Source organism: Leuresthes tenuis, unplaced genomic scaffold (genome assembly GCF_036924035.1).
Source record: "Leuresthes tenuis unplaced genomic scaffold, fLeuTen1.0.hap1 SCAF_24, whole genome shotgun sequence".
In the NCBI taxonomy this organism is placed as follows: Eukaryota; Metazoa; Chordata; class Actinopteri; order Atheriniformes; family Atherinopsidae; genus Leuresthes; species Leuresthes tenuis.
In genome coordinates, this window is record NW_027325378.1 from 24867762 (window position 1) to 25117615 (window position 249854).

Consider the following 249854-nt stretch of genomic DNA (forward strand, 5'->3'; position numbering starts at 1 on the left):
CAGGTTTTAAGAGAAGTCGAGCTCTGGGTTTAGACGGGCTTCCTTCAGAATTCTATCTGACCTTTTGGGACCTTTTATCATCAGACATTTTAGATGTTTTTAAAGATTTTGAAAAACTCGACCGACTGCCTGACAGTTTTAGAGTGGGAATAGTGACTCTACTTTTTAAAAAAATGATAAGACTGACCTAAAGAATTGGAGGCCCATCACACTTTTAAACTTTGACTGTAAACTTTTTAGCAAGGTTTTAGCGACACGGATGTCCTCTGTTTTAGAGGAGGTAATTCACCCAGACCAGGCTTGTGCCATCTCAGGGAGACAACTCACCGACAGCCTCGTACTGATTCGAGACATCATTGATTACGCTAGAGACAGAAACACCCGGATTGTCATCTTAAATTTAGACTTTGAAAAAGCTTTTGATCGGGTCTCGCATCAATATCTCTTTCAGGTGTTGCAGCCATCGAGTAGTTCCTCCTTGGTCAGCCGAGGAGCAAGGGGGGGGGGGGGGAGCAAAGCTCACCATGGGGAAGGTGGCTATGCCAACTAGCCTGATGCCCTGCTCCCGCAGTGACGGATAATCGTACTCTGGTTTCTCTTCATAACGTACAAGTCTTTCGCCTTTTACTAAAGACTTCAGTGGAGAGCAGCACTAATGAGTTGTTTCTATTTTTGGCAGGCTTTACCTTTGCGGGTGAAGCCCTTTCTGTCTGTGCAAAAGAAATCTTGTTACTGTGCAGAGTGACTTCTCTGAGTAGAGTCGCCTTACTTGTTGCGACTGCTTTGTCCTTCTTAATTACCATGTCTAGAAAGATTTAAACAAAAAAAACAACGTTGTACTTTGCAGTAAAAGAAAGAGCAAATCTAAAGTTTCAGGAATCCGAGAATAAGCTTACTTTCACGAGTTCTTCACGATTTCGGATTTTGCAATAAAATGAATTCCTTCACTCAAACTAAATTAAAACTGCTAAACCGCTAATCTGTTACATGTAAGGCAGATTTCAAATTCACCGAAATAGGATCTAAGGGTATTCGGCCAATCGAGCTGTAGCAGCTTCGGTAAAAGAGTATAAGTTGAAGAGTTTGTGAATAAAGGTGTGCGCACACATAGTGAGCTGTAGGAAAATAGGCAGGGAGCAATGCCGGCTGGGGTATATGTTCTTGTATGTTGTCTGACTGTTTGATTTGAATGTGTTGTGTAAGTGTCCTGTTGAATGTTACATGTTTGGGCTTTGACACGCTTCACTGTGGTTGTTAACTGTGTGGTGTGTCCTGAAATGTTATATGTTTGGGCTGTGTGACATGCTTAATGCTTGTCAGTAGCTACCCACTTATTCATATATAGCAACTGACAACATAAGAAGTCCGGACATACTTTGATAGTAGTTGTAGAAGTATCCTTATTGATAATAGATAAACTAATTCATAGTGATAGAACAGTAGATGAACAGGTGCCTGCACATGTCTCACGAAAATAAAATGGGTGTATGATTGCTGACGGCAGAGCAATACTGCCAAACTTATGAGTTCTTGTGGCAAACTTGATTCAGTGTCTTGACGTGTATACGCTGTTTCGCTGACTTGATTGTCACAAGAAACAAAGTGTGTTTGATAAGATCCGACCATTTTATTACGGGAGGATCAGTATGTATGGATTCTGATGTGACTGATAAACCCATTCATATCTTAAGCATCATCTAATACGTGAGACAACGCCCTGACACACAATCAAAAAAAAAAAAGAGAGAGGGGTTTTGTGTCCCCACAGTCCATAATGTAGAAAAGAGAGAAAAAAGCCTTTCTGATTTGGTGTGTGTGCTCACAGTGCAGAGTGTAGAGAAAAGAGAGAAAAGAAAGCCGTTTTGGTGTCACAGGTGTTGTGACTTACACACACATATTTCTGAATTGAGAAAATAAATCATTTTAGAGGAAGCAGTAGAGTTTAGATCCCACATTTGTTGATAGGCATTCATTTATTTTTTCTTTTAATCAGTTTTAAAGTGAATACTAACTGAGAAATGAAAAAGGTTAAGAGTTTAGAAGGTTTATGATCAGCTGAGTCTCTAAACAGAACAGCAAAGGGCTTCATTGAACATTTAAAAAAGATTCAGATTGTTAGAATATCCAGAATTTATAGGAATGGTGGTGATTACTCTTATTTTCTAGAATGGAAATAACTGCACCATGTCTGTTTTATGAATTTAAGGGGCTAAAAAGTTTTGTTCTCGTTTTTCTATGATTAACCGAATGTATGTGAGAGTCCAAACAGACAGAAGGGTTACGGCCAAGCGCTGGACCTTCCAAAAAAGATGAGACAGGCTGGACCCGTGCCATACTAGTTAAGACCTGCCTGTGGATAACAGGTTCTTTAAACTCTCACACACACAAACTCACACACACGTTCGCACACATACACCCATACACACACACATTCTTGAGCTTGCTGCAAGATTAAACCTTTGCATTAACCGACTCCAGCAACTCTGAGTCTCATTGAGAGAATTTTCTCAACAATTGGGTACTCAAACCAGATCTCGACGTTTTTTCCGCCGTCCAGGGTCGGAGCTGAAACCGTGCACGGGGGAGTCCAGTACTCCTAATGAAAGACCCCCTGCTGAATTGCGGTAATTAGGGGCCAGTGTCCACTGAAAGGGGGAAAAAGTGACGAGATCGTACTTTTGAATCAATGGCCAGAAGCCATTGGCAGTGCAGGCATCAACAATTATGGTGTTATTTCACCCATTAACACTTAAGGTACCTCATGCAGTGGCTGTGATATGGTTACTTAACAAAATATCTTTACCAGACATCTCTCCTACATAACTGTTCTTCTTTCACAGCCACACCTTGTTGTCGAGAGATGTGCTACACTTAATCCATCCACACTGCTACCTACCCCACAGATGGAAATTCTCATGATTGCATGTCAGAAATAACCATCAATGTTTTACCCAGGCCAGACTTAACTGATATACGTTATGAAAATGCAGAAATAACTATATTTATTCGACAGGTCACGCAAAAAACCCTGATGGCACAAATGCTACAGGATTTGCAGTACTAACAGAAACTGAAGTTTTCTTAAAACAACCACTACCAAAAAATTACTCTGTTCAAGCAGTCGAATTGGTAGCTTTAACTGAAGTTTGTAAATTAAATAACAAAAAGGTTGTTAACGTTTACACTGACAGTCAGTATGCCTTCTCAACTGTACATGTGTTAACACAGCATTGGAAAAACAGGTATGTTGACATCCACAGCTAATGTATAAACTACAAATATTTTAGCATTATTAGATGTTATTCAATTGTCATCTACAATAGACTCGTATGAATGACCAGAAGGAAAACCATACTGCCAAAGAATTTGTTTAAATATGCTGCAGTATTAAGCCATGGACCATGTCATGTCTCAACAGGAGGGATGGAAGCAATAATGAACAAGGTTTTTACAGCATATGGTTTTACTAATTATTGAAAAATTATTTTTAGAATAAAGAAATGAATAAAGTTTTGTCTAGCAGGTCAAATATGTGCAAAATACAATCCACAGGGCAATCTAAGACCAAAACAAAGATAATACCCTAAGCCAGTGTATCTTTTTCAACATATTTGTTTGGATTTCATTATTTCATTATTGTGTAGATTTCATTGAACTAAATTAATGTTAAGGGAAACGATTCTGCTCAGTGACAACAGAGGTTTTTACCAAATGGACTGAAATATTTCCATGTGCACAAGCAGATGCACTCTCAGTAGCAAAAGCACGGGTAAAATAAATCATTTCTAGATTTGAAATTCCTGAAAAGATCTTCAGTGATAATTTGACACACTTTGTAAACAATGTCATCTCACTGATGGCAAAGAACTTAAAATAGACCTTAGAAACCACTGTGCATATCATCCACAATCAGCAGGTTTTGTGGAGAGACACAATGGAATAATTAAGTCAAGACTGAAAAAAATCATGGAAGAAATGGGAAATGTTGGGTTTACTGTTTACCATCCTAAAAATGCATCCTCCAACTAGCACAAGATGAACTCCATTTGAGAAAAGGTATGGAAGACCATTTGTACTCCCACAGTCAAAACACAGTCATCAACTGACATGATGAAGAAAAAAAGAAAAAGAGAAGAAACCTTAGCAGAATACAAATATTAACAAGTAGAGAGATCTCTTCTGTTTAGTCTGTTTCAGGTGAACCGGTGAAGGAATATCTGAAGACAGTAAAACCCGGGGACTGGATCATCATCTAAGTGATAAAGAAAAAGAACTGGTCCAGTCCAAGGGGGGAAGGTCCATTTCAGGTACTACTTACATCACCCACAGCAGCTGAAGGACTTCTTGGATTCACTTATCACATTGTACTACGACCTTCAGAAGTAGGGAAAGATTAGTTACCCACCACTGTTTTCTGAGGCAAAAGTCTGACTACAAAGGGGAATTCTCTCTACAGGAGGGAGTTCATCTCAACCTCAGTGAAGAAAACAACGGCTAACATGAGAACATAGGGTGTGACTAAAATAAGACAGGGAAAATGGATGGACAAAGGCCGTGGCATCCATTCAGATTACCAGGATTTTGTGGGTTAAGAGGAACCAGCTGTGTATTATTAATCATTACTCTTATTATAGTATTCCCAATTTTATGGTATGAAGCATGGATTAGCAGAAATAAAGATGATGCAGGACAGAGTACCACCACTGTCCCCTTGACATAGAAAGTGCCACACTAGTAATAACATTTATTTAAACTTGGAGATAAATGGAGAAAATAATCTCATATGCAATAGCTGAGACAGAAAAAACAGAAAACTTTTGAAGACACGATTAAAAGAACATTTAGAACATACAATAAGCTTAAAAGGAGTGACAAATCTGCGACTGCGGAGCATAGAAGTCTAATTAAAAACAGGAGCAGTAGGACAGACTTTTGGGAAATCTGAGTAAGCTCTGGGAATCAAATTTAGATAATGATCAGACTTGGCCTTTCTTATTTCTGCTGTACATTTATTTCTAAGCTTCCTAAAAGCAAGGCAATGACCCGGGGCCCTCATATGCCCAGCTAGCATCCAAGGTTTATTTGGAGGTGGTTCAGCTGCAAGTTGTGAATTTCTGACTAAAGTTTGTAAAAAGCGGGTAAGACAAGTTGCGAATGCCTGACAATGTATGATCAAAAGAGGGAGAGGAGGTTTTCGGCTGAAAGAAGGTCTGAATATCCAACCATAATTTGTAAAAACCGGGGAAGAAAAGGCTCGAAAGCCCGACTATACACCATCAACAGCTGGAGCGGAGGTGTTCAGCTACAAGAAGGTGTGAATGTCCGACCATAGTTGGTAAAAAGCTGAAAAGAAAAGGTGAAAATAACCGACTGTACACAATCAATAGCGGGAACGGAGTTGTTCGGCTACTAAAAGGTGTGAAAGTCCGACCCTGGTTTGTAAAAAGTGGGTAAGACAAGGTGTGAATGCCCGACAATGTATGATCAAAAGAGGAAGCGGAGGTTTTCGGCTGCAAGAAGGTCTGAATGTCCAACCATAATTTGTAAACACTGGGGAAGAAAAGGCTCGAAAGCCCGACTATACACCATCAAAAGCGGGAGCGGAGGTGTTCAGCTGCAAGAAGGTTTGAATGTCCATCAATAATTGCTAGAAAACATGAAAGAAAATTTTCGAATATCAAACCGCACATGATCATAAGCGGGAGAGGAGGTGTTCAGCTGCAAGAAGGTGTGAATGTCCACCCATAATTACTGAAAAATGGGTAAGAAAAGGTGCGAATGCCCAACCATACATCATCAAAAGGAGGAGTGGATGTGTTCGGCTACAAGAAGGTTTGAATGTCCGACCATAGTTTGTAAAAGCGGGTAAGAAAAGGTTAAAATACCTGCCTGTACACAATCAATAGCGGGAGCGGAGTTTTTCGGCTGCAAGAAGGTGTGAACGTCCGACCAAAGTTTGTAAAAAGCAGTTAAGAAAAGTTTCGAATATCCAACCAAACATAATCAAAAGCGGGAGCAAAGCTGTTTGACTGCAAGTAGGTGTGAATGTCAGTTCATAATTTGCAAAAAGCTGAAGAGAAAGGGGGAGAATGCCCGACTATACACCATCAAATGCAGGAGCGGAGATGTTCGGCTGTGAGTAGGTGTGAATCTCCAACCATAATTGCTGAAAAATGTGTTAGAAAAGGTAAGAATGCCGGTCCATACATCATCAAAAGCGGGAGAGGTGGTGTCCGGCTGCAAGTAGGTGTGAATGTCCAGCCATAATTACTCACAAACGGGTAAGAAAAGGTAGTATTGCCAGACCATACATGATCAAAACAGGGAGCGGAGGTGGTTCAGCTGCAAGAAGGTGTGAATGTCCGACTAAAGTTTATAAATAGCGGGTAAGACAAGATGCGAATGCCCGACAATGTATGATCAAAAGAGGGAGCGGAGGTTTTCGGCTGCAAGGTCTGAATGTCCAACCATAGTTTGTAAAAACCGGGGAAGAAAAGGCTCGAAAGCCCGACTATACACCATCAAAAGCGGGAGCGGAGGTGTTCCACTGCAAGAAGGTCTGCATGTCCACCAATAATTACTGAAAAATGGGTAAGAAAAGGTGCGAATGCCCAACCATACATCATCAAAAGGAGCAGTGGATGTGTTCCGCTATAAGAAGGTTTGAATGTCCGACCATAGTTTGTAAAAGTCGGGTAAGAAAAGGTGAAAATACCCGACTGTACACAATCAAAAGAGGGAGCGGAGTTGTTCAGCAACAAAGTGTGAAAGTCCGACCATGGTTTGTAAAAAGCGGGTAAGAAAAGGTTTTTATGCCCGAATATACACAATCAAAAGCGGAAGCGGAGGTGTTTCGCTGCAAGAAGGTGTGAACGTCCGACCAAAGTTTGTAAAAAGCAGTTAAGATAAGGTTCGAATATCCAACCAAAGATAATCAAAAGCGGGAGCAGAGCTGCTCGACTGCAAGTAGGTGTGAATGTCAGTTCATAATTTGCAAAAAGCTGATGAGAAACGGGGGAGAATGCCCGACTATACACCATCAAATGCAGGAGCGGAGATGTTCGGCTGTGAGTAGGTGTGAATCTCCAACCATAATTGCTGAACAATGTGTTAGAAAAGGTAAGAATGCCGGTTCATACATCATCAAAAGCGGGAGAGGTGGTTTTCGGCTGCAAGTAGGTGTGAATGTCCAGCCATAATTACTCACAAATGGGTAAGAAAAGGTAGTATTGCCAGACCATACATGATCAAAACAGGGAGCGGAGGTGGTTCAGCTGCAAGAATGTGTGAATGTCCGACTAAAGTTTATAAATAGCGGGTAAGACAAGGTGCGAATGCCCGACAATGTATGATCAAAAGAGGGAGCGGAGGTTTTCGGCTGCAAGAAGGTTTGAAAGTCCGACCATGGTTTGTAAAAAGCGGGTAAGAAAAGGTTCGTATGCCCGAATATACACCATCAAAAGCGGAAGCGGAGGTGTTCGGCTTCAAGAATACGTGAACGTTCGACTAAAGTTTGTAAAAAGCAGTTAAAAAGTTCGAATATCCAACCAAACATAATCATTAGCGGGAGCAGAGCTGTTTGACTGCAAATAGGTGTGAATATCAGATCATAATTTGCAAAAAGCTGATCAGAAAGGGTGAGAATGCCCGACTATACACCATCAAAAGCGGGAGCGGTTGTTCGGCTGTGAGTAGGTGTGACTCTCCAACCATAATTACTCACAAATGGGTAAGAAAAGGTAGTATTGCCAGACCATACATGATCAAAACAGTTAGGAAGGTGTGAATAACCGACTAAAGTTTGTAAAAAGCGGCTAAGACAAGGTGCGAATGCCCGACAATGTATGATCAAAAGAGGGAGCGGAGGTTTTCGGCTGTAAGAAGATCTGAATGTCCACCCATAATTCCTGAAAAATGGGTAAAAAATGGGTGCGAATGCCCCACCATACATCATCAAAAGCAGGAGTGGATCGGCTGCAAGAAGGTGTGAATGTCTGACTATATTTGGTGAAAAGCAGGTGAAGCAAGGTCTGAATGCCCAACCTTACATCATCAAAAGCGAGATCAGAGGTGTTTGGCTGCAAGAAGGCCATAGTTTGCCAAAAGCGGGTAAGGTGCGAATGACCGACTAAATATCAACAAAAGTGGGGGGGAGATCTTCGGATGCAAGTGGGTGTGAATATCCCATCATACAAGTATGGTGGAGAGGAAGCTGTGAATGGCCGACCATAGTTTGCAAAAAGCGGGTGAGAAAAGGTGTGAATGTGAAAGGGAGTTCTGCATGATTTGCAATTTTGCTATTAAATAAATTCTTTCACTCAAACCGAGTGAAAACTGCTTTTACCTTCATCTTTATCAATCGACTTCAACAAAGAACAACGTTGGATTTTCCAGTAGAAGAAGTTGAAATCGATCTAGACATTGATAAATATGAAGAACAAAGCAGTTTCCACTTGGTTTGAGTGAAGGAATGAATTTTATAGCAAAATCCGAAATCATGCCTAACTCCTCAAAAGGAACGTATTGCTCAACCAAAGGGATGCTTCTTTCTCATTCAGGGTAATATGAGGAACTTTATGCTTGATACATTTTTAGACATTGATAACTATGAAGGACAAAGCTATTTTAACTTGGTTTGAGCAAAGCAATTCATTTTATAGGAAAATCCGAAATCGTGCAGAACTCATGAAAATAAGCTTTTTCTCGGATTCCTGATCCTCCAGTGTTGCTCTTTCCTATACAGCAAAATACAACCTTGTTCTTTGTTGAAATCGATCTAGATATTGATAAATATATAGGACAAAGCAGTTTTAACTTGGTTTGAGTGAAGGAATTCATTTTATACATAAAATCCCAAATCATGCAGAACGTATGAAAAGAAGCTTATTCTCGGATTCCTGATCCTTCAGTGTTGCTCTTTCTTCTACTGCATAATACAATGTTGTTCTTTGTTGTAGTCGATCTAGACATTGATAAATATGAAGTTAAAAGCAGTTTTAACATAGTTTGAGTGAAGGAATTCATTTTATAGCAAAATCCCAAATCATGCAGAACGTATGAAAAGAAGCTTATTCTCGGATTCCTGATCCTTCATTGTTGCTCTTTCTTCTACTGCAAAATCCAATGTTGTTCTTTGTTGAAGTCGATCTAGACATTGATAAATATGAAGGACAAAGCAGTTTTAACATAGTTTGAGTGAAGGAATTCATTTTATACATAAAATCCCAAATATAGCAGAACGTATGAAAAGAAGCTTATTCTCGGATTCCTAAAACTTTTGATTTGCTCTTTCTTTTACTGCAAAGTACAAAATTGTTTTTTTTTTGTTTAAAACTATCTAGACATTGATAAATATTAAGGTAAAAGCCGTTTTAACATAGTTTGAGTGAAGGAATTAATTTTATAGATACAATCCCAAATCATGCAGAACTCCTCAAAAGGGGCGTATGGCTTAATCACAAGTGTGGTTCTTTTTCATTCTGGGTTATATGAGGAAGTTTATGCTTGAAATATATGTAGAATTGGGTACATATGAAGGACAAAGCAGTTTTAATTTAGTTTGAGTGAAGGAATTTAATTTATAGCAAAATCCGAATTCGTGCAGAACTCATGAAAGCAAGCTTATACTCGGATTCCTGAAACTTTAGATTTGCTCTTTCTTTTACTGCAAAGTACAATGTTGTTTTTTCTTGAAATCTATCTAGACATTGATAAATACCAGCCGAACATCTCTGCTGCCGCTTTTGATAATTTATGGTTGGGCATTCTTACCTTTTCTTACCCGCTTTTTACAAATTATGGTTGGACATTCAGACCTTCTTGCAGCCGAACACCTCCGCTGCCTCTTTTGATGGTGTATAGTCTGGCTTTCGAGAATTTTCTTCCCCGGTTTTTACAAATTATGGTTGGACATTCAGACCTTCTTGCAGCCGAAAACCTCCGCTCCCTCTTTTGATCATACATTGTCAGGCATTCGCACCTTGTCTTACCCACCTTTTACAAACTTTAGTCGGACATTCACACCTTGCAGCTGAAGAACCTCCGCTCCCTGTTTTGATCATGTTTGGTCTGGCAATACTACCTTTTCTTACCCGTTTGTGAGTAATTATGGCTGGACATTCACAGCTTCTTGCAGCCGAACACCTCTCCCATTTTTGATGATGAATGGTCCGGCATTCTTACCTTTTCTAACACATTTTTCAGCAATTATGGTCGGAGATTCACACCTACTCACAGCCGAACACCTCCGCTCCCGCATTTGATGGTGTAACGTGAGGCATTCTCACCCTTTCTCATCAGCTTTTTGCAAATTATGATCTGACATTCACACCTGCTTTTGATGATGTATGGTAGGCATTCGCACATTTTTTTTACCCATTTCTCAGGAAATATGGGTGGACATTCACACCTTCTTGCAGCTAAACACCTCCTCTCCCGCTTATGATCATGTGCGGTTTGATATTCAAATATTTTCTTTCATGTCTCAAAGTAATTATTGATGGACATTCAGACCTTCTTGTAGCTGAACCCCTCCACTCCCTCTTTCGATGGTGTATAGTCGGGCATTCGAGCCTTTTCTTCCCCGCTTTTTACAAACCATGGTCGGACGTTCACACCTTCTTGCAGCCGAAAAACTCCGCTCCCGCTATTGATTGTGTAGAGGCAGGTATTTTAACCTTTTCTTACCCGCTTTTACAAACTATGGTCGGACATTCAAACCTTCTTGTAGCCGAACACATCCACTCCTCCTTTTGATGATGTATGGTTGGGCATTCGCACCTTTTCTTACCCATTTTTCAGTAATTATGGGTGGACATTCACACCTTCTTGCAGCTGAACAACTCCTCTCCCGCTTATGACCATGTGCGGTTTGATATTCGAAAATTTTCTTTCATGTTTCAAAGCAATTATTGATGGACATTCAGACCGTCTTGCAGCTGAACACCTCCGCTCCCGCTTTTGATGGTGTATGGTTGGGCTTTCGAGACTTTTCTTCCCCGGTTTTTACAAATTATGGTTGGACATTCAGACCTTCTTGCAGCCGAAAACCTCCGCTCCCTCTTTTGATCATACATTGTCGGGCATTCGCACCTTTTCTTACCCACTTTTTACAAACCATGGTCGGACTTTCACACCTTTTAGTAGCCGAACAACTCCGCTCCCGCTATTGATTGTGTACAGTCAGGTATTTTAACATTTTCTTACCCGCTTTTTACCAACTATGGTCGGACATTCACACCATCTTACAGCGAAACACTTCCGCTCCCTCTTTTGATGGTGTATATTCAGGCATTCGCACCTATTCTTACCCCCTTTTTACAAACTATGGTCGGATATTCACACCTACTCACAGCCGACCAACTCCGCTCCTGCATTTGATGGTGTATAGTCGGGCATTCTCACCCTTTTTCATCAGCTTTTTGCAAATTATGATCTGACATTCACACCTACTTGCAGTCGAACAGCTCTGCTCCCGCTTTTGATTATGTTTGGTTTGATATTCGAACCTTTTCTTAACTGCTTTTTACAAACTTTGGTCGGACGTTCACACCTTCTTGCAGCCGAACACCTCCGCTTCCGCTTTTCATGGTGTATATTCCGGCATACAAACCTTTTCTTATCCGCTTTTTACAAACCACGGTCGGACTTTCACACTTTGTTGCTGAACAACTCCGCTCCCTCTTTTGATTTTTTAGAGTCGGGTATTTTCACCTTTTCTTACCCGCTTTTTACCAACTATGGTCGGACATTCAAACCTTCTTGTAGCGGAACACATCCACTCCTGCTTTTGATTATGTATGTTCGGGCCTTCGCACCTTTTCTTACCCATTTTTCAGTCATTATTGGTGGACATGCAGACATGCTTGCAGCTGAACACCTCCGCTCCTGCTTTTGATGGTGTATAGTCGGGCTTTCGAGCCTTATCTTCCCCAGTTTTTACAAATTATGGTTGAACATTTAGACCTTGCAGCCGAAAACCTCCGCTCCCTCTTTTGATCATACATTGTCGGGCATTCGCACCTTGTCATACCCGCTTTTTACAAACTTTAGTCAGACATTCACACCTTGCAGCTGAACCACCTCCGCTCCCTGTTTTGATCATGTATGGTCTGGCAATACTACCTTTTCTTACCCGTTTGTGAGTAATTATGGCTGGACGTTCACACCTACTTGCAGCCGAACACCACCTCTCCCGCTTTTGATGATGTATTGTTCGGCATTCTAGTCTTTTCTAACACATTTTTCAGAAATTATGGTGGGAGATTCACACCTACTCACAGCCAAAAACTTCCGCTCCCACATTTGATGGTGTATAGTCGGTCATTCTCCCCCTTTCTCATCAGCTTTTTGCCAATTATGATCTGACATTCACACCTACTTGCAGTCGAACAGCTCTGCTCCCGCTTTTGATTATGTTTGGTTGGATATTCGAAACTTTTCTTAACTGCTTTTTAAAAACTTTGGTTGGACGTTCACACCTTCTTGCAGCCGAACACCTTCGCTTCCACTTTTGATGGTATATATTCGGACTTTCGAACCTTTTCTTACCCGCTTTCTAAAAACCATGGTCGGACTTTCACACCTTCTTGTAGCCGAACAACTCCGCTCCCGCTATTGTTTGTGTACAATCTGGTATTTTAACCTTTTCTTACCCGCTTTTTACCAATTATGGTCGGACATTCACACCTTCTTACAGCGGAACACCTCTGCTCCCTCTTTTGATGGTGTATGTTCAGGCATTCGAACCTCTGCTTACCCGCTTTTTACAAACTATGGTTGGACATTCAAACCTTCTTGTAGCCGACCACATCCACTCTTGCTTTTGATGATGTATGGTTGGGCATTCTCACCTTTTCTTACCCATTTTCCAGTAATTATGGGTGGACATTCGCACCTTCTTGCAGCTGTACCACCTCCGCTCCCTGTTTTGATCATGTATGGTCTGGCAATACTACCTTTTCTTACCCGTTTGTGAGTAATTATGGCTGGACATTCACACCTACTTGCAGCTGAACACCACCTCTCCGGCTTTTGATGATGTATGGACCGGCATTCTTACCTTTTCTAACATATTTTTCAGCAATTATGGTTGGAGATTCACACCTACTCAAAGCCGAACATCTCCGCTCCCGCATTTGATGGTGTATAGTCGGGCATTCTCCCCCTTTCTCATCAGCTTTTTGCACATTATGAACTGACATTCATACCTACTTGCAGTCGAACAGCTCTGCTCCCGCTTTTGATTATGTTTGGTTCGATATTCGAAACTTTTCTTAACTGCTTTTTACAAACTTTGGTCGGACGTTCACACCTTCTTGCAGCCGAACACCTCCGCTTCCGCTTTTCATGGTGTATATTCCGGCATACAAACCTTTTCTTACCTGCTTTTTACAAACCATGGTCGGACTTTCACACTTTGTTGCTAAACAACTCCGCTCCCTCTTTTGATTGTGTACAGTCGGGTATTTTCACCTTTTCTTACCCGCTTTTTACCAACTATGGTCGGACATTCACACCTTCTTACAGCAGAACACCTCCGCTCCCTCTTTTGATGGTGTATGTTCGGGCAATCGAACCTCTTCTTACCCGCCTTTTACAAACTATGGTCGGACATTCAAACCTTCTTATAGCGGAACACATCCACTGCTGCTTTTGATGATGTATGGTTGGGCATTCGCACCTTTTCTTACCCATTTTTCAGTCATTATTGGTGGACATGCAGACATGCTTGCAGCTGAACACCTCCGCTCCCGCTTTTGATGGTGTATAGTCGGGCTTTCGAGCCTTATCTTCCCCGGTTTTTACAAATTATGGTTGGACATTCAGACCTTGCAGCCGAAAACCTCCGCTCCCTCTTTTGATCATACATTGTCGGGCATTCGCACCTTGTCATACCCGCTTTTTACAAACTTTAGTCAGACATTCACACCTTGCAGCTGAACCACCTCCGCTCCCTGTTTTGATCATGTATGGTCTGGCAATACTACCTTTTCTTACCCGTTTGTGAGTAATTATGGCTGGACGTTCACACCTACTTGCAGCCGAACACCACCTCTCCCGCTTTTGATGATGTATTGTTCGGCATTCTAGTCTTTTCTAACACATTTTTCAGCAATTATGGTGGGACATTCACACCTACTCACAGCCGAAAACTTCCGCTCCCACATTTGATGGTGTATAGTCGGGCATTCTCCCCCTTTCTCATCAGCTTTTTGCAAATTATGATCTGACATTCACACCTACTTGCAGTCGAACAGCTCTGCTCCCGCTTTTGATTATGTTTGGTTGGATATTCAAAACTTTTCTTCACTGCTTTTTACGAACTTTGGTTGGACGTTCACACCTTCTTGCAGCCGAACACCTTCGCTTCCACTTTTGATGGTATATATTCGGACTTTCGAACCTTTTCTTACCCGCTTTCTACAAACTATGGTCGGACATTCAAACCTTCTTATAGCGGAACACATCCAATGCTGCTTTTGATGATGTATGGTTGGGCATTCGCACCTTTTCTTACCCATTTTTCATTCATTATTGGTGGACATTCGCACCTTCTTGCAGCTGAACAACTCCTCTCCCGCTTATAATCATGTGCGGTTTGATATTCGAAAATTTTCTTTCATGTTTTAAAACAATTATTGATCGACATTCAAATCATCTTGTAGCCGAAGACATCCACTCCTGCTTTTGATGATGTATGGTTCGGCATTCGCACCCTTTTTTTACCCATTTTTCAGGAATTATGGGTGGACATTCAGACCTTCTTTTAGCCGAAAACATCCGCTCCCTCTTTTGATCATACATTGTCGGGCATTCGCACCTTGTCTTACCCGCTTTTTATAAACTTTAGTCGGACATTCACACCTTCTTGCAGCTGAACCACCTCCGCTCCCTGTTTTTGATGATGTATGGTCTGGCAATACTACCTTTTCTTACCCGTTTGTGAGTAATTATGGCTGGACATTCACACCTACTTGCAGCCGAACACCACCTCTCCGGCTTTTGATGATGTATAGACCGGCATTCTTACCTTTTCTAACATATTTTTCAGCAATTATGGTTGGAGATTCACACCTACTCACAGCCGAACATCTCCGCTCCCGCATTTGATGGTGTATAGTCGGGCATTCTCCCCCTTTCTCATCAGCTTTTTGCAAATTATGAACTGACATTCACACCTACTTGCAGTCGAACAGCTCTGCTCCCGCTTTTGATTATGTTTGGTTGGATATTCGAAACTTTTCTTAACTGCTTTTTACAAACTTTGGTTGGACGTTCACACCTTGCAGCCGAACACCTTCGCTTCCACTTTTGATGGTGTATATTCGGACTTTCGAACCTTTTCTTACCCGCTTTCTACAAACCATGGTCGGACTTTCACACCTTCTTGTAGCCGAACAACTCCGAACAAATGTAAGCTCTGTGGAGAATTAAATCACCTCTTCAGAGATTGCCCTAAATCTTTTGCCAAGAAATTAAAGACGGTAAAGTCACAGTCAAGCCAACAAAGAGAAGGACCAGAGGTGGCAGTTGGTGAACAAAATGAAGAGGTTGACCCAATAAATTCAAACTTCCCGCCAAAAGCTTGGATTGGAAGTGAGGAACATAAAGGGGAGGGGCCTGTAGAGGCCTCACCACTCAGTGCTGAAGTCTGTGAGAATTCACAGGCAGAGGGTGGAGCTACGCTAAATGAGGAGGAAGAGCAGACAGGTGAGTGTAGTGAAGATACTCACCTCCCCGAAGGTCAACAGCCGAAGAGGACGGCATCTGAGTTGTCCTCCGATTCCCCAGTGGTATCAGAGAAGAGGGGAAGGGTTAGGTCCCTTTCAGACAGTTCTTCAGTGGAAGAACCTAGAGTCTTCCCCTCCGACTCACCAAATGAGGTCTCCTTTTTAACTTTAGCTCTGCAATCAACACCCAGGGACTCAAAGTTAAATGCAACATTGCGTCAGAGGCCAACACCGAGAGTGCGAAAAGGAAATATAGATCACCCTACTCACTTTTCACCTAAAGAAATTAAGGAAGAGCTAGTTTCCCAAGAAATAACCTGAGTGTGTAATTTGTTTTGATAACTTAGAAAAACGAAAATGACATACCTACTTTCCTTTATCCTTTTAATGGTTCTCACCTTCTCAACACTAAATGTGAGAAGTGTGAAATCAAAGACAAGAGCCCAGAGTATTTTATCCTTCTTAGTCTCCATAAAATCAGATGTGTTTTTAATACAAGAATGTGGACTACCTTTTTCAAAAAACCATAGACAATGGGAGGAAATGTGGCCCCATTTATCGATATGGAGTGGCTCAAATCAAAATAAAAATGATGGTGTGGCCATTCTAATTAAAAATCCGCATGTTCTGGTGAAAGGTAGCACAGTGGCGGACGGGCACTTTTAGCACACTTGAATTTTATGGGGCAAGACTTTAACCTCTTAAATATTTATGGTTTCAATGGAAAAAATTACAGGTATGACCTTTTAGAAGATATACAGCTTTACATGCTAGGGCAAGTACCTTTAGTTGTAGGAGGGGATTTTAACTGTATCTTGAGCAGGAAAGATAGAAAAAGAGCAGGGGGAGATTTTAAAGTGGATTTCTATTTGGACTTCGATTTTACTTCAGGGCATATGCAGGGATTTTAAGCTTACTGACTGTTTTAAAACCATGCATCCCAGAGAGGAGGGCTTCACCTGGTTTAGTCATGATGGCACCAGAGCCTCTCGCATTGATTATTTCTTTACTAGAGATTGCCCACCCACTGATGTTAGATTAACTCCTGTTTTCTTTTCAGACCACCTTATGCTCTCCTGCACCCTTTCCCCCCCTTCTGGTGTGACGGTAGGAAGTGGTCTGTGGAAACTCAACTGTTCCCTGTTGGAGGATGAAATCATAGTCAGTCAGTACAGGGAATGTTATAAAGAGTGGCAGACCTTTCAAGACCTCTACGAAACACATGCACAATCGTGGGAAATGGTGAAGGAAACGACTCAGACTTTTTTTAAACAGCAAGGTAAACGTAAAAAAAGGAAAGAGAATAGATGTATGATGGGACTACAGAAACGCTTACAGCGCTACTTTAAACTAAATCAGTGTGGCATAGACTTTAATGAAGAAATCAAACATGTCAAAAAGGAAATGTCAGTTTTAGCAGAAATAAAGAGTAAAGGAATTTTTGTAAGAAGCAGGGAGCAGGAAATTGAGGAAGGTGAAAAATGCACACGGTACTTTATTAAGAAAGTTATAAATAAAAAGGAGTGTATTCAAAATCTAAAAAGAGAAGATGGGTTTTTAACAAAATCCACACAAGAGATGATTGAAACTGTACATACCTTTTATAGTAACATGTACAAAGAGAAACCAGTGCACTTGGAAACATCGGCAGAAATTTTAAAATTCGTTGACAAAACCATAAAAGAGCATGCACACTTGACACAGGATTTTACTGCTTTAGAGTTAGAAAAAATGCCTAACAGGTTTTAAGAGAAGTCGAGCTCTGGGTTTAGACGGGCTTCCTGCAGAATTCTATCTGACCTTTTGGGACCTTTTATCATCAGACATTTTAGATGTTTTTAAAGATTTTGAAAAACTCGACTGACTGCCTGACAGTTTTAGAGTGGGAATAGTGACTCTACTTTTTAAAAAAATGATAGGACTGACCTAAAGAATTGGAGGCCCATCACACTTTTAAACTTTGACTGTAAACTTTTTAGCAAGGTTTTAGCGACACGGATGTCCTCTGTTTTAGAGGAGGTAATTCACCCAGACCAGGCTTGTGCCATCTCAGGGAGACAACTCACCGACAGCCTCGTACTGATTTGAGACATCATTGATTACGCTAGAGACAGAAACACCCGGCTTGTCATCTTAAATTTAGACTTTGAAAAAGCTTTTGATCGGGTCTCGCATCAATATCTCTTTCAGGTGTTGCAGCCATCGAGTAGTTCCTCCTTGGTCAGCCGAGGAGCAAGGGGGGGGGGGGGGGGGGGGGGGAGCAAAGCTCACCATGGGGAAGGTGGCTATGCCAACTAGCCTGATGCCCTGCTCCCGCAGTGACGGATAATCGTACTCTGGTTTCTCTTCATAACGTACAAGTCTTTCGCCTTTTACTAAAGACTTCAGTGGAGAGCAGCACTAATGAGTTGTTTCTATTTTTGGCAGGCTTCACCTTTGCGGGTGAAGCCCTTTCTGTCTGTGCAAAAGAAATCTTGTTACTGTGCAGAGTGACTTCTCTGAGTAGAGTCGCCTTACTTGTTGCGACTGCTTTGTCCTTCTTAATTACCATGTCTAGAAAGATTTAAACAAAAAAAACAACGTTGTACTTTGCAGTAAAAGAAAGAGCAAATCTAAAGTTTCAGGAATCCGAGAATAAGCTTACTTTCACGAGTTCTTCACGATTTCGGATTTTGCAATAAAATGAATTCCTTCACTCAAACTAAATTAAAACTGCTAAACCGCTAATCTGTTACATGTAAGGCAGATTTCAAATTCACCGAAATAGGATCTAAGGGTATTCGGCCAATCGAGCTGTAGCAGCTTCGGTAAAAGAGTATAAGTTGAAGAGTTTGTGAATAAAGGTGTGCGCACACATAGTGAGCTGTAGGAAAATAGGCAGGGAGCAATGCCGGCTGGGGTATATGTTCTTGTATGTTGTCTGACTGTTTGATTTGAATGTGTTGTGTAAGTGTCCTGTTGAATGTTACATGTTTGGGCTTTGACACGCTTCACTGTGGTTGTTAACTGTGTGGTGTGTCCTGAAATGTTATATGTTTGGGCTGTGTGACATGCTTAATGCTTGTCAGTAGCTACCCACTTATTCATATATAGCAACTGACAACATAAGAAGTCCGGACATACTTTGATAGTAGTTGTAGAAGTATCCTTATTGATAATAGATAAACTAATTCATAGTGATAGAACAGTAGATGAACAGGTGCCTGCACATGTCTCACGAAAATAAAATGGGTGTATGATTGCTGACGGCAGAGCAATACTGCCAAACTTATGAGTTCTTGTGGCAAACTTGATTCAGTGTCTTGACGTGTATACGCTGTTTTGCTGACTTGATTGTCACAAGAAACAAAGTGTGTTTGATAAGATCCGACCATTTTATTACGGGAGGATCAGTATGTATGGATTCTGATGTGACTGATAAACCCATTCATATCTTAAGCATCATCTAATACGTGAGACAACGCCCTGACACACAATCAAAAAAAAAAAAGAGAGAGGGGTTTTGTGTCCCCACAGTCCATAATGTAGAAAAGAGAGAAAAAAGCCTTTCTGATTTGGTGTGTGTGCTCACAGTGCAGAGTGTAGAGAAAAGAGAGAAAAGAAAGCCGTTTTGGTGTCACAGGTGTTGTGACTTACACACACATATTTCTGAATTGAGAAAATAAATCATTTTAGAGGAAGCAGTAGAGTTTAGATCCCACATTTGTTGATAGGCATTCATTTATTTTTTCTTTTAATCAGTTTTAAAGTGAATACTAACTGAGAAATGAAAAAGGTTAAGAGTTTAGAAGGTTTATGATCAGCTGAGTCTCTAAACAGAACAGCAAAGGGCTTCATTGAACATTTAAAAAAGATTCAGATTGTTAGAATATCCAGAATTTATAGGAATGGTGGTGATTACTCTTATTTTCTAGAATGGAAATAACTGCACCATGTCTGTTTTATGAATTTAAGGGGCTAAAAAGTTTTGTTCTCGTTTTTCTATGATTAACCGAATGTATGTGAGAGTCCAAACAGACAGAAGGGTTACGGCCAAGCGCTGGACCTTCCAATAAAGATGAGACAGGCTGGACCCGTGCAATACTAGTTAAGACCTGCCTGTGGATAACAGGTTCTTTAAACTCTCACACACACAAACTCACACACACGTTCGCACACATACACCCATACACACACACATTCTTGAGCTTGCTGCAAGATTAAACCTTTGCATTAACCGACTCCAGCAACTCTGAGTCTCATTGAGAGAATTTTCTCAACAATTGGGTACTCAAACCAGATCTCGACGTTTTTTCCGCCGTCCAGGGTCGGAGCTGAAACCGTGCACGGGGGAGTCCAGTACTCCTAATGAAAGACCCCCTGCTGAATTGCGGTAATTAGGGGCCAGTGTCCACTGAAAGGGGGAAAAAGTGACGAGATCGTACTTTTGAATCAATGGCCAGAAGCCATTGGCAGTGCAGGCATCAACAATTATGGTGTTATTTCACCCATTAACACTTAAGGTACCTCATGCAGTGGCTGTGATATGGTTACTTAACAAAATATCTTTACCAGACATCTCTCCTACATAACTGTTCTTCTTTCACAGCCACACCTTGTTGTCGAGAGATGTGCTACACTTAATCCATCCACACTGCTACCTACCCCACAGATGGAAATTCTCATGATTGCATGTCAGAAATAACCATCAATGTTTTACCCAGGCCAGACTTAACTGATATACGTTATGAAAATGCAGAAATAACTATATTTATTCGACAGGTCACGCAAAAAACCCCGATGGCACAAATGCTACAGGATTTGCAGTACTAACAGAAACTGAAGTTTTCTTAAAACAACCACTACCAAAAAATTACTCTGTTCAAGCAGTCGAATTGGTAGCTTTAACTGAAGTTTGTAAATTAAATAACAAAAAGGTTGTTAACGTTTACACTGACAGTCAGTATGCCTTCTCAACTGTACATGTGTTAACACAGCATTGGAAAAACAGGTATGTTGACATCCACAGCTAATGTATAAACTACAAATATTTTAGCATTATTAGATGTTATTCAATTGTCATCTACAATAGACTCGTATGAATGACCAGAAGGAAAACCATACTGCCAAAGAATTTGTTTAAATATGCTGCAGTATTAAGCCATGGACCATGTCATGTCTCAACAGGAGGGATGGAAGCAATAATGAACAAGGTTTTTACAGCATATGGTTTTACTAATTATTGAAAAATTATTTTTAGAATAAAGAAATGAATAAAGTTTTGTCTAGCAGGTCAAATATGTGCAAAATACAATCCACAGGGCAATCTAAGACCAAAACAAAGATAATACCCTAAGCCAGTGTATCTTTTTCAAAATATTTGTTTGGATTTCATTATTTCATTATTGTGTAGATTTCATTGAACTAAATTAATGTTAAGGGAAACGATTCTGCTCAGTGACAACAGAGGTTTTTACCAAATGGACTGAAATATTTCCATGTGCACAAGCAGATGCACTCTCAGTAGCAAAAGCACGGGTAAAATAAATCATTTCTAGATTTGAAATTCCTGAAAAGATCTTCAGTGATAATTTGACACACTTTGTAAACAATGTCATCTCACTGATGGCAAAGAACTTAAAATAGACCTTAGAAACCACTGTGCATATCATCCACAATCAGCAGGTTTCGTGGAGAGACACAATGGAATAATTAAGTCAAGACTGAAAAAAATCATGGAAGAAATGGGAAATGTTGGGTTTACTGTTTACCATCCTAAAAATGCATCCTCCAACTAGCACAAGATGAACTCCATTTGAGAAAAGGTATGGAAGACCATTTGTACTCCCACAGTCAAAACACAGTCATCAACTGACATGATGAAGAAAAAAAGAAAAAGAGAAGAAACCTTAGCAGAATACAAATATTAACAAGTAGAGAGATCTCTTCTGTTTAGTCTGTTCCAGGTGAACCGGTGAAGGAATATCTGAAGACAGTAAAACCCGGGGACTGGATCATCATCTAAGTGATAAAGAAAAAGAACTGGTCCAGTCCAAGGGGGGAAGGTCAATTTCAGGTACTACTTACATCACCCACAGCAGCTGAAGGACTTCTTGGATTCACTTATCACATTGTACTACGACCTTCAGAAGTAGGGAAAGATTAGTTACCCACCACTGTTTTCTGAGGCAAAAGTCTGACTACAAAGGGGAATTCTCTCTACAGGAGGGAGTTCATCTCAACCTCAGTGAAGAAAACAACGGCTAACATGAGAACATAGGGTGTGACTAAAATAAGACAGGGAAAATGGATGGACAAAGGCCGTGGCATCCATTCAGATTACCAGGATTTTGTGGGTTAAGAGGAACCAGCTGTGTATTATTAATCATTACTCTTATTATAGTATTCCCAATTTTATGGTATGAAGCATGGATTAGCAGAAATAAAGATGATGCAGGACAGAGTACCACCACTGTCCCCTTGACATAGAAAGTGCCACACTAGTAATAACATTTATTTAAACTTGGAGATAAATGGAGAAAATAATCTCATATGCAATAGCTGAGACAGAAAAAACAGAAAACTTTTGAAGACACGATTAAAAGAACATTTAGAACATACAATAAGCTTAAAAGGAGTGACAAATCTGCGACTGCGGAGCATAGAAGTCTAATTAAAAACAGGAGCAGTAGGACAGACTTTTGGGAAATCTGAGTAAGCTCTGGGAATCAAATTTAGATAATGATCAGACTTGGCCGTTCTTATTTCTGCTGTACATTTATTTCTAAGCTTCCTAAAAGCAAGGCAATGACCCGGGGCCCTCATATGCCCAGCTAGCATCCAAGGTTTATTTGGAGGTGGTTCAGCTGCAAGTTGTGAATTTCTGACTAAAGTTTGTAAAAAGCGGGTAAGACAAGTTGCGAATGCCTGCCAATGTATGATCAAAAGAGGGAAAGAAGGTCTGAATATCCAACCATAATTTGTAAAAACCGGGGAAGAAAAGGCTCGAAAGCCCGACTATACACCATCAACAGCTGGAGCGGAGGTGTTCAGCTACAAGAAGGTGTGAATGTCCGACCATAGTTGGTAAAAAGCGGATAAGAAAAGGTGAGAATAACCGACTGTACACAATCAATAGCGGGAACGGAGTTGTTCGGCTACTAAAAGGTATGAAAGTCCGACCCTGGTTTGTAAAAAGTGGGTAAGACAAGGTGTGAATGCCCGACAATGTATGATCAAAAGAGGAAGCGGAGGTTTTCGGCTGCAAGAAGGTCTGAATGTCCAACCATAATTTGTAAACACTGGGGAAGAAAAGGCTCGAAAGCCCGACTATACACCATCAAAAGCGGGAGCGGAGGTGTTCAGCTGCAAGAAGGTTTGAATGTCCATCAATAATTGCTAGAAAACATGAAAGAAAATTTTCGAATATCAAACCGCACATGATCATAAGCGGGAGAGGAGGTGTTCAGCTGCAAGAAGGTGTGAATGTCCACCCATAATTACTGAAAAATGGGTAAGAAAAGGTGCGAATGCCCAACCATACATCATCAAAAGGAGGAGTGGATGTGTTCGGCTACAAGAAGGTTTGAATGTCCGACCATAGTTTGTAAAAGCGGGTAAGAAAAGGTTAAAATACCTGCCTGTACACAATCAATAGCGGGAGCGGAGTTTTTCGGCTGCAAGAAGGTGTGAACGTCCGACCAAAGTTTGTAAAAAGCAGTTAAGAAAAGTTTCGAATATCCAACCAAACATAATCAAAAGCGGGAGCAGAGCTGTTCGACTGCAAGTAGGTGTGAATGTCAGTTCATAATTTGCAAAAAGCTGATGAGAAAGGGAGAGAATGCCCGACTATACACCATCAAATGTGGGAGCGGAGATGTTCGGCTGTGAGTAGGTGTGAATCTCCAACCATAATTGCTGAAAAATGTGTTAGAAAAGGTAAGAATGCCGGTCCATACATCATCAAAAGCGGGAGAGGTGGTGTTCGGCTGCAAGTAGGTGTGAATGTCCTGCCATAATTACTCACAAACGGGTAAGAAAAGGTAGTATTGCCAGACCATACATGATCAAAACAGGGAGCGGAGGTGGTTCAGCTGCAAGAAGGTGTGAATGTCTGACTAAAGTTTATAAATAGCGGGTAAGACAAGATGCGAATGCCCGACAATGTATGATCAAAAGAGGGAGCGGAGGTTTTCGGCTGCAAGGTCTGAATGTCCAACCATAGTTTGTAAAAACCGGGGAAGAAAAGGCTCGAAAGCCCGACTATACACCATCAAAAGCGGGAGCGGAGGTGTTCCACTGCAAGAAGGTCTGCATGTCCACCAATAATTACTGAAAAATGGGTAAGAAAAGGTGCGAATGCCCAACCATACATCATCAAAAGGAGCAGTGGATGTGTTCCGCTATAAGAAGGTTTGAATGTCCGACCATAGTTTGTAAAAGTCGGGTAAGAAAAGTTCGAATGCCCGAACATACACCATCAAAAGAGGGAGCGGAGGTGTTCTGCTGTAAGAAGGTGTGAATGTCTGACCATAGTTTGTAAAAAGCGGGTAAGAAAAGGTGAAAATACCCGACTGTACACAATCAAAAGAGGGAGCGGAGTTGTTCAGCAACAAAGTGTGAAAGTCCGACATGGTTTGTAAAAAGCGGGTAAGAAAAGGTTTGTATGCCCGAATATACACCATCAAAAGCGGAAGCGGAGGTGTTTCGCTGCAAGAAGGTGTGAACGTCCGACCAAAGTTTGTAAAAAGCAGTTAAGATCAGGTTCGAATATCCAACCAAACATAATCAAAAGCGGGAGCAGAGCTGCTCGACTGCAAGTAGGTGTGAATGTCAGTTCATAATTTGCAAAAAGCTGATGAGAAACGGGGGAGAATGCCCGACTATACACCATCAAATGCAGGAGCGGAGATGTTCGGCTTTGAGTAGGTGTGAATCTCCAACCATAATTGCTGAACAATGTGTTAGAAAAGGTAAGAATGCCGGTTCATACATCATCAAAAGCGGGAGAGGTGGTTTTCGGCTGCAAGTAGGTGTGAATGTCCAGCCATAATTACTCACAAACGGGTAAGAAAAGGTAGTATTGCCAGACCATACATGATCAAAACAGGGAGCAGAGGTGGTTCAGCTGCAAGAAGGTGTGAATGTCTGACTAAAGTTTATAAATAGCGGGTAAGACAAGATGCGAATGCCCGACAATGTATGATCAAAAGAGGGAGCGGAGGTTTTCGGCTGCAAGGTCTGAATGTCCAACCATAGTTTGTAAAAACCGGGGAAGAAAAGGCTCGAAAGCCCGACTATACACCATCAAAAGCGGGAGCGGAGGTGTTCCACTGCAAGAAGGTCTGCATGTCCACCAATAATTACTGAAAAATGGGTAAGAAAAGGTGCGAATGCCCAACCATACATCATCAAAAGGAGCAGTGGATGTGTTCCGCTATAAGAAGGTTTGAATGTCCGACCATAGTTTGTAAAAGTCGGGTAAGAAAAGTTCGAATGCCCGAACATACACCATCAAAAGAGGGAGCGGAGGTGTTCTGCTGTAAGAAGGTGTGAATGTCTGACCATAGTTTGTAAAAAGCGGGTAAGAAAAGGTGAAAATACCCGACTGTACACAATCAAAAGAGGGAGCGGAGTTGTTCAGCAACAAAGTGTGAAAGTCCGACATGGTTTGTAAAAAGCGGGTAAGAAAAGGTTTGTATGCCCGAATATACACCATCAAAAGCGGAAGCGGAGGTGTTTCGCTGCAAGAAGGTGTGAACGTCCGACCAAAGTTTGTAAAAAGCAGTTAAGATCAGGTTCGAATATCCAACCAAACATAATCAAAAGCGGGAGCAGAGCTGCTCGACTGCAAGTAGGTGTGAATGTCAGTTCATAATTTGCAAAAAGCTGATGAGAAACGGGGGAGAATGCCCGACTATACACCATCAAATGCAGGAGCGGAGATGTTCGGCTTTGAGTAGGTGTGAATCTCCAACCATAATTGCTGAACAATGTGTTAGAAAAGGTAAGAATGCCGGTTCATACATCATCAAAAGCGGGAGAGGTGGTTTTCGGCTGCAAGTAGGTGTGAATGTCCAGCCATAATTACTCACAAACGGGTAAGAAAAGGTAGTATTGCCAGACCATACATGATCAAAACAGGGAGCGGAGGTGGTTCAGCTGCAAGAATGTGTGAATGTCCGACTAAAGTTTATAAATAGCGGGTAAGACAAGGTGCGAATGCCCGACAATGTATGATCAAAAGAGGGAGCGGAGGTTTTCGGCTGCAAGGTCTGAATGTCCAAACATAGTTTGTAAAAACCGGGGAAGAAAAGGCTCGAAAGCCCGACTATACACCATCAAAAGCGGGAGCAGAGGTGTTCCACTGCAAGAAGGTCTGCATGTCCACCAATAATTACTGAAAAATGGGTAAGAAAAGGTGCGAATGCCCAACCATACATCATCAAAAGGAGCAGTGGATGTGTTCCGCTATAAGAAGGTTTGAAAGTCCGACCATAGTTTGTAAAAGTCGGGTAAGAAAAGTTCTAATGCCCGAACATACACCATCAAATGCAGGAGCGGAGATGTTCGGCTGTAGTAGGTGTGAATCTCCACCATAATTGCTGAAAAATGTGTTAGAAAAGGTAAGAATGCCAGACCATACATGATCAAAAAAGGGAGCGGAGGTAATTCAGCTGCAAGAAGGTGTGAATGTCCGACTAAAGTTTGTAAAAAGCGGGTAAGACAAGGTGCGAATGCCCGACAATGTATGATCAAAAGAGGGAGCGGAGGTGTTCGGGTGCAAGAAGGTCTGAATGTCCGACCATAATTTGTAAAAACCGTGAAGAAAAGGCTCGAAAGCCCAACCATACACCATCAAAAGCGGGAGCGGAGGGGTTCAGCTGCAAGAAGGTCTGAATGTCCATCAATAATTGCTTTAAAACATGAAAGAAAATTTTCGAAGATCAAACCGCACATGATCATAAGCGGGAGAGATGTTCAGCTGCAAGAAGGTGTGAATGTCCACCCATAATTACTGAAAAATGGGTAAGAAAAGGTGCGAATGCCCAACCATACATCATCAAAAGAGGGAGCGGAGGTGTTCCGCTGAAAGACGGTGTGACCGTCCGACCATAGTTGGTAAAAAGCGGGTAAGAAAAGGTTAAAATACCCGACTGTACACAATCAATAGCGGGAGTGGAGTTTATTCGGCTACAAGAAGGCGTGAAAGTCCACCCATGGTTTGTAAAAAGCGGGTAAGAAAAGGTTCGAATGCCCGAATATATACCATCAAAAGCGGAAGCGGAGGTATTCGGCTGCAAGTAGGTGTGAATGTCAGATCATAATTTGCAAAAAGCTGATGAGAAAGGGTGAGAATTCCCGACTATACACCATCAAAAGCGGGAAAAGTTGTGTTCGGCTGCAAGTAGGTGTGAAGTTCCAGCCATAATTACTCACAAACGGGTAAGGAAAGGTGGTATTGCCAGACAATACATGATCAAAACAGGGAGCGGAGGTTGTTCAGCTGCAAGGTGTCAATTTCTGACTAAAGTTTGTAAAAAGCGGGTAAGAGAAGGTGCGAATTCCCGACAATGTATGATCAAAAGAGGGAGCGGTTTTCGGCTGCAAGGTCTGAATGTCAAACCATAATTTGTAAAAACCGGGGAAGAAAAGGCTCGAAAGCCCAACTATACACCATCAAAAGTGGGAGCGGAGGTGTTCAGCTGCAAGAAGGTCTGAATGTCCACCAATAACTACTGAAAAATGGTTAAGAAAAGGTGCGAATGCCCAACCATATATCATCAAAAGCAGGAGTGGATGTGTTCGGCTCCAAGGTTTGAATGTCCGACCATAGTTTGTAAAAGGTGGGTAAGAAAAGGTTCAAATGCCCAAACATATACCATCAAAAGAGGGAGCGGAGATGTTCGGCTGTGAGTAGGTGTGAATCTCCAACCATAATTGCTGAAAAATGTGTTAGAAAAGGTAAGAATGCCAGACCATACATGATCAAAAGAGGGAGCAGAGGTGTTCCGCTGTAAGAAGGTGTGAATGTCCAACCATAGTTGGTAAAAAGCGGGTAAGAAAAGGTGAAAATACCCGACTGTACACAAACAAAAGAGGGAGCGGAGATTTTCAGCTACAAGAAGGTTTGAAAGTCCGACCATGGTTTGTAAAAAGCGGGTAAGAAAAGGTTCGTATGCCCGAATATACACCATCAAAAGCGGAAGCGGAGGTGTTCGGCTTCAAGAATACGTGAACGTCCGACCAAAGTTTGTAAAAAGCAGTTAAAAAGGTTCGAATATCCAACCAAACATAATCAAAAGCGGGAGCAGAGCTGTTCGACTGCAAATAGGTGTGAATGTCAGATCATAATTTGCAAAAAGCTGATGAGAAAGGGTGAGAATGCCCGACTATACACCATCAAATGCGGTAGCGGAGTTTTTCGGCTGTGAGTAGCTGTGAATCTCCGACCATAATTGCTGAACAATGTGTTAGAAAAGGTAAGAATGCCGGTCAATACATCATCAAAAGCAGGACAGGTGGTGTTCGGCTGCAAGTAGGTGTGAATGTCCAGCCATAATTACTCACAAACGGGTAAGAAAAGGTAGTATTGCCAGACCATACATGATCAAAACAGGGAGCGGAGGTGGTTCAGCTGCAAGAAGGTGTGAATGTCCGACTAAAGTTTGTAAAAAGCGGGTAAGACAAGGTGCGAATGCCCGACTATGTATGATCAAAAGAGGGAGCGGAGGTGTTCGGGTGCAAGAAGTTCTGAATGTCCGACCATAATTTGTAAAAACCGTGAAGAAAAGGCTCGAAAGCCCAACCATACACCATCAAAAGCGGGAGCGGAGGGGTTCAGCTGCAAGAAGGTCTGAATGTCCACCAATAACTACTGAAAAATGGTTAAGAAAAGGTGCGAATGCCCAACCATACATCATCAAAAGCAGGAGTGGATGTGTTCGGCTCCAAGGTTTGAATGTCCGACCATAGTTTGTAAAAGGTGGGTAAGAAAAGGTTCAAATGCCCGAACATATACCATCAAAAGAGGGAGCGGAGGTGTTCCGCTGTAAGAAAGTGTGAATGTCCGACCATAGTTGGTAAAAAGCGGGTAAGAAAAGGTTAAAATACCCGACTGTACACAAACAAAAGAGGGAGCGGAGATTTTCAGCTACAAGAAGGTTTGAAAATCCGACCATGGTTTGTAAAAAGCGGGTAAGAAAAGGTTCGTATGCCCGAATATACACCATCAAAAGCGGAAGCGGAGGTGTTCGGCTTCAAGAATACGTGAACGTCCGACCAAAGTTTGTAAAAAGCAGTTGAAAAGGTTCAAATATCCAACCAAACATAATCAAAAGCGGGAGCAGAGCTGTTCGACTGCAAATAGGTGTGAATATCAGATCATAATTTGCAAAAAGCTGATCAGAAAGGGTGAGAATGCCCGACTATACACCATCAAAAGCGGGAGCGGTTGTTCGGCTGTGAGTAGGTGTGAATCTCCAACCATAATTGCTGAAAAATGTGTTAGAAAAGGTAAGAATGCCGGTTCATACATCATCAAAAGCGGGAGAGGTGGTGTTCGGCTGCAAGTAGGTCTGAATGTCCAGCCATAATTACTCACAAACGGGTAAGAAAAGGTAGTGTTGCCAGACCATACATGATCAAAACAGGGAGCGGAGGTGGTTCAGCTGCAAGAAGGTGTGAATGTCCGACTAAAGTTTATAAATAGCGAGTAAGACAAGGTGCGAATGCCCGACAATGTATGATCAAAAGAGGGAGCGGAGGTTTTCGGCTGCAAGAAGGTCTGAATGTCCACCCATAATTCCTGAAAAATGGGAAAAAAAAGGGTGCGAATGCCCAACCATACATCATCAAAAGCAGGAGTGGATGTGTTCGGCTACAAGAAGATTTGAATGTCCATCAATAATTGCTTTAAAATATGAAAGAACATTTTCGAATTTCAAACCACACATGATCATAAGCGGGAGAGGAGGTGTTCAGCTGCAAGAAGGTGGGAATGTCCACTCATAATTACTGAAAAATGGGTAAGAAAAGTTCAGAATGCCCAACCATACATCATCAAAAGAGCGAGCAGAGGTGTTCCGCTGTAAGAAAGTGTGAATGTCCGACCATAGTTGGTAAAAAGCGGGTAAGAAAAGGTTAAAATACCAGATTGTACACAATCAATAGCGGGAGCGGAGTTGTTCGGCTAGAAGAAGGTGTGAAAGTCCGACCATGGTTTGTAAAAAGCGGGTAAGAAAAGGTTCGAATGCCCGAATATATATACCATCAAAAGTGGAAGCGAAGGTGTTCGGCTGCAAGAAGGTGTGAACGTCCGACCAAAGTTTGTAAAAAGCAGTTAAGAAAAGATTCAAATATCCAACCAAACATAATCAAAAGCGGGAGCAGAGCTGTTCGACTGCAAGTAGGTGTGAATGTCAGATCATAATTTGCAAAAAGCTGATGAGAAAGGGTGAGAATGCCCGACTATACATCATCAAAGGCGGGAGAGGTGGTGTACGGCTGCAAGTAGGTGTGAACGTCCAGCCATAATTACTCACAAACGGGTAAGAAAAGGTAGTATTGCCAGACAATACATGATCAAAACAGGTAGCGGAGGTGGTTCAGCTGCAAGGTGTGAATGTCTGACTAAAGTTTGTAAGCGGGTATGACAAGGTGCGAATGCCCGACAATGTATGATCAAAAGAGGGAGCGGTTTTCGGCTGCAAGGTCTGAATGTCAAACCATAATTTGTAAAAACCGGGGAAGAAAAGGCTCGAAAGCCCAACTATACACCATCAAAAGCGGGAGCGGAGGTGTTCAGCTGCAAGAAGGTCTGAATGTCCACCAATAACTACTGAAAAATGGTTAAGAAAAGGTGCGAATGCCCAACCATACATCATCAAAAGCAGGAGTGGATGTGTTCGGCTCCAAGGTTTGAATGTCCGACCATAGTTTGTAAAAGGTGGGTAAGAAAAGGTTCAAATGCCCGAACATATACCATCAAAAGAGGGAGCGGAGGTGTTCCGCTGTAAGAAGGTGTGAATGTCTGACCATAGTTGGTAAAAAGCGGGTAAGAAAAGGTTAAAATACCCGACTGTACACAAACAAAAGAGGGAGCGGAGATTTTAAGCTACAAGAAGGTTTGAAAGTCCGATCATGGTTTGTAAAAAGCGGGTAAGAAAAGGTTCGTATGCCCGAATATACACCATCAAAAGCGGAAGCGGAGGTGTTCGGCTTCAAGAATACGTGAACGTCCGACTAAAGTTTGTAAAAAGCAGTTAAAAAGTTCGAATATCCAACCAAACATAATCATTAGCGGGAGCAGAGCTGTTCGACTGCAAATAGGTGTGAATATCAGATCATAATTTGCAAAAAGCTGATCAGAAAGGGTGAGAATGCCCGACTATACACCATCAAAAGCGGGAGCGGTTGTTCGGCTGTGAGTAGGTGTGACTCTCCAACCATAATTACTCACAAATGGGTAAGAAAAGGTAGTATTGCCAGACCATACATGATCAAAACAGTTAGGAAGGTGTGAATAACCGACTAAAGTTTGTAAAAAGCGGCTAAGACAAGGTGCGAATGCCCGACAATGTATGATCAAAAGAGGGAGTGGAAGTTTTCGGCTGTAAGAAGATCTGAATGTCCACCCATAATTCCTGAAAAATGGGTAAAAAATGGGTGCGAATGCCCCACCATACATCATCAAAAGCAGGAGTGGATCGGCTGCAAGAAGGTGTGAATGTCTGACTATATTTGGTGAAAAGCAGGTGAAGCAAGGTCTGAATGCCCAACCTTACATCATCAAAAGCGAGATCAGAGGTGTTTGGCTGCAAGAAGGCCATAGTTTGCCAAAAGCGGGTAAGGTGCGAATGACCGACTAAATATCAACAAAAGTGGGGGGGGAGGTCTTCGGATGCAAGTGGGTGTGAATATCCCATCATACAAGTATGGTGGAGAGGAAGCTGTGAATGGCCGACCATAGTTTGCAAAAAGTGGGTGAGAAAAGGTGTGAATGTGAAAGGGAGTTCTGCATGATTTGCAATTTTGCTATTAAATAAATTCTTTCAGTCAAACCGAGTGAAAACTGCTTTTACCTTCATCTTTATCAATCGACTTCAACAAAGAACAACGTTGGATTTTCCAGTAGAAGAAGTTGAAATCGATCTAGACATTGATAAATATGAAGAACAAAGCAGTTTCCACTTGGTTTGAGTGAAGGAATGAATTTTATAGCAAAATCCGAAATCATGCCTAACTCCTCAAAAGGAACGTATTGCTCAACCAAAGGGATGCTTCTTTCTCATTCAGGGTAATATGAGGAACTTTATGCTTGATACATTTTTAGACATTGATAACTATGAAGGACAAAGCTATTTTAACTTGGTTTGAGCAAAGCAATTCATTTTATAGGAAAATCCGAAATCGTGCAGAACTCATGAAAATAAGCTTTTTCTCGGATTCCTGATCCTCCAGTGTTGCTCTTTCCTATACAGCAAAATACAACCTTGTTCTTTGTTGAAATCGATCTAGATATTGATAAATATGAAGGACAAAGCAGTTTTAACTTGGTTTGAGTGAAGGAATTCATTTTATACATAAAATCCCAAATCATGCAGAACGTATGAAAAGAAGCTTATTCTCGGATTCCTGATCCTTCAGTGTTGCTCTTTCTTCTACTGCAAAATACAATTTTCTTTGTTGAAGTCGATCTAGACATTGATAAATATGAAGGACAAAAGCAGTTTAAACTTGGTTAGAGTGAAGGCATTCATTTTATACATAAAATCCCAAATCATGCAGAACGTATGAAAAGAAGCTTATTCTCGGATTCCTGATCCTTCATTGTTGCTCATTCTTCTACTGCAAAATCCAATGTTGTTCTTTGTTGAAGTCGATCTAGACATTGATAAATATGAAGGACAAAGCAGTTTTAACATAGTTTGAGTGAAGGAATTCATTTTATACATAAAATCCCAAATATAGCAGAACGTATGAAAAGAAGCTTATTCTCGGATTCCTAAAACTTTTGATTTGCTCTTTCTTTTACTGCAAAGTACAAAATTGTTTTTTTTGTTTAAAACTATCTAGACATTGATAAATATTAAGGTAAAAGCCGTTTTAACATAGTTTGAGTGAAGGAATTAATTTTATAGATAAAATCCCAAATCATGCAGAACTCCTCAAAAGGGGCGTATGGCTTAATCACAAGTGTGGTTCTTTTTCATTCAGGGTAATATGAGGAAGTTTATGCTTGAAATATATGTAGAATTGGGTACATATGAAGGACAAAGCAGTTTTAATTTAGTTTGAGTGAAGGAATTTAATTTATAGCAAAATCCGAATTCGTGCAGAACTCATGAAAGCAAGCTTATACTCGGATTCCTGAAACTTTAGATTTGCTCTTTCTTTTACTACAAAGTACAACGTTGTTTTTTCTTGAAATCTATCTAGACATTGATAAATACCAGCCGAACATCTCTGCTGCCGCTTTTGATAATTTATGGTTGGGCATTCTTACCTTTTCTTACCCGCTTTTTACAAATTATGGTTGGACATTCAGACCTTCTTGCAGCCGAAAACCTCCGCTGCCTCTTTTGATGGTGTATAGTCTGGCTTTCGAGCCTTTTCTTCCCCGGTTTTTACAAATTATGGTTGGACATTCAGACCTTCTTGCAGCCGAAAACCTCCGCTCCCTCTTTTGATCATACATTGTCAGGCATTCGCACCTTGTCTTACCCGCCTTTTACAAACTTTAGTCGGACATTCACACCTTCTTGCAGCTGAAGAACCTCCGCTCCCTGTTTTGATCATGTTTGGTCTGGCAATACTACCTTTTCTTACCCGTTTGTGAGTAATTATGGCTGGACATTCACAGCTTCTTGCAGCCGAACACCTCTCCCGTTTTTGATGATGAATGGTCCGGCATTCTTACCTTTTCTAACACATTTTTCAGCAATTATGGTCGGAGATTCACACCTACTCACAGCCGAACACCTCCGCTCCCGCATTTGATGGTGTAACGTGAGGCATTCTCACCCTTTCTCATCAGCTTTTTGCAAATTATGATCTGACATTCACACCTGCTTTTGATGATGTATGGCAGGCATTCGCACATTTTTTTTACCCATTTTTCAGGAATTATGGGTGGACATTCACACCTTCTTGCAGCTAAACACCTCCTCTCCCGCTTATGATCATGTGCGGTTTGATATTCAAATATTTTCTTTCATGTCTCAAAGCAATTATTGATGGACATTCAGACCTTCTTGTAGCTGAACCCCTCCACTCCCTCTTTTGATGGTGTATAGTCGGGCATTCGAGCCTTTTCTTCCCCGCTTTTTACAAACCATGGTCGGACTTTCACACCTTCTTGTAGCCGAACAACTTCGGTCCCGCTATTGATTGTTAACAGTCGGGTATTTAACCTTTTCTTACTCGCTTTTTGCCAACTATGGTTGGACATTCACACCGTCTTACAGCAGAACACCTCCGCTCCCTCTTTTGATGGTGTATGTTCGGGTATTCGAACCTTTTCTTACCCGCTTTTTACAAACTATGGTCGAACATTCAAACCTTCTTGTAGCCGAACACTTCCACTCCTGCTTTTGATGATGTATGGTTGGGCACTCGAACCTTTTGTTACCCATTTTTCAGTAATTATGGGTGGACATTCACACCTTCTTGCAGCTGAACAACTCCTCTCCCGCTTATGACCATGTGCGGTTTGATATTCGAAAATTTTCTTTCATGTTTCAAAGCAATTATTGATGGACATTCAGACCGTCTTGCAGCTGAACACCTCCGCTCCCGCTTTTGATGGTGTATGGTTGGGCTTTCGAGACTTTTCTTCCCCGGTTTTTACAAATTATGGTTGGACATTCAGACCTTCTTGCAGCCGAAAACCTCCGCTCCCTCTTTTGATCATACATTGTCGGGCATTCGCACCTTTTCTTACCCACTTTTTACAAACCATGGTCGGACTTTCACACCTTTTAGTAGCCGAACAACTCCGCTCCCGCTATTGATTGTGTACAGTCAGGTATTTTAACCTTTTCTTACCCGCTTTTTACCAACTATGGTCGGACATTCACACCATCTTACAGCGAAACACTTCCGCTCCCTCTTTTGATGGTATATATTCAGGCATTCGCAACTATTCTTACCCCCTTTTTACAAACTATGGTCGGACATTCACACCTACTCACAGCCGACCAACTCCGCTCCCGCATTTGATGGTGTATAGTCGGGCATTCTCACCCTTTTTCATCAGCTTTTTGCAAATTATGATCTGACATTCACACCTACTTGCAGTCGAACAGCTCTGCTCCCGCTTTTGGATATGTTTGGTTTGATATTCGAACCTTTTCTTAACTGCTTTTTACAAACTTTGGTCGGACGTTCACACCTTCTTGCAGCCGAACACCTCCGCTTCTGCTTTTCATGGTGTATATTCCGGCATACAAACCTTTTCTTATCCGCTTTTTACAAACCATGGTCGGACTTTCACACTTTGTTGCTGAACAACTCCGCTCCCTCTTTTTATTTTTTAGAGTCGGGTATTTTCACCTTTTCTTACCCGCTTTTTACCAACTATTGTCGGACATTCAAACCTTCTTGTAGCGGAACACATCCACTCCTGCTTTTGATTATGTATGTTCGGGCATTCGCACCTTTTCTTACCCATTTTTCAGTAATTATTGGTGGACATGCAGACCTTCTTGCAGCCGAACACCTCCGCTCCCGCTTTTGATTGTGTATTGTCGGGCTTTCGAGCCTTCTCTTCCCCGGTTTTTACAAATTATGGTTGGACATTCAGACCTTGCAGCCGAAAACCTCCGCTCCCTCTTTTGATCATACATTGTCGGGCATTCGCACCTTGTCTTACACGCTTTTTACAAACTTTAGTCAGACATTCACACCTTTCAGCTGAACCACCTCCGCTCCCTGTTTTGATCATGTATGGTCTGGCAATACTACCTTTTCTTACCCGTTTGTGAGTAATTATGGCTGGACGTTCACACCTACTTGCAGCCGAACACCACCTCTCCCGCTTTTGATGATGTATTGTTCGGCATTCTAGTCTTTTCTAACACATTTTTCAGAAATTATGGTGGGACATTCACACCTACTCACAGCCGAAAACTTCCGCTCCCACATTTGATGTTGTATAGTCGTGCATTCTCCCCCTTTCTCATCAGCTTTTTGCAAATTATGATCTGACATTCACACCTACTTGCAGTCGAAGAGCTCTGCTCCCGCTTTTGATTATGTTTGGTTCGATATTCGAACCTTTTCTTAACTGCTTTTTACCAATTATGGTTGGACATTCACACCTTCTTACAGCAGAACACCTCCGCTTCCCTCTTTTGATGGTGTATGTTCGGGCATTCGAACCTCTTCTTACCCGCCTTTTACAAACTATGGTCGGACATTCAAACCTTCTTATAGCGGAACACATCCACTGCTGCTTTTGATTATGTATGGTTGGGCATTCGCACCTTTTCTTACCCATTTTTCAGTCATTATTGGTGGACATGCAGACCTTCTTGCAGCTGAACACCTCCGCTCCTGCTTTTGATGGTGTATAGTCGGGCTTTCGAGCCTTTTCTTCCCCGGTTTTTACAAATTATGGTTGGACATTCAGACCTTGCAGCCGAAAACCTCCGCTCCTTCTTTTGATCATACATTGTCGGGCATTCGCACCTTGTCATACCCGCTTTTTACAAACTTTAGTCAGACATTCACACCTTGCAGCTGAACCACCTCCGCTCCCTGTTTTGATCATGTATGGTCTGGCAATACTACCTTTTCTTACCCGTTTGTGAGTAATTATGGCTGGACGTTCACAACTACTTGCAGCCGAACACCACCTCTCCCGCTTTTGATGATGTATTGTTCGGCATTCTAGTCTTTTCTAACACATTTTTCAGAAATTATGGTGGGACATTCACACCTACTCACAGCCGAAAACTTCCGCTCCCACATTTGATGGTGTATAGTTGGGCATTCTCCCCCTTTCTCATCAGCTTTTTGCAAATTATGATCTGACATTCACACCTACTTGCAGTCGAACAGCTCTGCTCCCGCTGTTGATTATGTTTGGTTGGATATTCTAAACTTTTCTTAACTGCTTTTTACAAACTTTGGTTGGACGTTCACACCTTCTTGCAGCCGAACACCTTCGCTTCCACTTTTGATGGTATATATTCGGACTTTCGAACCTTTTCTTACCCGCTTTCTACAAACCATGGTCGGACTTTCACACCTTCTTGTAGCCGAACAACTCCGCTCCCGCTATTGATTGTGTACAATCTGGTATTTTAACCTTTTCTTACCCGCTTTTTACCAACTATGGTCGGACATTCACACCTTCTTACAGCGGAACACCTCCGCTCCCTCTTTTGATGGTGTATGTTCGGGCATTAAAACCTTTTCTTACCCGCTTTTTACAAACTATGGTCGGACATTCAAACCTTCTTGTAGCCGAACACCTCCGCTCCCTCTTTTGATGATGTATGGTTGGGCATTCGCACCTTTTCTTACCCATTTTTCAGTAATTATGGGTGGACATTCACACCTTCTTGCAGCTGAACACCTCCTCTCCCGCTTATGATCATGTGCGGTTTGATATTCGAAAATTTTCTTTCATGTTTTAAAGCAATTATTGATCGACATTCAAATCTTCTTGTAGCCGAACACATCCACTCCTGCTTTTGATGATGTATGGTTGGGCATTCGCACCCTTTTTTTACCCATTTTTCAAGAATTATGGGTGGACATTCAGACCTTCTTTTAGCCGAAAACCTCCGCTCCCTCTTTTGATCATACATTGTCGGGCATCCGCACCTTGTCTTACCCGCTTTTTACAAACTTTAGTCGGACATTCACACCTTCTTGCAGCTGAACCACCTCCGCTCCCTGTTTTGATCATGTATGGTCTGGCAATACTACCTTTTCTTACCCGTTTGTGAGTAATTATGGCTGTACATTCACACCTACTTGAAGCCGAACACCACCTCTCCGGCTTTTGATGATGTATGGACCGGCATTCTTACCTTTTCTAACACATTTTTCAGCAATTATGGTTGGAGATTCACACCTACACACAGCCGAACATCTCCGCTCCTGCATTTGATGGTGTATAGTCGGGCATTCTCCCCCTTTCTCATCATCTTTTTGCAAATTATGAACTGACATTCACACCTACTTGCAGTCGAACAGCTCTGCTCCCGCTTTTGATTATGTTTGGTTGGATATTCGAACCTTTTCTTAATTGCTTTTTAAAAACTTTGGTCGGACGTTCACACCTTCTTGCAGCCGAACACCTCCGCTTCCGCTTTTCATGGTGTATATTCCGGCATACAAACCTTTTCTTACCTGCTTTTTACAAACCATGGTCGGACTTTCACACTTTGTTGCTAAACAACTCCGCTCCCTCTTTTGATTGTGTACAGTCGGGTATTTTCACCTTTTCTTACCCGCTTTTTACCAACTATGGTCGGACATTCACACCTTCTTACAGCAGAACACCTCCGCTCCCTCTTTTGATGGTGTATGTTCGGGCATTCGAACCTCTTCTTACCCGCCTTTTACAAACTATAGTCGGACATTCAAACCTTCTTATAGCGGAACACATCCACTGCTGCTTTTGATGATGTATGGTTGGGCATTCGCACCTTTTCTTACCCATTTTTCAGTCATTATTGGTGGACATGCAGACATTCTTGCAGCTGAACACCTCCGCTCCCGCTTTTGATGGTGTGTTGTCGGGCTTTCGAGCTTTTTCTTCCACGGTTTTTACAAATTATGGTTGGACATTCAGACCTTGCAGCCGAAAACCTCCGCTCCCTCTTTTGATCATACATTGTCGGGCATTCGCACCTTGTCATACCCGCTTTTTACAAACTTTAGTCAGACATTCACACCTTGCAGCTGAACCACCTCCGCTCCCTGTTTTGATCATGTATGGTCTGGCAATACTACCTTTTCTTACCCGTTTGTGAGTAATTATGGCTGGACGTTCACACCTACTTGCAGCCGAACAACACCTCTCCCGCTTTTGATGATGTATTGTTCGGCATTCTAGTCTTTTCTAACACATTTTTCAGCAATTATGGTGGGACATTCACACCTACTCACAGCTGAAAACTTCCGCTCCCACATTTGATGGTGTATAGTCGGGCATTCTCCCCCTTTCTCATCAGCTTTTTGCAAATTATGATCTGACATTCACACCTACTTGCAGTCGAACAGCTCTGCTCCCGCTTTTGATTATGTTTGGTTGGATATTCGAAACTTTTCTTAACTGCTTTTTACAAACTTTGGTTGGACGTTCACACCTTCTTGCAGCCGAACACCTCCGCTTCCGCTTTTCATGGTGTATATTCCGGCATACAAACCTTTTCTTACCTGCTTTTTACAAACCATGGTCGGACTTTCACACTTTGTTGCTAAACAACTCCGCTCCCTCATTGGATTGTGTACAGTCGGGTATTTTCACCTTTTCTTACCCGCTTTTTACCAACTATGGTCGGACATTCACACCTTCTTACAGCAGAACACCTCCGCTCCCTCTTTTGATGGTGTATGTTCGGGCATTCGAACCTCTTCTTACCCGCCTTTTACAAACTATAGTTGGACATTCAAATCTTCTTATAGCGGAACACATCCACTGCTGCTTTTGATGATGTATGGTTGGGCATTCGCACCTTTTCTTACCCATTTTTCAGTCATTATTGGTGGACATGCAGACATTCTTGCAGCTGAACACCTCCACTCCTGCTTTTGATGGTGTATAGTCGGGCTTTCGAGCCATTTCTTCCCCGGTTTTTACTAATTATGTTTGGACATTCAGACCTTGCAGCCGAAAACCTCCGCTCCCTCTTTTGATCATACATTGTCAGGCATTCGCACCTTGTCTTACCCGCTTTTTACAAACTTTAGTCAGATATTCACACCTTGCAGCTGAACCACCTCCACTCCCTGTTTTGATCATGTATGGTCTGGCAATACTACCTTTTCTTACCCGTTTGTGAGTAATTATGGCTGGACGTTCACACCTACTTGCAGCCGAACACCACCTCTCCCGCTTTTGATGATGTATTGTTCGGCATTCTAGTCTTTTCTAACACATTTTTCAGCAATTATGGTGGGACATTCACACCTACTCACAGCCGAAAACTTCCGCTCCCACATTTGATGGTGTATAGTCGGGCATTCTCCCCCTTTCTCATCAGCTTTTGCAAATTATGATCTGACATTCACACCTACTTGCAGTCGAACAGCTCTGCTCCCGCTTTTGATTATGTTTGGTTGGATATTCGAAACTTTTCTTAACTGCTTTTTACAAACTTTGGTTGGACGTTCACACCTTCTTGCAGCCGAACACCTTCGCTTCCACTTTTGATGGTATATATTCGGACTTTCGAACCTTTTCTTACCCGCTTTCTACAAACCATGGTCGGACTTTCACACCTTCTTGTAGCCGAACAACTCCGCTCCCGCTATTGATTGTATACAATCTGGTATTTTCACCTTTTCTTACCTGCTTTTTACCAATTATGGTCGGACATTCACACCTTCTCACAGCGGAACACCTCTGCTCCCTCTTTTGATGGTGTATGTTTAGGCATTCGAACCTTTTCTTACCCGCTTTTTACAAACTATGGTCGGACATTCAAACCTTCTTGTAGCAGAACACATCCACTCTTGCTTTTGATGATGTATGGTTGGGCATTCTCACCTTTTCTTACCCATTTTCCAGTAATTATGGGTGGACATTCGCACCTTCTTGCAGCTGAACCACCTCCGCTCCCTGTTTTGATCATGTATGGTCTGGCAATACTACCTTTTCTTACCCGTTTGTGAGTAATTATGGCTGGACATTCACACCTACGTGCAGCTGAACACCACCTCTCCGGCTTTTGATGATGTATGGACCGGCATTCTTACCTTTTCTAACATATTTTTCAGCAATTATAGTTGGAGATTCACACCTACTCACAGCCGAACATCTCCGCTCCCGCATTTGATGGTGTATAGTCGGGCATTCTCCCCCTTTCTCATCAGCTTTTTGCAAATTATGAACTGACATTCACACCTACTTGCAATCGAATAGCTCTGTTCCCGCTTTTGATTATGTTTGGTTCGATATTCGAAACTTTTCTTAACTGTTTTTTACAAACTTTGGTCGGACGTTCACACCTTCTTGCAGCCGAACACCTCCGCTTCCGCTTTTCATGGTGTATATTCCGGCATACAAACCTTTTCTTACCTGCTTACTACAAACCATGGTCGGACTTTCACACTTTGTTGCTAAACAACTCCGCTCCCTGTTTTGATTGTGTACAGTCGGGTATTTTCACCTTTTCTTACCCGCTTTTTACCAACTATGGTCGGACATTCACACCTTCTTACAGCAGAACACCTCCGCTCCCTCTTTTGATGGTGTATGTTCGGGCATTCGAACCTCTTCTTACCCGCCTTTTGCAGACTATGGTCGGACATTCAAACCTTCTTATAGCGGAACACATCCACTGCTGCTTTTGATGATGTATGGTTGGGCATTCGCACCTTTTCTTACCCATTTTTCAGTCATTATTGGTGGACATGCAGACATGCTTGCAGCTGAACACCTCCGCTCCCGCTTTTGATGGTGTATAGTCGGTCTTTCGAGCCTTATCTTCCCCAGTTTTTACAAATTATGGTTGGACATTCAGACCTTGCAGCCGAAAACCTCCGCTCCCTCTTTTGATCATACATTGTCGGGCATTCGCACCTTGTCTTACACGCTTTTTACAAACTTTAGTCAGACATTCACACCTTGCAGCTGAACCACCTCCGCTCCCTGTTTTGATCATGTATGGTCTGGCAATACTACCTTTTCTTACCCGTTTGTGAGTAATTATGGCTGGACGTTCACACCTACTTGCAGCCGAACACCACCTCTCCCGCTTTTGATGATGTATTGTTCGGCATTCTAGTCTTTTCTAACACATTTTTCAGCAATTATGGTGGGACATTCACACCTACTCACAGCCGAAAACTTCCGCTCCCACATTTGATGGTGTATAGTCGGGCATTCTCCCCCTTTCTCATCAGCTTTTTGCAAATTATGAACTGACATTCACACCTACTTGCAGTCGAACAGCTCTGCTCCCGCTTTTGATTATGTTTGGTTCGATAGTCGAAACTTTTCTTAACTGCTTTTTACAAACTTTGGTCGGACGTTCACACCTTCTTGCAGCCGAACACCTCCGCTTCCGCTTTTCATGGTGTATATTCCGGCATACAAACCTTTTCTTACCTGCTTTTTACAAACCATGGTCGGACTTTCACACTTTGTTGCTAAACAACTCCGCTCCCTCTTTTGATTGTGTACAGTCGGGTATTTTCACCTTTTCTTACCCGCTTTTTACCAACTATGGTCGGACATTCACACCTTCTTACAGCAGAACATCTCCGCTCCCTCTTTTGATGGTGTATGTTCGGGCATTCGAACCTCTTCTTACCCGCCTTTTGCAGACTATGGTCGGACATTCAAACCTTCTTATAGCGGAACACATCCACTGCTGCTTTTGATGATGTATGGTTGGGCATTCGCACCTTTTCTTACCCATTTTTCAGTCATTATTGGTGGACATGCAGACATGCTTGCAGCTGAACACCTCCGCTCCTGCTTTTGATGGTGTATAGTCGGGCTTTCGAGCCTTATCTTCCCCAGTTTTTACAAATTATGGTTGAACATTTAGACCTTGCAGCCGAAAACCTCCGCTCCCTCTTTTGATCATACATTGTCGGGCATTCGCACCTTGTCATACCCGCTTTTTACAAACTTTAGTCAGACATTCACACCTTGCAGCTGAACCACCTCCGCTCCCTGTTTTGATCATGTATGGTCTGGCAATACTACCTTTTCTTACCCGTTTGTGAGTAATTATGGCTGGACGTTCACACCTACTTGCAGCCGAACACCACCTCTCCCGCTTTTGATGATGTATTGTTCGGCATTCTAGTCTTTTCTAACACATTTTTCAGAAATTATGGTGGGACATTCACACCTACTCACAGCCGAAAACTTCCGCTCCCACATTTGATGGTGTGTAGTCGGGCATTCTCCCCCTTTCTCATCAGCTTTTTGCAAATTATGATCTGACATTCACACCTACTTGCAGTCGAACAGCTCTGCTCCCGCTAATGATTATGTTTGGTTGGATATTCGAACTTTTTAACTGCTTTTTACAAACTTTAGTCGGACGTTCACGTATTCTTGAAGCCGAACACCTCCGCTTCCGCTTTTGATGGTGTATATTCGGGCATACGAACCTTTTCTTACCCGCTTTTTACAAACCATGATCGGACTTTCAAACCTTCTTGTAGCTGAAAATCTCCGCTCCCTCTTTTGTTTGTGTACAGTCGGGTATTTTAACCTTTTCTTACCCGCTTTTTACCAACTATGGTCGGACATTCACACCTTCTTACAGCGGAACACCTCCGCTCCCTCTTTTGATGGTATATGTTCGGGCATTTGAACCTTTTCTTACCCACCTTTTACAAACTATGGTCGGACATTCAAACCTTGGAGCCGAACACTCTGCGTCACACTCTGTGTCACAGGTGTTGTGACACTCTGCTCCCGCTTTTGATTATGTTTGGTTGGATATTCGAAACTTTTCTTAACTGCTTTTTACAAACTTTGGTTGGACGTTCACACCTTGCAGCCGAACACCTTCGCTTCCACTTTTGATGGTATATATTCGGACTTTCGAACCTTTTCTTACCCGCTTTCTACAAACCATGGTCGGACTTTCACACCTTCTTGTAGCCGAACAACTCCGAACAAATGTAAGCTCTGTGTAGAATTAAATCACCTCTTCAGAGATTGCCCTAAATCTTTTGCCAAGAAATTAAAGACGGTAAAGTCACAGTCAAGCCAACAAAGAGAAGGACCAGAGGTGGCAGTTGGTGAACAAAGAGGTTGACCCAATAAATTCAAACTTCCCGCCAAAAGCTTGGATTGGAAGTGAGGAACATAAAGGGGAGGGGCCTGTAGAGGCCTCACCACTCAGTGCTGAAGTCTGTGAGAATTCACAGGCAGAGGGTGGAGCTACGCTAAATGAGGAGGAAGAGCAGACAGGTGAGTGTAGTGAAGATACTCACCTCCCCGAAGGTCAACAGCCGAAGAGGACGGCATCTGAGTTGTCCTCCGATTCCCCAGTGGTATCAGAGAAGAGGGGAAGGGTTAGGTCCCTTTCAGACAGTTCTTCAGTGGAAGAACCTAGAGTCTTCCCCTCCGACTCACCAAATGAGGTCTCCTTTTTAACTTTAGCTCTGCAATCAACACCCAGGGACTCAAAGTTAAATGCAACATTGCGTCAGAGGCCAACACCGAGAGTCCGAAAAGGAAATATAGATCACCCTACTCACTTTTCACCTAAAGAAATTAAGGAAGAGCTAGTTTCCCAAGAAATAACCTGAGTGTGTAATTTGTTTTGATAACTTAGAAAAACGAAAATGACATACCTACTTTCCTTTATCCTTTTAATGGTTCTCACCTTCTCAACACTAAATGTGAGAAGTGTGAAATCAAAGACAAGAGCCCAGAGTATTTTATCCTTCTTAGTCTCCATAAAATCAGATGTGTTTTTAATACAAGAATGTGGACTACCTTTTTCAAAAAACCATAGACAATGGGAGGAAATGTGGCCCCATTTATCGATATGGAGTGGCTCAAATCAAAATAAAAATGATGGTGTGGCCATTCTAATTAAAAATCCGCATGTTCTGGTGAAAGGTAGCACAGTGGCGGACGGGCACTTTTAGCACACTTGAATTTTATGGGGCAAGACTTTAACCTCTTAAATATTTATGGTTTCAATGGAAAAAATTACAGGTATGACCTTTTAGAAGATATACAGCTTTACATGCTAGGGCAAGTACCTTTAGTTGTAGGAGGGGATTTTAACTGTATCTTGAGCAGGAAAGATAGAAAAAGAGCAGGGGGAGATTTTAAAGTGGATTTCTATTTGGACTTCGATTTTACTTCAGGGCATATGCAGGGATTTTAAGCTTACTGACTGTTTTAAAACCATGCATCCCAGAGAGGAGGGCTTCACCTGGTTTAGTCATGATGGCACCAGAGCCTCTCGCATTGATTATTTCTTTACTAGAGATTGCCCACCCACTGATGTTAGATTAACTCCTGTTTTCTTTTCAGACCACCTTATGCTCTCCTGCACCCTTTCCCCCCCTTCTGGTGTGACGGTAGGAAGTGGTCTGTGGAAACTCAACTGTTCCCTGTTGGAGGATGAAATCATAGTCAGTCAGTACAGGGAATGTTATAAAGAGTGGCAGACCTTTCAAGACCTCTACGAAACACATGCACAATCGTGGGAAATGGTGAAGGAAACGACCCAGACTTTTTTTAAACAGCAAGGTAAACGTAAAAAAAGGAAAGAGAAAATAGATGTATGATGGGACTACAGAAACGCTTACAGCGCTACTTTAAACTAAATCAGTGTGGCATAGACTTTAATGAAGAAATCAAACATGTCAAAAAGGAAATGTCAGTTTTAGCAGAAATAAAGAGTAAAGGAATTTTTGTAAGAAGCAGGGAGCAGGAAATTGAGGAAGGTGAAAAATGCACACGGTACTTTATTAAGAAAGTTATAAATAAAAAGGAGTGTATTCAAAATCTAAAAAGAGAAGATGGGTTTTTAACAAAATCCACACAAGAGATGATTGAAACTGTACATACCTTTTATAGTAACATGTACAAAGAGAAACCAGTGCACTTGGAAACATCGGCAGAAATTTTAAAATTCGTTGACAAAACCGTAAAAGAGCATGCACACTTGACACAGGATTTTACTGCTTTAGAGTTAGAAAAAATGCCTAACAGGTTTTAAGAGAAGTCGAGCTCTGGGTTTAGACGGGCTTCCTGCAGAATTCTATCTGACCTTTTGGGACCTTTTATCATCAGACATTTTAGATGTTTTTAAAGATTTTGAAAAACTCGACCGACTGCCTGACAGTTTTAGAGTGGGAATAGTGACTCTACTTTTTTAAAAAAATGATAAGACTGACCTAAAGAATTGGAGGCCCATCACACTTTTAAACTTTGACTGTAAACTTTTTAGCAAGGTTTTAGCGACACGGATGTCCTCTGTTTTAGAGGAGGTAATTCACCCAGACCAGGCTTGTGCCATCTCAGGGAGACAACTCACCGACAGCCTCGTACTGATTCGAGACATCATTGATTACGCTAGAGACAGAAACACCCGGCTTGTCATCTTAAATTTAGACTTTGAAAAAGCTTTTGATCGGGTCTCGCATCAATATCTCTTTCAGGTGTTGCAGCCATCGAGTAGTTCCTCCTTGGTCAGCCGAGGAGCAAGGGGGGGGGGAAGCAAAGCTCACCATGGGGAAGGTGGCTATGCCAACTAGCCTGATGCCCTGCTCCCGCAGTGACGGATAATCGTACTCTGGTTTCTCTTCATAACGTACAAGTCTTTCGCCTTTTACTAAAGACTTCAGTGGAGAGCAGCACTAAAGAGTTGTTTCTATTTTTGGCAGGCTTTACCTTTGCGGGTGAAGCCCTTTCTGTCTGTGCAAAAGAAATCTTGTTACTGTGCAGAGTGACTTCTCTGAGTAGAGTCGCCTTACTTGTTGCGACTGCTTTGTCCTTCTTAATTACCATGTCTAGAAAGATTTAAACAAAAAAAACAACGTTGTACTTTGCAGTAAAAGAAAGAGCAAATCTAAAGTTTCAGGAATCCGAGAATAAGCTTACTTTCACGAGTTCTTCACGATTTCGGATTTTGCAATAAAATTAATTCCTTCACTCAAACTAAATTAAAACTGCTAAACCGCTAATCTGTTACATGTAAGGCAGATGTCAAATTCACCGAAATAGGATCTAAGGGTATTCGGCCAATCGAGCTGTAGCAGCTTCGGTAAAAGAGTATAAGTTGAAGAGTTTGTGAATAAAGGTGTGCGCACACATAGTGAGCTGTAGGAAAATAGGCAGGGAGCAATGCCGGCTGGGGTATATGTTCTTGTATGTTGTCTGACTGTTTGATTTGAATGTGTTGTGTAAGTGTCCTGTTGAATGTTACATGTTTGGGCTTTGACACGCTTCACTGTGGTTGTTAACTGTGTGGTGTGTCCTGAAATGTTATATGTTTGGGCTGTGTGACATGCTTAATGCTTGTCAGTAGCTACCCACTTATTCATATATAGCAACTGACAACATAAGAAGTCCGGACATACTTTGATAGTAGTTGTAGAAGTATCCTTATTGATAATAGATAAACTAATTTATAGTGATAGAACAGTAGATGAACAGGTGCCTGCACATGTCTCACGAAAATAAAATGGGTGTATGATTGCTGACGGCAGAGCAATACTGCCAAACTTATGAGTTCTTGTGGCAAACTTGATTCAGTGTCTTGACGTGTATACGCTGTTTCGCTGACTTGATTGTCACAAGAAACAAAGTGTGTTTGATAAGATCCGACCATTTTATTACGGGAGGATCAGTATGTATGGATTCTGATGTGACTGATAAACCCATTCATATCTTAAGCATCATCTAATACGTGAGACAACGCCCTGACACACAATCAAAAAAAAAAAAGAGAGAGGGGTTTTGTGTCCCCACAGTCCATAATGTAGAAAAGAGAGAAAAAAGCCTTTCTGATTTGGTGTGTGTGCTCACAGTGCAGAGTGTAGAGAAAAGAGAGAAAAGAAAGCCGTTTTGGTGTCACAGGTGTTGTGACTTACACACACATATTTCTGAATTGAGAAAATAAATCATTTTAGAGGAAGCAGTAGAGTTTAGATCCCACATTTGTTGATAGGCATTCATTTATTTTTTCTTTTAATCAGTTTTAAAGTGAATACTAACTGAGAAATGAAAAAGGTTAAGAGTTTAGAAGGTTTATGATCAGCTGAGTCTCTAAACAGAACAGCAAAGGGCTTCATTGAACATTTAAAAAAGATTCAGATTGTTAGAATATCCAGAATTTATAGGAATGGTGGTGATTACTCTTATTTTATAGAATGGAAATAACTGCACCATGTCTGTTTTATGAATTTAAGGGGCTAAAAAGTTTTGTTCTCGTTTTTCTATGATTAACCGAATGTATGTGAGAGTCCAAACAGACAGAAGGGTTACGGCCAAGCGCTGGACCTTCCAAAAAAGATGAGACAGGCTGGACCCGTGCCATACTAGTTAAGACCTGCCTGTGGATAACAGGTTCTTTAAACTCTCACACACACAAACTCACACACACGTTCGCACACATACACCCATACACACACACATTCTTGAGCTTGCTGCAAGATTAAACCTTTGCATTAACCGACTCCAGCAACTGTGAGTCTCATTGAGAGAATTTTCTCAACAATTGGGTACTCAAACCAGATCGCGACGTTTTTTCCGCCATCCAGGGTCGGAGCTGAAACCGTGCACGGGGGAGTCCAGTACTCCTAATGAAAGACCCCCTGCTGAATTGCGGTAATTAGGGGCCAGTGTCCACTGAAAGGGGGAAAAAGTGACGAGATCGTACTTTTGAATCAATGGCCAGAAGCCATTGGCAGTGCAGGCATCAACAATTATGGTGTTATTTCACCCATTAACACTTAAGGTACCTCATGCAGTGGCTGTGATATGGTTACTTAACAAAATATCTTTACCAGACATCTCTCCTACATAACTGTTCTTCTTTCACAGCCACACCTTGTTGTCGAGAGATGTGCTACACTTAATCCATCCACACTGCTACCTACCCCACAGATGGAAATTCTCATGATTGCATGTCAGAAATAACCATCAATGTTTTACCCAGGCCAGACTTAACTGATATACGTTATGAAAATGCAGAAATAACTATATTTATTCGACAGGTCACGCAAAAAACCCTGATGGCACAAATGCTACAGGATTTGCAGTACTAACAGAAACTGAAGTTTTCTTAAAACAACCACTACCAAAAAATTACTCTGTTCAAGCAGTCGAATTGGTAGCTTTAACTGAAGTTTGTAAATTAAATAACAAAAAGGTTGTTAACGTTTACACTGACAGTCAGTATGCCTTCTCAACTGTACATGTGTTAAGACAGCATTGGAAAAACAGGTATGTTGACATCCACAGCTAATGTATAAACTACAAATATTTTAGCATTATTAGATGTTATTCAATTGTCATCTACAATAGACTCGTATGAATGACCAGAAGGAAAACCATACTGCCAAAGAATTTGTTTAAATATGCTGCAGTATTAAGCCATGGACCATGTCATGTCTCAACAGGAGGGATGGAAGCAATAATGAACAAGGTTTTTACAGCATATGGTTTTACTAATTATTGAAAAATTATTTTTAGAATAAAGAAATGAATAAAGTTTTGTCTAGCAGGTCAAATATGTGCAAAATACAATCCACAGGGCAATCTAAGACCAAAACAAAGATAATACCCTAAGCCAGTGTATCTTTTTCAACATATTTGTTTGGATTTCATTATTTCATTATTGTGTAGATTTCATTGAACTAAATTAATGTTAAGGGAAACGATTCTGCTCAGTGACAACAGAGGTTTTTACCAAATGGACTGAAATATTTCCATGTGCACAAGCAGATGCACTCTCAGTAGCAAAAGCACGGGTAAAATAAATCATTTCTAGATTTGAAATTCCTGAAAAGATCTTCAGTGATAATTTGACACACTTTGTAAACAATGTCATCTCACTGATGGCAAAGAACTTAAAATAGACCTTAGAAACCACTGTGCATATCATCCACAATCAGCAGGTTTCGTGGAGAGACACAATGGAATAATTAAGTCAAGACTGAAAAAAATCATGGAAGAAATGGGAAATGTTGGGTTTACTGTTTACCATCCTAAAAATGCATCCTCCAACTAGCACAAGATGAACTCCATTTGAGAAAAGGTATGGAAGACCATTTGTACTCCCACAGTCAAAACACAGTCATCAACTGACATGATGAAGAAAAAAAGAAAAAGAGAAGAAACCTTAGCAGAATACAAATATTAACAAGTAGAGAGATCTCTTCTGTTTAGTCTGTTCCAGGTGAACCGGTGAAGGAATATCTGAAGACAGTAAAACCCGGGGACTGGATCATCATCTAAGTGATAAAGAAAAAGAACTGGTCCAGTCCAAGGGGGGAAGGTCAATTTCAGGTACTACTTACATCACCCACAGCAGCTGAAGGACTTCTTGGATTCACTTATCACATTGTACTACGACCTTCAGAAGTAGGGAAAGATTAGTAACCCACCACTGTTTTCTGAGGCAAAAGTCTGACTACAAAGGGGAATTCTCTCTACAGGAGGGAGTTCATCTCAACCTCAGTGAAGAAAACAACGGCTAACATGAGAACATAGGGTGTGACTAAAATAAGACAATGAAATGGATGGACAAAGGCCGTGGCATCCATTCAGATTACCAGGATTTTGTGGGTTAAGAGGAACCAGCTGTGTATTATTAATCATTACTCTTATTATAGTATTCCCAATTTTATGGTATGAAGCATGGATTAGCAGAAATAAAGATGATGCAGGACAGAGTACCACCACTGTCCCCTTGACATAGAAAGTGCCACACTAGTAATAACATTTATTTAAACTTGGAGATAAATGGAGAAAATAATCTCATATGCAATAGCTGAGACAGAAAAAACAGAAAACTTTTGAAGACACGATTAAAAGAACATTTAGAACATACAATAAGCTTAAAAGGAGTGACAAATCTGCGACTGCGGAGCATAGAAGTCTAATTAAAAACAGGAGCAGTAGGACAGACTTTTGGGAAATCTGAGTAAACTCTGGGAATCAAATTTAGATAATGATCAGACTTGGCCTTTCTTATTTCTGCTGTACATTTATTTCTAAGCTTCCTAAAAGCAAGGCAATGAACCGGGGCCCTCATATGCCCAGCTAGCATCAAAGGTTTATTTGGAGGTGGTTCAGCTGCAAGTTGTGAATTTCTGACTAAAGTTTGTAAAAAGCGGGTAAGACAAGTTGCGAATGCCTGACAATGTATGATCAAAAGAGGGAGAGGAGGTTTTCGGCTGAAAGAAGGTCTGAATATCCAACCATAATTTGTAAAAACCGGGGAAGAAAAGGCTCGAAAGCCCAACTATACACCATCAACAGCTGGAGCGGAGGTGTTCAGCTACAAGAAGGTGTGAATGTCCGACCATAGTTGGTAAAAAGCGGATAAGAAAAGGTGAAAATAACCGACTGTACACAATAAATAGCGGGAACGGAGTTGTTCGGCTACTAAAAGGTGTGAAAGTCCGACCCTGGTTTGTAAAAAGTGGGTAAGACAAGGTGTGAATGCCCGACAATGTATGATCAAAAGAGGAAGCGGAGGTTTTCGGCTGCAAGAAGGTCTGAATGTCCAACCATAATTTGTAAACACTGGGGAAGAAAAGGCTCGAAAGCCCGACTATACACCATCAAAAGCGGGAGCGGAGGTGTTCAGCTGCAAGAAGGTTTGAATGTCCATCAATAATTGCTAGAAAACATGAAAGAAAATTTTCGAATATCAAACCGCACATGATCATAAGCGGGAGAGGAGGTGTTCAGCTGCAAGAAGGTGTGAATGTCCACCCATAATTACTGAAAAATGGGTAAGAAAAGGTGCGAATGCCCAACCATACATCATCAAAAGGAGGAGTGGATGTGTTCGGCTACAAGAAGGTGTGAAAGTCCGACCATAGTTGGTAAAAGCGGGTAAGAAAAGGTTAAAATACCTGCCTGTACACAATCGATAGCTGGAGCGGAGTTTTTCGGCTGCAAGAAGGTGTGAACGTCCGACCAAAGTTTGTAAAAAGCAGTTAAGAAAAGTTTCGAATATCCAACCAAACATAGCGGTAGCAAAGCTGTTTGACTGCAAGTAGGTGTGAATGTCAGTTCATAATTTGCAAAAAGCTGATGAGAAAGGGGGAGAATGCCCGACTATACACCATCAAATGCAGGAGCGGAGATGTTCGGCTGTGAGTAGGTGTGAATGTCCAACCATAATTGCTGAAAAATGTGTTAGAAAAGGTAAGAATGCCGGTCCATACATCATCAAAAGCGGGAGAGGTGGTGTTCGGCTGCAAGTAGGTGTGAATGTCCAGCCATAATTACTCACAAACGGGTAAGAAAAGGTAGTATTGCCAGACCATACATGATCAAAACAGGGAGTGGAGGTGGTTCAGCTGCAAGGTGTGAATATCTGACTAAAGTTTGTAAAAAGCGGGTATGACAAGGTGCGAATGCCCGACAATGTATGATCAAAAGAGGGAGCGGAGGTTTTCGGCTGCAAGGTCTGAATGTCCAACCATAGTTTGTAAAAACCGGGGAAGAAAAGGCTCGAAAGCCCGACTATACACCATCAAAAGCGGGAGCGGAGGTGTTCCACTGCAAGAAGGTCTGCATGTCCACCAATATTTACTGAAAAATGGGTAAGAAAAGGTGCGAATGCCCAACCATACATCATCAAAAGGAGCAGTGGATGTGTTCCGCTGTAAGAAGGTTTGAATGTCCGACTATAGTTTGTAAAAGTCGGGTAAGAAAAGTTCGAATGCCCGAATATACACCATCAAAAGAGGGAGCGGAGGTGTTCTGCTGTAAGAAGGTGTGAATGTCTGACTATAGTTTGTAAAAAGCGGGTAAGAAAAGGTGAAAATACCCGACTGTACACAATCAAAAGAGGGAGCGGAGTTGTTCAGCAACAAAGTGTGAAAGTCCGACCATGGTTTGTTAAAAGCGGGTAAGAAAAGGTTTGTATGCCCGAATATACACCATCAAAAGCGGAAGCGGAGGTGTTTCGCTGCAAGAAGGTGTGAACGTCCGACCAAAGTTTGTAAAAAGCAGTTAAGATAAGGTTCGAATATCCAACCAAACATAATCAAAAGCGGGAGCAGAGCTGCTCGACTGCAAGTAGGTGTGAATGTCAGTTCATAATTTGCAAAAAGCTGATGAGAAACGGGGGAGAATGCCCGACTATACACCATCAAATGCAGGAGCGGAGATGTTCGGCTGTGAGTAGGTGTGAATCTCCAACCATAATTGCTGAACAATGTGTTAGAAAAGGTAAGAATGCCGAACAATACATCATCAAAAGCGGGAGAGGTGGTTTTCGGCTGCAAGTAGGTGTGAATATCCAGCCATAATTACTCACAAACGGGTAAGAAAAGGTAGTATTGCCAGACCATACATGATCAAAACAGGGAGCGGAGGTGGTTCAGCTGCAAGAATGTGTGAATGTCCGACTAAAGTTTATAAATAGCGGGTAAGACAAGGTGCGAATGCCCGACAATGTATGATCAAAAGAGGGAGCGGAGGTTTTCGGCTGCAAGAAGGTCTGAATGTCCACCCATAATTCCTGAAAAATGGGTAAAAAAGGGGTGCGAATGCCCAACCATACATCATCAAAAGCAGGAGTGGATGTGTTCGGCTACAAGAAGATTTGAATGTCCATCAATAATTGCTTTAAAACATGAAAGAAAATTTTCGAATATCAAACCGCACATGATCATAAGCGGGAGAGGAGGCGTTCAGCTGCAAGAAGGTGTGAATGTCCACCCATAATTACTGAAAAATGGGTAAGAAAAGGTGCGAATGCCCAACCATACATCATGAAAAGAGGGAGCGGAGGTGTTCCGCTGAAAGACGGTGTGACCGTCCGACCATAGTTGGTAAAAAGCGGGTAAGAAAAGGTTAAAATACCCGACTGTACACAATCAATAGCGGGAGCGGAGTTGTTCGGCTACAAGAAGGCGTGAAAGTCCACCCATGGTTTGTAAAAAGCGGCTAAGAAAAGGTTCGAATGCCCGAATATATACCATCAAAAGCGGAAGCGATGGTATTCGGCTGCAAGAAGGTGTGAACGTCCGACCAAAGTTTATAAAAAGCAGTTAAGAAAAGGTTCAAATATCCAACCAAACATAATCAAAAGCGGGAGCAGAGCTGTTCGACTGCAAGTAGGTGTGAATGTCAGATCATAATTTGCAAAAAGCTGATGAGAAAGGGTGAGAATGCCCGACTATACACCATCAAATGCGGGAGCGGAAGTGTTCGGCTGTGAGTAGGTGTGAATGTCCGACCATAATTGCTGAAAAATGTGTTAGAAAAGACTAGAATGCCGGACCATACATCATCAAAAGCGGGAAAAGTTGTGTTCGGCTGCAAGTAGGTGTGAAGTTCCAGCCATAATTACTCACAAACGGGTAAGGAAAGGTGGTATTGCCAGACAATACATGATCAAAACAGGGAGCGGAGGTTGTTCAGCTGCAAGGTGTGAATTTCTGACTAAAGTTTGTAAAAAGCGGGTAAGAGAAGGTGCGAATGCCCGACAATGTGTGATCAAAAGAGGGAGCGGTTTTCGGCTGCAAGGTCTGAATGTCAAACCATAATTTGTAAAAACCGGGGAAGAAAAGGCTCGAAAGCCCAACTATACACCATCAAAAGCGGGAGCGGAGGTGTTCAGCTGCAAGAAGGTCTGAATGTCCACCAATAACTACTGAAAAATGGTTAAGAAAACGTGCGAATGCCCAACCATACATCATCAAAAGCAAGAGTGGATGTGTTCGGCTCCAAGGTTTGAATGTCCGACCATAGTTTGTAAAAGGTGGGTAAGAAAAGGTTCAAATGCCCGAACATATACCATCAAAAGAGGGAGCGGAGGTGTTCCGCTGTAAGAAGGTGTGAATGTCCGACCATAGTTGGTAAAAAGCGGGTAAGAAAAGGTTAAAATACCCGACTGTACACAAACAAAAGAGGGAGCAGAGATTTTCAGCTACAAGAAGGTTTGAAAGTCCGACCATGGTTTGTAAAAAGCGGGTAAGAAAAGGTTCGTATGCCCGAATATACACCATCAAAAGCGGAAGCGGAGGTTTTCGGCTTCAAGAATACGTGAACGTCCGACCAAAGTTTGTAAAAAGCAGTTAAAAAGGTTCGAATATCGAACCAAACATAATCAAAAGCGGGAGCAGAGCTGTTCGACTGCAAATAGGTGTGAATATCAGATCATAATTTGCAAAAAGCTGATCAGAAAGGGTGAGAATGCCCGACTATACACCATCAAAAGCGGGAGCGGTTGTTCGGCTGTGAGTAGGTGTGACTCTCCAACCATAATTACTCACAAATGGGTAAGAAAAGGTAGTATTGCCAGACCATACATGATCAAAACAGTTAGGAAGGTGTGAATAACCGACTAAAGTTTGTAAAAAGCGGCTAAGACAAGGTGCTAATGCCCGACAATGTATGATCAAAAGAGGGAGCGGAGGTTTTCGGCTGTAAGAAGATCTGAATGTCTACCCATAATTCCTGAAAAATGGGTAAAAAATGGGTGCGAGTGCCCCACCATACATCATGAAAAGCAGGAGTGGATCGGCTGCAAGAAGGTGTGAATGTCTGACTATATTTGGTGAAAAGCAGGTGAAGCAAGGTCTGAATGCCCAACCTTACATCATCAAAAGCGAGATCAGAGGTGTTTGGCTGCATGAAGGCCATAGTTTGCCAAAAGCGGGTAAGGTGCGAATGACCGACTAAATATCAACAAAAGTGGGGGGGGGGGGGGGGGGGGGGGGGGGTCTTCGGATGCAAGTAGGTGTGAATATCCCACCATACAATGGTGTGAATGTCCATTGTATGGTGGAGAGGAAGCTGTGAATGGCCGACCATAGTTTGCAAAAAGCGGGTGAGAAAAGGTGTGAATGTCCAACCATACATGATCAAAACATGGAGCAGAGGAGTTTGGCTGAGACAAGGTGTGAATGTGAAAGGGAGTTCTGCATGATTTGCGATTTTGCTATTAAATAAATTCCTTCACTCAAACCGAGTGAAAACTGCTTTTACCTTCATCTTTATCAATCGACTTCAACAAAGAACAACGTTGGATTTTCCAGTAGAAGAAGTTGAAATCGATCTAGACATTGATAAATATGAAGAACAAAGCAGTTTCCACTTGGTTTGAGTGAAGGAATGAATTTTATAGCAAAATCCGAAATCATGCCTAACTCCTCAAAAGGAACGTATTGCTCAACCAAAGGGATGCTTCTTTCTCATTCAGGGTAATATGAGGAACTTTATGCTTGATACATTTTTAGACATTGATAACTATGAAGGACAAAGCTATTTTAACTTGGTTTGAGCAAAGCAATTCATTTTATAGGAAAATCCGAAATCGTGCAGAACTCATGAAAATAAGCTTTTTCTCGGATTCCTGATCCTTCAGTGTTGCTCTTTCCTATACAGCAAAATACAACCTTGTTCTTTGTTGAAATCGATCTAGATATTGATAAATATGAAGGACAAAGCAGTTTTAACTTGGTTTGAGTGAAGGAATTAATTTTATACATAAAATCCCAAATCATGCAGAACGTATGAAAAGAAGCTTATTCTCGGATTCCTGAACCTTCAGTGTTGCTCTTTCTTCTACTGCATAATACAATGTTGTTCTTTGTTGTAGTCGATCTAGACATTGATAAATATGAAGTTAAAAGCAGTTTTAACATAGTTTGAGTGAAGGAATTCATTTTATAGCAAAATCCCAAATCATGCAGAACGTATGAAAATAAGCTTATTCTCGGATTCCTGATCCTTCAGTGTTGCTCTTTCTTCTACTGCAAAATACAATTTTCTTTGTTGAAGTCGATCTAGACATTGATAAATATGAAGGACAAAGCAGTTTAAACTTGGTTAGAGTGAAGGCATTCATTTTATACATAAAATCCCAAATCATGCAGAACGTATGAAAAGAAGCTTATTCTCGGATTCCTGATCCTTCATTGTTGCTCATTCTTCTACTGCAAAATCCAATGTTGTTCTTTGTTGAAGTCGATCTAGACATTGATAAATATGAAGGACAAAGCAGTTTTAACATAGTTTGAGTGAAGGAATTCATTTTATACATAAAATCCCAAATATAGCAGAACGTATGAAAAGAAGCTTATTCTCGGATTCCTAAAACTTTTGATTTGCTCTTTCTTTTACTGCAAAGTACAAAATTGTTTTTTTTTGTTTAAAACTATCTAGACATTGATAAATATTAAGGTAAAAGCCGTTTTAACATAGTTTGAGTGAAGGAATTAATTTTATAGATAAAATCCCAAATCATGCAGAACTCCTCAAAAGGTGCGTATGGCTTAATCACAAGTGTGGTTCTTTTTCATTCAGGGTAATATGAGGAAGTTTATGCTTGAAATATATGTAGAATTGGGTACATATGAAGGACAAAGCAGTTTTAATTTAGTTTGAGTGAAGGAATTAATTTTATAGCAAAATCCGAAATCGTGCAGAACTTATGAAAGCAAGCTTATACTCGGATTCCTGAAACTTTAGATTTGCTCTTTCTTTTACTGCAAAGTACAACGTTGTTTTTTCTTGAAATCTATCTAGACATTGATAAATACCAGCCGAACATCTCTGCTGCCGCTTTTGATAATTTATGGTTGGGCATTCTTACCTTTTGTAAGCCGTCTGGCTTTCGAGCCTTTTCTTCCCCGGTTTTTACAAATTATGGTTGGACATTCACACCTTCTTGCAGCTGAAGAACCTCTGCTCCCTGTTTTGATCATGTATGGTCTGGCAATACTACCTTTTCTTACCCGTTTGTGAGTAATTACCCGCTTTTTACAAACCATGGTCGGACTTTCACACCTTTTAGTAGCCGAACAACTCTGCTCCCGCTATTGATTGTGTACAGTCAGGTATTTTAACCTTTTCTTACCCGCATTTTACCAACTATGGTCGGACATTCACACCATCTTACAGCAAAAAACCTCCGCTCCCTCTTTTGATGGTGTATATTCAGGCATTCACACCTATTATTACCCCCTTTTTACAAACTATGCTCGGAGATTCACACCTACTCACAGCCGAACAACTCCGCTCCCGCATTTGATGGTGTATAGTCGGGCATTCTCACCCTTTCTCATCAGCTTTTTGCAAATTATGATCTGACATTCACACCTACTTGCAGTCGAACAGCTCTGCTCCCGCTTTTGATTATGTTTGGTTGGATATTCGAACCTATTCTTAACTGCTTTTTATAAACTTTGGTCGGACGTTCACACCTTCTTGCAGCCGAACACCTCCGCTTCCGCTTTTCATGGTGTATATTCCGGCATATAAACCTTTTCTTACCCGCTTTTTACAAACCATGGTCGGACTTTCACACTTTGTTGCTGAACAACTCCGCTTCCTCTTTTGATTTTGTACAGTCGGGTATTTTCACCTTTTCTTACCCGCTTTTTACCAACTATGGTCGGACATTCAAACCTTCTTGTAGCGGAACAAATCCACTCCTGCTTTTGATGATGTATGTTCGGGCATTCGAACCTTTTCTTACCCGCTTTTTACAAACTATGGTCGGACATTCAAATCTTCTTGTAGCCGAACACATCCACTCTTGCTTTTGATGATGTATGGTTGGGCATTCTCACCTTTTCTTACCCATTTTCCAGTAATTATTGGTGGACATTCACACCTTCTTGCAGCTGAACACCTCCTCTCCCGCTTATGATCATGTGCGGATTGATATTTGAAAATTTTCTTCCATGTTTTAAAGCAATTATTGATCGACATTCAAATCTTCTTGTAGCCGAACACATCCACGCCTGCTTTTGATAATGTATGGTTGGGCATTCGCATCCTTTTTTTTACCCATTTTTCAGTAATTATTGGTGGACATTCAGACCTTCTTGCAGCTGAACACCTCCACTCCTGCTTTTGATGGTGTATGGTCGGGCTTTCGAGCCATTTCTTCCCCGGTTTTTACAAATTATGGTTGGCCATTCAGACCTTGCAGCCGAAAACCTCCGCTCCCTCTTTTGATCATACATTGTCGGGCATTCGCACCTTGTCATACCCGCTTTTTACAAACTTTAGTCAGACATTCACACCTTGCAGCTGAACCACCTCCGCTCCCTGTTTTGATCATGTATTGTCTGGCAATACTACCTTTTCTTACCCGTTTGTGAGTAATTATGGCTGGACGTTCACACCTACTTGCAGCCGAACACCACCTCTCCCATCTTTGATGATGTATAGTTGGGCATTCTCACCCTTTCTCATCAGCTTTTTGCAAATTATGATCTGACATTCACACCTACTTGCAGTCGAACAGCTCTGCTCCCACTTTTGATTATGTTTGGTTGGATATTTGAACCTTATCTTAACTGCTTTTTACAAACTTTGGTTGGACGTTCACACCTTCTTGCAGCCGAACACCTTCGCTTCCACTTTTGATGGTATATATTCGGGCATTCGAACCTTTTCTTACCCGCTTTTTACAAACCATGGTCGGACTTTCACACCTTCTTGTAACCGAACAACTCCGCTCCCACTATTGATTGTGTACCATCTGGTATTTTAACCTTTTCTTACCAGCTTTTTACCAACTATGGTCGGACATTCACACTTTCTTACAGCGGAACACCTCTGCTCGCTCTTTTGATGATGTATGGTTGGGCATTCTGAACTTTTCTTACCCATTTTTCAGTAATTATGGGTGGACATTCACACCTTCTTGCAGCTGAACACCTCCTCTACCGCTTATGATCATGTGCGGTTTGATATTCGAAAATTTTCTTTCATGTTTTAAAGCAATTATTGATGGACATTCAAATCTTCTTGTAGCCGAACACATCCACTCCTGCTTTTGATGATGTATGGTTGGGCATTCGCACCCTTTTTTTACCCATTTTTCAGGAATTATGGGTGGACATTCAGACCTTCTTGCAGCCGAAAACCTCCACTCCCTCTTTTGATCATACATTGTCGGGCATTCGCACCTTGTCTTACCCGCTATTTATAAACTTTAGTCAGACATTCACACCTTCTTGCAGCTGAACCACCTCCGCTCCCTGTTTTGATCATGTATGGTCTGGCAATACTACCTTTTCTTACCCGTTTGTGAGTAATTATGGCTGGACATTCACACCTCCTTGCAGCCGACCACCACTTCTCCCGCTTTTGATGATGTATGGTCCGGCATTCTAGTCTTTTCTAACACATTTTTCAGCAATTATGGTCGGACATTCACACCTACTCACAGCCGAACACTTCCGCTCCTGCATTTGATGGTGTAGAGTCGGGCATTCTCACCCTTTCTCATCAACTTTTTGCAAATTATGATCTGACATTCACACCTACTTGCAGTCGAACAGCTCTGCTCCAGCTTTTGATTATGTTTGGTTAGATATTCGAACCTTTTCTTTACTGCTTTTTACAAACTTTAGTCAGACGTTCACACCTTCTTGCAGCCGAACACCTCCGCTTCCGCTTTTGATGGTGTATATTCTGGTATACGAACCTTTTCTTACCCGCTTTTTACAAACCATGGTCGGACTTTCCCACCTTTTAGTAGCCGAACAACTCCGCTCCTGCTATTGATTGTGTACAGTCGGGAATTTTAACCTTTTCTTACCCGCTTTTTACCAACTATGGTCGGACACTCACACCTTCTTACAGCGGAACACCTCCGCTCCCTCTTTTTATGGTGTATGTTCGGGCATTCGAACCTTTTCTTACCCGCCTTTTACAAACTATGGTCGGACATTCAAACCTTCTTGTAGCCGAACACATCCACTACTGCTTTTGATGATGTATGGTTGGGCCTTCGCACCTTTTCTTAACCATTTTTCATTAATTATTGGTGGATATTCAGACCTTCTTGCAGCTGAACACCTCTGCTCCTGCTTTTGATGGTGTATAGTCGGGCTTTCGAGGCTTTTCTTCCCCGGTTTTTACAAATTATGGTTGGACATTCAGACCTTCTTGCAGCCGAAAACCTCCGCTCCCTCTTTTGATCATACATTGTTGGGCATTCGCACCTTTTCTTACCCGTTTTTTACAAACCAGTGTCAGACTTTCACACCTTTTAGTTGCCGAACAACTCCGCTCCCGCTATTGATTGTGTACAGTCGGGTATTTTCACCTTTTCTTACCCGCTTTTTACCAACTATGGTCGGACATTCACACCTTCTTACAGCGGAACACCTCCACTCCCTCTTTTGATGGTGTATGTTCGGGCATTCGAACCTTTTCTTACTCGCCTTTTACAAACTATGGTCGGACATTCAAACCTTCTTGTAGCCGAACACATCCACTCCTGCTTTTGATGATGTATGGTTGGGCCTTCGCACCTTTTCTTACCCATTTTTCAGTAATTATTAGTCGACATTCAGACCTTCTTGCAGCTGAACACCTCCACTCCTGCTTTTGATGGTGTATAGTCGGGCTTTCGAGCCATTTCTTCCCCGGTTTTTACTAATTATGTTTGGACATTCAGACCTTGCAGCCGAAAACCTCCGCTCCCTCTTTTGATCATACATTGTCAGGCATTCGCACCTTGTCTTACCCGCTTTTTACAAACTTTAGTCAGACATTCACACCTTGCAGCTGAACCACCTCCGCTCCCTGTTTTGATCATGTATGGTCTGGCAATACTACCCTTTCTTACCCGTTTGTGAGTAATTATGGTTTGACAGAGTTACAACCAATAAAATGATGATACTACCAAAAGTTAATTATTTGTTCTCAATGATCCCCATAAAACCATCTGCTACTTGGTTTAAGTCACTAGATTCATGCATATCCAAATTTCTGTGGAAAAACAAACCACCACGTATTAGTTTAAAAACCCTACAGAAGACCAAGGACTGTGGTGGATTAGATTTACCTAATTTTCAGCACTATTCCTTAGCCAATAGGTTACAGTATATATCAAAATGGTTTAAACCTAGCCCAATAGATGAACCATGGATAAATATAGAACAAGCATTGTGTGATAATCTGGAAATCTCTGACCTGCCACTTATTAGTCAAAACGTAAAAAAATCACAAATGTTTCAAAAGCATTAACATCAGCACCTCTCTGACAGCCTGGTGGGAATTTCTTAAAATAACAAAGTCCTCACTTGTCCCGTGTAAGCTTACACCCATCTGGAACAATCCTGACATACTGCAAAACAAAAAAATGCTAAACTTTACTCTGTGGAAGATCAAAGGAATGAAACATCTGGAACATATAATCCAAAATGGAAATTTTATTTCATTTGATGAGCTCCTATCACAACATGAGATAGGCAGCAATAAATTCCTAGAATATCAACAACTTAAGTCTATAATAACAAAGAAATATATCCTCCACCAACCAGACTTACAACTCCCGACTAGGGTAGCAGAATTTCAAAGCATCTGCACCCCAAAACTACTATCAAAAATATATAAATTATTGTCTAAGATAGATGACACAATGTCTCTTCCACCCTCAAAATGGGAGGCAGATTTATCCATCAGTTCTAGTCATAGCTTCTGGCCACAAATATGTTTGAACACCTTCAGAATGTCTCAAAATCCTAATTTACAGCTCATATAATACAAAATCCTTAATAGAACACACTATACAGGACAAAGAATGTTCAGGATGGGTCTAACACACTCAAACATCTGCTCACATTGCACAGATAACACACCTGATGATTATGCACATGCTTTGTGGTTTTGTGTGCCTGTCCAGAAGTTCTGGCTTTATGTCTGTGAGGACCTATCAACATGGCTAAAGTGTAGCATCCCTGCATGCCCCACACTGTGCATACTGGGTGACTTAGACAACATCAACATGGAAATTAACTCAGCACACATGGTTCTCACAGTGTTATGTATCGCAAAGAAAACTATTCTCATGAACTGGAAAGCGAAGAACAATCTGTGTATTAACCAGTTTAGAAATTTTCTTTTAGATTATATTAGCATGGAAACAATGTCTGCCTCCTCAAAACATCAATTGGCTGAATTTCATTCTCTCTGGTCCCCTCTGATTAGCTTTATCACATAGTGGTGGTGGTGGGTTACTGTCCCGTTGCTCTGGGTGGTTGGGTGTGTGCTGGGGGGGGGGCTGTGTGGCTTCGGGCGTCTGGTGGTCTCTCGGGTCGTGGGGACCGGGTTGGTCATTGCTGGGGGGGACTGTGTGTCGGGCTTGGAGGGCAGTTTTGGGGGCTTGAGGGTGGGGCTGTCTTGCGGTGTGGGGCGGGGTCCGTTAGGGGCCTTGGGGTGGTGGCTGCTGACTCTATGCCAGGTGGCCAGGCCGCTCTGGCGTGGGTGGTGTTGCTGGGCCTGGGCCCTGGTGGCTGGGCGCTGCCTTGCGCCCGGGGGGAGGGCCCTGCCTGTGCCTGGGGGGGCTGGGTTTCCCTGGACGCGCCACAGTATGGGCGGGTTGGTGCAGGTCCTGGTGCCGGGCTTGTTGCTCTGGGACTTCCAAGGTGTCCGCAGGTGGTTGTTTTTTTTCAGGGTGTTGGGGCGTGCGGTGTGTGTGGGGGGGGTTGTTTGTTTGTTTTTTGTAGAGGTCCTCCGGGGTGGGGTTGGGTTGAGTGGGGTGGGGCGGGATGGGTACCTTCTGGGGCTACAGTAGCTCCCGGAATATGGTCGCTGCAGGCCCCGAGCCTGGTGGACATCAGGCCCTCCTGCCCTGTGTTGGCTCCCAGGTAGCAGGGATGCCTATTGCAGCCAGTCCCTGGCTGCCCTCTCTGGGGGGGAGTAGCTCCCCCGGTGTATATCTCCATACCCCTCTCCCTTCTGGCTCCTGTACACAGCACACACTCACACATGAAGGGTTTTGGGGGCGTGTGTGTTCGGTGGGGTGTAGTGGATTGGGCCACGTAGGAGGTCCCCTTTAGTTGCACTCTGCAGTTCCCCGCCCCTGTTTTAATTACACCTTAGACATTACTACTTATCAAACACACTCACACACACACATTAGGTCTTGGGGGGTGGTTACACTGAGTTGCATCTGGTGGGCGGGGCTCTTTGGGTATGTAGGCTGCCCAGAGGGCCGCGCTCCCAGTTCTACAAGTTTGGCTGCCCCTCAATTTTAATTGCTCACTATTAGAATATATTGAAGAGCCAGAATGGTGAGGGGAGGGGTCTTCTTCGCCCACCCCTGCTTCCTGGTTGCTGCTCGGGGCGGGAGGGGCCAGGAGGATTAATTAATTGTTCTGCTGGTTCGGGGTGTGTGGTGGCTGGGGGGCTGCTGGACCCCTGGTGTGCCCGCTGCACTACACCCCAACGGAGTCGAGGGAGGGAGGACGTGTGGATGTATGGGACGTGAAAGTGTGTGTGGTAATGATTGGGCCTGGATCTGGGACTTGCTGTCGCCTGGCCTGCCTGTGCTTCTCCCGATGGGGGGGGCAGCGTTGCCTCTCCCCGCTGCTCGCGACTTCACCCACCTGTGGTTACGTCTTGACTCCCAGGGCACTTGGCCAGGGGCGCTGGGGCTGGCGCTGACCCACTGTGTGGCTGTCTGGGTGGCTTTGCCCTCCTGGGTATTGGGTGGGGCCTCTGCCGGGGGGTTTGGGGGCGCTCGGGCTCCTGGGGCCCGGGTCTAGTGCACGGCCCATGTCTGGGCGGCTGGGGCCTGGAGGGGTCGGTGGGCTGTTGCCCCTGGCTCCCGGAGGGCCTCTGCCCTATGCTTATGGGGGCTCTTTCCGGGGGCTTCCTCTGCAGTCTTCTGGATGGATGCGTGGTTTCCCCTGCGGTGGGCTTCCTGGGTTCTGTGCTCTGTGGGGGCTGCTGGTGGCCTGGGTCTTGTGGCCCTCTCTGCCTGCTTCTGATTGCTTGGGGGGGCTGTGGATTGTGGCCCTGTACGCTTATACACTCATAACCAGCTTTACATTTATAAAACTTCCCTTGGCAAAGCAAATCTGTTTGGCATCAAAGGTATTCAGACTACAATTCTGCTGCCATAATGCTGAACAGGACAAGGAGAAAAAAAAAAAAAGTAAAGAAGACAGTTCTGCCGAAAGCCAGGGACTAGACCTTTTCTAAGTTCTATACTTTTTAAAAGGGGCGTGTTTATCAACTATGGAATTAGAAGATTTACAAAAATGGTCAAGTGCTAGATCTTCATCTGGGATTTTAACAGTGTCATGAGTATAATTATTCAACAGATCAGTTGAAAAAAAAGCCTGCTCATGGAGATGTTTCAGGATCTGGATACCAAGCGTGGACCTAATGTTTTCATTTTTGCAGTTCTGATACAGGCTATTGAGCAGTGATAACTAACACCAAGTTCAGATACTGCGGATTTTCTACCTTTGATTTGTTAAGATTGAGCCAATCAGGCTCAACCTTGAAGGATCTCTTAAGTTTGGTTTTGTAGGATCAGAAATTACCTGAGAAAGGTTGATATTGGTACACACCTTTTTTAAATGATCAGAGGCAGAGTTCAACTTGTTTAAATTAAAATTGCCACACAGAGATTGGATTTAGGCCACATGCACACAGAATGACACCAACAAATATAAGAAATATTAAACATAGATTTTTGAATACATGTAGAGGAATGATACTTTGAAATGTGCTCATTGCGGAGTTATGATCAGTTGAGTAATGAAGGTTGAACTATTCTGGGAAAGAGGTTCTATTCCCAGCATCATGATGGACACTCCTGATATAGAAGGTTTCGCTAACGCATTGGAATTGTTTTACTATTTTCATATGCATGTGCAATGAAGAATTGCTTGCTGCTGATAAATGCAAAGAAGAACAACTTACACATAGATGCTCACATATAGGCTGCTGAATGTAATGAAGACCTGCTTATCCAGTAAAGTTCAATGTCAATGTGTAATATTCAATTAGGATTTGCAAAACAGTGAAGTTAAACGATGAATGGGTCCATAGTCGGTATGAGAAGACTACAGGAATATTTACCTGGGTGTACGTTCAAACAGAGATGAGAAAATTGCGATAAATAATTGTTTGTTTGTTTGTTAGTATGTATATGAATGTTATGTGTATAAACTGTGTTGAGTTGTAGTTACTCAGTAGTGTCTCAGTGAAACAACCGATGGGGGAAGCCTTGCAGTGACAACAAAAGCAGTGTTTTACTGATCAGTCAAGTTGCTCCAGTGTACTCCATACAAACTGGTTGGCTACTGAAGGGATAGAAAATGGGGAATACTTGTTTTAAAGCAAACAAGGAATTAGATGGGAAAAATACATGTTTTAACGGGACCCAGACAATATTAAATACTCGGACAGATGGGAGAAGAAGTGTAGTTTTGTAGGAAATCACAAAATTATTACATAAAATTAGTGAAATCAATTGAAGAATGCCTTTCTTAAGAGCTGTTTACCACAGATGAGCAGCTTTGCGACCAAGCACATTGTAGATCGCTTTACTGCCAAAATGATCTAATTTAATGGATTGGTTTAGACATGCATAACAGCATTTTAAGAACAAAGAGAGAAACAAAAAGGGACAACGCTTCATGGTGGAAGGTGATGTATAAATAACTGTGTATATGATGAAGGAGAGACCATTTGAGCAGCAAAGCCATTTCACAGCACAGGGACAACAGTCCAAGTTAAAGGATCTCCCACGTGGTATCACCTGTCACACTGTGTCAAGGCATCAAAAGAAGAAAAAATCACCAAACTCAAGGACAAAGAGACGAAGACTCCGGTGAACGAAGAGAGAGGACTGACAAACCAGGAATACAAAAGGATGCTCGATATCAAGATCCAGAACAAGAGGCTAACAATGCCACGAACACTTACGATGCTGGGAATGATGCCAGCAATGAACAGAGAAGAAGATTCAGTGTCATCAATCTGCAACACGTGCCTCTAATGAGGGGGTGAATATAGAATCCTCAACGATTACAACGTCTCTGGGAACTGTGACAACAACAAGGTTTAAACCATTTTGATATATATTGTAACCTATTGGCTAAGGAATAGTGCTGAAAATTAGGTAAATCTAATCCACCACTGTCCTTGGTCTTCTGTATGGTTTTTAAACTAATACGTGGTGGTTTGTTTTTCCACAGAAATTTGGAGATGCATGAATCTAGTGACTTAAACCAAGTAGCAGATGGTTTTATGGGGATCATTGAGAACAAATAGTTAACTTTTGGCAGTATCATCATTTTAATGGTTGTAACTCTCCCCATAAGTGATATAGGTAAGGACTTCCAACGAGAGAGATCGTCCTCTACTCTCTTTAATAATTTTACATAATTTAGCTTTGTTAGCTCTGAGAGCCTGGAGGAAATGTTTATGCCTAAATATCTAATATTTCCTGACTGTAAAGTGATCGCAGGTATATTCTGGACCCTAGAGTTAATGGGCAGAACTGTGGTCTTAGACCAGTTGATAGAGTAGTCAGAAAGTGCTGAGATTTATTTATGAGTGTGATCGTGTGAGTGAGAGACGTCTGTGAGTTCTGAAGGAAAAGTAATACATCATCAGCATAAAGACTTATTTTATGCTCAATATTTTGGGATTGGATGCCTTTAATATTTCTATCTTGTCTGATAGAAGCTGCTAAAGGTTTGATGAAAATAGCAAAAAGTGAGGGAGAAAGTGGGCAACCCTGTCTTCTACCTCTCTGCAGACTGAAGCTTGTAATGCAGGAAAATGAACGAATCACTCACTGAGACAACTCGTTACTCCCGAGTCATATAAAAAATGAGTTCATATCGAACGAATCGCTCACGAACGACACATCACTATCAATTTGACGAGTTATGCATGAATTCGGATTTTGCAATAAAATTAATTCCTTCTCTCAAACCAAGTTCAAACTGCGTTGTCCTTCAAATTTATCTACTTCTAATCTAGTTTCAACAATAAACAACACTGTATTTTGTAGTATGAAAAAGAACCAGACCTAATTTTCAGCAATAAGCTTCTCTCGAGGAGATATGAAGGAATACAGATTTTGCTATAAAATTAAATCCTTCTATCAAACTGACTTAAAACGGTTTGCCCTTATTTCTTCACTTCTGATGAAGTTTCAACAATAAACAACAAACTTTGTATTATGAGAAAGAACCAGACTCATTCTTCAGGAATCCGAAAATAAGCTCTATTTTACGAGTTATGCACAAATTCGGATTCTCCTATAAAACGAATTCCTTAACTCAAACCAAGTTAAGACTGCTTTGTCCTTCATATTTATTCATGTCTAATCAAGTTTCAACGATAAACAACGTTGTACTTTGTAGAATGACAAAGAACTTCTTCAGCAATAAGCATCTTTCGACATATGACGAAATACAGATTTTGCTATAAAATTAATTCCTTCTATCAGCCTGACTTAAAACTGTTTGTCCTCCTTATTTATCCACTTCAAATCAAGTTTCAACAATTAAAAAAAAATTGTAGTTTGAGAGAGAACAACTTAATCTTCAGCAATCAGTATAAAAAGAGGGTAAGAAAAGGTGCAAATGCCAACCATACATCACTAAAAGGTGGAGCGGAAGTATTCGGCTGCAAGTAGGTGTGAATGTTCGACAATAATTTGTAAACAGCGGGTAAGAAAAGGTTCGAATGCCCGACTATATATTAACAAAAGCAGGAAGAGAGGTCTTCGGATGAGAGTGGGTGAGAATTTCCAACCATAATCTATAAAATGCGGTGAAAAAAAAGGTGTGAATACCCCATAGAAGACTAAAAGGTGGAGCGGAAGTGTTCGGCTGCAAGAAGGTGTCCGACTATATTTGGTGAAAAGCAGGTGAAGCAAGGTCTGTATGACCAACCTTACATCATCAAAAGCGAGATCAGAGGTGTTTGGCTGCAAGAAGGCCATGGTTTGCCAAAAGCGGGTAAGGTTCGAATGCCCAACCATACATGATCAAAAGCAGGAGTGGATGTGTTCGCCTACAAGAAGGTTTGAATGTATGTATGAATGTTTGTATGATCAAAAGAGGGAGCGGAGGTTTTCGGCTGAAAGAAGGTCTGAATGTCCAACCATAACTTGTAAAAACCGGGGAAGAAAAGGCTCGACAGCCCGACTATACACCATCAAAAGCGGGAGCGGAGGTGTTCAGCTGCAAGAAGGTCTGAATGTCAGACCATAGTTTGTAAAAGGCGGGTAAGAAAAGGTGCGAATGCCCAACCATACATCATCAAAAGCAGGAGTGGATGTGTTCGGCTACAAGAAGGTTTGAATGTCCTACCATAGTTTGTAAAAGGCGGGTAAGAAAAGGTTCGAATGCCCAAACAAACACCATCAAAAGAGGGAGCGGAGGTGTTCCGCTGTAAGAAGGTGTGAATGTCCGACCATAGTTGGTAAAAAGTGGGTAAGAAAAGGTTAAGATACCCGACTGTACACAATCAAAAGAGGGAGCGGAGTTGTTCAGCTACAAGGTGTGAAAGTCCGACCATGGTTTGTAAAAAGCGGGTAAGAAACGGTTCGTTTGCCCGAATATACACCATCAAAGGCGGAAGCGGAGGTGTTCAGCTGCAAGAAGGTCTGAATGTCAGACCATAGTTTGTAAAAGGCGGGTAAGAAAAGGTGCGAATGCCCAACCATACATCATCAAAAGCGGAAGCGGAGGTGTTCGGCTTCAAGATCACGTGAACGTCCGACCAAAGTTTATAAAAAGCAGTTAAGAATTTGGTTGGAATCCAATGTTGGAATTATGCATTTTTCAGGAATTATGGGTGGACATTCAGACCTTCTTACAGCCGAAAACCTCCGCTCCCGTTTTTGATCATACATTGTTGGACATTCACACCTTCTTGCAGCTGACCCACCTCCGCTCCCTGTTTTGATCATGTATGGTCTGGCAATACTACCTTTTCTTACCCATTTGTGAGTAATTATGGCTGGACATTCACACCTACTTGCAGCCGAACACCACTTCTCCCGCTTTTGATGATGTATGGTCCGTCATTCTAGTCTTTTCTAACACATTTTCCAGCAATTATGGTTGGAGATTCACACCTACTCACAGCCGAACACTTCCGCTCCCGCATTTGATGGTGTATAGTCGGGCATTCTCACCCTTCCTAATTAGCTTTTTGCAAATTATGATCTGACATTCACACCTACTTACAGTCGAACAGCTCTGCTCCCGCTTTTGATTATGTTTGGTTGGATATTCGAACCTTTTCTTAGCTGCTTTTTACAAATTTTGGTCTGACGTTCACACCTTCTTGCAGCCGAACACCTCCGCTTCCGCTTTTGATGGTGTATATTCGGGCATTCGAACCTTTTCTTACCCGCTTTTTACGAACCATGGTCAGACTTTCACACCTTCTTGTAGCCGAACAACTCCGCTCCCGCTATTGATTGTGTACAGTCGGGTATTTTAACCTTTTCTTACCTGATTTTTACCAACTATGGTCGGACATTCACAGCGTCTTACAGCGGAACACCTCCGGTCCCTCTTTTGATGGTGTATGTTCGTCTATTCGAACCTTTTCTTACCCGCCTTTTACAAACTATGGTCGGACTTTAAAATCTTCTTGTAGCCAAACACATCCACTCCTGCTTTTGATGATGTATGGTTGGGCATTCGCACCTTTTCTTACCCATTTTTCAGTAATTATGGCTGGACATTCACACCTTCTTGTAGCTGAAAACCTCCTCTCCCGCTAATGATCATGTGCGGTTTGATATTCGAAAATTCTCTTTCATGTTTTCTAGCAATTATTGATGGAAATTCAGACCTTCTTGCAGCTGAACACCTCCGCTACAGCTGTTGATGGTGTATAGTCGGGCTTTCGAGCCTTTTCTTCCCCGGTTTTTACAAATTATGGTTGGACATTCAGACCTTGTTTCAGCTGAAAACCTCCGTTCCCTCTTTTGATCATACATTGTCGGGCATTCACACCTTTTCTTACCCGCTTTTTACAAGCCATGGTCGGACTTTCAAACCTTCATACAGCAGAACACCTCTGCTCCCTCCTTTGATGATGTATGTTCGGGCATTCGAACCTTTTCTTACCCGCTTTTTACAAACTATGGTCAGACATTCAAACCTTCTTGTAGCCGAACATATCCACTCCTGCTTTTGATGATGTATGGTTGGGCATTCAAACCTACTTGTTGCCCGCTTTTCATTAATTATAGGTGGACATTCACACCTTGTCGCAGCCAAACACCTCCGCTCCCTTTTTTGATCATGTATGGTTTGACATTCGCACCTTTTCTCACCCGCTTTTTACTATGGTCAGCCATTCACAATTTCCTCTCCACCATACTTGTATGGTGGGATATTCACACCCACTTACATCCGAAGACCTCCGCCCCCACTTTTGTTGATATTTAGACGGTCATTCGCACCTTACCCACTTTTGGCAAACTATGGCCTTCTTGCAGCCAAACACCTCTGATCTCGCTTTTGATGATGTAAGGTTGGGCATTAAGACCTTGCTTCACCTGCTTTTCACCAAATATAGTCAAATACATTCACACCTTCTTGCAGCCGAACACTTCCGCTCCACCTTTTAGTGTTCTATGGGGTATTCACACCTTTTTTTCACCGCATTTAATAGATTATGGTTGGAAATTCTCACCCACTCTCATCCGAAGACCTCTCCTCCCGCTTTTGTTAATATATAGTCGGGCATTCAAACCTTTTCTTACCCTCTTTTTATACTGATTGCTGAAGATTAAGTTGTTCTTTCTCAAACTACAAATTTTTTTTAATTGTTGAAATTTGATTTGAAGTGGATAAATAAGGAGGAAAAACAGTTTTAAGTCAGGCTGATAGAAGGAATTAATTTTATAGCAAAATCTGTATTTCGTCATATGTCGAGAGATGCTTATTGCTGAAGAAGTTCTTTCTCATTCTACGAAGTACAACGTTGTTTATCGTTGAAACTTGATTAGACATGAATAAATATGAAGGACTTGGTTTGAGTTAAGGAATTCGTTTTATAGGAGAATCCGAATTCGTGCATAACTCGTAAAATAGAGCTTATTTTTGGATTCCTGAAGAATGAGTCTGGTTCTTTCTCATAATACAAAGTTTGTTGTTTATTGTTGAAACTTCATCAGAAGTGAAGAAATAAGGACAAACCGTTTTAAGTCAGTTTGATAGAAGGATTTCATTTTATAGCAAAATCTGTATTGCTTCATATCTCCTTGAGGGAAGCTTATTGCTGAAAATTAGGTCTGGTTCTTTTTCATACTACAAAATACAGTCTCCCCCCTGAGCTGTCACCTTATCGTGGTGGGGGAGTTTGCGTGCCCTAATGAGTCTGGGAGCTATGTTGCCCGGAGCTTCAAGCCCCTGGTAGGGTCACCCAAGGCAAACAGATCCTAGATGAGGGACCAGACAAAGAAAAGCTCAAAAGACTCCCTATGATGAACAAAAGATTTGGACCTCGTGATCCCGTGGGACACCGGGGCCTCCCCCCGGAGCCAGGCCCGGGGGTGGGGCCCGGTTGCTGAGGCCAAAAACTCGGGCGTGGGAGGAGTTCGGTGAGACCATGGAAAACGATTTCTGGACGGCCTCGAAGAGATTCTGGTCCACCATCCGGTGTCTCAGGGGGAGGAAGCGGCTCACAGTCAACACTATTTACAGTGGGGACGGGGCTTTGCTGACCTCAACTAGGGATGTTGTGAGTCGGTGGAGGGAGTACTTCGAGGAACTCCTCAATCCTACCAACACGTGCTCGGAGGAGGCAGAGTCGGAGAGCTCAGAGACGGGGCCTCCCATTTCTGGGGCTGAGGTTGCCGAGTTGGTCAAAAAGCTCCTCGGTGGCAAGGCCCCGGGGGTGGATGAGGTCCATCCTGAGTTTCCCAAGGCTCTGGATGTTGTAGGGCTGTCTTGGCTGACACGCCTCTGCAGCATCGCGTGGACATCGGGGACAGTGCCTCTGGACTGGCAGATTAGGGTGGTGGTCCCCCTCTTTAAAAAGGGGGACCGGAGGGTGTGTTCCAACTATAGGGGTATCACGCTCCTCAGCCTCCCTGGTAAGGTCTATTCGGGGGTACTAGAAAGGAGGATCCGTCGGATAATCGAGCCTCGGATTCAGGAGATGCAGTGTGGCTTTCGTCCTGGCCGTGGAACAGTGGACCAGCTCTATACCCTCGGCAGGATCCTGGAGGGTGCATGGGAGTTCGCCCAACCAGTCTACATGTGTTTTGTGGACTTGGAGAAAGCGTTCGACCGTGTCCCTCGTGGAGTCCTGTGGGGGGTGCTCCGGGAATATGGAGTGCCGGACCCCTTGATAGGGGCCGTTCGGTCTCTGTATGACCGGTGCCAGAGTTTGGTCCGCATTGCCGGCAGTAAGTCGGATACGTTTCCGGTGAGAGTTGGACTCAGTCAGGGCTGCCCTTTGTCCCCGATTCTGTTCCTAACTTTTATGGACAGAATTTCTAGGCGGAGCCAGGGCGTTGAGGGTGTCTGATTTGGCGAACTCAGAATCGGGTCTCTGCTTTTTGCAAATGATGTGGTTCTGTTAGCGTTGTCAGGCCGTGACCTTCAGCTCTCACTGAAGCGATTCGCAGCCGAGTGTGAAGCGGCTGGGATGAGAATCAGCCACTCCAAATCCGAGACTATGGTTCTCAGCCGGAAAAGGGTGGAATGCTCTCTCCGGGTCGGGAATGAGATCCTTCCCCAAGTGGAGGAGTTCAAGTATCTCGGGGTCTTGTTCACGAGTGAGGGACGAATGGAGCGGGAGATTGACGGGCGGATCGGTGCGGCGTCTGCAGTGTTGCGGGCTCTGCACCGACCCGTCGTTGTGAAGAGGGAGCTGAGCCAGAAGGCGAAGCTCTCTACTTACTGGTCAATCTACGTTCCCATCCTCACCTATGGTCACAAGTTGTGGGTAGTGACCGAAAGAACGAGATCGCGAATACAAGCGGCCGAAATGGGTTTCCTCCGCAGGGTGTCTGGGCTCTCCCTTAGAGATAGGGTGAGAAGCTCAGTCATCCGGGAGGGGCTCGGAGTAGAACCGCTGCTCCTCCGCATTGAGAGGAGTCAGATGAGGTGGCTCGGGCATCTGGTTAGGATGCCCCCTGGGCGCCTCCCTGGGGAGGTGTTGCGGGCACGTCCCACTGGGAGGAGACCACGGGGCAGACCCAGGACACGTTGGAGAGACTATGTCTCTCGGCTGGCCTGGGAACGCCTCGGGGTCCCCCCGGAAGAGCTGGAGGAAGTGGTCGGGGACAGAGACGTCTGGGTTTCTCTGCTCAAGCTGCTGCCCCCGCGACCCGACCCCCGGATAAGCGGCAGATGATGGATGGATGGATGAAAATACAGTGTTGTTTATTGTTGAAACTTGATTAGAAGTAGATAAATATGAAGGACCAAGCAGTTTGAATTTGGTTTGAGAGAAGGAATTAATTTTATTGCAAAATCCGAATTCATGCATAACTCGTCAAATAGATAATGATGTGTCGTTCGTGAGCGATTCGTTCGATATGAACTCATTTTTTATATGACTCGGGAGTAACGAGTTGTCTCAGTGAGTGATTCGTTCATTTTCATGCAGTACCCTTCCTCACCACATGGCAGGCGGCAGCTTCATAAGCTAAGTCAGCAGGACAGGAAACAGTGTTGATTCGTTCACGACTCTACTCCTCGGGTAACGGGTCCTCGCACAGGAAACAGTATTGATTCCTTTACGACTCAACTCCTTGGGTCTTCGTTCATTTGTCACGTTTCAAATTCTACGTTTCATTTGACAGGCTGAAGAGCAGTAGGCACAACAGTTTGTTCACAAACCGGATCATTAATCTCATAGACTATTCTACCATCAACAACTTGGAAACCACAATCGACTCTCTAGATGCAGAAAAAGCATTTGATGGAGTGAACTGGAAATTTATCGCAGAATTAAACAAATTCGGGTTTGGGTCACACTTCATCAACTGGATAAGGATATTATATAGCTCCCCAAATGCAAGTGTCAGGACAAATGATCAAACTTCTCCAAGCTTCAGTCTGCAGAGAGGTACAAGACAGGGTTGCCCACTTTCTCCCTCACTTTTTGCTATTTTCATCAAACCTTTAGCAGCTTCTATCAGACAAGATAGAAATATTAAAGGCATCCAATCCCAAAATATTGAGCATAAAATAAGTCTTTATGCTGATGATGTATTACTTTTCCTTCAGAACTCACAGACGTCTCTCACTCACACGATCACACTCATAAATAAATTCTCAGCACTTTCTGACTACTCTATCAACTGGTCTAAGACCACAGTTCTGCCCATTAACTCTAGGGTCCAGAATATACCTGCGATCACTTTACAGTCAGGAAATATTAGATATTTAGGCATAAACATTTCATCCAGGCTCTCAGAGCTAACAAAGCTAAATTATGTGCAATTATTAAAGAGAGTAGAGGACGATCTCTCTCGTTGGAAGTCCTTACCTATATCACTTATGGGGAGAGTTACAACCATTAAAATGATGATACTACCAAAAGTTAACTATTTGTTCTCAATGATCCACATAAAACCATCTGCTACTTGGTTTAAGTCACTAGATTCATGCATCTCCAAATTTCTGTGGAAAAACAAACCACCACGTATTAGTTTAAAAACCCTACAGAAGACCAAGGACAGTGGTGGATTAGATTTACCTCATTTTCAGCACTATTTCTTAGCCAATAGGTTACAATATATATCAACATGGTTTAAACCTTGCTGTTGTTACAGTTCCCAGAGACGTTGTAATCGTTGAGGATTCTATATTCACCCCCTCATTAGAGGCACGTGTTGCAGATTGATGGCACTGAATCTTCTTCTCTGTTCATTGCTAGCATCATTCCCAGCATCGTAAGTGTTCGTGGCATTGTTAGCCTCTTCTTCTGGATCTTGATATCGAGCATTCTTTTGTATTTCTGGTTTGTCAGTCCTCTCTCTTCGTTCACCGGAGTCTTCGTCTCTTTGTCCTTGAGTTTGGTGATTTTTTCTTCTTTTGATGCCTTGACACAGTGTGACAGGTGATACCACGTGGGAGACCTTAGACTTGGACTGCTGTCCCTGTGCTGCGAAATGGCTGTGCTGCTCAAATGGTCTCTCCTTCATCATATACACAGTTATTTACACATCACCTTCCACCATGAAGCGTTGTCCCTTTTTGTTTCTCTCTTTGTTCTTAAAATTCTGTTATGCATGTCTAAACCAATCCATTAAATTAGATCATTTTGGCAGTAAAGCGATCTACAATGTGCTTGGTCGCAAAGCTGCTCATCTGTGGTAAACAGCTCTTCAGAAAGGCATTCTTCAATTTATTTCACTAATTTCATGTAATAATTTTGTGATTTCCTACAAAACTACACTTCTTCTCCCATCTGTCTGAGTATTTAATATTGCACGGTTTCAGCTCCGACCCTGGACGGCGGAAAAAACGTCGAGATCTGGTTTGAGGACCCAATTGTTGAGAAAATTCTCTCAATGAGACTCAGAGTTGCTGGAGTCAGTTAATGCAAAGGTTTAATCTTGCAGCAACCTCAGGAATGTGTGTGTGTATGGGTGTATGTGTGCGAACGTGTGTGTGAGTTTGTGTGTGTGAGAGTTTAAAGAACCTGTTATCGACAGGCAGGTCTTAACTTGTATGGCACGGGTCCAGCCTGTCTCGTCTTTTTTGGAAGGTCCAGCGCTCGGCCGTAACCCTTCTGTCTGTTTGGAATCTCACATACATTCGGTTAATCATAGAAAAACGAGAACAAAACTTTTTAGCCCCTTAAATTCATAAAACAGACATGGTGCAGTTATTTCCATTCTAGAAAATAAGAGTAATCACCACCATTCCTATAAATTCTGGATATTCTAACAATCTGAATCTTTTTTAAATGTTCGATGAAGCCCTTTGCTGTTCTGTTTAGAGACTCAGCTGATCATAAACCTTCTAAACTCTTCACCTTTTTCATTTCTCAGTTAGTATTCACTTTAAAACTGATTAAAAGAAAAAATAAATGAATGCCTATCAACAAATGTGGGATCTAAACTCTACTGCTTCCTCTAAAATAATTTCTTTTCTCAATTCAGAAATATGTGTGTAAGTCATAACACCCGTGACACCAAAACGGCTTTATTTTCTCTCTTTTCTCTACACTCTGCACTGTGAGCACACACACCAAATCAGAAAGGCTTTTTTCTCTCTTTTCTACATTATGGACTGTGGGGACACAAAACCGCTCTCTCTTTTTTTTTTTGATTGTGTGCCAGGGCGTTGTCTCACGTATTAGATTATGCTTAAGATACGAATGGGTTTATCAGTCACATCAGAATCCATACATACTGATCCTCCCGTAATAAAATGGTCGGATCTTATCAAACACATTTTTTTTCTTGTGACAATCAAGTCAGCGAAACAGCGTATACACGTCAAGACACTGAATCAAGTTTGCCACAAGAACTCATAAGTTTGGCAGTATTGCTCTGCCGTCAGCAATCATACACCCATTTTATTTTCGTGAGACATGTGCAGGCACCTGTTCATCTACTGTTCTATCACTATGAATTAGTTTATCTATTATCAATAAGGATACTTCTACAACTACTATCAAAGTATGTCCGGACTTCTTATGTTGTCAGTTGCTATATACGAATAAGTAGGTAGCTACTGACAAGTATTAAGCATGTCACACAGCCCAAACATATAACATTTCAGGACACACCACACAGTTAACAACCACAGTGAAGCGTGTCAAAGCCCAAACATGTAACATTCAACAGGACACTTACACAACACATTCAAATCAGTCAGACAACATACAAGAACATATACCCCAGCCGGCATTGCTCCCTGCCTATTTTCCTACAGCTCACTATGTGTGTGCACACCTTTATTCACAAACTCTTCAACTTATTCATTTTATAGATAAAATCCCAAGAGTCTGCTGAGAAAAGAGAGTGAATGCGAAGTAGACTTTAACACGGCTCTGGCAGCGAGCCGAGTGCGGGCTAACCGGGAGAATTGCTTGAAAGAAACGCGACACCGAATGAGCGGTCAGAAAAAAGCCTGACAAGGCAGCCATCGAATAGGGCCCGATTGTTCCTACTTGGTCAGCCGAGGAGCAAGGGGGGGGAGCAAGCGTCTCAACCAAGCAAAGCTCACCATGGGGAAGGTGGCTATGCCAACTAGCCTGATGCCCTGCTCCCGCAGTGACGGATAATCGTACTCTGGTTGCTCTTCATAACGTACAAGTCTTTCGCCTTTTACTAAACACTTCCAGCTTCGAACATCGGCACAGTCACAACAAATAAGGCGACTCTACTCAGAGAAGTCACTCTGCACAGTAACAAGAGTTCTTTTGCACAGACAGAAAGGGCTTCAACCACAAAGGTAAAGCCTGTCAAAAATAGAAACAACTCATTAGTGCTGCTCTCCACGGAAGTGTTTAGTAAAAGGCGAAAGACTTGTACGTTATGAAGAGCAACCAGAGTACGATTATCCGTCACTGCGGGAGCAGGGCATCAGGCTAGTTGGCATAGCCACCTTCCCCATGGTGAGCTTTGCTTGGTTGAGACGCTTGCTCCCCCACCTTGCTCCTCGGCTGACCAAGTAGGAACAATCGGGCCCTATTCGATGGCTGCCTTGTCAGGCTTTTTTCTGACCGCTCATTCGGTGTCGCGTTTCTTTCAAGCAATTCTCCCGGTTAGCCCGCACTCGGCTCGCTGCCAGAGCCGTGTTAAAGTCTACTTCGCATTCACTCTCTTTTCTCAGCAGACTCTTGGGATTTTATCTATAAAATGAATTCCTTCACTCAAACTATGTTAAAACTGCTTTGTCCTTCATTTTTACCATGTCTAGAAAGATTTAAACAAAAAAAACAACGTTGTACTTTGCAGTAAAAGAAAGAGCAAATCTAAACTTTCAGGAATCCGAGAATAAGCCTACTTTCATGAGTTCTTCACGATTTCGGATTTTGCTATAAAATGAATTCCTTCACTCAAACTAAATTAAAACTGCTAAACCGCTAATCTGTTACATGTAAGGCAGATGTCAAATTCACCGAAATAGGATCTAAGGGTATTCGGCCAATCGAGCTGTAGCAGCTTCGGTAAAAGAGTATAAGTTGAAGAGTTTGTGAATAAAGGTGTGCGCACACATAGTGAGCTGTAGGAAAATAGGCAGGGAGCAATGCCGGCTGGGGTATATGTTCTTGTATGTTTTCTGACTGTTGGATTTGAATGTATTGTGTAAGTGTCCTGTTGAATGTTACATGTTTGGGCTTTGACACGCTTCACTGTGGTTGTTAACTGTGTGGTGTGTCCTGAAATGTTATATGTTTGGGCTGTGTGACATGCTTAATGCTTGTCAGTAGCTACCCACTTATTCATATATAGCAACTGACAACATAAGAAGTCCGGACATACTTTGATAGTAGTTGTAGAAGTATCCTTATTGATAATAGATAAACTAATTCATAGTGATAGAACAGTAGATGAACAGGTGCCTGCACATGTCTCACGAAAATAAAATGGGTGTATGATTGCTGACGGCAGAGCAATACTGCCAAACTTATGAGTTCTTGTGGCAAACTTGATTCAGTGTCTTGACGTGTATACGCTGTTTCGCTGACTTGATTGTCACAAGAAACAAAGTGTGTTTGATAAGATCCGACCATTTTATTACGGGAGGATCAGTATGTATGGATTCTGATGTGACTGATAAACCCATTCATATCTTAAGCATAATCTAATACCTGAGACAACGCCCTGGCACACAATCAAAAAAAAAAAGAGAGAGCGGTTTTGTGTCCCCACAGTCCATAATGTAGAAAAGAGAGAAAAAAGCCTTTCTGATTTGGTGTGTGTGCTCACAGTGCAGAGTGTAGAGAAAAGAGAGAAAAGAAAGCCGTTTTGGTGTCACGGGTGTTGTGACTTACACACACACATTTCTGAATTGAGAAAGGAAATTATTTTAGAGGAAGCACTAGAGTTTAGATCCCACATTTGTTGATAGGCATTCATTTATTTCTTCACATCTGATGAAGTTTCAACAATAAACAACAAACTTTGTATTATGAGAAAGAACCAGACTCATTCTTCAGGAATCCGAAAATAAGCTCTATTTTACGAGTTATGCACGAATTCGGATTCTCCTATAAAACGAATTCCTTAACTCAAACCAAGTTAAGACTGCTTTGTCCTTCATATTTATTCATGTCTAATTTCAACGATAAACAACGTTGTACTTTGTAGAATGAGAAAGAACTTCTTCAGCAATAAGCATCTCTCGACATGTGATGAAGTACAGATTTTGCTATAAAATTAATTCCTTCTATCATGCTGACTTAAAACTGTTTGTCCTCCTTATTTATCCACTTAAAATCAAGTTTCAACAATTAAAAAAATTTTGTAGTTTGAGAAAGAACAACTTAATCTTCAGCAATCAGTATAAAAAGAGGGTAAGAAAAGGTGCAAATGCCAACCATACATCACTAAGGTGGAGCGGAGGTGTACGGCTGCAAGTAGGTGTGAATGTCCGACCATAATTTGTAAAAAGCAGTTAAGAAAAGGCTCGAATATCCAGCCAAACATAATCAAAAGCGGGAGCAGAGCTGTTCGACTCCAAGTAGGTGTGAATATCAGATCATAATTTGCAAAAAGCTGATGAGAAAGGGTGAGAATGCCCGACTATACACCATCAAAAGCGGGAGCGGAAGTGTTCGGCTGTGAGTAGGTGTGAATGTCCGACCATAATTGCTGAAAAATGTGTTAGAAAAGACCAGAATGCCGGACCATACATCATCAAAAGCGGGAGAAGTGGTGTTCGGCTGCAAGTAGGTGTGAATGTCCAGCCATAATTACTCACAAACGGGTATGAAAAGGTAGTATTGCCAGACCATACATGATCAAAACAGGTGGTTCAGCTGCAAGGTGTGAATGTCTCACTAAAGTTTGTAAAAAGCGGGTAAGAGAGGGTGCAAATGCACGACAATGTATGATCAAAAGAGGGAGCGGAGGTTTTCGGCTGCAAGAAGGTCTGAATGTCCAACCATAATTTGTAAAAACCGGGGAAGAAAAGGCTCGAAAGCCCGACTATACACCATCAAAAGCGGGAGCGGAGGTGTTCAGCTGCAAGAAGGTCTGAATGTCCACCAATAACTACTGAAAAATGGTTAAGAAAAGGTGCGAATGCGCAACCATACATCATCAAAAGCTGGAGTGGATGTGTTCGGCTACAAGAAGGTTTGAATGTCCGACCATAGTTTGTAAAAGGCGGGTAAGAAAAGGTTCGAATGCCCGAACATACACCATCAAAAGAGGGAGCGGAGGTGTTCCGCTGCAAGAAGGTCTGAATGTCCACCAATAACTACTGAAAAATGGTTAAGAAAAGGTGCGAATGCGCAACCATACATCATCAAAAGCTGGAGTGGATGTGTTCGGCTACAAGAAGGTTTGAATGTCCGACCATAGTTTGTAAAAGGCGGGTAAGAAAAGGTTCGAATGCCCGAACATACACCATCAAAAGAGGGAGCGGAGGTGTTCCGCTGTAAGAAGGTGTGAATGTCCGACCATAGTTGGTAAAAGGCGGGTAAGAAAAGGTTAAAATACCCGACTGTACACAATCAAAAGAGGGAGCGGAGTTGTTCAGCTACAAGAAGGTGTGAAAGTCCGACCATGGTTTGTAAAAAGCTGGTAAGAAAAGGTTTGAATGCCCAAATATACACCATCAAAAGCGGAAGCGGAGGTGTTCGGCTTCAAGAAGACGTGAACGTCCAACCAAAGTTTGTATAAAGCAGTTAAGAAAAGGTTCGAATATCCAACCAAACATAATCAAAAGCCGGAGCAGAGCTGTTCGACTGCAAGTAGGTGTGAATGTCAGATCATAATTTGCAAAAAGCTGATCAGAAAGGGTGAGAATGCCCGACTATACACCATCAAATGCGGGAGCGGAGTTGTTCGGCTGTGAGTAGGTGTGAATCTCCAACCATAATTGCTGAAAAATGTGTTAGAAAAGGTAAGAATGCCGGTCCATACATCATCAAAAGCGAGAGAGGTGGTTTTCGGCTGCAATTAGGTGTGAATGTCCAGCCATAATTAGTCACAAATGGGTAAGAAAAGGTAGTATTGCCAGACCATACATGATCAAAACAGGGAGCGGAGGTGGTTCAGCTGCAAGAAGATGTGAATGTCCGACTAAAGTTTGTAAAAAGCGGCTAAGACAAGGTGCGAATGCCCGACAATGTATGATCAAAAGAGGGAGCGGAGGTTTTCGGCCGCAAGAAGGTCTGAATGTCCAACCATGATTTGTAAAAACCGGGGAAGAAAAGGCTTGAAAGCCCGCTTATACCTCATCAAAAGTGGGAGAGGTGGTGTTCGGCTGCAAGAAGGTCTGAATGTCTGACTAAAGTTTGTAAAAAGCGGGTAAGACAAGGTGCGAATGCCCGACAATGTATGATCAAAAGAGGGAGCGGAGGTTTTCGGCCGCAAGAAGGTCTGAATGTCCAACCATGATTTGTAAAAACCGCGGAAGAAAAGGCTTGAAAGCTGTTTTAACATAGTTTGAAGAAGCTTATGCTTGGAATATATGTAGACATGGATAAATATGGAGGACAAAGCAGTTTTGACATAGTTTATGTGAAGTAATTCATTTAATAGCAAAATCCGAAATCATGCAGAACTTATGAAAAGAAGCTTATTCTCGGATTCCTGATCCTTCAGTTTTGCTCTTTCTTCTACTGCAAAATACGTATTTCTTTGTTGAAATTGATCTAGACATTGATAAATATAAAGGTAAAAGCAGTTTTCACTTGGTTTGCGTGAAGGAATTAATTTTATAGATAAAATCCCACATCATGCAGAACTCCTCACAAGGAGCGTATGCCTTAATAACAAGTGTTGTTCTCTCTCATTCAGGGTAATATGAGGAAGTTTATGCTTGAAACATTTTTAGACTTGGATAACTATGAAGTATAAAGCAGTTTTAACATTGTTTTAGCAAAGCAATTCATTTTATAGCAAAATCCCAAATCGTGCAGAACTCATGAAAAGAAACTTATTCTCGGATTCCTGAAAGTTTAGATTTGCTCTTTCTTTTACTGCAAAGTACAACGTTGTTTTGTTTTGTTTAAATCTTTCCACACGTGGTAAATATGAAGGACAAAGCAGGTTTAACTTAAATTGAGTGAAATAATTAATCTTATAGCAAAATCCGAAATCATGCAGAACTTCTCAAAAGGAACGTATTGCTCAACCAAAGGGGTGCTTCTTTCTCATTCAGGGTAATTTGAAGAAGCTTATGCTTGAAATATATGTAGACATGGAAAAACATGTAGGACAAAGCAGTTTTGACATAGTTTGAGTGAAGGAATTAATTTTATAGCAAAATCCCAAATCATGCAGAACTCATGAAAAGAAGCTTATTTTAGGATTCCTGAAACTTTAGAGTTGCTCTTTCTTATAATGCAAAGTACAACGTTGTTTTTTTTGTTTAAATCTATCTCGACATTGATAAATATGGAAGAACAAAGCAGTTTTCACTTGGTTTGATTGAAGGAATTAATTTTATAGATAAAATCCCAAATCATACAGAACTCCTCAATGGGAGCGTATGGCTTAATCACAAGTGTGGTTCTTTCTCATTCAGGGTAATATGAGGAAGTTTATGCTTGAAACATTTTTAGACTCCGATAACAATGAAGGATAAAGCAGTTTTAACATGGTTTGAGCAAAGCAATTCATTTTATAGCAAAATCCCAAATCACACAAAACTCATGAAAAGAAGCTTATTCTCGGATTCCTGATCCTTCAGTGTTGCTCTTTCTTCTACTGCAAAATGCAACGTATTTCTTTGTTGAAATTGATCTAGACATTGATAAATATGAAGGTAAAAGCAGTTTTCACTTGGTTTGCGTGAAGGAATTCATTTTATAGCAAAATCCCAAATCATGGAGAACTCCTCACAAGGAGCGTATGGCTTAATCACAAGTGTGTTCTTTCTCATTCCGGGTAACTTGAGGAAGTTTATGCATGAAACATTTCTAGACATGGATAAATATGAAGGATAAAGCAGTTTTAACATAGTTTGAGTGAAGGAAAATATGGAAGGAAGAAGCAGTTTTCACTTGGTTTGAGTGAAGGAATTAATTTTATAGCAAAATCCGAAATTGGGCTTATTCTCGGATTCCTGAAACTTTAGATTTGCTCTTTCTTTTCCGGCAAAGTACAACGTTGTCGAACACCTCTGCTCCCACTTTTGATTATCTTCGGTTGGAGATTCGAACCTTTTCTTAACTGCTTTTTACAAACTTTGGTCGGACGTTCACACCTTCTTGCAGCCGAACACCTCCGCTTCCACTTTTGATGGTGTATATTCGGGCATTCGAACATTGTCGATTTTTACAAACCATGGTCGGACTTTCACACCTTCTTGGTGCCGAACAAATCCACAAATCCACTCCTGCTTTTGATGATGTATGGTTGGGCAGTTGAACCTTTTCTTAGAAATTTTCAGTAATTATGGGTGGACATTCACACCTTCTTGCAGCTGAACCACCTCCGATCCCTGTTTTGATCATGTATGGTCTGGCAATACTACCTTTTCTTACCCTTTTTTGAGTAATTATGGCTGGACATTCACACCTTCTTGCAGCCGAACACCTCCGCTCCCGCTTTTGATGATATATGGTCCAGCATTCTTACCTTTTCTAACACATTTTTCAGCAATTATTGATGGACATTCACACCTTCTTGCAGCCAAACATTTCCGCTCTTTCTTCTGATCATGTATGGTCGGGCATTCGCACCTACTCACAGCCGAACACCTCCGCTCCCGCTTTTGATATTGTATAGTCGGGCTTTCGAGCCTTTTCTTCCCCGGTTTTTACTAATTATGGTTGGACATTCAGACCTTGCAGCCAAAAACCTCTGCTCCCTCTTTTGATCATACATTGTCGGGCATTCGCACCTTGTCTTGCTCGCTTTTTACAAACTTAAATCGGACATTCACACCTTCATGCAGTTGAACCACCTCCGCTCTCGCGTTTGATGATATATGGTCCGGCATTCTTAACTTTTCTAACATGTTTTTCAGCAATTATTGATGGACATTCACACCTTCTTGCAGGCAAACATTTCCGCTCCCGCTTTTGATAATGTATGGTCGGGCATTCGCACCTTTTCTTTACCCGTTTTTCAGTAATTATAGGTGGACATTCACACCTTCTTACAGACGAACACCTCCGCTCCCACTTTTGATGATGTTTGGTCTGGCATTCGCACCTTTTCTAACCCGTTATTTCAGCAATTATGGTTGGACATTCAAACCTTCTTGCAGTCGAAAACCTCCGCTCCCGCTTTTGATCATGTATGTTCAGGCATTCGCACCTTTTCTTCACCGCTTTTTGCTAATTATGATTGGACATTGGCACCTTACTTGAAGCCAAACATCTCAACTACTGCTTTTGATCGTTTATGGTCAGGCATTTGAACCTTCTTGTTGCCAGCTTTGTACAAACTATGGTCGGACATTCAAACCTTGTAGCTGAACAAATCCACTCCTGCTTTTGATGATGTATGGTTGGGCATTTGAACCTTTTCTTTGCAATTTTCAGTAATTATGGGTGGACATTCACACCTTCTTGCAGCTGAACACCTCTGCTTCCACTTTTGATTATGTTTGGTTGCATATTTGCACCTTTTCTTAACTGCTTTTTACAAACTTTGGTCGGACATTCACACCTACTCACAGCCGAACACCTCCGCTCCCTCTTTTGATGGTGTATGTCCGGGTATTCAAACCTTTTCTTACCCACTTTTTACAAACTATGGTTGGACATTCAAACCTTCTTGCAGCCGAACACCACCTCTCCCGCTTTTGGTGACGTATGGTTCGGCATTCTTACCTTTTCTAAATCATTTTTCAGCAATTATGGTCGGACATTCACACCTACTCACAGCCGAACACCTCCGCTCCCGCATTTCATGGTGTATGTTTGGGCATTCGAACCTTTTCTTACCCGCTTTTTACAAACTATGGTCGGACATTCAAACCTTCTTGTAGCCGAACAAATCCACTCCTGCTTTTGATGATGTATGGTTGGGCATTTGAACCTTTTCTTTGCAATTTTCAGTAATTATGGGTGGACATTCACACCTTCTTGCAGCTGAACACCTCTGCTTCCACTTTTGATTATGTTTGGTTGCATATTTGCACCTTTTCTTAACTGCTTTTTACAAACTTTGGTCGGACATTCACACCTACTCAAAGCCGAACACCTCCGCTCCCTCTTTTGATGGTGAATGTCCGGGTATTCAAACCTTTTCTTACCCACTTTTTACAAACTATGGTTGGACATTCAAACCTTCTTGCAGCCGAACACCACCTCTCCCGCTTTTGGTGACGTATGGTTCGGCATTCTTACCTTTTCTAAATCATTTTTCAGCAATTATGGTCGGACATTCACACCTACTCACAGCCGAACACCTCCGCTCCCGCATTTCATGGTGTATGTTTGGGCATTCGAACCTTTTCTTACCCGCTTTTTACAAACTATGGTCGGACATTCAAACCTTCTTGTAGCCGAACACATCCACTCCTGCTTTTGATGATGTATGGTTTGGCATTCGCACCTTTTCTTACCCTCTTTTTGTACTGATTGCTGAAGATTAAGTTACAATTATTTTTTTAATTGTTGAAACTTGATTTGACGTGGATACATAAGAAGGACAAACCGTTTTTAGTCAGTTTGATAGAAGGAATTAATTTTATAGCAAAATCTGTATGTCTTCATATCTCCTCAAGAGAAGCTTATTACAAGTGTCGTTCTTTCTCATACAAGGTAATATAAAGACCTGCTTAGACAGTTTTAACTTGGTTTGACAGACTGAATTCATAACATAGAAAAATCTGTATTTCTTCATATCTCCTCTAGAAGCTTTTGCTCTCTCTGAAGATTAAGTCTGGTTCTTTCTCATACTACAAAGTACAACGTTGTTAATTGTTGAAACTTGATTTGAAGTCGATAAATATGAAGGACAAAGCAGGTTTAACTCGGTTTGAGAGAAGGAATTAAATTTATTGCAATATCCTAATTCGTGCATAACTCGTCAAATAGATCTTATTTTCAGATTCCTGAAGATTGAGTCTGGTTCTTTCTCATACAACAAAATACAACGTTGTTAAATTGTTTAAACTTAATTAGAAGTATATAAATAAGGAGGACAAACAGTTTTAAGTCAGGCTGATAGAAGGAATTAATTTTATAGCAAAATCTGTATTTCGTCATATAGAGATGCTTATTGCTGAAGAATTTCTTTCTCATTCTACAAAGTACAACGTTGTTTATCGTTGAAACTTGATTAGACATGAATAAATATGAAGGACAAAGCAGTCTTAACTTGGTTTGAGTTAAGGAATTCGTTTTATAGGAGAATCCGAATTCGTGCATAACTCGTAAAATAGAGCTTATTTTCAGATTCTTGAAGATTGAGTCTGGTTCTTTCTCATAATACAAAGTTTGTTGTTTATTGTTGAAACTTCATCAGAAGTGAAGAAATAAGGACAAACCATTTTAAGTCAGTTTGATGGAAGGATTTAATTTTATAGCAAAATCCGTATTCCTTCATATCTCCTCGAGAGAAGCTTATTGCTGAAGATTAGGTCTGGTTCTTTTTCATACTACAAAATACAGTGTTGTTTATTGTTGAAACTAGATTAGAAGTAGATAAATATGAAGGACAAAGCAGTTTGAACTTAATTTGAGAGAAGGAATCCGAATTCATGCATAACTCATCAAATAGATAGTGATGCGTCGTTCGTGAGCGATTAGTTCGATATGAACTAATCTTTTATATGACTCGGGAGTAACGAGTTGTCTCAGTGAGTGATTCGTTCATTTTCATGCAGTACCCTTCCTCACCACATGGCAAGCGGCAGCTTCATAAGCTCAGTCAGCAGGACAGGAAACAGTATTGATTCGTTCATGACTCAACTCCTCGGCTTACGGGTCCTCGCACAGGAAGCAGTATTGATTCGTTTACGACTCAACTCCTTGGGTCTTCGTTCATTTGTCATGTTTCAAATTCTACATTTCATTTGACAGGCTGAAGAGCAGTAGGCACAACAGTTCGTTCACAAACCGGATCATTAATCTCATAGACTATTCTACCATCAATAACTTGGAAACCACAATCGTCTCTCTAGAATTAAACAAATTCGGGTTTGGGTCACACTTCATCAACTGGATGAGGATATTATATAGCTCCCCAAATGCAAGTGTCAGGACAAATGATCAAACTTCTCCAAGCTTCAGTCTGCAGAGAGGTACAAGACAGGGTTGCCCACTTTCTCCCTCACTTTTTGCTATTTTCATCAAACCTTTAGCAGCTTCTATCAGACAAGATAGAAATATTAAAGGCATCCAACCCCAAAATATTGAGCATAAAATAAGTCTTTATGCTGATGATGTATTACTTTTCCTTCAGAACTCACAGACGTCTCTTACTCACACGATCCCTCTCATAAATAAATTCTCAGCACTTTCTGACTACTCTATCAATTGGTCTAAGACCACAGTTCTGCCCATTAACTGTAGGGTCCAGAATATACCTGCGATCACTTTAAAGTCAGGAAATATTAGATATTTAGCCATAAACATTTCCTCCAGGCTCTCAGAGCTAACAAAGCTAAATTATGTGCAATTATTAAAGACAGTAGAGGACGATCTCTCTTGTTGGAAGTCCTTACCTATATCACTTATGGGGAGAGTTACAACCATTAAAATGATGATACTACCAAAAGATAACTATTTGTTCTCAATGATCCCCATAAAACCATCTGCTACTTGGTTTAGGTCACTAGATTCATGCATCTCCAAATTTCTGTGGAAAAACAAACCACCACGTATTAGTTTAAAAACCCTACAGAAGACCAAGGACAGTGGTGGATTAGATTTACCTAATTTTCAGCACTATTCCTTAGCCAATAGGTTACAATATATATCAAAATGGTTTAAACCTTGTTGTTGTCACAGTTCCCAGAGACGTTGTAATCGTTGAGGATTCTATAGTCACCCCCTCATTAGAGGCTTTGGCCCTCACTGAAGTGATAACCTGTGTAATACCTGCTTTTGGTATATTAATTCCCTCAGTTGTTCCCCATCTGGATGCAGGGGTATGTGGCGGAGATGATGTTGAGATGTTTAATGGTGGTATTTCTTCAAAAAGTCCCAGCTTTGTATCAAAGCTGGGACTTAGATTAATTACTACTAAAACCATAATTTCAACTTTGGTTTCAAGTCTGTTGCTTAACTCTAACCACCCAGGTTGGGAGTCATAATATATACACTTATAGAGAGTATAAAGACTGCAGTCCCCTTTTCTTTTTTCACCCTGCTAATATCACTGAGTAGTATATACTTGACTGGAGAGGAGATGTTTGAGAAATCTATCAGTCTTCCGTAGTTTTCTTTCCACTGCACTCGAAGAAGTCTGTCAAGATGCCATGCTGTGCACTGGCATGGGAGCTGAACTGACTTACCCAGGGTTGCTTCAACTCTGGTTCTCGTAACGCTTGGTCTTGGTCTTTGTCTTTTTATGGACTGACCTTGGTCTCCTTGGTGCAACTGGCTCTCTTGTCTTTCTCGAAGTGTCGCTGTTGAGTCTTTGTTGGATCGCCTTCCGGAGGGGAGGCCACCGTTGTTCCTGGCACGTGTTGCAGATTGATGACACTGAATCTTCTTCTCTGATCATTGCTGGCATCATCCCCAGCATCGTAAGTGTTTGCGGCATTGTTAGCCTCTTCTTCTGGATCTTGATATCGAGCATCCTTTTGTATTTCTGGTTTGTCAGTCCTCTCACTTAGTTCGCCGGAGTCTTCCTCTCTTTGAGTTTGGTATTGTTTTCTTCTTTTGATGCCTTGACACAGTGTGACAGGTGATACCACGTGGGAGATCCTTTAACCTGGACTTCTGTCCCTGTGGCTGTGCTGCTCAAATGGTCTCTCCTTCATCATATACACAGTTATTTATACATCACCTTCCACCATGAAGCTTTGTCCCTTTTTGTTTCTCTCTTTGTTCTTAAAATGCTGTTATGCATGTCTAAACCAATCCATTAAATTAGATCATTTTGGCAGTAAAGTGATCTACCATGTGCTTGATCGCAAAGCTGCTCATCTGTGGTAAACAGCTTTTCAGAAATGCATTCTTCAATTGATTTCACTAATTTTATGTAATAATTTTGTGATTTCCTACAAAACTACACTTCTCCCATCTGTCTGAGTATTTAATATTGTCTGGGTCCCGTTAAAACTATTACATAAAAAAAAAAATCCCATCTAATTCCTTGTTTGCTTTAAAACAAGTATTCCCCATTTTCTATCCCTTCAGTAGCCAACCAGTTTGTATGGAGTACACTGGAGCAACTTGACTGATCAGTAAAACACTGCTTTTGTTGTCACCGCAAGGCTTCCCCCGTCGGTTGTTTCACTGAGACACTACTGAGTAACTACAACTCAACACAGTTTATACACATAACATTCATATACATACTAACAAACAAACAAACAATTATTTATCGCAATTTTCTCATCTCTGTTTTAACGTACACCCAGGTAAATATTCCTGTAGTCTTCTCATCCCGACTATGGACCCATTCATTGTTTAACTTCACTGTTTTGCAAATCCTAATTGAATATATTGAATATATTAACTTTACTGGATAAGCAGGTCTTCATTGCTTTCAGCAGCCTATATGTGAGCATCTATGTGTAAGCTGTTCTTCTTTCCATTTATCAGCAGCAAGCAATTCTTCATTGCACATGCATATGAAAATAGTAAAACAATTCCAATGCGTTAGCGAAACCTTCTATATCAGGAGTGTCCATCATGATGCTGGGAACAGAACCTCTTTCCCAGAAGAGTTAAACCTTCATTACTCAACTGATCATAACTCCGCAATGAGCACATTTCAAAGTATCATTCCTCTACATGTATTCAAAAACTATGTGTAAATGTTTAATATTTCTTATATTTGTTGGTGTCATTCTGTGTGCATGTGGCCTAAACCCAATCTCTGTGTGGCAATTTTAATTTAAACAAGTTGAACTCTGCCTTTGATCATTTAAAAAAGGTGTGTACCAATATCAATCTTTCTCAGGTAATTACTGATCCTACAAAACCAAACTTGAGAGATCCTTCAAGGTTGTCCCTGATTGGCTCAATCTTAACAAATCAAAGGTAGAAAATCTGCAGTATCTGAACTTGGTGTTAGTTATCACTGCTCAATAGCCTGTATCAGAACTGCAAAAATTAAAACATTAGGTCCACGCTTGGTATCCAGATCCTGAAACATCTCCATGAGCAGGCTTTTTTTTTAACTGATCTGTTGAATAGTTATACTCATGACACTGTTAAAATCCCAGATAAAGATCTAGCGCTTGACCATTTTTGTAAATCTTCTAATTCCATAGTTGATAAACACGCCCCTTTTAAAAAGTAACTTAGAACAGGTCTAGTCCCTGGCTTTCGGCAGAACTATCTTCTTTACTTAGAAAATAAATAAACCTTGGATGCTAGCTGGGCATATGAGGGACCCGGGTCATTGCCTTGCTTTTAGGAAGCTTAGAAATAAATGTACAGCAGAAATAAGAAAGGCCAAGTCTGATCATTATCTAAATTTGATTCCCAGAGCTTACTCAGATTCCACAAAAGTCTGTCCTACTGCTCCTGTTTTTAATTAGACTTCTATGCTTTCGCAGTCAAGCTTTGTCACTCCTTTTAAGCTTATTGTATGTTCTAAATGTTGTTTTAATCGTGTCTTTAAAAGTTTTTTTGTTTTTTCTTTCTCAGCTATATTGTATATGAGATTGTTTTCTCCATATATCTCCAAGTTTAAATAAATGTTATTACTAGTGTGGCACTTTCTATGTCAAGGGGACAGTGGTGGTACTCTGTCCTGCATCATCTTTATTTCTGCTAATCCATGCATCATACCATAAAATTGGGAATGCTATAATAAGAGTAAAGATTAATAATACACCGCTGGTTCCTCTTAACCCACAAAATCCTGGTAATCTGAATGGATGCCATGGCCTTTGTCCATCCATATTGTCTTATTTTAGTCACACCCTATGTTCTCATGTTAGCCGTTGTTTTCTTCACTGAGGTTGAGATGAACCCCTCCTGTTGAGAGAATTCCCCTTTGTAGTCAGACTTTTGCCTCAGAAAACGGTGGTGGGTAACTAATCTTTCCCTACTTCTGAAGGTCGTGGTACAATGTGATAAGTGAATCCAGGAAGTCCTTCAGCTGCTGTGGGTGATGTAAGTAGTACCTGAAATGGACCTTCCCCCTTGAGCTGGACCAGTTCTTTTTCTTTACCAATTTGATGATGATCCAGTCCCCGGGTTTTACTGTCTTCAGAGATTTCTTCACCGGTTCACCTGGAACAGACTAAACAGAAGAGATCTCTCTACTTGTTAATATTTGTATTCTGCTAAGGTTTCTTCTCTTTTTCTTTTTTTTCTTCATCATGTCAGTTGAATGGTTTTGACTGTGGGAGTACAAATGGTCTTCCATACCTTTTCTCAAATGGAGTCCATCTTGTGCTAGTTGGAGGATGCATTTTTAGGATGGTAAACAGTAAACCCAATATTTCCCATTTCTTCCATGATTTTTTTCAATCTTGACTTAATTATTCCATTGTGTCTCTCCAGGAAACCTGCTGATTGCGGATGATATGCACAGTGGTTTCTAAGGTCTATTTTAAGTTCTTTGCCAACAGTGAGATGACATTGTTTACAAAGTGTGTCAAATTATCGCTGAAGATTTTTTCAGGAATTTCAAATCTAGAAATGGTTTATTTTACCCGTGCTTTTGCTACTGAGAGTGCATCTGCTTGTGCACATGGAAATATTTCAGTCCATTTGGTAAAAACCTCTGTTGTCACTCGGCAGAATCGTTTCCCTTAACATTAATTTAGTTAAATGAAATCTACACAATAATGAAATAATGAGATCCAAACAAATATGTTGAAAAAGATACACTGGCTTAGGAAATTATCTTCGTTTTGGTCTTAGATTTCCCTGTGGATTGTATTTTGCACACATTTGACCTGTTAGACAAAACTATATTAATTTATTCTAAAAAATCTTTTCAATAATTAGTAAAACCATATGCTTTAAAAACCTTGTTCATTATTGCTTCCATCCCCCCTGTTCAGACATGATATGGTCCATGGCTCAATACTGCAGCATATTTAAAAAAACTCTTTGGCAGTATGGTTTTCCTTCCGGTCATTCATACGAGTCTAACTGTGCATTGTAGATGGCAATTGAATAACATCTAATAATGCTAAAATATTTGTAGTTTATACATTTAGCTGTGGATGTCAACATACCTGTTTTTCCAATGCTGTGTTAACACATGTACAGTTGAGAAAGCATACTGACTGTCAGTGTAAACGTTAACAACATTTTTGTTATTTCATTTACAAGCTTCAGTTAAAGCTACCAATTTGACTGCTTGAACAGAGTAATTTTTTGGTAGTGATCGTTTTTAAGAAAACTTCAGTTTCTGTTACTACTGCAAATCCTGTAGCATTTGTGCCAACAGGGTTTTTTGCTTGACCTGTCGAATAAATATAGTTATTTCTGCATTTTCATAACGTATATCAGTTAAGTCTGGCCTGGGTAAAACACTGATGGTCATTTCTGACATGCAATCATGAGGCTCTCCATCTGTGGGGTTGGTAGCAGTGTGAATGGATTAAGTGTAGCACATCTCTCGACAACAAGGTGTGGCTGTGAAAGAAGAACAGTTATGTAGGAGAGATGTCTGGTAAAGATATTTTGTTAAGTAACCATATCACAGCCACTGCATGAGGTACCTTAAGTGTTAATGGGTGAAATAACACCATAATTGTTGATGCCTGCACTGCCAATGGCTTCTGGCCATTGATTCAAAAATACGATCTCGTCACTTTTTCCCCCTTTCAGTAGACACTGGCCTAATTACCGCAATTCAGCAGGGGGTCTTTCATTAGGAGTACTGGACTCCCCCGTGCACGGTTTCAGCTCCGACCCTGGACAGCGGAAAAAAACGTTGAGATCTGGTTTGTGGACCCAAGTGTTGAGAAAATTCTCTCAATGAGACTCAGAGTGGCTGGAGTCAGTTAATGCAAAGGTTTAATCTTGCATCAAGCTCAAGAATGTGTATGTGTGTGGGTGTATGTGTGCGAACGTGTGTGTGTGTGGGTGCATGTGTATGTGTAAGTCTGTGGGTGTGTAGGTATGTGTGTGTGTGTTTGTGTGTGTGAGAGTTTAAAGAACCTGTGGATAAATCACACTGGCCTTATATGGCAGGTCTTAACTAGTATGGCACGGGTCCAGCCTGTCTCATCTTTTTTGGAAGGTCCAGCGCTTGGCCGTAACCCTTCTGTCTGTTTGGACTCTCACATACATTCGGTTAATCATAGAAAAACGAGAACAAAACTTTTTAGCCCCTTAAATTCATAAAACAGACATGGTGCAGTTATTTCCATTCCAGAAAATAAGAGTAATCACCACCATTCCTATAAATTCTGGATATTCTAACAATCTGAATCTTTTTTAAATGTTCGATGAAGCCCTTTGCTTTTCTGTTTAGAGACTCAGCTGATCATAAACCAAGTTTTGCTCTTGAACCAAGCTTCTAAACTCTTCACCTTTTTCATTTCTCAGTTAGTATTCACTTTAAAACTGATTAAAAGAAAAAATAAATGAATGCCTATCAACAAATGTGGGATCTAAACTCTAGTGCTTCCTCTAAAATAATTTCCTTTCTCAATTCAGAAATGTGTGTGTGTAAGTCACAACACCCGTGACACCAAAACGGCTTTCTTTTCTCTCTTTTCTCTACACTCTGCACTGTGAGCACACACGCCAAATCAGAAATGCTCTTTTCTCTCTTTTCTACATTATGGACGGTGGGGACACAAAACCCCTCTCTCTTTTTTTTTTGATTGGTGTGTCAGGGGCGTTGTCTCACGTATTAGATTATGCTTAAGATACGAATGGGTTTATCAGTCACATCAGAATCCATACAAACTGATCCTCCCATAATAAAATGGTTGGATCTTATCAAACACGTTTTGTTTCTTGTGGCAATCAAGTCAGCAAAACAGCGTATACACGTCACAATCTGAATATTTTTTAAATGTTCAATGAACCCCTTTGCTTTTCTGTTTAGAGACTCAGCTGATCATAAACCAAGTTTTGCTCTTGAACCAAGCTTCTAAACTATTCACCTTTTTCATTTCTCAGTTAGTATTCACTTTAAAACTGATTAAAAGAAAAAAATAAATTAATGCCTATCAACAAATGTGGGATCTAAACTCTAGTGCTTCCTCTAAAACAATTTCCATTCTCAATTCAGAAATGTGTGTGTGTAAGTCACAACACCCGTGACACCAAAACGGCTTTCTTTTCTCTCTTTTCTCTACACTCTGCATTGTGAGAACACACGCCAAATCAGAAATGCTTTTTTCTCTCTTTTCTACATTATGGACGGTGGGGACACAAAACCCCTCTCTCTTTTTTTTTTGATTGGTGTGTCAGGGCATTGTCTCACGTATTAGATTATGCTTAAGATACGAATGGGTTTATCAGTCACATCAGAATCCATACATACTGATCCTCCCATAATAAAATGGTCGGATCTTATCAAACACATTTTGTTTCTTGTGGCAATCAAGTCAGCGAAACAGCGTATACACGTCAAGACACTGAATCAAGTTTGCCACAAGAACTCATAAGTTTGGCAGTTATTGCTCTGCCGTCAGCAATCATACACCCATTTTATTTCCGTGAGACATGTGCAGGCACCTGTTTATCTACTCAGATATAACTATGAATTAGTTGATCTATTATCAATAAGGATACTTCTACTACTACTATCAAAGTATGTCTGGACTTCTTATATATATGTTGTCAGTTGCTATTTATGAATAAGTGCGTAGCTACTGACAAGCATTAAGCATGTCACACAGCCCAAACATATAACATTTCAGGACACTTACACAACACATTCAAATAAAACAGTCAGACAACATACAAGAACATATACCCCAGCCGGCATTGCTCCCTGCCTATTTTCCTACAGCTCACTATGTGTGCGCACACCTTTATTCACAAACTCTTCAACTTATACTCTTTTACAGAAGCTGCTACAGCTCGATTGGCCGAATACAGAGCCCCTTAGATCCGATTTCGGTGAATTTGAAGCTTTGAGTAGGTGTGATTGTCCGACCATAATTGCTGAAAAATGTGTTAGAAAAGTTAAGAATGCCAGACCATACATCATCAAAAGCGGGAGTGGATGTGTTCGGCTACAAGAAGGTTTGAACGTCCGACCATAGTTTGTAAAAAGCGGGTAAGAAAAGATTCGAATGCCCGACCATACACCATCAAAAGAGGGAGCGGAGGTTTTCCGCTGTAAGAAGGTGTGAAAGTCCACCCATAATTACTTATTATTATAATTACAAAATACAGTGTTGTTTATTGTTGAAACTAGATTAGAAGTAGATAAATATGAAGGACAGAGAAGTTTGAACTTGGTTTGAGAGAAGGAATTAATTTTATTGCAAAATCCGAATACATGCATAACTCGTCAACTAGATAGTGATGTGTCGTTTGCGAGCGATTTGTTCGATATGAACTAATCTTTTATATGACTCTGGAGTAACGAGTTGTCTCAGTGAGTGATTCGTTAATTTTCATGCAGTACCCTTCCTCACCACATGGCAGGCGGCAGCTTCATAAGCTCAATCAGCAGGACAGGAAACAAGATTAAAAAAAGCGGGAGGAGAGGTCTTTGGATGAGAGTGGGTGAGAATTTTAAATCATAATCTATAAAATGCGGTGAAAAAAAAAGGTGTGAATGCCCCATAGAACACTTAAAGGTGGAGCGGAAGTGTTCGGCTGCAAGAAGGTGTGAATGTCCGACTATAATTGGTGAAAAGCAGGTGAAGCAAGGTCTGAATGCACAACCTTACATCATCAAAAGCGAGATCAGAGGTGTTTGGCTGCAAGAAGGCCATAGTTTGCCAAAAGCGGGTAAGGTGCGAATGACCGAATAAATATCAACAAAAGTGGGGGCGGAGGTCTTCGGATGCAAGTGGGTGTGAATATCCAACCATACAAGTATGGTGGAAAGGACCATACATGATCAAAAAAACAGAGAGAGAAATGAAGCTGTCATTGGATGTCAATCAGGCCCTCAGGCTGTTGTATGCCGAGAACGACAACGAAGACGATGTCATTTCCTTTTCATCGTCTGAGGAGGAGGAGAGCAGCGATGTGGATGATGAGGTGACAGACCCGTCTTTTGTCAACAGCGACATCGTCGGTGATGAGAGATAAGTCATACTAATCATGAATATTTGTAGCTTTTGTTTTGTTTACTGCTGTATTGTAAACGTTATAAAACTGTCTGATAACGTTATATATTTAGGTAGGTATATGTGTACAGAAGAGCAGGGCTGAAATAATACAGAGCTGGGTAAATGTCCGTCATTTTGTTGTCCTCTTTATCTGAATTTTCATACTTATCTCAAGGAGATGAATATTCTGATTTTACTAGTGTGTATTTTGAGTTATATTTAATGTTATCTATGTTTATTTCTAGTTGTATGTATTTATTTATACCTGTAAGGTTTTTTTGTAAACTGAGTATTCACATTGTTATAAGGAGCCAGAGAATTACAATGTTAGTGCCCACATTTGCATGGTGGTAACAGATTGTGGCATTGTACACATTCCGTGGGAACAGATGCCAGCCTGAAAGCCACACAAGGCCGCAGGAGTTGCCTACATTGCCACCAGGTCGACAAAAAAAAGAAATCTCACTCCCTGGAAGTGCCAGTCTTGTGATGTGGCGCTGTGTGTTGTTGTGGACAGAAACTGCTTTGCAGAGTGGCACAAATAAAATAAAAAAAAAACGTTGTCCCATTGTTTGTATATTGTTTGAAATATTTGTATATAATTAATAACTGTATCTGGCTCGCAGATAAATCTTAGCTGAAACTTCTTAACTGGAGTCAGATGCATCTGGCAGGCCAACGCCTGGATTAGGGTATGGAAACATTTGAGTATGTGACACACATGGACAGCGTATGTGGCCACAAATTAGATGTGCAGCAAGACTTGTTGAGCTTTTTTCTTATTTCTAAGTCATGACTGATATTCAATAACACTTCTTTGTATGGAAATACACTTCTGTGTGTGAGAAGTTTTGTGGCTTAGCCATTTGGCTAAGCAGGAAGATGTTGCATGGGTGGCTGCGCTAAATATTCTTTCACCAGATGTTCATCAGCAGACAGATGTTAACCTACGCAACATCAGCCACTATCAAAAGTTTTTCATAGACTGTTTCACAGACTTATTACAGTAATAAGGTGAGAGTGATCAGATTAGTCGTAACTCTGTATATACTCTATAGCTTTGAGTGAGACTACAGACTGACCATTTCAAGTGAGTAACTAACAGAATTCCTCCTTAAATGAGGAACACTCAAGCAATGGGGAACTAACAAAAATGCCAGGGTTGCGTTTTTGCAAATTTTACACTTGCTAATGACTTCAGACAACCTTATACATACTCCCAAGAACAAACATTTTTCCCCCCAAAATGTCACCTTGTAGTTGGTTGGCATACTTCTTCTAAAAAGCCCGGCTTCATAATCCATGTAATAGGACACAAAATGACAATTGTTGCTTTATTATTCATCTGATGAACAAGATGGTGCCAGCAGTGCACATGGTACTCTGTCTGTCCGGCTTCATTGGCTCATTGGTGTAGCGAACTCAAGTGTGGATTTAATATGAAACTTAACCTTTGGAAGGCCTCAGCAATTCCTGAGTGGTAATGTTTATGCAAAGACACAGATGGGAGATTTTCACAACAGAAAGAGACAGACTTCACCTAATTTACCACAACCTTTGTTCTTTGGAGATGATTTGCGGGTCTCTCTCCCACTGGACCTGTCCCATAACTTATGTGTAAAGCATCAACGCCCAAATGCTAACTAGCAAACAAAGAATCTTTTTAGATTTATACCTTTGTACAGGTTCTCAGGTTTGTAAAGGTTTTCAGTGATATCACAAGCTGCATTTTGATACCTTTTTCACAATCAGGAAATCATTATTTACGAAAATTACTAACATTTCTATGGAGCCACATTGCCCCCTAGTGGTTTGTAGTAGAGAGCTGCATTGGGATTGGGTCCCACTGGACCCAACTCAAATCTCGCGTGAGCGTGCGGTATGAACTTTGCAGGGGGCGGGAGCAGGTGGCTAAAAAAAAACCCACTGCGGGATTGGAATGTAGTATGGCGACAGGATGTCAATAAATTATGTGGAAAGGAAGCTCAAAGAAGGTCGTTACAGCACAAAGACAAACCAAGGCAATTCTGACATTTGGAGTTTCTCAATTGTCCATAAATCTCTTTATTAATAGCCTATAAAATGACATGTTTTCTCCTTCGGGACAGGAGAAGACACAAAATCGATGCATTTCTATTACTGTGCGGGCATAAATTCTCAAAGTTTTGCGGGTGCGGGCGGGAGTGGACATACACATTGCGGGAGCTGGCAGGAGTGTAACACCACGTTGCGGGTGCGGGCGGTAATGGTCAGAAATTCAGCGGGATGAAGAAAACAGGGCTCTAGTTTGTAGTATCAAATAGTTAAATCTGAATTAATTCAGAAACTAGACATTTATATGAAGTAATGTAACTATTAACCAATGTTTCCTTTTGTTTCTTTTTGTAGCCCATGGTTAACACAGGAAAATAACATTGTTTGGTTATTCATTCATATGTCATAACTTTACAGATATCCATCTGAATTTAAGAGATATTCAAGATCTACAACCGTTATCTGTCTTTTTATTTAATACGTTTATTCCATGTCTTTACCTTCATATCTTAACAAAGTGTAGTGTTTTCAGAATCCTCTGAACAAATGTGTGTTAAGACAAAAGAATGGATAAATTGAGTTTTCTTTCTTTTATCAAACCCTTAACAATAGAATTAAAACTTTTACTTTACAAGCCCAGGTGAACACCATAATGGTTTCAGGCGTTTCACTGGCTGAAAGTGGAGCATAAACATGCGTCATAACCCACCTCTGGGAATCAAACTCAGGAGTAGAAAGTTAGAAAAAAAGAAAGACCGATGAAAAAGATGAGAATAAGGATAGAAGAAAGATGAAGAAGAAGAAGGTTGACGATGAGTAAAAAGGGAAAAGAACAGGAAAGAGAGCAGAAAGAAAGCAGAATGAAGTAATAGAAAGATATATGTTTGTCCATCGTTATTTAGTCTCCATGCCTGTTCTTCGTTGCACATTTTAACCTCCGCTGCTGCATTCAACAAAGAAAGCCAGCGTAAGCTTGTCAACTTTTTGTTAATATTTTTGTGAATTGAAGTTCACCTCAACAGAGTTGGTTATTTGACCAAGCAAGCAAACCAACTCCAAACACTCAGGTAAACATCTACAGTTGTGTAATTTCTGAGGGTGAAGTCAACTTTATGTCTCTTTGGCAACGAGAAGCACAACCAGCTGACTACAGAGAAAGGCTCAGAGACAGCAGACGCGAGAGACCCACTTGGACACTGCTGGCCATTCAAAGCTGACTGGACTAAGAGCCAACCAAAGTAATGTCTGCCATCTTCTTCTCCTTTTCAGACGGTACGGTGGTGTCAAGAGAATTTATTGTTAAAAATGATGAATGACTTCAAAGGTTAGCCTTTAACCATAAATAGTAACTAAAATTAAGATAATTTTAGCAATTCTGGTACATTTCTCCATTCTGTTGCACCTTTTCAAATCACTAAGTGTTCCCTATACAGCCCAACATAGTCGCATTTCTCCTGTTTGTTGTTCCTCATCCTTTGCCTGTGAGTAATCTGCCTACACCAGTGTTTCTCAATTCCGGTCCTCATGACCCACTGCCCTGCACGTTTTCGATGTTTCCCTCCGCCACCACACCTGATTCAAATGAATGGCTCCTTATCAGGCCACTGCAGAGCTTGATGACGAGCTGATCATTTGAATCAGGTGTGGTGGAGGAGGGAAACATTGAAAACATGCAGGGCAGTGGGTCATGAGGACCGGAATTGAGAAACACTGGCCTACACCCATGGAGGCTCCTGTTCCCCACCAGCCCTGGAGGCACCGTTAACACCGTATATGGTGGGGACAGGGCTCTGCTGACCTCAACTAGGGAGTTTGTAAGTTGGTGGGGGGAACGTCTCGGGGTCCCCCCAGATGAGCTGGAGGAAGTGGCCAAGTGCTCAAGGTACTGTCTCTGCGACCCGATCCACGGAGAAGCGGCAGATGATGGATGAATGGATGGAGATTTTAATATTACTGTTTGTTGTGACTCTAAACCCTTGGTCAAACACTTTATAAATTATTCTCTTAATCTCACACAATCTGTAACTTGTTCTACTCATGAAAAGGGCCATACATTAGATCTCATCTTATTGCCTGAGTGTAAACATTACAGAAATTTGTGACGCATGTATTTCAGACCAATTTGCCTGTGTTATTTACAACAACTCTGTCTTCCTCTTTACTTAAATCTTCAACTAGAGTTTTCTGCTGGTGTTACTGACTCTGTATTTTTGTTCTGCCACTACCAAGGAGTTTGCTGAACTCTTTAATCATATATGCACAGATATTTTGGATTATTGCTCAATACACGTCCAGACACTCTAAACCTGTGCTGAAACCATGACTGGGTGACTCCATCTGTGCTCTAAGATGCTCGTGTAGGCCTGCTGAGAGAAAGTGGAAAAAGGATAGACTTCATGACTCTGTGGGGATTCTGGGGGACTGTCCATTAAATTATCAGAGTTGTGAAATATGCAAAAACACAATATATCTCTAACCTGGAGTCCAGCAACATTCACAAGCTCCAGGTCATTTTTAACATTTTTGATTGCCTCATTAATCCTCATGAGTCCCCATGTGATCCACCATCACTCTCGTTATGTGAACATTATTAATTTTTTTTAAATTGTTGCCATTAGGTCCTTTTCTCCTCTCTCCGTATTGGATCTTGCTGTCAGACCTGTGTGTTCAGCAGTTTGGTGGTTAAAGCCTTCATATTGTCCTCATGATAGTATTAACCCTACACCGATTAGAAATGCTTTTAGCTCTAATGGGTCTCTTATTTTGACTTTGATAAACACCTATCTGTATTCAGGCTGTGTCCCAACCGCTTTTAAACATTCTGTTGTGCAGCTTTATAAAGAAACCCAATCTAGAGCCATTTCTAAACTTCCCTTTCTTTCAAAAGTGTTGGAGAAAATTGTGTACATGTAATTACAGGTTCACCTGGATCATAATGAGATTTTAGAAAAGTTTTAGTCTGGTTTTAAGTTGTCCCATAGTACTGAAACAGCACTTTTAACAGTTTTTAACAACCTTCTTTAAACTGTTGATTCAGGATGCTCTGCTGTCCTGGACCTTTAAGGCTTCACCTCAGCATTTGACACTGCTGACCACCGATCCCTCTGGCACGTTTAGAGCAGTGTGTCGACATCAGAGACATTGTTTTAAACTGGTTTCGGTCTTACTTGTCAGACAGGACCTTTTCTGTTTAGGATCCACTTTAGGTTCACTCCTGTTCTCTCTCTATATGTTGCCTCTGTCGATATTTAAAACAGCATGGCACTTCTTTCGCAGATGATGTTCAGATTGATGTCCGTTTAAAATCAAAAGACGATTCTAAAACTAGACTGCTGAATTGTGTCAAGGATTTAAAAGCTTGATGGCATTGAACTTTCTAAATCTTAATGATAAGAAAACTGAAATTATCATATTTGGTCATTCTGAGCTACTAATGATTCTGATATTGTTCTTGGTCCACTGACTTCTTACAGTTGACCTTACGCTAAAAATCTTAATTATTGACAACTCTATTAAACTAAAATAACAAATCAGCTCACTGGTTGAAAGTTTTTTTTTTTCATTTGAGGCTGCTCGGAAAAGGTTTTTGATGTTAAATCAGAAACCCATATTTGCATATTTACACCCACAAACACACTTACTAAAATGTTCCCACTGGCCTAGAAAATATTTGGAGAAAGTCATCAATTTGCTCATTATGTCCCTGTTGGACTATTGCACATGCTTTTATATTTTTTAGATAGTTTTAGATCAGTTGTCTCTTCATCACCTACAGAATACTCAGAACACAGCATCTCGTATATTATCTGGGTGGAGACGACGTAATTGGGCTTGTTGCTACACAGTTGAGCTCAATATTTATTTAAAATTTTACTTTTTATTCAGTATTTTCAACGTTATTTGTATTCATTGTTTTTATGATTTAATTGTACAGCACATTAGGCCACTGCAGTTGTAAATGAGACATATTAATAAACTTGACCTTGACTTGACCTTGTTACAAGGTTTTTGGTGTTCAATCAGAAACCCATATTTGCATATTTACACCCACAAACACACTTACTAAAATGTTTTCAAATGCAAATTATGGTTCAGGCCATGTACTGTACACCAGTCAGCAATAATATTAAAACTACTGACTGGTAAGGAGACAAACATTGCTCATCCTCAAACAATGCAATTTTCAAGGACAATCGGAATCCTGGCAAGAAGGACATTAAATTGTACAAGGCTACATGCAGGTGGAAGTATCAAAATTGTAATGAGGTTATTTTCTATACATAATAAAGTTACCAGTTTGCAGCCATGCCTAATCATTCTCACAATGTCACCCAGATAAATAGCTAGAACATTTATAGACTTTGTAATTAATTTAGTGGCAAAAGACTGTTTTGGGTCAGATTGGCAAAGAAGCTGCACAAAATAAGTAAACTCTTGGCCGATGTTCGCTGGTAGGTTTGATAGAACACTGTGCCCAATCAATGTAAATCCATTTCTGTTGTATTTTAACTTTGGGTGAGACACAAAAGCTTGCAGATTATGATTTTGTGCTGTCATAGATTATCAGGTCTGCCATCTTGGAACAAGAGCAAAACACACACCAAGTGGCTTTTCCTCCTCGCTTCCACTATTTTCTCCACTTGGCGTGTGCTAATTTCTCATCTAGTGTGCTCCAGCTTTTCATTTAATAATTTCTTCACATTGCATATAGACAAATTAGCTGTAAAATCTTGCCTGCAAGTAGTTAGGATTGGTTCGTGTCATATTCTATGACGCATACACACGTCTGATGTCCACTTTTTGAGGAGGTAGCGCTCTGCAGATTTTAAAAAACAAAGGTGGATTTTGCTCACAATATATCTCTTAACTCATGAAAAAGATCTTATGTACATGTTAACGGAGCTAAAAACTTTACTTTTGTAGTTTAACAATTGACAAATTATTAAAAATCTTAATAGTTTAAGAGACATGGACCCATTACGAGCAGATGCAATATTTTAATAGTTTTACTTCCTAAACCTAATGCCGTGTGTGTTGCATCAACACATCAGGATAAAGACAATCATTTAAGAAAATAAATTATCCTCATTTAATGTTTGCTGCTCTGCTCAGAGGCTCAATGATAACAGGTTGTATTTAACAGTTTTAAGGTTTTCTGAAAACCCTTACGTTTTAAAATGCTTTTTAAAATTGATCCTTAGGTTGTAATAGATTAATAAGATTTTAAGTAATTTTAGTAAAAATCTAACAGCTAAACAGCTAAATGTGTTGCTATATGTGGGGTGAAACTGCTGACTGGTATTGTTTGAGAAACATGTTCTGACAGGATGCTGAATCAGCAAACCTACATGTTTTTGATCAGCATGTTTTATGGTTTGAGGACACTGTTCATCTCACACACTATGACAAACAAGGATCATGTTTGTAATTGTAAATATTTCAGTACTTTTATTTTGAAAATACTTTTTTTTTACTCTTACACTATTTTTCAAAATAAAATGTATAATTGTGTTCATATGAAACATGCATTCATATTCAGGATTTTTGCCCAACATTTGTCCAGTTGACATCTCCTGAAATAGCTAGACTACAAATTTTTAACCGCAGAAACTAGAAGAGCACCCGACGGCAGAATCTTCATCTCCTGCAGAATGTCCAGGGCGCGAAGAGAGCAGCAGCTGTAGAAGTTTGGTCACCACCAGAACATTGAGACTATTTCCTAAAACTCTGTATTGCTGAATGGTAGAGATGTTCTCCGGAAAAGCTGCAAAGACAAAAAGAATTAGGTAAGTAAAGAAATCAAGCAAACACTAGGATGTGTAATAATCCAACTCTTCAAAGGTTTTTTGTAAAACCGAATCAGTGAAAAGCTGGCAGTAATTCAACTTATATCACTGCTGTACAAAGTGAGACATCTCTTCAGGCTCAGGGTAGATTGACTTCTTAGTAACAATTATTTAAGATAGTTTAAGAGAGATTTACACACAAAAATGTAAGAAGGTGAGGGGGGTTAATGATTAGGAAATACTCCAAATAAAATAAAATATAGTAAAATCAGTATGGATGTTACAGCCACATCATACAGGAATACAGATGTTACTGTTAGCAGTAACTCTACTGCACAGAAGCATAAGTGCATTCTCCACTTTTCTCTCTCCCTTCACCTCTATCCTTAGGAAGTCACTAAGACTAGTGCCATCGCACTAGTGGCAACCTGTTGCAGTAGCTCTGGATATGTTGAGTCTTGCTTTGTGTCTTCTTGAGGTTTTTTCATAAGTTCATGCTGATTTTTTAATTTTTTTTCAACACCTTGTTTGGATGCTGTGTTGCCAGAGGGATTTTTGCTGGTAATTCTGGCACCTTTTAACATCTTCAGAGCAGGAACAAATTGGAGAAAAAGGAAGAGGTGTAAAAAAGTCTTCCTTCGATTGTCACAGGAAATCTGAGATCACTAGCAGGACTAGCTTCGAGACCAAATGAGAATGCGGCAGGAATATTGGAAAAGCAATTTAAAAAAGTTATTTGTTTAACTGAGAAATGGCTGCAGGAACAACTCTAACACAACTTTCACACTATACAGGCAGACAAAGACTGCAGACATAGATTTAGCAGTAAAGTAGGAGGAGATAGCTGTGCTTGATAACAATAGATGCTCAACATGTTACTGTGAAGGAGATTCTCGAGATGTTGAACTGTTAAGTGTGAGTTTAATCCATGTTGTATACCAAGTAGGGATGGGAATCAAGAGCCGGCTCCCAGTAGTTTGATTCCGTGGAATCGTTAATCCTTCTGCCTAATGATCCCGTTTATAGATTCTGCTAACGTCTGACACATTTGCGCGATGACGTCACGTGCACACTTCGTATTTTGGCTCAGAATGTTTCCAACATGGCGTCAAGGCAGAAGCGCTCAAAAGTTTGGTTATATTTCACAAAAAAGGACAATACTAGGTTGCAACACGTACAGAGCTTGGATCACATCAAAGAGGGGAAATACCTTGAATATGCTGAAACATTTGACCACATAGCATGCAATTACTTTGCACAAATGTAAAGTCTTTGGTATGCTGCTAAGCGATGGCAGCAACTCTTGCGGGGCAGCTTGTGGCACAGCGTTATCAGTCTCAAAAATTCCAGATAATGTAAAACTTCCAGGTCCTGTTGATTGTAACAGGGCTCTCAAGTCTCACGCATTGAGCGTGACAGTCACGTTTTTCGGTCTTTTGTCACATACTCCCGCCACACATTGTATTTGTCGCGCTGAACATTTTTTTGAATATAAATTTCTCTGCCGCACTGCTATTGCGATGGAAATGGAAGGAAACACTCTTGCCTGCATTCAAAGACTTGAGCCCTGTAACGTAAAACTTGCAGGTTCTGTTGATTGCAATACTGTTAGCGACATACTGTATGAATAATTTCAATCTGATATAAACATTTAGTTGACGAGGATTGCAAAAGAATAAGATAAGCGAATTGATAAGCGATATCGATAATGGAACCGAAATTTATAAATTCTTAACAATTCACATCCCTAATACCAAGACAATTCACTTGTGTTACCTGCTGACGCTGTGTGTGTGACTTAATAAACTATGTTGTTGCCAAGCTACAAAAACAACACTTTGATTAATTTATGGCAAACTGAAGATTTTAACAATACTACTTCAATTTTCCAAAATTTTGTGAAGACACTCACATTGAATTTTTTTTGTTATCCTTCTATAACCATAATATATCTGCAATAATCACTTATACTACTGCAAAATATTTTATCAATGGGGAATAATAAAGTATCTAATCTAATCTAATTTGATATGATTTGATTTAATAAAATTATGACATAATATCAGAAATATATAAATGTCCATACAATAAGAAAACTCCAAGCTTGACATAATTCTAAGTACTGGATTTATTCTCTGAACATCAATGACCCCATCACTACAGATTAACGACATATGGCATATTGAGAAATTATTGAGTAGCAATAAGGATTAAAGCTGCGTTGATCTCGCCCGAGCATGTACACATGTCGGGGTAGGCATTGGACGCATCGCACAGCACAGCTGTCCGTCCAGTCTGGAGCAGGCTGTGCTTTTTGAAAATTCATAGGGGGCTCTACAGGGCGATTTTGCTCTGGCCACACACGATATTCTTTACATAAGTATGAGGTCCTCAGTGTAGACGTTTGTGCCAAGTTTCATGACCATAAGATGATGATATGGCTATCAAACCAAAAACGCCATAACAGAACCTTCGCCGCCCCTCTACTGACACAGCCATAAGACTTTGGAAAAGTTGATCACAACTTTTAATCCCCCATGGCTGAAGAGTATGGAAACAGTGTGACGTTTTCAGTCACCAGCAGGTGGCGCTATAGGTGAGTGTCACTATGCGCATATGTACGCAGTCATAGAAGGTGTGGAAAGGTGTGGAAAAAAGCAGCAATTTGCATTTTCAACTCAAAATGGCCGACTTCCTGTGAACCCGGCGCTATGATGTCAAGAGTGTTATTTGTGCGCCTGGGCATGACGAAGGCGTGTACTGAATTTCGCCAGTCTATGCAAAACTAAGCCCAATGGCAGGAGTATTTAGAAAATTTGTATGGGGCACTACAGAGCTATTTTGCTCCGGCCACACACGATATTCTTTACATACGTATGAGGTCCTCAGCGTGGACGTTTGTGCCAAGGTTCATAACCTTGAGATGATGATATGGCTATCAAAACACAAACGCCATAACACAACATTCGCTGCCCTTCTACGCCCACAACCTTTAGAATATGGAAAACTTGATCACAACTTTTAATCCCCCATAGCTGAGGAGTAAGCTGACCAAGTTTAAAGCCGTTACCATTAAATCTGTAGGAGGAGTTTGATCATATGTGAGGTGTGGAAACAGAGTGACTTTTCCAACCACCAGCAGGTGGCGCTATAGTTGAATGTCAGTATGCATATACAGTATGTACGCAGTCAGGGCAGAGTCCCGGTCAAGCCTATGAAGTTTGGAAAAGATTGGACAATATACACTAAAGTTAGAAGTAAATTTGTGTTTTGTGGCGAGCAGTAGCGAGTCGTCAAAGTTTGAGGGTCTGCCACGGACACACCTTTTAGAATTTGGAAAATTTGATCACAACTTTTAATCCCCCATGGCTGAAGAGTAAGCACACCAAGTTTTAAGTCGTTAACATTAAATCTATAGGAGGAGTTCGATCATGTGCGATGTGTAGAAACAGTGTGACGTTTTCAGCCACCAGCAGGTGGTGCTATAGGTTAGTGTCACTATGCACATATGTATGCAGTCAGAGCAGAGTCCCCGGCAAGCCTATGAAGTTTGGTGAAGATTGGACAATGTATGCAAAAGTTATGAGTGAAATTGTGTTTTGTTGGCGAGCAGAGGCGGGTCGTCCAAGTTTGAGGGTCTACCACGGACACACCTTTTAGAATTTGGAAAATTTTATTACATCTTTTAATCCCCTATGGCTGAAGAGTAAGCACACCAAGTTTGAAGACGGTAGCATTAAATTTTAAGGAGGAATTCGATCAAAAGCCCCACATCACAGATATTTATTCCTTTTCTAGGGGGCGCTATAGAGGAATTATGACGCAACTACAGTAAAACAAAATGGTGCACAAGACCTGATGCGCATGCCAAAATGGGTGAGTTTTCACGCAAGGGAAAGCACTGAAAGATGCGATCAAAGTGCAAAGAATAATAATAATAACCCCAAGGAATACAATAGGGCTTCGCTGCCTTGCAGCTCGGGCCCTAATAACTAGGACTGCAAGCAGCACTGAGCAGGCCCTCGCACCCCTGTGCACGTCGGGGTAGGCTTTGGACTCCGTCCGATGCGCACCGCACAGCACAGCCGTCCGTCAAGTGTTGAGCAGGACGTGAGAATCCCAGTCAAACGTAGTACCGCCGGACGTAAAGAGGGACGTTTATGGCCACCAGGAGGTGGCGCTATAAGCATGTGTAAGTTTGGTCATATGTATGCGTTCTGGGTGGAGCCCAAGTGCAGCCTATGAAGTTTGGTGAAGATCGGACAATGTATGGAGAAGTTATAAGTGACTTATTTGGCCACCTGTAGGTGGTGCTATAAGCTTGTGAAAATTTGGTCATATGTATGTGTTCTGGGTGGAGCATACATATGGCCCTAATTAGAATTGGAACGATTCCAATGCTGTTTGTCATTCAATGCAAATTTCCAACTGATGTCACTGATCCACAAACAGGTGCATATTCTATTTTTATCCCTAATGTGATTAATGTTATAATGTGAGTTTAACACGACAGCCAAAATGTTCCTGACAAATTATGTTAGTGTTGCTGGCAAAGTAGATTATATCTGGCAAACCATTAATATAACCATTTAATATTCTTTTACAGTCCAAAATAGTAAAATCTTATTTCATTGTAGAACTGGGGGAAATACGTCAATTCAGCTTCTCAATCTATACACATAACCAACAATTTTTTTAAACTTTTCATTTTTCTCCAAACAAAGTAACCAACAAAACAAAGCCACGAAGAAAAACTACCTCGGCAGTCTCCACTGCATACAATGACAAGACTACAAAGTTAGTTTCTAATTTAGGGATCATTAATCAAATTTTATATGAGAATAACATGATAATTTATTTAGCGAGCAGTAAAGAAGACCCTCCACCAGTATTCAATAAGTATGGAATTCAAAACAGGAGATCAGAGCATCTCTATTAAGATGAAAAAAACCCCAAAAAAAACACAAGTAACAGCTTCTATTCCCCAACTGACAGCATAGAGTTCCACTACAAGATGTAACTTGGAAATCCAAGATAACTTGAAAATATCCTGTATCCCCATGAGTTCATATGAATTTGCATTAATTTTCTATAAAATAACATTTATTAAAAAAAATAAAAATGTGTTTTTATTTATTTATTTACTTACAGAAATGCTGTGGGAAACCCATGAGGTTGGCTACTTCTCTGGGAGAAAAATAACGAAGCTTTAATTTCAGCAGCTGCTGGAGTTTCTCCTCTTCTGAGAGCTGGTCCAGACCCGTAAACACACTGTCAATCTGGTGAGCACAGACAGCAAAAAACATCAGCAGCACATTGACAGAAAAATACAAATTTTCTGGGGCTGTCTGCTAGTCCCGGCGCTAGTGGCGACGCGTTCCCGCCCCGCGTCCCTGCCTCACCAGCAGTCGGACAAAGTGTTTACCTACACCAAACACCAACTTCAGATCCTTTGCCCAGCAATGTAGGTAGTGAGGAAAATGTTTCACGGGGTCAAAGTTTGCATGGAGGAGTTAGCAGGCGCGGTAGTACTGGAGGGAACAAGGCTGGAAGTAATGTGGGTGGTCTGTCTTTTTATCGAGCTCGCCAAGTGAACGCTGTGCTTTCTGACACGGTGCCTTCAAAAAGTGTCCGCGATCGCGCAGCCAGTAGCTTGACAAATCTCGATGGACATGTCAGACATGGTGGAAGTGTCAGTGGGAGTGCTGGGGGGAAACGTTGCAGCACAGTTTATGCGCGTAGCCGCAGCCACTGGACCGGAGAGCTGTTAGCTCACTTGGTGGAGACATGACAGGAGCTGCATTTAGAGGCAGACGCGCTGTCACACAGCGCAGAGCCAAGTCAGCCAACATGCGTCTCACTAAGCCAGGTTATGGAAATGCAGGCTTTGAGTATTTGACTGATGAGGTGAGGTACCAAAATTGGATCAAGTTATTGGATAATTTTTCGGCCATTTATTAGAAATAATTTACAATGTTGGTTTACTCTGCTATTTCCCTGAACATTTTGCATTGTATAGCACATTGAATACAGAATATTGAATATAGCACAGAGATTAAGAGGGGCATATTTGAGGAAAAAGGCTGTATTTCATCATTGAAACATGAAAATTTCATAAAAATTCTATAATCCAACATGACTGCCATCCCATGATGTCATAATATGCAAATTAGGTGTGTAAATTTGCTTCTTACATAAACTTTGGGTCACCCTTAACATTTCTCTAATTTACAGAAAGTCTATCTCTTATCAGTGGTGGATATAGGATATAAGATATAGCCTTTTGAAATTTATTTGTCAAAATCAAGGATTTTAGAAAAAAATCTCTGGCGCCTAAAGGCTTAAAGAACATGTGCAACATGTACAGTGTCTGAGCCCCTTACCAAGTACATACGAACAAAGATATGAAATTTGCTTTCACGTGCAAATTAAGTTTTGGTTGCTGAAATAAAACTCATCATAAAACACCTTCCAAGATGAAGTTTTTTGCTCACACCCACTTTTGTGTGTGGATCAGAAAACATCAAGGTTTTTAGCTTGCTCTGTCAGATTGTACACCGCTATTTCCTTGGTCTAACACCTTGGCAGCCTCTTATGTAGAATTCCTATGCCAATTTCAGGAACTGCTTTTTAACAAGTCCAATCCCATTGTTCTTTGGTCGACCAATCAAGAATTAATTTGGACCCAAAAGCAAAACAATGGGCCTATTGAACTGAATAATGTTTTAAGACACCAACCTGCTGTAAAGCATTAATTAGAAATTAACTTATGTACTTCTAAATCTTATTCTGCTATGGCAAATTTCAAACCATTTAGAGAACACATTAACTTGAGAAGTTATTATAATTATAAAAACTTCATGTGCTACCAACAGTGTGAAATCTGAGTTGCTTAAAACATCACGTGGTACAACAACAGCTTTTTCGTGCAAGTTTCAACCTTTGTTTTATTAATCCATCCATCCATCCATCATCTGCCGCTTATCCGGGGGTCGGGTCGCGGGGGCAGCAGCTTGAGCAGAGAAACCCAGACGTCTCCGTCCCCGGCCACTTCCTCCAGCTCTTCCGGGGGGACCCCGAGGCGTTCCCAGGCCAGCCGAGAGACATAGTCTCTCCAGCGTGTCCTGGGTCTTCCCCGGGGTCTCCTCCCAGTGGGACGTGCCCGGAACACCTCCCCAGGGAGGCGCCCAGGGGGCATCCTAACCAGATGCCCGAGCCACCTCATCTGACTCCTCTCAATGCGGAGGAGCAGCGGTTCTACTCCGAGCCCCTCCCGGATGACTGAGCTTCTCACCCTATCTCTAAGGGAGAGCCCAGACACCCTGCGGAGGAAACCCATTTCGGCCGCTTGTATTCGCGATCTTGTTCTTTCGGTCACTACCCACAACTCGTGACCATAGGTGAGGATGGGAACGTAGATTGACCAGTAAGTAGAGAGCTTCGCCTTCTGGCTCAGCTCCCTCTTCACAACGACGGGTCGGTGCAGAGCCCGCAACACTGCAGACGCCGCACCGATCCGCCCGTCAATCTCCCGCTCCATTCGTCCCTCACTCGTGAACAAGACCCCGAGATACTTGAACTCCTCCACTTGGGGAAGGATCTCATTCCCGACCCGGAGAGAGCATTCCACCCTTTTCCGGCTGAGAACCATAGTCTCGGATTTGGAGGTGCTGATTCTCATCCCAGCCGCTTCACACTCGGCTGCGAATCGCTCCAGTGAGAGCTGAAGGTCACGGCCTCACGACGCTAACAGAACCACATCATCTGCAAAAAGCAGAGACCCAATTCTGAGGTCGCCAAATCGGACACCCTCAACGCCCTGGCTGCGCCTAGAAATTCTGTCCATAAAAGTTAGGAACAGAATCGGTGACAAAGGGCAGCCCTGACGGAGTCCAACTCTCACCGGAAACGTATCCGACTTACTGCCGGCAATGCGGACCAAACTCTGGCACCGGTCATACAGAGACCGAACGGCCCCTATCAAGGGGTCCGGCACTCCATATTCCCGGAGCACCCCCCACAGGACTCCACGAGGGACACGATCGAACGCTTTCTCCAAGTCCACAAAACACATGTAGACTGGTTGGGCGAACTCCCATGCACCCTCCAGGATCCTGCCGAGGGTATAGAGCTGGTCCACTGTTCCACGGCCAGGACGAAAGCCACACTGCACCTCCTGAATCCGAGGCTCGATTATCCGACGGATCCTCCTCTCCAATACCCCCGAATAGACCTTACCAGGGAGGCTGAGGAGTGTGATACCCCTATAGTTGGAACACACCCTCCGGTCCCCCTTTTTAAAGAGGGGGACCACCACCCCAATCTGCCAGTCCAGAGGCACTGTCCCCGATGTCCACGCGATGCTGCAGAGGCGTGTCAGCCAAGACAGCCCTACAACATCCAGAGCCTTGAGAAACTCAGGACGGACCTCATCCACCCCCGGGGCCTTGCCACCGAGGAGCTTTTTGACCACCTCGGCAACCTCAGCCCCAGAAATGGGAGGCCCCGTCTCCGAGCACTCCGACTCTGCCTCTTCCGAGCACGTGTTGGTAGGATTGAGGAGTTCCTCGAAGTACTCCCCCCACCGACTCACAACATCCCTAGTTGAGGTCAGCAAAGCCCCGTCCCCACTGTAAACAGTGTTGACTGTGAGCCGCTTCCCCCCCCTGAGACGCCGGATGGTGGACCAGAATCTCTTCGAGGCCGTCCGGAAATCGTTCTCCATGGTCTCACCGAACTCCTCCCAGGCCCGAGTTTTTGCCTCAGCAACCGCCGAAGCCGCAGCCCGTCTGGCCTGTCGGTACCTATCAGCTGCTTCCAGGGTCCCACTGGCCAAAAAGGCCCGATAGGACTCCTTCTTCAGCTTGACGGCTTCCCTCACCACTGGTGTCCACCAGCAGGTTCGAGGGTTGCCGCCACGACAGGCACCGACCACCTTACGGCCACAACTCCGATCAGCTGCCTCGGCAATGGAGTCACGGAACATGGCCCATTCGGACTCAATGTCCCCCACCTCCCCCGGGATATGGTTGAAGCTCTGCCGGAGGTGGGAGTTAAAGCTCCTTCTGACGGGGGATTCTGACAAACGCTCCCAGCAGACCCTCACAATACGTTTGGGCCTGCCAGGTCTGATCGGCATCCTCCCCCACCAGCGGAGCCAACTCACCACCAGGTGGTGATCAGTTGACAGCTCCGCCCCTCTCTTCACCCGAGTGTCCAGGACATACGGCCGCAAGTCCGATGATACAACCACAAAGTCGATCATCGAACTGCGGCCAAGGGTGTCCTGGTGCCAAGTGCACATATGGACACCCTTATGTCTGAACATGGTGTTCGTTATGGACAGTCCATGACCAGCACAGAAGTCCAACAACATAACACCACTCTGGTTCAGATCGGGGGGGCCGTTCCTCCCAATCACACCCCTCCAGGTCTCACTGTCATTGCCCACGTGAGCATTGAAGTCCCCCAGCAGAACGAGGGAGTCTCCGGTAGGAGCATTCTCCAGTGCCTCCCCCAGAGACTCCAAAAAGGGTGGGTACTCTGAACTGCTGTTTGGCGCATAGGCACAAACAACAGTCAGGACTCGTCCCCCCACCCGAAGGCGGAGGGAGGCTACCCTCTCGTTCACTGGGGTAAACCCCAATGTACTGGCACACAGCCGGGGGGCAATAAGTATGCCCACACCTGCTCTGCGCCTCTCACCACGGGCAACTCCAGAGTGGAAGAGAGTCCAACCCCTCTCAAGAGGACTGGTTCCAGAGCCCAAGCCGTGCGTCGAGGTGAGTCCGACTATATCTAGCCGGAACCGCTCAGCCTCGCGCACCAGCTCCGGCTCCTTCCCCAACAGAGAGGTGACATTCCACGTCCCAAGAGCTAGCTTCAGTAGCCGAGGATCAGACCGCCAAGGCCTCTGCCTTCGGCTGCTACCCAGCTCACATGGCACCCGACCCCCTTGGCCCCTCCCACGGGTGGTGAGCCCGTCGGAAGGGGGACCCACGTCATCATTTCGGGCTATGCCCGACCGAGCCCCATGGGCACAGACCCGGCCACCAGGCGCCCGCTGCCGGGCCCCACCCCCGGGCCTGGCTCCGGGGGGAGGCCCCGGTGTCCCATATCCGGGCAAGGGATCACGAGGTCCAAATTTTTTGTTCATCATAAGGAGTCTTTTGAGCTGTTCTTTGTCTGGTCCCTCATCTAGGATCTGTCTGACTCATTGGGGCACGCAAACTCCCCCACCACGATAAGGTGACAGCTCAGGGGGGAGTTTTTCTGTTTTATTAATATCATTTACTTATCATGTACTCATATAAATTAATCATTTAATTTATTTTTGAGGCTAGCCTTGTGCTGCTAGTAGTGCCACAGCGTCATGCTTGTGTTGTCTAGATATCAGATCTTTGGTAGGTAATTGATCACAGTTACCTTGCATGCATGCTTTGACCTAAGGGCCCAGATTAGCTTTGATACTCTCACTTTTCTCCCCATCATTTTTTTGTCATTATTTTCTTTGCTCTGAGCAGTATTGTAATGTTAGCCAAATTGTGCAGGATCCTTTTTGTTTTGTCTTTGACATAAATAAAGGCTTTAATTGTGTAGTTCAAAGCATTGCTCTTTATCTTACTTTGAGAAAATCTGCCTTCAGTATATTCTTTTTTAATTAAGCGCACTAAAGAACACCAGATTTTAATTTCAATTTTGTAAAACAAATCTCTCCACGATAAATTGTTAGGTGTCTAATTGGACATCAATATTTGCATTTTAATTTCCATTCTAAAGTCTGGTCCTGTCCAGGTATCTACTGGGCCTCTCGTTCCACGTTGCAGAGACTAGCCTTGGTCACACTGAGAATCATACTGAGGTTTCCTCATGGTCTTTGGCAGTTGTTTGTATAATGACCAAGCACATCAAAGGTCCAGCATACTCCTGTGGGTCTTTGCACACCTGACATGCCTCTCTTAGTCCCCTCAAAGCCTACTAGATGTCATCTCCCTGAAGTCACTTGTTTTCACTTCGTTCACTCTTTGTGTGATGCATGTGGTCATATGGTGGACTTCCTCTCCGATCTTGAAAATGCTTTACCTCTCATCTTAAAAGAATCTTCATCAATATATTTCACAATAACAATACATATTGGCAGTAAAGTTCGTACTTTACTTTACTACTTGTACTTTTTGTAGTTGAAGTAAGCTTGTAAAATTTGATTTACGGATTTAAGTTAAATGTTTAACCAGTTACAGATCTACCACAGTCACACTCCTCAAAATTGCCTTGCATCTGGTTAGTTGTTTCAATACAGAAGAGACAAGGGCCACTATACTCAAACCAATACAGATTTTTATTTCTTAGAATTTAAAAAAATTATTATTTTTTTTTTCATCATTTCACAAAATCAATTTGAACCAATTCAGTCCATTAAAAATCTATCCCAAAAAAATACCAAAGGGGGGGGTTGTGAATAATTTTGCAAGCAATTGTATGTCAATATTAACTGCTAGAATAACTGGTTGCTAGAAGCATGCTTTGACTGGGATTCGGACCACTGCTGTTCTGTTGTCCTGTACAAAAGCAGTGTATAAATTGGTGGAAAAAGAAAACAGTAAAGCACTCTGCAGAACTTAGATAAGGTTAAAAGGTGCAGTAATTTTTTGGACCATTTACCATGCATACCTATGGATTTAATAACAAAAATGGACAATTAAACCATATTTGACAGATCAAAAATAACCTAGACATTGATACTGTTTTGTAATTTGCTTTTAAGTCTCACATATGTGTATATTGAGAGCTAGACATACCTCAGTTTCCATGCAGCACTGCAGCACTGAGCCAGTTCCCTCTACATACCTTCCATAGCTATGGATGAAACAGAACAACACATATCAGAATTGCATCAGAATTTTAACAACAATAAACTTAATTATAAAAGGAAAAATGAGGTGCACCTTCTTTAAGGCAAATGAAAACCAGATGGTCGTTTTTAAAAAAAAATCCTTTTACGTTTTTCTTAATATCACAAATTCATGTTTACACTATCATGAAGTAACAATTCAAAATCACATATTTTTTTTCTTTTTTTTAATTGTTTTTCTTTTAATTTTAACTGAAAAAATAATTGAGGACTAGTTTTCATTACAGTAACACTGAATACTAGAAAATTTCAGGAAATTTTTATATGCCCTCTTGCTGCTTTTCTTTGGGGTGGTCGTGCTTGTGTTGTGTTCTGTTTAAAGTGGTTCTGGTTGTGTTTGGGGTGCTGTTGTTAATGAACCACACTCCCTGCTTCCAGAGTGCCCTGGGTCTTTGAACGTTTGAATGATGTCTCGACGATGAAATGTTGCCAAGCAACAAGCCTTCAAAATCAGCATATCAATCAATTAGCTTCGAATTTCAAATTTAGCATAAAGTTAAAGTCTTTCTCAAAGACTGTAAATCCCAGCATAATGAGGCTACAATATGCAACAGGCTTCCAAAATCAGCGTCACTCGATTAGCATTAAAATATCATCAAGTTAAAGTTCAATTTCTCAGAAACTGTAAATCCCAGCCTAATGAGGTTACAATATGTTGTAGTCCAAATCCTCCAGAGTCTTTAAATGTTTGTACGATGTGTGTACGATAAACTATGGCCGAGCAAAAGGCTTCCGAAATCAGCATGTGTATTCATTAGCATTAAAATTATGATAGAATTAACGTTGAAAATTCTCAAAAATTGTAAATGACACCCTAATGAGACTTATGTATGTTGTAGTCCAAACTGTCCCGAGTCTTTAAATGTTTGAACGATGTCTTTACGATAAAGTTTGGCAGAGCAAAACCTCTCCAAAATCAGTATGTCAATCATTAGAATTAAAATTACGACCAATTTAAAGTGTCATATCTCAAACACCATAGTAGCTAGCATAAGGAGACGCTAATATGTTTTAGTCCAAAGCGTCCTCTGTGTTTGAACATTTGAACAATGTCTCTACGTTATAGTGCGGCCGAGCAAAAGTCCTCCAAAAATCGACATAATAACCTCATAGCATCAGCTAATAGAGCACAAAAACAGTGAGTTCATGTCTACGTGATGTAACATTAGCATTTTAGACTTCCCTGCAAAATGCTAATGATGCTAGTATGTTAGCATTTTAGCATGATGTTAGCATCTTCTGGTTCTGTCTAAGTTGGTTCTGGTTATGTATGAGGTGGCTCTGGTAATATTGCATTCACTCTGAGGCTCCCCCTTAGGAATGCATAGGATTTGTGTTGCCACGGTAACAAGCCTCATGTTAACGGTTGGGCAAATTTTAACGTTAAATTTCTCAGAAACCGTAATAGCCAGCATAATGAGACTGAAATATGTTGTAGTACAATGCGTCCCGGGTTGGGGAACATTTTAATGATTTTTCTACAATGACCTGTTGCCGAGCAACAAGCATCCAAAATCAAATTTACACTCTTTTTTTAAATTCAAAGTTAGCTATCGCAAAAACCGGAACACCTAGCGTAATGAGGCTTAATGACCATTTAGTACGAAGCGACCCAAGTGTTTGAACGCACGAATGATGTCTCTACGATAAAGTTCGGCCAGGCAATAAGCGTTCAAATTTCTTCGCTTCCTGGCTTCTACCGTTACCATGGTAACGCTTTTGATTGAGACAAGTAAGGCCCATCGAGGCACGATGGAGACGCACGTAATGACGTATGCATTACGTATGAGTTTCGGTTCGGGCCGAATTAACAGATTAAATTTTTTCGTTTTCGTGGTAACAAAATGTTCAGAATCCTCATAGAAATGCAACATTGAATATGTTGTAGTCCACGGTGGGGCGAGTCGTGGAATATATTAATGATGTCTCTACAACAACCTGTTGCCTAGCAACAAGCAGCCAAAGTAAAATGACGTTTTTTAAAAATTCAAAGTTCAAAATCTCAAAAAGCGTAATAATTCGCATAATAAGGTTGTACGGGCGCTTAGTACCCATCAGCCTGAGTCTTTGAAAGTTTGAACGATGTCTCTACGATAAAGTATAGCCGAGCGATAAGCGCGCAAATTTTCGACCTTTTTTCCGGTTTTCGGCACCTGGCGTTACCACGGTAACACTTTTGAACAATAAAAGTAATGCCCATCGAGGCATCGTGGAGACGCACGTATTGATGTATGCCATGCGTGGCTTCACGTTGCGGTTCGAGCCGCATTAACGGACGAAAAAGCGTGCGGAATATACAATAGGTAAATACCCGATCAAGCAATCCCGGATATTGGCTACAAGATAAACCAGCATTAAGGCAGCAAGCAATAGATAATTTGCAAAGACAGTGATGTGAATCAGAATACAGTCAATTATGCCCCACTGGACAGTCAAGAAGAATGGAGAGCAGATCAAGAGGAAGGGCATCTAATTAACTTCTGTTAACTTAAGTGTTTAGAATCCCAATAGCAGAAAGAGTTTACAAAAAAAAAAAAAAAGATCAGATTTATTGTCATGTAGATGCAGGGAAATACACAATTTCTCCTCTGCATTTAACCCATCCAGGTTGGCACCTGTTGAACACACACATGCACAGGGTCACACAACCATGGAGACAGATGCCATATACTGGAGCAGTGGCCATTCACAGTGCCCGGGGTGCATGGGGGTATGGTGCCTTGCTCAAGGGCACCTCGGTCGTGGCAAAGAGGTGGACTGCTGCCCCAAATGACGTAGGAGTAAAATTTGATGAACAAATTGTAAATGAACAACTGATTGTCTGTACACAGTCAGTTACAAGGGGAAAGTAAAGTTAAATTAATTGGCTGAGCTTATTTATGTTAGATCATCCACACAAGATCAACCAAGATTAAGAATAAACCAGCAGATGCATCATTGAGTGGGCAACTGTCATCTGTTCAGAGAACCCTTAAGTAAGAGTGTAATAATGTTTAAGGGAAATCTTACCAAAGCTCTTATATAAATATGAATAGTATAACAGGTGCTGTATGCCCCTTAAGCTTCTTTTGCAGCCACATAGATGCACTGCAGAACAAAATTGCGATGCATTTTGGCCACGACAAAACAGTTGGATAAATATTCTAATTGAATAACTAGAGAAAAAGCTGTTCCTATGAAACAGCAGTGAGAATGCTGATGAACTGAATGGTGATAGCTGACCATGCTAAAAAAGCAAAAACTCATTGGCTCAAGTTTCAAAAGGACTGAAAAGTAATTTTGAAAGGACCTGGAGCTGGATGAAGGCAGAAAATTGCAGAAAAACTGACAACGAAGAAAAAAACAGCAGAAAAAACAGTTGTTGTTGTATTGGTTGAAGGAATTTGAAGTTGAAATGACAACTTGAAGAATGGGGATAGCTGACCATGCTAAAAAAGATGAAAATAGTTCAATTTTAGCGGAACAAATAGTTGCAGAAGTCTTGGTTGAAAACAACAGAAGGAGGAGAAGATGTTGCTAGACCCTAAATCAGTTGGTGATCAGAGTCCTGTGAGCATACATGGTAACTCTATCAACCAGGTCACATCATTTAAATATGTTGGTGTGCACATTGATAGTGACTTCAGTTCGTACACACGGGTGGAAAAGGGCTGTACCAGGGTTCATCAGCGCCTCCATTTTCTGAGATGACTCCAGCTGTTTGGCGTCTGTAGAAATATTATGGCCTATCAATTAAGCTCATTAACGAGCAGCTAGGGGAGGAAGAAATAGAAAGGAAGAGGAAATGAGGCCGAGATAATGGCGTATGGGTGTATTTTTCTGAATGTATTTTGCACATCGTGTCAGATTGTTTAAGTGCATTTATTATGAGTTTTTGAGTGTGTTTCTATACATATGTTTTTAGGGTTTTCTTTCTTGTATTGCATTGCAACACTGCTCTTTTATCCAAGACAATTTTTTCCAATGGAGACAAATAAAGAAACTTTGATCTTGACCTTGTATTTTTGAAAGGAGCTGGAGATGGATGATGGCAGAAAACTACAGAATAGAGAAGAAAAATGCAAAACTAAAAGTGAAAAAATTCAGAAAGAAGAGAAACAATGCAGACAAATTTGAAAATTTTGTAGAAAGCCATTTGCTGAAGTTTCAAAAGGCCTGAAATGTATTTTTGAAAGGACATGGAGCTAGATGAAAGCAGAAAAGAGAAGAAAAATGCAAAAAGGACTGGCGTTTGGAAGGTACTGCTGTTAAAGGTATTTTTTAAAAAGAAGCTGGAGCTTGATGAAGGCAGAAAAGTACAGAAAAGAAAAGAAAATCGCAAAAAAGGACTGGTATTTCAAAAAGGTTTGAAAAAATGCAGAAGTCTCAACAGTAAAAGGTGAAGGGTTAAAAAAGAGAAGAAGAAAAGAAGAAAACTGAAAATTTAGCAAAAAGAAGAGAAACAATGAATAAATATGTGAAAATGTAGCAGCTGAATTTTACTAGAAAAGCATTTGCTGGATTCATAATTAGCACAATATTCTATAAAGAAGGTGAAATTGCAAGTGAGTAATTGTTAAAATTGCTGCAATGTAATATGTAGCAGAGTGGAAAAGAGATGTCATCACAGTGATAGGAATGTTTGTAAACAGCTGCGGCTTAACGATCTCCCTCCCAGTCGAACCAGCAGAAATGGCTGAATGGATACTATGACCTCCTGTGAGAAAACTGTAAGAGTGAAGAAAATAATTTGAAGACCGTAAGAACCAGAAGGGTTAGAGGAACGCGGTAATGTACTTTATTGTTCAATGAAGTGAAAGATTTTGAACAGTTGAACGAGTTGAACACAGTTGAACCTGTCTCTGGTGTCATATCAAACTTTCCATTGGAGTTAGTGAGAGAATTTGAAAGAACATAGCTGAAATTCTGTCATCGTGAGCACTTTAGTAGTTACATTGACTGGAAGAGGAAAACCTTTCCTTCATTTTAAGGTATAATTTGTTTCTCTAAGTTAAACTGTATGAAAGTTAAAGGAATTTGTTTGAATATCAGAAAAAGCTGAAAATGATCAGTGTCACTCTGTTGGCTGCTCATTCATAAAAAACAAGAAGGAGCAAAAAATTTTTCATGTTTTTGAAACTGTCATATTTCAAAATTGGCTTAATATTTGAAGAAGCTGAACCAACTGGTAATAGCTGAATGTCTTGTGACCCGTTTAAATGGTGTCTAGCTGAAAGTATGCAGGAGTAGTTAGGTTGGAAAGAGGAGGAAGAGTTGAAAGCATTTCCCATTAATTTGAATGCCGGGAAAATTTTGATAAAAGTTAAAATATTTTAAAAAGTATAAAAGTTATAAACACCAAAATATATTCCCATATTCTGCTGAACGAGCAGAATGTTTTGATACAATTGTAGAAATCGGCGGAAATATGCAGGAGTAGTTAAACGACAAAAAACGTAAGCAAGAACAAAGATTTTGGAATAACAGTAAAACAGGCTTAATCAGCATTCTCACAATAAAGGGAAACAGGAAATCAATAGTGAGAATGCCTTAAAACATTCTCACAAAAAATAAAGATAAAAGAATAAAGATAAAATAAAAAACAGGTCAGAGAAACGAGGCAGTATAAATATAAATATATTTGTGCAAAAATGTCTGTGCAAAGAGTAATGTGCAAACAGTCTTTATAGATAGATAACAGAGGTAGATAAAACAATGTTTGAGTCTGAGGTTATTTGCAGGTGATCAAAAGTCTGATGGCAGATGGGTAGAAGCTGTTCCTTAGCCTCACAGTTCTGCATGGCAGGCTGCGGTAACTTCTGCCTGAGGGTAGGAGAGAAGTTTTTTGTTGTGAGCCCATGCAACTGCAGCCAACACGGGTGCCGCCATCTTGTTTAACCCTCTTGACCCTGGATGGGTCAATAGTTTTTTTAAAAAGTTTTTCTAATATTTGGTTTCCAGTGATCAGTGGCCTACAACAATTTTTGATGTGCTATACCTTTCTACTATATACCAAACCATATGTGAGAAAAATCTACCCAGGCACTCTCCAGGACTCCAGGGACCAACTTCTGAACTGTTTCTGTAGACTAGGCTTCTTGTCCCGACTATTACTTCAGCGGTGATGGGTTCACACAGGGTTCTTTCACCTCAAGCACTCAACAGAGCACTACCAGCTAACCATAATTGGTGCTTGATAGACCACTGACCAGTGCCTGGAGAAGTAGGATCAGGACAGACAGGACCATGTTGAAACAGATGTATCAACATCTAGGATGTGCACCTTGAAACCCATGACCATTGGTACACACTTTGAGGTGCTGGCCTGAGTTCACATCCACAATAGTTTCTGACCTATTATTGGCCGTTGGACACTGCATATTTGACAGTAGGGGCCAGATGCCTAACAATGCCTCTACGCATTTTACTGCTCACAAACTGGTATTTATGAATGCAAAAAATGTAGTAGAGAAATGTGCGTCCCACGGATTCCTGAAACTTAACATACATGTCTTTCTTATGGTAGTGTAAGCCCAATATGGGAAAAGAGGCCACATAACTTACCAAAAACAAAACACATTACCACAGAGCTTCGAGCCTTCAGTTATCAGGCCCCTCTTATGTGGAATAAGCTGCCAGTAAATGTCCGGGAAGCAGACACCCTTTCCACTAAGATTAGGCTTATAACTTTCCTTTTTGATAAAGCTTATAGTTAGGGATGGCTCAGGTAATCCTGAAACATCCCATAGTTAAGCTGCTCAGTGGCTGCTCAGGACGGGAGATTGGACTGAAGACAAGTTTCGGTGCAATCTGTTGGTTTCCTTAGCTAGGATATTATTTTTGAATTGGCTCCATATGAATTAATTGGATTATGATTACAATATTATACAATATTATATATTATATGAAACTATATTACTTAAGTGCCTTGAGATGACAATTGTTGTAATCTGGCGCTATATAAATAAAATTGAATTGAATTGAACCCAACCAGTATGATATGGGATTTCTATGTAATATGTAATGTCAATTTTGGTTGTTGACACGTTTAAAGGAAATGAATACTTATACATTAAAAGTTGGGAGGTGGGGGTTGTTTCTGATGGCATGTGAATAAAACATCTTTGTGAATCTTGATATTCTTGATTTCAGACTTCTTTCACATCTTTAGAGCTGGGAATAGGGGTGGGCGATATATATAGTTTACGATAATATCGTCATTGTTGTTTTTATGATGTGAAAATTTACATTATCGATTATGCAAATTACTTCACTAAAGCAACTGAAAACACATGATAAAACTAGGTTGAAACCCCAGACATTCACTAAACAAGAATTACGTAACTTGTGTGCAGCAGCACACCGCAGCATGCCCAGATGGTCACATGAAGTCTCACTGGCACGTTTCTGGCAGGTTAGCGTGCTTAAACATAAACATTTGAAAGAAAACATTGACACACCACCCGCGGATGCTCCAGCTTCAGAAGATTTAATTCCAAGATGTGGATCGACTTAAGTTGCATGGAAGTACTTTTGCTTTGAAAAGACTGATGTTACCCAAAAGACAGTAACCTGTAAAGTTTGTTGAAAACCTGTTGCCATTAAAAGCAGCTCGACAACTAACCTATTTCACCATTTGTGGACTAACCACACAAAGGAATAAGAAGACTGTCAAAAGCTAGCAGCCAAAGTAAAACCTAACTCGGCAAAGGTAACGTTACCTGCTGCACAACACAGCCAACAAACATTAGCAGACTCATTCAACAGAAAACTACCTTGTGACAAAAAAAGCAACCGATGGCGAGACATAACAAATGCTATCACCAATTATATAGCAAAAGAAATGGTGCCGATTCAGGTGGTGGAGAGAGAAAGCTTTAAACAACTTGTGAATACCCTGGACCCGAGATAAACAGTGCCTGGGCGGAAATATTTCAGGGCAGGGCTCTCAAGTCACACGCAATGAGCATTCCTCAGCCTCCTTAGATAGTACAGTCATTGATGTGCCTTTTTTAGATGCTGCCCAATGTTTTCAGCCCAGGTGAGATCCTCATCAATCTAAGTCCTGAGGAATCTGAAAGTTTTCATTCTCTCCCCTCCTTAATAATTATGTCCTTGGTCTTCTCTGTCTTCTCAGGGAAGTTTATTTTTTCTGGCCCCAGGCTACCAGTCCTGCCATTTCTCTTCTGTAGACTGTTTCCTTTCCATTTACGATCAGTCCTATAACTGTAGTGTCGTCCTCCAACTTTATAATGTTGTGTTGTTCTTTGAATCTACGCAATCATATGTGAATAGGGTGTACAGCAGCAGGCTCAGCATACAACCTTGGTTGGTGCTCACGATTCTGATGCTTGATGTCTGATCTGATGGGAAGTTCGTCACCCAGTTGCAAAAGAAATGCGTTAGGCTGAGCGCGAGTAGTTTTTCAGATAGCTTGTGTGGTATGACTATGTTGAATGCTGAACATTGTTTACAACTGTAACCCCAGATTCTATGAGTATAGGCACATCCCTTTAAGGCTATCACTAGTGGGTTTATTCCTCGCGCACATGTGCAGCATTGAAAACTTTAGTCCACGCCCACCTGTATAGTATAAATTGGACCAAAACCGTACAATCGGCTCCTATAAATATTTGGATTCTTCAGCCATCTGGGGTAAAACTACCATAGAGAAGGGTTATGAATATTCCCCAACCAGAAACCCTGGATGACCAGAGAGGTGAAGGAGCTGCTGAAGGACAAAAACGGCGCCTTCAAAGCTGGCGACAGGGTTCTCAACAGCACAGCTGGCGCCAACCTGAAGAGAGGCATCAGGAAGGCCAAGGAGGACTTCAGGAGGATAATCGACGACCACCTGGACAGCAACAACAGCAGGCAGGCATGGATGGCGGTCCAGCACCTCACCAACTACAAACCCGTCATTAGAGCTGCTGAGCTTAGAGCTGCTGCGCTGGCAGAAGAACTCAACCTCTTTTGCCCGCTTCGAGACTGAACCACCAGGAGCGGCCACACCCTCACAGTGGGGGTGAACAAGGCGTGGTGCACGCTGAGGGGGGGGTCAACCCACAGAAGCTGGGATATTCACCAAGATTTTCCACCTGTCACTGACACTGCAGAGTCCCATCCTCCCTGAAGGCCTCCACTGTTGTCCCCCTACCCAAAAAATCCCCCACAACCAGCCTCAACGAATACTGGCCCGTTGCAATTACACTTGTGTTCATGAAATGCTTCGAAAAACTGGTTAGAAGTCACATCAAGACCTTCATAACCCTCGTCTCTGACCCATACCAGTTTGCCTACAGGGCTAACAGGTTGACAGAGGACACCATGCTACATGCAGCACTGACCCACCTGGAGAAACAAGGAAATTACACCCATCTTCTCTTTGTGGATTATAGTACACCATCCTTCCCCAAGGTCTCGTGAGGAAACTGCTGAACCTCGGACTGCCTCATTCCACATGCCTTTGCATTAAAGGAGAACTCCGGTATTTTTAAACCTAGACCTTATTTCTGGCATTAAATACATTTATCTACTCACCGAGAACAGTTTGGCGAAAGTCGACGTCCTTTCTACACAGGCACTCTACTGGGACCACTTCATCCACACGCCCCCCTGGAGCACAGTTTATTTACTCCTTGCTCTGTGACAGTCAGCTAACTTCATACAGAGTTTGCTACTGCTAGTTTTGTGCAACATGGCAGGATATTTATCAAATTTTGACAACATGAACGACAACTTTGAGTAAGATGGACGTTCTTACCGGAGTGAATGAGCTGTGCTGCAGCCATGCATGTCGATGAAGTCGTCCCAGTAGAGGTGTGTGTAGAATTCCCTCTGTTAGCTCTCCTATAGCTGCAAGTAGCCACATAACAGTAGCTATGTGCTAACAGAACAATAGTATTTGTTCTTTCATTCGTCTTAATGTATTGGCGAAATAAAATACAGATAATTCCTTATTTAGAGGCTGCATCGTCTACGCCCCGTTCACTCCTATATATGGATCGCGAGTTATCTAAATATCTTCCGAAGGACACCGACTTTATAAGGTCTAGGTTTAAAAATACCTGAGTTCCCCTTTAAGGACTTTCTGTCAAAGCGTCCACAGAGGGTCAGGATTGGCCCCCACAACTCCGCACCCTCACACTCAGTACCGGTTCCCTTCAAAGCTGCATGCTGAGATCCCTGCTACACCTCAGACTGCACCCCCATCCACATCAGCAACACCTTCATTAAGTATGCGGACAACACCACAGGGGTAGGTTGCATCACTGCAGGTGATGAGTCCGCTTGAGGTGCAATGGCTGACTGTGTGGTGTAGAGACAATAACCTGCTCTTGAACACATCCAAGACAAAGAAGCTAATCATAATATACTGTTTTTCTGGTGATAAGTGAAATATATTGTTTTTTAATACATAGTCATATTGTTTTTTATATTGTTTTTTATTTTGTTTTATACTGTTTTTTTATATATCTTTATAGTTATACTGTTTCCAGAATTTTTATATGTCCTCAAGCCCGTATTAATGCACGGGCTTACCAGGGCTCAAGCCCCAGGGCCCGACGACGTAGGAGGCCCAACGCAAGGCTCAGGAAAAAAAAAAAGGCGGAAAAATATCATGCACATTGCTCTAAATGCTGTCTGTGTACAGTTGTGAGTGAGAGAGGGGGAGGGGAGGGAGGGAGGCGGAAAGATTAATGTATCGAATAAGTTTAAGCCACTGTGATTGGTTAATGATTATGGCTGTCAACTTGTGATGTGCCAGTCCAATGAATGAGTTGTGGTCTTTAAACTCTGCCGAAGTGGAAATTGTGAGTAAAGGAAAAAGAAAAATGTCGGGAAAGACACCAGAAAGTGAAGGTCAAAAACGAAAAAAATCAAAGACAAATTACACAGGCTGTGCGTAATAGCCTACGTGGATGTTTTTTGTGTGACCGTTCAGACGGTTCTGTGTATGAGAGGGCTGCATTGGGGCCCAACTCAAATCTCGTGGGAGCGGGCAGTATATGAACTTTGCTGCGGGTGTCTAAAAAAAAAAAAACACTGCGGGATCGGGATGCATCCTAGCAACAGGATGTCAATAAATGATGTGGAAAGGGAGCTCAAAGGTCTTTACAACACAAAGACAAAGCAAGGCATGTCATGATTCTCGAACACTTTTAGTTTTGTACTTTGTCTTGTCACTTCCGGTTTTATTTTGAATGTTAACTTCTCTCGTTTCAGCTAACTTGCCCTTCCTCCCGTGTCCTGCGTCTGCGTGTCTCGCCTGATTACCCAAGTGTTTCCACCTGTTCCCCTTGGATTCTCATGTGTATATAGTCTTTGTCTTCCCTTGTCTCGTTGCCAGTGTGTTGTACCTAACAGTCCTCATCCTAGCCTCCGAAACCTATTACTTGATTCCTTGTGTTCCAGATTCCTGACCATTGTGGTATTTGATATTTTGATTCCTTGTTCATTCACTGAAGTCGAGCGTTTCTCCTTCAGAGTTTTTCTATGGGTTAATGTTTGTATAGTTTCATAGTTTAGCTTGGACTAATTTTCATAGTCGTTTTTGGTTTCCACCTTTTCAGAGATTTTTGTTGTAATGTTTCATAGCTCCTCCGTTATAGGAGTGGATGCTTGATTTTTGTTCTTTGATATAATCTATAGTTCCTCCATTAGAAGGAGAGTTTTCTTTGTTTCACCTCTTTAGAAGAGTGTGGTTAAATGTAATCATTAATCTTTTCATAGACCTTTCGTTTTCCTCCTAGAGTGGAGAGATTGTTTCTTTTGATTAAGTTTTATACCGGCCTCTGACGCTTCTATAGTTATAGTGATCTGAGCCTTAGTAATTTTCACAAGTGTTTATTTCTCTGTCCAGACACTTGTTAAAAAAGTTTATATAATAAACTATCTTACGTTGAAATTGATCCTGCGTCTGTGTCCTGCCGGTTTCTGACAAGGCAAGTCTAACATGAAGAAGTTTCTCAATTGTCCATGAATCTCTTTATTAATAGCCTATAAAATGACGTGTTTTCTCATGCGAGATGGGAAAAGACACAAAATCAATGCATTTCTATTATTGTGCGGGCATAAATTCTCAAAGTTTTGTGGGTGCGGGTGGGAGTGGTCAGAAATTTAGCGGGAGCGGGATGAAGAAAGCAGTCCCGCGCTGAGCTCTACTGTGTATTTTAAAAGAATTTAACAAAGCGCTCATAGTGTCGTATGAGAATGTTAATTCAATTTCTGTATAGAGATATGTAGAGCTATGTAAATTTCATTGACATTAAAAGTATGTTTTGTTACAGTCAAATTTATACTGCAGTGATGTATTCCCGGTGGCGTGGAGGGCCTTGAGAAAGTGGTTAGCCCCGGGGCCCATGGTGCTTTAATGCGGGCCTGTATGTCCTGAACCTTACTTTTCGTTGTACTCGTTTTCAATGACAAAAAAGAAATCTGAATCTGAAGAATCCTTTCCATAAGCAGCAGCTTTAAACATGTCCCAGTTTGTGCGTTCAGAGCAGTCAGGGCACCAGATCTGTATCTTCAGTCCACGCTTTAACAATTTTACTTACTTTACTTTTGTTGGGAAGAAGCATAAAGTGATGTAATTACTAGCACTGTGGCAGATCCTTAGGCGAACGTAGAAATCCAACTCACCACGCACTTCACTGTCTACAAGCACTTTTAGTGTGACTATCAACCGAGTTATCTTGGGGTCTTAATCCGACTGGGAGCAACCCGATCTGGTCAAATTTTTAGTCAAACTAAGGTGTATTAATGAACTTAATAACTCAGTCTTATTGTAATTTAGCCATTAATCCAATTCTTTACAGTGCCATGCAACTCCACTGAGTGCTTAACTAGCACTGGAACTAATCTGATTGAAAGGGGGTATTTGAAGCACATGTAGATGATATCAATGGCATGACTGATTGTGTAACAGCGTACATTAAGTTATGTGTGTTTGGGACACCACCAACCGAAGCAATTCATCTGTAGAGGAAACCAAACTTTACTCTGACAGCACTTACACAGACAAAGAGCCCAGAGATCTCCAGTTAACATGTAGGCTACATGTCCGCCATAGCTGCAGCTTCTCTGGCTAACACATGACTTACTGAGCATATGGTCACAGCCATCATCTCATGCCCTCACCATCACATGATCATGGCTGCTATTTTGCCTCAGGGTCCTTCCCTCTTCTTCTATACAAGTCCACATTAATGGTTTTCCATTGCTTGATTATTTTGTACACAGTATTTGCTTAGTAGACAATAGTGTTAATCAACAATTATTTAAATGTAAACAATTTAATTATTGTGCCAACTTCAAAAAACTTCTACTGTTCTGTTTTAAAATAGAAATTGTTTGTGGTCATTGTATATGTCCACAGTTAGGATTACTGTTTGCGAAGATCAGTGCTCGGATTCTTAGCCTTCATGACTGTTCATTAAGTGTCATACCTATCCCAGACTGACATGTGTAGACTAACATACTTTGAGACATATGTTCTGAGACTAGGTTTAAGTTATTAGCTTCTGACTTTCATTAGTGGTGCCCTGCAGATAATACCGCTCCTTGGACAATTATTAACATTTGCTAATAACTAATCCAGCTTCTGCTTGATCCCCTACAAGAACAAGATTAAGTAAACAAAAACAGGAGTAATGTGAGTGCAACATTCATAAATGTAAAGTAAAAATGTGAATGCAGCATTGGTTCTGATGTCAGCATCCTAAGAATTTGTAGTCTAGACAAGAAACAGGTTTAAAATGTATTTGTGTAATTTTTCTGCTGATTCAATTAGTGTTGTAAGTCACTGGACTTCAAATTCTATGCCAACTCACAGCAATAAGTTTACAATGAAAGCATGTAACTCCCCCTGAGCTGTCACCTTATCGTGGTGGGGGAGTTTGCGTGCCCCAATGAGTCTGGGAGCTAAGTTGCCCGGGGCTTCAAGCCCCTGGTTGGGTCACCCAAGGCAAACAGATGAGGGACCAGACAAAGAACAGCTCAAAACATTCCTTATGATGAAAAAGAAATTTGGACCGCGTCATCCCTTACCCGGATATGGGACACCAGGGCCTCCCCCTGGAGCCAGGCCCGGGGGTGGGGCCCGGCAGCGAGCGCCTGGTGGCCGGGCCTGTGCCCATGGGGCTCGGTCGGGCATAGCCCGAAATCATGACGTGGGTCCCCCTTCCGACGGGCTCACCACCCGTGGGAGGGGCCAAGGGGGTCGGGTGCCATGTGAGCTGGGTAGCAGCCGAAGGCGGAGGCCTTGGCGGTCTGATCCTCGGCTACTGAAGCTAGCTCTTGGGACGTGGAATGTCACCTCTCTGTTGGGGAAGGAGCCGGAGCTGGTGCGCGAGGCTGAGCGGTTCCGGCTAGATATAGTCGGACTCACCTCGACGCACGGCTTGGGCTCTGGAACCAGTCCTCTTGAGAGGGGTTGGACTCTCTTCCACTCTGGAGTTGCCCGTCGTGAGAGGCGCAGAGCAGGTGTGGGCATACTTATTGCCCCCCGGCTGTGTGCCAGTACATTGGGGTTTACCCCAGTGAACGAGAGGGTAGCCTCCCTCCACCTTCGGGTGGGGGGACGGGTCCTGACTGTTGTTTGTGCCTATGCGCCAAACAGCAGTTCAGAGTACCAACCCTTTTTGGAGTCTCTGGGGGAGGCACTGGAGAATGCTCCTACCGGAGACTCCCTCGTTCTGCTGGGGGACTTCAATGCTCACGTGGGCAGGAATGAGATCCTTCCCCAAGTGGAGGAGTTCAAGTATCTCGGGGTCTTGTTCACGAGTGAGGGACGAATGGAGCGCGAGATTGACGGGCGGATTGGTGCGGCGTCTGCAGTGTTGCGGGCTCTGCACCAACCCGTCGTTGTGAAGAAGGAGCTGAGCCAGAGGGCGAAGCTCTCTATTTACTGGTCAATCTACGTTCCCATCCTCACCTATGGTCACGAGTTGTGGGTAGTGACCGAAAGAACAAGATCGCGAATACAAGCGGCTGAAATGGGTTTCCTCTGCAGGGTGTCTGGGCTCTCCCTTAGAGATAGGGTGAGAAGCTCAGTCATCCGGGAGGGGCTCGGAGTAGAACCGCTGCTCCTCCGCATTGAGAGTAGTCAGATGAGGTGGCTCGGGCATCTGGTTAGGATGCCCCCTGGACGCCTCCCTGGGGAGGTGTTCCGGGCACGTCCCACTGGGAGGAGACCCCGGGGAAGACCCAGGACACGTTGGAGAGACTATGTCTCTCGGCTGGCCTGGGAACGCCTCGGTCCCCCCGGAAGAGCTGGAGGAAGTGGTCGGGGACAGGGACAGGGACGTCTGGGTTTCTCTGCTCAAGCTGCTGCCCCCGCGACCCGACCCCCGGATAAGCAGTAGGTGATGGATGGATGGATGAAAGCATGTGTCCACCAACTTGCAACTATCTTCACTGACATGTTCTACAGGTCACTGAAAGAGGTCACAGTTCCCTCCTGCTTGAATGCTGCAACCATCATCCTGTCCCGAAGCGCTCAACAGTCACATGCTTGAATGATTATCAGCCTTTTGCACCAATAACCATTAAATGCTTTGAGAAACTTGTAATGAGATACATCAAGACCTCCTGCTGTCAAATTTTGCCGTATAGAAATGTGCAATGACAAAGACTTTCATTCTCTTTTATGAATTGTTACGTTGTAATGTGTGAGCTGTTAACTTAAAAGTGAAGCTTAACTTGAAACAAGCAACATTAACCCTGCTGTATAGCAGTGTTTTATCTTATTTTCATGTATTTTGTCCTTGTTTTGTCTTTGTTTTTCACTTTTTCACCACGACAGAGTGAGGAGGTTAGCATTCTATAGCTGAACTTTACATTGTGTTTGGCAGTTTTTAAATGATTTATTGCATCTAAGTTGTGAAGTGACTACTAAATGAAAAACTTTGCAAATTCATTTACAAAATGTAAGCAGCATAGTGCTTCAAAATGAAGAATCTGTTCAATTTTTGTATACATATGTACATGTATCAATCTATGGCCAATATGCAGCAACAGAGTTATGAAAAAAATAATCAAAACAATAACTTTTTAAGAATGTTGCCCGTTTCTTGGACCATTATGCAAGAAAAAAACATCACTAACTTGTAAAACTGACACTACATCTAGTAAGTCTTTTTTTTTTTTTTACCATGTAAGGCATTATTTAAGACCAAGATAAAACAAAATATTTTTTCTGTTCCTTCCATTTCACCATAATATTCGGTGGAGTTCTAGTTTAGATTTCATTGGACAAGTTAATTCCAACTGTGACTAGTTTAATGAATTAGATGAAGACAGTTACTAAACTTACCCTTTGGTGAAGCAGACAGATCTCCTGCATTTTGGCTGAACAATGTCCAAGAGAAGACCATATCGCAGCAAGGTTTTAGGGGAAAGAAGATAGCGTTCCATGTTTTCTTCTCGTTGCGGTTCCAAGAAGTCTTGTATCTGCCTGACAGATAGATCGTGGTTCTGATTCATTTTCCTCTGAGCATCCATTCTTGATTCACGTTTATACAGGACAAGACCACTGTGAATTTCTTCTTCTGGCAGTCCAGTACTGATGCAGGTAGGACTCAAGAATGAGGGATGCAGAGGGGATTCACTCTCATCCAGATGTGGGAAGGCATCAAAAGTCTACAATGAGAAATTTGTTAAAAAAATCTTTCTTATACATAAACACATTCGTTACTACACAGTTGCTAGGGCTGGGTGATGTACTGTTTTTTTTATGTACACAATTAAAAAAAAAAAAAAAGAGATATGAAATAAGACAATACCATTTATACTGACAGAATCTGACATCTGTTTTCCCTCCATACCTCCATAAGTGCAGCCCCGCTCCTACATTTTCTCTTGTATTTGTCAGAAACACGCTGAGCTGCATTTGCCCACAACCCCTTTTCACTGTTGCCACCTTAGAAAGTTTTTTTTCTCTAAAGCAACAAGTTTTTTGTGTTGGAAAATTTAGTGGCCAAGTTCTGTAGAAGAGGAGTTCGCCCAAAAATCCATGTGAGCGTGTGCAAACTCTTTTCCATCCTCTCATCCTTCCAGCAGAGCTACAGCCAGGGATGTCCCTAGGGTTTTAAGACAGGGAGGCTTGATCTTCAGGAGATGACATAAAAATGTTGCCCCTATCAGCTAGTGGAGAAGCCATATAACCAGTTAAAAATAGCAGACATTCTTCTCGATTTCTCTATACTTTTCTTTTAAACACATCACACCTGTTTGTGGAATGTGAGAAGTTACCATGACTAGACTGTGCTCCTTCTTCAATCTTATGTGAGTAACAACATACAGTAAACGCTAAATGTTTGACACTTAACTCCATTTTCTATTAGGTAGGTTGCAGATCTATTAATTTTCAATACAGTCACTTTTTGGGTCAGTTTAAATTTACAAATTAAAATCACTGTTTTGGACAGTGGGAGAAAGTCACGCTGGGACAGGGAAAATATGTAAACTCCTTATAAAAGGGCTATTCAGAGATTCCACAAGGAAACTTTCTTGCAGTGAGGCGGCAGAGCTAACTATGACATTATCATGCAGCCTGTTCCATGTCTAAAGAATGTTAATTACATCAATTACTGCTGGTAACTACTGGTTCAATAAGAATATGTTATATTTTGCTTTGTAGTTTTACTTTCATACAAAATACGGTAGAAGAAGCAAAGAGAGAATTTGAAACTTGTAGCAAAATTCAAGAAAGCAAAATGAGCATTCAATGTTTTTTTTTTAAAAAGACTAAAAGGATTATTAGAAACTCAGTTTATATTTTTTCTTCTGTATAAACGTGTCTTCACAGTGTTTATATACTGAAAATAAAGACATTAAAAAGTATTTGGCCACAATTGTGTTTACTGCTCTTTTTCTGTCTTTTTTTTTTTTTTTACACAATCAGAAAATAAAGGAAATAAGATGGCTTTGTTGAAGAAAAAAGCCTTAGACTAAAATGCCAAAAATATGGCTGCAGGTTAGTTTGAAGGTGAAAGCAACAAAGAATACCTTTTGTTTTAAAGAGTGGCAAATTACTGCGAGTGACTATTACTCTGTAGTGACTTAGCTGCTGCAGAGTTGTCTGAAAAGTTTGCTTATTATCATTATGTAAATGTCACGACCAGAGAGGCCATTTCATATCAAAACTTCTCAACGAGAAGTTGGGAGACAAAGAGAACTGTGTTTTAAGAAGGAATGTTGTCTCCCCACTGATCGTTATCTTTATAGCTCCCCAAATAAGCAGATGCCTCCAAACTCAGGAAATATACCAGACCTGGGCACATGAAAGCACACAGAGGATTGTATGTATGTGTGTGTGTATGTGACCAAATAAAAGAGCAAGGGAGGCAACCACTCATTGGAGAACTCTTGCGAAGCTGCAGAGTGAAGGTGCGTGTGTTGTTCGCCCCTTGCAAGTAAAATACTGAGGCCTCTGAGGGATTTCTTGGTTTCATGCCGTTGTCTGTGAGTGAATTTTTCTAACATTTTTGGTCCTTCGAGCCGGATGCCGACATTTCGTATGAGGGTTTCTACCAGGAGGGCTGAAACTCTGTAGACTGTGCACAACCCGACTAGGTCGGAGGAAAGACGCACGGGGCTAAAATTCTCCGTTCGCAAAGAGAAGGCCCTTTCCGGGAGAACTCCTCACGAATGACGGTATCCAAGCGCAGTTTTATGACGGACAGTGGATGAGACCAAGAAAAAAAGGAACAGCTGAATTGTGAGTAATATCTTTTGATATTGAATGTTGCAACTGAGTTAGAAAAAGGAAGGAGGGTTGAAAGTCCCTGCCAAAAGTAAGGTGGGTTTAAGTCCCAACCTTAGAAAAAGGAAGGAGGGTTGAAAGTCCCTGCCAAAGGTAAGGGGGGCTAGAGTCCCTGCCTAAGGGTACCTATTGTCTGTATGTCTATTGTATTTTAAGTGTGTGCGTGAAAGGGTGAGAGGCGCTGTTTTGAGTGTGCCGCGGGAAAGGGTGCAACTCGCTGTTTTGAGTGTGTGTGTGTGGAGGAGCCGTTTTGAGTGTGTGTATGAGAGAAAGGAAAAATGATTGGAACAGAGTTTTGTTGAAGCAGTAGAGTAACAGAAACCTAACAGTGTCAACAAAAGTTACTGACTGTTGAAGTAGACAAACTCGGACGTTGATTAAGGATAAATATATTAATAAAATGGGAAATGTGAACAGTATAATGGACGGGGAGGAGGATCGTAAATTTATGGAGCAGCAACGCCCTGGTTCATGTCAATACCTAGGCCATTGGAAAAGAAAAAATGTTTTTTTTGGAAAATTGTCTGTCACTCAGTACCAAATGCTGGTGAACAAATTAAAAGACAAAGACAAAGATAAAAATAAAGGTAGAAAACAAGACGGACCCAAAACCACTACTGCAAAAGTGTGGTTAGCTGAAGCTCACAAGAGGAAATCAGGAGAAAGGGAGAAAGGGGGGAAAAAAAGGCACAATATGGGCTGTTGTCCATCCTGAAGATAATAAAACAACCCCCCTCCATTTCTGGTGCCTTTGCCCTGCCATACTCTCTGTGGAGGGAGCAGGGGGAGGGGAGTCACTGACTCCTGTGACACCTCCCACATCCACTCTTCCTCAATTTATGGATCAGGTCATACATGCAGAAAAATTGACAGAAAAAAAAAATAGAGAAAAGAAAGCTGATGTGATGGTGGCAGACAGCTGTGATGATTATGGGGGAGGAGATGCAGATGTGTTTTATATGGAAGGTCCAAGCTTGGACAACAGAGGACGAGGAAGAGGTCGAAGTTTCTCCAGAGGGAGAGGTAGAGGCTTCGCCAGAGGAAGGGGAAAACTTTCAGATATCGAATGTTGGTTGTGTGGCAAGTTAGGACATTTTAGCAGAAACTGTCCTGAAAAAGGGGAAACAGAAGTGAGGGTATCTGCACAATGGCTGATAGCATGCACCAAATTACTTTCCTGGTCCAAGGGAGACCATATTTGTTTTTATGTGAATCAGGAGCATGCCGCACTGTGATGAGAGATGATTGCCACAAGTTCCCCACATCTAAAGATAATATTTTTGTAAGATCAGCAGATGGAGAGGTGCAAAAGAAGCCTATGTCCACCAAAATAAAGACAGAATTTCCAGAACAAGGCGGAAGTTCCTGGGGACAGGTGGTTCTCTCCCCAGCTTGCCCCTTTAATCTACTAGGACGAGAAAAAAATGAAAATTGCCATATACTCATTGCCATGTACCATATACAGAAAATGGGGGCATGGTGGCACGTCAATATGCAGAGGTCTATGTTATACAAGGCTCTGGGGAACCGCACTATCACTGGTCCTTAGACCAACTGTCGGTGTAGCAGGCATTGCAAAGCAGCTGGCTGATCTGACAGCTGAAGTCACTCATTGCCCAAAGGGCATCTCTCCCTCAGGTGGTTATCATGTTACAGTGAGGTTTAAGAAAACCACTGGGCCAGACTATGCATTTGACAAGACTTTTGGTTGATTAGGCCCACAAAGAGTTGTTCTTACTGCATGTTATTGGAACGAAGACAATTGTTTTTGTCTATGTACTCTTACCCCGGAAATGAACAAATTGGTGCAATATGGGAAGACACCACATGTGTCCATGGCCATAAATTGCTGGACAGACTGGAAACATTTGAACTAATTGGCATGATATGTCAAAGACGTCACAGACTGGAGACCTGATGAGCAGAAAGGCTTGTGTTATAGGAAACAGCTAAACTGGGTAGTAACATCCCCACAAACACATTTGGAGGAACATGTCTGCGTGAACTGTGACCCTCACGTCAGAACAAGATCAGGCTTTAGAATCACTGACATCCACACTATGGCCCCAAGTCAACACTGATGTGGGACTGATGAAAGGTGTGGAGCCTGTTATTATTAGGCCAAAGACAGAAAACAGGCCTAAAGCACAACAATACCCCCTGAAACCTGATGCAATCGAAGGTATACGCCCTGTGAATACAGATTTACGTAGTAAAGGAATTATTAGACCCTTCTCAAACTCTCCAGTTAACACAGCTATTTTTCCAGTAAAGAAAGCGCCTCCATCTACAGGATGGAGGATGGTACAGGATATGAGGCCAGTAAATTAGTAACCAGGGTTACTAATCAGTCCTAGACCCAAGATTAGTTTTAGCTCTTTTGAATCTCTGATTCTCAGTTTTTCCCACCCAAAGCAGAAATCACAAAAACCTCATGTTTGTTGTTGTGTATCGTCCATTCTGTCTGAATTCTGAGTTTTTAATCACAGTTAGTGCTAAGTACAGATAAAGTCATTGTAGTGGGTGACTTTAATATTCATGTAGATGTTGAAAATGACAGCCTAAATATTAACTTTAAATCTATATTAGACTCTATTGGATTTTCTCAAAGTGTTCACAGACCTACTCACTGCCTTAATCATACCCTTGACCTTGTGCTGACTTATGGCATTGAGAGTGAACAGTTAACAGTGTTCCCTCATAACCCTGTCTTGTCTGACCATCTTTTAATAACTTTTGAATTTACATTACTTGACTATACGGTTTCTGAGAAGAATTTTACATATAGAAGGTGTCTGTCAGAGAATGCTGTAACCAGATTGAAAGAGTTGATTTCATCATCCTTTTCTTCACTGCCATGTGCAGATATGACAGAGGACGGGTATCTAAATTTTACTCCAGTAGAACTTGACTCTCTTGTTGACCGCATTGTAGCTTCAATGCGTACAACACTGGACAATGTTGCCCCTCTGAAAAGGAGGGTAATCAGTCAGAAGAGGTTGGCTCCTTGGTATAATTCACAGCTGCGTGCGTTAAAGCAGACTGTAAGAAAGCTGGAGAGACAGTGGCGTTCCTCTAATTTAGAAGAGTCTCAATTAGTCTGGAAAGATAGTTTAATAATGTATAAGAAAGCACTTCGTAAAGCTAGAACTGCTTATCATTCATTATTGATAGAAGAGAATAAGAATAATCCCAGGTTTCTTTTCAGCACTGTTGCCAGGCTGACAAAGAGTCCGAGCTCTGTTGAGCCATGTATTCCTTTAACTCTCAGCAGTGATGATTTCATGAGATTCTTCATCAATAAAATTGTTTCTATCAGAGAGAAGATTAATGGAATCCTTCCCACTATTATCGCTGATGTATCATCAAGTAGAGCAGCTTTAGAAGTATCTTTCGAACCTGATTTATATTTAGACAGCTTCTGCCCAGTTGATCTTTCTGAGCTAACAACAGCAATAGTCTCTTCTAAACCATCAACTTGTATGTTAGACCCAATCCCAACCAGACTGTTTAAGGATGTTTTCCCCTTAATTGACACTTCCATATTGGATTTGATCAATCGGTCTTTGTTGACAGGATATGTACCTCAGACTTTTAAGGTTGCTGTAATTAAACCTTTACTTAAAAAACCTACTCTTGATTCAGAAGTGTTGGCTAATTATCGACCTATATCCAATCTCCCTTTTTTGTCTAAAGTTCTTGAAAAAATAGTAGCAGTTCAACTTTGTGATCATTTACATAGAAATAATCTGTTTGAAGAGTTTCAGTCAGGATTCAGAGTGCATCATAGCACAGAAACACAGAAACAGCACTGTCACAAGCCTGTCTTAAAGACATAAAGACCTGGATGACTCAGAACGGTCTGCTTTTAAATTCAGACAAAACTGAAGTTGTTCTCTTTGGACCTGAGCGCTTCAGGGAGAAATTGTCTAGTTATATAGTTACTCTAGATGGTATTTCCTTGGCTTCTAGTTCTACAGTGAGGAACCTTGGAGTTATTTTTGACCAGAATTTATCATTTGACGCACATATAAAACTGGTTTCTAGGACTGCCTTCTTTCACCTTCGGAATATTGCTAAAATCAGGAACATCCTGTCTCAGGGTGATGCAGAGAAACTAGTTCATGCATTTGTTACTTCAAGATTAGACTACTGTAATTCCTTATTATTGGGCTGTCCCACATATTCTCTGAAAAGCCTCCAGCTGATCCAAAATGCTGCAGCCAGAGTTCTGATGAGAACTAACAGGAGAGATCATGTTTATCCAGTTTTAGCTTCTCTTCATTGGCTCCCTGTTAAATTCAGAATAGAATTTAAGATTCTTCTCCTCACATACAAAGCTCTTAATGATTGAGCGCCATCATATCTTAAAGATATCATTGTAAGATATTTTCCTAACAGAGCACTTCGCTCCCAAACTGCAGGTTTACTTGTTGTTCCCAGAGTTTCTAAAAGTAGAATGGGAGGTAGAGCCTTCAGTTATCAGGCCCCGCTCTTGTGGAATAAGCTGCCAGTAAATGTTCGGGAAGCAGACACCCTTTCCACTTTTAAGATTCGGCTTAAAACTTTCCTTTTTGATAAAGCTTATAGTTAGGGATGGCTCAGGTAATCCTGAAACATCCAATAGTTAAGCTGCTATAGGCTTAGACTGCCGGGGGACCTCATCTGTCACACCTTTCCTCACTTTGCTGTCCCCCCCCCCCGTTTAATTTCTCAAATGATATTATGTACATGTGACATTATTGTGGTTATTAACTTGTGTTTCTCTGTTCCAACAGATATCCTTTGAATGGCGTTATGGTGTTTTCCCCCCCTCTTTTCTGTCTTCTCAAACCCCAGCTGGTCGAGGCGGATGGACACCCTTCCTGAGTCTGGTTCTGCCAGAGGTTTCTTCCTGTTAAAAGGGAGTCGTTCCTTTCCACAGTCGCCACAGGCACGCTCAGGATGGGAAATTGGACTGAAGACAAGTTTCGGTGCAATCTGTTGGTTTCCTTAGCTAGGATATTATTTTTTTGAATTGGCTCTATATGAATTAATTGGATTATGATTACAATGAATTGAATTCCAATTGGCTTGAATTGGACTATATTACTTAAGTGCCTTGAGATGACAATTGTTGTAATCTGGCACTATATAAATAAAATTGAATTGAATTGAATTAAATGAGTCTGTGATAGTCAGATCCCCAAATGTTCAAGACCCACACACACTGTTAAACCAGTTGTGACCAAGAGTGTCTTTTTCAAATGCCAAAACTGCAAGACTTTGAAGCCTTTTCTGTTCGGTTATTTTATGTTGACTAAAATATCTTTAATCAGAGCAGCCACTCACAGGCACTGTTAGGGCAACTTGAATGATTGCCTTCAGAGAGGGAAACTTGTCTGGGTCATGATCTGACTTGGTTTGGAGGTGTGTTTCTGAGTTTCAGGCTGGATGAGCAGGTTTCCTTGGTTACCAGGGCAGAGTCTGCTTGCTGCCTGCTGGCACACCTGTGCTTAATCTACAGTCATTAAGATCCAGACTTAAGGAGCAGCAGGAGCATCAGTCTTCGCCAGATCGTTGTACCATTTTCTGTGGTAATCAGGCCGCTTTACTCTTGCTCTAAGATTAAGCTGTTTCTGAGAAATCACCTTGATTCCTTCATTCCAGCGACGTCCCCTCTGAGATCCTGTCAGATTACCTGGTCACCACTCTCAGCCTACCTGCAAACAGTACCTTCATCGAACCCACCTCCATGTCCACTTACCACCTGCCTGCTCACCCGCTGTCTCTCCAGGAACACTTCCAGCCAATCAGACTCTGCCTCCCCCTTCAGGGGGAAAAAACAGTCTATTCAGTCTATGTGACTGTCTGAATCTTGGGGATTGTATACCCAACATAATTTGGGGTGAATATCTGGCCTATCTTTTCATAGCAAGAATGCTTCGGGCTGAACCTCTTCAGTTTTCATGTAAATGCTGTTGGGCTTTGCAAGTCCATCTAAGTGTGGTTTACTCAAGAAGTTATCAGATTTAGACCTGAATGCCTGGATTCCTTATTGTGGTACTGCATCTATACTTGAAAATCTTTATTAAAGTTCACCAACCATCCTATACATATAAGGAAATTTTTTTCAAGGACCTTGCACTGTTCAGTTCTGTGCCTGAATCGAATGTTGTCTCCAGCACAAAATCCAGAATTGTACTCCATTTATGCCTTTTCTTGGTATCTGGCTCTGGGATACTGTGGGTTTGGCACAGCGTATTGGTTCTTTCATGCATCTCCACCCCACCGGAGCAGAAATACGGAGATTGTTGGTCAGAAAATTAAAAGCTGCTGATCTACAGAAGGTAGAAGCGTCTATTCCACAACTTGAAATTAGACTGACAAACCTGACAAAGTTGCAAATGCTAACTATGTCACTGCTATCACCACACTGACTGATGCAATAAAAGGTGCTTTCCCCACTAAAGTGGACATGTGGCGGCTATAAAACAACAACCTGAAGAACCAGTAGATCCACCGTCTCACTGAAATTTTTGATCTTCATGGTGGTGTGACATGACCAGAGAACTTGGGTCAGACTCCAGGGCCTTGGGAGACTCACCTCTGTGACAGAATTATGAAGGGACTTCTTCCAGATATTGCTCAAGCAGTTAAACAGTTCTACGTGGGTTGTGCGGATGAGGCGCGTCTGTCTGATCTCAGACGTCATGCTCGCTATGGACAGCAACAATTGCAGCAGAGGAAGAAGGTAAAAGAAGAAAAGGTCGAGTTGCAAGAAAGAGGCTGATCTTATCATGTACAACACAATGGCAAGCTCGAGGCCAAGATTCAAGAGGTTGAGAATGCGGTAGAGGACGTGGGCATTTTCCACCTAAAGCGACCATTGTTTAATTTATGGAAAGTTTGGACATTGGCGACGGGACTGTCTGGAGGTTGTGAACCTGTGGAAGTCCAACGGAGCAGTTTTCTCTGTTAAATATTTGGCTTGGACCAAATCACAAGCCTTGTTTGCCTAATCATTTTTTCCCTCATTATGCAAAGTTAACACATGGGTTAGACCATGCCTCAAAAGCAGAGATGTTAGATGCTCTGACAAAATTTTGGTTAATAAAAGTTTTTTCATCCTATGGGCAAAAATACTGCCAAGCTTGCATGATCTCTGCCACTAACAATGCAACGTAAAGGGACATCAGTTCCCCAGGCAGCTCATCCACCACCCACTCGTCCATTTGACCACCTCATGCTGGATTTCATTGAACTCACACCTGCAAAGGGTAAGGAGTACTGTTTGGTTATGGTGGACATGTGGTCTAAATGAGTTGAAACATTCCCAGCGAAACATGCAAACATCTATGTTGTAACCAAGGCCCTACTGACAGAGATAATTCCCAGATGGGGCTTTCCAGGTAATATTCTGATCAGGGTTCACATTTTGTGAATGCAGCCTTGGATGAAGTAGGAGCCTTCCTGAGAATTGACATCAAGAGACACTGTGTATATCATCCACAGAGTGGGGGAGCGGTGGAAAGGGAAAATGGTACACTTAAAGCTAAATTGAGTGCTAAGTGCTGTGAGGAAACAGATTTGAATTGGATAGATGCACTTCCAATAGTGCTAACCTACATGAGAATGAGACAAAGAAACAGAGTAAAAATGAGTCCATATGAAATCTTGTTTGGACATCCTCCTGGACTAGGAATGGATCCAGGAAACATACCACTTCCAACCACATCACTTTGTGATGACGATATGTTACATTAACAGTAAACAATTGTCTGCGGTGTTGTCGCAAATCTCTCAACAGGTAAAAGCTGCTCTTCCTGATCCAGCTGAGGGCCCCCATCACAACTTTAAGCCAGGGGACTGGGTGATTGTTCGAGAATTCAGAAGGAAGGACTAGAGATCCAAAAGGTGGCAAGGACCATTCCAAGTGCTCCTGCCCACTCACACAGCTGTTAAGGTCTCAGAGCGAGCATCTTGGATTCACGCCAGCCACTGTAAAAAAGTTTCAGATCCTTTTGACAACTCTTCGCCATCTGTTCACCAACACCAGAGAGGAGACACGCAAGAAAGCCAAACAGCTGATTAATGGTCTTTTTGCCTCACTACCCATCAACACGCACACACACCTCTGCACATTGCACATAACTTGTTTCAGGTGAGGACTGCGATGGAACTCAGACCTTTAACCAGCATTTCGAAAAAGAAAACATTTGTGTTCTGAAAAATGTTTCTGGATTTGTATATCTTTGATTATGTTTACAGTTTTGATTCTTGCTCTAACATGCATTTCCCACAGCTTGCTTTTTGGTGGAGATAGCAAGCTCATATTTACTCACAAGCGTTCCTTACTGTCGAAGGGGCCTACAAATGTTTTACAACAACCATGGATTTCATATAATGTCTGGTATCAATTGCCAAAATATTCTGTTAAATCTGTGTCCAACCACTCTTGTGTTGTCTGCATTAGTGAGAAAATAGTAGTCAGGACATAGCACCAGACTCTTGAAAGTGTCTTTTTACTTTTTGCAGATTTGATTAATATTCTATGTCTCATATGGTTTTTAATAAGACTTTGCAACTGGACGGGCAGGTGTGCTCATATTTTGTTAGTATATGATATTCATATAGTGCCTGACCCTTTCACTTCTACCTCTCACTCTCGCTTTAAGCGTTCTGTAAAACCTCCTTTTGGCAGCTTTGATTTCACTGTTTGGATTGATAGTATTGGTGTCCCCAGATGTGTCCCGGATGGGTATAAAGTATAAAGTGAGTAGTATAAAGCTAGAAACAAAATAGCTGCAGGTTTTGAATCAATTTTCTTGTGGCCTACGATTAATAAAAATGTGGATCAATTATCTTTATTACAACCAGCAGAGATTTATTAATTATACTTATGATGCACTTGAAGGTTTGGCTGAACAATTAGCTCCAACATCTCTTATGAGATGGCAGAATAAGTTAGTCTTAGACATGTTACTGGCTGAGCATGGAGGTGTTTGTGCCCTTATGGATAGATAATTGCTGTACTTTCAAACCAAATAATACTTCCTCAGATGGTTCTGTAACAAGAGCTTTGGAAGGTCAGAAAACTCAGGTGTGGATACTTTCCATATGGATTGGTTTGATTCTGTTTGGAAAGCCTCGATTCTTTCACTTATTATGGGCATCCTTACTGGGTTATCCATATTAGCACTGTGTGGTTGCTGCATCATACCTTGTCTTAGAGGTCTTGTGCGAATGATAGATAAGGCTGTATCCCATCAAATGGTATGGTTTGGTTTAGATTCACATCTCTTGCTTGATCCTTATATCTCTGAGGATACTTCTGATAGTGATGGTTAATTACTTTCCTGTTATCTATTTATTGTCTCTGTTGATGAAGATGTGTTTTGATTTTTTTTTTTTTAATTAACACAATTGATGTTTGTCATGGATGTTACATTGACTTTTTAGTTAAATAACTTTATTTTTTTGTTTTGAGTGATCCCAATGTGTACATTGAAGCACACTATTTCATAACAAACAAACAAAGAACCCTTAAAAGTCCTATAACAATATTCTAAGTACTATATCAGACTATAATGGTGAAACACACCAACTGAAATTTCAACTTCTGCAGGCTTATCAGCTATTATGCAAGTAGAGGTGAGAATGCTCAGGTATTTGGAGGTGAGATGGGCGTCATCAGCCTTTTGAAATTATAACTTCTGTAGGCTCATCAGCTATTATGTAAGTAGAGGTGAGAATGCTGACCATTGATGACAATACTACTCTTCCTGCTCTTGATGGGGGCATTGTTTTCTTCTTCACTTTCGTCGTTGTAGAGTAGTTAGTGGTAACCTTCACGTAGCAGCGACACCTCTATGATGGAGAAGATTGCAACAACTGGCGCATCGACCACTATATATTGCCGGCACAACACCGTGACATCATTGCGTGAACCATCGTGGCAACCATACTGGGGCCTTTAGAGGTTGAGTTCGCAACTGAAAAACTGTTGTCCACTTTTGTGTAACACTCTGTCTTTGTGTACATAAGTAAGTCATGAATTTGAAACTCCTGCAGAGTTGACACTCTCCTTCATGTAGTACAAATTAAATTTTGGAAATGTTGATGCGGTCTCACTCTACTTGTTAATATAAATTTCCTCCAAAAACTGCAGATGTATAATGCTAAAAACAAACAAATAAAAACAAAGCCTGCAGAAGTTGAATGAGCTGTGCTGCAGCCATGCGTGTGGATGAAGTCATCCCAGTAGAGATGTGTGTTGAATTCCCTCCGTTAGCTCTCCTATAGCTGCAAGTAACATAACATAACAGTAGCTATGTACTAACAGAGTAATAGTACGCGTTCGTTCATTAATTCGTCTTAAAGTATTGGTGAAATAAAGACAGATAATGCCTTATTTAGAGGTTGCATCGCCTTTGCCCCCTTCACTCCGTTATATGGATCGCAAGTCATCTAAATAGCTTCCGAAGGACGCCAACTTTCGCCAAACTGTTCTCGGTGAGTAGATAAACGTATTTCATGCCAGAAATAAGGTCTAGGTTTAAAAATACCGGAGTTCCCCTTTAACATACAACAGCCAATGATTTTAAGGTTGCATTTTGGCCAGTGCCTTCCATCTCTTTTCCTCTTCATGTGTACTGTGTGGAAGCAAAAGCCAATGGTCACTGCTACATGGACAACACAAAAACTTCAAATGCTAAAATAATTGTGCCTTGGCCAAAGATTCTTCATTATTCTAAACCATGCCATTTCAACAAGCATGCCTCACAGCTGATTCTTCTGAAACCAACTTTGCTCTGCAACAAACCTATTATTACTTTGCTCAAACAATTTATTGATTCAACTACGTGAATTAGCTCAAAATAACTTTAATGTCACTCGATAAACTTTTGTCCAACTCTGCAACTGTAGAAAAATGCATTAGTAATGCAAACACATTACTTATAGCAGATCTTTAGGTGAATTTTAAGGGTTCCTAAGGACTTTGTGGATCTTAGAGTCTGAATTTGCAGTGCATCCAGTCATGAGCAATTTTGAAAATTTGTGCAAAATACATATATACATACATAGAAATTATTCAAAAACAATTTAATTTTATGTGAGACTATGTCTCTTGGCTGGCCTGGGAACGCCACTCGGAAAAGTGGTAGATGATGAATGGATGGCAATTAAATTTTTTTATTTTTTGTTTTACTCCTGCCAGACTCATGAACCTGCATGTCTTCCTCGACTTTTTCTGCCTCCTATGTCTGTCAAATCTTGATGTGAAAAAAAACTTGATGTGTCACCATGAAAATTCTCTAAAAAAATGTTTAAAATTTTACTAAAATGTCATTACTATGTGTTAACTGTTGGAGTATATCATCTTTATCTGTAGATACATTTTAAAAGATTGTCCAAAACTATACATTCTTGACTATACCTAGGTTTTTAAGCTGAATAGCATTTCCAGGCTAATAAGATAAAGATAAAAATACTTTTTGGCATCATAAAATATCTATAATTTTCTTTAATATGTTTTATTATAAACCTCACCTTTGAACTTGTCTGGGTGCTCAAGTTTTCTGCTGAAATCAGAGCAATCAGGAAATAACGCAGTCTCGAATTTGGGATCCCAACCTACATAATGAATATTATAATGAGATAAATATCTTACCTTGAAATATCTTTACTTTTCCATGAAAGTTATATGGATTAATTTCAAATGTGTATGAAAAAAATTATAATATAGACATCGTTCCTACACTTGTGGGTGAGACCATGACCTCCTGGAAAGTGTAACCACAGTCGATGAGCGTCTTTATCAATAGGGTCCTAGAGTACAGAAGTATAAAATAAGGATGGTTAATATTCAAATGAAATGTGATCACAAATTAAGTACATCCTCACAGACTGATAATAATTACCAATAATTATAAAAGATAATTCCAGTGACACACCTAATTAAAATAAATTGTGAAAAATGTGGAACTCTTTTTGACTTGGATTTTTAAATTCTGAATAATACAGTCTAGCATCATTAATTAAAAAACAAAAAAAAAAACAATTTTTCCATAAGCAGCTCTGGGGGCTACCAAACACAGAGCAAACCTTCATTATCAGTTTGTACAGTTTCTTTGATTCACTCGCTGATGCTGCTTCCGCATTAAACAGTATGTTTAATAATAAATAAACAGATGTTTTTTTTATTCTATTGTGCAACAATAAACAGATTTATACATGATCAAATCTTTAAATTTAATGTACAACTTTTATAAAGTGATTAATGAAACAATCCAAAAATATTGTCCATGTGTGTAAAATGGGGATTGTGTGGATCTCTGTGTAAAGATTTCAGGTGCAAATCAAAGAGTATGTATGTCTCTTTGTGCTGCTTGCAAATTTATCAAAATATCCACACTTCCACGCATATGGTAGATTTGGACAGCAAAGCCTGTGAAGTGGTAGTTTAAAAGTTAAATGTATTTGGTTCAGTTTGGTGTTTCCTTTCAAGTAAAGTTGGTTTAACAAATTAGTTAATCCACCTGTGGTCCTACAAAATGTTCAAATAGTTTCAGCAACCACCCTTTATTTGATTCTTTTTTATTTATGGTCCCATAAAATAATTGCTTTCTCCAGCTAAAAGAAGAGTAAAAGAATTGGAAATCCAATTTATTTCAAAAGATATATATATAAGTGAAGCAAGTAAACATCTTTATGCTACCAGAATACATTTATACTCATTTGTGGATGCGCTTTTCATTATTGTTACCATCATTACCTGGCAGAGGATTTCTCAAAACCTTTCACATTCTCCAGGACAATGAAGCGGGGGAGCTTGCACAGCCTATCCACACATTGCAATATGCAAGTTGGGAAAAAGGAATGACAAGATTCAATGCTCAGCTGTGTTTTGAATCTATTTTACATAGGTGCGAGACGCATGCTACTACAGGGTGTCTACAGTCCATAAATGATTAATAAACAAACTCATAAACAAAACACATGTAAGGAGAAAATAGGTGCAGTACATTTATTCTTCAGTACATTCTAAATTGCTGAGATAAAAACCGTATTTTTAAAATGCAATATTGCATTGTTCTGAATTGATATTATAATAGGAAGCTGCCTCATGTATCTACCAGCATAAACCAGTAAAAACAGTAACCGGTGACTAAATATTCACACACAGTCAAAGTTGTACACTCAAAAAGCAACATAAAAATGCACTCTTTAGATTTCACAATAACATAGTTTCATCAGGCTGACATATTGGTAATAAACTTGTTTGGAATTAAATACCTTGGTAAAATATCAAGGATGTAGAGGAAGCTCTTTGTTCTGTTATCAGCAATGTCACCTTGAAGCCCTATTCTGCAGAGAGGAAAAGATGGTTAAAAAATAGTTAATGAAGTACATTTAATAAGGTTATCTGTAAAAAGTAAACAAAACTAATTTAACAGCAAGTATGAGGAATGTTGTAACACGGAGCTTGTCAAACTTTAGGTTGGTCAAGACCTGTAGTTTCATTAGGACGATTATTTAGGACGATCTGTTGGCAGAAGTGGAATGCAACATTATAAAGCCTTGAGTCTTGTTCATGGTCTGCATGACATTAATATTAATCATGGACGATCACATCAGGCGTCTAAGATCGAGGCTGGAAGAGCACCCATCGAGCCTGTTTCATTAGTTAGTTTTTTTAACATGATTCTGTTGAACCACAATTCAAAAGCAATGTCTGTCTTCATTGGTTAATTTTCAGAAATTTTTTATTTATTATTACTTTGGTCAGTTTCAAGTTATCTCAGTAACCATTGTGGGATTTTCTTTCATTAACAAAGTAGTACCAACATTTTTGTCCACGTATGTACATGATGTAAATCTGCAAAAGCTGTATGGAGGTGTGTTAAGGTGCGTTTTCGGCACAACACAGGATCACTACTTATTCTTCTTTGCTACATTGAATACTGTGCATCACTCTCAGTGTGTTAACACTGAGTTATTGGTATGTTCCTAATAAAGATATAGCTCCCCGAATTTTGGGGGATTTAATGACTTTAATATACACAAAATGTTTAAATATAGAAATAAATGGTACATGTGCATTACTATGAGTTATGCTGTGCACATCTCTGGTTTTGTCCATTACTGTTCATAAGAAAGCATAGTTTAGTAGCATCTGTTGCTAGTTTAGTTTATCCAATCCAATCCAATTCTCTTTATTTATATAGCACAAATCTAAGATGAACACAAGGTTCCCAAAGTGCTGCACAGAAAAATAAAAATGTGGTCAAACTTGTGGTCAAACTTTCTGATGCCAGTTAAAATACGTGCAGCAGCATTCTGTACTAATTGCAGACGAGCAATGGAGGATGCACTAGCCCCGAAATAAAGTGCGTCGCAATAATCGAGCGGGAGGTCACAAAGACATGGATCACTGTCTCAAAAAGACGTCCTTCAATGATTGGTTTAATTTTTTTCAGTTTTTTTAGCTGGAAAAATCTTGATTTTACCACCGCTGTGATCTGGCTGTCAAACTTTAGTTCTGTGTCCAATTTGACTTCTAAGTTGTTCACAATTGTCTTGTGATATTGTGCTAAAGAAGCCAGCTCAACAAGGGGGTCATGGAGGTGCCACTAAAGACCATGACTTCTGTCTTTTTTTCACTGAAATTTAAGAGTCTAAGAGTGGCTTGACAGAGGAGTCCGATTTTGTGGGGGGACGTTGATCTGGGTGTCTGCACAGCAGTGAAAAGAGATGCAGTGTTTCTTTAGGATAGAACCAAGGGGTAATAAATTTAGGGAGAACATGAGAGGGGAGCAGTGGAGGACACAGAATCGGGAAGGGTGACACAGAAGGTTCGATTTGACAGGTAGGATCTAAACTACTTAAGCGCTTTGCTGCTGATGCCCACCCACTGCTCCAAGCGAGTGATCAGAATGTTGTGGCCCACTGTATCAAATGCTGCAGTTAAATCTAAAAGTACAAGAACAACACATTGACCAGAGTCAGTGGGTAAAAAGATGCCATTAAAAACTCTTTAAAAGTGCTGATTCGGTGCTGTGCAAAATAAAACCAGATTGGAAAATCTCAAGAATATTATATTAATTTAATAAAATCCATGAGCTGACAGAAAAAAACAATCTTTTCTAGGATTTTAGCCTGGAAAGGCACTTTAGAGATAGACCTGAAATTTGTCAGCACATTGGGAAAGTCGTGAAGGGATGATATCAGCGGGAGAACCTGAGGGTTTCAAATGTTTAACAATATCCTGAACAAAAATATCCTTTATCAAAAAAAATTTGAAGGACATTTTCACACATTATAGGGGAGGGCTCAAGGCCGACAGCCTGTGGTGCATTTAGTGCAGTTTAGTGAGTTTATGACTTTAAACAACACACAGGGCTGGTGGCTGTTTATAATAACAATATCAGAAAAACATTTTCTTTTGGACTCTGTGATGGATGGAGGAGTCTCAAGGTTCTACTGCCAGGTCATTAGTGTTAATGGCTGGCACCTGGCTGGGTGTGGCCACCAGGTCAGAGCAGAAAAGCTCAGCTCTGGGAAGCCACACAGAGAGGAGATTTGCACTCTGGCCATGTTGGACCTCCAGCACAACCAGTGTTTTTTTTTTGGGGGGGGGGGCTTTTGTTTCTTTGTTTAGTTGTTTGGGTTTAGATTTTTGTACACACTCACTCATAATAAACACCCACATCCACGCCGCACTACATACTGACGACTCATCACATCTTTTTCTGAGTTTATCAATAAATTATTTTTGTTAAGCTCAAAGCCATGCATGATCTCCACCTTTTTGTTCAGGTTCCTGGAACACGGAACATGACAGCCTCTTTCACGGTGCACTGGCTGTTTCGTTTAGCCAGGGCTCTGATAAGGTTTTTTGCTGTCTGGTTTTCTGTGGAGCTGCAATTTCTATGGCAGTTTGACAGGTGTCAAGAAAACATGAATTTAGAGCTTCTGTACCGCCTTCCCCCGAAACAGGAATGACCCATTTTGTTCAAAAACAGCCAAGAAGTGAGCAGCAGTGGAGGGGTTAATAATCTGACGAAGAAATAATCACAGATCAGCCAGGAACACAGAAAATTCAGTTAAAAAGTCTTAACGGCACACAGCACTGTATTAGAAAGCCCAAGTTCAAACAAACTCAAAACACAAACTGTTCAAAACTGGTGAAGGAGGATGGCAGCGATATTTGTTTACATTTAAAGTCACTCTTAAAAACACCCATCAAGTACCAGTTTGGTGAAGGCACTGGACTCACCAACACTCAGCCAAGTCTCAGAAATAAAAAGGAAATCCAGTTCCCGTGATTTAAAGATAAAAGATTTATTAGCAATAGATCTGGCATTTACCAGGCCAAACCTAGCAGGAGCTGGTGGTTCCAGGAGAACAGCGAACAGTGCTGCCCGGCTCAGAGACCGCAGGTTGCCCAGTTTCACTCCGCGCCAGAGGAGAGAAGGAGAGCAGAGTCCATGGTGATTGAACAGTGAATATTGAACATGATTAATAATTAATAAAGAGTTATCTCTATCTCTGCCTAAGATGGCAGGAAAATGGTGTATCATGGTAGAAAGAGAGTGTGTTGTAAAAGGACAGTGTGGCCGCATCGATCAGTACTTTTTAAGAAGTCAATCGAGTAAGTCAGATGAAGTCCAGCGACAGGTAGAAAACCACAGCCCGAAGGATATCAATAACACAACTACAGAGTTGGAGGAGGAGGTTCTAAGAAGGGATGCAGCTGATACAGAGGTGAATATATCAGTTAGAGAGAGAAATATGGAGCAGAATGACAGAGTTAAGTGGCCTAGGGCAGATAGCAACAAAGAATGGAAGGCAGTCAATAGATATTTGTCGATAATATTAGGAAGGTTAGGAGGGAATGCAAGCAATAGGCTAAAGAAGATGGGAGATATAATTTACTCCTATGGTTTAGAAAGATTTGGGGTGCAAGATAAAAAGAGGGTTGAAAGAGAATATTTAGTTAAGTCTAGGCGGCAAAGACAGATGGAGAAATTGGTTAAGGAAAGAATAAGAGCTGAAGAAGTGGAGAAGAGCTACAGAGGAAGAGAGGGAGGGAATTAATGTTTTGCAGGAAGAATTACTCAGAAGGGTTGAATATCTTAGGAAAAAAAGAGGAAGAAAGAAAGAATATGTAAGGACTGCGTTTTACAGGGACCCGTTCGAGTTGGTTAAAGGGTGTTAAACCAGGAAAAGGGAGGGCAGCTTAAAGCAACAAAGTCAGAAGTTGAAGAGTGTTTAAGAAATACATATTCAGATCTTGAGCAGTATAGAGTAGTAGGCCTTACATCTGATATGCCACCATTAGGAGAGATAGCTCATAAGATGGATGTTAGACAACCTAGGTGGAAGGAGGTTGAAGGCGTGCAAAGGCTTTGTCGACCTGTGGGCCAAATAGAGTTCCCTACTGGGTTTATAAAAGTACACCTGATATCCTAAAGTTTTTGTGGAGGCAATTAAGAATAGTTTGGGAGAAACAGTTTATCCCTAGAGCATGGCGTAGGGCAGGAGGCATTCTTATTCAAAAGGAGAAAGAGTCCTCGGACCTGAGTCGGTTCGAGATGAATGTTGAGGGGCAGATTATCTTTGGTGTAGTTGCACAGAGATTAGCTAGTTACTTAAAAAGGAATATCTTAATAGATACTAGTGTGCAGAAGGCAGGAATACCAGGTTTCGCAGGGTGTTTAGAGCACACAAGCATGATTTGGCATCAGATTCAGACAGCCAAGATTGAGAAAAAAAGACTTGCATGTTATATTTCTGGATCTAGCAAATTCATTTGGTACAGTGCCACAAAGCCTTATTTGAAAGCATTTGATTATTTTAGAGCGCCTGTAGTAGTTGTTAACTTCGTAAGAGCATATGTCTAGGATATTAGACTGTCACTATGTACAGCAGGTTTCACAACAGGTTGACAGAGGTTAGAAATGGGCATTATGGCAGGGTGTACGATTTCTCCGTTAGCATTTACAATGGCAATGGAGATATTTACTAGAGTGTCCATATGGGTTGTATGTGGAGAGAGACATCAGGATGGCATGCGTCTTACATCAATTACGGCCTACATGGATGATATGACGGTAGTGACTACAACAGTGCCATGTATGAAGAGAATACTTAAAGGGGAACTCCGGTATTTTTAAACTTAGACCTTATTTCTGGCATGAAATACATTTATATACTTACCGAGAACAGTTTGGCGAAAGTCGGCATCCTTTCGGAAGCTATTTAGATAACTCGTGATCGGCGTATATCCATATAATGGAGTGAATGGGTCAGGGACGATGCAGCCTCTAAATAAGGCATTATCTGTCTTTATTTCACTTTACTTTAAGAAGGATGAATGAACGAACGTTTACTATAGCTCTGTTAGCTCATAGGTGCTGTTATGTAGCTACTTGCGGCTATAGGAGAGCTAACAGAGGGATTTCTACACAGGCACTCTACTGGGACAACTTCATTGTCACATGTTCCTTGAATGGAGCTTAATGATATAAGGTAGCCCACATCCATTTACACCTACTTATATTTTTTGCTACAATTGCTAGATATGCTAAACCTATTTCTGTTAACTCCCCCAAGGGTCTACACCACAGATTCTAAAAGGATCTGGACCCAAAGTAATGCCAATCCAGACCAGCTCATACATTATATTAGGAATGCATTTGTACAATGCAATGAACTGTATGTTTACCACATTAAAAACTTTTTTTGTTCTTATTTTTTTATTCTTATTAATAGGTTTTGGTCACATTGAACCTGTTTTAGATGTTTATTGGCCACGGTGTAACCTGATTAAAATGTAACTATGGTAACACAGCCAGCCAGCACACGTATGTTAGCAAGTCAGCAACATTAGCAAGTCAGCCAAGAGCGAAAAGACGAGAGTGAGAGAGCAGCGTCCAGTATGAGGCTGATGTTTATTTTTGCTCCGAGACAGCTGGAGTAGTAAAGAGTGGAACTGTTAAACGCTACTATGAGTCGAAGCACAGTTATTATGATAAACAATATCCACAAACTGATGCGAGAACAACAACACTTTGGGAAGTTAAAAATGTCCTATGAACCAATGAACAAGTTGTAGTGAGATCGATGACACAGCAAGAGAAAGTTACTGAGGCTTCTCTCCGAGTGGCCTGGGTGCTAGGAAAAAATATGAAACCGCTTTCAGATGCAGACGTAATTAAGTGTTGTTTAAATAAGGCAGCTGAAGCGTTCTTTGAGGGAAAGAAGAAACAATTGATTTCTGAGCAATTCAGAAATATTTCCCTGTTCAATGATACTTCCACCAGGAGGACAGAGCTGCTGACTGATGACCCATCCATCCATCCATCCATCATCTGCCGCTTATCCGCGGGTCGGGTCGCGGGGGCAGCAGCTTGAGCAGAGAAACCCAGACGTCCCTGTCCCCGACCACTTCCTCCAGCTCTTCCGGGGGGACCCGAGGCGTTCCCAGGCCAGCAGAGAGACATAGTCTCTCCAACGTGTCCTGGGTCTTCCCCGGGGTCTCCTCCCAGTGGGATGTGCCCGGAACACCTCACCAGGGAGGTGTCCAGGGGGCATCCTAACCAGATGCCCGAGCCACCTCATCTGACTACTCTCAATGCGGAGGAGCAGCAGTTCTACTCCGAGCCCCTCCCGGATGACTGAGCTTCTCACCCTATTTCTAAGGGAGAGCCCAGACACCCTGCGGAGGAAACCAATTTCGGCCGCTTGTATTCGCGATCTTGTTCTTTCGGTCACTACCCACAACTCGTGACCATAGGTGAGGATGGGAACGTAGATTGACCAGTAAATAGAGAGCTTCGCCTTCTGGCTCAGCTCCTTCTTCACAACGACGGGTCGGTGCAGAGCCCGCAACACTGCAAACGCCGCACCGATCCGCCCGTCAATCTCACGTTCCATTCGTCCCTCACTCGTGAACAAGACCCCAAGATACTTGAACTCCTCCACTTGGGGAAGGATCTCATTCCCGACCCGGAGAGAGCATTCCACCCTCTTCCGGCTGAGAACCATAGTCTCGGATTTGGAGGCGCTGATTCTCATCCCAGCCGCTTCACACTCGGCTGCGAATCGCTCCAGTGAGAGCTGAAGGTCACGGCTTGACGATGCTAACAGAACCACATCATCCGCAAAAAGCAGAGACCCGATTCTGAGGTCGCCAGATTGGACACCCTCAACGCCCTGGCTCCACCTAGAAATTCTGTCCATAAAAGTTAGGAACTGAATCAGTGACAAAAGACAGCCCTGACAGAGTCCAACTCTCACCGGAAACGTATCCGACTTACTGCCGGCAATGCGGACCAAACTCTGACACCGGTCATACAGAGACCGAACGGCCCCTATCAAGGGGTCCGGCACTCCATATTCCTGGAGCACCCCCCACAGGACTCCACGAGGGACACGGTCGAACGCTTTCTCCAAGTCCACAAAACACATGTAGACTGGTTGGGCGAACTCCCATGCACCCTCCAGGATCCTGCTGAGGGTATAGAGCTGGTCCCCTGTTCCACGGCCAGGACGAAAGCCACATTGCACCTCCTGAATCAGAGGCTGGATTATACGACGGATCCTCCTCTCCACTACCCCCGAATAGACCTTACCAAGGAGGCTGAGGAGTGTGATACCCCTATAGTTGGAACACACCCTCCAGTCCGCCTTTTTAAAGAGGGGGACCACCACCCCGATCTGCCAGTCCAGAGGCACTGTCCCCGATGTCCACGCGATCCTGCAGAGGCGTGTCAGCCAAGACAGCCCTACAACACCCAGAGCCTTGAGAAACTCTGGACGGACCTCATCCACCCCCGGGGCCTTGCCACCGAGGAGCTTTCTGACCACCTCGGCAACCTCAGCCCCAGAAATGGGAGGCCCCATCTCCGAGCTCTCCAACTCTGCCTCCTCCGAGCACGTGTTGGTAGGATTGAGGAGCTCCTCGAAGTATTCCCCCCACCGACTCACAACATCCCTAGTTGAGGTCAGCAAAGCCCCGTCTCCACCATACACAGTGTTGACTGTGAGCCGCTCCCCCCCCCCCCCCCCGAGACGCCGGATGGTGGACCAGAATCTCTTCGAGATCGTCCGGAAATCGTTCTCCATGGTCTCACCAAACTCCTCCCAAGCCCGAAGCCGCAGCCCGTTTGGCCTGCCGGTACCTATCAGCTGCTTCCAGGGTCCCACTGGCCAAAAAGGCCCGATAGGACTCCTTCTTCAGCTTGACGGCTTTCCCTCACCACAGCAGGTTCGGGGGTTGCCGCCACGACAGGCACCGACCACCTTACGGCCACAGTTCCGATCAGCTACCTCGGCAATGGAGTCACGGAACATGGCCCATTCGGACTCAATGTCCCCCACCTCCCCCGGGATATGGTTGAAGCTCTGCCGGAGGTGAGAGTTAAAGCTCCTCCTGACGGGTGATTCCGACAAACGCTCCCAGCAGACCCTCACAATAAGTTTGGGCCTGCCAGGTCTGATCGGCATCCTCCCCCACCAGCGGAGCCAACTCACCACCAGGTGGTGATCAGTTGACAGCTCCGCCTCTCTCTTCACCCGAGTGTCCAGGACATACGGCCGCAAATCCGATGATACAACCACAAAGTCGATCATCGAACTGCGGCCAAGAGTGTCGTGGTGTCAAGTGCACATATGGACACCCTTATGCCTGAACATGGTGTTCGTTATGGACAGTCCATGACTAGCACAGAAGTCCAACAACATAACACCACTCTGATTCAGATCGGGGGGGCCGTTCCTCCCAATCACACCCCTCCAGGACTCACTGTCATTACCCACGTGAGCATTGAAGTCCCCCAGCAGAACGAGGGAGTCTCCGGTAGGAGCATTCTCCAGTGCCTCCCCCAGGGACTCCAAAAAGGGTGGGTACTCTGAACTGTTGTTTGGCGCATAGGCACAAACAACAGTCAGGACCCGTCCCCCCACCCGAAGGCGGAGGGAGACTACCCTCTCGTTCACTGGGGTAAACCCCAATGTACTGGCACACAGCCGGGGGGCAATAAGTATGCCCGCACCTGCTCTGCGCCTCTCACCACGGGCAACTCCAGAGTGGAAGAGAGTCCAACCCCTCTCAAGAGGACTGGTTCCAGAGCCCAAGCCGTGTGTCGAGGTGAGTCCGACTATATCTAGCCGGAACCGCTCAGCCTTGCGCACCAGATCCGGCTCCTTCCCCAACAGAGAGGTGACATTCCACGTCCCAAGAGCTAGCTTCAGTAGCCGAGGATCAGACCTCCAAGGCCTCCGCTTTCGGCTGCTACCCATCTCACAAGGCACCCGACCCCCTTGGCCCCTCCCACGGGTGGTGAGCCCGTCGGAAAGGGGACCCACGTCATGCTCCATGGGCACAGGCCCGGCCACCAGGCGCTCGCTGCCGGGCCCCACCCCCTGGCCTGGCTCTGGGGGGAGGCCCCCGTGTCCCACATCCGGGCAAGGGATGACGAGGTCCAAATTTATTTTTCATCATAGGGAGTCTTTTGAGCTGTTCTTTGTCTGGTCCCTCATCTAGGATCTGTTTGCCTTGGGTGACCCTACCAGGGGCTTGAAGCCCCGGGCAACATAGCTCCCAGACTCATTGGGGCACGCAAACTCCCCCACCACGATAAGGTGACAGCTCATGGTGACAGCTCATCACTGATGACCTCCTGAAGCAATTAACCGATGACATCAAGCATGCTCAGTGTATTTCACTGGCAGTGGATGGGTCCCCAGACAGCACAGACCAAGCCCAGTTATGCATCTTTGTCAGATATTTCAGCAAAGTGAAGGGAGAGGCACTCTACTGCCACACCAGAGGAGAGGACATCTATGAAGTCATCATGCAGATGCTGGATGAAAGGGGGACTGACATCTGTTAGAAAAATTATGGAGTTATACTATGAGAAAAGCTGAAAGAATAAAGGTTTGTGTGAAGGGGGGAGGCTTCCTCCTACCTTTTGGGTACTAATAACACTGTGTAGCTATTGAAATTGTTTTTGACTGTCTGGACTCAATTTCCCATAACATTGAATGGCTAGTAATGTTACTTTCCCATAACATTGTGTGGCCAGTAAATATAAATAATATAAATAGCAACAGTACAATTTTGTGAGTCAGACAACTCTGAGCCAGCTTCCTGATAGGTTGTGCGGACTTGTCTCTTTCTTGCAAGAAATAAATGTTTTGTGTTAATTGTATCCAGCGACTCTGAGCCTAACTTTGAGAGAATTTATCTGACACATCAAAACTACAGTGTCCATTGCAACTGATGGTGATGGTGGAGAAGGAGAAGGCAGCTGTACAGTGCTTGAAAGAAAAACATCCCAACCTGCCGTCATACCATTGTATAATACACCAGTCACTACTGTGTGTCTTAGAAAAGAATATTCCAATATCATGGACATTACTATGAAACTTGTGAATTAAATGAGAGCCTTGTCTGCCCTTCAGCATCATCTGCTACATAACATTTTTCACTGAGGTGAGTTCATCATGGTTTCATTTGTGTGTTGTTTTTTTTTTTATTGTGTGGTGCCAATCCTACCAATAGGTAGGACACTAAAGGCCAAATGATTGTGCAAGTATACACAGAAAAACAATCCTGTTTCTATTCATTTTACTGGCAAGTGACAACGGTTGTTGTCATGAAAACGAAATGTATGTTCTGTCAGTTGATGTCAGTTATAGTCAGTTTTATAGTTTTCTTTTAAGTGGAGTAAGGAGATGAATAAATGATAGAGACTTACCGAACCATCGTCTCTTTCTCTTCAAACTCCACATTGGTGACCCCGGCGACTGAAATATGTCGGTAGAGGCAACCTCGTCTTTCGCCGCTGTAACAGCACTTGTTTTCGCAGCTACGGTTAAGCTACCGGACTTTTGGCAGCACGACCCAGAGCCATGGTTCCAGCACGTCGAGGCTCAGTTTCATCTGCGCGGCATAACCATGGACGACACGAAGTATTTTCACATCGTCGCAGCTTTGGATTCGGCCACCACACTCAGGTTAATGGGACTGCTCCGGCACCCACCTCAAGCCGACAAGTATGCAGCACTGAAGAAGGAGTTGCTGCAACTGTATCAACTCTCAGATATGGAGTGGGCCGATCGTCTGTTGTCTCTGACTGGTTTGGGGGACAACAGACCTTCTGAACTGATGGAGAATATGTTGGCACTGCTTGGCTCTGGTGATACTTCATTCCTTTTCACCCACCTGTTCCTGCGCCAGCTTCCACCTCCTGTACGCACAGTCATGGCCAACTCTCCCCTGATCCACACTAAAGATTACAGAGGTTTGGCCGAAGAAGCGGACAGACTTCTGCTGCCATCCAGACAGTTCTCAGTGCACTCCCTGTTGCCATGCGTGCATGATAAGGACGACTCTGTGGAAGTGACTGCTGTCACGGAGCACTGGAAGAGGGAGAGCAGTCTGTGCTTCTATCACCGCCGCTTTGGAGTGAAGGCCCGGCGTTGTGTCCCACCTTGTTCCTTTCAGCAGCCGGGAAACGAGAAGGCCAGCACTCACTAGCAGCTGTGTGTTCCGGCAACGATGATAGGCTGCTTTTCATTGAGGACAGCGCGTCAGGACGACGTTTTCTAGTGGATTCGGGAGCACAGCGAAGCATCATGCTCCCTTCCTCTACTGACACTTTGGGACATGGACAGGGACCCCCGCTGGATGCGGCTAACGGCACTCCCATCCGCACCTTTGGTACCAGGTTCATGACAGTGTGTTTTAATGGGCGTGAGTTTAACTGGGAATTTGTTGTAGCATCTGTTTCTGTGCCCATTCTAGGCGCAGATTTTTTATGTGCTTACAGGCTGTTATTGGATGTATCTAACAGGAGAGTTATTGATGCTGTTTCTTTTGATTCCTACCCATGTACTCTGGGGAAGGCAGGGCCCCTTCTGGCAAATATGCTTGCTACAGGGGACATGTACCAACGTCTTCTCTCTGAATTTCCTGCCCTTACTGTACCAACTTTTTCTGCTGCTGTATGGACAGTCCAAGCACGGTGTAGAGCATTATATAACTACTGTAGGACCACCTGTTTTTGCACGTGCATGCCGTTTGGATGCGGCTAAGTTGGCCGTTGTGCGTTGTCGTTGTGCGACGCTCAAACAGCCCATAGGCTTCACCGTTACACATGGTTCCAAAGTCAGATGGGGGCTGGCGCCCTTATGGAGATTTCCCGCGCCTCAACAATATTACTACCAACGACAGATACCCCATCCCACACATTCAAGACTTCTCTGTGCATCTTTCAGGGGCAGTCGTTTTCTCTAAGGTCGATTTGGTGAGGGGCTACCATCAAGTGCCAGTCCATTCACTGGACATTCCCAAAACTGCTGTTATTACTCCTTTTGGGCTATTCGAGTTTTTGAGAATGCTGTTTGGACTGAAAGGGGCAGTGCAGACGTTTCAGCGGCTCATGGACTCTGTATTGAGGGATATGCCTTTCCTGTTCGTGTATCTGGTCAGGACCGAGTTTCGGTGGATTGTTTGAAACCCGCTCACGTGTTCCAGGATGACGCAGTTGAGCTGGCTCGCCCAGCCCGCCGCGGCCGCCCTCCCAACCCTATTCCTGATATTAGGCTTTTACCCTTACCTGTTCCTCCCTCACCTCCAAAATCTATTAGGCATAGTCGTAGGGGTAGGGAAGTTAGATTGCCTAACAGGTATACTTGAGGTTTTGCAATGTACACTGTTTTGTTGTTTGTTTGTTTTTCTGCTGGTTTATGCATGTTGCAACTTGGGATGTTATTATGTGTGTTCTGGGGGGAGCTGTGTGGCGACACTGATGAATTAGAACGCACACACAGATAACGTTCTATTTCTGGTCTCCATGACAACGGTTGTTGTCATGAAAATGAAATGTATGTTCTGTCAGTTGATGTCAGTTATTGTCAGTTTTATAGTTTTCTTTTAAGTGGAGTAAGGAGATGAATAAATAATAGAGACTTACCGAACCGTCGTCTCTTTCTCTTCAAACTCCACAATGTATACTTAAAGTCAAACATGTACATGCATTTTATTTTCACCAGACTGGTGTCCGTATGTTTCTCTTTTTATGAAAATGAATGTGGCTATTCCTTTGATTAATATTTGTAAATAAAAACATTGCTGGCACCACATTAAATTGACATGATAGTAAAAAAGTATTATTCTATTGAATGTGAAACTGAGAAAAACTCATCAACAAAGTTGAGAAAATTACATTAGTCTTATTTGGTGGTCTCAGCTCTGGAATAATGTACAGAAGGAAAACGGCTGAATGATTTATTTTAAAAATAGTTTAAAAAAAAATAGTCTTCAGCTTCCTCCCACCATCCAAAAATGTGTTATATTAAAGGTCCCATGGCATGCTTTTATGTTGTCATGGCTTATCTGCACTGTTGGTGTATTATAATTATTACCTCTAATGTCACCCAAAGCTTTAAAAAAAAAGAAGTATTCATACATTTTATTGTTTTTATGCTCACTTCATTCAGTAGGGTCACACTCCTGCCATAAGACTTTTTTCCCCACAATTTTTCACTCACATAACAGCAAGTGAAAGGCAGGATTACTCTTTAGGCAGCAAGTGCCCCTTGACTACGCTGTTTATTGTAAATTGCTCTTTAAAATAATAATTTCGTCATGCTCCTTTTTCCTTGTAAGCTGCTTGGATGAAAGTGTCTGCAAATGCACTCATGTAAATGTAACCACTGCAAGCGTCTTAAAGGCTGCACCACAAGACACAAGTAATCTGCTAACTTGTAGAGATCTGTACTTTGTTTTTGCCAAAGAAATGTCTCCAAGAAAATGTGTTTTTTGGTTGTTAAGGAAAATGAACCCTTTTCAGCTTTCCCAAAGATACAGCAATCTTGGATCAGTGGATGTAGTTTATTTTCCTGGCCAGCAACACAGCCAGGAAAAGCTTTGGATTTGTTTGCTAGACTTGATGGACAGCAGTTGTGTGAACAAGGCCCAGTACAATGCTGCTTAGAGGGGACACTGAAGCTAAAAGTCGAGCCTGCATTATCACTAAAGGGAGCAGACAGTTAGAATAGAATTTAGGAACAAAAACTGATGGGAAAAAATGTGCAGCTTTGACCTTATATTTAGTAATTTGGGGCTAACTGAGTTTAATGTATTGCTTTTGAAATGATGGATGATTCAGAAGTTAACTAGTGAACACTCTTATCAATGTATCTGAAATTTAAAGTTTGAGGGTGGAGTGTTCTACATCCACTACAATTTAGAATTGAAAATAATGAAATTCTGCAAATTGATTAACTAAGTTCAAAGAAATTGTCACAAATGGTGGTCTCAATGGATTTTAACGCAAAGTTCTTCAAGGCCATTAAAGTTGATATTTATAAGCTATTTGATAGCTTTTGATTAGATGCAGATGATTAGATGATTAGATGCAGTAATGATATTATCATTATCATTGAATACCATGCTGAGCCATGAACATTTCCTAGAAATTAACATATGCTATTCAACCTTGAGAAGATATCAGTAAATGTGTCTTTTATGATTGATTTAATATTGTGCTCAGTCTGGAGACCTTTTTTTCTCTTAGATTTTAAGATTTATATATATTACTGTAGATTTACAAAAAAAAAAAAAAACTTATTCCTTTGTGTTTAAGGAAGTAATGGAAACTGAGACTGCTTAGTTTGGAACGGGGTTTTCTGTTTCCACTGACAAAGAACTGGTTCTGGGCCAGAATAATACAGTTCCAGGGTAACACCAGCTCTTTGCTGGGCTAGAGGAAAGAAATGCTTACGTCAGCGGGGGGGTGGGTTGTTATGACCAACAACAATAGCAAGACTGTGAGAGGGCTCATATCTATTGCTGTGGTAAATATGAGAGGCGACTTAAAAATTGCCAGTAGCCTAATCTGTTTGTGAATTTGTGACAATTCCAGCAGGGACAAAACATCAGCTAACGTTAGCTCATAACAAAGGCTAACATAACCATCTCACATTCAGTTTTATACGTTATTAGGTTCGCCGTCCACTCAAAACCTGTCGATCAACACAAACATATTGGATCTCACGATTTCTGATTCCAATGAAGCACAGAAGCAGCAGCTGTACAAACGTGAAGTCATCCATTACTGTTGTCGTTGCTGTTGCTGCTTCTTCTTCTCCATGTTGTTGTTGCTTTGATGTTTGCGCCAAGGTGTATGCAAACGCAACGACGTAACTGACGTATACAGTGACATAATGACGTGGCTCCCCTTAGCACCCCAAGTACAGATCTCTATTCTCTCTGACTCATACACAGCACATAGTAAACAAAGAGGACCTACCTGGTGAAAGGCTGGCAAGGAGGGCTCATCATTATCATATCAAAAGATAACTTATTAAAGTCATCTAATGTTATACCCTAAAAAAAAGAAAAAGAGAAGTATTTCTATTATGCTGGTCATTTGTCCTTTAAACCAAATACAAATTGTATTCCTGTTAAGGAACAGAAGAAGGTTAAACTTCCTCATAGCATGGAACATCAATTTCTTTTACCTGAGACATGAGATATGTATTCGGGTAATTGTTCTGGTAGCACATGTTAGTGCAGGACTGAAATGAATGTAGACTGCATTGAATTCCAACTGCCGTTAGGTCAGATACACTACAGGCACCTAATGAAGAGGCCTCAGACATGTGTAATTACAATCTGTACATGACCACATTCTTAGGGAACAGATTGACAGGCTAACTTTTTCTGTTTTTTTTTGTTTTTACATACCAGTAGCACCACGAATGATGCTTCCTAACACCTTTACAGAATTAACATCCAATACAGATGAAATTGGGTTTGCCATTTGAATTTCCCCCACTGGGGGATGAATAAAGTATTTTTCTATTCTATTTAGTGCCCATTTCAGGAATATTTTGAACTCACTTCCAGGGTACTTTTGAGGTTTTTTAACCTTTAAATACACATTATAGTTTTTAAATATAAAGCAGAAGTATTTGTCTGGTTGACAAGTAAATATGGAGCTAAGTTCATTGCATTTTGAAATCATTACTATTCTGATGATGATTAAGATTATGATGCTATTCTTGTAACTGCTGTTGATAAAATATTACTATTGTGATGCTTGCAAGGCCATGGCTAGTTGCCATTTATTTGTCTTTTTTTTCATTTTCTTCTTGCCCTTATATTTATTGGTCAATAGAGGTACACATAACACATTATCATATGTACACCACACATCACCCTGCTGCGTCATTTGTTACTTTATATTTATCATTTACATGTTCTACCCTGCTACGTCTCATGTCCAAAAAAACAAGACTGTTCACTCCTTCACTTGCTCTCTAAATCACTATGAATCGTTCACTACATTAGAGAGCTAACTTGGGGATATGAGTAGCCAGCTGCTGATGTACTACAAGAATACAGGGGTGCTTTGTAATCTTGAGCCAAATAGTCAAAAGTTATGTGTCACATAAACAAACAACGACAGAATAAGTACTTGCAAAATCTGAGTCAATGGACAACACTTTGGTTGAGAACATGTTTTAACTGGCATGTCCCTCCTTTGATGGATGGTTAAAATGCAATCATAACTTGCTTTTGTAATCCTGATGCCAAGGTTTAAAAGTCAAAAGTTTTGCCAATGCTCTAAATCGAGGGGGTAATAGAAGAAACTTATGAGAGACCAGGCACAAAGTCTGCTCCAAAAACTGTCACTCAGGAAGAAGAGCGGTCTTCAGCCAATTGGACGGTTGATGGTTTGATCTCCAGCTTCTCCAGACTGGATATCAATTTGCCCTTTGCCACTGAACCCCTCTGATGCATTTCTTGGCGTGTGAGTATGTGTATGACAGAGAAAAAAGACAGACTGCAAATCCTGTTAGATATGTACTGAATAAAAAGTGCAGTATAAATGTGTCTGAATAGGTAAATGTGTCTTGTCGAGAAAAAGCACCTCATTTTACAGTGCACCAATACAGTAGATTCTATACTATAATCTAATCCATGGTTACTGTTTTCATTACAAAAGTTTAGATGAACTTAAAAAAAATATGGCACTAAAGCCGGGTCTTCTCCATCAAAATTTTGTTGATAAATCTCTCCTAGACACCCAACTAGGCATCCAGACTTACATAACCTTTCAGGCTTTACTTCACGACCTTTCCCAACATAGAAATGGGTACATATAAAAACAGTTACACCTGATTTATGGGCAATGTTAATATCCATGCTCTGCAGACTATTTGGTAGGTCAGAAAAATCCCAGTCACAACCAATAGCCTTCAATCTAAAATTATATTAATTTGTAGAATTTAGCCAACTGGCAGCAGAAGCCATGTTAAATGTTTTACCATTCAGGGACTATCAGCTGAAATTTCAAACAGCACAACAAAAAGGCTGACTCTATATATAGTAGACAATTTAAACACAACCATGAAGCATATACTATATTCATCCAGATAACACATACAGAAATAGATAGATGTTTTTAAATAGGATACTAAAGAACCATTTCCATCCGAAGATTACCCAATTACTGCAACTGAATAACTTTTTTGTTCACATGCAAGCAGTTTTGTCTCAAAGCTCAGTTATTACCAACCTCAATGGTCTTGTTCCAGAGGGGGGTGTCAGGAAAATTGTGTTTGTAGATTTGATTAGCTGTTGTATTTATGTCAATGGCAGCCACAACCTGGGCAGGTATGCCACTCTCTGATGGAGAAAAAGAAAATGGTTAGATAGATAAAGCTAGATACAAGTCAACGTGTCACAAAATAACAATATTGACTATAACCATAGAATTAACAAAAATCAAATGCTGTTATTGTGTTTATACCATGCTTATGATAATACTGTAAATAACTCAAAGTTATCCTCTAGTTGACACCAAGATGCGAGAGGGAGATATTATTCTGCTGAGAACAAACCCTAGAGACATGTATTTTGTTCATACATGACCTATGTATTAGCTTTGCGTTCAGTACAAACACAAATACTCTTTAGTTCATGTACAGGCTACTCTTTGAATAACTCTGGGAATGACCACACATGTACCTTATTGAAAAATGGTGGAGATGACTAGTGTTCACCCCTCAGGATAGCCAGAAGATTAAAATAATGATAGATGGTAATTAAGAAATATAAGTTGCATGCATACATACACACATATGCATACACACACACACACACACACACACATATATATATATATATTGGATATTTTTTTTCTTATAGTAGACAAATAAGGGAATGATGTTGACAGCTTCTTCCGCTTGTCCTTTTCCTAGTTGTTCCTGTTGACACACACAATGCGGCATTGACCAGGACAGCTGAGCATCCTCCTCCAATTTTCTCCAATTACTGCAACATCTGCCGTAGCTACCAGCAACCACCGACGCTGACAGCTGAAGGTCTTCAGTTAACGTGGACGTGAATCGTAACACCCTCAGTCGCCCGACCATACTCTACTGTGGACTCCGACGAGTCTCCGAATGTAATGGTGTTGAAACAAAAACAAATCAGGTCAGTATTGATCAATGCTTACCCTTTAAGGCATAATGCATCCCTCCTATGCCGCTATATAACTCGAGCACCCGTAAATATCCCATGACACGCTTCAAACCTTTGCTGATGTAGGTACCAGATCTGCTCGGGGCCCTGCGCCTGTTGGTGAACAAGAGGTCTTTGGCAGCCGTTTCTTCTTCTGCTACTGCTCTGGCCTCTCTTAGGCAGTCTAGGTTCGGTGTAAACTGCATACTGCCTCCCAGTGTTAAATAAACATCACTGCTGATCCTCCCTTCTGGGACCAGATACCGTACATACAATTGTGTCGGTCAATGACTAAAATAGTATGTTGTGGCGACACTGATGAATTAGAACGCACACACAAAAATAACCTTCTATTTCTGGTCTCCATGACAACGGTTGTTGTCATGAAAACGAAATGTATGTTCTGTCAGTTGATGTCAGTTATAGTCAGTTTTATAGTTTTCTTTTAAGTGGAGTAAGGAGATGAATAAATGATAGAGACTTACCGAACCATCGTCTCTTTCTCTTCAAACTCCACATTGGTGACCCCGGCGACTGAAATATGTCGGTAGAGGCAACCTCGTCTTTCGCCGCTGTAACAGCACTTGTTTTCGCAGCTACGGTTAAGCTACCGGACTTTTGGCAGCACGACCCAGAGCCATGGTTCCAGCACGTCGAGGCTCAGTTTCATCTGCGCGGCATAACCATGGACGACACGAAGTATTTTCACATCGTCGCAGCTTTGGATTCGGCCACCACACTCAGGTTAATGGGACTGCTCCGGCACCCACCTCAAGCCGACAAGTATGCAGCACTGAAGAAGGAGTTGCTGCAACTGTATCAACTCTCAGATATGGAGCGGGCCGATCGTCTGTTGTCTCTGACTGGTTTGGGGGACAACAGACCTTCTGAACTGATGGAGAATATGTTGGCACTGCTTGGCTCTGGTGATACTTCATTCCTTTTCACCCACCTGTTCCTGCGCCAGCTTCCACCTCCTGTACGCACAGTCATGGCCAACTCTCCCCTGATCCACACTAAAGATTACAGAGGTTTGGCCGAAGAAGCGGACAGACTTCTGCTGCCATCCAGACAGTTCTCAGTGCACGCCCTGTTTCCATGCGTGCATGATAAGGACGACTCTGTGGAAGTGACTGCTGTCACGGAGCGCCGGAAGAGGGAGAGCAGTCTGTGCTTCTATCACCGCCGCTTTGGAGTGAAGGCCCGGCGTTGTGTCCCACCTTGTTCCTTTCAGCAGCCGGGAAACGAGAAGGCCGGCGCTCACTAGCAGCTGTGTGTTCCGGCAACGATGATAGGCTGCTTTTCATTGAGGACAGCGCGTCAGGACGACGTTTTCTAGTGGATTCGGGAGCACAGCGAAGCATCATGCTCCCTTCCTCTACTGACACTTTGGGACATGGACATTGACCCCCGCTGGATGCGGCTAACGGCACTCCCATCCGCACCTTTGGTACCAGGTTCATGACAGTGTGTTTTAATGGGCGTGAGTTTAACTGGGAATTTGTTGTAGCATCTGTTTCTGTGCCCATTCAAGGCGCAGATTTTGTATGTGCTTACAGGCTGTTATTGGATGTATCTAACAGGAGAGTTATTGATGCTGTTTCTTTTGATTCCTACCCACGTACTCTGGGGGAGGCAGGGCCCCTTCTGGCAAATATGCTTGCTACAGGGGACATGTACCAACGTCTTCTCTCTGAATTTCCTGCCCTTACTGTACCAACTTTTTCTGCTGCTGTAGCCAAGCACGGTGTAGAGCATTATATAACTACTGTAGGACCACCTGTTTTTGCACGTGCACGCCGTTTGGATGCGGCTAAGTTGGCCGTCGCCAAAGAGGAGTTTGCCTACATGGAGCGGCTGGGCGTTGTGCGACGCTCAAACAGCCCATCATTACACATGGTTCCAAAGTCAGATGGGGGCTGGCGCCCTTATGGAGATTTCCGGCGCCTCAACAATATTACTACCAACGACAGATACCCCATCCCACACATTCAAGACTTTAGTTTTAGCCTTACCCTGCCCCTCCTCTGTGAAATCTCTTCAGGAGTTTTTAGGAATGGTTAACTTTTACAACCGTTTCATTCCTAGAGCTGCCCACATTATGCACCCTTTGTATGAAGCATTAAAAGGGAAAAAGGGTAACCAGGACATTGTGTTGACCATTGGAGAGGTTACAGGCATTTGACAAAGCTAAAACAGCGCTTGCCGACGACGCCTTGTTGACCCATCCCAACCCTGCAGCGCCTATCACCCTAACCTCTGATGCTTCTGATTATGCAGTCGGAGCAGTTTGTGAGCAGTGGGCAGACGGGGCCTGGAAGCCCCTGTCCTTTTTCAGCAGAAAGTTGCGAGAATCAGAGAAAAAGTACAGCACATTTGACAGAGAGCTCTTGGCCCTTTTCCTCGCCACACACCATTTCAGGTTCCTCTTGGAAGGCCGAGAGTTCACCGCTTTTGTTGACCACAAGCCCCTTACGTTTGTTATGGCCAAAACCTCTGATCCGTGGTCAGCGCGGCAGCAGCGACAACTTGCTGCTATTTCCGAACTTACAACTGACATTCAGCATGTTGCTGGGAAGGACAACTTGGTTGCTGACTGCCTTTCGCGTGCCCAGGTTGCCACTGTCCATTTGGGAATGGATTATGCTGAGATGGCTGCAGACCAGCTGACGGACTCGGAGGTACAGGCATTGCACACAGCCGAGTCTAGTTTGCGGTTGGAAAATGTCACTTTTCAGAATGGCAGTGTGACGCTCCTTTGTGACGTTTCAATGGACAAGCCGCGCCCAGTGGTTCCGGCTGCTTGGCACCGCTGTGTTTTTGATGCTGTTTACTCTCTGTTACACCCTGGGGTTAAAGCTTCAGTTAAGTTGGTGGGTGCCAAGTTTGTGTGGACCGGCCTCAGGAAGGACGTTAAAACTTGGGCTTCTACGTGGATAGCATGCCAACATGCAAAGGTGCAACGTCACGTTAAAGCTCCTTTAGGGCCCTTTCTGATTCCTGAGAGATGCTTTGAACATGTTCATGTCGATCTAGTCGGCCCTTTTCCCCCATCCCGAGGTTTTACTCACCTCCTGACCATGGTGGACAGGACCACGCGGTGGCCTGAGGCAGTTCCCCTGTCATCCACACCGTCATCAGAGGTTGCCCGGGCTTTCATCTACTCCTGGGTGTCGCGGTTCGGGGTTCCTTTGGACCTGACATCTGATAGGGGCTCGCATTTTACCTATGAGTTGTGGAACATGGTAGCTGGAAGCTTGGGGGTCAAACTTCACCGGACCACTGCATACAACCCACAAGCCAACAGACTGTGCGAGCGGTTTCATCGTACTTTGAAGGCTGCTCTCCGTGCATCTTTAGTTGACAGTAGCTGGGTTGACAGGTTGCCATGGGTTTTGTTAGGCCTGCGCTCTGCTCCTAAGGAGGACCTACACTCTTCCTCTGCTCAGTTGGTTCTAGGTCAGTCTTTGAGGGTCTCAGGGGAGTTCCTTTCTAGTGTTCCGGGTTTGGGCCCTAGTTTCACAAGGAGGTCTGGGTTACAGAGCGAGGCCAGAGTTTTCTCACCTGTGGCGGCGCACCACTGCCTTCCACAATCATACATTCCCAAGGATAAATATGTATTTATCTGCCATGATGCACACCGTTGTCCCCTGCAGTCCCCATATGACGGTCCTTTTCACGTGCTGGAAGCGGGGCCTAAGTATTTTCTGATCGAGATAGGGACTGGTCAGGACCGAGTTTCGGTGGATTGTTTGAAACCCGCTCACGTGTTCCAGGATGACGCAGTTGAGCTGGCTCGCCCAGCCCGCCGCGGCCACCCTCCCAACCCTATTCCTGATGTTAGGCTTTTACTCTTACCTGTTCCTCCCTCACCTCCAAAATCTATTAGGCATAGTCGTAGGGGTAGGGAAGTTAGATTGCCTAACAGGTATACTTGAGGTTTTGCAATGTACACTGTTTTGTTGTTTGTTTGTTTTTCTGCTGGTTTATGCATGTTGCAACTTGGGATGTTATTATGTGTGTTCTGGGGGGAGCTGTGTGGCGACACTGATGAATTAGAACGCACACACAAATAACGTTCTATTTCTGGTCTCCATGACAACGGTTGTTGTCATGAAAATTAAATGTATGTTCTGTCAGTTGATGTCAGTTATTGTCAGTTTTATAGTTTTCTTTTAAGTGGAGTAAGGAGATGAATAAATAATAGAGACTTACCGAACCGTCGTCTCTTTCTCTTCAAACTCCACAATGTATACTTAAAGTCAAACATGTACATGGATTTTATTTTCACCAGACTGGTGTCCGTATGTTTCTCTTTTTATGAAAATGAATGTGGCTATTCCTTTGATTAATATTTGTAAATAAAAACATTGCTGGCACCACATTAAATTGACAGGATAGTAAAACAGTGTTATTCTATTGAATGTGAAACTGAGAAACTCATCAACAAAGTTGAGAAAATTACATTAGTCTTATTTGGTGGTCTCAGCTCTGGAATAATGTACAGAAGGAAAACGGCTGAATGATTTATTTTAAAAATAGTTTAAAAAAAATTGTCTTCAGCTTCCTCCCACCATCCAAAAACGTGTTATATTAAAAGTCCCATGGCATGCTTTTATGTTGTCATGGCTTATCTGCACTGTTGGTGTATTATAATTATTACCTCTAATGTCACCCAAAGCTTTAAAAAAAAAAGAAGTATTCATACATTTTATTGTTTTTATGCTCACTTCATTCAGTAGGGTCACACTCCTGCCATAAGACTTTTTTTCCACAATTTTTCACTCACATAACAGCAAGTGAAAGGCAGGATTACTCTTTAGGCAGCAAGTGCCCCTTGACTACGCTGTTTATTGTAAATTGCTCTTTAAAATAATAATTCGTCGTGCTCCTTTTTCCTTGTAAGCTGCTTGGATGAAAGTGTCTGCAAATGCACTCATGTAAATGTAACCACTGCAAGCGTCTTAAATGCTGAAGTTATTGCACCACAAGACACAAGTAATCTGCTAACTTGTAGAGATCTGTACTTTGTTTTTGCCAAAGAAATGTCTCCAAGAAAATGTGTTTTTTGGTTGTTAAGGAAAATGAACCCTTTTCAGCTTTCACAAAGATACAGCAATCTTGGATCAGTGGATGTAGTTTATTTTCCTGGCCAGCAACACAGCCAGGAAAAGCTTTGGATTTGTTTGCTAGACTTGATGGACAGCAGTTGTGTGAACAAGGCCCAGTACAATGCTGCTTAGAGAGGACACTGAAGCTAAAAGTCGAGTCTGCATTATCACTAAAGGGAGCAGACAGTTAGAATAGAATTTAGGAACAAAAACTGATGGGAAAAAATGTGCAGCTTTGACCTTATAATTAGTAATTTGGGGCTAACTGAGTTTAATGTATTGCTTTTGAAATGATGGATGATTCAGAAGTTAACTAGTGAACACTCTTATCAATGTATCTGAAATTTAAAGTTTGAGGGTGGAGTGTTCTACATCCACTACAATTTAGAATTGAAAATAATGAAATTCTGCAAATTGATTAACTAAGTTCAAAGAAATTGTCACAAATGGTGGTCTCAATGGATTTTAACGCAAAGTTCTTCAAGGCCATTAAAGTTGATATTTATAAGCTATTTGATAGCTTTTGATTAGATGCAGATGATTAGATGATTAGATGCAGTAATGATATTATCATTATCATTGAATACCATGCTGAGCCATGAACATTTCCTAGAAATTAACATATGCTATTCAACCTTGAGAAGATATCAGTAAATGTATTTTTTATGATTGATTGTGCTCAGTCTGGAGACCTTTTTTTCTCTTAGATTTCAAGATTTATATATATTACTGTAGATTTACAAAAAAAAAAAAAACTTATTCCTTTGTGTTTAAGGAAGTAATGGAAACTGAGACTGAAACTTCATCAACAGTTAGACAGCTGTTAAAACATTTAATCTGGGCTACCACTTTAATGAATTTGTTGAACGTTTTATTTTTACCCCTGAGCTCAATGTTTTCTTCCTTTTTTAAAAAAATGTCTCTGTTATTTCTAGCATTTCATTGTAGTTACGGATTTTCACCTTGATGATCCCTAGGTATATCCTATAGTGTATAGTAAAAGTTTAAATAAAATATCAGAGGAAAAAGCAAACAAAAAAATAAACTGTGTGGAGATGTGGCTGCAACCACAGTCCTCAGAGGAGAATGTTTAGTCAAGTCTGGCTGTGGGAATCAGTGAAAAGGAAATTTCCATATATGGAAAAGGTTTTTCAGTCAAACTTCCGGTAGGTTGTGAGCTTTAAGGGAAGTTTGTATCAGGAAGTCAAAAGCTAAACAATTGTCTTATTTCGCTTATTTTGTCTAAGCGGTAAGCATCTTACGCGATTTTCCTACTTCCAATACAACTCCTGGTGGTTTGTCATGTAGCTAAACATTTGAACCGTTATGACGTGGCTTGTCGCTGTCTTTTAACGTGACGATGTACATTGTTGACTATATCGTAATATGCTGTACCTTGTGGATCTCTAATTTTCAGAAAAAATGTCCAAGTCTTTGAAGAAGCTAGTGGAGGAGAGTCGAGACAAGAACCTTCCCGAAGTGGAGATGTGCGATAGAGGCATTTCGAATATGTTGGACATCCCGGGATTGTGTAAGATATCGTTTTCCATTTCGCCACAAACATGGTATCCAGAGTGAAGTTACTGTTCTGTGTTTTCATACTCGGAAAAATAAAAAAATAAAATAGATAACCTTATCTCCGGAAACGCAAACTTAAGTATATCTCTGTATATCTGCAGTATATCTCATATACTGTGTGTATCTGTGCTGTTAATGTCAACGCAGTCTGCATCAGTCAGAGGGGGATTAGATTACGATCAAATATCACTAAAATGGCAACCTGCCATTCCCTTAATAACACTTCAAACGTCACGAGCTCAGTAACATTTTTAAGGGTATTGTAAACAAAGGCTTCGGAAAAGACAAATGTGCTTCAAAGAGATTTAGACCGCACCTACTCTAAGCTGTTATGTAGGTCTGGGCGTAATTTATTACTTATTCATTTCAACCCATCGAGGCTATGTTGAACAAAACTACATTGCATTGTATCATTGCATTGCATTTATTTGAATTTCCTCCACTGGATGATGTATAAAGTATTATTCTATTATATTCTATCGACTGTGAATTTTGATACAAGGTCAGACAGAGGAGCAGACACTTCAGCTACACACTAATATATATATATATATATATATATATATAAAAGCATTCTTGACTTGGTGCTGCAGCAAATCACTGTAAGTAAAACCATAGAGTTTGAAAGTTTGGACAGCACTTTTATCAGTTTCATTTAAAAACACCATCTGTTGGATTCTTTTGAACAGCTGATCATATGCAAGTAAATCCAAATGTACTGCAAGAGCCTGTCTGTTAACCTGACAAAAGCAGTTCAGATTTGTGCTGTTTAAAAGTGATATGAACAGAAATACAGTTCGCTGATGCTAGCGGATGGTTATCAGGCACAATATGCATTTCACCATGATGTTGTTCTGTTATCACTCTCAAATTCAAAATTATACAAAAAATTCTACAACATAAAAACTTTCCTCTCTATTGTCTGCTTGCTGAGTGTTACATGTTACAGTGTTGTTTCTGGGGAAGAATGAGCGACTCATGCTCATTTATTATATAAAGTATCTGAATGAAATTAAACTATTTGGAGAATACCTGTCTTGGCTTTCATCATCTCCCACAACCCAGAGTTGAAAAAATGTAAACAAATGAAATATCCAACGGAGCGCCATGTTGGTGAGTTCTCAATGGGCAGAAAGACAGACGTACATTGCTTTTTTAAAAATTATTTTCTAAGACCTATTTGAATTGAGCCCACATGAAGAAAAATCCTTTAACAGCTTTCAAAAGTATTTCTCTACGTCTTGACCTGAAACCTGTAAACAATCTGTGGACTTTGCTCAAAATTAGCTTCTGTAAGAGGAAAAAAAAAAGTTTAAGATTTGGACTGCATTTTTGCACCTGTATACCTTGCACATTTTATACACCTCTTGGCAAAAATTCTGGAATCACCACACTTGGAGGATGTTGAATATTTATTTATTTATTTTTTGAAAGTTTAAACAAAACACGAATGACAAAAAATATTTTATTTAAAGGTCCCATGGTAAGCTTTACTATCTTTTCTTGCTTATTTGCCATGTTAAGATTATGAATTATATAACCTTACATTTCACCCAATGTTTAAAAAAATAAGGTATTTGCATATTTTAGTTTCTTTTTTCTTCAGAAGCATATATTTTGATTTAGGTTATTTCATCACAAAAATGAGACAAATGTGAACTGCAAAATGAGTGAACCCCTTTGAAAGCCCGTGTTGGCATTACACATATGAACTATTTTAGTACAAACATCATGTTTGCACTGAGTAAAAAGACAGGTAAGGGGTCTAATAGTACTTTATGTAAACAAATTTACACACAAAACAACTGAACTTATAATTTTTTTTGCCTCTATGGCCACTCAGAAGACACAGTTAGTCACACAAGCTGACACTGAGTATATTTACTTAACAGATGTCCTGCTGTAGTCTTCATTGTGGCGTTTTGTCTTGATGCTCACTTTGATGTTCAGTGTCCGTTTCTGGCACTAACACGCACAGCTGGATGTCAGTTGTTGTCATGCTTGAAAACGTTGTTTGTCTCTCAGAGTTTATTCCTTTTTATGTGTTGTTGTGGTTAACACCATCATCTCACAGCAAGAGGTTTCCAGGTTCGATTCCCAGCTGGGGCCTTTCTGTGTGGGGTTTACATGTTTTCCCTGTGTATGCGTGTGTTCTCTCCGGGTAATTCAGCTTCCTCCCACTGTCCATTAGGTTAATTGGTGTCTCTAAATTGTCTCTAGGAGTGAATGTGAACGTGTGTATGTGTGTGGTCATTATATGCTGTGTGGCCCTTTGATGGACTGGTGACCTGTCCAGGGTGTACCCTGCCTTTCGCCCGATGACTGCTGGGATAGGCTCCAGCCCACCCGCTACCCGATTAACGGACTGTCGGTATAGAAAATGGATGGATGTATTGAATGCTGATGTGAGGTCCACAAAGAGAAGGCCAACATAAGAGTCCTGGTTCTCTAAGTTGGTGAGAGGTGTGTTGATGACAGAAGATATGGCGTCCTCTGTGGATCGGTTCTTCATGTGTGCATATTGGTGCAGGTCTACAGTGACGTTGATGCAGTCCTTGATGTGAGCCATGACTCTTGTCATGTCTCTTGAAACACTTCATGACTATCGTGGTGAGGACTACTGGCCCGATAGTCATTCAGGCTTGTCACTATGGATGTTTTGGGGATGGGGATAATCATAGCAGTCTTTAGGCAAGTGGGAACCCCCGCCTTTTGGAGAGAGGTTTTGAAGATGTCTGTCAGCACCTCGGTGAGCTGGTGTGCACAGCCCCTCAGCACCCGCACTGGGATATTGTCAGGACCAGCAGCTTTGCATGGGTTAATCCCCTGGAGGGTCCTCCTCACTTCTGCTGGGGTTACATTGAGGGGCTCCTCTTCTGGTGAAGGGGTATGTCTGGTGCTGAGGGAGGTGTTTTGGTCCTCAAAACGGGCATAGAAGTTTGAGTGTGTCTGGCAGAGAGGGGTCACGTTGGCATTGTGCATCCTTAGTCTGTAATTAATTTTATGCCCCTCCACATACTCTGTGGGTTGTTGGACGCGAAATGTCCCTGGATCCTCTGGGCGAATGGAGCTTTGGCCTTCTTCACTCCTGCAGTCAGCTCTCTCCTAGCTGTCACCAGACCTGACACAGTGTCATGGTCTAGGGTTTCTGGTTCGGATAGCATGTTACTGTCATGGTGGTGACATCCTCTACACACTTCTGGATGTAGCCGAGAACAGCAGATGTATAGTCCCCCAGATGCACCTCTCACTGTAGTGCAAAGACGGCATCACTGGGCCACACGGTGATGGTCCTTTTTTGTTGGCATGCGGCAATTGAGAAGAGGACAATAGGCAGAGACCAGCATGATGGAAATGTGGTCAGCGAAGCTGAGGTGGGGTGGGTATGCGTCACTTTTGTTCGTATAAACATGGTCCAGCATGTTATTTCCCCATGTTGGTATAGTGACATGCTGATAGAAACTAGGCAGTGTCTGTCAGGCTTACGTGATTGAAGTCCCCCGCAACCACATAAAACGCCTCCGGGTGCTTGCTCTGGAGCGAGCTGATGTTGTTGTGAAGACATCTAAAAACAAGTAAAAGAACCTTAAAATTGATCCTGAAATGTACGAGGAGCCAATGGAGTGATTTTAAAACTGGTGTAATGTGCTCCTGCCCTCTGGTCCTTGTCAGCACTCGTGTGGCTGAATTCTGGAGTAGCTGAAGATTAAAAATACTCTTTTTTTGGAAGACCAGAGAGCAGGGCATTACAGTAATCTAAATGACAAGAGATAAAAGCATGCATCAGCACCTCCGTGCTGGCCTGAGAGAGAAACGGGCGGCTATTTTCTTAAGATGGCCAGCAAATTAAAAAAAAAAAGTGTTTTTTAATAAGGGGCTCCACAGTGGTGTGGTGGTGTCACTTACGCCTCACAGCAAGAGAGTTCCTGGTTCGAGTTCTGACTGGTGCCTTTCTGCGTGGAGTTTGTACAATCGTGATTATTTTTTTGATCAATTAAATTGATCAATAAAATAAAGTTTGGTATGGGAAACCTACCAACAACTTCATCCATCTTCTAATCTGTGACATTTTAGCTAAATACAACTGGTCTCTATTGTAACATTCTGACATCTGATGGCTATACTGTAACTGCATAGCTTGTTTGGCAACAGGATGTCTTAGTAATGTATCCCTTCACCTGAGATATGCTCATAGACTATATAACCAGGAATAGTAATTACTGAAAACTTTGGGCTCTTTATTACCAACAACTAAAACTCTGAACATAATTTACGTGTTCAGCATATGATGGTGATCAAGCGAGGTTTAAACCACCTTCTTGACATTGTCAGCTTACTTGACCTAAGCTATGTAGCTTTCTTTCCTGTTTACTGATATTTGTCTCTTTTTCAGGCATGATTCCTAAAACAAATACCTTTTAATCCTACGGGCAAATTTAGCTGCACTGATGGACAAGGACTGGGATACTGAGGATATGCAATCAATTGCTGTCCCAATTCAAATGTTGTGTGCCAATAAGATGCATGAGTATTCACGTTAATTTGTTTGGTAGCAGAGCATTGTTGACTTTATGTTCCTTGTCGTTTCAGTCACTCTTTCTAACATCACTCAGTTGGTCCTCAGTCACAACAAGCTCACAGGTAAGCCATTTACCTCCATTATACCTGTACTCATAGGAGCGTGTAGCATACTCTGACTAATGAAAAAGATATCATAGTTTAAACCCTGACAGTTATGATAAATAGACTTAATGCTAAAGCAGTGCCTATTAAATTTTAATACTTGTACTTTATTAAAATGAATAATTTCTTAAAGGACTTTGAGGGATATTCCATGTTTTTTAAGTTGGATTCTATGAAATACTATGAGTTGTCTGGCCTGTGAGTTACAGTGGTTTACCCTTTCCTTGCAAGGTCAACTTGTTTCTACATGGCCGAGATATACAGTTATTTTTTCCCAAATTGTTTTTTTTTTTTTTTACCTTTTACTCTTATTTTACTACCAAAACCAGTGGGTTTCTAATGTAAATGACTAAAATGTACACAAATTAAATAGAAATTAACGTAGATTCGTTGAGGTGAAGAAAAAAAAACGTCCTCAATACATCAAAAGTGCATCAAAAACAAGCAGCAAGTAATGAAACTTTAGGTGACTTGTCATAAAACAGCAACCAAACATTTTAAACTTCTTCAAATTTAACTTGAACAAGTTACTTAAAGGGAAAGTTCCTTTTTTTAAAAAACTGGACCTCATTTCAGTTGTATATAAATTCATTTAATCATTGATAAATAACATTTTGGAGTCATTCAGTATGTATCATAGCATGCATAGCCACAGTGCAATGAGTTAAATTTTACGAAGTTTGTTTTCAAAATCAGTAGTATGACCCTAAACCTAAGCAAGCTCAGGAGATCTACACTGTATAAAAAAAAATGCTATCCATATGTGAAGCAGAGCAGTGACATGTAAGTAGAGTAGATATGTAAAAAAAAAAAAAAAAATTTAAATTGTTTTTAAAAAGGGGTTTTCATGGGCTTTTGCGTAGTAGTCTTACATTATGTGCATTTATTTTCTCTTCCACATGCGGATGTTCTCCAGCTGTGCCAGCTAACATCTCGGAACTAAAGAATCTGGAAGTTCTGAATATGTTCAATAATCAGATTGAAGAGCTGCCTACTCAAATCAGCAGTCTTCAGAAGCTCAAACACCTCAACCTTGGGTATGTGACATATTGAATTGATTACACCACACACACACACACAACCCTCCCTTTCATTCTTTGTAGATTTTATGCAGTGGTTAAATTGCATACTGATTCTGCATTCTTTCCATTTTCCTCACACACTAAAGCACATACAGACTTGCAGTTGTTTTTAAATACATTACGGTTCCACGTTTGCAGTCTCTCTATATTGTATAACTAACATGAAAACCTTTGAGGTTTTAGTTGGTTACAGCATATTTTGTTTACTTATCTTTTTTTCTGTTCTGAGCCAGTTTCGACTTTTTTCCATATGCTTGATTTTGTTAAGTATTTGAATGACTTTTGCATCTGTGCTCTTGAAACTGCTACCCATTATAGGTCCAAATCCACATACAAAAAACACTTGTTCCTTTTAAGACAATGTAGGCAAGCACATTATATTATAACTGATATGCACAAAGATACTTTTCCACTACTATCACATGAAAGAACTGATTGTTGAGTCTAATAATGTAGCTTTGCATTGTACTTGGAAATTGTCTATTTTGATCATCTCTTCACCACAGAAATAAGGTTGTCTTTAGACAAACAAACCAAAAAATAAATCAAGTCCTGGAAGGATTATTATGAAAGTTTAATTGATCTTTGCTTATAACGGGGGTCTGCAACCTTTATTTCAAAAGAGCCATACTTCTCCCCTCTCCCACCAAATAAAATTAATCTGGAGCCGCAAATCTTATTGACCCTTAAAATAAAGATGACACAGTTTATGAAATGTTATATATAGTTGTACTCTACATATAAAAATATTGATTATTTTGTATTTATTAAATTATTGTAATACAATACAGAAAACCTTACATTTTGTTGTAACTGACAAAAGATAACAACAAGCATTCATTTTCTATGAAGGGGGGGGGATTTTTCATATGCAGGCCTCCTTTTGAAATGGATTAAACAAGCCTATTTGAGTCCTTCCCATTTTTGAGGAAAATTAATAAACTAAGATGTCACCCACTAAATTAAATAAATAAAACATAGAGGTTCAGTCCATTAAAATGAATAAACATAAAAAATAATCCATTTTGTAAGCTATTTGATAAATTTAATAAAAAATTATTTGTTTTTTCCCTAACAATGGCATCTGATCGCAAAACAGAACCATTTCAGCTCAGGGTCTAAACTGAATTTGTTATTGAAAAGCAAAGGCTGAAGAGATTATAGTATTCTCACCTGCTTAATGTGAATTTTGTTGCTGAACTGAAAGTATTGATCCAAAAATGGGAAAGACTCCAAATACATACTCCTTTATGTTGTCATGGCATTTCTTGTTTCAAACAGAAGTTTATCTGGTTTGGGGAAGTTTTCAATATTGCTCCATTTTTGTCATCTGGCAGGTCTTTGAACTAAGACACCCAGACGTGTTTATTATCATTATTATATTTGTCCATGCAGAATTAAACAATTCTTTCTTCTGACCCTTTTCCTTTCTTGGATATTTTCATGATGGCTCACCGAGGGGGAGAATCAGCATTGCACATTAGTCAGCTGCAAGGAAAAGTGCCCCGAAGTACGCCAGAAATTCAAAAGTGTTACCTATTTAAATATTAACCACTATTAAAACACTACTAAAACAAAAATACATATTTAATTCTTTCATCAGTTGACCTAATCACAGTATATGTATATGTATTTGTCCGTGAGACGAATCCTGATTTGACCATGAGTGACCTTGTGTTGAGACATTGTCTTGACAGCCTGATTGTCAAACATGTTTAGCCATCTGACAAACTTTTTTAGGGTCTTGGCCAAATTATTATACAGTTATGTATTTCTTTGTTCACAGAAAGTTGTAGCTTTGAGCATGTGTTGAGTGCATAGGCCCAATTGAGCATATATGTGTAGAACCACTGCCCATCCCCAGTGTGCTGTTGACAGCACACCTCTTTACTTTACTGTATAAAGCATCGATGGCAGCAAATGCTTTGTGAGCTGTTGGGTGTCATAATCTCAAACCAACTAACCAAAATTTTCTATGTGCAATTGTTGCATCTCATTCGATGATCTTCAGTAAAAATAAAATAAAATAATCATTAAAGGGCTCTTGGCTGTCTATATTTTTATAATCGCAGGATGAACCGTCTGAACGGCTTGCCCAGAGGATTTGGTTCATTCCCTGCTCTGGAAGTGCTGGATCTTACCTACAACAACCTGAACCAGAGCTCCTTGCCTGGCAACTTCTTCTACCTGAGTGAGCAAATACGCACATGCACATACACACACACACACACACATGCTGCCATGACTAAGCCGGGAGACTCTTTGTACACTAACTGGAGGGTCAGGAGTTCAATCGCAATTACTCCATGTGTCCTTTAGCAAGAACTGAAAACGTGCAGCATACTGTACACAGAGTACAAATGCATGATGAAATGTGTTGTATATTATGCTACTTTTCCACCAAAAGTGGAATATTTAAATGTCTTTTAAATAGGAGTACACCTGCTAAAATAACCTAGCTAAATTGTCGTGGGGCAATAATTTCAGAGTCAGAGTGAATCTTAGGAACAATCTGAAACAAAGTTAGAAATACTCAAAAATTGTTCCTCAGTTGTTTCAGTGGTAAATGTAGAATGAGGAGATGAAGATGAAGCAAAAAAAAATTTCTGAAGACTTATTTAGCCAATATCAGAAATACAGGCCAAACATGTGCAACTCCGGAGTTGACTGACTAGCTTCATTGGGGCTTTGCCTTTTATACACTATCGGGCTCCTCCCAAGTCTCCACCCCTTCTCCCTATTATTATTTTTTTACTGCTCTTGAACTTATAAATTATTATAAATCAGCTTTAAACTTTAACCGTGTATCCTTCCATCCAACTTGCATTTTTTAAAAGGTATCAGCATGAGTGTCCCTCCCCCTCAGGCTAGACCTCGCCTACTTTCTTTATATAGCTCTCTATCTCTTGGCCCACTATCTTAATAACTCTTTATCTTTGCAGCTTGTGTACGGGCACAACCGACGCACCAAATGAAAGCAGATTACACAAGACAGCAATATCAAACATGCAAATGCGTAGTTAACAGCAAGTGTATTTTCAGCCTGAGATGGCACAACATTGAGATCATTTCAGCCAGAAAACATGTTTTTTTTTTAAAGTGAGACATGACTGTTTTTGTAGCTCTGATTGTAATGAAAATTAGCATTGGTACACAGATGTTGTGTTCCTATCAGTGTCATCCTGAGCTGGAGCGAATTAAAAATCTACATGTGAAATACATTGAACTTAAAAGCCATATTTAGGAGTTGTAAGTGTTGTTGTTTTGTTTTTTTTTTTTCTTAAACCATAGTTGAATGGGTCTGAAGGTTTTTGCGAATGAGCTTTGCAGAACATAAACAAGGCCAAAAAGGCTCAATATGAGGTCAGACTATTTAAATACTCACACACACTCACTCACCTTAACTAACTTAACTTGACTTAAAGTTTTGATCCAAGAAAATTAATTTGGGGTACGTTGATCTTCCCATAATGATTTAAGCGAAGAAATGGTTTAAAATACCTTACTATATCTATGAAGTACCTATATATTGCATTTGTTGTCATTTGGTGCTATATCGATGATACTGAACTGAATTCTCATATTGCATCTTCTCTCTACTGCCAAATACTGTCTTTTTCTAACTCTACAGGCCAACAATGATTTTTGTTTTCCAGCCACTCTTCGAGCTCTATATTTGAGTGACAACGACTTTGAAGTCCTTCCTACTGACATTGGAAAGTTGACAAAGCTACAAATAGTAAGTTAGTGTAAAAACAAATGCATGACACAATGACAGAAAAAAGTCAAATGAGTTATCAGGTTTGACAAATGAACAGTACAGTATATCACTAAAAGCTAGATCTGTTTTTCCTCAGCCTTGAAAAATAAAATTGTAAAATGTAGCTTTTATAGTGCTGTATTAGTCATCTCCAACTCTTAATAGTCACAGTAGGCTACCAAGAGCTAAGGATTTTCTGCTGTTTCCCTATAGTCCTCATAAGTTCTTATTATAAATTTTAGTAAATTGCATTTTCAAGATTCAGGGTTTATGTAGTAAATCTATCTCATGAGTTGACCCCAAGGTTGTGAAGACAAAATTATTTGCATGTACTGAGAGAACTGCATCTAAAGTTTGGATTGTCTGTGACTTGATTATGAACAGTGGAATGGAAAGGGAGCTACCTAGATACTCTATTTGGACAAATTATTCAGACTGGACACAAGTATTATCAATTGAAATTAAAGTTTGTGTAATAGCTCAAACAGTGCAATAGAAAAGGCATAACATTTATGAAAATGTCCATCTTGTAGTGTGGAGAAATCAGAAGTAGTGGCAAAATCAAAGGTGGAGATATTGTGTTACTTGATAACAGCAGATGGTACTGTTTTAGCTCCTTTTTTTTTTTTTGACCCTCTACACATCGGACTTTGGATACAACTCAGAGTCCTGCCACATACAGAAGTATTCTGATGATACAGCTGTTGTGGCATGTGTGCATGGTAGACAGGAGGGGGAGTACAGGAACCTTGTCGAGGCCTTTACTGACTGGATCAAAAAGAACCGTCTTGTCCTGAACACCACCAAGACCAAGGAGCTGGTGGTGGATTTCAGGTGATCTAAAACACCAGGCCAGTCAGTCTGCATTGAGGAAGAGGAGATGGAGACTGTGCAGCCCTACAAATACCTGGGGGTGTTATGGTTGATAAACTGGAGTGTTAAGCCAACATAGAAGCAGTGCACAGGAGGAGCCAGAGCCGTCTCTTCTTCCTGAGACAGCTCAGGTCCTTCAGTGTTTGCAGTGATATGCTGTGCATGTTTTATAACACTATCATTGAGAGTGCACTGTTCTATGCTGTTGTCTGCTGGGGGAGTGGCACTATAGACAAAAATTGCCAGTTCTGTGATTGACAGGGAGCTGTACCCTCTTAGAACTGTGGTGGAGCAGTGGATGAGAAGGAAGTTATATTCTGTTATGGTAAACAATAAAGTCATCTCACTGTGCTGCAGCACTGAGAGGTTCAGGAGGTCCTTTGGGACTGCTAACATGTTATTCTCAAATTTATTTATTATTATTTTTATTCTAATATACAATCTTTTTCCCCATGGGGGATAAATGAAGTATTTTCTACTCTATTCCATGGTGTAATCCTGTTACTGTGAAAGAGAAAATCTGTGCCCGAGATTAACTTGTTAGCTGTAGTTTCTATATTTGCTACTCAGACACTTCAACTGTGGTATTCTAATAAGATAAGGATCTGTCAAACATCAGTCCATGTTACACTCTGTTGCAGGGTTTTGAGTGTTTTTCTTTACATCTTAGAACAGGACCACTATGAAGAGACCAGATTTGAAAATGTTATTGCGCTGATTTTAATGCTTTGTCACAAATAGAAATATCTCATTCCAGAGGTTGTACAACCACTGCAGCTCACACTTTGTGCTGTGACTCCTCTCAAACTTCACAGTAGAAATAAGAGACAGTGTTCATCAACTCCATTTTCTTAAAATCTGTTAATCTAACAGATTTTGGGTTTTATTTGTCCACTATAGCGTAACTGCTGTGAAATAAGAGATTGATGTTTTTTTTTTTTAATGATTTACTTGTCACAATCGGAACTCTGTCTCCTCATTCATTCAGGAGCTCCCTGAGTTTGAATTTTATATGTCACGTGGGTTGTGTGGTGGTGAGGGGAGGACCTGGATGCAGATATTCCAAAGAAAACTTGATTTATTTCAAATAATACTAACAAAAAGCGCCACTGTGCCCAAATACAAAAAACTAAACTAAACAAAACCTGACTAGGACTGTATATATTAAAAAAATAAGATTAAAATAAAAACCTGACATGGACAAGACAACAAGGACAAAGCTGAAACACAGTATGGGTGACGGGGAGGATCTGGCAAAGGAACATGAACAAACTGGGAGGCTAAATACTGAGGAAGGTGATTAGTGATTGAGTGCAGTTAAAAGGGGAGAAACACGGGTAACGTGAGTGAAGCTGATGGCAGGGCAGAAGAAACTGAGGCAAAGAAAACACACAGAACATGACAGTTTACAGAGAGTAGCAACTATTCATGTGGTACAATTTTGAGTTTACAGTGTTGTGGAGGATATCCTGCGTCATTCTGGTACAAAACATGAACAAACAAACAAGAAGAAAATCTTACTCGCATAACTTCAATGACTAGAGAATTGTTTCTCTAAATTAAAGTCATTAAAGTCCTGAAAAAACTGCTGTTGGCTCATGTAAGTAAGCAAGTGAACATCTTTCAAGACCTGCACTTGAGTATTGAGTGTTGAGTATGTTGAAGAGGCCATCAAGTACTTGCTTCAACAACCTTTCATTTGGATAATGCCAACAAGACTGAGGATCATGTTCTTTATTTCTCTCGTGCTTTAGATACAATTCAGCCTGCTTATATAATCATGATTTTTTTAAAGACATCATTTATAACATCAGTTAAAGACAATGGCCGCATTTCCCAGATTCACTAAGAAGCTCTTAGCGAATCTTGGACTTAGCGCTAAGAGCTTCTAAGCAAATCTGGGAAACGCAGCCAATAGCTGTACTGTTGACACATAAATGTGTTGCTGCCATCAAATTCAAGATTATTTAATATTTTCATGAAATAGTAAAATATCTCTAGTAAAAATGTTATTTTTTGTGTTCTGTTGTGAATAAAATTTTGGCTTGAGATTTCCTAAAGATTTCATTATGTTTTTATCTATGTTTAACCAAAAATTACTTTTTAAAATTTAAAATGAACTTTTTTAAAAACTGGAGTTGTAGTGTTTGTTTGGGCCCTAAATCAAAAATATCAAATATCTGGTCACATTTGTCCATACAGGTCACCTGCATATTGTATTTTGTGCATGCATGGTGTTGATTTGTTAGGATCTACACGGCTGATGTTTCAAGTTGGAGAGAGGCAATCATGATGCACATGTCAGCGTGTAATGAAAAACAAGTGCATTTTTCCCCCTCAAGAGTAGATGCAGAGGAGTGTGCAAGGGTGTAGGCAGCAGCCACTCAGTGGGACTAAAACTACAATCCTGAAACAGTTCATTACAAAAAGGGCTAAAACCAGGCAGGTACGATAAAATGGATAAATTCAGAGTAAAATGTAATGAATTAGTTGTTGGTTATTTTGAGTTCAAACTTGAAAGGCATTAGACAGAACTATATCTAATATCTGACCATTACAATACTGGTGATAACATTATTTACAACATATGATATGTGAAATATTTGCTGATAAATTAATATGTCCTGCTTCTGTTTCTTTCTTTATTTTCAGTTAAGTCTCAGAGATAATGATCTAACCCTGTTACCGAAGGAAATTGGGGAACTGGCTCAACTTAAAGAACTTCACATCCAGGGCAACAGACTGACCGTTTTGCCTCCTGAACTTGGTACTCATCACACACACACTCACAAACACACAGACACACTCTTGCTCATTCACTGTCATTCTTTGACAGTAGTTTTAATCTTTTGTTAACTTGCACAGTTATCCTCATTTTAGAGAATATTACTTTGAAATGTACTCTACTAAGCACTATTGCCTAATAGCCTTATCGTTACCTAAGATTTTTGTAAAAGTATGACTCTGTACGTCTGTTCCTCTGTCCACCTGCCTATCCATACATCCACTTTTGAAATATATTGAGCCATAGACTTCATTTTTATTTTAGCTAAGGAAAGATGGAAGATAATGCTGGTATTTGAATAAGAAACATGAATAATATTAACATTAGCATAGTGTATTGTTAAGACATGAGACCCTTAAGGATAAATGCAACAATAATGATTTAAAATGAGATGAATAAGCTACAACATGATCAATGTTTTATGTGGTATTCCAAGTTGGAGGTACACATTAGCTGAAACTGGATTCTCAAAGTTCTGTAAAATCGGCCAGCACTGGCAAGGTTATTTGAAACTATTAGATAAGGGCCAGTTTGTTTGTAAAAGAATATTGAAATGTGCTTTCGAATTTAACAGTAAGTACAATTCCATCAGCTATGTTAATGTAAAGCTCACTGAACCTCACATTATGTGATCTGAAGAGTTGTAAACCTGAGTGATTTGAAATATGATACAATATTTATATAGTTTATATACTTTATATATATATATATATTTTTTTTTTTCTTAAGCCTATGCATGCACCAAGAGAACATTATCTCTTAATGACACTATTTCATTCATGTCTTGATGTTGGAAAGGTCCCCAAAAAGATACTGATAGTAATATATTAATATTGATAGAAATTTAAAACTGGAATTAACTCATATCTTATGAAACAAATAAATCTTTTCAAATTTACAGAGCTTTCCATAACTCTTCAGAGTTCCATAAAATTTTACATCTCACATCATGAAAACTTTATTTAATTTCTGGAAACACAGAAACTCAAGTCACATGTCAGCACAACATTCGATTACATGACAGGATATTGAGATCTGCAGAAGGACATATGCATGTCTCTTGCCCAGCTTGCATATAGCCAGATGTCAGCTGAACTCACTCTCTAAAGTAATTTGCACTGACAATATTTTGTACACTGACAAAACTTGTATTCAAGCCAGGTTAGCACAGTTTCATTCAACATATTGTGTTGTAACTTACAAAACTCTTACAAAAAGGTCACATTTGCGTTACCTTTTCCTCTATTTCTCACACGCACTTATGTGACACCATGTTGGTGTCATATAAGTAGCCACTACCCCTGATCTACTCAATAAAACCCCCTTAGACTACTTGCCCGCTCTGTTTTCTGGCCAGATATCTGCTGAGGACAGAGGTTGCACAGCTCCTTCTCCTCCAGCTCCTTCCCTTCCTCCATGCCATTGGTGACATCTACATGCAACAGTGGTTGTTGTACAACCAAATGAAGCCTTTTGGGGCGGCTGTAGCTCAGGAGGAAGAGCAGTCACCCACCAATCAGAAGGTCGGTGGTTCGACTCTGGCTTCCCCAGAATACGTCCTTGGGCAAGACACTGAACCCCACGTTGCCCCCCCAGTGTATCATTGGGGGTATGAATGTGTGTATGAATGATTAGAAAAGCACGTAGTTATGAATCTTAAGACGTGCTGTATGAATGTGTGTGAGTGGGGTGAATGTGGCATGTAGTGAAGCGCTTTGAGTGGTCAGCTAGACTAGAAAAGCGCTATACAAGTACAAGTCCATTTACCATTTACCAAATGCACCTTTCATTTGTATCATAAGATTTATTAACTTGTGTTGTGAAAATTATGGGCTTCTTATTTGATTTATATATTGATTGCATGTGTATGTGTGTATATATATATATATATGACACATTGTCTTTATATATGTTTGTAATAATCAGAGATTATTAAAAATAATCTGCCTGTGTAATTCCGTCTATGAAATACAAACAAAAAACACTGAAATGGGTTTGTCATTATTGATTCTTCTGTTTACATAATGCAATGAGGCAGAAGGTATGCACTGAAAATGTGTGCTTAAGTAACTCGGGTGTTTTTCTTTTATTACTTTTTGGATCTCTGAAAGCAGAACTAAAGAATAATTATAGTTTTTTTTTTTTATATTCTGCTTTCCAACTTGTTTGGCCATTTTTGGAAGAGGTGGCCCGATGTGACTGGTAGCATTAGGTCACTAATAATGTCAACAGAGGAGGGGACACTGAGTGAAGCACCAATGCACCAGCAGAGCATTCTGGGATTTGTAGTATTAGCGGTGCATGCGCTGTCTACCGGCAGGCCAGCTCTAGTAGGCATTTGGTATCATCTCGTGGGCCAAATATAATTAAAGCTGCAAGCAGCGTTGATCGGGTCCGCGCAAGTCGGGGTAGGCGTTGGACGCCGGCTGACATGCATCGCACAGCACAGCTGTCCGTCAAGTGTGGAGCAGGCTGTGAGAATCCCATGCATATGAAGACATCATCAGCAGGGTTTTTGAAAATTCGTAAGGGCTGCCACTGAGCCATTTAGCTCCAGCCACACACTCTATTCCTTACATATGTAAGATGTCCTCAGCGTGGACGTGTGTGCCAAGTTTCATGACCTTGCAGTGATGATATGGCTTTCAACCCACAAACGTTATCACACCATGTTAGGCGCCTCGCCACGGACACACCATTTAGACTTTGGAAAATTTTATCACAAGTTTTAATCCCCCATGGCTGAAGAGTAACCAGACCAAGTTTGAAGCCATTACTATGGCTCACCTATCCAACCACCATTAGGTGGCGCTATAGGTGAGTGTCAGTATGCGCATATGTACACAGTCAGGGCAGAGTCCTGGGCAAGCCTATGAAGTTTGGTGAAGATCGGACAATGTATGGAGAAGTTATGAGTAATTTTGTTTTTTGTGGCGAGCCGTAGCAAGTCGTCAAAGTTTGAGGGTCTGCCACAGACACACCTTTCACACTTTGGAAAAGTTGATCACAACTTTTAATCCCCCATGGCCATAGAGTAACCACACCAAGTTTAAAGCTGTTAACATTAAATATGTATTAGGAGTTAAGTCATATGCGAGGTGTGGAAACAGGCAAAACGGCAACAATTTGCATCTTCCACCCAAAATCGCTGACTTCCTGTGGACCTGGCAACATGATGTCAGGAGGCTTTTTGTGCGTGTGTACTGAATTTCGCCTGCCTATGCAAAACTAAGCCCAATGGCAGGGGTATTTAGAAAATTTGTATGGGGCACTACAGAGCTATTTTGCTCCGGCCACACACGATATTCTTTACATACATATGAGGTCCTCAGCGTGGACGTTTGTGCCAAGTTTCATGACCTTGAGATGATGATATGGCTATCAAACCACAAACACCATAACACAGCCTTCGCCGCCCTTCCACGGACACAGCCTTCAGACTTTGGAAAGGTTGATCACAACTACATATAGTTGCTATAGTTGAATGTCAGTATGCATATATGTACGCAGTCAGGGCAGAGTCCCCGGCAAGCCTATGAAGTTTGGTGAAGATTGGAAAATTTATGCAAAAGTTATGAGTGACTTTGTGCTTTGTAGGGAATAGAAGCGAATCGTCGAAATTTGAGGGTCTGCCACAGACACACCTTTCAGATTTTGGAAAAGTTGATCTCAACTTTTAATCCCCCATGGCTGAAGAGTAAGTACACAAAGTTTAAAGCCGTTAACATTAAATCTTAAGGAAGAATTTGATCATATGCGAGGTATGGGTGTGGAAACAGAGTGACGTTTCCAACCACCAGCAGGTGGCGCTATAGCTGAGTGTCAGTATGCGCATATGTATGCAGTCAGGGAAGAGTCCCCGGCAATCCTATGACATTTGGTGAAGAATGGACAATGTATGCAAATGAGTGACTTTGCGTTTAGTGGCAAGTCGTCAAATTTTGAGGTGTTGCCACAGCCACACCCTTTAAGGTTTGAGAAAGCTTTGCAAGATTTTTTTTATTCCCTATGGCTTAAGAGTAACCTGGCCAAGTTTCAAGCAGTTAGCATTTAGTGTGTAGGATGAGTTCATATGCGAGGTGTGGAAATGGGAAAAAAATGGTGCTGCTCGGGCCCTAATAGTAATAGTAATAATAATATTAATAATGCCTTCAGGAACAATAAGGCCTTCACAGTTCACTACTCGGACCCTAACTAGGGCTGCAAGCAGCACTGACCGGGCCCTTGCACCCCTGTGCATGTCGGGGTATGCGCTGGACTTCGTCTGATACGCACCACACAGCACAGCCAGCCATCAAGTATAGAGCAGGATGTTAGAATCTCAGTCTGGCGTAGTACCGCCAGACGTAAAAAGTGACGTTTATGGCCACCAGCAAGTGGCGCTATAAGCATGTGTAAGTATTGTCATATATGGGTGATTCTCACGAAATTGCTTTTTGACGTGTCTGTAAGGATTTGATAGACTAAACTACTAAAACAATCAAACTTTTGTATTATATCTAAAACTATGGTATGTACTAATTGTAGGACTACTGTTGTCATTGCATTTGATGGATTACTCTATATTTTATGACAACATTTCAACCTTAAAATTCATTACCGTAACGTGTCCGGGCTTTTATTTTTTATCTTCAACCCAAAATTATCACAATACATCCCCATAATTTAATATACATATAAACAGAAAAAATGGTTGGGGTTATACCCTTTAACTAGCAGTGTTATCATTTTGGGCCAAGTATTTGTGAATAATTATTTTCTGGGCCAAATACATGTGTCCGGAGCATGAACAATTCATTTCCGTAACAATGGTATTTGGCTCCATTAAAATCCCTGTGTTCCAATAAATAGTTTTTTTTTTTTTTTTATCACATGATGCCTTGTGTGGAAGAGAAGTTTCAAAATGGCTACTAGGTAAGATCATCTTTCAAGTTCTTCCAGTAGATATTTAAAAAATTGTAATTATATACACCCTTTGGCACACTACTACTGTTCTTTACCGTAACAGGGTATATTTAAAATAGTTTGGTAGATAATTATTTTATATTCTGTGGAAAAGTAACTTATATAGAGCCAAACTGTTAGTGAAAATATTTCTTCCCAGTCATGCTAGCTATGCTAATTAATGCAATCAACATGGAACTGCCATTCATTACCGTAACGCTCTGTATTCATTACCGTAACGTATGCAAGGCTGTTACGGTAATGAAATGAAGTGTTACGGTAATGAATTATGTATGTAGAATCAGGGCTACAAATTTTGTTGTTCGTTATCTAGGGGTTATACTGTACTGTAGCAGCATTCCTTCTCATATCTACTAACTACCTAGCTAGCTGTAGCCATTTTAGCTAATAAAATTTTTTTTCCTTTAAAAATTCATAAAAAATTACAGGGTCCCTTAATTAACATTAGTTAGTACATTATTAAGCATTAATTAACTGTTTACAGATATATTAGCAATTCCATCCATCCATCATCTATCCAGGGATTGGGTCGCGGGGGCAGCAGCTTTAACAGAGAAACCCAGACGTCTCTTTCCCTGGCCACTTCCTCAAGCTCTTCCGGGGGGACCCCTAGGCGTTCCCAGGCCAGCCGAGAGACATAGTCTCTCCAACGTGTCCTGGGTCTTCCCCAGGGTCTCCTCCCAGTGGGACGGGCCCGGAACACCTCACCAGGGAGGCGTCCAGGGGGCATCCTAACCAGATGCCCGAGCCACCTCATCTGACTCCTCTCAATGCGGAGGAGCAGCGGTTCTACTCCGAGCCCCTCCCGGATGACTGAGCTTCTCACTCTCTCTCTAAGGGAGAGCCCAGACACACTGCGGAGGAAACCCAATTCGGCTGCTTGTATTCACGATCTCGTTCTTTCGGTCACTACCCACAGCTCGTGACCATAGGAGAGGATGGGAACGTAGATTGACCACAACGATGGGTCGGTGCAGAGCCCGCATCACTGCAGACGCCGCACCGATCCGCCCGTCAATCTCACGCTCCATTCGTCCCTCACTCTTGAACAAGACCCCGAGATACTTGAACTCCTCCACTTGGGGAAGGATCTCATTCCCGACCTGGAGAGAGCATTCCACCCTCTTCCGGCTGAGAACCATAGTCTTGGATTTGGAGGTGCTGATTGTCATCCCAGCCGCTTCACACTCGGCTGCGAATCACTCCAGTGAGAGATGAAGGTCACGGCCCGACGACGCTAACAGAACCAGATCATCCACAAAAAGCAGAGACCCGATTCTGAGGTCGCCAAATCGGACACCCTCAACGCCCTGGCTGCGCCTCGAAATTCTGTCCATAAAAGTTAGGAACAGAATCGGTGACAAAGGGCAGCCCTGACGGAGTCCAACCTTCACCAGAAACGTATCCGACTTACTGCCGACAATGCGGACCAAACTCTGACACCGGTCATACAGAGACCAAACGGCCCCTATCAAGGGGTCCGGCACTCCATATTCCCGGAGCACCCCCCACAGGACTCCCCGAGGGACACGGTCGAACGCTTTCTCCAAGTCCACAAAACACATGTAGACCGGTTGGGCGAACTCCTATTAGCAATTACTAGTACTAAATATTCGCAATTATTGTGTGTATTACTTAAGAAACACAAGGGACCCTTATTGTAACCGGGGGCTCACACCAAAAGCGGCGTGAGCGGCCAGCTGCCATTCATTTTCAATGTAAGCTGGCGTCGATGAGCGGCCGGCGTTGTGAGTGGCGCGTTGTGAGCTTCAAAAGTTGAGAAAGGCTCAACTTTATGCAAATGAGCAGTGACGCGACAATTGGGACCGATCTGGATTCCGAAGGTGGAAAAAAAAAAACGGAATACGGCAGAGCGCAAACACAAAGAAACACTAAGAAGGCTGCCCGGAGTACGATCCATGGTGAAAGAGGGAATCAATGTATGGATGGCTTATTATCTGCTAGTTGCTATACATATAAGCCCCGCCCCTTTGGCCGCTTCCGGCTTCTCTGACCGCTTCCGGCAGCAGAAGAAGCAGAAGCGGCAGGTTATGAGCGTTGTGAGCGACCACAGCCGCTCACGACGCTTTTGGTGTGAGCCCTCAGTAAAGTGTTACCATATTAGAAATATACTTGTGTCAAGACCAGCGGTATTCTATAATGTTGTATAAGGGTTAGGGTTAGAGATTTGGGCAAAACATGTATAAAGGAGGGTTGAAAAGTTATTGTTTGATTATTGTATTTGATTATTGTATTGTATTGATTCTTATTCGTATTGATTGTGGTTACACTAAACCTTATGAATTGCTCTTGATTCATTGTTTTATTGTAAAGTCATGCTTAATTTCTCATTACCTAAGACAACCTAATCATTCAGTAATTCTAATGTAGCCTTGCATGAACAATAGGGCTTTCTCAGTTCACTGCTCAGGCCCTAATAATTAAAGCTGCACGCAGCGTTGATTGGGCCCGAGCACGTGCGCACGTTGGGGTATGCGCTGGACTCCGTCCAATGCTCACAGCACAGCCTTCCGTCAAGTGTAGAACAGGATGTGAGAATCCCAGTCAGGCTTAGTACTGCCGGATGTAAAAAGTGACATTTATAACTACCGGCAGGTGGCGCTATACGTAAGTTTGGTCATATGTATGCGTTGTGGCGTGGTTTGGAGCAAGTTTCTCAAACAATAATAATAATAACGCCTTCAGGAACAATAGGGCCTTCGCAGTTCACTGCTCGGGCCCTAATTACACTGCGGATCAGATTTGGCCCGCGGGCCTGAGTTTGATATCTATGTTATAGAGGCTTTGTAGCCTCTCATAGGTGCTGTTCTGATGTGTTTCCACATCCATGATCTGCATCTGCTGAAGTTGCCCCAATACTGTGGTGTTTGTTTAAAAGTCAGCAACAATTTTCTGCCCAACTTAGAGTTTTGGAAGTGGTTACCATATTTCACGCTGCATCTGTCACCAAGTATGTCACCTTCTCACAAATTCCCCATTCGTTCATAAACTCCTGTCCAACAGCTGTAATAGTTTCCGCTGTATGACTGTTGGGAAAGGACAAGACCCCCAGTAGGGTGTTGGACAGCACTAACAAAGTGGCAAGTAACAACAAGAGATGTATCCATATGAATGGAGATCCACACATCTGCTTTGAGACTGACACTGTCAGTGGTCAGTAAAGCAGCCTTTGCTCTCCACATATTTCCTCAGGGGATGTTTTATGTGGGATCTAGTTTTGCGACAAGTGCTCTGAACCCAGTATCACTCACCACAGTAAAAGGCTGAGAATCCTTCACTGTCAAGTGATGTGTTTCACACGTTGTTTTTATGCAATGAGGGGGGGGGGTTATTCCTGTAGAGGTTTTCACCCAGTTTTCCAATAACATCTTTCCAGAATGGAAAAGCAAAAGGGCATTCCCACATTGAGTGTAAGAAGGTCCTTTCCTCTGCATTACTTACAACACAAGTTGTTCTGTATCAAGCCCATTCTACAGAGCCTTACTGGCATATCATAGTACTTGTGAATAATTTTATAATGTGTGAATTTACCCCGAACGTCCCTGCTGGACCATCCTGTATTTCATTTATTGATTTCCATCTGTCTAGGTCATTCTTTATTTTCTGAAGCAATTAATCATATTAAGTTGTAACATTATTAATTTCAGCTGTCAGTTTTATCCCAAGATACTTCATCCCCATTGATATCCATTTAAATTGGAGTTTATTGATTTTATAGCCAGAAATTTGTTTAAAAAAAAAAAGCAATACGAGATACAATAAGCATTACGAGAGCAATCCTGCATCCCACAATAGATTCAATCATACGTTTAGAAATTAGAAAATAATCAAATTTTTAGTGGGATTTATGCTTATTAGAGTAAAAAGTGTTTTCTTTTTCTCTCGAGTTAATTAATCTCCAGATGTCCACTAAGCCTAAGTTTTTCATGAGTAATTGTATTGCGTGTCTATCCTTCGGTATAATTTTACTAGGTTGTTCTATCTAGGACATTATCCTGGATTTAGTTGAAGTCTCCTCCCATCACTGTATGCCCATAGACAATTCCCCACTAATAATTTGTTCGCTTTATGAAAACAATTAGCATCCTCCAAGTTGGGAGTGTATATATTGCATGGATTTGACTTAATTCCGTTAACTATGGTCTCCACACATGTAAGAATCACTACCCCAGGCTTCATACTGTTGAATGAGCTATAGAAAATCTGGCCAACCTAATCTCTTTTAAGTTTAATCACCTCTGAGTCGACCAGGTGGGTCTCTTGGATAAATGCCACATTCGTCTTTTTAGATAGCATAAACATTTCCTTCTCTTTACCAGGTCTTTTACTTTTAAGTTGATATTCCATAAAAGTATCCTAACACACTTAGCTATTTGCCATATTTTGTTTTACCTATAGGAACCCTAAACAGTAGGAGTCAATTAGATCTAATCCAATCAGGAAAATGTTTCCGTGCTGACCATCTTAAACCTTTATTAATTCCCCTCCCTGTGAACCAAGCTCTTACACACATTATTAACCAAGTATAACAAAAAAAATAACCAACTCTGAAACCATAACAAAACATGAACGATAGAAAAAAATCTCTCTCATCACATCCCACTTCTCACTATACATTGAGAAGAACCCTCCCTTTACTGGTCCTTGTGGCGCTTCCAAGAAATGCCCCTCAAAACCTCCCCAGTCCCTTTTTGCTCACGTCCCACATTTTACACTACATTTTGATGTGCAGCACCCTGTTACCCCAGCTTTTGTTCTTGTTAGTCAGGTAGATAAAATAAATGTTGTTGCTTCATAGCTCAGAAAAAAAGAAAATGAATAGACATAAATACAATAGAAAATAGTGCCCAACCAGTGCTATGGATGCATGTCTTTTCATTTAGCTATGACATGCTTTCAACAAGAATGACCACAGTCTTAACCATAATAGAGGGGTAAAAAAAAATAATCACCTCATCTTATAAAGAAGAGGCAAACTTACTGTGGTAAGTCTCCAAATCAAAGTTATTATATATCAAAGCCTATTAATTATCGTTAGCTCCCATCTAATTATGTGTCCAGCAAGTGTTTATCTAAAGTTAGAAAAAAAAAAAAAAAAGTTCACTGCCATGTCTGTAGTATCTATTTCTTACTCTTCCCACTGGTTATGGCATTTGTAATAACGGATTTTGTCCACCTTTCAATATTGCCAAGGTTACATCACTCTGGTTCTGCTTCTTTTGTGATGGGCTCCATGGCTTTCCAACGATCCTCCAAGCTCACCTTGCATCCTTACCATGATAAGTGCATCACTGCCAAATAAGCCAATGTGAAGCAGACATCCATCTCATGAAGCTTCTTCCTGATATCGGAACATTTTCGTCTCTTCTCCACCACCTCCTTGGTCATGTTTAGGAAGAACGAAATGTTGTTGCCTCGCGACTTCATCTCCCTCTCCTCCCAATATCTTGCTCGCCGCGTTCAACACTCGCTTCCACTCCAGATAGCAGTGGAAGCACGTGATAGGTCTTGGTGGCTGGCCCTCGTTGGGCATCAGCGCTAGGGAGCGGATGATCCATCTCACATATTCCCACAGCGCACCGCTCTCCAGTTTCTCCTTTAGACCAACCAAGCAAATGTTGAGACGTCTGACTTTATTAGCAGCATCCTGCACGTCTCTCTGCAGCTTTTTGTATTGTTTGGCTCACTCTTTTACTTCTTTTGAAAGCCATGCGTTCTCCACCTCCAAGTCAATAGTTCCTAATTGCTCAAATTTGTAGTTAAAGTATAGTATCCTTAGAGTGCAGTGCTAAAGAGAACAACAACATGGGCACCACAGCTTTCTGAGCCTTCTGATAATTTGTCTGTTGTTACAAACCATCTAAAAATCTAACTAATTTTAGAATACAGGTTTCTAGTGCATAGCATACTTTATTTGGTCATTTTCATACGTTAATGAAAGCATATTAGCCAGCAGAGGCCTAGTGAATGCTTTAGCCTCACACTTAATATCACACTTGCTCAAGGTAATGTCAACTTCAAAGCATCCATCTACAACAACATGCCACTCATCCAAAAGAAACTAAGAGATGAGAGCTGTAGTTATGTGACAATATCTGTTGTGTGACCACCACCTCAGATTAAATCATACTTAATTGCAGTGAGGGACATAGGTGATGACAGAATCGGTGTGCTGTGCTGTCTGCACAAAGGCCAAACGAGAAGTTTACTCGCATACGATGTGTTCTCCTCTGGCTTTCTACTGTATAAAGTACTATTACAACTTTCAGATTCAACTAGCAAGCCTCACACTTTTTTCTCTCCTTCACAGCTGTCTTATGAAATATTCCACACTGGTTTTTGTTAGCTTCTGTCAGGCTGTCTGATGTGGGAATGTTGCTGCATAGCCCTGCACATAAGTGCTTATACGTCTGCAATTGTCCTGATGCAGTTTCATTAGTTGCATATACAGTATTTATGCTCATGACTTGTGCAGAAAACACTGAAAAGTCTGTGGCTTCTGCCCCATTGTTCATCCTTTCAGTTTCACGCGTTCATTGTTGAACTTTATACAATGTTGTGAGAGAGCTGTGTTCATTTAATATTTGTCAGCAGAAAACTGCTAACTGCTTCTAAATTCATGAAAAATAAGAATAAGCTCATTTTAATGTATTCATACACAACACTGGTGCAGAGTGATACACATTATCCAAGGGCTTATGAGTCATAGCGTATAATTTTGAGAATATGTAAAAATAGTGACTCCTAAACTTTTGGTACAGTTAAACATTCTTAAAGTAGAGCTAAAACTTCAATCATATGTTCAAAGTCACGATAGTTTTCATATGGTGGCAAAACGAAGAAAATTGTGTCACTCTCACTGGAACATGAATGAGATGAATGCTAAACAGAAAGGCTTGTTCAGTGCTGTGTCTCTTTTTCTCCTTGTTGACAGGTAATCTGGATCTGACTGGTCCTAAGCAAGTGTTCAAAGCAGAGAATAATCCATGGGTAACGCCCATTGCAGACCAGTTTCAACTAGGTGTCTCCCATGTTTTTGAATATGTTCGCTCAGAGACCTATAAGTAGTAAGTACTAACATATACACACAGCAATATATTTCCATTTAGCATCTACATTTACTTACTCACACACCTGACAACTGTAGGTTTCTTCCCTCAAAACAGTTTTTTTAACCCTGTAAATTCAATTAAATAACAGAAATGTGTGCTTCAGGGTTGGACTCCAAAGCACAAATCATTCATTAGTTCAATTTAGTTTGTGTTTAAGACAGAATTTTGAAAAAAAAAATGTATCGAGGTCTTCTATCCATCCATTTTCTATAGCCGCCTAATCCAATTCAGGGTCGCGGGGGGGCTATGGCATATTACAACTGTCATACGCAAGAGGCAGAGTACACCCTTGACAGGTCATAACAAGAATGCGATTTTGATTATTCAGTGTTTTTGGAGTTTTCCTGTACGTGTATTTGTATGCCAGAGCACAAAAATATAAATCCAAAGACTGCTGTCTAGCATAGTGCTCTGTGAAGCAGAAGGTTGCTATTATTTATTTTTTCCAAAGACCATGAGATGCTGACAATGCTTTGCGTGAAAGCTTTAAACTGCTGTTCTGATCCCTCAACTGGGTGACCGTGTGAGAGACAAAAAGGTCCTTTCTCTTTTGTAATTTCCTTACACTATGCTTGCATTATTGCTTAGGTTTTATAGGTATGTAGCAGCAGAAATTACATTTTTGAGAAGAAAATACAAATTGTAGCCATCATTACTTTTTGCAGTCATGCACTAACGCTGTTTGTTATGCATTTTTATTTAGACATTTTGATAAATCCATTGAATTAATAATTAATGCTCAGAATGGATTCCAAAAACAATAGCCAAAATCCCCAAACACCTGTCTGACACTTTCAGTCCACACCATAAAGTAACTGACCATTTACTTTACCTCTTGTCTTATACTGAGCAGCCCACAACTGCAAAGTCAGAATATTTCTGGAGATGACAGGACTCTGATTTCTACTGGAAGCTTCAAGTAACATGGGAAGGGTGAAAGAAATGCCTCTTGTAATATGACACTCTAATCTGACCATTCTGAAGGGTACTCCGGGTGATTTCCTGCAGCCATTTGACAACCATTGCACCAAAGAGTGGTTGTGACACAGAAACTGAAGAATAAGGTGGAAACAATCCACAAGCTAATGGGTTACTGTGTATGTATATGTATGTGTGTGTATATATATATATATATATATATATATATATATATATATATATATATATATATATACATACATACATGTGTGTGTTTATTAGGATTTTAGATACTGAGCTGTTGCAAGTTGCTAATGGCTATTCATGCTGCCCATCCTATTGGGATAACCTTGAAATGTTGACATCTAATTATATGAGGTTATATTACTCGTGTGCTCCTCAGTTCTGAAGTCTGCAAGAAACTTAGTAAGCTCTCCATATATGTGATATAGCAGTTTTTTAGACTTTAGTATCACTGAAGATACTGAAGAGATCATCTTCATTTGCCAGTTTCTCAATTTGCATTTTGCTACATATCATAAATTGTCTATGATCTGTGAGAATATTGGAATAGTTTTACTATGATGTAGTATGACATGATCAAATGACTGCCCATCCTACTTTGAGCTATCGATTCGTCACATGGTGAAACCATCCTTTTAGTATAAGATGCAATTGCCCTTCTCACCGCAGTAATAGGGCTTCTAAGGATAGTACTTCGTCTGTCCATCTGTATCATTCAGTTACTCTCATACCCCTTCTTTTGTATGCGCCCATGTACCCAGTGGCCACAGCCCCCTTGATACTGGGCTAAATAGAAATAGAAATAGAATTGAATAGAATAGAAAAATACTTTATTCATCCCCCAGTGGGGAAAATTCAAATTTGTCAAATAGCTCAATTTTTTTTTAAAAATTTATAAATATTTACAATGATTGTATATTAGACAACGACAACAACAATACTATTACTACTACTACTACTAATAATGATAATCCATAATAATAATCCAAGACAAAGGACCTCCTGAACCTCTCAATGCTGCAGCGCAGTAAGATGAGCCTCTCACAGCAGCTGCTCCTCTGTCCTGCCAGGATGCTGTGGAGAGGATGTTTGTTATTCTCCAAAACAGAATATAATTTCCTCCTCATCCGTTGCTCTGAGAGGGTCTAGCCTTCTGCCTACAACAGCTTTTTTTCACCAGTTTGTCCACGCGCCTACAGTTTTTCCCTGTAGTGCAACTCCCCCAGCAGACAACAGCATAGAACAGTGCACTCTCAATGATAGTGTGATAAAACATGCATATCATATCACTACAGACATTGAAGGACCTGAGCCATCTCAGGAAGAAGAGACGACCCTGGTCCCTCCAGTATACTGCTTCTATGTTGGCAGACCACTCCAGTTTATTATCCAGCATCACCCCCAGGTATTTGCAGGTATGAACAGTCACTATCTCACCTCCATCAATGCAGATGACTGGTATGGAGTCTTAGATCTCTTGAAGTCCACCACCAGCTCTTTGGTCTTGGTAGTGTTCAGGAGCAAACGGTTATTTTTGGTCCAGCCATAGGACTCCACAAGGCCCTATACTCCTTCTCCTGTCCACTGCGCACGCATGTCATAATAGCCGTATCATCAGCTGGGCTCAGGATGCCTGATTCTGGAAGCTGCTGCAGAAGTGGATGTGCAGCTGGGCTCAGGAGGCCTAGTGGTGGAAGCTGCCGAATAGGTGGAGGTACAGCTGGACAGAAGAAGCCTGTTGGTGAGAGTTGTTGCAGAGGTGGAGGTGGAGTCAGGCGAAGGAGGAGTCAGGCGCAGGAGGAGGCATGGTGACGCGAGTTGCCATTGAGGTGGAAGTACAGCTGGGTAGTGGAAGCAGTATAGAGGACGCAGCTGTGGGGGTAGTGGAAGCAGCAGCAGAGGTGGAAAAAGCCACACCATCAAACCTGTTGAAATATTGGTTAAAAGTATTGACTCTGTCCACATCACCTTCCACAGACCGAGTTTTTCGGTCTGTATCCAGTGATGGTCCTCATGCCCCTCCACACCTCCTTGGTGTTATTGTTGTCCAGCTGTCTCTCTACGTTTTTCTTTTACTCCACCTTAGCTTGACGAAGTGTCTTTTTAAGCTCCTGTTGTACATTCCTCCGCCTTTCTCCATCCCCATTCTGGAATGCCCTCTTTTTCTGGTTCAAGAGGTCTTTGATGTCACTAGTGATCCATGGTTCATTATTTGGATAGCACCTTACAGTCCTCACTGGAATCACAGCGTCCCTACAGAAGTTAATGTAGTCAGAGATGGTGTTGACCCTCCTGTCCATGTCAATGTCCATTTCTTCTTCTTCCAGCAGTACAGCCCAGTCTGTGACATCAAAGCAGTCTCTCAATGCGTCACTAACCTCTGGTGACCACTTCCTGAAAGATCTGGTAGTAACAGGAAGTCTTTGTACACAAGGTCTGTATGTGGGTTGTAGGTAGACCATACTGTGATCAGATGTACCCAGTGGTGGAAGAGACACTGCCCTGTAAGCCTCCTTCACGTTAACATCTTTCTGCACTTCCTTCTATGCCTGCACCCTATCTCTACTCTGTCACCTCTGACAGAGTCGGACTAGTGGGTTTCTTCTATGTAGTTTATTGTTAGCTTTTTGTATGGCTTGTTATATCTTGATTTGTAAGTCGCTTTGGATAAAAGCGTCTGCTAAATACATAAACATAAACATAACATAAAACAGATCTAATGTCCTTTCTCCACGTGTTGGACAGTCCACATACTGTAGAAGTATGTCAGACAGGAAAATAGAGAGACGTGGTTGAAATCCCTTGTGATTGCAATGAATGCCTCAGGATGCTGGATCTGTATCCTAGCAATGGAAAGTGGACTCAGACAGACAGATCAAACTGCTTTCCTTATACAGCCGTTGGTTCCGCACAGGCGCTTGGCTCACTGGCTCATCACACTTGTTTGGTAGCGAGTTAGCTTTTCCCATAATCACAGAGGGCAGAAAAGGCTTGTACCTCCACCTCCTGTTGTGTCTCTTTGTCTTTCGTTTTGCTCCAGCTCGGTCAGAATTGGATGTTTAATTCCACGTTCCGGTGCATAGCAACCGAGCAATCTTATATGCTTATACACGGCCAGTCTTCTGCTTTTGCTTCGTCTTACAAATTGTCCTTTGAAAGAAATGTAAGCATTCTGGAAAAAAAGTTTTCTTCTGCTTTTTTCCCCATGCAGCTGTTTTTCATGTTGGTATATATAGATAAGATAGATGGATACTTTATTGATCCCGAAGGAAATTCAGGCATCCAGTAGCAAAAAAGTAACATAACATACATTCAACATACATTAGGATCTATACAAAAACTAAGAAGTAACTGTTGAAATAAAATGTTTTGTAGAACTATAAATGTTTTTGTAGAACTATAAATGTTTTGTACAACTATGAATTATTTACAAATATAAAGTGACTGTAGAACTAGCAGAAGTACCATTACTGAGAGCTGTTGTACAGCGTGATGGCCAGAGGGACAAAAGAGTTCTTGAGTCTGTTGGTGGAGCAGGATTGAGACTGCAGTTTGCCACTGAACACACTCCTCTGCCTGATGAAGGTGTTGTGCAGAGGGTGGTGGGTGTTGTCCAATATGGACAGCAGTTTGTCAAGAGAACTCTCTTTCACTGTCACCAGAGTCTAGCTCTGTGCCCCATCACTGAGCCAGCTCTCCTCACCAGTCTGTCGAGTCAATCTTCTTGCTGCTACCTCCCCAGCAAACCACAGCGTAGAAGAGAATGCTGGCCACCACTGACTGGTAAAACATCTGCAGCAGTTTTTTGCAGATGTTGAAGGACCCCAACTTTCTCAGGAAATACAGATGGCTCTGTCCTTTCCTGTGAACAGAGTCTATGTTTGCTGTCCAGTCCAATCTGTTGTCCAGCAGGTGGCAGGTCTCACTCCAGTCTGAAACTGAGAGTGTGGAGATTTTGTGGCATGTAAATCTTTTGCAGTGGGCAGGGTTAGCTCTGTGACTTTATCTCAAAAAGCATTGCAATGTAATGATGCAGCCTAATTTACATAGAATTAACTTAATATGAAATGGGCTTCCTTATCAATGACAGAGCTAATGTCATTTGGGTACATTTGATTGGCTCTTTTAAAATTTGTACTGCCTTTAGACGTATGCAGAAATGTAACCCCCACCGTCCTTTAACATGAAATTGTGATTGTGTACAGACTTTGGTTGTTCACAATAATGAAGAGAACTTATTTTTTCCCTTTTCCAGTCATTCATGTTAGCAATAGAAACAAATTAAACATGCCAACTTTTTTTAATAAAGATTATTTTAATTGTTGCTCTAAGACTGCAGCAGCACACATCTATAATTTGGAAACAAATATTGTTCTTCAAATATAAGATATTAAAAGATAAGATTAATAAGAATAAGATTCCCTTTATTCATCCCACAATGGGGAAATTTTCAGTGTTGCGACAGCAAAGTGTACCGAGCAGAGTTGTTAAAAAAATCATCTCTCTCTAGCTCTCTCATATTCTTGCATTTGGTACACCGGCATCTGTGCTGAGAAACAGGAGCACCTGGCAGTCTCACAGGCACTTTCCTTACAGCCACAGTGGATGGAATGTAAAACACTGTCTGGGGCAGGGTTGACATTTAAAGTTTTGTCATCAAAGTGCCACCCATGTCCACCTGGTGATGGAGCACACATTTTTGGCTTGAGTGAGGATCTCATGCCCTTGAGTGAGGATCTCATGAGGCAAGGTACACAATGTCCTGACAAATGGACAACACTTTAAAATGTAAGTCCTCAGCAACAGTCACATAGTGATCCAATGTTGGCTCCTCAGTGGCCCCTATGATCCAGCTCATAAGATTATATAGTTTGAGCAACTGAACAGCGTTTCTGTGCTTCATTGATATTTAAATCTTCTGATGTGGGAGGCCATGGACAAGACATGCCAGGACAGTCATTAATCAATCTTTTCAAAAACAGTGCTGCTGCATACAATGTCCTTACGTCGCCTGGCGTGTTGACACTCTCAGCTGCTGTTGGAATCTTGTCAGGCTCGCTTTCCGTCTGACGCAGGTCACTGGACTGGGTGGTTTCGGTACCTGATGAGCATGGAAGCATGTCTACAAGCTTGTCAGTGGACATTGTTCCAGCAAACACCATCTCACTGATGGTCCTTTTAGTGGGAGGGTAAAAAACAAGCTGGAGTAAATTCAGTAAATCTTGCCTAAAACACACAATAAAAAAAGAAGTTGGACATTACTGAACTGCCTTGCTACAGGGTATAATCACTTCCATAAATACACACTGAAAGTAATCAAGCAACTCATTACTAGAGCCTCATAGGACACGTAACACAACACAGGACATCTAAAACAGCACACATCAGCTGCTTTGACAAGCTGAGGCTTTCTATGGATACAAAATGACTAAAAATTGGCACGTGAGCATTATCAAAATCAAATCAAACTTTTTTAGCAAGCACTTTTCATACAATAACATGTAGCACAAAGTGCTTTACAGATTTTAAAAAGAATAGCCCATCAACCCCCCCATCACACCATACACCCCACCCCCATCTCCAACATCCCATCTTCATCACCACATGTACATACACGCACATCCATGTCCATTCAGATTAACGTGTGGCTGAGCAAACACTGGAAAATACACAAAAATTATGAAATGCATAATAAGTAGTAAAACCTTAAAGATTAAAAAGAGGTAAGATAAAAAAGTATTGTTATTAATGAAAAATTAAATATATTAAAGTAAAATCAAATTAAGTAGATAAGTACATAGATACATACTAAGTAAAAGCTTATCACAATGGCTGGCTTTGCACAAGACAAATGCTATAACTTGATACATCTGCATTGAAGTTATCTGTAATTTGTGGCATCATTGCCCTCATTGCACTTCACCATCTCTATGAAGGCCTCCCTCAGATAGGTCATTCGAAGCACCTCTTGGTTGATCATAAGCCTTTGGCGGATGACCTTCTCGCAAAACAACTGGTAACTTGAGACATATGTTGGCTCATTTCTGAAAAAAAACAAAAAACAAATAAGATGAGAGAATATGGTTATGGCTTATATGCACTGTTGTACAATGATAATACACATAACAGAGGAGGAAAGTATAGAATGCTTAATTCACTGTGTGTCCTATTCAAAATAGAATAAAAATTAACTTGCCGTTCTATGTCTCGTGACTCTCGTCTTGCAGGTTGAGTCAAAAAGTGGGTGTACTGTTGGTAACAGCAATGGTGGTACTGCACCTCGAGAGCCATACAATCCTTATCCTTAATATGAAGTAGGATGCTATGATCCTCTTTCAATTCGGCAGCCTCATGCAACTTGCATTGAAATAACAAAGGAGAACTATTACTGGCAACAGCGTGTGTAAGGGGCTTCACTGATGTGATGCATAGTTCTTCTATGTTCTATTCAACTTTATATGGCTATGTTTTATGTTGAGCAATCACACTGTGTTGATAGATAGATAGATTCAGTTTGTGAAAGTATAGGAGGTGGTGTGACAAAACACCACAACTCTGTTTAACTTTCATTACCATCCTCAACACCCCCCACGTGCAAACACACAGCCGAGTAATGCCTTACCTGCTGTTAGAGTTTCGGCTTTTGTTAGATTGACCTTCTGCCGTTTGTCCGCTTTGGTGAGGTACTTGTCCTGCTTTCTAGCAAATTATCAATAGCAGGAAGCACAGAGCCAGAACTCGGACCAGGCAGACTGAACCTGGAGCGAAGTTTTTTGGTTGGACTGGGGTTCGTCGACGGGAGAACTTCACTCTGGGATGCACTCGCCACATCTCTCCTCTCAGCCTCCCGGGCGAACCTCCTGTCAATTTTTGTAGGTATTCCACTGTGTCTGAGAAAACATTTAAATGTTCGCCCTTCACTGACGCTACATGCATATAGCACTGTTTTTTTACCCGTTTTTTTTTTACTTTCAGCACCTTCTTTGCCACTGCTCGTCGTGGAGGACGCCATCTTTTCATCTGTGTTGACGAAAAGCTGAGGCTGTATTGGTCCAGTTTGTCTTTACGTCACGCCGTGCAACTGCCGATAAACCTACGCTCTAATTTTGCGGTGAAAATATCAAGGCGTAGTCATGAAGCTAGTGCAACAGAAACGGCTTCACTACGCGCCTGTTGCGGGGTTACATATGCCGAATGACTTACTTTCTGACAATTGGGAATATGCATATTATAATGGAAGAAAGATCCTGTAGATTTAATTGAGTGGAACGGAATCTTGTTACTGGAGCTCTTTTCTGTGTTCACCTTACGGCCTAAGGAGGAAAATGAAGGAAAAGGTGGGGAAAGTTTAAGTCTTATCTTGACATAGATGGGGAAAGTCAGATCGCTAGCAATTAAAATATAAGAGCTTGGAGTGTTCATGAGAACTGAGCTATAATATCAAGAATGCAGTGTGTTTCACTGAAACATGGCTGTAGAGAGAATACTGGAATGGAAGTCCCAAAAACAAAGTGGAACAAAAGCCAAAGGTTGGCAAAGCAAAACCTTCTTGGCACAGACATTGCTGCACAGTATGAAGTCAATTGTGTATTTATAGAGCAACTCAAGAACAGGCTGCAAATATATGATGAAAGTGATATAACCAGTTGAGAGCTGTACAGACAATTTGTCAAAAGGTTGTGAGAACACATACATACACCTAACAGCAGTCTGTCAAGTAGACAGGTGTTAATTTAGTCACAGTTTGATTTACACCTGACTAAATGTGCTTCACTTGCCAATTGTGTCAAGACACACACACACATCTGTCTACACCCCCGTTTTCTGCCTAGTGAAAGTGTTCATTCAACTTTGAGAACATGCCCTTATTTTTACAAACTTTAGAGTACAAGAAACAAAAAAAAATAGAAATGGTGAAGAACAACAAACAATAAAAACACAATTAGAATCAACATCAAAAGATAAGCTATAACAAAAACAACACAATTAGAAAACATAAACACAAATGAGTGAAGAATCATAAATTAATTATATGCGTTTCAGAGTGTAGGCAGAGGTTTGTGTAACGACAGGATCAATATCATACAAAACAGACTCAGTTAAACGCTTCCGACAAAACAATAGAGGATTAACTCTATTTCTGTATAAACAATGTGCGTTTTTGTCTGTTTACTCATATGCATGTTGATTTGTAATTTTAATTTACGCTTTTGATCCAGCCAGTTACCAAAAGATTTGTACCCTTAGACGCTGTCAGTGTTGTGTTCATTAGGTCTTGTGTGCTATGTAAGTACAGCAGTCCATCACTATATTGTCTGCATACAATGGATATTGCCATTTATCCTAGACACTGTTGTTAATAGAAATTGGGAACATGAAAGGACATAATATTGAACTTTCTTTGCCACTGGTAAAAGCAAAGTGTTTATTTTCCAGTGTCACACACTACTGTCTATGGGCCAACTAGTCCTGAAATTACTTAAGAGAAAAGGAAGAAAGTGGTTTGAAAAGAAAATGTAGGACAGAGTAGTAAAATGTACAATGGTTACAGTGAATAGTGAATACACTGAACTCCTATAAGGACGTCCATCATACTCAAAGTTGTCATCCACGTTGTCAAACTCTGATAAATATCCTGCCATGTTGCACAAAACTATCAGTAGCAAACTACGTGTGAAGTTAGCCCACTGTCACAGAGCACAGAGTAAATAAGCTGTGCTGCAGCAGCGCGCGTTGATGTCATCCCAGTAGACGAGTGTGTAGAAAGCCCTCTATAAGCCCCTCGATAGCCGCCAGTAACAACAACACAACAGCTATGAGCTAACAGTGCAATTCATTCATTCATTCGTCTTAGAGTATTGGTGAAATAAAGACAGATAATGCCTTATTTAGAGGCTGCATCGTCTATGGCCCCGTTCATTCCGTTATATGGATCTCGAAGAATCTAAATATCTTCCTAAGGACGCTGACTTTCACCAAACTGTTCTCGGTGAGAAGATAAACGTATTTCATGCCAGAAACAAGGTCTAGGTTTAAAAATACCACAGTTCCTCTTTAAGTCTACAAAGTGGGCAGCACAATATATTTATCTTTGTCAAAACCAGATACTTGTCATTAACTGTAGTGTTTAGACGTAGTATGTACTTGACACGTGATTTCATGGGAAGAATAATTTGAGCTGATATTAACCAGCAAGCACGTTTACACAACACTAGCAAATTTTATATATATATATATATATATATATATATATATATATAAAAAAAGTAAAAAATAGTTTAGTAAAAAGATTGTTTGGGGGGGGGGTTGTGACTGAAAGGCAGATCATTAAGACGACGTGTCAATTCATGGTTGCATTTAGCTTCTCCAGACTGTTGTAATGTCATCAGACAATCTTTCAAATAACCTAAAAACAATGTCTGTGCAATGAAGCTGACTGTATTTGTATGTAGGTCTCCCACAGAGAAAGTTTGATGTGGCGTACTGTCTTGAATGATTTCACTAAATCTTTTGGTGAGTTGGACTAATGGATCAGTAAATCGTTTCCCCTACCATGAATTTATACTGGGACAAGAACAGTGAAATTAAATGCCAGGTCAAACTCTTGTCGATAGACTGGATTGGGACCAGTTTTCAGTCCAGTAGTGTCATGTTCAAGACTAGCCCACATCTTTTCAATGTGAAAGAAATTTACTCAGTAAAACAACAGCTCTGATAATCCTGTACAGTTTTTATTAGTATTCAGACAAAAAATATGCTTGTGAATCTGTAAAGACCCTTCATCTGTGTCCTGAGTCCACGGTACTTGACACCGAGTCTTATCTCCTCCTGTAGGACAGTCCAGAAACTGTTTAAAGGTAGGTCAAGTACTGCAGAGGGAGATGTGATTGAAGTCTCCGAAGACAAGAATGAATAAGTCCGGGTATCTTACCTGTAGTCTTGCAAACTATGTCACAGGCTGTTCCAGTTCCAGGAATGTAAACAATGGCAATGACTACACTGAACTGCTGCGGCAGATAGTGCGGTCTTAAACTAACTGTTAAGACCTCAATGTGTTTGTTAACAATCTATTCATGGATTGTAGCGAGCCATAGTTACACCATCTGTTAAGGAGCAGAGAAAGCTCCACATATTTCCTCTTACCTCTCGCTTTGGTATCTCTATCCAACTCAGACAGTAAGAGTGAAGATGCTGGATTTACTCTTATCTCTCAACTTTGAACTGGCTGTCAAACCAGCACTGGAATTACTTTGATCAGAAAGGGGTAACGGGTGTTGTCTTACATATTTCACTTTGTCCAGGCAAACATTTCATATATCTGGATTTAATTGGACGTTGACCTCACTCACACAGTCAGGCACACTTTTCAAGCAACAGGGGTACTGCAGAGTGCAGAAACACCTTGCCTCTAAAGTTTAGTTGCCACTAAAGGCATTTACAGAAATCTTTAACACTTGAAGGATGTGCTGAATGTTAGCAACACTGAAGATTCCCATCTATCAGGAGATTTTTGCATCCAGAAGAAAAAAATACTGTTTCTTCTGTCCTTAGTGTTTTGCATACTGCTTTCATGTATTTTCAATGATGCATTGAGTTCTGTAGAATTCATACACAGTCTGATTTCATTCTTGCCCCTCAAGTGTGCTGCCATTGTATAGAAAATATCCAGTTTTTGAGCTCTGTGAGCGTTGGTAGGACATGATTTTGTACATGTGACAGTGAGGTGTGAGGCCAGGTTGACCATAGGCGGTGTAATCAAGAAAGACTTTATTTGTTTAAGGTTTTTTTTTTCACAAGTGGAACTCAGCATAAAGTGCTGTTGAATTTAAATAATTCATCATTGACAAGACTCTTTCCCTTGTATTATTTGTGTAACTTTTGTGCAAGGAGCAAGGACTCGTGGGCATAAAATGTGTTGGCGTAATGCAAACTACCACACAAACAACAATAATGCAAGCATAAGTGAAGTAAATAATGAACACCCTGTGTTCAGGCACTTCCAAGAGGCACAAAAACAATTAGTCAGTTACTAGACACGTTCCATCCATCCATTATCTTCCACTTATCTGAGGTCAGGTTGCAGAGGCAACAGGTTGAGGAGAGAAATCCAGACATGCTTCTTCCCAGCGACACTCTCCAGCTCCTCCTGGGGAATCCCAAGACATTTTCAGGTCAGAACTGATATACAATCACTCCAGTGAGTTCTGGGTCTCCCTCTCGGCCTCCTCCTAGTTGGATATGCCAGAAAAACCTCCAAAGGGAAGCGAACACGAGGCATCCTAGCCAGATGACCGAACTACCTTAGCTGACTCCTTTCGATACTGAGGAGCAGTAGCTCCACTCCGAGTTCCCCCCGAATGGCTGAGCTCCTCACCCCATCTCTAAGGCTGAGCCCAGTCACCCTCCAAAGGAAACCCATTTCAGTCGCTTGTGTCCGTGACCTCATTCTTTTTGTCACTACCCAGATCTCATGATCATAGGCCAATGACCTGGGCGAAAAGCACACTTCCCCTCTTGAATTTGAGGTTCGACAATTGGTCAGAGTCTCCTCTTAAACATTAAACTTTCAGGGGAAAGCTGAGTAGTGTGATCCTTCTGTAGTTGGAACACACTCTCCGGTCCCCTTTCTTAAAAATGGGAACAGACCACCCTGGTCTGCCACTCCACAAGCATTGTTTTAGACCTCCATGCAACATTGAAAAGGTGTGTCAGCCAAGACATAAAATATTATAAAAGGAGACAGTATTTTTTTTTTCGATTTTAAGATGTACTGTAGCTTAAGCACAATGCATAATCTAGTGCTTGTTTTGGACAGCAAAGTTTTATTTTTTTTCTCCGCACACTTCCTCTGTATGACAAATGATTATTTTCCAATTGTGAATTAAGTCTTTCAGGAATTATCTGTGGGTAACTTGTTGCATTAAATGTTACAATCACACTGTGATTTAACTTAAATGTTAAGTAATGTGTTACTGCAACAGCAAAACTAAGTCAAAGATGTTTGAAATTTTGAGAGCCTTGTAAATCCTTTACCGGACTCCAGTAGTCTGCATTTCTTTCTCTGAAGGTGTTAAAGAACTGTTTTTTGGTTTCAGATAAGTTAATGTAAGATAAAGTTACAAGATAATATTCCACCTGTCACTCTCCTATGCTCAACGTTAAATACGCAGATGTATACAGATGGAGCCTTCTGTCTGTCCTCTTAATTTTGTGCGTGTTTTGATATGTTTTCAGAGGCCTTGTGGAATGCGTACCCAAACACAGAAAACAGTAGTATCGCTGAGAAACGTGGGGGCTGTGTTGTGCAGTATGGCTCACCTGCAACCAGCAAAAGAATGAACAAGAATCACAAAAGCAGAAATGGCGTAACATTGTCCTCATGTTGCAATCTATTTAATGGCCACACAGACCACTCCCACCTACTGCGCTGACTCTTTTCATGTCTCTTTCTGTGAAGGTACATTGTCATGATATCCTCCACCAACTAAAACCTCCAAAAACTTAACTAAGAAACTTAACAAAACAAAAACCTGACTTGAACTGAAAAACCTGATCTGGATAGCAAAGACAAACCTGATAACATGAGTGATGATGAGGATCTGGCAGAGTGCATTGGGGACCCAGAAAACTAAATACTGGGGGTGATTAGTGATGGAGTGCAGCTGAGAACAAAACACAGGTGATGTGGATGAACTTGATGACAGGGCAAGGGAAACCAAAAGAAAACATAAGAAAACTAACAGATGTGACATTTTCCTATTGTCTGAAACTGACGTTGGAACTGGGAAGTGATCTCTGAACTCTGCACTCCCCTCTGATAGATGGGAGTATGTGGACAGTAATGCATGACAACGTGTGAAACGGATGTACCTATTTACATAGATAATGGGAGCATAAGAAGATTCTAATCGCTCATTCTTGTAACTAAGGTATATCTTATTTGATACAAATATTTCAATTATGAAAATATCTTATAATTCTTCATTTTATGTGCCATTTTTGTTAGTATGACACTTTTAGCTGCAGGTGTTTGCATTCTCAGATATGTTGAAAAAATTAGATCCTGCTCCTCCTTAAGTGCTTAAAGTTGCTCCTGTAGTTTTTGACATACTCATTTATTTAGTTTATCTACTTCATGAATTACAGAGTTGGCACATTTCGGTGTGGGTCACCCTAAAGTTATTTGTCAGATTTCTTGCCTGTCTGTAGTTGGAATACAATTCATATGTTTGTTGTTAATCAAGTTGTATCATATTTTAGTTTTCATCTATGGGTACAATAGTCCCTCACATGTACAATTGATGGCTGTAGCTCAGTTAGTAGAGTGGTCCCTTTCCAATAGCAACATCTGTAGTTAGATTTTCCATCCCCTCCATGTGTCTAAATGAACTTGGACAAGAGACTTAACCCTCACATTGCCCCTGATATGCATTATACATATAATTTGGGTGGGATTGTAAAGAATAAAGCACTGCATATATTGAAAATATATAATAGGAGATGCTGTATAAGTGTACCAAATAAGTGCTGAGTTGTGGTGGGTCAGCAAGAAATTCAGGTAACAAATGATAAGAACAAAGAGCTTTTCCACCTTTGGGTCAAAGCTGAAGTTGTTTGTCATAACTCTTTATTCAGATCTTTTTAGTTCTATTCCACTCTCTTCCCATACCCTCTTGCTGTTTTTTCTCCTCCTGCCTCTTCTTTTCGTATCCTTCTCTACTCCTACTTACTCCTCCTTATGTTTCTGTGATGGTAAAGAATGCTGTTAAATTGCTTGGCAGCACCAGTGATGATGAGGTGGCCACTCAAGGAAGTTGCATGTCAAATCAATGACCTTTGGCCTTCAAGCACATTTAACTCACATGCACACAACAGAACTGGCTGTGATTAATTAAGCTGTGTGGAATATCAAAAGTCCATAAAGGCATTACCAGGAATCTGTATCCATTCCCCCTTTCTTCTTCAGCATTTAATTAATACAGTTCATTGCTAAAACTGCACATGAGTGTCACAGTCTGCTATTGAAGTTTATGTAATGTCACAGTTTGTTTAATCATGGTTTCAGTTATGTTCTAGTCCTGTTTTTCCCCTGCCACCTCAGTTCACTCAAGTCACCTGGTTAATTGTTCACAGCTGCACCTCATTCACTGATCACTCCCTCCACAGTATTTAGTCTTCTGGTTTCCTTTCAGTCACTGCAGAATCCTTACCTCACTATCCCTTCATGCTTCCACGAAAAAGATGAGTTTGATTGCCAGCCTCATAGTCGTTTAAGATAGCCATAGTCAGTGTTTTTTCATAGCCTGGTTTTGTTAGTGTCTTTTTTTTATGTTAAGTATTTTTGATAATCCGGCTCTGCCGCGCCTTTTGTTCCTGCTCCCCGTTTTGGAAATAAACCTTTTGATTTTTTGGAAAAGAACTGCATCTGGGTCCCTTCTCGCACCACGCACCGTGACAATGAGCACACACACACGTACAAACATATGCACTCACTGATAATAAATTAGAAACTATGTTGTTCTTTGGCCAACTGTTAAAGCTAATAAAGCATAATGATTAGATTTCTAGTGTTTGTATTTTGAGTGTGACTGTCTGGATATCACATGTTCTCTTGGGCTCAGTCTCTGTCTTTATAGTGTCATAGATTCTAAATTTGACCTATTCCATATCTCAGACTATGTCCACAGTTTGTAAAACAATATATAGTGCACGCAGCACAGATTTGACTACAACTTGCTTTAATGGCACCCCACCAATGCCAGCCAGCAGCTGTATCTCCAGACATTGTATCTCTTAGCATGTTCTTGAGATTCTCTGCTTTTTTTTTTTTTCTGTGAAAACAGATTTTCCAAAACATTTTTCTATGCTGGATTGGATGCTGAGTAGTTGGAAGGATTTCTGCTCGTGACTACCTTCTTTTTTTAAAACAATTATTATGCAATAATGCATAACCATGGCAATGGGAAAGTTGTTTAAATGAGTAAGCAGTTGAAGTAGCTTTCCAAAGTCAAAGTAATACCAGGAAAAAGACCCCAAATTTAAAATGAGTTGAAGAGATGTCTAGGATGCAGAGCAGAGGCAAAATAGAAAAAAAGAGGAGGAAGTTGGAATAATTTCATCCCCTAATCATCATGGGAAGTGTGAAATCACTGGACAAAATGGACAAGCCTGGAGCCCTGTTGAGGATGTAGCAGAAATATCAGACAGGCAGAATTCATTTTCAACAAAACATGGCTCAACACCTCTTTACTCAGGTTTAAGATTATATGGGCAGACAGAGACGACAGACACTGTGGTAACTGTATAAAATTAGGATTGCTATACTTGTTAACAACAGTATAGTATAATCCTGTAAATGGTCACTGAGGTATGTTTTTGCATCCCAGTTGTTGAACTGTTTGTTAGGAGTTCCTCTCCATGTTGTCTGCTGAGAAAGCTAACCTTATCTTGTGTGTGTACTCATCAGCTAAATTGTTGCCAAGCTACAAAAACAACATCCCATTCCATACACGGTGATCTCTAAAGATTTCTACGACACTTCTATCTGCTTGGTTTCAACTTTCTAAATGCTTTCTAAAAACGGTTTATCACAAATGTATCTGAATATGCACTTACTTCATTTGTAATGTGTTTTGGGAGGATAGAAATGTCACACATCAAAGAGGACATCCCAGACACAACAGACCCCCCTCAATTTGCATATTGTCAGAACCGCTCAACTGACGATACCATCAATGCACCCATCCATACAGCCCTGTCACACAGAGACACCTATGTGCGAATGCTGTTTGTGGACTACAGTTCTGCATTCAACACTGTCATCCCCAGTAGACTGACTGGAAAGCTCTCTACTCTTGTACTGACATCCTCTGGGTCCTGGACTTTCTCACAAACAGATCCCAGGCTGTTAGAGTTGGTACCAGGACATCCAGCTTTAAGACACAAGGACCCCCTAAAGCTGTGTGCTCGGTCCACTTCTTTACACCCTCTTCACCTCCGACTGCATCCCCTCCCAGAGTAACACCTCCATCATCAAGTTTGCTGACGACTCTACTGTCATTGGGCTGATCACAGATGGAGAAGAGACAGCCTACAGGGAAGAGGTGGCTCAGAAAATAATCTCTCCTTAAATGCTGAGAAGAGCAAAGAGATGATTATCAACCCGAGGAGTAGGACAATGGCCCTGCTACACATCAACGGGACACAGGTGGAGAGGTTTAAAACCTTCAAATTCCTCGGCACTCACATCATTGAGGATTTTACAGGACACACAACACACAGCAGATCATAAAGAAGGCTCAACAGCGACTCTTCTTCTTGAGGTAGCTGAGGAAATTTGGACTGTCCAACAAACTCCTCAGCAACGTCTACAGATGCACTGTGGAGAGCGTCCTGACAAACTCCATCACAGTGTGGTATGGGAACTTCACAAACCAGGACAGAAAGGCTCTCCAGCATGTCATTAAAATGGCACAGTTCATCTGTGGAGCTGCCTTCCCCAGACTACAGGACACCTACAACACACGGGTCACTAAAAGGGCACAAAACATTCAGGGACTACACCCACCTACAAGGTAAACTGTTCACACTCCTACCATCTGGCAGACGCTACAGGAGTGTAAAAGCAAGAACTACCAGACTGACAAACAATTTTTATCCCCAGGCTATCAGGCGTCTGAATGATGGACTATAACCCCACTTTTGAACAATAAACATATCTACCTGCAAATTTGCAATTTCTTGCACTTTGATGTTTTGGTTGCATATTTTGCACTTTATATTTTATATATAAAATATAAATATATAGATATATCTATAGATATAGATATCTATAGCAAATCTATCTATAGCAAAATTATTCTTAATTATTTATACAGTCATTCAGAATCCAATACAGTTATGGTTCAATAATTTTTCCAGCCACTAAAATCAGTGATATATCTGGCATGCTTTTTGCTCTGTTTTTTAAAAAGTTTTTTTTTATTTTTTATAACAATCCCAGAATGAAAAGTGACCATCCAAGATTGCACAGAAAAAAGCCTTGGTGTGAGGATAAGGACTCAAACTGGAGAGCAGAACATTTGTAGTTTTGTAATTTTGTTACACACTGAGTGTTCATGTTTGCTCCTTCCCTCCTCCTATATTTTGCAGGTCCTGTTCTCCACTTATCCATTTATGCTGACAATTACCCACAATTATACCAATATTAGCTTGCTATGATAGCACCAAGTCTGTTGCTCTGGCTGGTTATCGACAAAATGAATAACCACTTCTCTTTGAAAGACTATGCATGATCAGTTCAAACAGTTCATCCAGCAGCTACACCATATTTATTACAATGTCTGCCTCGGTGTGTCCTCATGCCTCAACTTCACATTTCACTGTGATACCAGTATACATTGATAAATCACGAGTATCCATATGTAGTAATGTGGTTTTCATTATCATAAATTGTCATATTTAACATACACCTTTAAAGCACTGCATTTTCTTAAAATCACAATTATAAAGTGCCTGGTGAATAAGAAGAACATTAAACATAATTGATAGTGTTCAGTTCCTTCCACTGACGCTTTTTAGCAGAGGGGAATATCAACAGTAATTTAATTAAATTTGTCTTGCTGATATTAAAGTATTTTGACTAAGGCTGAAAGAGATATAAAAGGACACCTTTATTCAAACTCATTTTGACAGGTGACCTGTGACCTCTTATCGATCAATCAAATTAATATGACAGGTGACCTTTGTTTGACATCCGTTTGCTGACATCTGGGGATATGACTTTTGACCTCTTATCGATCGATCAAGCTATTTTGACGTGTGACCTCTGTTTGACATAGATTAGCCATCTGTTGAAGAGATCTAAGGAAGGAAGGGGGTGTTTATGGCTAGGGTTAAGAATGATTACAGCTAAAGTCAGGAGGTTGTGAGAAATATATTAGTTGAATGTTTAAATAAGAGAAAGGGTTAGGGTTAATAGAAAAGGTTAAGTTGTAGAAGTGGTCAGCATTTTAACAGCTTCAAAGACCGGTCCCTGTAAGGTAAAGATGGGAAAATAATTAGATGTGTGGGGTGGGGTCTGTTAACAGACATCTGGTTGTCTCTGGCTGCACCATACTGTGACACTGAACGGAGGATGGGTTGTTTATAGCAAATAGAGGTAGGTTTAAATTACATGAAAAAGGTTTCCCTCTTAGTTTGCATACATGTTGTATATGGTATCATGGGCTAATCTACAGAGAATTCACTAATAGAACAGGTTGCCCATAAAGTTTACATCTAGTTCTCGCTCTGACTGATCAGCTCACACTATGAGAGCCAACTGCAGGGGGTCGTAAGAATGCATCATGCTGCGGCACTGGGCTGTAGGGGGCAAATGGCCCGGGTCAATAAGAATGCAAAGTACAGTGTGGTAAACAGTATGTGTCGTTGTCTTAGTTCGCAAGTAAACAAATGAACACATATGATGTTCACTAGGATGCACCATGCTGTGTGGGAATGAGACAACGTCTTACTTCACAAGTAAACAGAATCAATCTGTTACTAACCGTAGGGTGGATATAAACTAAGTGTGAAGAGCAAATGGGTTGAAATTAGCACTTCAAGAAATTTTTAAAACACTCCCTTATTTCTATGGAGGGGGGTAAGACTATATAAAATGGTTCAGGCATTTACGTCAGGGGCTCAACCGACAGGATAGGAACCATGGACACAGGTACGCAAAAAGTCTCCTTAAAACTTTAAAAAAAAAAAAAAAAACCAACAAAAAAAACCAAAAAAAAAAAACCAACAACAAACAACTTTTTTAGGACGGAAAACAAGAGCATTTTTATTTATTTATTTTTTTTCCCTCTCTTAACCACCTTAATACCTTAATAACCGAAAGGCAGAGTTGTACCGTCAGGAAAAAGGCGTCTCTTGTCATACACCACCCGGAACTTTTTCTGGAATGTCACATTTTTTAACAGAAACCCCTTTTTTATCTCTTCTGATGGTACGCTGAGGGGTCTCGATCACCGTTTCTCTGGAGTCAGCCAAGTATCCCTCCACTAACTCTTTGACGCTGTCAAAGTTGACCTTCTCGCTGCATTCATGCGTCTGAGTGATGCCTTTAACGCGCATCGATACTTTTTTCTGATTTCTGGTCTGGTAGGCGTAACTCTTGGGTCCTGCTGCAACAAATTCCTGAATTGTGTCACCTCCCAGCTCGTCGGTCAAATCCCCCAGATAGTTTCCCAGTTTCAGTGGAGTCTCACCTTTTTTCACCACATAGATCAGACTGTCTGTGTCTATGTAGAGAATTTTGTCCTGCATTACTTCCAGACAGCTGTACAGTTTTAAACGTGCATATGCGGTGGTAAATGCTGCAATGAATACATTGTTTACCTTGTTGGGTGGAGCGATGCACCGTTTGTTGTAAGTCCACTGCAACATGCACATGTCAGGGTTTAGAAAGTGGAAGTAGGCTATCTTGTATTTACCCGAGAACATGAAATTAAAAAATTCATTCGGGTCTGTGACGATGGTGGTCTGATGGAGGTCGCTTCTCTGCGCAAATTTCCCCCAGAAACTGTTCAGACACAGTTTAGCCACCTGTCTTTTAGCAGGGTTCACCTCTATTTTGCTGGTATCCAACTGAATACCTTGATGGAGTTTGTAATCACTGACGTACCTCTGCTTACTCTCCTCATCAACTGCGTCTGCGGGATATCCTGAAGCCTCTTGTTTACCCTTAAGAAATGTGTGTATGTAGTCTACAAAGATTGAGCTACTGGTCCTCTCAAAGTGCCACACCTCAGTGATTTTAGCAAGACGATAACCAAGCTTTAACGCCTTGCTAAACTCCACACTCACCCACACACCTGTTAGTGCTCTCTCCTCATCGCTGTGGCTGCACGCACCTGCCTGGTTATTCATTTCAGCACAGGTGCGACAGAGAGTGAATACAAGTTTTCCGTGAGATGACTTGTAAGGTAAAACTGGGAAAAACAGCCCACGCGGAGGATAAACAACAGCTCTTATGAAACCAAAGTAGCTGTCAGGGTCATCAAAATCTCTGCAGATGATTCTGGGATGGCCGAGAGGGTAAGGAAAGCTGCAATTTACATAGGGGTAAAGAGATGTAAAGTCAGCGTAGTGCACAGTTTCATCTACCCCCGCACTGTACCTCAACCTGAGTGCGCAGGTCCGACCACCGTACAGTGCCTGTCTCGGAGAGAGAGGTTCAGGGGCGTTAAAGCTCTTGAGAAATTCAATCACCTCCGGATGGGACTTTTTCATCTCAGTCCACTCGTGCTCCCACATGATATGCAGACGAAGACCGTACACTGACTGAAGTTCTCTCTCTCTCTCATGGGTCTCTGCATAGAACTTTTCAAACGGCTCCTTCCTCAGCGGACATGTGTCTTGAGGCTGATAGCAGATGGGGCAGCCGTGAAAGAAACAGCCGTAAAACTCAAAAGCTACCCTCACACCGTCAATTTCCGCATACCCATCTACGTGATAAGGACCGATTCCTTTTTCCCCTGTGTTTAACGCATGGCTAATCTCAATCCCTCTGCTAAACGCTAACCACTCCAGCCACTGGATGGATGCGTTTGAGAAGGTCTTACTCTGCTGACTGTAATCAACGGGTGAAGGTATGGCCAGGGTTTTAGGCTGCAGAAAGTTGGCGGTAAAAACCTTCATACAGGCCGACGCGATCGTGATGCATTTCAGGGGGTCCACGCGCGTCTCGTTAAAGAATTGCTCGCGGAATTTGACACACCCCTTGAACAGTATATCTACATCATTTTTGCAGTAAAGCATGCTCTGTTCACGAAAGTTAAAGGTGCCTTTACAAACTCCATCGTACCATCTGTAGAACTCTCCCTGCTCACTGGGGCTCATGAGTTCTACAGAGTAGTAACTCGGTGAAGGAAAAGGCCCCACATATTTCAAATTCTGCTCTGAAGAGAATCTGTGGGGAAAGAAACCTTTGGTATGATCACTGAAACCTAACGCTTTCGGCATCATACTCAGTTTCATAGCCAGGAAGGACAGACTATCGATGAATCTCAAACCATAATCACAGTCTGTAAAACAGAGAATTTTACTCCCCTGTGTGATGAGAGAGGGCTTCATACCTAGTTGCACCATGACGTTAAGGATTAGATAACTATCATAACCTCGTCCGTTGTGAGCAATAAACGTGTATCCACGGTAGCGTGGTCTCCTGAAACGGAGGAGGAATTTCTTGACACAATCCAACCCGTAGGCAGACCACTCCACACCTTTCAGCGTTTTTGCACAGACCAGAAAGGGGACGTGCACATCGTTCTGACCGACTAAGGATTCAAAATCATAAAAGATCAGTTTTTCGTCAAGCCGTTCGTCGGTGCTGGTAGGCTGAATGTAACACTGATGTCCACCGAGAGTTGGTGTAGAACCGAGGGTCAGTTTCTCACCACAGATTTTACATTTTAAACCTTCACACACGTGGGGGGTTTTTACCTTAGTCATCGCAACGCGATAAAATCTCTTACACGTCGGACACCTTTTAATCAGATCACAATGACTCACTTGCATTCTGGCTTGGGGTCTCTCACGAGGTTCTTTGTGTCTGTTGAAGCACGACGAGTTACGACAGCTTCTGTTGCAATCGCCACAAAATACAGGACTGAGCTCTTGATTTGTACATGACGAGTCGCAACACACAGGACAGTAACCAGGACAGTAGTGTGAGTGTGGCTCATTGTAACTGGTGTAGCAGTGCTCGCAAATGTACTTCGACCCTAAAAATCCTTTGAGGTTTTTTATTCCATAGTAATGGTTTTGGAGTAATAACAGAAAGAGAGGGCTTGATCGATCTCTGAAATCAGTCTCAAATTTACACAGAGCTCGATCACCCTTGGTTCTGTGAAACACCACAATTTTTCTGTTTAGGATTTTTTCGAATTTTCCAACATCACCGAAAGACACAGGCGTCTGATCAGTCAGCCCTGCCTGACGCTGCCACTCTCTCGCCTGGGCCGAAGCCTGACTATCGGTAAATTTAGAACCGGAGACGTGCGCGAGACTGATGGCGAAACAGAGCTGATTGTCACAGTTATCTGTAATGTACAAGTGACGTTTTTTCTTATGGATTAATTCGCATTCTAAGGTTTTTGAAGCCTTCCGTTTGGCGCCCCCTGTAGGGTTTCTTACTACCTGGAGGACTAACTCCATGTTAGTATCAGAGGCAATCTCTGCGTTCGATTGAGTTAACTCGTCTAAAAAGTCCAGAAAGGCTTTCAGGATTACATCAGACTCATTTGTGACAGAAACGGTAATATGTTGAGAAATACTCTCACCTACTAATTCTAGCTGGACGACATCATTACATCTGGCGTGTGATCGCGCTGTTTCTGCCACTTCAATAAGATTTCTCATAACAGCTGAAGTGAACTCAGCGATGTTGGGCATTCTATCAGGGCACGGACGCGGTATTGTGACGGGACGTCTTATTTCAAGACAATTGTAGCGTTCCCGCTCAATCGGTTGAGGTGTAGCTCTCCGACTCGTTTCAGGGACGGCTACGTTCTCCTGATTCACCCCCCTACCATGCTGCAGAGTTTGTTCTGCTGCAGCTGGAGAAGGTAAAGAATTCAGATTTGATGAGGCTGTGTCTGATGCTGAAGATTGAGAAGCACTAATCGCTGAGGCTGTCTCTAGTGATGTGACACAAGGAGCTGGATTTGATGACTCATTTTGTAAACTCGGGCCGGGTGGCGGAGGCCCGTTTAAATTCAGGACTGACGATTCTAATTCAGGGACGGCTACGTTCTCCTGATTGACCCCCCTACCATGCTGCAGAGTTTGCTCTGCTGCAGCTGGAGAAGGTAAAGAATTCAGATTTGATGAGGCTGTGTCTGATGCTGAAGATTGAGAAGCACTAATCGCTGAGGCTGTCTCTAGTGATGTGACACAAGGAGCTGGTTTTGATGACTCATTTTGTAAACTCGGGCCGGGTGGCGGAGGCCCGTTTAAATTCAGGACTGATGATTCTAATTCATGTAACACATCAATTTGACCATTTTCATCTTCTTCAATATTCATAGGAGATGATTGATAATCGATATTAAGGAGCGCATACTCCAGTGGTGTAAAGTAATCCCACACATGAACCGGTATGGGTATGTTTTCCAAATTTCCCACAGCCTCGGATATTACAGCCGGCACAGCTCTGCCTGCTTGATTATCCATCTTTACACAGAATTGAGAATGGCTAAGAGGGGTTAAGATATCTACTTATATATATATACACACATTTACTTTACTTCGAAATCACGGCCAAGTCACGGTTAATTCTCTGTATAAGAATCTCGCTACTTCTCATGAATGCCCGAGCTCTTGATCTTTCACGTCGGATGGTAGCGTTTCTTTTCCTCCACAGACGAGGGTCGGGCCGGCTTGGAGGATTTATCCGTTCTATTGACAGATCGGCCTCTGTGGTTGAAGGAGAAATAACCATAAAAGTATTTTGAATATACCTGGTTCAGTGATTGTGAATTTAAAAAAAAATAAAAATAAAAAATAATAAAAAAAAAATAAAAAAAATAAAAAAAAAAATTAAGAATTAAAAATTAAAAATTTAAATTAAAATAAATGAAAAAAATTAAAGAAATTATATATAAAAAAATAAAAAATAATAATAATAATAATAATTTAAAATAATAATAATAATAATAATAATAATAATAATAGGCTGTACCTTTCATTAGCCCTTCGACAAGCGACAGTCTGTTGCGCACTCTATTGCACCGCCGATTCTTCACCACGGACCTCACGGGAGCTATAACATCAGATTCTGTCAAATTGAAACACAGTTTAATAGCGTAAAATAGATAAATAAATAAATTTAAAAAAAAAAAAAACCTTGCTTAAGTATACACTATGTGAAATTTGCATAGATGTTACCATGTAATGCTCCCGTTGAATGCAGCACGGATAAGTGGACAGAGCAGTAATAATATATCAACTGGCTTGTTTTACAGGCACCAGACATGAGTTCTACTGGAAAAAAAAAGGCTGCGCTCTTTTAACCCCTCTCACCCTTCACGCTCTCCCTATGCGTCACATCCGTGTTGATGACGTATGACGCTTACGCGCTCACGTGAGAAAACAAAAACAATGAGTGATGAGTTTTTTTTAAAAACTTACCCCGCTGATCAGGCTGTTTAGCGAGGGGTCCCTCCTCCCCGCGAGCAACGCTTGGCGCCTCTAATAGCTGCGCCGTTATGCAGCCTAGTAAACCGACAGCCCCTCCAGCCCCTGCAGCTGTGTCGGTATGGTAGCCGCTCACAGGCGACTCGGGTCGTTGGGTTTCTCGTGGGCTGTAAGGTATACTCGGTGGTGTGTGTAGAACAGATGTTTCCTGCCGTCCGTCCTCTGTACTAACACTCGGACACTCAGTTGAAAACTGTTTGTGTTGTACAGGGAGCAGTCTTCGTCGTAGCCGGGATTTATTCAGGGAAAGTCCGTTTCCCCCTCCCGGCGCGTTTAAAGTCAATTCACCTTCGAACACGGCTGGGTTCTTCTTTTTTCGGCCTTGCTCCACACTGTTTAGTAAATCTGTGAACAATTACATCTGTTGTTATTTCATTGAAACATTTCACTTGTTAAAGGTTATTAAAGTTAAAGTAACATTACCATAATCGGCTTGCGTCAATATGAAGTCATCCAAATCCTCTGCGTCCAACTCTGGAAATTAACACTCTGTCATGGTGTGGTAATATAATTATACACGCATTCATATGTTTAACATCAGATCTTTTTTACTTACCGTTGAATACTCCTAAGAGTGCCAAAGAACCGCCGGTTGGCTGTGTATGGACGTCAGCTCTTGTTTTCCGTCCTAAAAAAGTTGTTTGTTGTTGGTTTTTTTTTTTTGGTTTTTTTTGTTGGTTTTTTTTTTTTTTTTTAAAGTTTTAAGGAGACTTTTTGCGTACCTGTGTCCATGGTTCCTATCCTGTCGGTTGAGCCCCTGACGTAAATGCCTGAACCATTTTATATAGTCTTACCCCCCTCCATAGAAATAAGGGAGTGTTTTAAAAATTTCTTGAAGTGCTAATTTCAACCCATTTGCTCTTCACACTTAGTTTATATCCACCCTACGGTTAGTAACAGATTGATTCTGTTTACTTGTGAAGTAAGACGTTGTCTCATTCCCACACAGCATGGTGCATCCTAGTGAACATCATATGTGTTCATTTGTTTACTTGCGAACTAAGACAACGACACATACTGTTTACCACACTGTACTTTGCATTCTTATTGACCCGGGCCATTTGCCCCCTACAGCCCAGTGCCGCAGCATGATGCATTCTTACGACCCCCTGCAGTTGGCTCTCATAGTGTGAGCTGATCAGTCAGAGCGAGAACTAGATGTAAACTTTATGGGCAACCTGTTCTATTAGTGAATTCTCTGTAGATTAGCCCATGATACCATATACAACATGTATGCAAACTAAGAGGGAAACCTTTTTCATGTAATTTAAACCTACCTCTATTTGCTATAAACAACCCATCCTCCGTTCAGTGTCACAGTATGGTGCAGCCAGAGACAACCAGATGTCTGTTAACAGACCCCACCCCACACATCTAATTATTTTCCCATCTTTACCTTACAGGGACCGGTCTTTGAAGCTGTTAAAATGCTGACCACTTCTACAACTTAACCTTTTCTATTAACCCTAACCCTTTCTCTTATTTAAACATTCAACTAATATATTTCTCACAACCTCCTGACTTTAGCTGTAATCATTCTTAACCCTAGCCATAAACACCCCCTTCCTTCCTTAGATCTCTTCAACAGATGGCTAATCTATGTCAAACAGAGGTCACACGTCAAAATAGCTTGATCGATCGATAAGAGGTCAAAAGTCATATCCCCAGATGTCAGCAAACGGATGTCAAACAAAGGTCACCTGTCATATTAATTTGATTGATCGATAAGAGGTCACAGGTCACCTGTCAAAATGAGTTTGAATAAAGGTGTCCTTTTATCGATCAATCAAATTAATATGACAGGTGACCTTTGTTTGACATCCGTTTGCTGACATCTGGGGATATGACTTTTGACCTCTTATCGATCGATCAAGCTATTTTGACGTGTGACCTCTGTTTGACATAGATTAGCCATCTGTTGAAGAGATCTAAGGAAGGAAGGGGGTGTTTATGGCTAGGGTTAAGAATGATTACAGCTAAAGTCAGGAGGTTGTGAGAAATATATTAGTTGAATGTTTAAATAAGAGAAAGGGTTAGGGTTAATAGAAAAGGTTAAGTTGTAGAAGTGGTCAGCATTTTAACAGCTTCAAAGACCGGTCCCTGTAAGGTAAAGATGGGAAAATAATTAGATGTGTGGGGTGGGGTCTGTTAACAGACATCTGGTTGTCTCTGGCTGCACCATACTGTGACACTGAACGGAGGATGGGTTGTTTATAGCAAATAGAGGTAGGTTTAAATTACATGAAAAAGGTTTCCCTCTTAGTTTGCATACATGTTGTATATGGTATCATGGGCTAATCTACAGAGAATTCACTAATAGAACAGGTTGCCCATAAAGTTTACATCTAGTTCTCGCTCTGACTGATCAGCTCACACTATGAGAGCCAACTGCAGGGGGTCGTAAGAATGCATCATGCTGCGGCACTGGGCTGTAGGGGGCAAATGGCCCGGGTCAATAAGAATGCAAAGTACAGTGTGGTAAACAGTATGTGTCGTTGTCTTAGTTCGCAAGTAAACAAATGAACACATATGATGTTCACTAGGATGCACCATGCTGTGTGGGAATGAGACAACGTCTTACTTCACAAGTAAACAGAATCAATCTGTTACTAACCGTAGGGTGGATATAAACTAAGTGTGAAGAGCAAATGGGTTGAAATTAGCACTTCAAGAAATTTTTAAAACACTCCCTTATTTCTATGGAGGGGGGTAAGACTATATAAAATGGTTCAGGCATTTACGTCAGGGGCTCAACCGACAGGATAGGAACCATGGACACAGGTACGCAAAAAGTCTCCTTAAAACTTTAAAAAAAAAAAAAAAAACCAACAAAAAAAACCAAAAAAAAAAAACCAACAACAAACAACTTTTTTAGGACGGAAAACAAGAGCTGACGTCCATACACAGCCAACCGGCGGTTCTTTGGCACTCTTAGGAGTATTCAACGGTAAGTAAAAAAGATCTGATGTTAAACATATGAATGCGTGTATAATTATATTACCACACCATGACAGAGTGTTAATTTCCAGAGTTGGACGCAGAGGATTTGGATGACTTCATATTGACGCAAGCCGATTATGGTAATGTTACTTTAACTTTAATAACCTTTAACAAGTGAAATGTTTCAATGAAATAACAACAGATGTAATTGTTCACAGATTTACTAAACAGTGTGGAGCAAGGCCGAAAAAAGAAGAACCCAGCCGTGTTCGAAGGTGAATTGACTTTAAACGCGCCGGGAGGGGGAAACGGACTTTCCCTGAATAAATCCCGGCTACGACGAAGACTGCTCCCTGTACAACACAAACAGTTTTCAACTGAGTGTCCGAGTGTTAGTACAGAGGACGGACGGCAGGAAACATCTGTTCTACACACACCACCGAGTATACCTTACAGCCCACGAGAAACCCAACGACCCGAGTCGCCTGTGAGCGGCTACCATACCGACACAGCTGCAGGGGCTGGAGGGGCTGTCGGTTTACTAGGCTGCATAACGGCGCAGCTATTAGAGGCGCCAAGCGTTGCTCGCGGGGAGGAGGGACCCCTCGCTAAACAGCCTGATCAGCGGGGTAAGTTTTTAAAAAAAACTCATCACTCATTGTTTTTGTTTTCTCACGTGAGCGCGTAAGCGTCATACGTCATCAACACGGATGTGACGCATAGGGAGAGCGTGAAGGGTGAGAGGGGTTAAAAGAGCGCAGCCTTTTTTTTTCCAGTAGAACTCATGTCTGGTGCCTGTAAAACAAGCCAGTTGATATATTATTACTGCTCTGTCCACTTATCCGTGCTGCATTCAACGGGAGCATTACATGGTAACATCTATGCAAATTTCACATAGTGTATACTTAAGCAAGGTTTTTTTTTTTTTTAAATTTATTTATTTATCTATTTTACGCTATTAAACTGTGTTTCAATTTGACAGAATCTGATGTTATAGCTCCCGTGAGGTCCGTGGTGAAGAATCGGCGGTGCAATAGAGTGCGCAACAGACTGTCGCTTGTCGAAGGGCTAATGAAAGGTACAGCCTATTATTATTATTATTATTATTATTATTATTATTTTAAATTATTATTATTATTATTATTTTTTATTTTTTTATATATAATTTCTTTAATTTTTTTCATTTATTTTAATTTAAATTTTTAATTTTTAATTCTTAATTTTTTTTTTTATTTTTTTTATTTTTTTTTTATTATTTTTTATTTTTATTTTTTTTTAAATTCACAATCACTGAACCAGGTATATTCAAAATACTTTTATGGTTATTTCTCCTTCAACCACAGAGGCCGATCTGTCAATAGAACGGATAAATCCTCCAAGCCGGCCCGACCCTCGTCTGTGGAGGAAAAGAAACGCTACCATCCGACGTGAAAGATCAAGAGCTCGGGCATTCATGAGAAGTAGCGAGATTCTTATACAGAGAATTAACCGTGACTTGGCCGTGATTTCGAAGTAAAGTAAATGTGTGTATATATATATAAGTAGATATCTTAACCCCTCTTAGCCATTCTCAATTCTGTGTAAAGATGGATAATCAAGCAGGCAGAGCTGTGCCGGCTGTAATATCCGAGGCTGTGGGAAATTTGGAAAACATACCCATACCGGTTCATGTGTGGGATTACTTTACACCACTGGAGTATGCGCTCCTTAATATCGATTATCAATCATCTCCTATGAATATTGAAGAAGATGAAAATGGTCAAATTGATGTGTTACATGAATTAGAATCATCAGTCCTGAATTTAAACGGGCCTCCGCCACCCGGCCCGAGTTTACAAAATGAGTCATCAAAACCAGCTCCTTGTGTCACATCACTAGAGACAGCCTCAGCGATTAGTGCTTCTCAATCTTCAGCATCAGACACAGCCTCATCAAATCTGAATTCTTTACCTTCTCCAGCTGCAGCAGAGCAAACTCTGCAGCATGGTAGGGGGGTCAATCAGGAGAACGTAGCCGTCCCTGAATTAGAATCGTCAGTCCTGAATTTAAACGGGCCTCCGCCACCCGGCCCGAGTTTACAAAATGAGTCATCAAATCCAGCTCCTTGTGTCACATCACTAGAGACAGCCTCAGCGATTAGTGCTTCTCAATCTTCAGCATCAGACACAGCCTCATCAAATCTGAATTCTTTACCTTCTCCAGCTGCAGCAGAACAAACTCTGCAGCATGGTAGGGGGGTGAATCAGGAGAACGTAGCCGTCCCTGAAACGAGTCGGAGAGCTACACCTCAACCGATTGAGCGGGAACGCTACAATTGTCTTGAAATAAGACGTCCCGTCACAATACCGCGTCCGTGCCCTGATAGAATGCCCAACATCGCTGAGTTCACTTCAGCTGTTATGAGAAATCTTATTGAAGTGGCAGAAACAGCGCGATCACACGCCAGATGTAATGATGTCGTCCAGCTAGAATTAGTAGGTGAGAGTATTTCTCAACATATTACCGTTTCTGTCACAAATGAGTCTGATGTAATCCTGAAAGCCTTTCTGGACTTTTTAGACGAGTTAACTCAATCGAACGCAGAGATTGCCTCTGATACTAACATGGAGTTAGTCCTCCAGGTAGTAAGAAACCCTACAGGGGGCGCCAAACGGAAGGCTTCAAAAACCTTAGAATGCGAATTAATCCATAAGAAAAAACGTCACTTGTACATTACAGATAACTGTGACAATCAGCTCTGTTTCGCCATCAGTCTCGCGCACGTCTCCGGTTCTAAATTTACCGATAGTCAGGCTTCGGCCCAGGCGAGAGAGTGGCAGCGTCAGGCAGGGCTGACTGATCAGACGCCTGTGTCTTTCGGTGATGTTGGAAAATTCGAAAAAATCCTAAACAGAAAAATTGTGGTGTTTCACAGAACCAAGGGTGATCGAGCTCTGTGTAAATTTGAGACTGATTTCAGAGATCGATCAAGCCCTCTCTTTCTGTTATTACTCCAAAACCATTACTATGGAATAAAAAACCTCAAAGGATTTTTAGGGTCGAAGTACATTTGCGAGCACTGCTACACCAGTTACAATGAGCCACACTCACACTACTGTCCTGGTTACTGTCCTGTGTGTTGCGACTCGTCATGTACAAATCAAGAGCTCAGTCCTGTATTTTGTGGCGATTGCAACAGAAGCTGTCGTAACTCGTCGTGCTTCAACAGACACAAAGAACCTCGTGAGAGACCCCAAGCCAGAATGCAAGTGAGTCATTGTGATCTGATTAAAAGGTGTCCGACGTGTAAGAGATTTTATCGCGTTGCGATGACTAAGGTAAAAACCCCCCACGTGTGTGAAGGTTTAAAATGTAAAATCTGTGGTGAGAAACTGACCCTCGGTTCTACACCAACTCTCGGTGGACATCAGTGTTACATTCAGCCTACCAGCACCGACGAACGGCTTGACGAAAAACTGATCTTTTATGATTTTGAATCCTTAGTCGGTCAGAACGATGTGCACGTCCCCTTTCTGGTCTGTGCAAAAACGCTGAAAGGTGTGGAGTGGTCTGCCTACGGGTTGGATTGTGTCAAGAAATTCCTCCTCCGTTTCAGGAGACCACGCTACCGTGGATACACGTTTATTGCTCACAACGGACGAGGTTATGATAGTTATCTAATCCTTAACGTCATGGTGCAACTAGGTATGAAGCCCTCTCTCATCACACAGGGGAGTAAAATTCTCTGTTTTACAGACTGTGATTATGGTTTGAGATTCATCGATAGTCTGTCCTTCCTGGCTATGAAACTGAGTATGATGCCGAAAGCGTTAGGTTTCAGTGATCATACCAAAGGTTTCTTTCCCCACAGATTCTCTTCAGAGCAGAATTTGAAATATGTGGGGCCTTTTCCTTCACCGAGTTACTACTCTGTAGAACTCATGAGCCCCAGTGAGCAGGGAGAGTTCTACAGATGGTACGATGGAGTTTGTAAAGGCACCTTTAACTTTCGTGAACAGAGCATGCTTTACTGCAAAAATGATGTAGATATACTGTTCAAGGGGTGTGTCAAATTCCGCGAGCAATTCTTTAACGAGACGCGCGTGGACCCCCTGAAATGCATCACGATCGCGTCGGCCTGTATGAAGGTTTTTACCGCCAACTTTCTGCAGCCTAAAACCCTGGCCATACCTTCACCCGTTGATTACAGTCAGCAGAGTAAGACCTTCTCAAACGCATCCATCCAGTGGCTGGAGTGGTTAGCGTTTAGCAGAGGGATTGAGATTAGCCATGCGTTAAACACAGGGGAAAAAGGAATCGGTCCTTATCACGTAGATGGGTATGCGGAAATTGACGGTGTGAGGGTAGCTTTTGAGTTTTACGGCTGTTTCTTTCACGGCTGCCCCATCTGCTATCAGCCTCAAGACACATGTCCGCTGAGGAAGGAGCCGTTTGAAAAGTTCTATGCAGAGACCCATGAGAGAGAGAGAGAACTTCAGTCAGTGTACGGTCTTCGTCTGCATATCATGTGGGAGCACGAGTGGACTGAGATGAAAAAGTCCCATCCGGAGGTGATTGAATTTCTCAAGAGCTTTAACGCCCCTGAACCTCTCTCTCCGAGACAGGCACTGTACGGTGGTCGGACCTGCGCACTCAGGTTGAGGTACAGTGCGGGGGTAGATGAAACTGTGCACTACGCTGACTTTACATCTCTTTACCCCTATGTAAATTGCAGCTTTCCTTACCCTCTCGGCCATCCCAGAATCATCTGCAGAGATTTTGATGACCCTGACAGCTACTTTGGTTTCATAAGAGCTGTTGTTTATCCTCCGCGTGGGCTGTTTTTCCCAGTTTTACCTTACAAGTCATCTCACGGAAAACTTGTATTCACTCTCTGTCGCACCTGTGCTGAAATGAATAACCAGGCAGGTGCGTGCAGCCACAGCGATGAGGAGAGAGCACTAACAGGTGTGTGGGTGAGTGTGGAGTTTAGCAAGGCGTTAAAGCTTGGTTATCGTCTTGCTAAAATCACTGAGGTGTGGCACTTTGAGAGGACCAGTAGCTCAATCTTTGTAGACTACATACACACATTTCTTAAGGGTAAACAAGAGGCTTCAGGATATCCCGCAGACGCAGTTGATGAGGAGAGTAAGCAGAGGTACGTCAGTGATTACAAACTCCATCAAGGTATTCAGTTGGATACCAGCAAAATAGAGGTGAACCCTGCTAAAAGACAGGTGGCTAAACTGTGTCTGAACAGTTTCTGGGGGAAATTTGCGCAGAGAAGCGACCTCCATCAGACCACCATCGTCACAGACCCGAATGAATTTTTTAATTTCATGTTCTCGGGTAAATACAAGATAGCCTACTTCCACTTTCTAAACCCTGACATGTGCATGTTGCAGTGGACTTACAACAAACGGTGCATCGCTCCACCCAACAAGGTAAACAATGTATTCATTGCAGCATTTACCACCGCATATGCACGTTTAAAACTGTACAGCTGTCTGGAAGTAATGCAGGACAAAATTCTCTACATAGACACAGACAGTCTGATCTATGTGGTGAAAAAAGGTGAGACTCCACTGAAACTGGGAAACTATCTGGGGGATTTGACCGACGAGCTGGGAGGTGACACAATTCAGGAATTTGTTGCAGCAGGACCCAAGAGTTACGCCTACCAGACCAGAAATCAGAAAAAAGTATCGATGCGCGTTAAAGGCATCACTCAGACGCATGAATGCAGCGAGAAGGTCAACTTTGACAGCGTCAAAGAGTTAGTGGAGGGATACTTGGCTGACTCCAGAGAAACGGTGATCGAGACCCCTCAGCGTACCATCAGAAGAGATAAAAAAGGGGTTTCTGTTAAAAAATGTGACATTCCAGAAAAAGTTCCGGGTGGTGTATGACAAGAGACGCCTTTTTCCTGACGGTACAACTCTGCCTTTCGGTTATTAAGGTATTAAGGTGGTTAAGAGAGGGAAAAAAAATAAATAAATAAAAATGCTCTTGTTTTCCGTCCTAAAAAAGTTGTTTGTTGTTGGTTTTTTTTTTTTGGTTTTTTTTGTTGGTTTTTTTTTTTTTTTTTAAAGTTTTAAGGAGACTTTTTGCGTACCTGTGTCCATGGTTCCTATCCTGTCGGTTGAGCCCCTGACGTAAATGCCTGAACCATTTTATATAGTCTTACCCCCCTCCATAGAAATAAGGGAGTGTTTTAAAAATTTCTTGAAGTGCTAATTTCAACCCATTTGCTCTTCACACTTAGTTTATATCCACCCTACGGTTAGTAACAGATTGATTCTGTTTACTTGTGAAGTAAGACGTTGTCTCATTCCCACACAGCATGGTGCATCCTAGTGAACATCATATGTGTTCATTTGTTTACTTGCGAACTAAGACAACGACACATACTGTTTACCACACTGTACTTTGCATTCTTATTGACCCGGGCCATTTGCCCCCTACAGCCCAGTGCCGCAGCATGATGCATTCTTACGACCCCCTGCAGTTGGCTCTCATAGTGTGAGCTGATCAGTCAGAGCGAGAACTAGATGTAAACTTTATGGGCAACCTGTTCTATTAGTGAATTCTCTGTAGATTAGCCCATGATACCATATACAACATGTATGCAAACTAAGAGGGAAACCTTTTTCATGTAATTTAAACCTACCTCTATTTGCTATAAACAACCCATCCTCCGTTCAGTGTCACAGTATGGTGCAGCCAGAGACAACCAGATGTCTGTTAACAGACCCCACCCCACACATCTAATTATTTTCCCATCTTTACCTTACAGGGACCGGTCTTTGAAGCTGTTAAAATGCTGACCACTTCTACAACTTAACCTTTTCTATTAACCCTAACCCTTTCTCTTATTTAAACATTCAACTAATATATTTCTCACAACCTCCTGACTTTAGCTGTAATCATTCTTAACCCTAGCCATAAACACCCCCTTCCTTCCTTAGATCTCTTCAACAGATGGCTAATCTATGTCAAACAGAGGTCACACGTCAAAATAGCTTGATCGATCGATAAGAGGTCAAAAGTCATATCCCCAGATGTCAGCAAACGGATGTCAAACAAAGGTCACCTGTCATATTAATTTGATTGATCGATAAGAGGTCACAGGTCACCTGTCAAAATGAGTTTGAATAAAGGTGTCCTTTTATATCTCTGCTGAATAACAAATTAAATCCACATTTTATAATAAAGTGACCGATAAACTCATTGGTCAACCTGGTGGTTGTCTGGAAGACCTTGAAAAAAGACTTGGACAGAGACTGGAAGACAGAGTTGGTCTGTGACTGCATTCTAATGACAAAAATACAAATGAGTCACAAATATAGAGTTATAAGTAAACTGTTGCTATTGTAATTGGTTCATTATTGCAGTACCAATAGCAAACACATTTTAATGATTGATTATAGACAGTGATTCCAGCCCATACACTGGCTAAAAAATTTAATCTAAACAAAAGACTTACACCAGCTAACACCTGCTTGTTGAGAGCTATGTGAAAGTGTTTAATTTTCATCCAGTCCCATGTCAAATAACTGGAATTGTCGTGGGGATTTACCAGCTTGAGCTCTGTAAGGTATTGACGGGAATAAAATGCCCAGCTATAAATGCTAATTTTCAATAAGGATGCTTAGCTTTGAGTAGCAAAACTGAGGACAGCTATAATTATTTTCTCTTTTTTATTTATTTATTTATTTTTTTTTTATAGAAACAGAAGTTTATCAACCTTAACTTATCCCTTGGAGGCTCAGATAGTGCAAATATTCATGAATAAAGACACTGATTAATTTTACTCCCTGCAAGACAACTGGCAGCTCACTTTCTGTCTCACTGTGTGATGTTGACGTCCGTGGTGCAAGAATAAAAAAATGAAAGAAGAAAATAGTCTAATCTCAGAGAGTCAAGCTTATCAGAAGCTATGGTTCAACACAGCCCTTCATGTTGTCATAGTTACAGGACAGTTCCCTGGGTGATAGTGATATTACTGGACTGTACCTTCAGTTCTGTATATGTTATAGCGCCCAGAGCACAGAGAGTAAACACAGCTACTGGCAATGGGAAAAGGTTTATTTGGCTAGTTTTAGTGGATGTACCCATGTTTAAAAATTTTTTTTAAACATGACTGTTAGTATAAAATGTATTCCATCCATCAATCCTAGAAGTGACAAGAAAAATCTTTGTGATACCTCTTTGACACAACTTTTACATTAATTATTGTCTCTGTTGTTTACTAAATTAACTAAAATCATGGGCTGAAGCATTAGTGGTGTGAACTTGAACCCTTGAGGGCATAGGAAACTTGACACTGAGCTGCAGTGGGCTAAAGGAATGGACCAGTGCAAGAGTTCAATAGCGTTTTTGATTAACTGCATAATTTAAAGCCTTAGATTGTGAAAATGTTGAATTTAAATTACCAAAACCTCAATATTTGGAATTAATTTATTCTTGTTAACAAACCACAATATTCGATTTGATGAAATCTAATGTAATTACACACAAACACACACACTACAGTATGGTATCCACTGAGTTGTACACCTGGTGGGATTACATCTGAACCTATTACTTCTCAAAAACCTTCACCAAAAGCTTCTATTTTTTCTTTTCTACTTATACTTCTTCTTGTGTGCTGGTAGCTGAATTTTTTTTTTTATTAATATAAATTCTATATATTTTCAGACTGTTGGCCATATTTTTTTGCCTCGTCTTCTCAAACTTTTTTTTTTTACCTCCTGCTGCATGAAAAGCATGTCAAGAACTAAAGATCCTTTCATGTTACATTTCCAATGATGATTTTAAAAAAAAACCACAAACTAACCATGTAAAAACATGTTCTCATTGCTTACATGGCATGTAGGGGAAAAAAAGAAAAAAAAAACAGTGTTTGTCTGACCAAAGCCAGACATTTCCATGTAAACATGTTGGTCTGACCAAAATCGTACAAAGCTGAAGCTCTGACAGCTTGACGAGCTCACCCAGATAATGCAGTTGGGAGTCTAATCACTCAGGCATTTGTACACTTAATCAGACTCATATGAGCCTAGAGGCTTTGCACATGGTCAAAAGTTCTATTTGCATGTTTTACAAACACTAAGCTGTTAGTGTACATTAATACCACCAAATAATAAAAAGTTTTAGGTTTTTTTTTTTCTTTCAGAAGGTAACAGTTCATGACTTGATTCCCCTCCTGTGCCTGTATACTTGGACAAGGATGGAGATCTAATTAAATGGCTAAGTTGAACTGCAATCGTAACTCAATTCAATGAACATTTCATAGTACTTAGTTACAGTGAAGACCTTACACAGCAGAGTTATGGTTTCAATTAATGACAAATGTCACATTAAAAAAAAAACAATAGTTGACCCACCCTCCAAACGTCCTAGAACCCCATGATGTATGAATGGGGTGTGCTGGTGACAGTTATCACAGGACATACCCAGATTTATTGTCTCAATAGCTCAGAGCTAATTGTTTGGAATGAGGGTGACATAGACCATATTTTGGTTATTTTCATGTCATGGCTGACAAGTTGGCCTGATAATTATGACTTTGTATTTCATACTGTACATTTTTCAACCTACATGAAATGATGAATGGCGCTAAATCTGGGCCAAACTTTAAAGAAATCTATTTCAGTCCTCCAGAGAATTTAAAAATTGGAATATAAGATAGTCTGACTAAGCATTGAACATTTTCTGATAGACTACACATTTTATGTTTACATGTATTAGAATGGTCTCAAAGTCCAGGCCTCTGTCTCATTAACGGTCTGTGGTATGATTTATAGATTGCACCAGCTGAATCCATCCAGCTTGAAAAGTTTTGTCTGAACAAATTGGCAAAAATTGCGGTGGCTAGATGTGGCAAGCTTAATAGAGAATATACCAAGAGATTGGCATTTGTAATTGTTGTTGCAAAAGGGCACTTGGTGGGATAAATAATTACACCAGTTCCGTTTTAATTTGTTTTCCCCCTTAAGACTTGTTTCACAGTTGCATTCAAACTGATAGGTATGTTGCATGATACAAGATAATATATATTTATATTGTGTATATATATTGTTGTAAGACAACAATAATTTCAAACGGGTGAATACTTTTGTAATGGACTGTATATGTGATAATGGTGATAAGACTTCTAAAATAGCTTCAACATCCTCCCTGATAGTTCTTGCAGTTCTGTCTACTTCATCAGTGAAAAAATACTTTAAATTTTTTTTTTTTTTAAATAATCCAGCCTTAGCATGAAGTAAAGTAAGAGAAATAATTAGTTTGTAAGGAGGAGTATGGACAGACTGGGCTGACGAAAAGTCTTTCCACTCCAGTGAGTTCTCTTGCCCCTTTGCAAGGAAGAGACACCCATGGGGGAGAAAAAGTGACAGTGTTGGCATGAGTGTCTGTGTGTGTAACTGACACTAATAAGTAAACCACAGTGAAAGTGGACAATCATTGCTGAACAAGACTCTACAGCTGTGTGTGTTAACTGTTAATGGGCACATTTATGTACTGTGAATATATTTTGAGAATTGAACTGTTGGGTACTAATAAGCTGTTTAGGATCAGACTGCTTGTGTGCTACTTGACAGTTTTTAATCTGTGGTGAGTGAATAATGTATGGCTCTAAAAAGGAGCAACTATATCAATATTATGCACAAGCAGTTTGGAGGTCAGTTATTTTATTTGCTAGTGCTTAAGCACATCTTGGTACATTGGTAACCTGTCAGAGATATGTATACAGTTTTATTCCGCTACCAACCTCGTAACCCTGAACTGGATTAAGCGAGTATAGAAAATGGATGAATCATTTTGACCATCTGAATGCCTTCTGGAGATTCTACCCTTTATATATATATATATATATATATATATATATATATATATATATAGAACTATGAATGAACACATAGAATTATCAATTAAGTGTAAAATAACTCTAAACATGTTTTTTATTTTAGATTCTTCAAAATACCCACTCTTTGCTTTGATTACTGCTTTGCACAGTCTTGGCGTTCTGTCAATGAGCTTCATGAGTTAGTTACCTGAAATTGTTTTCCAATAAGGTAGTTCCCAGAGATGCTGAGCACTTTTTGGCCCTTTTGCCTTCACTCTGCGGTCCATCTCATCAAAAACGATCTCGATTGGGTTTAGGTCAGGTCACTGTGGAGGCCAGGTTATCTGGCGCAGCACTCCATCACTCTCCTTCTTGGTCAAATAGCCCTTACCCAGCCTGGAGGTGTGTTTGGGGTCATTCCCCTGTTGAAAAATAAATTATGGTCCAACTAAATGCAAAACAGATGGGATGGCATGTGGTAGCCATGCTGGTTCAGTGTGCCTTCAATTTTGAATACATCCCCAACAGTGACATCAGCAAAGCACCCCCACACCATCACACTTCCTCCTCCATGCTTCACGGTGGGAACCATGCATATAGATATAGATACCATCCGCACAAAGACACGGCCGGTGGGACTAACGATCTCAAATTTGGACTCATCAGACCAAGGCACAGATTTCCACTGGTCTAATGTCCATTTCTTGTGTTTCTTGGCCCAAACAAATCACTTGCTTGTTGCTTTTCCTTAGTAGTTTTTGTAGCGTTTTGACCATAAAGGCCTGATTCGCGCAGTCTCCTCTGAACAATTGATGTAGAGATGTGTCTGCTACAAGAACTCCATGTGGCATTCATCTAGGTTTTAATCTGAGGTGCTGTTAACTTGCGATTTCTGAGGCTGGTGACTCGGATGAATTTATCCTCAGCAGCAGTGGTGACTCTTGGTCTTTCTTTCCTGGGGCAGTCCTCGTGAGCCATTTTCGTCGTAGCGCTTGATGGCTTTTGCGACTGCACTTGGGGACACATTAAAAATTTTTGCAATTTTCTGGACTGACTGACCTTCAGTTCTTAAAGTAACAATGGACTGTCGTTTCTCTTTACTTAGCTGATTGGTTCTTACCATAATATGAGTTCTAACAGTTGTCATACAGGGCTGTCAGCCATGTACCAACCTGACTTCTGCACGACACAACTGATGGTCCCAATCCCATTAAGAAGGAAAGAAATTCCACAAATGAACCCTGAGAAGGCACACCTGTGAAGTGAAAACCATTTCAGGTGACTACATGATGAAGCTCATTGAGAGAAGGCCAAGAGTTTGCAGTGCTGTCAACAAAGCAAAGGGTGGCTCCTCCGAGGAATCTAAAATATGAAACATATATAGACTTTTTTGTTTACTACATAATTCCATGTGTTCATTCATAGTTTTGATGACCAGTGAGAATCTACAATGTAATAATAAAGAAAAACATTAAATGTGAAAGTGTGTCCAAATTTTTGACTGGTATTGTATATGTGTGTATGTGTATATGTATATATATGTATGTATATGTGTCTATTAATATATATACTGTATATGTTTATATCTTGCTCTTATTTGACTTTGTATCTTGCAACACAAACCTGTACATAGAGAATTCATTTGATGTCTTTTAATGCTGATTATCTCTTCTCCTTTCTCTCTGGAATCACAGTCTCTATGGCAGACACATGCAGGCTAACCCAGAACCCCCCAAAAAGAGCAACGATAAGAGTAAGAAGATCAGCCGCAAACCACTGGCCGCCAAGAACAAGTGAAGAGAAAATGGAAGGTGGAGCTCAACATTTGCTTACCAGCCAAACTCACTGCATGTGCCTTTTTCCATACTCATTTTACATTATATGGATAACTTTCTTCTGCTTCTGTAGTTTTTAATGTTATCTGAATTGCTTAGAGGTCATTTAGAAGTAAAGTAACTTTTTCAATAAATTCATCTGTTTGTTTTTTTTGTGGTGGTGAACTCCAGAATATACCCTGCTTCTTCCCCAATGACAGATGAGATATGCTTCAGCCACCTGCCCTTTAACAAAAGGATAAATAACAAAGTTTGGGTGGGTGTGGCTTTTTCTAGAACAAGCTCTTGCACACTAAATTTTTTTGGGACTCTTGACAGTATTTAGCCACCTGATGCACCTTGGATTTCCATTAGATTAAGCTGTGTCTTATTCTGGCTTCCATCAGCTCCAACACATCATTGTGCCGACAGTCTCCTGGAGAAGTGACTGTTACATCACAACTAGTGTGTCCAAAATAATGAAAGTAATACTCTCCAACCCTTTCTTTGATTCCCTTTTTTTTAGCCCTTGCTACTCAGGAGCAAAAAAAACCCCAACACATTTGCTATACAGTACAGTACAGTATAACATACATTATATAAAACAACTGCAACAACTAGCAAAACAGATTCAATCTTATTGATGTTGTTGATGGACATCAGCACACTAGCTAAATGGGCAGCATATTACCTGCAGCACTTACAACTGAACTGGCAAGTGTTAGAGCATTTGGTCAAGATAACTCTTCATTGCCAAAACAAGTCACTTAAGCCTTTATTTCAGATATAGATGTTTGTATTAGAGAAAGGGATGAGGTTTCAGCTTTTGCGATCAACTGAATCCATTCTCCCGTATTCTCAGATTCCCTTCACAATTGGTCTTGTTTTAAACTCTCTGTGCTTTAAGTTTCACTTTGTATCTAAGTTATTCTTCAAAGCTTAATCAAATAGCATCATATTTCAGCATGTTGAAGAAAAAACACGTTTTAATTTTACTGTCTTTTTTTAACCCTGTTGCAATGCTAACCCTTATATCAGGTAACTGCTAGAAGCTGTATCTTTGCATGAGTCATGTTTGAATAAAAATTTCTGGCAGTGTCCCCTTTTATCATTTAAGCTGTAGAATGCTACTCCTGTTTTTGTTATGACATGACTATGTTCCGTTGACTTTTCATTTCAGAAAAATTGTGAGAGGCAAGCTGAGTCTCCTGCAGCTTCCAGTTTAACTTACAAAACAGTGTAAGTTTCAGTGTGTAACATTAAGGGTGATCTTTTATCCTAGTATACTTTGGGGAATCATAATACAATTTGTATATACTTCTGAAGCTTTTTTTTTCCTTTTCTGCCACACTATAAAGTACATTAATCTGTGATATTTTATGTCCAAAATAAATTTAACTTAATCGCAGCATTGATACAACCTCAAAGTATTGATGAATATAAAATTTTTTGTAAAATCCAAGATTAAAAGATATTTAAATTATAGAACTGGTATGGATAAGATTATAAAAATTATTATTCCAGTTGAATCTGCAGAGTAGGGACAATATTCTGGAAGGTAGTGCAGGCACGAGGGACCTGGTTTCCATACTGGCTTAAAATAACATTTATTATTATTAAGACATCTGTTAATTTAATGTCCTTTAATCAGTTGTTTACAGTATGTTACAGACACAGAAAATGGGCTCAAAAATTAACACTTGAAGCATACTGGTCAGCTTTGAAAAGGTGTGTTAAGTTTCCCTCAAAGATCAACTTCAGCCTAAAGTCTAATCCAACTGTAGTCACTATCACACACTTTTGGTTTCCCCTGTTCCTGTTTTGTTTTCACTTAATCTTACTTCACCTAATTCATCTCACAATGTTCCAAGGACACAACCAGTCCCAGGCTAACTAAGGCCTATTGATTTTCACAGTGATTTATAGGGAATCTGTCTTAGGGCAGGCTTCATTGTCTAAGGATGGCTGCTGAATTCCTCTTTATCCAAGATTATTTTACAGGATGTAAGCGCACTGATCAGAAGATAAATTGTTCTCATGTAGCCACTGTTTTATTTAATGACCAAAGCTACAGAGCTTTGTCCCAAAAATCTGGTATAATTCTCAAATTTAATACCTTATTTTTCCTTGAATGTTCGTTTGTGGATATATTTTTTGGGACACTCACAGTGGTGCCCCAGAATGGATGACATTGTTTTAAATGGTTTTAGACTCTAAAGACACTCTTTGGATAAACAAGAACAGGAGGCAGCACCCTGCAACCATAATGTAATATAATCATTGTTGACTTCTTAGTAGCTCACAAGCTGAGAGGCATAGTTTAAATGTAGCCTCCTCTTCAGAACTTATTTTTTTTGTGAATCTGAACAGATGTTTCCTTTAGCTTAAAAAAAAAAGATGTGACTGTAGTTTACACTGTAATAGAATACAAGCTACAATCTCCTTTGCATTGTAAATCTGAGTTCTTTAAAGCCCATTTCATGTTGTTCACATGTACTTACAAGGGTAATGTAAATTTCTTCATTCAAGTCAAGTCAAGTCAAACTTATTTGTATTTCACATTTCATATACAAAACAATTCAAAGTGCTTTACATAAAACAAAAGCATTGCAGCGGGGAGTGGAAGAAGCATTAAAAATACATAAAAGAATATAAAGAGAAAACAAATAAAATAATTATAAATATAGCTGCAAGCAGCGATGGCGGGGTCTAGCAGAACAGCAGGTAAGCCTGTGGCTGCTCAGGAAGGCATCATGAGTCCATAGACCAAGTTTGGTGTTTGAGATGAAGTCGTCCTCATCCAGGGATTCCAACGGTACCTCATTTGTCCAATTTGAACCAACGGCTCCAAAGCTATGAGCAAAATGCAGTTTTGCTACTTATAGCGCCCCCTCTGGGTGGACGTTAACTAGACTTCTTGGGCCTCTTACAGACTTGGTCATGAGTCTGTGTTATAAGTTTGATGTCAAAAAATCAAATGGTTGCTGAGATATGGCCTCACGTCCTGTTTGGCACGTCATCGCTGAGTTTGATTGGCTGCTACAGGCAAACGGAAGCAAATTTAAAAATACCACTTGAAAGCTTTTGTGAGGCTTGGTCTGAAGATTCTATGTGTCAAGTCCCGTGGAAATCAGACAATCTGGGTGACCTGTAATGCGTTTTGAAAGTTTTTGATATAATTCAAAATGGCGGACAATCCAAGATGGCGCGAATTGCGTCATAGGCTGTGTTGACCTCGGCTATATCCAGGGATTACAAAGGTACCTCATTTGTGAAATTTGGACAAACGGGTCCAAAGATATGAGCAAAAATGCATTTTTGCTAAATATAGCGCCACCTATGGGTCAAAGATCACCAAAATTCTTGGGCCTCTTAGAAAACGAGTCTTGAGTCTCTGGTAGAAGTTTGATGTCAAAAGACCCACTGGTTGCTGAGATATGGCCTCACGTCCTTTTTGGCGTTGTCGCCGTCAACTTTGATTGGTTGTAGTGGGTGAATAAAGTCTAAATTGAAAAATCCGCTTTGTATCTTTTGTGCGGATTGGTCCATAGATACTGTGTGCCAACTTTCATGAGAATTGGTCAAAATGTGTGACCTGTGAACATTTTTTAAGGTTTTCCACAAAATCCAAGATGGCGGAAAATCTGGTCAGACGGAAAATGACGTCAAAAGTTATTTAGCTGAATGTGCTTCAAACTTTGACATGTTGGTGGCGCTAGAGAGTTTGGATTTTCGGCACCAAATTTGTTGAGTTTGCTAATGGGATGATCCTAAATATATGTGCCAAATTTCACAACTTTATACCATACGGTTCTATGGGCTGCCATAGACTTCAATTGCAGCGGAAAGTAGATCCGCTGCTAGACCCCTAATGAAATTGAAATGATTAAAAACAAGCAACAGTCTAGATAAATGAAAAGATACTGTGCAGATTTCATGCATAGACACATGAGAAAATTAATATTTTAAACCTGGATTTAAAAATGTATTTTTTTGGGGAAAGTTTAATTTCCACTGGCAGTTTGTTCCACTTGTTTGCAGCATAACAGCTAAATGCTGCTTCTCCATGTTTATTCTGGATTCTGGACTGGACTAGCTGACCTGCGTCCTTGGATCTAAGAGCTCTGCTAGGTTTATATTCTCTGAACATATCACAGATGTATTTTGGGCCTAAACCATACTGGGAAGTGTAAACCATCTGTCAACCAATTCATAGGAATTTGCATGTACAGTGTCCCTCTGTAGTAACTGCCATTGCGCTAAACTGTTTGAACAAGAAATTTGACTAATTTCTAACTGCTGGAGATGCTCACAGGTGCTTTTTTGAAAGTCCATGACAAGTTTTATGTCTTTCGGGGGGCAAGCCCATATCAAGTCTCTTGTGCTTTTAATGAGCATTCCATCAATTTCAGCATGTCATACAGCCAACCAAAAATACTGCCTTGCTATGTATAAAGAATACAAAGCTTCTGTGACATTATTATCACTCCTTTCACAGAAATTAAATATAAACACACATGCACAGACACGGTGAAAGTATTCCTTTAGTAAGTAACTATTGTGTAATATCTGTTAACTTGTATGCCAGACACAGCATACGCAGTGGTGTGGAGATCTTTTTTTGTTTTGAGCAACAATAATTAAATTGCATTTACTATCGCATAGGTTAGTGTAGATTCTTAGTCACCTAGGTCATGGTAATCCTGAGAGCTTTAATAAGGGCTACTGGACTTTTTTTTCTTTGTTCTCAAAGACATGTTACCTCTCATCTAAAAGGCCTTTTCAGTTTTTAAGAATACATTTTTGGAATGAAATCTGAAGAATAAGGTTGGAATAAAATTTTCAGCAGTTAGATTTCGGTGCAGCATCAACACATGATGTATGACGTATGTATGATGTTGGTCATCGAACAAGGCTCTATCTTGGGCTGAAGGAGAAGGTGGAGTTTGGGAGGAGGTGGGATGCGCGTCACATGATCTAGGAGGAAAATGACAGCAGAATTAAGATTTAAAAAGGAAGGAAAAACTGACTGATTAGCTTAGTGAGAAAGGAACCTGGAAGACCACTGGACCAAAACTATGACATCATAATTAAAGTGGAAAGTTTTGACAGAGTGGGAAAAAGAGGTAGAAGATGAAGGCCAAGAAGTAAGAAAGAGTGAATGAAGCATATCAGATCTGTGCCACATACCACACAGACGACTGACTAATTATCTCCACTCGTGTCAGAAACAGTGGGCACTCTCAAGATGAAAATGGTCTACACTTGTTTAACATCTTTTAATCTTAGATTTTACAAAGTATTTTACACTGTGTTACTCATTAATTTTCAATTAAATTCAAACAAATGTCATCTCAAGGCACTAATAAAATCGAATTAATGAAATTCAAAAGTAGTCCAATTCATACATACATAGCCAATTCAAGAACAATTTCCTAGCTAAGGAAACCAACAGATTACACCAAAACTTCTCTTCAATCCAATCTCCCATCCTGAGCGTGCATGAGGCATGTGAAGAGAAAGAACTCCCTTTTAACAAGAAGAAACCTCTGGCAGAACCAGACTCAGGGAGGCTGGCCATTTGCCTCTACCAAATGGGGTTTGATTGGACAGAAAAGAGGGGATAATGACCACCAAGTATATGACAACAATAATGTCATATATACATAGAGAAAAGAATGTGTAAAAGTGTGAAATAAGAGGCCCCCCGGCAGTCAAGGCCTATAGCAGCTTAACTATGGGATGTTGAGCCATCCATAACCATAAGATTCATCAAAAAGGAAAGTAATCTGACATGAGAGAGGGTGTCTGCTTCCAGGACATCTACTGGCAGCTGGTTCCACAAAAGAGGGGCCTGATAACTGAAGGCTCTGCCTCCCATTCTACTTTTAGAAACTCTGGGAACCACAAGTTAACCTGCAGTTTGGGAACAAAGTGCTCTGTTGGGAAAATATCTAACAATGAGATCTTTAAGATATGATGGAGCTTGGTCGTTAAGAGCTTTATATGTGAGGAGAAGATTCTTAAATTGTACTGAATTTAACAGGCAGCCAATGAAGAGAAGCTAAAACTGGAGAAATGTGATCTCTCCTGTTCTCATCAGAACTCTGGTTGCAGCATTTTGGATCAGCTGTAGGCTTTTGAGAGAATTTGTGGGACAGCCCAGTAAAAAATAATTACAGTAGTCCAATTTTGAAGTTACAAATGCATGCACAAGTGTTTCTGCATTACTCTGATTTTTGCAATATTACGAAGGTGAAAGAAGGCAGTCCTAAAGACGGGTTTCATTAGTGTGTCAAATGATAAATTCTGGTAAAAAATTACTCCAAGGTTCCTCACTGTAGTACTAGAAGCCAAGGAAATACCATCTAGCGTAACTATGTAGCTAGACAGTTTCTCTCTGAAGTACTCAGGTCCAAAGAGAACAACTTCAGTTTTGTCTGAATTTATTAAGCAGAAAGTTCTGAGTCATCCAAGTCTTTTTACAAGGACACAATCAGTTTTTAAGACATGCTTGTATTCTATTGTTTTCATCTGGTTTCATTTTTGAGTACAGTACAGCATATAATTGATGATTATTGGCATCTGCCTTTTTTTAATCTGATGACCGATAAGAGATCAATTTCAAACTGGGTTATTTTGGTTCTGATAAAGCCGTGCCTCTCTGTTAGTCCTAGTTTATACTCTTCTGCGTCGAGGGAACACGTTGCTCTGCAATTCACCGAGCTGGTAGGGAGGTGTGGATATGCGTTTGTGGTTTCAGGGGTTATAGCCGAATCCTTGCTTTTTCTTCTGTTCAGAGTTTTTTTTTTCCCCTTGTCCTGCCCAGCATTATGGCAACAGAATTGTAATCTGAATACCTTTTATGCCAAACAGATTTGCTTTGCCAAGGGAAGCTTTATAAATGTAAAGCTCCCCTTGATGCCCATCAACTGACCATTTATTTACAATATATAACATGTAATAGAGCCAAACCGGACCAGGGGACAAAGAAAGAAGCAGAGGAAACAGAACAAAAATAGAAACAAAAACCAGACAACCAGCGGCTACACCTATAAAAGCAAAACAGACGACAATCCACAGCCTCTGTTGGGAATCCAGCCTTAGCACCTCCAGGAGCACCTGAAAGCAGACAAGCAGAGAAAAAACAAACACAAACAAACAAAAACAAGCACAAGTAGCAGCAATCGCATACAACACAACTGTGGATAGATGACCTGAAACCACAGGATAACACATCAACTGCTTAGCGAGCATGCTACTGGGCTAATGAATGTGTGTGTGTGTGTGTGTATGTGTGTGTGTGTGTGTGTGCGTGCGTGAACATGCAATACCCGTGGCGCAGGACCTACATGATAACCCTGCTTAATTATGAGTGTATATGTGTACAGAGCCACAATCCACAGCCCCCCCCCCCCCCAGCAATCAGAAGCAGGCAGAGAGGGCCACAAGACCCAAGTCACCAGAAGCCACCACAGAGCACAGAACCCAGGAAGCCCACCGCAGGGACAACCACGCATCCACCCAGAAGACCGCAGAGGAAGCCCCCGGACAGAGCCCCCATAAGCACAGGGCAGAGGCCCCCCGGGAACCCGAGGCAACGGCCCACCAACCCCGCCAGGCCCCAGCCGCTCAGACATGGCCCGAGCGCCCCCAAACCCCCCGGTAGAGGCCCCACCCAATACCCGAGAGGGACAAGCGCCCCAGACAGCCACACAGTGGGCCAGCACCTGCCCCAGTGCCACTGGCCAAGTACTCCGGGAGTCAAGTCGCGAACAGCGGGTAAAGGCAACGTCCCCCATCGGGAGCAGCACAAGGAGGCCAGACAACAGCAAGTCCCAGACCCAGTCCCTGTCATCACCACACACACTTGCACGTCCCATACATCCACACGTCCTATACATCCACACGTCCTATACATCCACACGTCCTCCTTCCCTCAACTCCGCTGGGGTGTGGCGCAGCGGGCACACCAGGGGGCCAGCAGCGCCCCAGCCACCACAGACCACGAACCAGCAGAATAATTCATCCTCCTGGCCCCTCCCGCCCCAGGCAGCAACCAGGAAACAGGGATGTGGGAAGACCCCTCCTCTCACCCTTCCGGCTCTTCAATATTTTCTAATAGTGAGCGATTAAGGGGCAGCCAACCTTGTAGAACTGGGAGCACGGCCCTCTGGGCAGCCTACATACCCTAAGAGCAAGTAGGCTGCCAACACAATAAAAAAAAAAAAAAACCTGCGGACACATCGGTGGTCCCAGAGCAACCAGCCTCGCACCAGGACCTGCACCAGCCCACCCATACTGTGGCGTGCCCAGGACAACACAGTCCCCCCCAGCACACACCCAACCGCCCAGAGCGACGGGACAGCAACCCACCACTATGTGATAAAGCTAATCAGCGGGGACCAGAGAGAATGAAATTCAGCCAATTGATGTTTTGAGGTGGCAGACATTGTTTCCATGCTAATATAATCTAAAAGAAAATTTCTAAACTGGTTAATACACAGATTGTTCTTCGCTTTCCAGTTCATGAGAATAGTTTTCTTTGTGATACATAACACTGTGAGAACCATGTGTGCTGAGTTAATTTCCACATTGACGTTGTCTAAGTCACCCAGTATGCACAGTGTGGGGCATGCAGGAATGCTACACCTAAGCCACGTTGATAGGTCCTCACAGACTTCAAGCCAGAACTTCTGGACAGGCGCACAAAACCACAAAGCGTGTGCATAATCATCAGGTGTGTTGTCTGTGCAATGTGAGCAGATGTTTGAGTGTGTCAGACCCATCCTGAACATCCTTTGTCCTGTATAATGTGTTCTATGAAGAATTTTGTATTGTATGAGCTACAAATTAGGATTTCGAGTCATTCTCCAGCATTGTCCCACCCACGGTAAACTCTGATTGGTTACACACAGAGCCAGGTAACAGCCAATCAGCAGTGAGAGCTGTGCACTCACACTGTAGTGTTGGGAAGTTGGACTCTTTTGGCTGAATCGGATCATTTACTCTCGAACAGTAAATTGAACAAATCTTTGAACGAATCATTTTGTTCATTTTTCCAGCAGGTGGCGCTGTAGCCCTACTGTGGGCGTTGCACAAAATGGCCACGGTTCTAAACACTTAACACTGAAGGAAACATAGTTTGCTTCAGCTGAGCTGACAAAATACAATACACAAAATACCACAAACAATTCAAACCATGTGAAAACCTGGGAAAGCAAATACACAATAAGGTGTCTGTATCCTCCCTGCCATTGTTGTTTAAAGCCTGACACTGACTCGGTAGCTGTCAAGTGACAAATTAACGAACGAGAACGATCGTTCAGCCCTGTCACGTGACAGCTGGTAGAGAACAAGTGAATGTAAAACTCACATTGATTTTGACAATTAGTAACACAATTAAGTGAGAAAAAAAGTAACAATAAGTTGCCTAAAATGTTGCATAGTGCATTTATTGTGTCTTATTATTATTATATAATATTATTTTATGGTAGAGTATAAAACAAAATCAATATGTTGATATAATTTTCAAAAGTATCTATTCACATTATTACATTATCATTCATCTATTTACACACTTCAGGCATTATATACACAATAACACTATACATATCTACAAGAACCGAAGACCATTAATTAATTATGATTTCATGACAAATGAATGAACATCACAAATCAGACATTCATTTCCTCCTTCGTTTCTCAGTCCACAGTAGAGTAGTAGTAGTAGAGTAGTTTTCTTCACTCCGCTCCCATCTGACCATTACCGCCCGCAACGTGTGTGATACACTCCCGGCCGCAGCCGCAAAACTTTGAGAATTTATGCCCGCACAATAATAGAAATGCATTGATTTTTGTCTTCTCCCGTCCCGCAGGAGAAAACACGTAATTTTATAGGCTATTAATAAAGAGATTCACGGACAATTGAGAAACTTCTCCAAATATCACACTTGCCTTGCTTTGTCTTTGTGCTGTAAAGACCTTTGAGCTTCCTTTCCACATCATTTATAGACATCCTGTTGCTAGGCTACATCCCGATCTCACAGTGTTTTTAGCCGCCAGCCGCCAGCAGTTGAGTCGTGAACGAATCAATATTGTTTCCTGTGCAAGGATCCGTCACCCGAGGAGTTCAGTCGTGAACGAATATTTTCGGAATACTTTCACTGGACATTTTGACCAGTGGGGTAAGAAAAATACCGGACTTCGGCAGATTTTACCGGTCAAAGTCCGTTGATTACCGGACAACGGAAACCCAGGTGTAGACTTGAAATCACCAACAGCAGCAGCACCAGTAGAAGAGTCAGCTGTTAGTCTAT

General features: G+C 41.3%; 2 protein-coding genes and 4 non-coding genes across 6 annotated transcripts; 4 read left to right on the plus strand and 2 right to left on the minus strand.

Moving 5' to 3' along the window:
• The first annotated feature begins 583 nt into the window (after window positions 1-583).
• LOC140285072 (U5 spliceosomal RNA) lies at window positions 584-697 on the plus strand. Its single transcript, XR_011910272.1, has one exon. It is a non-coding gene; the product is annotated as a U5 spliceosomal RNA (small nuclear RNA).
• A 17365-nt stretch (window positions 698-18062) lies between these two features.
• Window positions 18063-18176, plus strand: LOC140285037 (U5 spliceosomal RNA). The gene has a single exon (XR_011910239.1). It is a non-coding gene; the product is annotated as a U5 spliceosomal RNA (small nuclear RNA).
• Window positions 18177-46175: 27999 nt separating this feature from the next.
• On the plus strand, window positions 46176-46289 carry LOC140285038 (U5 spliceosomal RNA). The gene has a single exon (XR_011910240.1). It is a non-coding gene; the product is annotated as a U5 spliceosomal RNA (small nuclear RNA).
• A 31462-nt stretch (window positions 46290-77751) lies between these two features.
• LOC140285035 (U5 spliceosomal RNA) lies at window positions 77752-77865 on the minus strand. Its single transcript, XR_011910238.1, has one exon. It is a non-coding gene; the product is annotated as a U5 spliceosomal RNA (small nuclear RNA).
• A 26379-nt stretch (window positions 77866-104244) lies between these two features.
• trdmt1 (tRNA aspartic acid methyltransferase 1) lies at window positions 104245-166946 on the minus strand. Its single transcript, XM_072378897.1, has 11 exons — window positions 166788-166946; window positions 165846-165955; window positions 163572-163648; window positions 148540-148611; window positions 148019-148084; window positions 147003-147072; window positions 146794-146877; window positions 132811-133136; window positions 116404-116461; window positions 109755-109884; window positions 104245-104583 (listed from the first exon to the last, which is right to left on the minus strand). Exons 1-11 carry the CDS (start codon window positions 166849-166851, stop codon window positions 104417-104419), a joined length of 1224 nt encoding a protein of 407 aa, XP_072234998.1. The 5' UTR covers window positions 166852-166946; the 3' UTR covers window positions 104245-104416.
• Window positions 166947-173065: 6119 nt separating this feature from the next.
• Window positions 173066-239613, plus strand: rsu1 (Ras suppressor protein 1). Its single transcript, XM_072378898.1, has 9 exons — window positions 173066-173152; window positions 173321-173434; window positions 178072-178122; window positions 179081-179201; window positions 181319-181437; window positions 182903-182985; window positions 186532-186646; window positions 198585-198717; window positions 239416-239613. The coding sequence occupies exons 2-9, from the start codon at window positions 173326-173328 to the stop codon at window positions 239516-239518; spliced, it is 834 nt and encodes a 277-aa protein (XP_072234999.1). The 5' UTR covers window positions 173066-173152; window positions 173321-173325; the 3' UTR covers window positions 239519-239613.
• The last annotated feature ends 10241 nt before the right edge of the window (window positions 239614-249854 follow it).

Coding starts and splice junctions, on each gene's coding strand:
- trdmt1 (XM_072378897.1), bottom strand. CDS start 166,851: ATGGGATATTTACGGGTGCTCGAGTTATATAGCGGCATAGGAGGGATG. Junction 147,073..148,018: donor TTTGAGAAATCCTCTGCCAG/GTAATGATGGTA, acceptor TCTGTACTCTAG/GACCCTATTGATAAAGACGC. Junction 116,462..132,810: donor TCTGTCTGCTTCACCAAAGG/GTAAGTTTAGTA, acceptor TTTCATCCATAG/CTATGGAAGGTATGTAGAGG.
- rsu1 (XM_072378898.1), top strand. CDS start 173,326: ATGTCCAAGTCTTTGAAGAAGCTAGTGGAGGAGAGTCGAGACAAGAAC. Junction 179,202..181,318: donor CTCAAACACCTCAACCTTGG/GTATGTGACATA, acceptor TTATAATCGCAG/GATGAACCGTCTGAACGGCT. Junction 186,647..198,584: donor CGTTTTGCCTCCTGAACTTG/GTACTCATCACA, acceptor CCTTGTTGACAG/GTAATCTGGATCTGACTGGT.